The sequence below is a fragment of the Scylla paramamosain genome, chromosome 6, assembly GCF_035594125.1.
Source record: "Scylla paramamosain isolate STU-SP2022 chromosome 6, ASM3559412v1, whole genome shotgun sequence".
Classification (NCBI taxonomy): Eukaryota; Metazoa; Arthropoda; class Malacostraca; order Decapoda; family Portunidae; genus Scylla; species Scylla paramamosain.
Genome location: NC_087156.1, coordinates 11,982,373 through 12,270,730, shown reverse-complemented (window position 1 = coordinate 12,270,730; position 288,358 = coordinate 11,982,373).

The following is a 288,358-nucleotide window of genomic DNA, read 5'->3' as shown; positions in this document are numbered from 1 at the left end:
ATATCTTTTTTTTTTTTTCCACATAAAGCTAGCTTTGCATGGAATTTGGGGTTTTGGTAACTAAGAAAGTGAAAAAAAAAAAAAACACAGCCATTTAGTAAGGTTGTTCTATTTCTTAATTAAAAGTGTTATTCATGAGTTTTAGCATTTTGGCATTTTCTAATACACACATTTGGTAAGGTCTTTCTGTTTCAAAATTAAAAGTGTTATGAATGAGTTTCATCTTTTTGGTATGTAAGAAACTTCTTTATGTACACGAGATTTTGAGTATTTTACCTTGTGGTTCTTGTCAAACTATAAAACACTCATACACGTTTCTCGTAATGTCCTCTTCTTTGCCAATATAAAGTGCTTTCCATCCATTTTTGCATTTTTTCTAGGTAACAAGCTCAAAAACACATCAAAATATATCTTTTTGGTAATATTATTCTATTTCTTTATATTGGTTGGTTTGCATCCGTTTTAGCGTTTTTCTACGTAAATCACTGAAAAGACGCATTTTAAGTAAAATTGTTCAGATTGCTGAAAAACACTCAAAACACAGGTTTCTGGTAGAGTCGTGTAATTTCCCCATATAGGTGGATTAGCATGTACTTCAGAGTTTGTACATAACTCCAGAAAAAAGCTAAAACTATTTTTTATAATAATTTTTTTTTTATTTCCATGAATTTTGCCAGAATTTTGGCATCTCGGTACCTATGAAGATGAATAACAATTTTTTTTTCTCTCTATAAAGTGTTATTTCTGGGTTTTAGCTTTTTGATACTTAAGGAACTTAAAAACACTTATAATACACGATTTTCGTAATGTCCTTTCATTTTCCAAACATAGGGTTCTTTGCATGTATTTAGGCATTTTTATAGGTAACATGATCAAAAACACTCAAAATACATGTTTCTGGTAATGTTATTCTGTTTCTCCATAAAGGGTGTTTTGCAAGCGTTTTAGCGTTTTAATATGTAAGAAGCTCAAAAACACGTAAAGGCAGGTTCTTGGTAAAAGTTGGTTTTATTCCCATATAATGTGATTGCCCTCCTTTTTAGTGCTTTAGTGCCTATCACGCTCAAAAACACACAAAAGACACTTTTTTGGTAATGTCATTTTTTTCCCACATAAAGCTAGTTTCGCATGCAATTTTTGGTTTTGGTAACTAAGAATGTGAAAAGCACTCAAAATACATGCATTTGGTAAGGTTTTTCTGTATTCTTAATTAAGAGTGTTATTTCTGAGTTTTAGCATTTTGATATCTAAGAAACTTCTCCATATACACCGAGTTTTGCGATTTTTTCCTTTTGGCTGTTGTGAAACTATAAAACACTCATTGTACACGTTTCTCGTAATGTCCTTTTCTATCCCAATATAGAGTGCTTTCCATCCATTTTCGCGTTTTTTGAAGGTAAGAAGCTCAAAAACACTAAAAATATACCTTTTTGTTAATGTTATTCTATTTCTCCATATTCGTTGCTTTGCATCCGATTTAGCGTTTTTTTTTTTACGTAAAACACTGAAAAGACACTTTTTAGTAATTTTGTGATGGATTCCTACATTTAGTGACTTCCATATTATTTATCGTTTTGGTGCCTAACATGCTGAAAAAAAACACAAAAGACAGGTTTCTAGTAAGATCGTTTAATTTCCCCATATAGGTATCTTTGCATGCACTTTAGGGTTTGGTACATAACAGTCCGAAAAAAAAGCTAAAATTAACTCTTTTTCATAATGATCTTTTTTTATATAATTTCCCTGAATTTTGGCAGAATTTTAGCATCTCGGTACCTATGAAGATGAATAAAAAAAAAAATCCTATTTTTTTAATTAATTTTTTTTTTCTCTATAAAGAGTGTTATTTGTGGGTTTTAGCTTTTTGGTACTTAAAGAACTTAAAAACACTCATAATACACGTTTCTTGAAATGTCCTTTCGTTTCCCAAACATAAGATTCTTTGCATGTATTTAAGCGTTTTTATAGGTAACATGATCAAAAACACTCAAAATACATGTTTTTAGTAATGTTATTCTGTTTCTAAAGAAAGGGTGTTTTGCAAGCGTTTTAGCGTTTTGGTATATCAGGATCTCAAAAACACTTAGAAAAAACACTTGGTAAAAATTGATTTTATTCTCTTGTAATGTGATTGCCCTGCTTTTTAGTGCTTTATTGCCTATTATACTAAAAAAAAAAAAAAAAAATTAAAAGACACTTTTCTGGTAGTGTCATTTTTTTTCCCACATAAAGCTACTTTCACATGCAATTTGGGGTTTTGGTGAAAAGAATGTGAAAAACACTCATAATACACGCATTTGGTAAGGTTGTTCTGTTTCTCAATTAATAGTGTTATTCAGGAGTTTCACCATTTTGGTATCTAAGAAAATTCTCCATTTATACGACTTTTTGCGTTTTTTGCCTTGTGCTTCTTGAGAATCTATAAAACACTCATCATAAACGTTTCTCGTTATGTTCTTTTGTTAACCAATATAGAGAGCTTTCCATCCATTTTCGCGTTTTTTTTTTTTTTTTTGTAAAAAGCTCAAAAATACTCAAAATATACCTTTTTGGTAATCTTATTCTATTTTTTCATGTTGGCTGGTTTGCATCCGTTTTAGCATTTTTCTACTTAAAACACGGAAAGGACACGTTTTCAGTAATTTGTTTTGGATTCCCAAATACAATGAATTCCATATTGTTAATTATTTTGGTGATTAACATGCTGAAAAACTCTAGAAACACAGGTTTCTCGTAAAGTCGTTTAATTTCCCCATATAGTTGGCTTTGCATGCACTTTAGGGTTTTGTGCATAACAGTCCGAAAAAAAAGCTAAAATTAACTTTTTTGATGATGTTCTTTTTTCATATAATTTCCTTGAATTTTGCCAGAATTTTGTGATCTCCGTACCTATGAAAAAATATAACAAAAAAAATCCTATTTATTTATTTACTTTTTTTCTTCTCTATAAAGAGGTTTTAGCTTTTTAGTATTTATAGAACTTAAAAAGACTCATAATACACGTTTCTCCTAATGTCTTTTCATTTCCCAGACATAGGGTATTTTGCATTTATTAAAGCGTTATTAGACGTAACATGATCAAAAACTCTCAAAATACATGTTTTTGGTAATGTTAATCTGTTTCTCCATAAAGGATGTTTTTCATGCGTTTTAGCGTTTTGGTATATAAGGAGATGAAAAACAATTAAACGGCAGTTCTTGGTAAAAGATGGTTTTATTCCCATGTAATGTGATTGCCCTCCTTTTTAGTGCTTTATTGCCTAACACGCTCAAAAACACTTAAAACACACTTTTCTGGTAAAGTCATTTTTTTTACCACATAAAGCTAGTTTTTTCATGCAATTTGGGGTTTTGGTAACTAAAAGTGTGAAAAACAGTTAAAATACACGCATATCGTAAGGTTGTTCTGTATTCTCAATTAAGAGTGTTATTCCTCAGTTTCACAATTTTGGTATCTAAGAAACTTATCCATATACACGAGTTTTTGCGTTTTTTGCCTTGTGGTTCTTGTGAAACTATGGAACACTCATCATGCAAGTTTCTCGTAATGTCCTTTTGCATCTCAATATAGAGTGCTTTCTGTAAATTTTCGCGTTTTTTTGTAGATAAGAAGCTCAAAAACACTGAAAATATACATTTTTTGGTAATGTTATTCTATTTCTTCATATTCGTTGGTTTGCATCTGTTTTAGCGTTTTTCTACGTAAAACACTGAAAAGACACTTTTTCAGTAATTTTGTGATGGATTCCCATATTGAGTGACTTCCATATTATATATCATTTTTGTGCATAACATGCTGAAAAACACTCAAAAGACAGGTTTCTCGTAAAGTCGTTTAATTTTCTCATATAGGTAGCTTTGCATGCACTATAGGGTTTGGTACATAAGAGTCCGAAAAAAAACTAAAATTAAATTTTTTTCATAATTTTCTTTTTTCACATAATTTTCCTAAATTTTCCCAGAATTTTGGCATCTTGGTACCTATGAAGATGAATAACAAAAAAAAAATAGATAAATTCCTTTCTTTTTATTCATTTATTTATATTATTTCTATAAACAGTGTTATTTATGGGTTTTAGCTAAATGGTACTTAAAGAACTTAAAAACACTCGTAATACATGTTTCTCAAATGCCCTTTAATTTCCCAAACATAAGGTTCTTTCCATGTATTTAAGAGTTTTTATAGGTAACATGATCAAAAACACTCAAAATACATGTTTTTGGTAATGTTATTCTCTTTCTCCATAAAAGGGTGTTTTGCATTCGTTTTAGCGTTTTGGAATATAAGAAGCTCAAAAACACTTAAAGGCAATTTGTTAGTAAAAGTTGGTTTTATTCCCATGTAATGTGATTGTCCTGCTTTTTAGTGCTTTATTGCCTATCATGCTAAAAAAAAAAAAACACTTAAAAGACACTTTTCTGGTAATGTCATTTTTTTTCCCACATAATGCTACTTTCACATAAAATTTGGGGTTTTGGTAACTTAGAATGTGAAAAACACTCAAAATACACGCATTTGGTAAGGTTGTTCTGTTTCTCAATTTAGAGTGTTATTCAGGAGTTTCAGCATTTTGGTATCTAAGAAACTTCTCCATATATATGAGTTTTTGCGTTTTTTGCCTTGTGATTCTTCAGAATCTATAAAACACTCATTATACACGTTTCTCGTAACATCCTTTTGTTAACCAATAGAGAAAGAGAAAAAACCACAAAAGACAGGTTTCTCGTAAAGTCGTTTAATTTCCCCATATAGTTGGCTTTGCATGCACTTCATGGTTTGGTACATAACAGTCCGAAAAAAAAAACTAAAATTAACTTTTTCGATAATGTTCTTTTTACACACAATTTCCCTGAATTTTGCCAGAATTTTGGCATCTCAGTACCTATAAAGAAGAATAACAAAAAAAAAAAATTCTATTTTTTAATTATTTCTTTTTTTTTTTTTTTTTTCTCTATAAAGAGGTTTTAGCTTTTTGGTACTTATGGAACTTAAAAACACACATAATACACGTTTCTCATAATGTCCTTTCGTTTCCCAGACATTGGGTTCTTTGCATGTATTTAAGCGTTTTTAGAGGTAACATGATCAAAAACACTCAAAATAAATGTTTTTGGTAATGTTAATCTGTTTCTCCATAAAGGGTGTTTTGCATGTGTTTTAGCGTTTTGGTATATAAGGAGTTAAAAAACACTTAAAAGTTGGTTTTATTCCCATGTAAAGTGATTTCCCTCCTTTTTAGTGCTTTATTGCCTAACTCTCTCAAAAACCTTTAAAAGATACTTTTCTGGTAATGTCATTTTTTTCCCACATAAAGCTAGTTTCGCATGCAATTTGGGGTTCTAGTAACTAAGAATGTGAAAAACACTAAAAATACACGCATTTAGTAATGTTAATCTGTTTCTTAATTAAGAGTGTTATTCAGGAGTTTCAGCATTTTGGTATCTAAGAAACTTCTCCATATACACTAGTTTTTTGCCTTTTTTGCTTCGTGGTTCTTGTGAAACTATAAAATACTCATTATACACGTTTCTCGTAATGTCTTTTTATTTCCCAATATAGAGTGCTTTGCATCCATTTTCACGTTTTTTTTTTTTTGTTGGTCACAACCTCAAAAATACTTAAAATATACCTTTTTGGTAATGTTATTTTATTTCTTCATATTGGTCTGTTTCCATCCGTTTTAGCGTTTTTTACGTAAAACACTGAAAAGACACGTTTTCAGTAATTTTGTTTTGGATTCCCATATAGAGTGACATCCATATTATTTATCGTTTTGGTGCGTAACATGCTGAAAAACACTCAAAAGACAGTTTGTAAAGTCGTTTAATTTCCCCATATAGATGGCTTTGCATGCACTTTAGGGTTTGGTACATAGCACTCCGAAAAAAGAAACTAAAATTAACTTTTTCGATAATGTTCTTTTATCCACATAATTTCCCTGAATTTTAACAGAATTTTGGCATCTCGGTACCTCTGAAGATGAATAACAAAAAAAAAATTTTTTTTTTTCTTTTCTTTATTTATTTTTATTTTTACTTTGTGAGTTTTAGCTTTTTGGTATTTAAGTAACTTAAAAACACTTATAATACACGTTTCTCGTAATGTCCTTTCGTTTCCGAAACATAGGTCTCTTTGCATGTATTTAAGCGTTTTTATAGGTAACATGACCAAAAACACTCAAAATACATGTTTTTTGTAATGTTATTGTGTTTCTCCATAAAGGAATTTTTGCATTCGTTTTAGCGTTTTGGTATGTAAGGAGCTCAAAAATATTTAACGGCAAGTTCTTGGTAAAAGTTTTTTTTATTCACATGTAATGTGATTGCCCTTCTTTTATGTACTTTATTGCCTAACACGCTCATAAACACTGAAAAAAAAATTTTCTGGCAATATTTTTTTTTCCGCACATAAACCTAGTTTCGCATGCAATTTCGTGTTTTGATAACTAAGAATGTGAAAAACACTCAAAATACACGCATTTGGTAAGGTTGTTCTGTATCTCAATCAAGAGTGTTATTCATGAGTTTCAGTTTTTTGTATCTAAGAAACTTTTGCCTTGTTTTGAAACTATAAAACACTCATTATACAGGTTTCTCGTAATGTTCTTTTGTTTCCCAATATAGAGTGCTTTGCATCCATTTTCGCGTTTTTTGTAGGTAACAGGCTCAAAAACACTCAAAATATACCTTATTGGCAATGTTATTCTATTTCTTCATATTGGTTTGTTTGCGTCCGTTTTAACGTGTTTTTACGTAAAACACTGAAAAGACAAGTGTTAAGTGATTTTGTTTTGGATTCCCAGAGTGACTTCCATATTATTTATTGTTTTGGTGCCTAACATGCTGAAAAACACTCAAAAGACAGGTTTCTGGTAAAGTCGTTTAATTTCCCTATAGAGGTGGCTTTGCATGCAATTTAGGTTTTGGTACATAAATGTCCGAAAAAAAGCTAAAATTAACTTTTTTTGATAATGTTCTTTTTTCGACATAATTTCCCTAAATTTTGCCAGAATTTTGACATCTCGTCACCTATGAAGAAGAATAACAAAAAAAAAGGAAATTTTTTTTTCTCCATAAAGAGTGTTTTTTGTGGAATTTAGGTTTTTGGTGCTTAAGGAATTTAATAATATTCATAATACACGTTTCTCGTAATGTCCTTTCGTTTCCCAAACATAGGGTTATTTCCATGTATTTAAGCGTTTTTATAGGTAACATGATCAAAAACACTCAAAATACATGTTTTTGGTAATGTTATTCTGTTTCTTCATAAAGGTTGTTTTGCATGCGTTTTAGTGTTTTGGTATGTTAGGAGCTCAAAAACACTTAAAGGCAAGTTCTTGGTAAAAGTTGGTTTTATTCCCATGTGATGTGATTGCCCTGCTTTTTAGTGATTTATTGCCTAATACGCTCAAAAACACTCAAAAGACACTTTTCTTGAAATGTCTTTTTTTTTTTCTTTCCACATAAAGCTAGTTTCGTATGCAATTTGGGGTTTTGGTAAGCAAGAATGTGAAAAACACTCAAAATACACGCACTTGGTAAGGTTGTTCTGTTTCTTAATTAAGAGTGTTTTTCATGAGTTTCAGGGTTTTGGTATCTAAGAATCTCAAAAACACTTATAATGCACGTTTCTCGTAATGTCCCTTTTTTTCCTCATTTAGGGTGCTTTGCATGCATTTTGGCATTTTATTTTTCACGGTATAGCTGAAAAACACTGAAAATACACACTTTTGGTAATAAGAACATAAGAACATAAGAAATAAGTAAATATGCAAGAAGACATCTGGCCTACACGTGGCAGTACTTGTATGAAATATGCCTACGTATTTCCACCTATCATCGTTAAATGTGTAATTTTCTCTTCCAGTTGCCAAATGCCTCAGCACCAAGAGCTTGATTACTAAGTCCGTTCCAATCATCTACTACTGTATTTGAAAACCAATTCCTTCCTATTTCCTTTTTGAACATCAAGTTTTCAGGCTCAAGCCTGAACACGTGATGTTCTATTTTTCTTGTTCTATCATGGTTACAGATTCTAAGAATTTTCATTATGTTCCCCTTGTTATAACCCATATACCACTAAAAGACTTCTATCAGGTCCACTCTTAACCTACGTCTCTCTAAAGAATGTAAATTTAATAGCTTGAATCTCGCTTCGTAAGGAATACTCCTCATCCCCTGTATCCTTTTAGTCATTCTCCTTTGAAGTGATTCTAATAGACCTTTATTCTTCCTGTGATGTGGTGACCAGAATAGGACAGCGTAGTCTAGATGAAGTCTGACCAGCGCTAAATGTAACTTTAATATTACTTCGGGAGGTTTACTTTTAGCATTCCTGAAAATGAATCATAATACACTATTTGCTTTTTTTCTGGCCTCTTTGCATTGCTTTCTTAGACGGAGTTCAGAGCTAACTTTAAACCTCAAATCTTTTTTTAACCCTGAACCTACCAGAACTTGGTTGTTCATTGTGTGACTACTGGGTTTCTTCTACTTACGCTAAGTACTTTGCATTTGTTGATATTAAACTGCATTTACCATCTGTCTGTCCATTCGTTCATCCTATCCAAATCTGCCAGCAAGGAGATGGTATGCGATTCTGACCTAATTAATCTACATACTCTCGTGTCATCCGCAAATTTACTAACAACACTTCTAATTCCACTCTCCAAGTCATTGACATATATTACAAACAACTTCGGCCCTAATACTAATAATCCCTTTGTCACCCCACTAATTACTTGACCCCACTCGGATTTAGAGCCATTTATTACAACACTCTGTCGCCTGCCGCTTTGCCATGACCTTATCCAGATTACTTATAACCTTTTTCCAATTCTTAAATACTGTGGAATATATTTCATCTGGTCCTGGTGACTTCAACTTTTCAGCTTATCTATCTCCTGTTCCATTATCTCTTTATTTATGGTAATATCTGTCAGCTTCTCATTTTCTTCTTGTCACTATTCGGCAAATCCTGCATGTTTTCCTGGGCAAAGACAGTTAAAAAATACTCGTTCACAATTTTACTAATCTCCTTTCAACAACTAAGCAGATCCCATTCTACTGTCTTTAAGGAACTATTGTTTCTCTATTCTTCGTCTTATATACCTGATAAAATCCCTTGGGGTTCATCTTCGGTTGGCTGGCTACCTTTAATTCATAACTATTTTTAGCTTTCCTTGTTAAACTCCTGACTTTTCTAATTCATTATACTATGGCCTTAAAACCACTTCCCCTGTCTTTAATCTCATATATACTTCTCTTTCGCCTTATGTAATGTTTTAACCTCTGTCATCCATTTAGGATCATTCTTCTGCGATCTTATTCTTCTCCCTAACTGTCCTGAATGTAATTAATCAACGAAATATTTATTTCGCTTCTCTATAAAGGGTGTTTTGCTTGAGTTTTAGCGTTTCTTTACATAAAAACCTTTAAAACACGTTTTTAGTAATGTTATTTTGTATTCCTTTATGGAGCACTTTCCATGCTTTTCAGCGTTTTGGTGTCTAACACGTTGAAAAACACTCAAAAGAAACGTTGATGATAATGTCGTTTCGTTTCCCAATAAAGGGGGCTTCCAATGTATTTTGTCTTTTGGTACTTAGCAATATGAAAAAAAAAGTTTAAGTAAAAGTTTTCGGTAGAGTTATTTTTCCATATAAAATTCTAATCATGTGTTTTTGAGTCTGGGTACCTAAAAAGCTCAAGATCTCTCATAATACACTTTTCTCGTAATGTCCTTTCTTTTCTCCATGTAGGATGCTTTGCGTGTAATTTGGCACTTTTATATTTAACAAGCACAAAAACAATCAAAATACAAGTTTTTGGTAATGTTAATTTTTTTTCTCCGTTAAGGTTGTTTTGCATGCTTTTCAGCGATTTCGGATGTAAGAAGGTTAAAAACACTCTCAAGATACTTTCTTTGTAACGTTATTTCATATTGCAAAATAGGGTGCTTTCAATGTTTTTTAGCATTTTCATTCCTAACACTCAAGTAAACACTCAAAAGACACGTTTCCTGTAATATCGTTTTCCTTCTTCATATAGGGATCTGCATGCATTATGATGTTTTGATACATAATGTGAAAAACGCTCAAAATAAAGATTTTAGGTAATGTTGTTCTTTTCTCTATATAGGGTGCTATTCATCCTTTTTTGCGTTTTGGTACTTAGGAAGCTTACTTAGGAAGCTCAGAAACACAAATAAAACTTGTTTCTCCAAACGTCTTTCCATTTTTCCATATAGGATGCTTTGTATGTGTTTTGACGTTTTGGTACATAAAAAAGGAAAAAAAAAACACAAAAAACACGTTTTTGGTGATGTTTTGTTTCTCTATTAAGAGATATAGAATATATTTAATTTTCATTCAGGCAGTTTAGTGTTTGGTACCTAAGAGACTCAAAACTCTGATAATGCACGTTTCTCGTAATGTCCTATCGTTTCCTCATACAGGGTGCTTTACATGCAATTTTAAGATGATGTACGTAACAGACTCAAAGACTCAAAATACACGTTTTTGGTAATGTTTTTTTTTTTTTCTATTTGGTAAGATTATTCGTGTTTGTTGCACGCGTTTTAGCGTTTTGGTACGTAAAATGTTTAAAACATTTAAAAGACGTGCTTATTATTTTGCATTTCTATATAAGGTGCTTTCCATGCTATTTAGCGTTTTCGTGCCTAACACGCTGAAAAACATAAAAACACATTTTTTACATTGTTATTTAATTTTTACGTATAGCGAGCAAGCATTATGGTGTTTTGCTACCTGACAATGTGAAAAACATTGAAATTACACGATTTTGGTAATGTTTTTTTCTTTCTCGATTTTTGCGTTTTGATACCTGAGAAGCTAAAAAAAAAAAAAAAAACTCATAATACACGTTTTTTGTCATGTCCTTTCGTTTCCTCATATAGGCTGTTTTTTGGTGCTTTGTTATCTAACAGGGTGTTCGCATGTATTTTGACATTTTAGTTCGTAAGAACCTAAAAAAACACTCTAAAGACTCGTTTTAGTAAAGTTGTTTTGTATTCCCCTACGGGGTGATTTCGTTGCTTCTTACTGATTTGGTGCCTAACACGCCCAAAAAATAACAAAAGACAAGTTTCTAGAGATTTTGTTTCGTTTCTTCATATAGGTTGCTTTACATGCATGTTGGCGTTTTGGTAATTATCAATGTAAAAAAATACCCGTTTTTGGTAAGTTTGTTCTTTTTCTTTAGAGCACTATTGAAGTACTGATTTGGTACTTAAGAAAGTAATAAAGAAAAAACACACACACAACAAACGTTTCTCGTAATATCCTTTTTATATCCATATGCAGGTTGATTTGTTTGATGACAGGCGATTTTGTACATAATAAGGTAAAAAAAAAAAAAAAAAAACACAAAATACACGTTTTTGGTTAGTGTATTCTGTTTCTTTATATATAGTATTTTCATACGTTTTTAAAGTCGTTTCATAAATCTATATATGGGTCTTTGCATGAATTTTGGCTTTTTGGTAACTAACAATGTCATAACACTCAAAATGCACGTTTTTTTTTTTTTTTTTTGCAGTATTGTTCTGTTTCTCCATATAGTGTTTTTTCATATGTTTTACCCTTTTGATACCAAGAAAATCAAAAACCCTCATAATACACGTTTCTCGTAATGTCTTTTAATTTTTCCCATAAAGGATATTTCCGATTCATTTAGGCGTTTTTTTACGTAACAATCTTACAAAAGACTCAAAATACTTTTATATGCGTTTTATATGCGTTTTAGCGTTTTCGTATGTAAGGACCTTAAAAACACTTAAGGCAAGTTATTGGTAAAAGTTGGTTTTATTCCCATGTAATGTGATTGCCCTGCTTTTTAGTGCTTTATTGCCTAACACGCTCAAAAAAACTCAAGACACTTTTCTGGTAATATTTTTTTTTTTTTCACACAAAGCTAGTTTTGCATGCAATTTGGGGTTTTGGTAAGTAAGAATGTTAAAAAGATTCAAAATACACTCATTTGGTAAGGTTTTTCTCTTTCTCAATTAAGAGTGTTCTTCATGAATTTCAGCATTTTGGTATCTAAGAAACATCTCCATATACACGAGTTTTTGCGTGTTTTGCCTTGTGGTTCTTGTGAAACTATAAAACACTCATTATACACGTTTCTCGTAATGTCCTTTTCTTTCCCAATATAGAGTGCTTTGCAACTATTTTCGCGTTTTCTGTAGTTAATCTCAAAAACACTCAAAATATAACTTTTTAGTAATATTATTCTATTTCTTCATTATAGTTGGTTTGCATCCGTTTTAATGTTTTTCTAAGTAAAATACTAAAAAAACACGTTTTCATTAATTTTGTTATGGATTCCCATAAAGGGTGACTTCCATATTATTTATCGTTTTAGTGCCTAACTTGCTAAAAAACACTCAAAAGACAGGTAACTGGTAAAAGTCGTTTAATTTCCTCATGTAGGAGGCTTTGCATACACTTTAGGGTTTGGAATATAACAGTCCGAAAAAAAAAGCTAAAATTATTTTTTTTATAATATTATTTTTTCACAGAATTTCCCTGAAAGATGCCTGAATTTTGGCATCTCGGTACCTATGAAGATAAATAACATAAAAAAAATCCGTTTTAATTAATTTATTTATTTTCTCTATAAAGAGTGTTATTTGTGGCTTTTAACTCTTTTCGTACTCACGGAACTTAAAAACACTCATAATACACGTTTCTCGTAATGTCCTTTCGTTTCCTAAACATAGGGTTCTTTGCATGTATTTAAGCGTTTTTATACGTAAGAGATCAAAACAATGAAAATTCGTGTTTTTCGAAATGTTATTTTGTTTCTCAATAAAGGGTGTTTTGCATGCATTTTAGCGTTTTAGTATGTAAGGAGCTGAAAAACACTTAAAGACAAGTTCTCCGTAAATGTTGGTTTTATTCCCATGTAATGTCATTGCCCTGCTTTTTTGTGCTTTATTGCCTAACACGCTCAAAAACACTCAAAAGACACTTTTTTTCTGGTAACGTCATTTATTTCCAATATAAAGCTAGTTTCGCATGTAATTTCGGGTTTTAGTAACTAAGAATGTGAAAACACTCAAAATACACGCATTTGGTATGGTTATTCTGTTTTTCAATTAAGAGTGTTATTCATGAATTTCAGAATTTTAGTATCTAAGAAAAATCTCCATATACACGAGTTTTTTGCGTTTTTTGCCTTATGGTTCTTGAAAACTATTAAAACATTCATTATACAATTTTCTTGTAATATCCTTTTGTTTCCCTATATAGAGTACTTTGCATTCATTTTTGCGTTTTTTGTAGGTAACAAGCTCAAAAACTCTCATCCTTTTTGTAATGTTATTCTATTTCTTCATATTGGTTGGTTTGCATCTGTTTTAGCGTTCTACGCTAAAACTGAAAAGACACGTTTTCATTAATATTGTTGAAATTGCTTAAAACACCCAAAGACACGTTTCTTGTAAAGTCGTGTAATTTCCCCGTATAGGTGGCTTTGCCTGCACTTCTGGATTTCTTACATAACTCCGGAAAAGCTAAAATAATTTTTTTTAATGTTTTTTTCACATAATTTCCCTGAATTTTCTCAGAATTTTGGCATCTCCGTACCTATAACGATGATTAACAAAAAAAAATCTTTTTTTTTTCTCTCTATAAAGAGTGTTATTTGTGAGTTTTAGATTTTTGGTACTTAAGGAACTTAAAAATACTCATAATACACGATTTTCGTAATGTCCTTTCGTTTCACAAACAGTGTTCTTTGTATGTATTTAAGCGATTTTATAGGTAACATGATCAAAAACACTCAAAATACATGTTTTTGGTAATGTTATTCTGTTTCTCCATAAAGGTTGTTTTGCATGCGTTTAGCGTTTTAGTATGTAAGTAGTTAAAAAACACTTAAAGGCAAGTTCTTCGTAAAATTTGGTTTTATTCCAGTGTAATGTGATTGTTCTGCTTTTTAGTGTTTTGTTGGTAATGTTTGGTAATGTCATTTGTTGGTAATGTTTGGTAATGTCATTTTTTTCCCACATAAAGCTAGTTTTGCATGTAATTTGGGATTTTCGTAACTAAGAATGTGAAAAACACTCAAAATACACACATTTGGTAAGGTAGTTCTGTTTTTCAATTAAAAGTGTTATTCATGAGTTTTAGCGTTTTGGTAAAAAAACCTCTATATACACGAGTTTTTGCGTTTTTTGCCTTGTGGTTCTTGTGAAACTATAAAACACACATTATACACGTTTCTCGTAATGTCCTTTTGCTTTCCAATATAGAGTGCTTTCCATCCATATGCGCGTTTTTTTGTAGGTAAAAAGCTCAAAAAGACTTTTTGGTAATGTTATTCTATTTCTTCATATTTGTTGGTTTGCATCCGTTTTAGCGTTTTTCTACGTAAAATACTGAAAAGATACGTTTTCAGTAATTTTGTTTTGGTTTCACATATTTACTGACTTCCATATTATTTATCGTTTTGGTGCCTAACATGCTTAAAAAAACACTGAAAAGACAGGTTTCTGGTAAAGGCGTTTAACTTCCTTATATAGGTGGCATGCATTTTAGAGTTTGGTACATAAAAATCCGAAAAAAGAGCTATAATTAACTTTTTTGATAATGTTCTTTTTTTACATAAATTCCCTGAATTTTGGCAGAATTTTGGCATCTTGGTACCAAAGAAAATCAATATATAAAAAAAAGCTATTTTTTTATTATATTTTTTCTATAAAGAGTGTTATTTTCGGGTTTTAACGTTTTGGTATTTAAGAAACACTTAAAAGCACTTAAAAACACTTAAAACACATGTTTTTAGTAATGTTATTCTGCTTCTCCATATAGGAGTTTTTTGCATGCGTTTTAGCGTTTTGGTTTGTAAGGGCAAGTTCTTGGTAAAAGTTGATTTTATTCCCATGTAATGTGATTGCCCTGTTTTTTTTTTTTGTGATTTATTGCCTAATACGCTCAAAAACAATCAAAAGACACTTCTAGTAATGTCATTTTTTTCCAACATAGTTTCGCGTGCTATTTGGGTTTTGCTAAGAATGTGAAAAACACTTTTGGCATCTAAGAAACTTCTTTATATACACGAGTTTTTACGTTTTTTGCCTTGTGGTTCTTGTGAACCACAAGTTCTTTTGCTCAAAAATAATAAGACACTCATTATACACGTTTCTCGTAATGTGTTTTTGTTTCCCAATAGGGAGTGTTTTGCATTAATTTTCGCGTTTTTTGTAGGTAACAAGCTCAAAAAACACTCAAAATGTACCTTTTGGTAATGTTATTTTATTTCTTCTTATTGGTTGGTTTGCATCCGTTTTAGCGTTTTTCTACGTAAAACACCAAAAAGTAATTTTGTTTTAGATTCCCATATAGAGTGACTTGCATGTTATTTACCGTTAGGGTGCCTAAAAAGCTGAAAAACACTCATAAGACAGTTTTCTGGCAAAGACGTTTAATTTTCCCATATAGGTGGCTTTGCATGCACATTAGGGTTTGGTACATAACAGTACGAAAAAAAAGCTAAAATTAGCTTTTTTGGTAATTGACTCATTATTTCCTGAATTTTACCCAAATTTTGGCATCTTGATACCTGTGAAGATGAAAAAGAAAGAAAAAAAATATCGCATTTTTTATTTATTTTTTTTCTCTATAAAGAGTGTGGGTTTTAGCTTTTTGGTAAAGATCTTAATAACACTGATAATACACGTTTCTCGTAATGTCCTTTCGTTTCCCAAAAATAAGGGTTCTTTGCATCTATTTAAGCGTTTTTATTGGTAACATGATCAAAAACACTCAAAATATATGTTTTTGGTAATGTTATTCTCTTTCTCCATGAAGTGTGTTTTGCATACGTTTTAGCGTTTTGGTATATAAGGAGCTCAAAACACTTAAAGGCAAGTTCTTGGTAAAAATTGATTTTATTTCCATGTAAAGTGATTCCCCTGCTTTTTAGTGCATTATTGCCTATCACGGTCAAAAACACTCAAAAGACAATTTTCTGGTAATGTCATTTTTTTCCCTATAAAGCTGGTTTCACATGCAATTTCGGATTTTGGTAACTAAGAATGTGAAAAGCACTCAAAATACACGCATTTAGTAAAGTTGTTCTGTTTCTCAATTAAGAGTGTTATTCATGAGTTTCAGCATTTTGGTATCTAGGAAACTTCTCCATATACACGAGTTTCTGCGTTTTTTGGCTTGTGGTTCTTTTGAACTATAAAATATTCATTATACACTTTTCTCGCAATGTCCCTTTGTTTCCCAATATAGAGTGCTTTGTATCAATTTTCGCGTTTTTTTTGTAGGTAAAAAGCTCAAAACACTCAAAATATACCTTTTTGGTAATGTTTTTCTACTTCTTGATATTGGTTGGTTTGCATCCGTTTTAGCGTTTTTCTACGTAAAAGACTGAGAAGACACGTTTTCAGTAATTTTGTTTTGGTATGCCATATAGAGTGAGTTCTTCATTATTTATCGTTTTGGTGCCTAACATGCTGAAAAACACTCAAAATACAGATTTCTGGTAAGGTCGTTTAATTTCCTGATGTGGGAGGCTTTGCATGCACTTTAGTGTTTGGTACATAACAGTCCGAATAAAAGCTAATATGTGTGGGTTTTTGAAATAAATTTCTTATCATATAATTGCCATAATGTTTCCCAGAATTTTGGCATCTCGGTACCTATGAAGGTGAATAACAAAAAAAAAACAAAAAAAAAAATCCTTTTATTTAATTTTTTAAATTTTTTACTTTTTTTTTCTAAATAACGAGTGTTATTTGTGGGTTTTAGCGTTTTGGTAGTTAACTTAAAAACAATCATAATACACGTTTCTCGTAATGTTCTTACTTTTCCCAAACATAAGGTTCTTTCCATGTATTTAAGCGTTTTTATAGATAACATTATCAAAAACATTCAAAATACATGTTTTTGGTAATGTTATTCTTTTACTCCATAAAGTTTGTTTTCCATGCGTTTTAGCGGTTTGGTATGTATGGAGCTCAAAAACACATATTGGCAAGTTCTTGGTAAAAGTTGGATTTATTCCCATGTAATGTGACTGCCCTGCTCTTTAGTACTTTATTGCCTAACACGCTCAAAAACAATTAAAAGACACTTCTGATAATGTCATTTTTTTTCCCTCATAAAGCTAGTTCCTTATGCTGTTTTGGGTATTGCCAACTAGGAATATGAAAAACACTCAAAATACAGGCATTTGCTAAGGTTGTTCTGTTTCTCAATTAAGATTGTTATTCAATAGTTTCAGCATTTTGGTATCTAAGAAACTTTTTTACATACACGAGTTTTTGCGTTTTTCTACGTAAAACACTGAGAAGATACATTTTCAGTAATTTCGTTTTCGATTCCCATATAGAGTGAGTTCTTTATCATTTATCGTTTTGGTGCCTAACATGCTGAAAAAACACTCAAAAGACAGATTTCTGGTAAGGTCGTTTAATTTCCTCATATTTGTGCTCTCTGTACTTATTAAGAGGAATAACAAAAAAAAAATCCTATTTATTTATTTACTTTTTTTCCCCTATAAAGAGGTTTTAGCTTTTTGGTACTTATGGAACTTAAAAACACTCATAATACACGTTTCTCGTAATGTCCTTTCGTTTCCCTGACATAAGGTTTTTTGCATGTGTTTAAGTGTTTTTAGAGGTAACATGATCAAAAACACTCAAAATACATGTTTTTGGTAATGTTAATCTGTTTCTCCATAAAGGGTGTTTTGCATGCGTTTTAGCGTATTAGTAAAGAAGGAGCTCAAAAACACTTAAAGGCAAGTTCTTGGTAAAAAAATGGTTTTATTCTCATGTAATGTGATTGCCCTCCTTTTCTCGTGCTTTATTGCCTAACACGCTCAAAAACACTCAAAAGACACTTTTCTGGTAATGTCATTTTTTTTTTTACCAAATAAAGCTAGTTTTGCATGCAATTTGGGGTTTTGGTAACTAAGAATGTGAAAAACAGTCAAAATACACGCATATCGTAAGGTTGTTCTGTATTCTCAATAAAGAGTGTTATTCCTGAGTTTCAGCATTTTGGTATATAAGAAACTTATCCATATACACGAGTTTTTGCGTTTTTTGCCTTGTGGTTCTTGTGAAACTATAAAACACTCATTATACAAGTTTCTCGTAATGTCCTTTTGTATCTCAATATAGAGTGCTTTCTATCCATTTTCGGGTTTTTTGTAGATAAGAAGCCCAAAAACACTGAAAATATACCTTTTTTCGTAATGTTATCCTACTTCTTCATATTCGCTGGTTTGCATCCGTTTTAGCGTTTTCTACGTAAAACACTGAAAAGACACTTTTTCAGTATTTTATTTGATGGATTCCCATATTGAATGACTTCCATATTATATATATCGTTTTGGTGCCTAACATGCAGAAAAACACTCAAAAGACAGGTTTCTGGTAAAGTCGTTTAATTTTCCCATATAGATGGCTTTGCATGCACTTTACGGTTTGGTACATAACAGTCCGAAAAAAAAAAACTAAAATTAAATTTTTTTCATAATTTTCTTTTTTTACATAATTTTCCTGAATTTTGCCAGAATTTTGGCATATTGGTACCTATAAAGATAAAAAAAACAAAAAAAATAAATTCCCATCTTTTTATTTTTTATTTATTTTTTCTATAAACAGTGTTATTTATCAGTTTTAGCTAAATGGTACTTAAAGAACTTAAAAAACACTCGTAATACATGTTTCTCGAAATGTCCTTTAATTTCCCAAACATAAGGTTCTTTGCATGTATTTAAGCGTTTTTATAGGTAACATGATCAAAAACACTCAAAATACATGTTTTTGGTAATGTTATTCTGTTTCTCCATAAAGGGTGTTTTGCATTCGTTTTATCGTTTTGGTATATAAGGAGCTCAAAACACTTAAAGGCAAGTTCTTAGAAAAAGTTAGTTTTATTCCCATGTAATGCCTTGCTTTTTAGTGCTTTATTGCCTATCATGCTAAAAAAAACACACACACTTAAAAGATACTTTTCTGGTAATGTCATTTTTTTTCCCACATAATGCTACTTTCACATAAAATTTATGGTTTTGGTAACTAAGAATGTGAAAAACATTCAAAATACATGCATTTGGTAAGGTTGTTCTGTTTCTTAATTTAGAGTGTTATTTAGGAGTTTCAGCATTTTGGTATCTAAAAAACTTCTCCACATATATGAGTTTTTGCGTTTTTTTCCTTGTGATTCTTGAGAATCTATAAAACACTCATTATACACGTTTCTCGTAATATCCTATTGTTAACCAATAGAGAGAGCTTTCCATCCATTTTCGCGTTTTTTTTTTTTTTTTGTAAAAAGCTAAAAAAACACTCGAATTATACCTTTTTGATAATCTTATTCTATTTCTTTATATTGGTTGGTTTGCATCCGTTTTAGCGTTTTTCTACGTAAAACACGAAAAACACACGTTTAAAGTAATTTTGTTTTGGATTCCCACATAGAATGACTTCAATATTATTTATTGTTTTAGTGACTAACATGCTCAAAAACACTAGAAACACAGGTTTCTCGTAAAGTCGTTTAATTTCTCCATATAATTGGCTTTGCATGCATGCATGCATGCATGCATGCACTTCATGATTTGGAACATAAGAGTCCCAAAAAAAAGCTAAAATTAACAATTTCGATAATGTTCTTTTTACACATAATTTCCTTGAATTTTGCCAGAATTTTGGCATCTCAGTACCTATGAAGAAGAATAACAACAAAAAAAAAATCCTATTTATTAATTATTTCTTTATTTTTTTCTTTATAAAGAGGTTTTAGCTTTTTGGTAGTTATGGAACTTAAAAACACGCATAATACACGTTTCTCGTAATGTCCTGTCGTTTCACAGACATAGGGTTCTTTGCATGCATTTAAGCGTTTTTAGAGGTAACATGATCAAAAACACTAAAAATACATAATTTTGGTAATGTTAATCTGTTTCTCAGTAAAGGGTGTTTTCCATGTGTTTTAGCGTTTTGTTATATAAGGAGTTAAAAAACACTTTAAGGCAAGTTCTTGGTAAAAGTTGCTTTTATTTCCATGTAATGTGATTACCCTCCTTTTTAATGCTTTATTGCCTAACTCTCTCAAAAACCTTCAAAAGACACTTTTCTGGTAATATTTTTTTTCCCACATAAAGCTTGTTTCGCATGCAATTTGGGGTTCTTGTAAATTAAGAATGTGAAAAACACTCAAATTACACGCATTTAGTAATGTTATTCTGTTTCTTAATTAAGAGTGTTATTCAGGAGTTTCAGCATTTTGGTATCTAAGAAACATATCCATATACAACAGTTTTTGCGTTTTTTGCTTTGTGGTTCTTGTGAAACTATAAAATACTCATTATACACGTTTCTCGTAATGTCTTTTTGTTTCCCATTATAGAGTGCTTTGCATCTATTTTCGCGTTTTTTTTTTTGTTGGTTACAAGCTCAAAAATACTTAAAATATACCTTTTTGGTAATGTTATTCTATTTCTTCATATTGGTCTGTTTGCATCCGTTTTAGCGTTTTTTTACGTAAAACACTGAAAAGACACAATTTCAGTAATTTTGTTTTGGATTCCCATATAGAGTGACTTCCATATTATTTATCGTTTTGGTGCCTAACATGCTGAAAAACACTCAAAAGACAGTTTTCTTGTAAAGTCATTTAATTTCCTCATATAGATGGCTTTCATGCTCTTTAGGGTTTGGTACATAACAGTCCGAAAAAAAAAGCTAAAATTAACTTTTACGATAATGTTCTTTTATCCACATAATTTCCCTGAATTTTAACAGAATTTTGGCATCTCGGTACCTATGAAGATGAATAACAAAAATAAAAATTATTATTATTATTTTCTTTTATTTAATTTCTTTATTTTTATTTTTATTTTTTTGTTTCTTCAAAAAGAGTGTTATTTGTGGGTTTTAGCTTTTTGGTATTTAAGTAACTTAAAAACATTTATAATACACGTTTCTCGTAATGTCCTTTTGTTTCCCAAACGTAGGATTCTTTGCATGTATTTAAGCGTTTTTATTAATGTAACGCTGTAAATCTAATAATGTAATGTGAATAACAATCTTAATTGAGAAACAGAACAACCTTACCAAATGGGTGTATTTTTAATCTTTTTAACATTCTTTTTTACCAATACCCCAAATTGCATGCGAAACTAGCTTTATGTGTGAAAAAAAAAAAAAAAACAGAAAAGTGTCGAGATTTTTTGAGCGGACAGTTATGTACCAAAACCTAAATTGCATGAAAAGTCACCTCTATAAGGAAATTAAACGACTTTACCAGAATCCTGTCTTTTGAGTGTTTTTCAGCATGTTAGGCACCAAAACAAAAAATAATATGGAAGTCACTCTATATGGGAATCCAAAACAAAATCACTTAACATTTGTCTTTTCAGTGTTTTACGTAGAAACACGCTAAAACGGATGCAAACAGACCAATATGAAGAAATAGAATAACACTGCCAAAAAGGTATATTTTGAGTGTTTTTGAGCCTGTTACCTACAAAAAACGCGAAAAAAGATGCAAAGCACACTATATTGGGAAACAAAAGGACATTACGAGAAACCTGTATAATAAGTGTTTTATAGTTTCACAACAACCACAAGGCAAAAGTTTCTTAGATACCAAAATGCTGAAACTCATGAATAACACTCTTGATTCAAATACAGAACACCATTAACAAATGCGTGTATTTTGAGTGTTTTTCACATTCTTAGTTACCAAAACACGAAATTGCATGCGAAAATAGGTTTATGTGGGGAAAAAATTATATTGCCAGAAAATGTCTTTTGAGTGTTTATGAGCGTGTTAGGCAATAAAGTACTTAAAAGAAGGGCAATCGCATTACATGTGAATAAAACAAACTTTTACCAAGAACGTGCCGTTAAATATATTTGAGCTCCTTACATACCAAAACGCTAAAACGAATGCAAAAAATCCTTTATGGAGAAACTCAATAACATTAAAAAAAAACATGTATTTTGTGTGTTTTTGATCATGTTACCTATAAAAACGCTTAAATACATGCAAAGAATCCTATGTTTGGGAAACGAAAGGACATTACGAGAAACGTGTATATAAATGTTTTTAAGTTACTTAAATACCAAAAAGCTAAAACCCACAAATGACACTCTTTATGAAGAAACAAAAAAATAAAAATAAAAATGAATAAATGAAATAAAAAAATTTTTTTTTTTTTGTTATTCATCTTCATAGGTACTGAGATGCCAAAATTCTGTTAAAATTCAGGGAAATTATGTGGATAAAAGAACATTATAGAAAAAGTTAATTTTAGCTTTTTTTTCGGACTGTTATGTATAAAACCCTAAAATGCATGCAAAGCCAGCTATATGGGGAAATTAAACGACTTTAAAAGAAAACTGTCTTTTGAGTTTTTTCAGCATGTTAGGCACTAAAACGATAAATATTATGGAAGTCACTCTATATGGGAATCGAAAACAAAATTACTGAAAACGTGTCTTTTCAGTGTTTTACGTAAAAAATGCTAAAACGGATGCAAACAGACCAATATGAAGAAATAGAATAAAATTAACAAAAAGGTATATTTTAAGTATTTTTGAGCTTGTAACCAACAAAAAAAAAAACGAAAAAATGGATGCAATGCACTCTATATTGGGAAATAAAAAGACATTAAGAGAAACGTGTATAATGAGTATTTTATAGTTTCACAAGAACCACGAAACAAAAACCGCAAAAACTAGTGTATATGGAGAAGTTTCTTAGGTACCAAAATGCTGAAACTCCTGAATAACACTCTAACTTAAGAAACAGAATAACTTTACTAAATGCGTGTATTTTGAGTGTTTTTCACATTCTTTGTTACTAGAACCCAAAATTGCATGCGAAACTAGCTTTATGTGGGAAAAAAAAATGACATTACCAGAAAAGTGTCTTTTGACGGTTTTTGAGAGAGTTAGGCAATAAAGCACTAAAAAGGAGGGCAATAACATTACATGGGAATTAAACCAACTTTTACCAAGAACTTGCCTTTAAGTGTTTTTTAACTCCTTATATACCAAAACGCTAAAATACATGCAAAACACCCTTTATGGAGAAACATATTAACATTACCAAAAACATGTATTTTGAGTGTTTTTGATCATGTTACCTCTAAAAACGCTTAAATACATGCAAAGAACTCTATGTCTGGGAAACGAAAGGACATTACGAGAAACGCGTATTATGCGTGTTTTTGAGTTCCATAAGTAGAAAAAAGCTAAAACCTCTTTATAGAGAAAAAATAAAGAAATAATAAAAAAATAGGATTTTTGTTTTTTGTTATTCTTCTTCATAGGTACTGAGATGCTAAAATTCTGGCAAAATTCAAGAAAATTATGTATAAAAAAAAACATTATCAAAAAAGTTAATTTCAGGTTTTTTCGGACTGCTATGTACCAAACCATGAAGTGCATGCAAAGCCAACTATATGGGGAAATTAAACGACTTTACGAGATACCTGTGTTTCTAGTGTTTTGAGCATGTTAGTCACGAAAACAATAAATAATATTAAAGTCATTCTATGTGGGAATCCAAAACAAAATTACTTTAAACGTGTCTTTTCGTGTTTTACGTAGAAAAAACGCTAAAACAGATGCAAACCAACCAATATGAAGAAATAGAATAAGATTACCAAAAAGGTATAATTTGAGTGTTTTTTTAGCTTTTTACTTACAAAAAACGCGAAAATGGATGCAAAGCTCTCTCTATTGGTTAACAAAAGGACATTACGAGAAACGTGTATAATGAGTGTTTTATAGATACTCAAGAATCACAAGGTAAAAAACGGAAAAACTCATATATATGGAGAAGTTTCTTAGATACCAAAATGCTGAAACTCCTGAATAACACTCTAAATTTAGAAACAGAATAAACTTACCAAATGTGTGTATTTTGAGTCCTTTTCACATTGTTAGTTACCAAAAACCCAAATTTTATGTGAAAGTAGCTTTATGTGGGAAAAAAAATTAAGTGATTTTTTTTTTTTTTTTTTTTTTTTAGCATGATAGGCAATAAAGCACTAAAAAGCAGGGCAATCACATTACATAGAAATAAAACTAACTTTTACTAAGAACTTGCCTTTAAGTGTTTTTGAGCTCCTTATATACCAAAACACCCTTTATGGAGAAACAAAATAACATTACCAAAAACATGTATTTTGAATGTTTTTGATGATGTTAACTATAAAAACGCTTAAATACATGCAAAAAACCTTATGTTTGGGAAATTAAAGGACATTTCGAGAAACATGCATTACGAGTGTTTTTAAGTTCTTTAAGTATTATTTAGCTAAAACCCATAAATAACACTGCTTATAGAAAAAATAAATAAATAAATAAAAAGATAGAAATTTATTTATTTTTTTTATTCATCTTCATAGGTACCAAGATGCCAAAATTCTGGGAAAATTCAGGGAAATTATGTGAAAAAAGAACATTATGAAAAAAAATTTAATTTTAGCTTTTTTTTCGGACTGTTATGTACCAAACCCTAAAATGTATGCAAAGCCACCTATATGGGGAAATTAAACGTTCTTACCAGAAACCTGTCTTTTGTGTTTTTTTTTTCAGCATGTTAGGCACCAAAATGATAAATAATATGGAAGTCACTCAATGTGGGAATCCATCACAAAACTACTGAAAAAGTGTCTTTACAGTGTTTTACGTAGAAAAACGCTAAATCGAATGCAAACCAACGAATATGGAAAAATAGAATAACTTTACCGAAAAGGTATATTTTGAGTGTTTTTGAACTTACCTTCAAAAAACGTGAAAATGGATGGAAAGCACTCTATATTGGGATAAAAAAAAAAAGGACATTACGAGAAACGTGTATAATGAGTGTTTTATAGTTTCACAACAGCCACAAGGCAGAAATCGAAAAACTCGGTGTGTATGGAGAAGTTTCTTAGATACCAAAATGCTGAAACTCAGATATAACACTCTTAATTAGGAATACAGAACAACCATACCAAATGCATGTATTTTGAGTGCTTTTCACATTCTTAGTTACCAAAACCAAAAATTGCATGCGAAACTAGCTTTATGTGGGAAAAAATGACATTACCAGAAAAGTGTCTTTTGAGTGTTTTTGAACGTGATAGGCACTAAAGCACTAAAAAGGAGAGCAATCACATTATATGGGAATAAAACCAACTTTTACCAAGAACATGCCTTTACGTGTTTTTGAGCTTTTTACATACCAAAACGCTAAAACGCATGAGAAACACTCTTGATGGTGAAACAGAATAACATTACCAGAAACATGTATTTTGAGTGTTTATGATCATGTTACCTATAAAAACGCCTAAATACATGCAAAGAACCCTATGTTTGGAAAATGAAAGAACATTACGAAAATCGTGTATTATGAGTGTTTTTAAGTTCCTTAACTACCAAAAAGCTAAAACCCACAAATGACTCTTTATAGAGAGAAAAAAAAAAAAAAATTTTTGTTATTCATCTTCATAGCTACCGATATGCCAAAATTCTGGCAAAATTCATGGAAATTTTGTAAAAAAAAAAAAATCATTATAAAAAAAATGATTTTAGCTTTTTTTCGGAGTTATGTACAAACTCTGAAGTGCATGCAGATCCACCTATATGGGGAAATTACACGACTTTACCAGAAACCTGTCTTTTGAGTGTTTTTCAGCAATTTCAACAATATTACTTAAAACGTGTCTTTTCAGTGATTTACGTAAAAAAAAACGCTAAAACGGATGCAAACCAACCAATATAAAGAAATAGAATAACATTACCAAAAAGATATATTTTGATGTGTTGTTGAGCTTGTTACCTACAAAAAATGCAAAAATGGATAGAAAGCACTTTATATTGGCAAAGAAGAGGACATTATGAGAAACGTGTATGAGTGTTTTATAGTTTGACAAGAACCACAAGGTAAAATACTCAAAAACTCGTGTACATAAAGAAGTTTCTTACATACCAAAAAGCTGAAACTCATGAATAACACTTTTAATTTTAAAACAGAAATGCCTTAACAAATGTGTGTATTAGAAAATTTTCTTACATACCAAAATGCTGAAACTCATGAAAAATACTTTTAATTAAGAAATAGAACAACCTTACTAAATGCCTGACTTTTGAGTTTTTTTCACATTCTTAGTTTCCAAAACCCCAAATTCCATGCAAAACTAGCTTTACGAGTATGTGGGAAAAAAATGATATTACCAGAAAAGTGTCTTTTGAAAGTTTTTAAGCGTGTTAGGCAATAAAGCACTAAAAAGCAGGATAATCACATTACATGGGAATAAAAACAACTTTTACCAAGAACTTGCCTTTAAGTGTTTTTGAACTCATTACATACCATATGCAAAACACCTTTTATGGAGAAACAGAATAAAATTACCAAAATCATATATTTTAAGTGTTTTTGATTATGTTATCTATAAAAACACCTTATGCAAAAAACCTTATGTTTGCGAAACGAAAGGACATTACGAGAAACGTGTATTATAAGTGTTTTTAAGTTCCTTAAGTACCAAAAAGGTAAAAACCACAAATAACACTCTTTATTTAGAAAAAAAAGTAAGAAAATAAAAAAATAAGATTTTTTTTTTTGTTATTAATCTTCATAGGTACCGAGATGCCAAAATTCTGGGAAAATTACGGGCTATTATATGATAAAACAAAAATTATCAAAAAAGAAAATTTTAGCTTTTTTTCGGACTGTTATGTACCAAACCCTAAAGTGCATCCAAAGACTCCTATATGAGGAAATTAAACGACCTTACCAGGAATCTGTTTTTTGAGTGTTTTTCAGCATGTTAGGCACCAAAACGATTAATAATAAGGAACTCACTCTATATGAGAATCCAAAACAAAGTTGCTGAAAACGTGTTTTTTCTTTGTTTTACGTAGAAAAACGATAAAACGGATGCAAACCTACCAATATCAAGATATAGAAAAACATTACCAAAAAGGTATATTTTGAGTGTTTTTGAGCTTGTTACCTACAAAAAACGCGAAAATTGATGCAAAGCACTCTATATTAGATAACAAAAGGAATTTGCAAGAAAAGTGTATAATGATTTTTTTTATAGTTCAAAAGAACCAAAATGCAAAAAACACAAAAACTCGTTTATATGGAGAAGGTTCCTAGATACCAAAATGCTGAAACTCATGAATAACACTCTTAATTGAGAAACAGAACAACCTTACTAAATGCGTGTATTTTGAGTGCTTTTCACATTCTTAGTTACCAAAACCCTAAATTGCATGCGAAACTACCTTTATGTGTGGAAAAAATGACATTACCAGAAAAGTATCTTTTAAGTGTTTTTGAGCGTGATAGGCAATAAAGCACTAAAAAGCAGGGCAATCATATTACATTGGAATAACACCAATTTATACCCAAAACTTGCCTTTAAGTGTTTTGAGCTCCTTATATACCACACCGCTAAAACGCATACAAAACAAGTTTTATGGAGAAACAGATAACATTACCAAAAAAATGTATTTTGAGTGTTTTTGATCATGTTATCTATAAAAACGCTTAAATATATGCAAAGAACATTATGTTTGGGAAACAAAAGGACATTACGAGAAACGTGTATTATAAGAGTTTTTTTTAAGTTCCTTAAGTACCAAAAAGCTAAAACCCATAAATAACACTCTTTATTTAGAATATAATAAATAAAAAAATAAAAAAATAGGATTTTTTTTTTTTTTTTTGTTATTGATATTCATAGGTATCGAGATGCAAAAATTCTTGGAAAATTCAGGGCAATCATATGATGAAAGAATATTATCAAAAAAGTTAATTTCAGCTTGTCTTCTTAGTGTTTTACGTAGAAAAACGCTAAAACGGATGCAAAGCAACCAATATCAAGAAATAGAAAAACGTTACTAAAAAGGTATATTTTGAGTGTTTTTTGCTTGTATTTTCGCGTTTTTTGTAGGTAACAACCTACAAAAAACGCAAAAATTGATATAAAGCACTCTATATTGGGAAACAAAAGGACATTGCAAGAAAAGTGTATAATGAGTGTTTTATAGTTCAAAAGAACCACAAGGCAAAAAACGCAAAATCTCGTGGATATGGAGAGGTTTCCTAGCTACAAAAATGCTAAAACTCATGTATAACACTCCTAATTAAGAAACAGAACAACCTTAATAAATGCTTGTATTTTGAGTGCTTTTCACATTCTTAGTTAGCAAAACCCTAAATTGCATGTAAAAATAGATTTGTGGGAAAAAAAAAAATGATTTACCAGAAAAGTGTCTTTTGAGTGTTTTTGTGCGTGACAGAAAATAAAGCACTAAAAAAGAGGGCAATCACATTACATTGGAGGAAAACGAATTTATACCAAGAACTTGCCTTTAAGTGTTTCTGAGCTCCTTATATACCAAAACACTAAAACGCATGCAAAACACTCTTAATGGTGAAACAATAACATTACCAAAAACATGTATTTTGAGTGTTTCTGATCATGTTACCAATAAAAACGCTTAAATAAATGCAAAGAACACTATTTTTGGGAAACGAAAGGAGATTAGGAGAAACGTGTATTATGAGTGTTTTTAAGTTCATTAATTACCAAAAAGCTAAAAGCCACAAATAACACTCTTTAATGAGAAACAATAAATAAATAAAAAAAAAATACATTATTTTTTGTTCTTTCTTATTCATCTTCACAGGTACCGAAATGCCAAAATTCGGGGAAAAATTTAGGAAATTATGTGAAATAAGAACATTATCAAAAAAGTTAAATTTAGCTTTTTTTTTCGGACTGTGTTTTTCAGCGTGTTAGGAACCAACACAATAAATAACATGTCAGTCAAGCTATATGGGAATGAAAAACAAAATTACTACTAACGTGTCTTTTCTGTGTTTTACGTAGAAAAACGCTAAAATGGATGTAAACCAACCAATATGAAGAAATAAAATAGCATTACCAAAAATGTATATTTTAAGTGTTTTTGAAATAGTTACATACAAAAAACGCGAAAATGGATGGAAAGCACTCTATATTGGGAAGCAAAAGGACATTACGAGAAACGTGTATAATGAGTGTTTTATAGTTTCACAAGAACTACAAGGCAAAAAACGCAAAAATTCGTTGATATAGAGAATTTTCTTACATTCCAAAAAGCTGAAACTCTGGAACAACACTCTTAATTGAGAAACAGAACAATCTTACTAAATGCGTGTATTTTGAGTGCTTTTCACATCCTTAGTTACCAAAACCCCAAATTGCATGCGAAATCAGCTTTATGTGGGACAAAAATGACATTACCAGAAAAATGTCTTTTCAGTGTTTTTTAGCGTGTTAGGCAATAAAGCACTAAAAAGCAGGGCAATCACATTGGAATAAAACCAATTTTTAACAAGAATTTGCCTTTAAGTGTATTTGAGCTCCTTATATACCAAAACACTAAAATGCATGCAAAATACACTTCATAGTGAAACAGTATAACATTACCAAAAACATGTATTTTGAGTGTTTTTGATCATGTTACCAATAAAAACGCTTAAATACATGCAAAGAACCGTTTTTGGGGGGAAATGAAAGGACATTACGAGAAACGTGTATAATGAGTGTTTTTAAGTTCATTAAGTACGAAAAAGCTAAATGCCACTAATTACACTTTTTATTGCGAAAAAAAAATAAATAAATGAGAAAATACGATTTTTTTTCATTCTTATTCATCTTCACAGGTAACGAGGTACCAAAATTCGGGCAAAGTTCAGGAAATTATATGAAATAAGAACATTATCAAAAAAGTTAAATTTAGTTTTCTTTTTCGGACTGTTATGTACCAAACCCCTAAAGTGCATGCAAAGCCACCTATATGGGGAAATTAAACGTCTTTGCCAGAAAACTGTCTTATGAGTGTTTTTCAGCATGTTAGGAACCAACACGATAAAACCCAATGAAGTCAATCTATATGGGAATCCAAAACAAAATTACTGAAAACGTGTCTTTGCGGTGTTTTACGTAGAAAACGCTAAAGGGATGCAAATTAACCAAAATGAAGAAATAGAATAACATTACCAAAAAGGTATATTTTGAGTGTTTTTGAAATTGTTACCTACAAAAAACGTGAAAATGCATGAAAAGCACTCTATATAAGGAAAAAAAAAGGACATAACGAGAAACGTGTATAATGAGTGTTTTATAGTTTCACCAGAATCACAAGGCAAAAAACGCAAAAACTTGACTGTATGGAGAAGTTTCTAAGATACCAAAATACTGAAACTCATAAATAACACTGAAAATCTAGAAACAGAACAACCTTACTAAATGCGTGTATTTTGAGTGTTTTTTTTTACATTCTTAGTTACCAAAACCCCAAATTCCATGCGAAACTAGGTTTATGTGGGAAAAAAATGACATTACCAGAAAAGTGTCTTTGAGTGTTTTTGAGCGTGTAAGCCAATAAAGCATTAAAAAGCAGGGAAATCACATTACATGGGAATAAAACCAACTTTTACAAAGAATTTGCCTTTTAGTGTGTTTTTGACACGCATTTAGTAAGGTTGCTCTGTTTCTCAATTAAGAGTGTTATTTATGAGTTTCAGCATTTACAGGAGTTTTTGCGTTTTTTGCCTTGTGTTTTTTTTTTTTTTTGAACTATAAAACATTCATTATAAATGAATGTCCCTTTGTTTCCCAATATAGAGAGCTTTGCATCCATTTTCGCGTTTTTTTGTAGGTAACAAGCTCCAAAACACTCAAATTATACATTTTTTGGTAATGTTTTTCTGCTTCTTGATATTGGTTGGTTTGTATTAGTTTTAGCGTTTTTGTACGTAAAACACTGAGAAAACACGTTTTCAGTAATTTTCTTTTGGATTCCCACATAGAGTGAGTTCCTTATTATTTATCGTTTTGGTGCCTAACATGCTGAAAAACATTCAAAAGACAGATTTCTGGTAAGGTCTTTAATTTCCTCATATGGGAGGCTTTGCATGTCTTTTCAGTGTTTTTGAGCGTGTTACGCAATAAAGCACTAAAAGCCAGGGCAATCACATTACATGGGAATAAAACAAAATTTTACCAAGAACTGGCCTTTAAGTGTTTTTGAGCTCCTTACATACCAAAACGCTAAAACAGATGCAAAATACATTTTATGGAGAAACAGAATAACATTACCAAATATATATTTTGAGTGTTTTTGATCATGTTATCTAAAAAAAAACGCTTAAATACATGCAAAGAACCTTGTGTTTCGGAAACAAAAGAACATTACGAGAATGTATTATGAGTGATTTTTAAGTTCCTTCAGTACCAAAAAAGCTAAAACCCAAAAATAACTCTCTAGAAAAAAAAGAAAAAAAATGGGATTTTTTTTTATTTTGTTATTCATCTTCATAGGTATCGAGATGCCAAAATTCTGCCAAAATTCAGGGAATTTATGTGGAAAAAAAATTATCATAAAAGTTAATTATAGCTTTTTTTTCGTATTATGTACCAAACCCTAAAGTGCATGCAAAGCAACCTATATAAGAAAGGTAAACGACTTTACCAGAAACCTGTCTTTTTAATGTTTTTCAGCATGTTAGGCACCAAAACGATAAATAATATGGAAATCAGTCAATATGTGAATCCAAAAGAAAATTACTGAAAACGTGTCTTTTCAGTGTTTTACGTAGAAAAACGCTAAAGCGGATACAAACCATCTTATATGAAGAAATAGAATAACATTATAAAAAAAGATATATTTTGAGTGATTTTGAGCTTGTAACTAACAAAAAATGCAAAAATGGATGTAAAGCACTCTATATTAGGAAACAAAGGGACATTACAAGAAACGTGTATAATGAGTGTTTTATAGTTTTAAAAGAACCACAAGGCAATAAACGCAAAAACTCGTGTATATAGGGAAATTTCTTAAATATCAAAATGAATAAATGCATGAATAGCACTTTTAATCGATAAACAGAACTACCTTACCAAATCGTGTATTTTGAGTGTTTTTCACATTCTTATTTACGAAAATGCCAAATTACATGCGAAACTAGCATTATGTGGAAAAAAAAAAAGTGACATTAGAAAAGTGTCTTTTGAGTGTTTTTCAGCGTGATATGCAACAAAGCACTAAAAAGCAGAATGATCACATTACATGGGAATAAAACCAACTTTTACGAAGAATTTGCATTTAAGTGTTTTTTAACCCCTTATATACCAAACCGCAGAAACGCATGCAAAACAAACTTTATGGAAAAAAAGAATAAAATTACCAAAAACAAGTATTTTGAGTGTTTTTGATCATGTTATCTATAAAAACGCTTAAGTATATGCAAAGAACATTATTTTTGGGAAAAAAATAGGACATTACGAGAAACGTGTATTATGAGTGTTTTTTTTTTATTCCTTAAGTACCAAAAAGCTAAAACCCACAAATAGCACTCTTTAATTAGAAAAAGAAAAAAGAAAAAAAAGAAAAATTATTTATTTATTTATTTTATTTTTTTTTTTATTAATCTTCATAGTTAACGAGATGCCAAAATTCTGGAGAAATTCAGGGCAATTATGTGATAAAAGAATATTATCAAAAAAGTTAATTTCAGCTTTTTTATTTTCGGACTGTTATGTACCAAACCCTTAATTGCATAAAAAGCCTCCAATATGAGGAAATTAAACAATCTTACCAGAAATCTGTGTTTTGAGTGTTTTTTTTAGCATGTTAGGCACCAAAACGATAAATAATAAGGAACTCACTCTATATGGGAATCCAAAACAAAGTTACTGAAAACATGTCTTCTCAGTGTTTTACATAGAAAAACTTTAAAACTGATGGAAACCAACCAATATCAAGAAATAGAAAAACGTTACCAAAAAGGTATATTTTGTGTGTTTTTGAGCTTTTTACCAACAAAAACGAGAAAATTGATGCAAAGCACTCTATATTGGGAAACAAAAGGACATTGCAAGAAAAGTGTATAATGAGTGTTTTATAGTTCAAAAGAACCACAAAGCAAACAACGCAAAAACTCGTGTATATGGAGAGATTTCTTAGATACCAAAATGCTGAAACTCATGAATAACACTCTTAATTGAGAAATAGAAACACCTTACTAAATGCGTGTATTTCGAGTTCTTTTCACATTCATAGTTACCAAAAACCCCAAATATTATGCAAAAATAACTTTGTGGGGAAAAAAATTGACTTTACCAGAAAAATATTTTTTGAATGTTTTTCAACGTGATAGGTCATAAAGCACTCAAAAGCAGGACAATCATATTACATTGTAAAAATCCATTTTTTTTTTTACTAAGAACTTCCCTTTATGTGTTTTTGAACTCCTTATATACAAAACTGCTAAAACGCATGCAAAACACACTTTATGGAGAAACAGAATAACATTACCAAAACCTTGTGTTTTGAGTGTTTTTTATCATGTTATCTATAAAAACGCTTAAATACATGCAAAGAACCTTAAGTTTGGGAAACGAAAGGACATTACGAGAAACGTGTATTATGAGTGTTTTTATGTTCCTTAAGTACCAAAAAGGTAAATCCCACAAATAACAACACTCTTTTGAGTGTTTTCAGCATGTTAAGCACCAAATTGATAAATAATAAGGAACTCACTTTATATGGGAATCCAAAACAAAATTACTGAAAACGTGTCTTCCCGGTGTTTTACGTAGAAAAACGCTAAAATGGATGCAAACTAACCAATATCAAGAAATAGAAAAAAAAAACATTACCAAAAAGGTATATATTGAGTGTTTTTGAGCTTGTTACCTATAAAAAAAACGCTAAAATTGATACAAAGCACTCTATATTGGGAAACAAAGGGACATTGCTAGAAAAGTGTATAATGAGTGTATTATAGTTCAAAAGAACAACAAGGCAAAAAACGAAAAAAAACTCGTGTATATGAAGAAGTTTCCTAGATAACAAAATGCTGAAACTCATGAGTAACACTCTTAATTGAAAAACAGAACAACCTTACCAAATTCGTGTATTTTCAGTGTTTTTCATATTCTTAGTTACCAAAAACCCAAATTTCATGCGAAACCAGATTTATGTTGGAAAACATGACATTTCCAGAAAAATGTCTTTTGAGTGTTTTTGAGCGTGATAGGCAATAAAGCACTAAAAAGCAGGGCAATCACTTTTCATTGGAATAAAATCAATTTTTACCAAGAACTTGCCTTTAAATGTTTTTGAGCTCCATAAATACCAAACCGCTAAAACGTATGCAAAACAAACTTTATGGAGAACATAATAAAATTACCAAAAACATGTAATTTGGGTGTTTTTTTTATCATGTTATCTATAAAAACGCCTTAATACATGCAAAGAACATAATGTTTGGGAAACAAAAGGACATTACGAGAAACGTGTATTATGAGTGTTTTTTTTTTAAGTTCCTTAACTGCCAAAAAGCTAAAACCCACAAATAACACTCTTTATTTAGAAAAAAATGAGAATTTTTTTTTATCTTCATAGGTACCGAGATGGCAAAATTCTGGAAAAATTCAGGAATATTATCAAAAAGTTCATTTTAGCTTTTTTTTCGGACTCTTATGTACCAAACCCCAAAAAGTGCATGCAAAGCCTCCTATATGAGGAAATTAAACGACCTTACCAGAAATCTGTCTTTTGAGTGTTTTTCAGCATGTTAAGCACCAAAATGATAAATAATAAGGAACTCACTCTATTTGGGAATCCAAAACAAAATTACTGAAAATGTACCTTCTCAGTGTTTTACGTAGAAAAACGCAAAAACTCGTGCATATAAAGAAGTTTCTTAAATACCAAAATGCTGAAACTCATGAATAACAATCTTAATTGAGAAACAGAACAACCTTAGCAAATTTTTGTATTTTGAGTGTTTTTCATATTCCTAGTTAGCAATACCCAAAATAGTATAAGAAACTAGCTTTATGAGGGAAAAAAATGACATTACCAGAAGTGTCCTTTAATTGTTTTTGAGCGTGTTAGGCAATGAAGTACTAAAAAGCAGGGCAATCACATTACATGGGAATAAAACCATCTTTTACCAAGAACTTGCCAATATGTGTTTTTGAGCTCCATACATACCAAACCGCTAAAACGCATGGAAAACAAACTTTACGGAGAAACATTAACAAACATTACCAAAAACATGTATTTTGAGTGTTTTTGATAATGTTATCTATAAAAACGCTTAAATGCATGCAAAGAACCTTATGTTTGGGAAACGTAAGGACATTACGAGAAACATGTATTATGAGTGTTTTTAAGTTCCTTAACTCCCAAAAAGCTAAAACCACAAATAACACTCGTTATTTAGAAAAAAAATAAAAAATGAAAAATAGATAAATAAAAGGGTTTTCTTTGTTTTTTTTTTTTTGTTATTCACCTTCATAGGTACGAGATAACAAAATTCTGGGAAAAATTAGGGCAATTATATGATAAGAGAATTATAAAAAAAAAAGTTTATATTAGCTTTTTTTTTTTGGACTGTTATGTACCAAACACTAAAGTGCATGCAAAGCCTCCCATATGAGGAAATTAAACGACCTTACCAGAAATCTGTTTTGAGTGTTTTTCAGCATGTTAGGCACCAAAACGATAAATAATAAGGAACTCACTCTATATGGTAAACCAAAACAAAATTACTGAAAACGTGTCTTCTCAGTGTTTTACGTAAAAAACGCTAAAATAGATGCAAACCAACCAATACCAAGAGACAGAAAAACATTACCAAAAAGGTATATTTTGAGTGTTTTTGAGCTTGTTACCTACAAAAAAAAAACGCGAAAATTGATACAAAGCACTCTATATTGGAAAAGAAAGCGACATTGCAAGAAAAGTGTATAATGAATGTTTTATAGTTCAAAAGAACCACAAGCCAAAAAACGCAAAAACTCGTGTATATGGAAAAGTTTCCTAGATACGAAAATGCTAAAACTCATGAATAACACTCTTAATTGAGAAACAGAAAAACTTTAATAAAGGCGTGTATTTTGAGTGCTTTTCACATTCTTAGTTACCAAAATCCCAAATTGCATGCGAAACCAGCTTTATGTGGGAAAAAAAAAAAATGACATTACCAGAAAAGTGTCTTTTGAGTGTTTTTGAGCGTGATAGGCAATAAAGCACTAAAAAGCAAAGGAATCACTTTACATGGAAATAAAATCAATTTTTACCAAGAACTTGCCTTTAAGTGTTTTGACCTCCCTATATACCAAAACGCTAAACGCATGCAAAACACACTTTATGGAGAAAGAGAGTAACATTACCAGAAATATATATTTTGAGTGTTTTTGATCATGTTACCAATAAAAACGCTTAAATACATGCAAAGAACCCTATTTTTGGGAAACTAAAGGACATTACGAGAAACGTGTATTATCAGTGTTTTTAAGATCATGATTTACCAAAAAGCTAAAAGCCACAAATATCACTCTTTATTGAGAAAAAAAATAAATAAAAAAATACGATATTTTTTTTTCTTTCTTTTTCATCTTAACACATACCGAGATGCCAAAATTTGGGTAAAATTCATGAAATTATGAGTCGATTATCAAAAAAAGTTAATTTTAGCTTTTTTTTTTCGTATTGTTATGTACAAAACCCTAAAGTGCATGCAAAGCCACCTATATGGGGAAATTAAACGTCTTTGCCAGAAAACTGTCTTATGAGTGTTTTTCAGCTTGTTAGGCACCCTAACGGGAAATAACATGCAAATCACTCTATATGGGAATCTAAAACAAAATTACTGAAAAAGTGTCTTTTCGGTGTTTTACGTAGAAACACACTAAAACGGATGCAAACCAACCAATAAGAAGAAAAAAAAATAACAATAGCAAAAAGGTACATTTTGAGTGTTTTTCAGCTTGCTGCAAAAAACGCGAAAATGGATGCAAAGCACTCCCTATTCGGAAACAAAAAGACATTACGAGAAACGTGTATAATGAGTGTCTTATTATTTTTGAGCAAAAGAACTTGTGGTTCACAAGAAACACAAGACAAAAAACGCAAAAACTCGTGTATATAAAGAAGTTTCTTAGATACCAAAATCTTGAAACTCATGAATAACAATATTAATTGAGAAACAGAACAACCTTACCAAATGCGTGTATTTTGAGTGTTTTTGACATTCTTAGGCAAACCCCAAAAGGCACGCGAAACTATGTTGGAAAAAAAATGACATTACTAGAAGTGTTTTTTGAGTGTTTTTTTGAGCGTGTTAGGCAAAAAATCACACACACACAAAAAAAAAAAAACAGGGCAATCACATTACATGGGAATAAAATCAACTTTTGCCAAGAACTTGCCTTGAAGTGTTTTTGACCTCCTTCCAAACCAAAACGCTAAAACGCATGCAAGAAACTCATTTATTGAGAAGCAGAAAAAACATTACTAAAAACATGTGTTTTAAGAGTTTTTAAGTGTTTTTAAGTGTTCCTTAAATACCTTTAAGTGTTTTTAAGTGTTTCTTAAGTAGTAATTCATTTTCATAGGTACCAAGATGCCAAAATTCTGCCAAAATTTAGGGAATTTATGTGGAAAAAAGAACATTATCAAAAAAGTTATTTATAGCTCTTTTTTTCGGATTTTTATGTACCAAACTATAAAGTGCATGCCACCTATTTAAGAAAGTTAAAAGACTTTACCAGAAATCTGTCTTTTCAGTGTTTTTCAGAATGTTAGGCACCAAAACGATAAATAATATGGAAATCAGTCAATATGTGAATTTAAAACAAAATTACTGAAAACGTGTCTTTTCAGTGTTTTACGTAGAAAAAACGCTAAAACGGATGCAAACCAACATATATAAAGAAGTAGAATAACATTACCAAAAAGTGTTTTTGAGCTTTTTACGTACAAAAAACGCGCAAATGGATGGAAAGCGCTCTATATTAGGAAGCAAAAGGACATTACGAGAAACGTGTATAATGAGTGTTTTATAATTTCACAAGAACCACAAGGCAAAAAACGCATAAACTCGTGTATATAGAGAAGTTTCTTACATACCAAAACGCTAAAACTCACGAATAACACTTTTTAATTGAAAAACAGGACTACCTTACCAAACGTGTGTATTTTGAGTGTTTTTCACATTGATAGTTACGAAAATCCCAAATTACATGCGAAACTAGCTTTATGTGGGAAAAAAATGACATTACCAGAAAAGTGACTTTTGAGTGTTGTTGAGCGTTATATGCAATAAAACACTAAAAAGCAGAACAATCACATTACACTGGAATAAAACCAAATTTTACGAAGAACTTGCCTTTAAGTGTTTTTTAACTCCTTACATACCAAAACGCTAAACGCATGCAAAACAACCTTTATGGAAAAAAAGAATAACATTACCAAAAACATGTATTTTGAGTGTTTTTGATCATGATACCTATAAAATCGCTTAAATACATGCAAAGAACCCTATGTTTTTGAAACGAAAGGACATTACGAAAATCATGTATTATGAGTATTTTTAAGTTCCTTAAGTACCAAAAATCTAAAACCCACAAATAACACTCTTTATAGAGAAAAAAATATTTAAAAAAATATTTATATATATATTTATTTTTATCCATCTTCATAGGTACCGAGATGCCAAAATTCTGAGAAAATTCAGGGAAATTATGTGAAAAAAAACATAAAAATTTTTTTTTGTCTTTTTCCAGAGTTTTGTACGAAACCAGGAAGTGCATGCAAAGCCACCTATATAAGGAAATTACACTTTACAAGAAACGTGTCTTTGGGTGTTTTCAGCAATTTCAACAATATTACTGAAAACGTGTCTTTTCAGTTTTAGCGTAGAACGCTAAAACGGATGCAAATCAACCAATATGAAGAAATAGAATACCATTACAAAAAAGTTGAGTGTTTTTGAGCTTGTTACCTATAAAAAAACGCAAAAATGAATGCAAAGCAGTCTATATTGGGAAACAAAAAGATATTACAAGAAAATTGTATAATGAATGTTTTTATAGTTTTCAAGAACCATAAGGCAAAAAACGCAAAAACTCGTATATATGGAGAAGTTTCTTAGATACAAAAATGCTGAAACTCATGAATAACACTCTTAATTCAGAAACAGAACAATCTTAGGAAATGAGTTTATTTTGAGTGTTTTTTCACATTCTTAGTGGTCCAACCCCAAATTACATGCGAGAATGTGGAAAAAAATGAAATTACTAGAAAAGTGTTTTTTAGTGTTTTTCAGCGTGTTAGGCAATAAAGCACTAAAAAGAAGGGGATTCACATTCCATGGGAGTATAACCAATTTTTACCAAGAACTTGCCTTTAATTTTTTTTGAGCTCCTTACATACCAAAACGCTAAAACCTATGCAAAACACCCTTTATGGATAAATAACATTATAAAAAAACATGTTTTTTGAGTGTTTTTGAGCTAGTTACCAATAAAAACGGTTAAATACATGCAAAGAACCCTATGTTTTGGAATGAAAGGACATTACAAGGGATGTGTATTATGAGTGTTTATAAGTTCCTTAAGTACCAAAAAGCTAAAACTTACAAATAACACTGTTTATAGAGAAAAAAAAAATAAATAAAAAAATAGCTTTTTTTTTTTATCTTCATAGGTACCGAGATGCCAAAATTCTGCCCAAATTCAGAAAAATTACGTAAAAAAGAATATTATGAAAAAGGTTAATTTTAGCTTTTTTTCGGACTGTTATGTACCAAACCCTAAAGTGTATGCAAAGCCACCTATATGGGGAAATTAAACGAATTTACAAGAAACCTGTCTTTTCAGTGTTTTTCAGCATGTTAGGCATCAAAAACAATAAATAAATGGAAGTCACTCTATATGGGAATCCAAAACAAAATTACTGAAAACGTGTCTTTACTGTGTTTTACGTAGAAAAACGCTAAAACGGATGGAAACCAACCAATATGGAGAAATAGAATAACATTACCAAAAAGGTATATTTTGAGTGTTTTTGATCATGTTACCTATAAAAACGCTTAAATACATGCAAAGAACCTTATCTTTTGAAACAAAGGACATTACGAGAAACGAGTATTATAAGTGTTTTTACGTTCCTTAAGTACCAAAAAGCTTAAACCCACATTTAACACTCTTTATAGAGAAAAAATAAATAAATGAAAAAATAGCATTTTTTTTTTTTGTTATTGATCTTCATAGGTACCGAGATGCCAATATTCTGGTAAAATTCAGGGAAATGATGAGAAAAAAAATATCAAAAAAGTTAATTTTAGCTTTTTTTTTTCGGACCGTTATGTACCAAACCCTAAAGTACATGTAGAGCCACCTATATGGGGAAATTAAACGAGTTTACCTGAAACCTGTCTTTTGCCTGTTTTTCAGTATGTAAGGCACCAAAACAATAAATAATATGGAAGTCACTCTATATGGGAATCCAAAACAAAATGACTGAAAACGTGTCTTTTCAGTGTTTTACGTAGAAAAACGCTAAAACGAATGCAAATCAACCAATATCATGAAATAGAATAATATTTCCAAAAAGGTATTTTTTTTTTGTTTTTGAGCGAAAATGGATGCAAATTTCTCTATATTGGGAAACAAAAGGACATTACGAGAAACGTTTATAATGAGTGTTTTATAGTTTCACAAGAACCACAGGGCAAAACAAGCAAAAACTCGTGTATACTCGTAATTGAGATTTTTCTTAGATACCAAAATGCTGAAATTCATGAATAACACTCTTAATTGAGAAACAGAACAACCTTACCATATGCGTGTATTTTGAGTGTTTTTCATATTCTTAGTTACCAAAACCCGAAATTACATGCGAAACTAGCTTTATGTTGGAAATAAATGACATTACCAGAAAAAAAGTGTCTTTTGAGTGTTTTTGAGCGAGTTAGGCAATAAAACACAAAAAAGCAGACATTACATGGGAATAAAACCAACATTTACCAATAACTTGTCTTTAAGTGTTTTTCAGCTCGTTACATACCAAAACGCTAAAATTCATGCAAAACACCCTTTATTGAGAAACAAAATAACATTACGAAAAACATGAATTTTCAGTGTTTTTTATCTCTTACGTATAAAAACGCTTAAATACATGCAAAGAATACTATATTTGGGAAACGAAAGAACATTACGAGAAACGTGTATTATGAGTGTTTTTAAGTTCCATGAGTACGAAAAGAGTTAAAACCCCACAAATAACACTCTTTATAGAGAAAATAAATAAGTAAATAAATACTAGGATTTTTTTTGTTTCTTATTTATCTTCATAGGTACCGAGATGCCAAAATTCTGGGAAAATTCAGGGAAATTATGTGAAAAAATAATATTATGAAAAAATTTAATTTTAGCTATTTTTTCGGACTGTTATGTACCAAACTCTAAAGTGTATGCAAAGTCACCTACATGAGAAAATTAAACGACTTTACCAGATACCTGTCTTTTGAGTGTTTTTCAGCAAGTTAGGCACCAAAACGATAAATAATATCGAAATCACTCTTTATGGGAATCCAAAATAAAATTACTGAAAATGTGTCTTTTTAGTGTTTTACTTAGAAAAAACATTAAAACGGATGCAAACCAACCAATATGAAGAAATAGAATAATATTACTAAAAATTATATTTTGTGTGTTTTTGAGCTTGTTACCTACAGAAAACGCGAAAATAGTTGCAAAGCACTCTATATTGGGAAAGAAAAGGACATTACGAGAAACGTGTATAATGAGTGTTTTATAGTTTCACAAGAACCACAAGGCAAAACACGCAAAAACTCGTGTATATGGAGATGTTTCTTAGATACCAAAATGGTAAAATTCATGAATAACACTCTTAATGGAGGAACAGAACAACCTTACCAAATGGGTGTATTTTGAATCTTTTTAACATTCTTACTTACCAAAACCCCAAATTGCATGCGAAACAATGTTTATGTGTGAAAAAAAAATATTACCAGAAAAGTGTCTTGAGTTTTTTGAGCGTGTTAGGCAATAAAACACTAAAAAGCAGGGCAATCACATTACATGGGAATAAAACCAACTTTTACCAATAACTTGCCATTAAGTGTTTTTAAGCTCCTTGCATACGAAAACCCTAAAACGCATACAAAACAAGTATTTTGAGTCTTTTGTGAGATTGTTACGTAAAAAAACGCCTAAATGAATCGGAAATATCCTATATGGGAAAAATTAAAAGACATTACGAGAAACGTGTATTATGAGTGTTTTTTTTATTTTCTTAGTATCAAAAGGGTAAAACGCATGAAAAATACTCTATATTGAGAAACAGAACAATACTGCCAAAAAAAAAAAAACGTGCATTTTGAGTGTTATGACATTGTTAGTTACCAAAAAGCCAAAATTCATGCAAAGACCCATATATAGATATATGAAACGACTTTAAAAACTTATGAAAATACCATATATAGAGAAACAGAATACACTAACCAAAAACGTGTATTTTGTGTGTGTGTTTTTTTTTTTTTTTGAGCTTATCATGTACAAAATCGCCTGTCATCAAACAAATCACCCTGCATATGGAAATAAAAAGGACATTACGAGAAACGTTTGTTGTGTTTTTTTTTTTTTTTATTACTTTCTTAATTACCAAATTAGCACTTCAATAGTGCTCTGAAGAAAAAGAACAAACTTACCGAAAACGGGTATTTTTTTTACATTGATAATTACCAAAACGCCAACATGCATGTAAAGCAACCTATATGAAGAAACGAAACGAAATCACTAGAAACTTGTCTTTTGTTATTTTTTGGGCGTGTTAGGCACCAAATCAGTAAGAAGCAACGAAATCATCCCATAGGGGATTACAAAACAACTTTACTAAAACGTAAGACACGTTTTAGTAAAGTTGTTTTGTAATCCCCTATGGGGTGATAGAGTGGTTTTTTTTTTAGGTTCTTACGAACTAAAATGTCAAAACGCAAAAATGGAGAAAGAAAAAAAAATACCAAAATCGTGTAATTTGAATGTTTTTCACACCATAATGCTTGCTCGCTATACGAGAAAATTAAACAACATTGTAAGATATGTGTTTTTATGTGTTTTTCAGCGTGTTAGGCACGAAAACGGTAAATAGCATGGAAAGCAAAATAATAAGCATGTCTTTTAAGTGTTTTAAACTTTTTACGTTCCAAAACGCTAAAACACGTGCAACAAACACGAATAATCTTACCAAACAGAAAAAAAAATTAACAAAAACGTATATTTTGAGTCTTTTTGAGTCTGTTACGTACATCATCTTAAAAATGCATGTAAAGCACCCTGTATGAGGAAATGACAGGACATTACGAGAAACATGCATTATCAGAGTTTTGAGTCTCTTAGGTACCAAACACTAAACTGCCTGAATGAAAATTAAATATATTCTATATTTCTTAATAGAGAAACAGAACATCACCAAAAACGTGTTTTTGAGTGTTTTTTTTTTCCTTTTTATGTACCAAAACGTAAAACTACATAGGAAAGCATCCTATATGGGGAAATGAAAAGACGTTTGGAGAACCAAGTTTTATTTGTGTTTCTGAGCTTCCTAAGTAAGCTTCCTAAGTACCAAAACGCTTAAAAAAAGGATAAATAGCACCCTATATAGAGAAAAAGAACAACATTACCTAAAATCTTTATTTTGAGCGTTTTTCACATTATGAAGCAAAACATCATAATGCATGCAGATCCCTATATGAAGAAGCAAAACGATATTACAGGAAACGTGCCTTTTCAGTGTTTACTTGAGTGTTAGGAATCAAAATGCTAAAAAGCATTGAAAGCACCCTATTTGGCAATATAAAATAACATTACCAAGAAAGTGTCTTTAGAGTGTTTTTCACCTTCTTACATCCGAAATTGCTGAAAAGCATGCAAAACAACCTTTACGGAGAAACAAATTAACATTACCAAAAACTTGTATTTTGATTGTTTTTGTGCTTGTTAAGTATAAAAGTGCCATATTACACGCAAAGCATCCTACATGGAGAAAAGAAAGGACATTACGAGAAAAGTGTATTATGAGAGATTTTGAGCTCTTTAGGTACCCAGACTCAAAAACACATGATTAGAACTTTATATGGAAAAACAACTCTACCGAAAACTTTTACTTAAACTTTTTTTTTTATATTGTTAAGTACAAAAAGACAAAATGCATTAGAAGCCCCCTTTATCGGGAAACGAACCGACATCATCATCAACGTGTCTTTTGAGTGTTTTTCAACGTGTTAGACACCAAAACGTTGAAAAGCATGGAAAGCGCTCCATAACGGAATACAAAATAACATTACTAAAAACCTGTTTTAAAGGTTCTTATGTACAGAAACGCTAAAACTCAAGTAAAACACCCTTTATAGAGAAGCGAAATAAATATTTCGTTGATAAATTACATTCAGGACAGTTAGGGAATATCCCTTACAGAAGAATAAGATCGCAGAAGAATGATCCTAAATGGATGACTGAGGTTAAAACATTACATAGGGCGAAAGAGAAGTATATAATGAGATTAAAGACAGGGGAAGTGGTTTTAAGGCAATAACATAATTAATTAGAAAAGTCAGGAGTTTAACAAGGAAAGCTAAAAATAGTTATGAATTAAAGGTAGCCAGCGAAGCGAAGATGGACCCCAAGGGATTTTATCAGGCATATGAGACGAAGAATAGAGAAACAATAGTTCCTTAAAGACAGCAGAATGGGACCTGCTTAGTTGTTGGGAGGAGATTAGTAAAATAGTGAACGAGTATTTTTTAACTGTCTTTTCCCAGGAAAACATGCAGGATTTGCCGAATAGTGCCAATATATTTAGAGTAGAAGAAAATGAGAAGCTGACAGATATTACCATAACTAAAGAAATAGTGGAACAGGAGATAGATAAGCTGAAAAGTTCAAGTCACCAGGACCAGATGAAATATATTCCACAGTATTTAAGAATTGGAAAAAGGTTATAAGTATTCTGGATAAAGTCATGGCCAAGCGGCAGGCGAGAGTGCTGAAATAAACGGCTCTAAATCCGAGTGGGGTCAAGTAATTAGTGGGGTGACAAAGGGATTATTAGTATTAGGGCCGATGTTGTTTGTAATATATGTCAATGACTTGGATACTGGAATTAGTAGTGTTGTTAGTAAATTTGCGGATGACACGAGAGTATATAGATTAATTAGGTCATAATCGCATACCATCGCCTTGCAGGCAGATTTGGATAGGACGAACGAATGGACAGACAGATGGCAAATGCAGTTTAATATCAACAAATGCAAAGCACTTAGCGTAAGTAGAAGAAACCCACACAGTAGTTACACAATGAACAACCAAGTTCTGGTAGGTTCAGGGTTAGAAAAAGATTTGAGATTTAAAGTTATCTCTGAACTCCGTCTAAGAAAGCAATGCAAAGAGGCCAGAAACAAAGCAAATAGTGTATTATGATTCATTTTCAGGAGTGCTAAAAGTAAAACTCCCGAAGTAATATTAAAGTTACATTTAGCGGTGGTCAGACTTCATCTAGACTACGCTGTCCTATTCTGGTCACCACATCACAGGAAGGATAAAGGTCTATAAGAATCACTTCAAAGGAAAATGACTAAAAGGATACAGGGGATGAGGAGTATTTCTTAAGAAACGAGATTCAAGCTGTTAAATTTACATTCTTTAGAGAGACGTAGGTTAAGAGTGGACCTGATAGAAGTCTTTAAGTGGTATATGGGTTATAACAAAGGGAACATAATGAAAATTCTTAGAATCTGTAACCATGACAGAACAAGAAAAATAGAACATCAAGTTTTCAGGCTTGAGCCTGAAAACTTGATGTTCAAAAAGGAAACAGGAAGGAATTGGTTTTCAAATACAGTAGTAGATGATTGGAACGGACTTAGTAATCAAGCTGTTAGTGCTGAGGCATTTGGTAACTGTAAGAGAAAATTACACAATTATAGATGGGGATGATAGTGGAAATACGTAGGCATATTTCATACAAGTACTGCCACGTGTAGGCCTGATGCCTTCTTGCATATTTACTTATTTCTTATGTTTTTATGTTCTTATAACCAAAAGCATGTATTTTCAGTGTTTTTCAGCTATTCCGTGAAAAATAAAATGCCAAAATGCATGCAAAGCACCCTAAATGAGAAAAAAAAGGGACATTACGATAGACGTGCATTATAAGTGTTTTTGAGATTCTTAGATACGAAAACCTTGAAACTCATGAATAACACTCTTAAGAAACAGAACAATCTTACCAAATGCGTGTATTTTGAGTGTTTTTCACATTCTTGGTTACCAAAACCCCAATTTGCATACAAAACTAGCTTTATGTGGAAAGAAAAAAAAAAGACATTTCCAGAAAAGTGTCTTTTGAGTGTTTTTGAGCATGTTATGCAATAAAGACCTAAAAAGCAGGGCAATCACATTACATAGGAATAAAACCAATTTTACCAAGAACTTGCCTTTAAGTGTTTTTGAGCTCCTAACATACCAAAACGCTAAAACGCATGGAAAACACCCTTTATGAAGAAACAGAATAACATTACCAAAAACATGTATTTTGAGTGTTTTTGATCATGTTACCTATAAAAACACTTAAATACATGCATAGAACGCTATGTTTGGGAAACGAAAGGACATTACGAGAAACGTGTATTATGAATATTATTGAATTCCTTAAGCACCAAAAAGCTAAAATCCACAAATAACACTCTTTATAGAGAAAAAAAAAAATAATTTTCTTTTTTTTTTTGTTATTCTTCTTCATAGGTAACGAGATGCCAAAATTCTGCCAAAATTTAGGAAAATTATGTGGAAAAAAGAACATTATCAAAAAAGTTAATTTTAGCTTTTTTTTTTGGACAGTTATGTACCAAAACCTAAATTGCATGCAAAGGCACTTCTATAGGGAAATTAAACGACTTTACCGGAAACCTGTCTTTTGAGTGTTTTTCAGCATGTTAGGCACCATAACAATAAATAATATGGAAGTCACTCTATATGGGAATCCAAAATAAAATCACTTAACACTTGTCTTTTCAGTGTTTTACGTAGAAACACGCTAAAACGGATGCAAACAAACCTATAAAGAGGTTTTAGCTTTTTGGTACTTATGGAACTTAAAAACACGCATAATACACGTTTCTCGTAATGTCCTTTCGTTTCCCAGACATAGGGTTCTTTGCATGTATTTAAGCGTTTTTAGAGGTAACATGATCAAAAACACTCAAAATACATGTTTTTGGTAATGTTAATATGTTTCTCCATAAAGGGTGTTTTGCATGTGTTTTAGCGTTTTGCTATATAAGGAGTTAAAAAACACTTAAAGGCAAGTTCTTGGTAAAAGTTGGTTTTATTCCCATGTAATGTGATTGCCCTCCTTTTTAGTGCTTTATTTCCTAACTCTCTCAAAAAACCTCAAAAGACACTTTTCTGGTAGTGTCAATTTTTTCCCACATAAAGCTAGTTTCGCATGCAATTTGGGGTTCTAGTAACTAAGAATGTGAAAAACACTCAAAATACACGCATTTAGTAATGTTATTCTGTTTCTTAATTAAGAGTGTTATTCAGGAGTTTCAGCATTTTGGTACCTAAGAAACTTATACATATACACTAGTTTTTGCGTTTTTTTGCTTCGTAGTTCTTGTGAAACTATAAAATACTCATTATACACGTTTCTCGTAATGTCTTTTTATTTTTCAATATAGAGTGCTTTGCATCCATTTTCGCTTTATTTTTTTTTTTTTGTTGGTTACAAGCTCAAAAATACTTAAAATATACCTTTTTGGTAATGTTATTCTATTTCTTTATATTGGTCTGTTTGCATCCGTTTTAGCGTTTTTTTACGTAAAACACTGAAAAGACACGTTTTCAGTAATTTTGTTTTGGATTCCCATATAGAGTGACTTCCATATTATTTATCGTTTTGGTGCCTAACATGCTGAAAAACACTCAAAAGACAGTTTTCTTGTAAAGTCGTTTAATTTGCCCATATAGATGGCTTTGCATGCACTTTAGGGTTTGGTACATAACAGTCAGAAAAAAAAGCTAAAATTAACTTTTACGATAATGTTCTTTTATCCACATCATTTCCTTGAATTTTATCAGAATTTTGGCATCTCGGTACCTATGAAGATGAATAACAAAAAAAAAAAATTTTCTTTTATTTCATTTATTTATTTTTATTTTTATTTTTTTGTTTCTTCATAAAGAGTGTTATTTGTGGATCTTAGCTTTTTGGTATTTAAGTAACTTAAAAACACTTATAATACACGTTTCTCGTAATGTCCTTTCGTTTCCCAAACATAGGATTCTTTGCATGTATTTAAGCGTTTTTATAGGTAACATGACCAAAAACACTCAAAATACATGTTTTTTTTTATGTTATTGTGTTTCTCCATAAAGGATTTTTTGGATTCGTTTTAGCGTTTTGGTATGTAAGAAGCTCAAAAATATTTAACGGCAAGTTCTTGGTAAAAGTTTGTTTTATTCACATGTAATGTGATTGCCCTTCTTTTAAGTACTTTATTGCCTAACACGCTCATAAACACTCAAAAGACATTTTCTGGCAATAAAATTTTTTCCTCAAATAAACCTAGTTTCGCATGCAATTTCGTGTGTTGGTAATTAAGAATGTGAAAAACACTCAAAATACACGCATTTGGTAAGGTTGTTCTGTATCTCAATGAAGAGTGTTATTCATGAGTTTCAGCATTTTGGTATCTAAGAAACTTTTGCCTTGTGGTTGTTGTGAAACTATAAAACACTCATTATACAGGTTTCTCGTAATGTCCTTTTGTTTCCCAATATAGAGTGCTTTGCATCCATTTTCCCGTTTTTTGTAGGTAACGGGCTGAAAAACACTCAAAATATACCTTTTTGTCAATGTTATTCTATTTCTTCAATCTTCTACTGTGACTCCTTGTCTCACAGCACTTAATGAGAGTGGATGAGGTTAGCTTGCATTTGCATTTAGCCATTCATTAGGATGAGGGCAGATCACCTCCTTCCATGAGACTTGCCTTGTATAGAATACCAGATGGCAAGTCACTAAAAGTGGTAGGGAGCAGCTTTGTAAATGTTGCTAAGTAATGTTCAAAATATCTCTCCCACTTTCATTTTGATTTAAGGATTGAAAATCATGAGGCACATACATTCATTACTCATCAGAGCTCTGAGATGCACACCACTGTGTTGCTTGTTGCTCAGGGGATTAAAATTATTGATACCTGTGAGATGTTACTCTAAAAACTGGAAAAAATAAATAACAGGCAGCTCTAAATAAATTATATACTGTCGACAAATAACAACAGTAGCTTATGTAAAAAGGAACATAAATGATTGGTACACATTTTTAGACCTCAGCTAGGATGTGAAAACATGAGCTAAAGCTAAACTAGATGTGATGTACTTTATGATTATGTCAGCTAAAGGCTTGTCCTTTAAGCTTGTCAGATCTGGTTTCAATCCCTGGTCACATCCACTTCCCATGTTTATAATTTTTTTTTTCATAATTTTTAATTTTGTAATAGGAAATGTATTTCTTTGCTTAACTATGACATTGGCAACATGGTGGTGGGATGGTCTTAAAAGATTTCATATAGGGGAAAGAATAAAGCCTAGTACGAACTTATGATGGCATTGTTTTGTTGAGTCAAACAGGAAATGAGTGTCCCACCCAAAAAAGGGAGAAAACATGAATGGAGCAGGGGCTTCCTAGTGAATACTCTGGTAAACCTTGCAAGACCAGAACCACACTTCCCAGACACACACTTTGGATTGTTTGGATACTTATTGTACCACATTAAATTAATGAAACATCAGAAATTAACCTAGAAGGAAGAGCCATGTAATGCAGTGATAGGACACAAATATGAGCCAAAGCTAGATTAGCTGTGAGGTACCTCATGGTCCAGTTAGTTAAGGCTTGGTATTCTGGTATGTTCATTCCTGGTTCAGTCCCTGATCACATCTACCTCCCTTTTTTTTTCTTTTTTTCCCCTTCATGTAGGAGTGGCACAGGCCAAAAGAAAAAAAAATTCCAGCAAAAAAAAAAAAAAAAACAGCCACTGAGGTGCCAGTCCCCAAACAGTCAAAAATGTTAGTCAAAAATACAAGTTAAGTGTCTTGAAACCTCACTCTTGAAAGAGTTCAAGTCATAGGAAGGTGGAAATACAGAGGCAGGCGGGGAGTTCCAAGGTTTACTAGAGAAAGGGATGAATGATGGAGAATACTGGTTAACTTGCATTAGAGAAGTGGACAGAATAGGGATGAGAGAAAAAAGAAAGTCTTACGTAGCAAAACCAAGGGAGGAGGGGAGGCATGCACTTCACAAGATAAGAAGAGCAGTTGGCATGAAAATAGCAGTAGAATATAGCAAGAGATGCAATATTGCAGCAATGAGAATGAGGCTGAAGACGGTCAATTAGAGGAAAGGAGTTGATGAGATGGAAAACTTTTGATTACACCCTATCTAAAAGATAGCATACTACATACATGGACGGATAAGGAGGGGTGGGGGTAAGAAAAACTGGTGAAGAAGACTGATGCCTAACTTCACAGAAACTGTTTTAGCTAGAGATGAGATGTGAAGTTTCCAGTTTAGATTATGATTAAAGGACAGAGGACAGACTGAGGATGTTCAGTGTAGAGAAGGGGGACGGTTGAGTGTCACTGAAGAAGAGGGGATAGTTGTCTGGAAGGTTGTGTCGAGTTGATAGACAGAGGAATTGAATTGTTGGGACACTGAACAATACTAAGTTCACTCTCCCCCAGTCAGAAATTTTGGAGAGATCAGAAGTCAGGAATTCTGTGGCTTCCTTGTGTGAACTGTTTACTTCCTGAAGGGTTGGACGTCTACAAAAAGACGCGGAAAAGTGCAGGGTGGTATCATCAGCATAGGAATGGATAGGACAAAAGTTTGGTTTAGAAGGTCATTGATGAATAATAGGAAGAGAGTGGGTGACAGGACAAAACCCTGAGGAACACCATTGTCAATAGATTTAGGAGAAGAACAGTGACCATCTACCACAGTACCAATAGAATGGTCAAAAAAAGAAACTCGAGATCAAGTTACCAAGTGAAGGATAGAGGCTGTAGGAGGGTAATTTGGAAATCAAAGCTTTGTGCCACCCTATCAAAAGCTTTTGATATGTCTAAGGCATCAGCAAAAGATTCACCAAAATCTCTAAAAGAAAGGAAAGCCGGATCTCAGTAAGGAAAGCCGGATCACCAGTAGAGTGGCATTGACGGAACCCATTTTCCCAATATAGAATGCTTTCCATCCATTTTCGCATTTTTTGTAGGTAACAAGCTGAAAAACACTCAAAATATATCTTTTTGGTAATGTTATTCTATTTCTTCATATTGGTTGGTTTGCATCCATTTTAGCGTTTTTCTTCGTAAATCACTGAAAAGACACGTTTTCAGTAATATTGTTGAAATTGCTAAAAAAACGATCAAAAGACAGATTTCTGGTAAAATCGTGTAATTTCCCCATATAGGTGGCTTTGCATGCACTTCTGGGTTTGGTATATAATTCCGGAAAAAAGCTAAAAAAAAATTTTTATAATATTTTTCTTACATAATTTCCCTGAATTTTGCCTGGATTTTGGCATCTTTATACCTATGTAGATAAATAACAAAAAAAATTATTTTGGTTATTTATTTTTTCTCTATTTGTGGGTTTTAGTTTTTTGGTACTTAAGGAACTTAAAAAAATCATAATACACGATTTTCGTAATGTCCTTTCGTTTCACAGACATAGGGTTCTTTGCATGTATTTAAGCGTTTTTATAGGTAACATGATCAAAAACACTCAAAATACATGTTTTTGGTAATGTTATTCTGTTTCTCCATAAAGGGTGTTTTGCATGGGTTTTAGCGTTTTGGTATGTAAGGAGTTAAAAACACCTAAAGGCAAGTTCTTCGTAAAAGTTGGTTTTATTCCTATATAATGTGATTATTCTGCTTTTTAGTGCTTTGTTGCATATCACGCTCAAAAACACTCAAAAGACACTTTTCTGATAGTCATTTTTTTTCCCACATTAAGCTAGTTTCGCATGTAATTTGGGATTTTCGTAACTAAGAATGTGAAAAACACTCAAAATACACACATTTGGTAAGGTAGTTCTGTTTCTCAATTAAAAGTGTTATACATGAGTTTTAGCATTTTGGTATGTAAGAAACTTCTCTATATACACGAGTTTTTGCGTTTTTTGTCTTGTGGTTGTTGAGAAACTATAAAACAATCATTATAGACGTTTCTCTAAATGTCCTTTTGCTTCCCAATATCGAGTGCTTTTATATCCATTTTCGCGTTTTTTTTTTTTTTGTAGGTAAAACGCTCAAAAACACTTTGGTAATGTTATTCTATTTCTTCATATTCGTTGCTTTGCGTTTTAGCGTTTTTTCTACGTATAACACTGAAAAGACACGTTTTCAGTAATTTTGTTTTGGATTCACATATTGACTGACTTCCATATTATTTATCGGTTTGGTGCCTAACATGCTGAAAAACACTGAAAAGACAGGTTTGTGGTAAAGTCGTTTAATTTCCTCATATACGTGGGTTGCATGCACTTTAGGGTTTGGTAAATAACAATCCGAAAAAAAGCTATAATTAATTTTTTTGATAATGTTCTTTTTTTCCATATAAATTGCTTGAATTTTGACAGAATTTTGGCGTTTCGGTACTTATGAAAATCAATACAAAAAAAAATTTATTTTTTTTTCTCTTTAAAGAGTGTTATTTGTAGGTTTTAACGTTTTGGTACTTAAGGAACTTAAAAACAGTCATAATACACGTTTCTCGTAATGTCCTTTCGTTTCCCAAAGATAGGGTTCTTTGCATGTATTTAAGCGTTTTTATAGGTAACATGATCAAAAACACTTAAAACACATGTTTTTTTGTAATGTTTTTCTTCTTCTCCATAAAGGAGTGTTTTGCATGCGTTTTAGCGTTTTGGTATGTAAGAAGCTCAAAAACAATGGCAAGTCCTTGGTCAAAGTTGGTTTTATTCCCACGTAATGTGATTGCCCTGCTTTTTAGTGCTTTATTTCCTAACACGCTCAAAAACACTCAAAAGACACTTCTGGTAATGTCATTTTTTTTCCCACACAAAGCTAGTTTCGCATGCTCTTTGGGATTTTGCTAACTAAGAATGTGAGAAACACTGAAAATACACGCTTTTGGTAAGGTTGTTCTGTTTTTCAATTAAGATTGTTATTCATGAGTTTCAGCATTTTGGTATCTAAGAAACTTCTTTATATACACGAGTTTTTGCGTTTTTTGTCTTGTGGTTCTTGTGAACCACAAGTTCTTTTGCTCGAGAATAATAAGACACTCATTATACACGTTTCTCGTAATGTCCTTTTCTTTCCCAATAGGGAGTGCTTTGCATTCATTTTCACCTTTTTTGTAGGTAACAACCTCAAAAACACTCAAAATATACCTTTTTGGTAATGTTATTCTATTTTTCTTTTTCATATTGGTTGGTTTCCATCCGTTTTAGCGTTTTTCTACGTAAAACACCGAAAAGACACGTTTTCAGTAATTTTTTTTTGGATTCCCATATAGAGTGACTTCCATGTTATTTATCGTTTTGGTGCCTAACATGCTGAAAAACACTCATAAGACAGTTTTCTGGCAAAGACGTTTGATTTCCCCATATAGGTGGTTTTGCATGCACTTTAGGGTTTGCTACATAACACTCGAAAAAAAAAGCTAAATTTAACTTTTTTTTCATAATGTTATTTCACAAAATTTCATGAATTTTGCCCGAATTTTGGCATCTCGGTACTTGTGAAGATGAATAAGAAAGAAAAAAGATCTTATTTTTTTTTCATTTATTTATTTTTTCTCAATAGAGAGTTATTTGTGGCTTTAAGCTTTTTGGTACTTAATGAATTTAAAAACACTCATAATACACGTTTCTCGTAATATCCTTTCGTTTTCCACAAATAGGGTTCTTAGCATGTATTTAAGCGTTTTTATTGGTAACATGATCAAAAGCACTCAAAATACATGTTTTTGGTAATGTTATTGTTTCTCCATAAAGTGTGTTTTCCATGCATTTTAGCGTTTTGTTATATAAGGAGCTAAAAAAACACTTAAATGCAAGTTCTTGGTAATTGGTTTTATTACCATGTAATGTGATTGCTCTTCTCTTTAGTGCTTTACTGCCAATCACGCTGAAAAACACTCAATAGACACTTTTCTGAAAATGTCTTTTTTTTTTTTACCACATAAAGCTGGTTTCGCAATCATTTTGGGTTTTGGGTAACTAAGAATGTGAAAAGCACTTAAAATACACGCATTTAGTAAGGTTGTTCTGTTTCTCAATTAAGAGTGTTATTCATGAGTTTCAGCATTTTGGTATCTAGGAAACTTCTCCATATACACAAGTTTTTGCGTTTTTTGCCTTGTGGTTCTTTTGAACTATAAAACACTCATTATATACTTTTCTCGCAATGTCCCAATATAGATTGCTTTGCTTCAATTTTCGCGTTTTTTTGAAGGTAACAAGCTCAAAAACACTCAAAATGTACCTTTTTGGTAATGTTTTTCTATTTCTTTATATTAGTTGGTTTGCATCCGTTTTAGCGTTTTCCTACGTAAAATACTGAGAAGACACGTTTTAAATAATTTTGTTTTGGATTCCCATATTGAGTGAGTTCATTCGTTGTGGTGCCTAACATGATGAAAAACACTCAAAAGACAGATTTCTGGTAAAGTCATTCAATTTCCTCATATAGGAGGCTTTGCATGCTCTTTAGGGTTTGGTACAAAACAGTCCGAAAAAAAAGCTAAAATCAACTTTTTTGATAATATTCTTTTATCATATAATTGCCCTGAATTTTCCAAGAATTTTGTCATCTCGGTACCTATGAAAATGAATGAAAAAAAAATTATATTTTTTTATTTTTTTATTATTTTTTTTTTCTAAATAAAGAGTATTATATGTGGGTTTTAGCTTTTTGGTACTTAAGGAACTTAAAAACACTCATAATACATGTTTCTCGTAATGTCCTTTCGTTTCCCAAACACAAGGTTATTTCTATGTATTTAAGCATTTTTATAGATAACATGATCAAAAACACTCAAAATACATATTTTTGGTAATGTTATTCTGTTTCTCCATAAACTGTGTTTTGCAGGCGTTATAGCGTTTTGGTATATAAGGAGCTCAAAAACACTTAAAGGCAAGCTCTTGGTAAAAAATGGTTTTATTTGAATTTAAAGTGATTCCCCTTCTTTTTAGTGCTTTATATCCTATCACGCTCAAAAACACACACAAAAAAAAACACTCATTTTTTCCCATATAAATCTGGTTTCGCATTCAATTAGGGGTTTTGGTAACTAAGAATGTGAAAACCTCTCTAAATACACGCATTTAGCAAGGTTGTTCTCTTTCTCAATTAAGAGTGTTAAGAATGAGTTTCAGCGTTTTAGGTATCTAAAAAACTTATCCATATATACGAGTTTTTGCGTTTTTTTGCCTTATGGTTCTTGTGAAACCATAAAACACTCATTATACACGTTTCTCGTAATGTTCTTTTCTTTCCTAATATACAGTGCTTTGCATCCATTTTCGCGTTTTTTGTGGTTAACAGACTCAAAAACACTTAAAATATACCGTTTTGGTTATGTTATACTATTTCTTCATGTTGGTTAGTTTGCATCCGTTTTAGTGTTTTTCTACGTAAAACACAGAAAAGACACGTTTTCAGTAATTTTGTTTTGCATTCTCATATTGAGTAACTTCCATATTATTTATCCTTCTGATGCCTAACATGCTAAAAAAGAAAACACTCAAAAGAGAGGTTTCTGGTAAAGTCGTGTAATTTCCCCATATAAGTGGCTTTGAATGCACTTTAGGGTTTGGTACATAAGTCTGAAAAAAAAAAAAACTAAAATTAACTTTTTTGATAATGTTCTTTTTTCCACATAATTTCCCTGAATTTTGCCAGATTTTCGGCATCTCAGTACCTATGAATATGAATAACAAAAAAAAAAAATGCAAATTTTTTATTTTTTTTTCTCTATAAAGAGTGTTATTTGTGGCTTTTAGCTTTTTTGGTACTTAAGAAACTTAAAAACACTCATAATACACGTTTCTCGTAATGTTTTATTCGTTTCCCAAACATATATTTAAGTGTTTTTATAGGTAACATGATCAAAAACACTCAAAATACGTGTTTTTGGTAATGTTATTCTGTTTCTCCATAAAGGGTGTTTTGCATGCGTTTTAGCGTTTTTGTATGTAAGGAGCTCAAAAAATCTTAAAGGGAAGTTCTTGGTAAAAATTGGTTTTAAGAAAATTCTCTAGGTACACGAGTTTTTGCGTTTTTTGCCTTTTGGTTCTTGTGGAACTATAAAACACTCATTATACACGTTTCTCAGAATGTCCTTTTGTTTTGGAATAATTTGTATCCATTTTTGCATTTTTTTTAGGTAACAATCTCAAAAACATTCAAAATATACATTTTTGGTAATGTTATTCTATTTCTTCATATTGGTTGGTTTGCATCCTTTTTACGTGAAACACTGAAAAGACACGTTTTCAGTCATTTTGTTTTGGATTCCCATATTGAGTGACTTCCATGTTATTATCGTTTTGGTGCCTAACATACTGAAAAACACTCAAAAGTAAGGTTTCTCGTAAAGTCGTTTAATTTCCACATGTAGGTTTTTTTGCATTCAGTAAATTTAGAGTTTGGTACATAACATTCCGAAAAAAAAGCTAATATTAACTTTTTTGATAATATTCTTTTATCACATGATTGCTCAGAATTTTCCCAGAATTTTGGCATCTCGGTACCTATGAAGATGAATAACAAAAAAAAATATGCCGTTTTTTTTATATAGTTATTTATTTTTCTTTATAAAGTGTGTTATTTGTGGGTTTTATTTTTTTGGTTCTTAAAGAACTTAAAAACACTCATAATACACGTTTCTCGTAATGTCCTTTCGTTTCCCAAACATAGATTTCTTTGCATGTATTTTCGCGTTTTTATAGGTAGCATGAACAAAAACACTCAAAATACATGTTTTGTATTTTGTAAAGAATAACATGTAATGTTATTCTAATTTTCCATAAAGGGTGTTTTGCATTCGTTTTAGCGTTTTGGTAAGTAAGAAGCTCAAAAAAAAGTTAAAGGCACGTTCTTGGTAAAAGTTGGTTTCATTCACATGTAATGTTATTGCCCTGCTTTATTGCCTAACACGCTCAGAAACACCCAAAGTCACTTTTCTGGTAATGTCATTCCTTACCAACATAAAGCTAGTTTTGCATGCAATTTGGGGTTTTGGTAAATAAGAATGTGAAAAAAACTCAAAATACACGCATTTCGTAAGGTTGTTATGTTTCTCATTTAAGAGTGTTATTCATGAGTACCAGAGTTTGGTAACTAAGAAACTTCTCCATATACACGAGTTTTTGCGTTTTTTGCCTTGTGGTTCTTGTGAAACTATAAAACACTTATTATTCACGTTTCTCGTAATGTCCTTTTGTTTCCCAATATAGACTGCTTTGCATCCTTTTCGCGTTTTTTGTAGGAAACAAGATTAAAAGCACTCAAAATATACCTTTTTGGTAATATTCTATTTCTTCATATTTGTTGGTTTGCATCCGTTTTAGCGTTTTTCTACCTAAAACACAGAAAAGACAAGTTTTTACTCTTTTCTTTTGGATTCTCATATAGAGTGACCCATATTATTTATCGTTTTGATGCCTAACAAGCTGAAAATCACTCATAAGACAGGTTTCTGGTAAAGTCGTTTAATTTCCTCATATACGTGGCTTTGCATGCACTTTAGGGTTTGGTAAATAATAGTCCGAAAAAAAAGCTTAAATTAACTTTTATCACATAATTGCCCTGAATTTTGCCAGAATTTTGGTCTCGGTACCTATGAAGATGAATAAAAAAAATTTAAAAATTCAAATTTTTCCATTTATTTATTTATTTTTCTAAATAAAGAGTGTTACTTATGGGTTTTAGCTTTTTGGTTCTTAAGGAACTCAAAAACACTCATAATACACGTTTCTCGTAATATCCTTTCCTTTCCCAAATATAAGGTTCTTTGCATGTATTTAAGCGTTTTTACAGATAACATAATTAGAAAAAAACACTCAAAATATCTGTTGTTGGTAATGTTATTTTGTTTCTATATAAAGTGTGTTTTTGCATGCGTTTTAGCGCATATAAGGAGCTCAAAAACACTTAAAGGCAAGTTCTTGGTAAACGTTGGTTTTATTCCATGTAATGTGATTCCCCTGCTTTTTAGTGCTTTATTGCCTAACACTCTCAAAAACACTCAAAAGAGACTTTTCTGGTAATGTCATTTTTTTCCCAAATAAAGGTATATTCGCATGGAATTTCGTTCTTTTTTAATAAGAATGTGAAAAAACACTCAAAATACACGCATTTAGTAAGGTTGTTCTGTTTTTCAATTAAGAGTGTTATTCATGAGTTTCAGCATTTTGGTATCTAAGAAAATTCTCCATATATACGAGTTTTTTTGTTTTTTGCCTTGCGGATCTTGTGAAACTATAAAACACTCATTATACACGTTTCTCGTAATGTCCTTTTCTTTCCCAATATAGAGTGCTTTGCATGCATTTTCGCGTTTTTTGTAGGTAACAAGTTCGAAAACACTTAAAATATACCTTTTTGGTGATGTTTTCTATTTCTTCGTATTGGTTGGTTTGCATCGTTTTAGCGTTTTTCTACGTAAAACACTGAGAAGACATGTTTTCAGTAATTTTGTTTTGGATTCCCATATTGAGTGACTTCAATGGTATTTATCGTTTTGGTGCCTAACATGCTAAAAAACACTTAAAAGACAGGTTTCTTGTAAAGTCGTTTAATTTCCATATATAGGTGGCTTTGTATGCACTTTAGGGTTTGGTACAATTAACTTTTTTGATAATGTTCTTTTTTTCACATAATTTCTCTGATTTTTGCCAGAATTTTGGCATCTTGGTACCTATGAAGATGAATAACAAAAAAAAAAAATGCCTTTTTTTATCTATTTATTTTTTATAAGGAGTGTTATTTGTAGGTTTTAGCTTTTTGGTACTTTAGGAACTTAAAAACACTCATAATACACGTTTCTCATAATGTTCTTTCCTTTCCCAAATATAGGATTCTTTGCATGTATTTAAGCGTTTTTATAGGTAACATGATCAAAAACACTCAAAATACATGTTTTTGGTAATGTTTTTCTGTTTCTCCATAAATGGTGTTATGCATGCGTTTTTGCGTTTCAATATGTGAGGAGCTCAAAAACACTTAAAGGCAAGTTCTTGGTAAAATTTGGTTTCATTCCCATGTAATGTGATTGCCCTACTTTTTAGTGCTTTATTGCCTAACGCGCTCAAAAACACTCAAAACACACTCTTCCAGTAAAGTCATTTTTTTTTTTTCCACATAAAGCTAGTTTCGCATGCAATTTTTGGTTTTGGTAACTAAGAATGTAAAAAACACAAAATACACGCATTTGGTAAGGTTGTTCTGCATCTCAATTAAGAGTGTTATTCATGGGTTTCAGCGTTTTGTTACCTAAGAATCTCAAAAACACTCATAATGCACGTTTCTCGTAATGTCGCTCTTTTTCTTCATGCATTTTGGCTTTTTTCACGTAATAGCTGAAAAATACTGAAAATACACGCTTTTGGTAATAAGAACATAGCAACATAAGAAATAAGTAAATCTGCAAGAAGGCATCAGGCCTACAAGTGGCAGTACTTGTATGAAATATGCCTACCTATTTCCACCTATCATCCCCATCCATAAATGTGTAATTTTCTCTTAATGTTCCCAAATGCCTCAGCACTAACAGCTTGATTACTACGTCCGTTCTAATCATCTACTACTCTATTTGAGAACCAATTCCTTCCTGTCTCCTTTTTGAACATCAAGCTTTCAGGCTTGAACCCGTTTTTCTTGTTCCATCATATTTACAGATTCTAAGAATTTTCCTTATGTTCCCTTTATTAGAACCCATATACCACTAAAAGACTTCTATTAGGTCCACTCTTAACCTACGTCTCTTTAAAGAATGTAAATTTAACAGCTTGAATATCGCTTCGTAAGGAATACTCCTCATCCCCTGTATCCTTTTAGTCATTTTCCTTTGTACTGATTCTAATAGACCTTTATCCTTCCTGTGATGTGGTGACCAGAATTGGACAGCGTAGTCTAGATGAAGTCTGACCAGTGCCAAATGTAACTTTAATATTACTTCGGGAGTTTTACTTTGAGCACTCCTGAAAATGAATCATAATACTCTATTTGCTTTGTTTCTGGCCTCTTTCGGAACGACTTTCTTAACTCTTAACGGAACGACTTTCTTAGACGGAGTTCAGATATAACCTTAAATCTCAAATCTTTTACTTACCCTGAACCTACCAGAACTTGGTTTTTCATTGTGTAACTACTGTGTGGGTTTCTTCTACTTACGCTAAGTGCTTTGCATTTGTTGACATTAAACTGCATTTGCTATCTGTCCGTCCATTCGTTCAACCTATTCAAATCTGCCTGAAAGGCGATGGTATGCGATTCTGACCTAATTAATCTACATATTCTCGTGTCATCCGCAAATTTACTAACAACACTACTAATTCCACTATCCAAGCCATTGACATATATTACAAACAACATCGGCCCTAATACTAAGAGTTTTAGTATGAAAGAAACTGAAAAAAAAAAATCTCAAAAGACACGTTTTTAATAATGTCTTCTTTTCCCATATACGGTACTTAAGCAAACACTTTGGCGATTTCGTAACTAAAAAGCTCAAAAACACTCAGAAGTCACTTTTCTGGTAATGTTTCCTTTTCCCATATGCCTCTCATTGAATTTTGGTATGTAACAAGTTTTAAAAGATACAATATAAACGTTTTTTGGTAATGTTGTTTTGTTTTTTCATACAGGGTGCTATTCGTGTGTTTTAGCATTTTATTATCTAAGAAGCTAAAAAGCACTAACAAAAAGCATTCCTGTTAATATCGTTTCGTTTCCTCAAATAGGGTCTTTTGCATGGATTTTGGTGTTTTTGTACATAACAAGGTAGAAAACACTCTAATCATACACTTTTTGGTAATTTTTCTGCACTTTTCCACGTCTTTTCATAGACGTCCAAACCTTCAAGAGGTAAACATATCACGCAGGGAAGCCACAGAACGCTTGACTTCTGATCTTTCTAAAATTTCTGATTGGGGCAGAGCAAACTTGGTATTGTTCAATGCCTCAAAAACTCAATTCCTCCATCTATCAACTCGACACAACCTTCCAGACAACTATCCCCTCTTTTTCAATGACACTCAACTGTCCCCCTCTTCTACACTGAACATCCTCGGTCTGTCCTTTACTTATAATCTGAACTTCACATCTCATCTCTAGCTAAAACAGCTTCTATGAAGTTAGATGTTCTGAGACGTCTCCGCCAGTTTTTCTCACCCCCCCCCCCCCAGCTGCTAACTCTGTACAAGGGCCTTATCCGTCCATGTATGGAGTATGCTTCACATGTCTGGGGGGGTTCCACTCATACTGCTCTTCTAGACAGGGTGGAATCAAAAGCTTTTCGTCTCATCAACTCCTCTCCTGTAACTGACTGTCTTCAGCCTCTCTCTCACCACCGCAATGTTGCATAGCTGTCTTCTACCGCTATTTTCATGCTAACTGCTCTTCCGATCTTGCTAACTGCATGCCTCCCCTCCTTCCGCGGCCTCGTTGCACAAGACTTTCTTCTTTCTCTCACCCATATTCTGTCCACCTCTCTAACGCAAGAGTTAACCAGTATTCTCAATCAGTCATCGCTTTCTCTGGTAAACTCTGGAACTCCCTGCCTGCTTTTGTATTTCCACCTTCCTATGACTTGAATTCCTTCAAGAGGGAGGTTTCAAGACACTTATTCATCAATTTTTGACCACTGCTTTGACCCTTTTATGGGACTGGCATTTTTTTTTATTAGATTTTTGTTGCCCTTGGCCAGTGTCCTTCCTACATAAAAAAGAAAAAAATACTAAAACTCATGCAAAACACCAATTATGGAAAACAGAACATCATTGCCAAAAAAAAAAAAAAAACGTGTATATTGAGTGCTTTTTTCAGATCCTTAGGTATTAACATACGAAAATGGATGCAAAACACCGTCTATGGGGTAACAGAACGACATTACCAGAACAAAAAAAAATCATAATATACGTTTTTGGTAATGTTGTGTTTCTCGATATTGACTGCTGTTCATGTATTTTAGGATTTTGGTAAAAAAAAAAAAAAGAAGCTAAAGAAAAAAAACATTACTTTTCTGTTAATATCTTTTCGTTTCCCAAAGTTGGGTAAGGTTTTGTTCTCCCAAATAGAGTGTTTTCCATACTTTCTAGGGCTTTGATTACTAATATACTGAAAAACACCCAAATGACAAGTTTGTGGTAATGTTCTGTTATCCCAAACAGGGTGGTTTGCCTGCATTTTTTTGGTTTTGCCATATAACAAGATGAAAAACATTTAAAACACCCGTTTTTAGTAATGTCATTCTGTTTCTTCATATATGCTTTATATGCGTTTTGCCGATTTGGTATCTAACATGGGGATAAACACTCATAATACACATTTTTAATAATGTTGTTCCGTTTCTCAATGCAGACTGGTATTCACAAGTTTTAGCTTTTTGGTACATAAGATGAAAAAAGCTCATAATACACGTTTTCGTTAATATCCTTTAATTTCCAAATATCATGTGATTTGCATGGATTTTTACATCTTGGTACCTAACAAGCTCAAGGTATTAAAGATATTAAAATGCGAAAATGGATGTAAAACACCGTCTATCGGGTAACGGAACGACATTACCAGAAACTTGTCATTTGTGTGTTTTTTTTTTTTTAGCTTCTTACGTACCAAAATGCTAAAACGCGTCCACTGTATATTAAGATACATAACAATATTGCCAAAAACGTGGATTTTAAGTGTTTTGAGCTTCTTAGGGACCAAAACATCAAAATGGTAAAGGTACATTTTTTTTTTCTTTTTAATTGTTAGGTACCAAAATCCCAAAGTGAATGCAAGACACCTTCTATGGGAAAAGAATACAACATTATTATAAACGTGTCTTTTTTTTCGGGGGGTTGCCTTCAAAGGTATTAAATCGCCAAACTGCATGCAAAGTACCCTATAAGGGAAGAAAACAACTTTATTAAAAACGTCAATTTTGAATGTTTTGTTTTTAGTTCCTTACGTAACAAAACGCTAAAACGCATAGAAAATAACCTTTATGGAGAAAAAGAACATTACCAAACACATGCATTTTTAGAGTTTCTAAGCTCCTTAGGTAACAAAACACCAATAAGCATGCAAAACACCCTCAATCGAGTAACGGAATGACTTTAACAGAAACGTGTCATTTGGGAGTTTTGAGCATATTAGATTAAGTCCTTGGAGAACACTCCATTTGGGAAAAGAAAAGAACATTATTAAAAATGTGTCTTTTGAAATTTTTTTGAGTTTCTTACGTACCAAACGTGCTAAAACGCATGGATAACACCATTTATGAAGAAACAGAACAGCATTACCAAAAACGGGTGTATTGAAAGTTTTGAGCTTGTTAGGTACAAGAACGCCAAAATAAATGCAATACATACTGAGAAACGAAACGATATTACATAAATATGTATTATAAGTGTTTTTGAACTTCATAGGTAAGAAAATGCTAAAACACGTGAATAGCACAATATATGGAAAAACAGAACAATATCACCAATAACGTGTATTATGAATATTTTTGAGTTTGTAAGGTACCAAAACGGTAAAGTTCATGCAAAGCACCCTATATGAAGAAATAAAACATTACCAAAAATGTGTATTAACAATAATTTTGAGCTTGTTAGGTATCAAAATGCTAAAGTGCATGCAGAGCATCCTGTATGGGAAAAGCAAACATTACAAAAAATTTGTGTTTTGAGTATCTCTCAGCTTCTTACTTACCAAAACACTGAAACGCATACAAAACACTTTCATGGAGAAACAGAAAAAACATTAGCAAAAAAGTGTACTTTGAGATTTTTTAGAGCATGTTAGGTAACAAAACACCAAAATGCATGAAAATCACCGGACATTGGGAAACAAAACGATATTAACAGAAACTTCTATTATGAGTGTTTTTCAGCTTTTTATGTACCAACACGCTTAAACACGTGAATAGCACTCTATGTAGAAAAATAGAACATTACCAAAACTTTTATTATGTGTTTTTCCTCATATTAGGTACCAAAATGCAAAAATGCATACAAAGCACCCTATATGAAGAAACAAAGCAACATTACCAAAAATGTGTATTGAGTATTTTTGAGGTTGTTAGGTACGAAAACGCTAAAGGGCATTATTATAAAAGTGTCTTTTAAGTGTCATTTGAGGTATTTTGCACGCGTTTTAACTTTTTGGTACGTAAGAGGCTTTTTGAGCCTCTTACGTACCAAAGAGTTAAAACGCGTTCAAAATACCCTGTATGAGGAAAAAGAATTACATTACTAAAAACGGAAGTTTTGAAAGTTTTGAGCTTGTTAGGTAACACAACGCCAAAATGCATGCAAATTAACTGATATTGGGAAGCGAAACGATATTAACACAAAAGTGTTTTATGATTGTTTTACAGCTTATGTAGCAAAACGCTAGAACGCTAGAAGCTTTATTCAGCTTCTTATGTGCCAAAAGGCTAAAACTTGTCAATATCAGTCTATATGGGGAAACCGAATAACAATACCAAAAACGTTTATTATGAGTTTTCCCCCATATTGCGTACCAAAACGACGAAATACATGCAAAGAACTATAAAAAAAAAAAAGATTACCAAATACGTGTATCATGAATGTTTTTGATCTTGTTAGGTACCACAAATTCCAAAGTGCATGCAAAGCACCAGATATGGGAAAAGAAGAGAACATTGCCAAAAACATGTCTTATCAGTTTTTTTTTTTCCTTTTCAGCTTCTTACGTACCAAAACGCTAAAACGCATGGAAAACACCCTTTATGGAGTATCAGAACAACATGACCAAAAAAACATGTTTAGAGTTTTTTCTTGCTTGGTATTTACCAAAACTCCAAAATGCTTGCAAAACACCCTATTTGGGGTAACGAAAGAACTTTACCAGAAACGTGTCATTTGGGTGTTTTTGAGCGTATTAGGCAACAAAACGCAGAATAGTAAATAAAACACTATTTGGGAAAAAGAAAACATTAAAATAAACGTGACTTTTGAGTATTTTTCAGCTTCTTACGAGAGCGTACCAAAACAATAAAACGCGGGCAAAATATCCTTTATGGGGAAACTTTACCCATAACATAAGTGTTTTCCAGCTTAATAGGTACCAAAACGCAAAAATGCATGCAAATGTCCCGATATGGGGAAACGAAACGATATTAACAGAATTTTGTTTTATGAGTATTTTCCACCTTCTTAGGTAACAAACCGATAAAACATATGAATAGTAATCTATAGGGAGAAACAGAAAAACACTACGAAAAACGTGTTATTTTCTTAGGTACGAAAACGGAACTGATCATGCAAGGCATTTTATATGGGAAAAGAGAACAGCATTACTAAAAAGGTGTCTTTTCAGTGTTTTTATATGCAAAGCACCTTATATGTTAAAAAAAAAAATAATAAATAAATAAATAAAAACATGTTTTTGAGTGTTTTTTGTTTTGTTTTTATCTTACGTACTAAAGCGCTAAAACGCATTCAAAACATCCATTATAAGGATTTTTTTTTTTTTTTTACAAAAGCGTGTACTTTGAGATTTTTCATCTTATTAAATAACAAAACGTTAATATGCATGCAAACCACTCTATTTGGGGTAACAACGTGTAATTGAGGTGTTTTTGAGCGTATTAACCATCAAACGCTAAAATGCAGTAATGCAACATTAGCAAAAAAAGTGTGTTTTAATTGTTTTAAGGTTCTTAGATAACAAAACGCCAAAATCCATGCAAAGGGCCCGATATGGGGAAACGAAACGATTCTAACTGAAATGTGTATTATGATACCAAAACACCAAAACACTCTATATGGAGAAGCAGCATTACATAAAATGTGTATTATGAGAGTTTTTTCAGTTATTCCAAAACGCCAAAATGCAAACAATGCACCTATAAAAAGAATTACAACAACCTTACCAAAAACGTATATTATAAGTGTTTTCGAATTTCTTAGGTACCAAAACGTCAAAGTGCATGCAAAGCATCCTATATGAGAAAAAAAATAAAACATTACCTAAAACGTGTATTTTTAATGCTTTCAGCTTCTTAGGTACAAAAACGTATGTAAAACATCCATCATGGAGAAACAGAACAGCCTTACCAAAAACGTATGTTTCGAGTGTTTCCCAGCTTGTTAGGATTAAAACGCTAAAATGCTTGCAAAGCACGCTAATTTGGACAACGAGACGATATTACCAAAAGCGTGTCATATGGGTGTTTTTGACCATATTAGGCACAAAAACGCTAAAAAAAAAAGCATAGAAAACACTATACATGGGAAAACAAAACATTATCAAAATGTCTTGATTTTTTTTTTTTTTAAGCTTCTAATGCAACAAAACCCTAAAACGTTTAAAAAATACCTTTTATAAAGAAACAGAATAGCATAACCAATAACGGGTGTTTTGAGTATGCATGCAAAAATGCATGCAAATCACATGTTATTTAGAAATTAAACGATATTAACGAAAAGAAGTATCATGAGCTTTTTTTAGCTTCTTATGTGCCAAAAGGCTAAAACTTGTGAATACCAGTCTGCATTGAGAAACAGAACAACATTGCCAAAAAGGTGTATTATGAGTGTTTATCCCTATGTTACATACCAAATCGGCAAAACGCATATAAAGCATATATGAAGAAACAGGACGACATTATTAAAAACGTGTGTTTTAAGTGTTTTTCATCTTGCTATATAGCAAAACCAAAAAATGCATGCAAACCACCCTATTTGGGATAACGGAACATCACCACAAACGTGTCATTTGGGTGTTTTTCAGTATATTTTTAATCTAAGCGCTAGAAAGTATGAAAAAAACACTCTATATGGAAAAAGAAAACACTACGCAACTTCGGGAAACGAAAAGATATTAACAGAAAAGTGTATTAATATTGTTGTTTTTTTATAAGCTTCTTTTTAACCAAAATCCTAAAATACATGAACAGTAGTCAATATCGAGAAACACAACATTACCAAAAACGTTTATTATGAGATTTTTTTCCCCGATGTTAAATATTAAAACTCCAAAATATATACAAAGTACCTTATATGAAGAAAAAGAAGAATATTACCAAAAAACAAAAAAACAAAAAATATTACCAAAAAACATGTATTCTTTTTAAGGTTGTCAGGTACCAAAACGCCAAACTGCATACAAAAGAATCTGTATTGAAAAAGAAAAGAACTTTACCGAAAACTCATATCAATGGTTTTTTACTCATTTTCTTACGTACGAAAACTCTAAAACGCATGCAAAACGTCTTTATTGACAAATAACGTGTGTTTTGAGTGTTTTTCACCTTATTAGGTACCAAAACGTCAAAATACATGCAAAACACCCTACTTTGTGTAATGAAACGACATTACCTGGAACGCCCCATTTGAGTTTTTCTTTTTTTTTTTTTGCATATTAGACACCAAAAGGGTAAAAAGAATATAAAACTTATATTACCAGAAAAGAAAAGAAACCAACATTATCAAAAACGTGTCTTTTGAGTGTTTTGAGCTTATTACGTACCAAATCGTTAAAACGCTCAAAAACTCAATGTGAAAACAGAACATTACCAAAAACTGGTATTTTGAGTGTTTTTGAACTTGTTAGGTACTAAAACGCCAAAATGCATGCAATTTAAATGATATTGGGAAATGAAAAGATATTATTATTTTTGTGCTTGTTTTTTTTTTTTTTTTTTTTTTTATGTAGGAAGGATACTGGCCAAGGGCAACAAAAATCTAATAAAAAAAAATGCCCACTGAAATGCCAGTCCCTAAAAGGGTCAAAGCAGTGGTCAAAAATTGGTGGATAAGTGTCTTGAAACCTCCCTCTTGAAGGAATTCAAGTCATAGGAAGGTGGAAATACAGAAGCAGGCAAGAAGTTCCAGAGTTTACCAGAGAAAGGGATGAATGATTGAGAATACTGGTTAACTCTTGCGTTAGAGAGGTGGACAGAATAGGAGTGAGAGAAAGAAGAAAGTCTTGTGCAGCGAGGCCGAGGAAGGAGGGGAGGCATGCAGTTAGCAAGATCAGAAGAGCAGTTAGCATGAAAATAGCGGTAGAAGACAGCTAGAGATGCAACATTGCGGCGGTGAAAGAGAGGCTGAAGACAGTCAGTTAGAGGAGAGGAGTTGATGAGACGAAAAGCTTTTGATTCCACCCTGTCTAGAACAGCAGTATGAGTGGAACCCCCCCAGACATGTGAAGCATACTCCATACATGGACGGATAAGGCCCTTGTACAGAGTTAGCAGCTGGGGGGGTGAGAAAAACTGGCGGAGACGTCTCAGAACACCTAACTTCATAGAAGCTGTTTTAGCTAGAGATGAGATGTGAAGTTTCCAGTTCAGATTATAGGTAAAGGACAGACCGAGGATGTTCAGTGTAGAAGAGGGGGACAGTTGAGTGTCATTGAAGAAGAGGGGATAGTTGTCTGGAAGATTGTGTCGAGTTGATAGATGGAGGAATTGAGTTTTTGAGGCATTGAACAATACCAAGTTTGCTCTGCCCCAATCAGAAATTTTAGAAAGATCAGAAGTCAGGCGTTCTGTGGCTTCCCTGCGTGATATGTTTACCTCCTGAAGGGTTGGACGTCTATGAAAAGACGTGGAAAAGTGCAGGGTGGTATCATCAGCATAGGAGTGGATAGGACAAGAAGTTTGGTTTAGAAGATCATTAATGAATAATAAGAAGAGAGTGGGTGACAGGACAGAACCCTGAGGAACACCACTGTTAATAGATTTAGGAGAAGAACAGTGACCGTCTACCACAGCAGCAATAGAACGGTCAGAAAGGAAACTTGAGATGAAGTTACAGAGAGAAGGATAGAAACCGTAGGAGGGTAGTTTGGAAATCAAAGCTTTGTGCCAGACTCTATCAAAGGCTTTTGATATGTCCAAGACAACAGCAAAAGTTTCACCAAAGTCTCTAAAAGAGGATGACCAAGACTCAGTAAGGAAAGCGAGAAGATCACCAGTAGAGCGGCCTTGACGGAACCCATACTGGCGATCAGATAGAAGGTTGTGAAGTGATAGATGTTTAAGAATCTTCCTGTTGAGGATAGATTCAAAAACTTTAGATAAGCAGGAAATTAAAGCAATAGGACGGTAGTTTGAGGGATTAGAGCGGTCACCCTTTTTAGGAACAGGTTGAATGTAGGCAAACTTCCAGCAAGAAGGAAAGGTAGATGTTGACAGACAGAGCTGAAAGAGTTTGACTAGGCAAGGTGCAAGCACGGAGGCACAGTTTCGGAGAACAATAGGAGGGACCCCATCAGGTCCATAAGCCTTCTGAGGGTTTAGGCCAGCGAGGGCATGGAAAGCATCATTACGAAGAATTTTAATACGAGGCATGAAGTAGTCAGAGGGTGGAGGAGAGGGAGGAACAAGCCCAGAATCGTCCAAGGTAGAGTTTTTAGCAAAGGTTTGAGCAAAGAGTTCAGCTTTAGAAATAGATGTGATAGCAGTGGTGCCATCTGGTTGAAGTAGAGGAGGGAAAGAAGAAGAAGCAAAGTTATTGGAGATATTTTTGGCTAGATGCCAGAAATCACGAGGGGAGTTAGATCTTGAAAGTTTTTGACATTTTCTGTTAATGAAGGAGTTTTTGGCTAGTTGGAGAACAGACTTGGCATGGTTCCGGGCAGAAATATAAAGTGCATGAGATTCTGGTGAAGGAAGGCTTAAGTACCTTTTGTGGGCCACCTCTCTATCATGTATAGCACGAGAACAAGCTGTGTTAAACCAAGGTTTAGAAGGTTTAGGACGAGAAAAAGAGTGAGGAATGTACGCCTCCATGCCAGACACTATCACCTCTGTTATGCGCTCAGCACACAAAGACGGGTCTCTGACACGGAAGCAGTAGTCATTCCAAGGAAAATCAGCAAAATACCGCCTCAGGTCCCCCCAACTAGCAGAGGCAAAACGCCAGAGGCACCTTCGCTTAGGGGGATCCTGAGGAGGGATTGGAGTGATAGGACAAGATAAAGATATGAGATTGTGATCGGAGGAGCCCAACGGAGAAGAAAGGGTGACAGCATAAGCAGAAGGATTAGAGGTCAGGAAAAGGTCAAGGATGTTGGGCGTATCTCCAAGACGGTCAGGAATACGAGTAGGGTGTTGCACCAATTGCTCTAGGTCATGGAGGATAGCAAAGTTGTAGGCTAGTTCACCAGGATGGTCAGTGAAGGGAGAGGAAAGCCAAAGCTGGTGGTGAACATTGAAGTCTCCAAGAATGGAGATCTCTGCAAAAGGGAAGAGGGTCAGAATGTGCTCCACTTTGGAAGTTAAGTAGTCAAAGAATTTCTTATAGTCAGAGGAGTTAGGAGAGAGGTATACAGCACAGATAAATTTAGTATGAGAATGACTCTGTAGTCGTAGCCAGATGGTGGAAAACTCGGAAGATTCAAGAGCGTGGGCACGAGAGCAGGTTAAGTCATTGCGCACATAAACGCAGCATCCAGCTTTGGATCGAAAATGAGGATAGAGAAAGTAGGAGGGAACAGAAAAGGGGCTACTGTCAGTTGCCTCAGACACCTGAGTTTCAGTGAGGAAAAGAAGATGAGGTTTAGAAGAGGAGAGGTGGTGTTCTACAGATTGAAAATTAGATCTTAGACCGCGAATGTTGCAGAAGTTAATGAAGAAAAAGTTGAGGGGGGTGTCAAGACACTTAGGGTCGTCGACGGAAAGGCAGTCCGACCTGGGGACATTTATGGTCCCCTCCCCAGATGGGGACTCCGAGGCTGGTGTAGGAGTCGCCATGATTTTAAAATTTTTTGAGTGAAGGGTGTGTGTGTTATTAGGTGCTTGTAGTTTTGTGTGGAGGAAGAGAGTTGTCTTTAGAGGGCAGGCTGTGACTGCCCCCTTGTTTTGTGAGACACAAAGGGAAACGTTCAGTGAGGTCACAGCTGGGTTTAATGATAAGTTCACAGCACCCCCTGAACAGTGCTTTAGACCTCACTGGGAGTAATTATCGTTTCGGCAGGTGTCTACTGCCTCCTCCTACTTAACAAAACACTAAAGTGCATGCAAAGAACCGTATTTGGGACAATCAAACAACATTATATAAAACTTCTTTTGTGTGTTTTCTGCTTCTTATGTACCAAAACGTTACAACGCGTGGAAAACACCACTTATGGAAAAACAGAACAACATTAACAAAATCATGAGTTTTTTTTTATTTTTTCCACAAAGTTAAGAAGTAAAACTCGAAAATGCAAGCAAATCACCTTATTTGGGGTAAGGCAATAACATTACCAGAAACGTGCTTTTTATTATTATTATATGAGGCATCAAATGCTAAAAAAAAAAAAAAAAATCGTGGAAAACACTATATGGAAAAATAAAAATGCTTGATTAAAAATGTGTCATTTGAGTGCTTCTTACGCACCAAACTGTTAAAACGCATCCAAAACACCGTTTATGGAGAAACAAAAACATCAGCAAAAAATATTTCTTTTGAGTGTTTTTGAGCTTGTTAGGTACCAAAACACCAAAATGCATGGAAATTACCAGATATTGGGAAAAGAAACGATTTTAACAGAAATGTTATGTCTTTTCAACTTATGCAATAAAATGCTAAAATACATGAATAACACTCTATATGGAGCAACGGAGTAACATTATGAAAAACTTGTATTATGAGGGTTTTTCCACATATTAGATACTAAAACTCGAAAATGCATTCAAAGAACCATATATAAAGAAGCAAAACAACATTACCTATGTTGTAATGTACTATGTAATGTACGTGTACTATGAGTGTTTTTCCTCATGTTAGGTACGAAAACGCCAAAATACATACATGAAGAAACTCTACATGAAGAAAAAAATGAACAACATTAACCAAAAACGTGTATTAAAAGTTTTTTGAGCTTGTTAGGTACAAAAGCGCCAAAGTGCATGCAAAACATCCTTTATGGGAAAAGAAAAGAACTTTACTGGAAAAGACGTTTCTGGAATTATAGTTTAATTTCCGTATATAGGGAATTTTGCATCCATTTTGGCGTTTTGGTACCTAACACTTTAAAGAATTTTTTAATTGCACGTTTTTGGTAATGTAATTTTTCTCCATAGAACGCTATTTATGCGTATTGCTAAAATGCATACAAAACATCCTTTATGGAGAAACAGAACAAGATTACGAAACCTGTGTTATAAGTTTTTTACAGCTAGGTAGCAAAACTCCAAAATGCATGCAAAAGCAACTTATTTGGATTAAGGAAACGACACCACCAGAAACATGTCACATGCGTGTTTTTGAGCATATTAGGCAACAAACGATAAAGAGCATGGAAAACAATCTATATTTGAAAACAAAACATTATGAAAAACTTGTCTTTTGAGAGTTTTTTTTTTGTTTAGTTTCTTACGTACCAAAACGCTAAATCGCGTCCAAAACACCTTTTATTGGGGAAAAAAGCAGCAAAAATGTGTTTTTTTTCATTTTTTTTTTTAGCTTGTTAGTTAACAAAACGCCAAAAATGCAGGCAAAGGAACCGATATGGGGAAACGAAACGATATTAACAGAAACATGTATTAGGATTTTTTTTTCGGATTTTTAGGTGAGAAAAGGCTAAGACAAGTTTATGGCATTCTATACGGATAAGCAAAACAACATAAAAGAAAAAAAAAACGTGTATATTGAATGTACTTAAAGGCCAAATTCCATGCAGGACACATTTAATGGTAAAAGAAAACAACGTTACCAAAAACGTGTCTTTTCATTTTTTCTTCTTTTTTTTTTTAAGCTTGTTTTGGTACCAAATCACCGGTGTATGCAAAAATTCCCTTTATAGGAGAAGAAAACACAATACTAAGAAAAAAAAGTATCTTTTCTTTGTTTTTTTCAGCATATTACATATTAAAACGTTAAACGCATGTAAAACGCCCTTCATGGAGAAATAGAAAAGCATTGCCAAAAACGTGTGTTTTGAATTTTTTTTTAAGATTGTTAGGTACTAAAACGCAAAAAATGCATGCAAAGCACTCTATTTAACGGTAATGAAATGATATAACAAGGAACGTGTCATCTGGGTGTTTTGAACATATTATGCACCAAAAAACTAAAAAGCACGGAAAGCACGCGAAAACAAAACATCAATATAAAAAAATATATATATAAATATATATATATATATATATATATATATATATATATATATATATATATATATATATATATATATATATATATATATATATATATATATATATATATATATATATATATATATATATATATATATATATATATATATATATATATATATATATATATATATATATATATATATATATATATATATATATATATATATATATATATATATATATATATATATATATATATATATATATATATATATATATATATATATATATATATATATATATATATATATATATATATATATATATATATATATATATATATATATATATATATATATATATATATATATATGTATGTATGTATTTTGAGTGTTTTCAGCTTCATATGTACCAAAACGTTAATGCACGTTTCGTTTCCTTTCCACATTATAGTATGGTTTGGATGCACTGAAAATACATGTTTTTGGAAATGGTGTTCGGTTTTTCCACATAGCAGGTATTCACACGTTTTAGCGTTTTGGTACCAAAGAAACTCAAAACATACATAATATACGTTTCTCATAAATTCCTTTCTTTTTTCCATATGGGGTGATTTTCAAACATTTTAGCGTTTTGGTACATAATGTGAAAAAAAAACTCAAAAAGCACATTTTTGGTAATTTTATTATCTTTCATCCTTTTCAGCGTTTTAGTATCTAAAAAGCTCTAAAACTCCCCTGTAGAGGAATTTGCAAGCACTTTGGCATTTTATAACCTAACAATGTGAAAAACACTCAAATTACACGTTTTTTTTCGTAATTATGTACTGTTTCTCCAAACAGTGTGCTACTCAAGCGTTTTAGGTTTTCGAGCCTAAGAAGCGCAAAATTACTCATAATACACGTTTCTCGTAATATCTTTTCGTTTCCCCATATAGGATGCTTTTGCATGCATTTTGTCGTTTCGGTACCTGAGATGGTTAAAAATACACACACACACACACACACACACACACACACACACACACACACACACACACACATACACACACACACACACACACACACAAATCTTATTCTCCATTAAGAGTGCTGTTCACACTTTTTAGCGTTTTGGTACCTAAGAAACTCAAAAATACACATAATACGTGTTTTTGTAATGTCGTTTTGCTTCATCATATAGGGTGCTTTGGATGCATTTTGGTCTTTTTGTACGTAAGAAGTTGAAAAACACTAGAAATAGCCGTTTTTTTATTTTTTTTATTTATGAAATACACGTTACTTTATGATGGTTGTTTTGCACGCATTTTAGCGTGCATTACTAAAAACGTTTATTTTGAGTGTTTTTCACAATTTTATGTACCAAAACGTCAAAATGCCTCCAGAGCACCATCTATGGGAAAATGAAACGACATTTCCAGAAACATGTCTTTTGAGTGTTGGTGAACGTGGTAAGTACCAAAGTTATAAAAAGCATGGAGAGCTACCTATATGAAAGAACAAGACAACCAAAAATTTATCTTTTGGGTACTTTCAGCTACTTACGTACCATAACGCTGAGATGTATGCAAAAATCCCTTTATTACCATAAACATTTTTTTTTCTTTTTACATATAAAAAGAAACATAAATGCATGCAAAATACTTTGCAAGGGGAAACGAAAAGACATTAGAAGAAACTTTTATTATGAGCATTTTTTTTTTATTTCTAAGGTACCAAGACCTATTTGACACGTTGAAGAGCACTCTATATGGAAAAAAGAACAAGAATACAAAAATGTGCTTTTGAGTGTTTTTCACATTGTTAGGTAAGAAAACACTCTATAAAGAGTGTTATTTATGGGTTTTAGCTTTTTCATACATAACGAACTTAAAAAAAAACGCATAATACACGTTTCTCGTAACATCCTTTAATTTGCCAAACATAGGCTTCTTTGCATGTATTTATGCGTTTTTATAGGTAACATGATCAAAGACACTCAAAATATGTTTCTGGCAATGCTATTCTGTTTCTCCATAAAGGATGTTTTGCATGCGTTTTAGCGTTTTGGTATGTAAGAAGCTCAAAAACACGTAAAGGCAGTTTCTTGGTAAAAGTTGGTTTTATTCCCATATAATGTGATTGCCCTCCTTTTTAGTGTTTTATTTCCTATCACGCTCAAAAACACTCACAAGACACTTTTCTGGTAACGTCATTTTTTTCCCACATAAAGCTAGTTTCGCATGCAATTTTTGGTTTTGGTAACTAAGAATGTGAAAAGCACTCAAAATACATGCATTTGGTAAGGTTGTTCTGTATTCTCAATTAAGAGTGTTTTTTCTGAGTTTCAGCATTTTGGTATATAAGAAACTTCTCCATATACACCGAGTTTTTGCGATTTTTGCTTTGTGGCTGTTGTGAAACTATAAAACACTCATTATACACGTTTCTCGTAATGTCTTTTTGTATCCTAATATAGAGTGCTTTCCATCCATTTTCGCGTTTTTTGAAGGTAAGAAGCTCAAAAATATTCAAAATATACCTTTTTGGTAATGTTATTTTATTTCTCCATATTCGTTGGTTTGTATCCGTTTTAGCGTTTTTCTACGTAAAACACTGAAAAGACACATTTTCAGTACTTTTGTGATGGATTCGCACATTGAGTGACTTACATATTATTTATCGTTTTGGTGCCTAATATGCTGAAAAAAAAAAAAAACACAAAAGACAGGTTTCTGGTACGGTCGTATAATTTCCCCATATAGGTGGCTTTGCATGCACTTTATGGTTTGGTACATAACAGTCCGAAAAAAAAAGCTAAAATTAACTTTCTCTCATAATGTTCTTTTTTCACATTAATTCCCTGAATTTTGACAAAATTTTGGCATCTCAGTACCTATGAAGATGAATAAAAAAAATCCTAATTTTTTATTTATTTATTTTTTTCTCTATAAATAGTGTTATTTGTGGGTTTTAGCTTTTTGGTATTAAAGAACTTAAAAACACTCATAATACACGTTTCTCGAAATGTCCTTTCGTTTCCCAAACATAAGATTCTTTGCATGTATTTAAGCGTTATTATAGGTAACATGATCAAAAAACACTCAAAATACATGTTTTCGTAATGTTATTCTGTTTCTAAATAAACGGTGTTTTGCATGCGTTTTAGCGTTTTGGTATATAAGGAGCTCAAAAACACTTAGAAAAAACATTTGGTAAAAGTTGGTTTTATTCCCATGTACTGTGATTCCCTGCTTTTTTAGTGCTTTATTGCCTATCATGCTAAAAAAAAAAAAAAAAACACTTCAAAGACACTTTTCTGGTAATGTAATTTTTTTTCCCCACATAAAGCTACTTTCACATGCAATTTGGGGTTTTGGGTACTAAGAATGTGAAAAACACTCAAAATACACGCATTTGGTAAGGTTGTTCTGTTTCTCAATTAAGAGTGTTATTCAGGAGTTTCACCATTTCGGTATCTAAAAAACTTCTCCATATATAAGAGTTTTTGCGTTTTTAGCCTTGTGCTTCTTGAGAATCTATAAAACACTCATTATACACGTTTCTTGTAATGTCCTTTTGTTAACCAATAGAGCTTTCCATCAATTTTTTGCTCAAAAATACTCAAAACATACCTTTTTGGTAATCTTATTCTATTTTTTCATGTTGGTTGGTTTTGCATCCATTTTAGCATTTTTCTACTTAAAACATAGAAAAGAAACGTTTTCAGTAATTTCTTTCGGATTCCCATATAGAATGACTTCCATATTATTTATTGTTTTGGAAACTAACATGCTGGCTGAAAAAATACTAGAAACACAGGTTTCTCGTAAAGTCGTTTAATTTCCCCATATAGTTGGCTTTGCATGCACTTTACGGTTTTGTGCATAACAGTCCAAAAAAAAAAAAAGCTAAAATTAATTTTTTTGATAATGTTTTTTTCATATATTTTTGCCAGAATTTTGGGATCTCGGTACCTATCAAGAAGAATAACAAAAAAAATCCTATTTATTTGTTTGCTTTTTTTTTTCCTCTATAAAGTGGTTTTAGCTTTTTTGTACTTATGGAACTTAAAAACACTCATAATACACGTTTCTCGTAATGTCCTTTCGTTTCCCAGACATAGGGTTCTTTCCATGTATTTAAGCGTTTTCAGAGGTAACATGATCAAAAACACTTAAAATACTTGTTTTTGGTAATGTTAATCTGTTTTTCCATAAAGGGTGTTTTGCATGCGTTTTAGCGTTTTGGTATATAAGGAGCTCAAAAACACTTAAAGGCAGGTTCTTGGTAAAAGATGGTTTTATTACCATGTAATGTGATTGCCCTCCTTTTTAGTGCTTTATTGCTTAACACGGTCAAAAACACTCAAAAGATACTTTTCTGGTAATGTCATTTTTTTTTACCACATAAAGCTAGTTTTGCATGCAATTTGGGGTTTTGGTAACTAAGAATGTGAAAAACAGTCAAAATACACGCATATCGTAAGGTTGTTCTGTATTCTCAATTAAGAGTGTATTCTTGAGTTTCAGCATTTTGGTATCTAAGAAACTTATCCATATACACGAGTTTTTGCTTTTTTGCCTTGTGGTTCTTGTGAAACTATAAAACACTCATTATACAAGTTTCTCGTAATGTCCTTTTGTATCTTAATATAGAGTGCTTTCTATCCATTTTTGCGTTTTTTGTAGCTAAGAAGCTCAAAAACACGGAAAATATAAATTTTTTGGTAATGTTATTCTATTTCTTCATATTCGTTGGTTTGCATCTGTTTTAGCGTTTTTCTTCGTAAAACACTGAAAAGACACTTTTTCAGTAATTTAGTGATGGATTCCCATATTGAGTGACTTCCATATTATATATCGTTTTGGTGCCTAACATGCTGAAAAACACTCAAAAGACAGGTTTCTGGTAAAGTCGTTTAATTTCCCCATATAGGTGGCTTTGCATGCACTTTAGGGTTTGGTACATAACAGTCCGAAAAAAAAGCTAAAATTAAATTTTTTTCATAATTTTCTTTTCTCACATAATTTTCCTGAATTTTGTCAGAATTTTGGCATCTTGTTACCTATGGAGATGAATAACAAAAAAATAAATAAATTCCTATCTTTTTATTTGTTTTTTTTGTTTTTTCTATAAACAGTGTTGTTATTTATGGGTTTTAGCTAAATGGTACTTAAAGAACTTAAAAACATTCGTAATACTTGTTTCTCGAAATGTCCTTTAATTTCCCAAAAATAAGGTTCTTTGCATGTATTTAAGCGTTTTTATAGGTAACATGATCAAAAACACTCAAAATACATGTTTTTTTGGTAATGTTATTCTATTTCTCCATAAAGGGTGTTTTGCATTCGTTTTAGCGTTTTGGTATATAAGGAGCTCAAAAACACTTAAAGGCAAGTTCTTAGTAAAAGTTAGTTTTAATCCCATGTAATGTGATTGCCCTGCTTTTTAGTGCTTTATTGACTATCATGCTAAAAAAAAAAAAAAATACTTAAAAGACACTTTTCTGGTAATGTCATTTTTTTCCCACATAAAGCTACTTTCACATAAAATTTGGGGTTTTGGTAACTAAGAATGTAAAAAACACTCAAAATACACGCATTTGGTAAGGTTGTTCTGTTTCTCAATTAAGAGTGTTATTCAGGAGTTTCAGCATTTTGGTATCTAAAAACTTCTCCATATATATGAGTTTTTGCGTTTTTTGCCTTGTGATTCTTGAGAATCTAAAAAAACACTCATTATACACGTTTCTCGTAACGTCCTTTTGTTAACCAATAGAGAGAGCTTTGCATCCATTTTCGCGTTTTTTGTAAGTAAAAAGCTCAAAAAACACTCAAATTTTACCTTTTTGGTAATCTTATTCTATTTCTTGATATTGGTCTGTTTGCATCCATTTTAGCGTTTTTCTACGTAAAACACGAAAAAGACACGTTTAAATTAATTTTGTTTTGGATTCCCACATAGAATGACTTCAGTATTATTTATTGTTTTGGTGACTAACATGCTGAAAAACACTAGAAACACAGATTTCTCGTAAAGTCGTTTAATTTCTCCATATAGTTGGCTTTGCATGCACTTCATGGTTTGGTACATAACAGTCCGAAAAAAAAGCTAAAATTAACTTTATTGATAATGTTCTTTTTACACATAATTTCCCTGAATTTTGCCAGAAGTTTGGCATCTCAGTACCTATGAAGAAGAATAAAAAAAAATCCTATTTTTTAATTATTTCTTTATTTTTTTTTTCTCTCTATAAAGAGGTTTTAGCTTTTTGGTACTTATGGAACTTAAAAACACGCATAATACACGTTTCTCGTAGTGTCTTTTCGTTTCCCAGACATAGGGTTCTTTGCATGTATTTAAGCGTTTTTAGAGGTAACATGATCAAAAACACTCAAAATACTTGTTTTTGGTAATGTTAATCTGTTTCTCCATAAAGGGTGTTTTGCATGTGTTTTAGCGTTTTGCTATATAAGAAGTTAAAAAACACTTAAAGGCAAGTTCTTGCTAAATGTTGGTTTTATTCCCATGTAATGTGATTGCCCTTCTTTTTAGTGCTTTATTGCCTAACTCTCTCAAAAACCCTCAAAAGACACTTTTCTGGTAATGTAATTTTCTTTCCCACATAAAGCTAGTTTCGCATGCAATTTGGGGTTCTAGTAACTAAGAATGTGAAAAACACTAAAAAATGCACGCATTTAGTAATGTTATTCTGTTTCTTAATTAATTATACAAGTTTCTCGTAATGTCCTTTTGTTTCCCAATAAAGAGAGTGCTTTGCATCCATTTTCGCGTTTTTCTTTTTTTTTTTTTTTGTTGGTTACAAGCTTAAAAACACTTAAAATATACCTTTTTGGTAATGTTATTCTATTTCTTCATATTGGTCTGTTTGCATCCGTTTTTAGCATTTTTTACGTAAAACACCGAAAAGACACGTTTTCAGTAATTTTGTTTTGGATTCCCATATAGATTGACTTCCATATTATTTATCGTTTTGGTGCCTAACATGCTGAAAAACACTCAAAAGAAAGTTTTCTTGTAAAGTCGTTTAATTTCCCCGTATAGATAGCTTTGCATGCACTTAAGGGTTTGGTACAAAACAGTCCGAAAAAAAAAGCTAAAATTAACTTTTTCGATAATGTTCTTTTATCCACATAATTTCCCTGAATTTTAACAAAATTTTGGCATCTCGGTACCTATGAAGTTGAATAACAAAAAAAAAAAATATATATTATTTTTATTTATTTAATTTATTTATTTATTTTATTTTTTTTGTTTCTTTATAAAGAGCGTTATTTGTGGGTTTTAGCTTTTTGGTATTTAAGTAATTTAAAAACACTTATAATACACGTTTCTCGTAATGTCCTTTCGTTTCCCAAACATAGGATTCTTTGCATGTATTTAAGCGTTTTTATAGGTGACATGATCAAATACACTCAAAATACATGTTTTTTTGTAATTTTATTGTGTTTCTCCATAAAGGATTTTTTGCATTCGTTTTAGCGTTTTGGTATGTAAGGAGCTCAAAAATATTGAACGGTAAGTTCTTGGTAAAAGTTTGTTTTATTCACATGTAATGTGATTGCCCTTCTTTTGAGTACTTTATTGACTAACACGCTCATAAACACTCAACAGACATTTTCTGGCAATATAATTTTTTCCCCACATAAACCTAGTTTCGCATACAATTTCGTGTTTTGGTAATTAAGAATGTGAAAAACATTCAAAATACACGCATTTGGTAAGGTTGTTCTGTATCTCAATCAAGAGTGTTATTCATGAGTGTCAGCATTTTGGTATCTAAGAAACTTTTGCCTTGTGGTTGTTGTGAAACTATAAAACACTCATTATATAGGTTTCTCGTAATGTCCTTTTGTTTCCCAATATAGAGTGCTTTGCATCCATTTTCGATTTTGTATTTTTTTGTAGGTAACCGGCTGAAAAACACTTAAAATATACCTTTTTGGTAATGTTATTCTATTTCTTCATATTGGTTTGTTTGCATCCGTTTTAGCGTGTTTCTACGTAAAACACTGAAATATCAAGTGTTAAGTGATTTTGTTTTGGATTCCCATATAGAGTGACTTCCATATTATTTATTGTTTTGGTGCTTAACATGCTGAAAAACACTAAAAAGACAGGTTTCTGGTAAAGTCGTTTAATTTCCCTATAGAGGTGGCTTTGCATGCAATTTAGGTTTTGGTACATAACTGTCCGAAAAAAAGCTAAAATTAACTTTTTTGATAATGTTTTTTTTTTCAACATAATTTCCCTTAATTTTGCTAGAATTTTGGCATCTCTGTACCTATGAAGAAGAATAACAAAAAAAAATTACTTTTTTTTTCTCTCTCTATAAAGAGTGTTATTTGTGGGTTTTAGCTTTTTGGTGCTTAAGGAATTTAATAACATTTATAATACACGTTTCTCGTAATGTCCTTTCGTTTCCCAAACATAGGGTTCTTTGCATGTATTTAAGCGTTTTTATAGGTAACATGATCAAAAAACACTCAAAATACATGTTTTTGGTAATATTATTCTGTTTCTTTTTAAAGGGTGTTTTGCATGCGTTTTAGCGTTTTGGTATGTTAGGAGCTAAAAAACTCTTAAAGGCAAGTTCTTGGTAAAAGTGCTTTATTGCTTAACACGCTCAAAAACACTCAAAAGACACTTTTCTGGAAATGTCTTTTTTTTTTTCTTTCCACATAAAGCTAGTTTCGTATGCAATTTGGGGTTTTGGTACACAAGAATGTGAAAAACACTGAAAATACACGCATTTGGTAAGATTGTTCTGTTTCTCAATTAAGAGTGTTATTCATGAGTTTCAGCGTTTTGGTATCTAAGAATCTCAAAAACACTTATAATGCACGTTTCTTGTAATGTCCCTTTTTTTTTACCTACTTTAGGGTGCTTTGCATGCATTTTGGTATTTTATTTTTCACGGAATAGCTGAAAAAACACTGAAAAAAAAACACGCTTTTGGTAATAAGAACATAAGAACATAAGAAATAAGTAAATATGCAAAAAGGCATCAGGCCTACACGTGGCAGTACTTGTATGAAATATGCCTACGTATTTCCACCTATCATCCCAATCTATAAATGTGTTATTTTTTCTTACAGTTATAAAATGCCTCAGCACTAACAGCTTGATTACTAATTCCGTTCCAATCATCTCATACTGTATTTGAAAACCAATTCCTTCCTGTTTCCTTTTTGAACATCAAGTTTTCCGGCTCAAGCCTGAAAACTTGATGTTCTATTTTTCTTGTTCTATCATGGTTACAGATTCTAAGAATTTTCCTTATGTTCCCCTTGTTATAACCCATATACCACTTAAAGACTTCTCTCAGGTCCACTCTTAACCTACGTCTCTCTAAAGAATGTAAATTTAACAGCTTGAATCTCGCTTCGTAAGGAATACTCCTCATCCCCTGTATTTTTTTAGTCATTCTCCTTTGAAGTGATTCTAATAGACCTTTATCGTTCCTGTGATGTGGTGACCAGAATTGGACAGCGTAGTCTAGATGAAGTCTGACCAGCGCTAAATGTAACTTTAATATTACTTCGGGAGTTTTACTTTTAGCACTCCTGAAAATGAATCATAATACACTATTTGCTTTGTTTCTGGCCTCTTTGCATTTCTTTCTTAGACGGAGTTCAGACCTAACTTTAAATCTCAAATCTTTTTCTTACCCTAAACCTACCAGAACTTGTTTGTTCATTGTGTAACTACTGTGTGGGATTCTTCTACTTACTCTAAGTGCTTTGCATTTGTTGATATTAAAATGCATTTGCCATCTGTCTTTCCATTCGTTCATCCTATCCAAATCTGTCTGCAAGGCGATGGTATGCGATTCTGACCTAATTAATCTACATACTCTTGTGTCATCCGCAAATTTACTAACAACACTACTAATTCCACTATCCAAGTCATTGACATATATTACAAACAACATCGGCCCTAATACTAATAATTCCTTTGTCACCCCACTAATTACTTGACCCCACTCGGATTTAGAGTCGTTTATTACAACACTCTGTCGCCTGCCGCTTGGCCGTGACCTTATCCAGATTACTTATAACCTTTTTGCATTTCTTAAATACTCTGGAATATATTTCATCTGGTCCTGGTGACTTGAATTTTTCAGCTTATCTATCTCCTGTTCCACTATCTCTTTAGTTATGGTAATATCTGTCAGCTTCTCATTTTCTTCTACTCTAAATATCTTCTCACTATTCGGCAAATTCTGCATGTTTTCCTGGGAAAAGACAGTTAAAAAATACTCGTTCATAATTTTACTAATCTCCTCCCAACAACTAGGCAGGTCCCATTCTGTTGTCTTTAAGGAAATATAGTTTCTCTATTCTTCGTCTTATATGCTTGATAAAATCCCTTGGGGTCCATCTTCGCTTGGCTGGCTACCTTTAATTCATAACTATTTTTAACTTTCCTTGTTAAACTCCTGACTTTTCTAATTCATTATATTATGGTCTTAAAACCACTTCCCCTGTCTTTAATCTCATATATACTTCTCTTTCGCCCCATGTAGTGTTTTAACCTGAGACATCCATTTAGGACCATTTTTCTGTGATCTTTTTCTTCTGTAAGGGATGTTCCCTAACTGTCCTGAATGTAATTTATCAACGAAATATTTATTTCGCTTCTCCATAAAGGGTGTTTTGCTTGGGTTTTAGCGTTTCTGTACTTAAGAACCTATAAAACACGTTTTTAGTAATGTTGTTTTGTATTCCTTTAAAGAGCGCTTTCCATGCTTTTTTAGCGTTTTGGTGTCTAATACGTTCAAAAACGCTGTAAAGACACGTTGATGATAATATTTCGTTTCCCGATAAAGGGGGCTTTCAATGCATTTTGACTTTTGGTACTTAACAATATGAAAAAAGTTTAAGTAAAACTTTTCAGTAGTGTTGTTTTTCCATATAAAGTGCTAATCACGTGTTTTTGAGTTTTGGTACCTAAAAAGCTCAAAATCTCTCATAATATACTTTTCTCGTAATGTCCTTTCTTTTCTCCATGTAGGATGCTTTGCGTGTAATTTGGCATTTTTATACTTAACAAGCACAAAAACAATCAAAATACAAGTTTTTGGTAATATTATTCTGTTTCTCCGTAAAGGTCGTTTTGCGTGCGTTTCAGCGATTTCGAACGTAAGAAGGTCAAAAACACTCTAAAGATACTTTCTTGGTAATGTTATTTTATATTGCCAAATAGGGTGCTTTCAATGCTTTTTAGCATTTTGATTCCTAACACTCAAATAAACACTCAAAAGACACTTTTCCTGTAATATAGTTTTGTGTCTTCATATAGGGATCTGCATGCATTATGATGTTTTGCTACATAATATGAGAAACGCTCAAAATAAAGGTTTCAGGTAATGTTGTTCTTTTTCTCTATATAGGGTGCTATTCATGAGTTTTAGCGTTTTGGTACTTAGGAAGCTCAAAAACACTGATAAAAAATTTTTCTCCTGATGTCTTTTTGTTTCCCCATATAGGATGCTTCGTATGTATTTTGACGTTTTGGTACATAACAAGGTAAAAAAAAATAAAGAAATAAAAACACGTTTTTGCTGATGTTCTGTTTCTCTATTAAGAAATATAGGATATATTCATTTTTCATTCAAGCGGTTTAGTGTTTGGTACCTAAGAGACTCAAAACACTGACAATGCACGTTTCTCGTAATGTTCTATCGTTTCCCCATACAGGGTGCTTTATATGCATTTTTAATATGATGTACGTAACAGACTCAAAAAGACTCAAAATACACGTTTTTGGTAAGATTTTTCTATTTGGTAAGGTTATTCGTGTTTGTTGCACGTGTTTTAGCGTTTTGGTACGTAAAAAGTTTAAAACACTTAAAAGACATGCTTATTATTTTGCATTTATATATAAGGTGCTTTCCATGCTATTTAGCATTTATGTGAAAAACACATAAAAACACATTTCTTACATTATTGTTAAATTTTCTCGTATAGCGAGCAAGCATTATGGTGTTTTGCTACCTGATAATGTGAAAAAAACATTCAAATTACACGATTTTGGTAATTTGTTTCTTTTTCTCCATACAGTGTGCTACTCATTTATTTTAGCGTTTTGGTACCTAAGAAGCTAGAAAAAAAAAAAATTCATAATACACGTTTTTTTGTTATGTCCTTTCATTTCCTCATATAGGGTCTTTTTGCTGCTTTGGTACCTAACAGGGTGTTTGCATGTATTTTAGTATTTTAGTATTTAGCTAAAAAACTAGCTAAAATCAACTTTTTTGATAATATTCTCTTATCATATAATTGCCTTGAATTTTCCCAGAATTTTGGCATTTCGGTACCTATGAAGATGAATAACAAAAAAAAAATAATAATTCCTATTTTTTTATTTTTTTTTATTTATTTATTTTTCTAAATAAAAGGTCGATTTAAGGTTTTTGGTACTTAAACTTAAAAACACTCATAATATACGTTTCTCGTAATGTCCTTTTGTTTCCCAAACATAAGGTTCTTTGCATGTATTTAAGCTTTTTTATAGATAACATGATCAAAAACACTCAAAATACATGTTTTTCGTAATTTTATTCTGTTTCTCCATAAAGTTTGTTATACATGCGTTTTAGCGGTTTAGTATATAAGGAGCTCAAAAACACTTAAAGGCATGTTCTTCATAAAAATTTGTTTTATTCAAATATAATGTGATTGCCCTGCTATGGAAAAACATCGGGAAAAGCAGAAAGTACTACATATGGTTTTCATTGACTTAGAGAAAGCGTATGATAGGATCCCACGGCAAGAAGTATGGAGAGGCCTGAGAAAGAGAGGAGTGCCAGAAAAGTATGTCAGAATTGTCCAAGAATGCTACAGGAATGTTACAACTAGAGTTCGGAGTACAGTTGGCACAACGGATAGCTTTCAGGTGAAAGTCGGCTTACACCAAGGATCGGCACTAAGCCCACTATTATTCAACATAGTGTTCGATGTCATAACGGAAAATGTCAGAGAGGAACCACCCTGTTGTGTATTATATGCTGATGACATTGTCTTAGTGACCGAAAGGAGAGGACAGCTGGAAAGAAAATTAGAAGAATGGAGAGTTGCTTTGGAAAGCAGAAGAATGAGGATTAGTAGGTCCAAAACTGAATATTTTACGACGGATACAAGGGGCGATCAACAGGCCACAATTAGACTGAATGGTGAAAAGTTGAGGAGAGTGAAAACTTTTAAGTACTTGGGATCGATGGTAGACGAGACAGGGGAAATGGAAAAAGAAGTGAACTTTCGGATTCAGTGTGGCTGGAACAATTGGCGGCAAGTTTCGGGTGTGATATGCGATAGAAGGGTACCAGTAAGAGTGAAGGGCAAAGTCCACAAAGCAGTCGTTAGACCTGCTTTGATGTATGGGCTAGAAGCAGCACCTTTGAAGAAGATTGAAGAGAGGAAGATGGATGTAGCGGAGATGAAGATGTTGAGATGGATGGTGGGAGTCAACAGAACAGACCGAATTAGGAATAAGTACATAAGAGGAACGGTGAAAGTAGTTTAAGTCTCCAAGAAGATCCAGGAGTCAAGGTTGAGGTGGTATGGACACTTGAGAAGAAGAGTTGGCGAAGACCACGTAGGAAGGGAGATCATGGAAATGGAGGTGGAGGGAGTTAGAAGAAGAGGACGGCCCAAAAGAAGATGGATTGACTGCATAAACGGAGATCTTGGGGAGAAGAATATAAATCCAGAGATGGCAAACAATAGAAATACGTGGAGAAGGCTCATTCACAACGGCGACCCGGAATAGGGAAAAGCTGGGAAGAAGAAGAATGTGATTGCCCTGCTTTTTAGTGCTTTATTGCCTATCAGGCTCAAAAACACTCAAAAGAAATTATTCTGGTAATGTCATTTTTTTCTCACATAAAGCTGGTTTCGCATGCAATTTGGGGTTTTGATAACTAAGAATGTGAAAAGCTCTCAAAATACACGCATTTAGTAAGGTTGTTCTGTTTCTCAATTAGGAATGTTATTCATAAGTTTCAGCATTTTGGTATCTAAAAAAATTCTCCATATCCACATTTTTTTGCGTTTTTTGCCTTTTGGTTGTTTTAAACTATAAAACACTCATTATACACTTTTCTTGCAATGTCTTTTTATTTCCTAATATAGAGTGCTTTGCATCAATTTTCATGTTATTTGTAGGTAACAAGCTCAAAAACACTAAAAATATATCTTTTTGGTAATGTTTTTATTTATTTTTTTGATATTGGTTGGTTTGCATCCGTTTTACCGTTTTTCTACGTAAAACACTGACAAGACACGTTTTCAGTAATTTTCTTTTGAATTCCCATATAGAGTGAGTTCCTTATTTATTTATCGTTTTCGTGCCTAACATTCTGAAAAAAAAAAACACTCAAAACACAGATATCTTTTAAGGTCGTTTAATTTCCTCATATAGGAGGCTTTGCATGCAATTTAGGGTTTGGTATATAAAAGTCCGAAAAAAAAGCTAAAATTAACTTTTTTTTATTTTCTTTAATCATATAATAGCCCGGAATTTTCCAAGAATTTTGGCATCTCGGTACCTATGAAGATGAATAACAAAAAAAAAAAAAAATCCAAATTTTTTATATTTTATTTATTCATTTTTCTAAATTTATTTCTTGTAATGTCCTTTCGTTTCCCAAACATAAGGTTCTTTGTATGTATTTAAGCATTTTTATAGATAACATGATCAAAAACATTCAAAATACATGTTTTTGGTAATGTTATTCTGTTTGTTCATAAAAAGTGTTTTGCATGCGTTTTAGCGTTTTGGTATGTAATGAGCTCAAAAACACCTAAAGGCAAGTTCTTGGTAAAAGTTGGTTTTATTCCTATGTAATGTGATTGCCCTGCTTTTTAGTGGTTTATTGCCTAACACGCTCAAACACACTCGAAAGACATTTTCTCGTAATATTATTTTTTTTTTCCCACATCAAGCTAGTTTCGCATGGAATTTGGGGTTTTGGTAACTAAGAATGTGAAAAACACTCAAAATACAGGCATTTAGTAAGGTTGTTCTGTTCCTTAATTAAAAGTGTTATTCATGTGTTTCAGCATTTTGGTATGTAAGAAACTTCTCTAATACACACATTTGGTAAGGTAGTTCTGTTTCTCAATTAAAAGTGTTATTCATGAGTTTCAGCATTTTGGTATATAAGAAACTTCTTTATGTGCACGAGTTTTTGAGTTTTTTGCCTTGTGGTTCTTGTGAAACTATAAAACACTCATTATACACGTTTCTTGTAATGTCCTTTTCTTTCCTAATATAGAGTGCGTTTCATCCATTTTCGCATTTTTTTGTAGGTAACAAGCCGAAAAACACACCAAAATATATCTTTTTGGTAATGTTAATGTTATTCTATTTCTTCATATTGGTTGGTTTGCATCCGCTTTAGCGTTTTTCTACGTAAATCACTGAAAAGACACGTTTTCAGTAATATTGTTGAAATTGCTGAAAAAAAACACTCATAAGACCTGTTTCTGGTAAAGTCGAGTAATTTCTCCATATAGGTTGCTTTGCATGCACTTCAGGGTTTGGTACATAAAGCTATAGCATAAAGCTAAAATTATTTTTTTTTAAATGATTTTTTTTTTTACAAAATTTCACTAAATTTTTCCAGAATATTGGTATCTCGATACCTATGAAGATGAATAACATTTTTTTTTTCTCTATCTATAAAGTGTTATTTGTGACTTAGCTTTTTGGTACTTAAGGATCTTAAAAGCACTCATAATACACGATTTTCGTAATGTCCTCTTCTTATACAAACATAGGGTTCTTTACATGTATTTAAGCGTTTTTATAGGTAACATGATCAAAAACACTCAAAATGCATATTTTTGGTAATGTTATTCTGTTTCTCCATAAAGGGTGTTTTACATGCGTTTTAGCGTTTTGGTATGTAAGGAGTTAAAAACACTTAAAGGCAAGTTCTTTGTAAAAGTTGGTTTTATTCCCAAGTAATGTGATTGTTCTGCTTTTTAGTGCTTTGTTGTATATCACGCTCAAAAACACTCAAAAGACATTTTTCTGGTAATGTCATTTTTTTTTCTCATATAAAGGTAGTTTCGCATGTAATTTGGGAATTTCGTAACTAAGAATGTGAAAAACACTCAAAATACAAAATTTGTTAGGGTAGTTCTGTTTCTCGATTAAAAGTGTTATTCATGCATTTCATCATTTTGGTATGTAAGAAACTTTTCTATATACACGAGTTTTTGCGTTTATTGCCTTGTGGTTCTTGTGAAACTATTAAACACTCATTTTTTCTCATTTTTCGTAATGTTCTTTTGTTTCCTAATATAGAGTGCTTTCCATCCATTTTTGCATTTTTTGTAGGGTAACACGCTTAAAAACACTCAAAATATATATTTTTGGTAATGTTATTTTACTTCTTCATATTGGTTGGTTTGCATCCGTTTTAGCGTTTTTCTTTGTAAATCTCTGAAAAGACTCGTTTTCAGTAATACTGTTGAAATTGCTTCTGGTACAGGTTTTTGTTAAAGTCGTGTAATTTTCCCATAGAGGTGGCTTTGCATGTACTTCAGGGTTTGGTACATAACTTCGGAAAAATCAAAAATTATTTTTTTTGTTATTTTTTTTTCTTTACCTAATTTCCCTGAATTTTGCCAGAATTCTAGCATCTCGATACCTATGAAGATGAATACCAAAAAAAAAAAAAAAAAAAATTTATTTACTTTTATTTATTTTATTTTTTTCTCTATAAAGAGTGTTATTTGAGTGTATTAGCTTTTTGATACTTAAGGAAAAAAAACTCTCATAATACATAATTTTCGTAATATCCATTCGTTTCACAAACATAGGGTTCTTTACATGTATTTAAGCGTTTTTATAGGTAACATCATTAAAAACACTTAAATTCATGTTTTTAGTAATGTTATTTTGTTTCTCCACAAAGGGTGTTTTACATGCGTTTTATCGTTTTCTTATGTAAGGAGTTAAAAACACTTAAAGGCATGTTTTTGGTAAAAGTTGGTTTTATTCCCATGTAATGTGATTGTTCTGCTTTTTAGTGCTTTGTTGCATATCACGCTCTAAAACACTCAAAAGACACTTTTCTGGTAATGTCATTTTTTCCCACATAAAACTAGTTTCGCTTTTAATCTCGGATTTTCGTAACTAAGAATGTGAAAACACTCAAAACACTCACATTTCGTAAGACAGTTCTGTTTCCCAATTAAGATTATTATTTATGAGTTTCAGCATTTTGGTATCTAAGAAACTTCTTTATATACACGAATTTTTGCGTTTTTTGCCTTGTGGTTCTTTTGAACCACAAGTTCTTTTGCCCGAAAATAATAAGACACTCATTATACACGTTTTTCGTAATGTCTTTTTCTCTCCCAATAAGGAGTGCTTTGCATCCATTTTCGCGTTTTTTGTAGATAACAAGCTCAAAAACACTCAAAATATACCTTTTTGGTAATATTATTCTATTTCTTCATTTTGGTTGGTTTGCATCCGTTTTAGGGTTTTCTACGTAAAACACCGAAAAGACACGTTTTCAGTAATTTTGTTTTGGATTCCCATATAGATTGACTTTCTTGTGTTTTATCGTGTTGGTTCCTAACATGCTGAAAAACACTCATAAGACAGTTTTCTGGCAAAGACGTTTAATTTCCCCATATAGATAGGTTTGCATGCACTTTCGGGGTTTGGTACATAAGAGTCCGAAAAAAAAGCTAAATTTAACTTTTTTGATAATGTTCTTATTTCATATAATTTCCTGAACTTTTCCCGAATTTTGGCACCTCGTTACCTGTGAAGATGAATAAGAATGGAAAAAAAATATCGTATTTTTTTTATTTATTTATTTTTTCTCAATAAAGAGTGTAATTTGTGGCTATTAGCTTTTTCGTACTTAATAAACTTAAAAACACTCATAATACACGTTTCTTTTAATGTCCTTTCATTTCCCAAAAATAGGGTTTTTTGCATGTATTTAAGCGTTTTTATTGGTAACATGATCAAAAACACTCAAAATACATGTTTTTGGTAATGTTATTCTGTTTCACCATGAAGTGTATTTTGCATGCATTTTAGTGTTTTGGTATATAAGGAGCTCAAATACACTTAACGGCAAGTTCTTGTTAAAAATTGGTTTTATTCCAATTTAATGTGATTGCCCTGCTTTTTAATGCTTTATTGCCTAACACGCTCAAAAAAACACTCAAAAGACATTTTTCTGGTAATGTCATTTTTTTTCCACATAAAGCTGGTTTCGTATGCAATTTGGGGTTTTGGTAACCAAGAATGTGAAAAGCACTCAAAATACACGCATTCGATTGTTCTGTTTCTCAATTAAGAGTGTTCCAGATTTTCATCATTTTGGAATGTAAGAAACTTCTCTATATACACGAGTTTTTGCGTTTTTTACCTTGTAGTTCTTGTGAAACTATTAAAACACTCATTTTACACGTTTCTCGTAATGTCCTTTTGCTTCCCAATATAGAGTGCTTTCCATCCATTTTCGCGTTTTTTGTAGGTAACAATTTCAAAAACACTCAAATTATACCTTTTTGGTAATGTGATGTTATTTCATCATATTGGCTGGTTTGCATCCGTTTTAGCGTTTTTCTACGTAAAACACCAAAAAGACACGTTTTTAGTAATTTTGTTTTGGATTCCCATATAGATTGACTTCCATGTTATTTATCGTGTTGGTTCCTAACATGCTGAAAAATTCACATAAGACCGTTTTCTGGCAAAGACGTTTAATTTCCCCATATAGGTGGCTTTGCATGCACTTTAGGGGTTTGGTACATAACAGTCCGAAAAAAAAAGCTAAATTTAACTTTTTTGATAATGTTCTTATTTCACATAATTTCCTGAATTTTGCTCAAATTTTGGCATCTCGGTACCTGTGAAGATGAATAAGAAAGAAAAAAAAATATTGTATTTTTTTTTATTATTTATTGTTTCTTAATAATGAGCGTTATTTGTGGCTTTTAGCTTTTTGGTAATTAATGAACTTAAAAACACTCATAATACACATTTCCCGTAATCTCCTTTCATTTCCGAAAAATAGTGTTCTTTGCATGTATTTAAGCGTTTTTATTGGTAACATGATCAAAAACACTCAAAATACATGTTTTTGGTAATGTTATTCTGTTTCACCATAAAGAGTGTTTTCCATGCGTTTTAGTGTTTTGGTATATAAGGAACTCAAAAACACTTAAAGGCAAGTTCTTGGTTACTCAAATGTAATGTGATTGCCTTCCTTTTTAGTTCTTCATTGCCTCTCACGCTGAAAAACACTCACAAGACACTTTTCTGGTAAAGTCATTTTTTTTTCCCACAAATCTATTTTCGCATGCAATTTGTTTTGATAACGAAGAATGTGAAAAACACTCAAAATACACGCATTTATTAAGGTTGTTCTGTTTCTCAATTAAGAGTGTTATACATGAGTTTAAGCATGTTTGTATCTAGGAAACCTCTCCATATACACGAGATTTTGCGTTTTTTGCCTTGTGGTTTTTTTGAACTATAAAAACTCATTATTCAATTTTCTTGCAATGTCCTTTTGTTTCCCAATATACTCGTAGAGTGCTTTGCAACAATTTTCGCGATTTTTTTGTAGGTAACAAGCTCAAAAACACTCAAAAAAAATACCTTTTTAGTAATGTTTATCTATTTCTTGATATTGGTTGCTTTGCATCCATTTTAGCGTTTTTCTACGTAAAACACTGAGAAGACACGTTTTCAGTAACTTTGTTTTGGATTCCCATATAGAGTGAGTTCCTTATTAATTATAGTTTTGGCGCCTAACATGCTAAAAAAAAAAAAACTCAAAACACAGAATTCTGGTAAGGTCGTTTAATTTCCTCATATAATAATAATAATAATAATAATAATAATAATAATAATAATAATAATAATAATAATAATAATAATAATAATAATAATAATAATAAAAGGTTTATTATTTAGGCAGTTGACAAACTGAAAATTGAAAAAGGGGGCGGGGAAGGCCAACAAGCTGGCCGAAGCTGCTCGAGAGCGCCTAAGGTCACACGTCCTGCCCGTGTGAGGTCAAGACGGCTTTGCATGCACTTTAGGGTTTGGTACATAACAGTCCGAAAAAAAGCTGAAATTAACTTTTTTGATAATATTCTTTTATTGCCAGAGTTTTGCCATCTCGGTACCTATGAATATAAATAACAAAAAAAAAAATTGATATTTTCTTTTTTTTCTAAATAAAGAGTGTTATTTGTGGGTTTTAGCTTTTTGGTACTTAAAGAAATAAAAAAAGAACACTCATAATACAAGTTTCTCGTAATGTCCTTTTCCTTCCCAAACATAATGTTCTTTGCATGTATTTAAGCGTTTTTATAGATAACATGATCAAAAACATTCAAAATAGATGTTTTTGGTAATGTTATTGTTTGTCCATAAAGTTTGTTTTGCATGCGTTTTAACGGTTTGGTATATAAGGAGCTCAAAAACACTTAAACGCAAGTTTTTAGTATAAATTGGTGTTATTCCAATGTAATATGATTGCCCTGCTTTTTAGTGCTTTATTGCCTATCACGCTCAGAAACACTTAAAAGACACTTTTCTGGTAATGTCATTTTTTTCTCACATAAAGGTTGTTTAGCATGCAATTTGGAATTTTAGTAACTAAGAATTTGAAAAGCATTCAAAATACACACATTTAGTAAGGTTGTTCTGTTTCTCAATTAAGAGTGTTATTCATGAGTTTCAGCATTTTGGTATCTAGGAAGCTTCTCCATATACACGAGTTTTTGTGTTTTTTCCCTTTTGGTTCTTTTGAACTATAAAAAAAAAAAAAAAACTCATTAAACACTTTTCTTACAAAGTCCTTTTCTTTTCTAATATAGAGTGCTTTGCATCAATTTTCGCGTTTTTTTTTGTAGGTAACAAGCTCAAAAACACTCAAAATATACCTTTTTGGTAATGTTTTTCTATTTCTTGATATTGGTTGGTTTGCATCCGTTTTAGCGTTTTTCTACGTAAAACACATAAAAAACACGTTTTCAGCAATTTTGTTTTGGATTCTCATATAGAGTGAGTTCCTTATTATTTATCGTTTTGGTGCCTAACATGCTGAAAACACAAAAAACAGATTTCTTTTAAGGTCGTTTAATTTCCTCATATGGGAGTCTTTGGATGCACTTTAGGGTTTGGTGCGAAAAAAAAAGCTAAAAATTAACTTTTTTGCTAATTTTCTTTTATCATATAATAGTCCTGAATTTTCCCAGAATTTTGGCATCTCGGTACATATGAATAACAAAGAAAAATCCTATTTTTTTTTTCATTTTCTTACTTTTTTTCTAAATAAAGAGTCTTATTTGTGGGTTTTATCTTTTTGGTACTTAAGGAACTTATAAACACCTATAATACACATTTCTTGTAGTGTTCTTTCGTTTTGCAAACATAAGGTTCTTTGCATGTATTTGAGCGTTTTTATAGATAACATGATCAAAAACACTCAAAATATATGTTTTTCGTAATCTTATTTTGTTTCTCCATAAAAGGTGTTTTGGATGCGTTTTAGCGTTTTGGTATGTAATGAGCTCAAAAACACTTAAAGGCAAGTTCTTGGTAAAAGTTTTTATTCCCATGTAATGTGATTGCCCTGCTTTTTAGTGCTTTATTGCCTAACAAGCTCAAAAACACTCAAAAGACACTTTTCTGGTAATATCATTTGTTTTCTCACATAAAGCTAGTTTTGCATGGAATTTGGCGTTTTGGTAACTAAGAATGTGAAAAAACTCAAAACACAAGCATTTAGTAAGGTTGTTCTATTTCTTAATTAAAAGTGTTATTCATGATTTTCAGCATTTTGGTATGTAAGAAACTTTTCTAATACACACATTTGGTAAGGTATTTCTGTTTCAAAATTAAAAGTGTTATTCATGAGTTTCAACTTTTGGTATGTCAGAAACTTCTTTATGTACACGAGTCTTTTACATGAGTTTTTTACCTTGTGGTTCTTCTTAAACTATAAAACACTCATACACGTTTCTCGTAATGTCCTTTTCTTTGCCAATATAAAGTGCTTTCCATCCATTTTTGCATTTTTGTAGGTACCAAGCTCAAAAACACATCAAAATATATCTTTTTGGTAATGTTATTCTATTTCTTGATATTGGTTGGTTTACATCCGTTTTAGCGTTTTTCTTCGTTAATCACTGAAAGACACGTTTTCAGTAATATTTTACAAATTGCTAAGAAACACTCAAAAGACAGATTTCTGGTAAAGTCGTGTAATTTCCCCAAATAGGAGGATTTGCCTGCACTTCAAGGTTTGTACATAAATAAACATAATGTTATTCTGTTTTTCCATAAAGTGTGTTTTGCATGCGTTTTAGCGTTTTGGTATATAAGAAGCTCAAAAACACTTAAAGGCAAGTTCTTGTTAAACATTGGTTTTATTCCCATGTAATGTGATTGCACTTCTTTTTGGTGCTTTACTGCCTTTCACGCTCAAAAAAACTCAATTGACGCTTTTCTGAAAAATATAATTTTTTTTTACCACATAAAGCTGGTTTCGCAATCAATTTGGATTTTGGGTAACTAAGAATGTGAAAAGCACTCAAAATACACGCATTTAGTAAGGTTGCTCTCTTTCTTAATTAAGAGTGTTATTCATGAGTTTCAGCATTTTGGTATCTAGGAAACTTCTCCATATATATGAGTTTTTGCGTTTTTTGCCTTCTGTTTCTTGTTTCCCAATATAGAGTGTTTTGCATCAATTTTCGCGTTTTTTTTTAACAAGCTCAAAAACACTGAAAAATGTACCTTTTTGGTAATGTTTTTCTAATTCTTGATATTGGTTGGTTTGCATCATTTTAGCGTTTTTCTACATAAAATACTAAGAAGACACGTTTTAAGTAATTTTGTTTTAGATTCCTATATTAAGTGAGTTATTATTATTATTATTATTATTATTATTATTATTATTATTATTATTATTATTATTATTTATCGTTTTGCTGTCTAACATGCTGAAAAACACTAAAAAGACAGATTTCTGGTAGTCATTCAATTTCCTCACATAGGAGGCTTTGCATGCTCTTTAGGGTTTGGTACATAACAGTCCGAAAAATTACCCTGAATTTTCCCAGAATTTTGTCATCTCGGTACCTATGAATATGAATGACAAAAAAAAAAAAAAATAAATAAATAAATAAAAATTCTATTTTTTTCTTTTTTTATTTAGTTATTTTTTTTCTAAATAAATAGTGTTATTTGTGGGTTTTAGCTTTTTGGTACTTAAGGAACTTAAAAACACTCATAATACACGTTTCTCGTAATGTCCTTTCGTTTCCCAAACATAAGGTTCTTTCTATGTATTTAAGCGTTTTTATAGATAACATGATCAAAAACACTCAAAATACATGTTTTTGGTAATGTTTCTCCATAAAGTGTGTTTTGCAGGCGTTTTAGCGTTTTGGTATTTAAGGAGCTCAAAAACACTTAAAGGCAAGTTCTTGGTAAAAATTGGTTTTATTCGAATTTAATGCGATTCCCCTGCTTTTTAGTCCTTTATATCCTATCACGCTCAAAAACACTTAAAAGACACTTTTCTGGGAATGTCATTTTTTCCCACATAAATCTAATTTCGCATGCAATTTGGGGGTTTGGTAACTAAGAATGTGAAAAGCTCTCAAAATATACGCATTAGTAAGTAAAAATATTAGTAAAATATAGTAAGGTTGTTCTGTTTTTCATGAGTTTCAGCATTTTGGTATCTAAGAAACTTATCCATATATACGAGATTTTGCCTTTTTTGCCTTGTGGTTCTTGTGAAACCATAAAACACTCATTATACACGTTTCTCGTAATGTCCTTTTGTTTCCCAATATAGAATGCTTTGCATCCATTTTCGCGTTTTTTGTGGTTAACAGGCTCAAAAACACTCAAAATATACTTTTTTGGTAACGTTATTCTATTTCTTCATTTTGGTTGGTTTGCATCCGTTTTAGCGTTTTACTACGTAAAACAACGAAAAGACACGTTTTCAGTAATTTTGTTTTGCAATCCCATATTGAGTGATTTACATATTATTTATCCTTTTGATGCCTAACATGCTAAAAAAGAAAACACTCAAAAGAGAGGTTTCTGGTAAGATCGTGTAATCTCCCCATATACGTGGCTTTGGATGCACTTTAGGGTTTGGTACATAACAGTCCGAAAAAAAAGCTAAAATTAACTTTTTTTGATAATGTTCTTTTTTTCCACATAATTTACCTAAATTTTGCCAGACTTTCGGCATCTCAGTACCTATGAATATGAATGACAAAAAAAAAATTGCTATTTTTTTTATTTATTCATTTATTTTTTCTCTCTATAAAGAGTGTTATTTCTGGCTTTCAGCTTTTTAGTACTTAAGAAACTTAAAAACACTGAAAATACATGTTTCTCCTAATGTTTTTTTTCGTTTCCCAAACATGTATTTAAGTGTTTTTATAGGTAACATGATAAAAAACTCTCAAAATACGTGTTTTTGGTAATGTTATTATGTTTTTCCATAATGGGTGTTTTGCATGCGTTTTAGCGTTTTTGTATGTAAGGAGCTCAAAAAATCTTAAAGGGAAGTTCTTGGTAAAAATTGGTTTTATCCCTATGTAATGTGATTGCCCTGCTTTTTAGTGCTTTATTTCCTAACACGCTCAACAACACTCAAAAAAACTTTTTTATGTTAATGTCATTTTTTTCCCACATTTTTAAAACACAATATTTCGCATGCAATTTGGGGTTTTGGTAACTAAGAATGTGAAAAACACCCAAAATACACTCATTTGGTAAGCTTGTTCTTTTTTTTTTTATTCTCCGTAAAATTTGGTTTTATTCAAATGTAATGTGATTGTTCTGCTTTTTAGTGCTTTGTTGCATATAACGCTCAAAAACACTCAAAAGACACTTTTCTGAAAATGTTATTTATTTCCCACATAAAGCTAGTTTCGCATGTAATTTGGGATTTTCGTAACTAAGAATGTGAAAAAACACTCAAAATACACACATTTTGTAAGGTAATTCTGTTTCTCAATTAAAAGTGTTATTCATGAGTTTCATCATTTTGGTATCTAAGAAACTTCTCTAGGTACACGAGTTTTTGCGTTTTTTGCCTTTTGGTTCTTGTGGGACTATAAAACACTCATTATACACGTTTCTCAGAATGTCCTTTTGTTTTGCAATACTTTGCATCAATTTTTGCATTTTTTTTTAGGCAACAATGTCAAAAACATTCAAAATATACATTTTTGGTAATGTTATTCTATTTCTTCATATTGGTTGATTTGAATCCTTTTTAGCGTTTTTCTACGTAAAAAAGTGAAAAGACACGTTTTCAGTAATTTTGTTTTGGATTCCCATATTGAGTGACTTCCATATTATTATCGTTTTGGTGCCTAACATACTGAAAAACACTCAAAAGTAAGGTTTCTCGTAAAGTCGTATAATTTCCTCATGTATGTGGCTTTGCAATCACTTTAGAGTTTGGTACATAACATTCCAAAAAAAAAAGCTAAAATTAACTTTTTTGATAATATTCTTGTATTACATAATTGCCCAGAATTTTCCCAGAATTTTGGCATCTCGGTACCTATGAAGATGAATAACAAAAAAAAAAAAAAAAAAAAAATTGCCGTAATTTTATATTATTATTTATTTTTTTCTTTATAAAGAGTGTTATTTGTGGGTTTTATTTTTTTTGTTCTTAAGGAACTTAAAAACACTTATAATTGGAAAACTCTCCATTTAGGAAAAGAAAAGAACATTATTAAAAATGTGTATTTTGAAACTTTTTTGAGTTTCTTACGTACCAAACATGCTAAAACGCATGGATAACTCAATTTATGAAGAAACAGAACAGTATTACCAAAAACGGGTGAATTGAAAGTTTTGAGCTTGTTAGGTTCGAGAACGCCAAAATAAATGCAATACATACTGAGAAACGAAACGATATTACATAAATATGTATTATAAGTGTTTTTGAACTTCATAGGTAAGAAAATGCTAAAACACGTGAATAGCATAATATATGGAAAAACCAAACAATATCACCAATAACGTGTATTATGAATATATTTGAGTTTGTAAGGTACCAAAACGGTAAAGTTCATGCAAAGCACCCTATATGAAGAAATAAAACAACATTACCAAAAATGTGTATTAACAATAATTTTGAGCTTGTTAGGTATCAAAATGCTAAAGTGCATGCGAAGCATCCTGTATGGAAAAAGCAAACATTACAAAAAATTTGTGTTTTGAGTATCTCTCAGCTTCTTACTTACCAAAACACTGAAACGCATACAAAACACTCTTCATGGAGAAACAGAAAAACATTAGCAAAAAAGTGTACTTTGAGATTTTTAGAGCATGTTAGGTAACAAAACACCAAAATGCATGAAAATCACCGGACATTGGGAAACAAAAGGATATTAACAGATTATGAGTGTTTTTCAGCTTTTTATGTACCAGCACGCTTATACACGTGAATAGCACTCTATATAGAGAAATAGAACATTACCAAAACTTTTATTATGAGTGTTTTTCCTCATATTAGGTACCAAAATGCAAAAATGCATACAAAGCACCCTATATGAAGAAACAAAGCAACATTACCAAAAATGTGTATTGAGTATTTTTGAGGTTGTTATGTACCAAAACGCTAAAGGGCATTATTATAAAAGTGTCTTTTAAGTGTCTTTTGAGGTATTTTGCACGCGTTTTAACTTTTTCGTACGTAAGAGGCTTTTTGAGCCTCTTACGTACCAAAGAGTTGAAACGCGTGCAAAATACCCTGTATGAGGAAAGAGAATTACATTACTAAAAACGGAAGTTTTGAAAGTTTTGAGCTTGTTAGGTAACACAACGCCAAAATGCATGCAAATTAACTGATAGTGGGAAGCGAAACGATATTAACACAAAAGTGTTTTATGATTGTTTTTCAGCTTATGTAGCAAAACGCTAGAACGCTAGAAGGTTTATTCAGCTCTTTATGTGCCAAAAGGCTAAAACTTGTGAATATCAGTCTATATGGGGAAACCGAATAAGAATACCAGAAACGTTTATTATGAGTTTTCTCCCATATTGCGTACTAAAACGACGAAATGCATGCAAAGAACTCTTTGAAAAAAAAAAAAGATTACCAAATACGTGTATCATGAATGTTTTTGATCTTGTTAGGTACCACAGATTCCACAGTGCATGCAAAGCACCCGATATGGGAAAAGAAGAGAACATTGCCAAAAACGTGTCTTATCAGTGTTTTTTTTTTTCCTTTTTAGCTTCTTTCGTACCAAAACGCTAAAACGCATGGAAAACACCCTTTATGGAGAATCAGAACAACATGAACAAAAACATGTTTTTCGAGTTTTTTCTTGCTTGCTATTTACCAAAACTCCAAAATGTTTGCAAAACACCCTATTTGGGGTAACGAAAGGACTTTACCAGAAACGTGTCATTTGGATGTTTTTGAGCGTATTAGGCAACAAAACGCAGAATAGTGTAATAAAACACTATTTGGGAAAAAGAAAACATTAAAATAAACGTGACTTTTCAGTATTTTTCAGCTTCTTACGAGTACGTACCAAAACAATAAAACGCGGGCAAAATATCCTTTATGGGGAAACTTTACCCATAACAAGTGTTTTCCACCGTAATAGGTACCAAAACGCAAAAATGCATGCAAATGTCCCGATATAGGGAAACGAAACGATATTAACAGAATTTTGTTTTATGAGTATTTTCCACCTTCTTAGGTAACAAACCGATAAAATATATGAATAGTAATCTATAGGGAGAAACAGAAAAACACTACGAAAAACGTGTTATTTTCTTAGGTACGAAAACGGAACTGTTCATGCAAAGCATTTTATATGGGAAAAGAGAACAGCATTACTAAAAAGGTGTCTTTTCAGTGTTTTTTTTTTTATATGCAAAGCATATGTAAAATATGCAAAGTTAATATGTAAAAAAAAAAAATCAATAAATAAAAACATGTTTTTGAGTGTTTTTTGTTTTGTTTTTATCTTATGTAATAAAGCGCTAAAACGCAATAAAAACATCCTTTATGGGGAATTTTTTTTTTTTTTGCAAAAGCGTGTACTTTGAGATTTTTCAGCTTATTAAATAACAAAACGTTAATATGCATGCAAACCACTGTATTTGGGTAACAACGTGTAATTGAGGTGTTTTTGAGCATATTAACCATCAAACGCTAAAATGCATTAATGCAACATTAGCAATAAAAGTGTGTTTTAATTGTTTTGAGGTTCTTAGATAACCAAACGCCAAAATCCATGCAAAAGGGCCCGATGTGGGGAAACGAAACGATTCTAACAGAAATGTGTATTATGATACCAAAACCCCAAAACACTCTATATGGAAAAGCAGCATTACATAAAACGTGTATTATGACAGTTTTTCCAGTTATTCCAAAAACGCCAAAATGCAAACAATGCACCCTATAAAAAGAATTACAACAACCATACCAAAAACGTATATTATAAGTGTTTTCGAATTTCTTAGGTACCAAAACGTCAAAGTGCATGCAAAGCATCCTATATGGGAAAAGAAATAAAACATTACCTAAAACGTGTGTTTTTAATGCTTTCAGCTTCTTAGGTACAAAAACGTATGTAAAACATCCATCATGGAGAAACAGAACAGCCTTACCAAAAACGTATGTTTCGAGTGTTTCCCAGCTTGTTAGGATCAAAACGCTAAAATGCTTGCAAAGCACGCTAATTTGGACGAGCCGATATTACCAAAAACGTGTCATATGGGTGTTTTTTACCATATTAGGCACAAAAACGCTAAAAAAAAAGCATAGAAAACACTATACATGGGAAAACAAAACATTATCAAAATGTGTCTTGTTTTTTTTTTTTTTTTTGAGCTTGTAATGATTAAAAACCCTAAAACGTTTGCAATATACCCTTTATGGAGAAACAGAATAGCATAACCAATAACGGGTGTTTTGAATATGCATGCAAAAATGCATGCATATCACATGATATTTAGAAATTTAACGATATTAACGAGCTTTTTTTCAGCTTATGTGCCAAAACGCAAAAACTTGTGAATACCAGTCTGCATTGAGAAACAGAACAACATTACCAAAAATGTGTATTATGAGTGTTTATCCCTATGTTACATACCAAATCGGCAAAACGCATATAAAGCATATATGAAGAAACAGGACGACATTATTAAAAACGTGTGTTTTAGGTGTTTTTCATCTTGTTATATAGCAAAACCAAAAAATGCATGCAAACCACCCTGTTTAGGATAACGGAACATCACCACAAACGTGTCATTTGGGTGTTTTTCAGTATATTTTTAATCTAAGCGCTAGAAAGTATGCAAAACACTCTATATGGAAAAAGAAAACACTAATCACGTGTTTCAGTATTTTATTACCTAAGAAGCTCAAAAACACTTATAATATACGTTTTTGGTAATGTTTTTCTCTTTTTCATATATGGTATTCTGTATAGATGAGGAAAACACTCATTTTTTTTGGTTAATGTTTTTTTTCTCCATATAGAGTGATATTCACGTGTTTTAGTGTTTTAGTACATAAGCTGAAAAAACACTCATAATAATATTTTTTCTTAATAACTTTTAGTTTAATGTCCGTTAATTTGTGTGCATTTTGGCGTTTTCGTACCCAACAAGCTCAAAAAAAATCAAAACACACATTTTTGGTAATGTTCTATTTCACCATAAAGGATGTTTTGCACGCTTTTTTAGAAATTTGGTACGTAAGAAGCTCAAAAACATTCAAAAGAAACGTTTTCGATGTTATAAATATATATTTTTTTTTGTCGGGGTTGGTTTCTAATATGCTCAAAACACTGAAATGACACGTTTCCGGTAATATAATTTCTTTACATCAAATAGTGTGCTGTCTGCATTTTGGCGTTTTGGTAGCTAATGATCGGGAAAACTCTCAAAAAACGCGTTCATAGTAATGTCCTCTTTCTCAATAAAGGGTGTTTTTCATGCGTTTTAGAGTTTTAGTACGTAAGAAACTGAAAAACACCTAAAAGACAAGTTTTTGTTAATATTAATTGTTTTTCCTATACAGGTTGTCTTCCATTCACTTTTTGTTTTTGTATCTAACAAGCTCAAAAACACTCAACATACAAGTTTTTCGTAATGTTGGTCTGTTTCTTTATTTATGGTGTTCACTATGCTTTTAGGCGTTTTGGTACCTATCATGAGGAAAAAAAATCATAAAGTACGCTTTTGGTAATGTTGTTTTATTTCTGCAAATATAGTATTATTTACGTGTTTTAGACTTTTGGTATCTATGAAGCTGAAAAAGACATAATACACCTTTATGTTGATATAGGGTAATTTGCATACATTTTGGCGTTTTGTTACCTAACAAGCTAAAAAAATCTCAGAACATACGTTTTTGCTAATATTGTTTCGGACATCTTTTATCGTTTTGGTACGTAAGAAGCTCATAAACACTCGATTTTGTTAAGGTTATCTCGTTTTCCCATATAGGGTGTTTTCTTTGATTTTTAAGCGTTTTGCTGCCTAATATGATCAAAACACCCAAATGACAAGTGATAAAAAATGATAAAAAAAATAAATAAAAACACTCATAATACACGTTTCTGGTAATTTCGTTTCGTTTCCTCAAATAGGGTCCTTTGCATGCAATATGGGGTTTATGGGGCAATATGGGTAACTAACAGGTTAAAAGACTGAGATAAGAATTTTTTGCTAAAGTTTCCCATAAATGTTTCTTTGCTCACATTTTAGTGTTTTGTACTCTCAAAAACACTAAATAGAAACGTTTTTGACAATGTTGTTTTCTTTTCTCATATAGAGCTATTTCCATGCTTTTTAGCTTTTTGTTGCCTAATTTGCTCGAAAATTTCCAAATGGCACGTTTTAGATACTCCAGACAAGGTATTCTACATGCATTCTGTCGTTTTGGTACCTAACTTAAAAACACTTAAAACACACGTTTTTTTTAATGTTCTATTTCTCAGTAAAGTGCGTTTTCAATCCCTTTTAGAGTTTCGGTACGTACGAAGCTGAAAAACACTCAAAAGATATGTTTTTGGTAATATTTTTTTTCTTCTTCTATAGGGTGCTTTGCATGTACTTTGGCATTGTGATAACTAACAAACTCAAAAATATTTATAATACATGTTTGTGATCATGTTCTGTTTCTTCATGCTTTATATGTATTTTGGCGTTTTGGTCCCTAAGATGGGGAAAAGCACCCATAATACACGTTTTTCGTAATAATGTTCTGTGTCTTCATATAGAATGCTATTTACGTGTTTTAGCGTTTCGTTGCATAAGAAACTGAAAAAAAGCGTTAATATCTTTTTCTTTTCCCCATATCTGAAACTTTGCATGCATTTTGGCGATTAGTTATCTAACAAGCTCAAAAATACTCAAACAAAAGTTTTTGTTTAGTTTAGTTACCGTTTTGTTACGTAAGAAGCTAAAAAGCACACAAAGGACACGATTTTGTTGAAGTTGTTTCATTTTCCTATATAGGGTATTTTCCGTTTTTTTTTTTTTTTTTTTAGCGTTTTTTGTGCCTAATACCCTAAAAAAAAACACCTAAATGACACGTTTTTGGAAATGTCGTTTCGTTACTTCATATAGGCGGTCTGCATGCATTTTGAAGTTTTACTACTTATTACGCTGATAACTCAAAATACACATTATTGGTATTTTTTTTTTCTCCACAAACAGTGCTTTCCATGCGTTTTTCCGTTTTAGTACGTAAGCTGAAAAACACTCGAACTTCTCTATATACACGAGTTTTTGCGTTTTTTGCCTTCTGGTCCTTGTGAAACTATAAAACACTCATTATACACGTTTCTTGTAATGTCCTTTTGCTTCCCAATATAGAGTGCTTTCCATCCATTTGCGCGTTTTTTTTTTGTATGTAAAAAGCTCAAAAACACTTTTTGGTAATGCTATTCTATTTCTTCATATTTGTTGGTTTGCATCAGTTTTAGCGTTTTCTACGTAAAACGCTGAAAAGACACGTTTTCAGTAATTTTGCTTTGGATTCACATATTGACTGGCTTCCATATTATTTATCATTTTAGTGCCTAACATGCTGAAAAACACTGAAAAGATAGGTTTCTGGTAAAGTCGTTTAACTTTCTTATATAGGCGACATGCACTTTAGAAATTGGTACATAAAAATCCGAAAAAGCTATAATTAACTTTTTTGATAATGTTCTTTTTACACATAAATTCCCTGAATTTTGGCAGAATTTTGGCACCTTGGTACATTTATTTTTTTCTATATAAAGAGTGTTATTTATGGGTTTTAACATTTTGATACTTAAGGAACTTAAAAACGGTCCTAATACACGTTTCTCGTAATGTTCTTTCGTTTCTCAAACATAGGGTTCTTTGCATGTATTTAAGCATTTTTATAGGTAACATGATCAAAAATACTTAAAACACATGTTTTTAGTAATGTTATTCTGCTTCTCCATAAAGGAGTTTTTTTAATGCGTTTTAGCGTTTTTCTTTGTAGGGATGTAAAAAACAATTCAAGGCAAGTTCTTGGTAAAAGTTGGTTTTATTCCCATTTAATGTGATTGACCTGTTTTTTTTTGTGATTTATTGCCTAACACGCTCAAAAACAATCGAAAAACACTTCTGGTAATGTCATTTTTTTTCCAACATAGTTTCGCGTGCTATTTGGGGTTTTGCTAACTAAGAATGTGAAAAACACTCAAAATACACGCATTTGGTAAGGTTGTTCTGTTTCTCAATTAATATATTTATTCATGAGTTATTTATATACACGAGTTTTTGCGTTTTTTGCCTTGTGGTTGCCACAAGTTCTTTTGCTCAAAAATAATAAGACACTCATTATACACGTTTCTCGTAATGTCCTTTTGTTTCCCAATAGGGAGTGCTGTGTATCCATTTTCGCGTTTTTTGTAGGTAACAAGCTCAAAAACAAACAAAATGTAACTTTTTGGAAATGTTATTTTATTTCTTCTTATTGGTTGGTTTACATCCGTTTTAGCGTTTTTTCTAAGTAAAACACCGAAAAGACACGTTTCCAGTAATTTTGTTTTAGATTCCCATATAGAGTGACTTGCATGTTATTTACCGTTATGATGCCTAACAAGCTGAAAAACACTCATAAGACAGTTTTCTGGCAAAGACGTTTAATTTCCCCATAAAGTGCTTTGCATGCACTTTAGGGTTTGGTACATAATAGTACGGAAAAAAAAGCTAAAATTAACTTTTTTGATAATTGACTCATAATTTCCTGAATTTTGCCCAAATTTTGGTATCTCGGTACCTGTGAAGATGAAAAAGAAAGAAAAAAAATATCGCATTTTTTTATTTATTTATTTTTTCTCAATAAAGAGTGCTATTTGTGGCTTTTAGCTTTTTGGTAAATAATGATCTTAAAAACACATAATACAAGTTTCTCGAAATATCCTTTCGTTTCCCAAAAATAGGGTTCTTTGCATGTATTTAAGCATTTTTATTGGTAACATGATCAAAAACACTCAAAATATATGTTTTTGGTAGTGTTATTCTCTTTCTCCATAAAGTGTGTTTTGCATGCGTTTTAGCGTTTGGGTATATAAGGAGCTCAAAACACTTAAAGGCAAGTTCTCCGTAAAAATTGGTTTTATTGCCATGTAAATGCTTTTTAGTCCTTTATTGCCTATCACGCTCAAAAACATTCAAGACACTTTTCTGGTAATGTCATTTTTTTCCCACATAAAGCTGGTTTCGCATGCAATTTGGGATTTTGGTAACTAAGAATGTGAAAAGCACTCAAAATACACGCATTTAGTAAAGTTTTTATTTTTCTCAATTAAGAGTGTTATTCATGAGTTTCAGCATTTTGGTATCTAGTTTTTTTTTTGCGTGTTTTGCCTTGTGGTTCTTTTGAACTATAAAACATTCATTATACACTTTTCTCGCAATGTCCCTTTCTTTCCCAATATAGAGTGCTTTGTATCAATTTTCGCGTTTTTTTCTAGGTAACAAGTTCAAAAACATTCAAAATATAAGTTTTTGGTAAAGTTTTTCTAGTTCTTGATATTAGTTGGTTTGCATCTGTTTTAGCGTTTTTCTACGTAAAACACTGAGAAGACACGTTTTCAGTAATTTTGTTTTGGTTTGCCATATAGAGTGAGTTCCTTATTATTTATCGTTTTGGTGCCTAACATGCTGAAAAACACTCAAAACACAGATTTCTGGTAAGGTCGTTTAATTTCCTCATATGGAAGGCTTTGCATGCACTTTAGTGTTTGGTACATAACAGTCCGAAAAAAAGCTAATATCAACTTTTTTGATAATATTCTCATTATATAATTGCCCTAATTTTTTCCCAGAATTTTGGCATCTCGGTACCTATGAAGGTGAATAACAAAAAAAAAATCCTTTTATTTATTTATTTATTTTTTATTTTTTTTTCTAAATAACGAGTGTTATTTGTGGGTTTTAGCTTTTTGGTAGTTAAGGAGCTTAAAAACACTCATAATACATGTTTCTCGTAATGTCCTTACGTTTCCCAAACATAAGGTTCTTTGCATGTATTTAAGCGTTTTTATAGATAACATTATCAAAAACACTCAAAATACATGTTTTTGGTAATGTTATTCTGTTTCTCCATAAAATTTGTTTTCCATGCGTTTTAGCGGTTTGGTATGTAAGGAGCTCAAAAACACATATTGGCAAGTTCTTGGTAAAAGTTGGTTTTATTCCTATGTAATGTGATTGCCCTGCTTTTTAGTACTTCATTGCCTAACATGCTCAAAAACAATTAAAAGACACTTCTGGTAATGTCATTTTTTTCCCTCATAAAGCTAATTTCGCATGCTATTTTTGGTATTACTAACTAGGAATATGAAAAACACTCAAAATATACGTATTTGATAAGGTTGTTCTGTTTCTCAATTAAGATTGTTATTCATGAGTTTCAGCATTTTGGTATCTAAGAAACTTCTTTATATACACGAGTTTTTGAGTTTTTCTACGTTAAACACTGAGAAGATACATTTTCAATAATTTTGTTTTGGAATCCCATATAGAGAGAGTTCCTTATTATTTATCGTTTTGGTGCCTAACATGCTGAAAACATTCAAAAGACAGATTTCTGGTAAGGTCGTTTAAGTTTCTCATATAGGAGGCTTTGCATGCACTTTAGGGTTTGGTACATAACAGTCCGAAAAAAAAACTAAAATTAACTTTTTTGATAATGCTCTTTTGTTCATATAATTTTTTCTGAATTTTCCCAGAATTTTGGCATCTCACTACCTATTTTTTTCTAAATAAAGTGTTATTTGTGGGTTTTAGCTTTTTGGTACTTAACGAACTTAAAAAAACACTCATAATACACGTTTCTCGTAATATGCTTTTGTTTCCCAAACATAATGTTCTTTGCATGTATTTGAGCGTCTTTATAGTATAACATGATAAAAACACCCAAATTACATGTTTTTGGTAATATTATTCTGTTTCTCCATAAAGTTTGTTTTGCATGCGTTTTAGCGATTTCGTATATAAGGAGCTCAAAAACATTTAAAGGCAAGTTCTTGGTAAAAATTGGCTTTATTCCAATGAAAAGTGATTGCCCTGCTTTTTAGTGCTTTATTGCCTATCACGCTCAAAAACATTGAAAAGACATTTTTCTGGAAATGTTATGTTTTCCCACATAAATCTGGTTTCGCATGAAATTTGGTTTTTGGTAACTAAGAATATGAAAAACACTCAAAATACACGAATTTAGTAAGGTTGTTCTGTTTCTCAATTAAGAGTGTTATTCATGAGTTTCAGCATTTTGGTATCTAGGAAACTTCTCCATATATATGAGTTTTTGCGTTTTTTGCCTTGTTCTTTTGAACTATAATAAACTAATTATACACTTCTCTCGCAATGTCCCTTTCTTTCCCAATATAGAGTGCTTTGTATCAATTTTAGCGTTTTTTTGTAGGTAACAAGCTCAAAAACACTCAAAATATACCTTTTTCGTAATTTTTTTTTCTGTCTTCATATTCGTTGGTTTGCATCCATTTTAGCGTTTTTCTACGTAAAACACTGGGAAGATTTCTGGTAATTTCGTTTAATTTCCTTATATAGGAGGCTTTGCATGCAGTTTAGGGTTTGGTAAATAACAGTCCGAAAAATAACCTAAAATAAATTTTTTGATAATATTCTCTTACTATATAATTGCCTCGAATTTTCCCAGAATTTTAGCATTTCGGTACCTATGAAGATCAATAAATAAAAAAAAAAAAAAATTCCAATTTTTTATTTTTTTAATTATTTATTTTTCTAAATAAAGAGTGGGTTTTAGGTTTTTCGTACTTAAACTTAAAACTCTCATAATATACGTTTCTCGTAATGTCCTTTTGTTTCCCAATCATAAGGTTCTTTGCATGTATTTAAGCGTTTTTATAGTTAACATGATCAAAAACATTGAAAATACATGTTTTTTTGGTAATTTTATTCTGTTTCTTCATAAAGTTTGTTTTGCATGCATTTTAGCGGTTTAGTATATAAGGAGATCAAAAACACTTAATGCCAAATTCTTGATAAAAATTGGTTTTATTGAAATGTAATGTGATTGCCTTGCTTTTTAGTGCTTTATTGCCTATCAGCCTGAAAAACACTCAAAAGACATTTTTCTGGTAATGTCATTTTTTTTTCTCACGTAAAGGTGGTTTCGCATGCAATTTTGGATTTTAGTAGCTAAGAATGTGAAAAGCTCTCAAAATACATGCATTTAGTAAGGTTGTTCTGTTTCTCAATTAGGAATGTTATTCATGAGTTTCAGCATTTTGGTATCTAGTAAACTTCTCCATATCCACAAGTTTTTGCATCTTTACCTTTTGGTTCTTTTGAACTATAAAACACCCATTATACACTTTTCTTGCAATGTCCTTTTATTTCCTAATATAGAGTGCTTTCCATCAATTTTCGCGTTTTTTGTAGGTAACAAGCTCAAAAACACTCAAAATATACCTTTTTGGTAGTGTTTTTCTATTTTTTTGATATTGGTTGGTTTGCATCCGTTTTAGCGTTTTTCTACGTAAAACACTGAGAAGACACGTTTTCAGTAATTTTCTTTTGGATTCCAATATAGAGTGAGTTCCTTCTTTATTTATCGATTTGGTGCCTAACATTCTCAAAAACTCTCAAAAGACAGATTTCTTTTAAGTTCGTTTAATTTCCTAATATAGGAGTCTTTGCATGCACTTTAGGGTTTGGTATATAACAGTCCGAAAAAAAAGCTAAAATTAACTTTTTTGATAATTTTCTTTAATCATATAATGGCCCATAATTTTCCCCGAATTTTGGCATCTCGGTACCTATGAAGATGAATAACAAAAAAAAAAAATCCTATTTTTTTATTTTTATTTATTTATTTTTCTAAATAAAAAGTGTTATTTGTGGGTTTTAGCTTTTTGGTACTTAAGGAACTAAAAAACACTCATAATACATATTAATACATATTTCTCGTAATGTCCTTTTGTTTCCCAAATATAAGGTTCTTTGCATGTATTTAAGCGTTTTTATAGATAAGATGATCAAAAACACTCAAAATACATGATTTTGGTGATGTTATTCTGTTTGTTCATAAAAGGTGTTTTGCATGGTTTTTAGCGTTTTGGTATGTAATGAGCTCAAAAACAGCTAAAAGCAAATTCTTTGTAAAATTTGGTTTTATTCACATGTAATGTGATTGCCCTGTTTTTAGTGGTTTATTGCCTAACACGCTCAAAAACACTCGAAAGACATTTTCTGGTAATATTTTTTTTTTCCACATAAAGCTAGTTTCGCATGGAATTTGATGTTTTGGTAACTAAGAATGTGAAAAACACTCAAAATACAGTTATTTAGTAATGTTGTTTTTATTCTTAATTAAAAGTGCTATACATGAGTTTCAGCATTTAGGTATGTAAGAAACTTCTCAAATACACACATTTGGTAAGGTAGATCTGTTTCTCAATTAAAAATGTTATTCATGAGTTTCAGCATTTTGGTATATAAGAAACTTCTTTATGTACAAGAGTTTTTGAGTTTTTTGCCTTGTGGTTCTTGTGAAACTATAAAACACTCATTATACACGTTTCTCGTAATGTCCTTTTCTTCCCTAATATAGAGTGCGTTTCATTCATTTTCTCATTTTTTTTTATAGGTAACAAGCTCAAAAACACATCAAAATATATCTTTTTGGTAATGTTATTATATTTCTTCATATTGGTTGGTTTGCACCCGTTTTAGCTTTTTTCTACGTAAATCACTGAAAAGACACGTTTTCAGTAATATTGTTAAAATTGCTGAAAAAACACTCAAAAGACAAGTTTCTGGTAAAGTCGAGTAATTTCTCCATATAGGTGGGTTTGGATGTACTTCAGGGTTTGGTACATATCTCCGGAAAAAAGCTAAAATTATTTTTTATAATGACTTTTTTTTTACAAAATTTCCCTGAATTTTTCCAGAATTTTGGTATCTCGGTACCTATGAAAATGAATAACAAAATTTTTTTTTTCTCTCTGTAAAGTGTTATTTGTGAGTTTTAGCTTTTTGGTACTTAAGGAACTTAAAAACACTCATAATACACGATTTACGTAATGTCCTTTTCTTATACAAACATAGGGTTCTTTACATGTATTTAAGCGTTTTTTATAGGTAACATGATCAAAAACACTCAAAATAAATATTTTTGGTAATGTTATTTTGTTTCTCCATAAAAGGGTGTTTTAGATGTGTTTTAGCGTTTTGGTATGTAAGGAGTTAAAAAACACTTAAAGGCAAGTTCTTCGTAAAAGTTGGTTTTATTCCCAAGTAATGTGATTGTACTGGTTTTTAGTGCTTTGTTGCATATCACGCTCAAAAACACTCGAGACATTTTTCTGGTAATGTCATTTTTTTCCCACATAAAGCTAGTTTCGCATGTAATTTTGCAATTTTGTAACTAAGAATGTGAAAAACACTCAAAATACACAATTTTGTAAGGTAATTCTGTTTCTCGACTAAAAGTTATTCATGCATTTCATCATTTTGGTATGTAAGAAACTTCTCTATATACACGAGTTTTTGCGTTTATTGCCTTGTGGTTCTTGTGAAACTATAAAACACTCATTATTTCTCATTTCTTATAATGTTCTTTTGTTTTTGCATTTTTTGTAGGTAACAAGCTTAAAAACACTCAAAATATATCTTTTTGGTGCTGTTATTCTATTTGTTCATATTGGTTAGTTTGCATCCGTTTTAGCGTTTTTCTTCGTAAATCTCTGAAAAGACTCGTTTTCAGTAATATTGTTGAAATTGCTTCTGGTACAGGTTTGTGGTAAATTTGTGTAATTTTCCCATATATGTGGCTTTGCATGCACTTCAGGGTTTGGTACATAACTCCGGAAAAAAGCTAAAATTATTTTTTTTGTTAATTTTTTTTCTTTGCCTAATTTCCCTGAATTTTGTTAGAATTTTACCATCTCCGTACCTATGAAGATGAATAACAAAAAAAAAATTTATTCATTTATTTATTTATTTTTTCTCTATAAAGAGTGTTATTTGTGTGTTTTAGCTTTTTGGTACTTAAGGAACCTAAAAACTCTCATAATACATAATTTTCGTAATATCCTTTCGTTTCACAAACATAGGGTTCTTTTCATGTATTTAAGCGTTTTTATAGGTAACATCATCGAAAACACTTAAAATTCATGTTTTTAGTAGTGGTATTTTGTTTCTTAATAAAGGGTGTTTTGCATGCGTTTTAGCGTTTTCTTTTGTAAGGAGTTAAAAACACTTAAAGGCATGTTTTTGGTAAAAGTTGGTTTTATTCCCATGTAATATGATTGTTCTGCTTATTAGTGCTTTGCTGCATATCACGCTCTAAAACACTCATAAGACACTTTTCTGGTAATGTCATTTTTTCCCACATAAAACTATTTTCGCTTGTAATTTCGGATTTTCGTAACTAAGAATGTGAAAAACACTCAAAACACTCACATTTGGTAAGATGTGTTTCTCAATTAAAAGTGTTATTCATGAGTTTCAGCATTTTGGAATATAAGAATCTTCTTTATATACATGGTGTTTTTTGCGTTTTTTGCCTTGTGGTTTTTGTGATACTATAAAACACTCATTATACTCGTTTCTCGTAATGTCCATTTGCTTCCCAATATAGAGTGCTTTCCATCCATTTTCGCTTTTTTTTTTTTGTATTTAACAATTTCAAAAACACTCAAAATATACCTTTTTGGTAATGTTATTCTATTCCTTCATTTTGGTTGGTTTGCATCCGTTTTAGCGTTTTCTACGTAAAACACAGAAAAGACACGTTTTCAGTAATTTTGTTTTGGATTCCCATATAGATTGACTTCCTTGGGTTTTATCGTGTTAGTTCCTAACATTCTGAAAAACACTCATAAGACAGTTTTCTGGCAAAGACGTATAATTTTCGCATATGCTTTGCATGCACTTTAAAGATTTGGTACATAACAGTCCGAAAAAAAAGCTAAATTTATTTTTTTTTGTAATGTTCTTTTTTCATATAATTTCCTGAACTTTGACCGAATTTTGGCACCTCGTTACCTGTGAAGATGAATAAGAATGAAAAGAAAATATCGTATTTTTTTATTTATTTAATTTTTTTTTTTGTCAATAAAGAGTGTAATTTGTGGCTTTTAGCTTTTTCGTACTTAATGAACTTAAAAACAGTCATAATACACGTTTCTCGTAATGTCCTTTCGTTTCCTAAAAATAGGGTTCTTTGCATGTATTTAAGCGTTTTTATTGGTAACATGATCAAAAACACTCGAAATACATGTTTTTGGTAATGTTATAATGTTATTCTGTTTCACCATAAAGTGTATTTTGCATGCATTTTAGTGTTTTGGTATAGAAGGAGCTCAAAAACACTTAAAGGTATGTTCTTGTTAAAAATTGGTTTTATTCCAATGTAATGTGATTGCCCCGCTTTTAAGTGATTTATTGCCTATCACGCTCAAAAACACTCAAAAGACATTTTTATGGTAATGTTTTTTTTCCCCACAAAAAAGCTGGTTTCGCATGCAATTTGGGGTTTTGGTAACTAAGAATGTGAAAAGCACTGAAAATACACGCATTTAGTAAGATTGTTCTGTTTCTCAATGAAGAATGTTGTTCATGAGTTTCAGCATTTTAGTATCTACGAAACTTCTTCATATACACTAGTTATTGTATTTTTTGCCTTGTGGTTCTTTTGAACAATAAAACACTCATTACACATTTTCTTGCAATTTTCTTTTTTATTCCCATTATAGAGTGATTTGCATCAATTTTCGTGTTTTTTTATAGGTAACAAGCTCAAAAACACTTAAAATATACCTTTTTGGTAATGTTTTTCTATTTCTTTATATTGGTTGGTTTGCATCCGTTGTAGCGTTTTTCTACTTAAAACACTGAGAAGACAAGTTTTCAGTAATTTTGTTTTGAATTCCCATATAGAGGGAGTTCATTATTATTTATCGTTTTGGTGCCTAACATGCTGAACAACACTCAAAAGACAGATTTCTGATAAGGTTGTTTAATTTCCTCATATAGGAGGTTTTGCATGCACTTTAGGGTTTGGTACATAACAGTCCGAAAAAAAGCTAAAATTAACTTTTTTGATAATATTCTTTTATCATATAATTGCCCTGAATTTTTCCAGAATTTTGGCATCTCGGTACCTATGAAGATAGATAATAAAAAAAAAAGAAAGAAAGAAAATCCTATTTTTTTATTATTTATTTATTTATTTTTTCTCAATAAAGAGTGTTTTTTGTGGGATTTAGCTTTTTGGTACTTAATGAACTTTAAAACACTCATAATACACGTTTCTCGTAATGTCCTTTCGTATCCCAAACATAAGGTTCTTTACTTGTATTTAAGCGTTTTTATAGATAACATGATCAAAAACACTCAAAATAAAAGGTTTTGGTAATGTTATTCTGTTTTCTTCATAAAAGTTTTTTTCCATGCGTTTTAGCAGTTTTATATATAAGGAGCTCAAAAACACTTAAAGGGAAGTTTTTGGTATAAATTGGTGCTATTCCAATGTAATATGATTGCCCTGCTTTTTAGTGCTTTATTTCCTATCACGCTCAAAACACTTAAAAGACACTTTTCTGGGAATTTCATTTTTTTCTCACATAAAGGTGGTTTTGCATGCAATTTGGGATTTTGGTAACTAAGAATGTGAAAAGCACTCAAAATACACGTATTTAGTAATATTGTTCTGTTTCTCAATTAAGAGTGTTATTCATGAGTTTCAGCATTTTGGTATCTAAGAAATCTCTCCATATACACGAGTTTGAGAGTTTTTTGCTTTGTGGTTCTTTTGAACTATAAAACACTCATTATACACTTTTCTTGCAATGTCCTTTTGTTTACTAATATAGAGTGCTTTGCATGAATTTTCGTGTTTTTTGTAGGTAAAAAGCTCAAAAACACTAAAAATATACCTTTTTGGTAACGTTTTTCTATTTTGTGATATTGCTTGGTTTCAATCCGTTTTAACGGTTTTTTACGTAAAACACTGAGAAGATACGTTTTCAGTAACTTTGTTTTGGATTCCCATATAGAGTGAGTTCCTAATTATTTATCGTTTTGGTGCCTAACATGCTAAAAAACACTCAAAACACATATTTCTGGTAAGGTCGTTTAATTTCCTCATATTGGAGGCTTTGCATGCAATTTAGGGTTTGGTACATAAAAGTCCGAAAAAAAAGATGAAATTAACTTTTTTGATAATATTGTTTTATGACATAATTGGCCTGAATTTTCCCAGAACTTTGGCTGTCGGTACCTATGAAGATGAATAACAAAAAAAAAAAAATCCTATTTATTTTATTTTTTTATTTATTTATTTATTTATTTAAATAAAAAGTGTTATTTGTGGGTTTTAGCTTTTTGGTACTTAAGGAATTTAAAAATACACTCATAATACACGTTTCTCGTAATGTCCTTTAGTTTCCCAAACATAATGTTCTTTGCACGTACTTAAGCGATTTTATAGATAACATGATCAAAAACACTCAAAATACATTTTTTTGGTAATGTTATTCTCTTTCTCCATAAAGTTTGTTTTGCATGCGTTTTAGCGGTTTGGTATATAAGGGGTTAAAAAACACTTAAAAGCAAATTCTTCGTAAAAGTTGGTTTTATTCCCATGTAATGTGATCGTTCTGCTTTTTAGTGCTTTGTTGCTTATCACGCTAAAAAAAAAAAAAAACACTTAAAAGACACTTTTCTGGTAATGTCATTTTTTTTTCCCAAATGAAGCAAGTTTCGCATGTAATTTGGTATTTTCGTAACTTAGAATGTGAAAAACACTCAAAATACACAATTTGGTAAGGTAGTTCTGTTTATCGATTAAAAGTGTTTTTTCATGCATTTATTCATTTTGGTATGTAAGAAATTTCTCTATATACACGAGTTTTTGCGTTTAATGCCTTGTGGTTCTTTTAAAACTATAAAACACTCATTATACACGTTTCTCGTAATATCGTTTTGTTTCCTAATATAGAGTGCTTTACATCCATTTTTGCATTTTTTGTAGGTAACAAGCTCAAAATCACTCAAAATATATCTTTTTGGTAATGTTATTCTATTTCTTCATATAAGATGGTTTGTATCTGCTTTAGCGTTTTTCTACCTAAAACACTGAAGACACACGTTTTCAGTAATTTTGTTTTGGATTCACATATTGACTGACTTCCATATTATTTATCGTTTTCGTGCCAAACATGCTGAAAAACACTGAAAAGACAGGTTTCTGGTAAAGTCGTTTGACTTCCCTATATAGGTGTCTTTGCATGCACTTCAGGGTTTTTTTTACATAACAATCCGAAAAAAAGCTATTATTAACTTGTATGATAATGTTTTTTTTTTCTCATAAATTCCCTGAATTTTGGCAGAATTTTGGCATCTCGGTACCTATGAAGATAAATAACAAAAAAATTATTTTTTTATTTTTTATTATTTTTTTTTCTAAAGAGTGTTATTTGTGGGTTTTAGCTTTTTGGTACTGAAGGAATTTAAAAATCACTCATAATACACGTTTCTCGTAATGTTCTTTCGTTTCCCAAACATAAGGTTCTTTGCATGTATTTAAGCGTTTTTATATATAAGATGATCAAAAACACTCAAAATACATGTATTTGGTAATGTTATTCTGTTTCTCCATAAAATTTATTTTGCAAGCGTTTTAGCGTTTTGTTATGTAAGGAGCTCAAAAACTCTTAAAGGCAAGTTCTTGGTAAAATTTGGTTTTATTCCCATGTAATGTGATTGCCCTGGCTTTTAGTGCTTTATTGCGTAACACGCTCAAAAACACTGAAAAGACATGCAAATCCTCCCATATCAGGAAATTAAAGACCTTACCAGAAATCTGTCTTTTGAATATTTTTCAGCATGTTATGCACCAAAACGATAAATAATAAGGAACTCACTCTATGTGGGAATCCAAAAGAAAATTACTGAAAACATGTCTTCTCAGTGTTTTACGTAGAAAAACGCTAAAACTGATACAAACCAACCAATATCAAGAAGTAGAAAAACTACCAAAAATGTATATTTTGAGTGTTTTGAGCTTGTTACCTACAAAAAAAAAAAACGCGAAAATGGATACAAAGCACTCTATATTGGGAAACAAATGGACATTGCGAGAAAAGAACATAATGAATGTTTTATAGTTAAAAAAAAAAAAAACACAAGGCAAAAAACGCGAAAACTCCTGTATATGCTGAAACTCATGAATAACACTTTTAATTGAGAAACAGAGCAATCTTACTAAATGCGTGTCAAAAAAACTAAAAGGCAAGTTCTTCGTAAAAGTTGGTTTTATTCCCATGTAATGTGATTGCCCTGCTTTTTAGTACTTTATTGGATAACACGCTCAAAAACACTCAAAGACACTTTTCTGGTAATGTCATTTTTTTCCCACAGAAAGCTAGTTTCGCATCAAATTTGAGTTTTTTTTTTAACTAAGAATATAAAAAAAACACTCAAAATACACGCTTTTAGTAAGGTTGTTCTGTTTCAGTATTTTGGTATCTTAGAAACTTCTCCATACTATCGAGTTTTTCCGTTTTTTGCCTTGTGATTCTGGTGAAACTATAAAACACTCATTATACACGTTTCTCTTTATGTCATTTTTTTCCTTATATAGAGTGTATTGCATCTATTTTCGCGTTTTTTTTATGTAACAAGCTCAAAAACACACAAAATATACTTTTTGTTAGTGTTATTCTATTTCTTCATATTGGTTGGTTTGCATCCCTTTTAGCGTTTTTCTACTTAAATCTTTTAAAAGACACATTTCCAGTAATTTTGATTTAAATTTCCATATAGAGTGACTTTCATATTATTTATCGTTTTTGTTGCCTAACATGCAGAAAAGCACTCAAAAGACAGATTTCTTATAAAGTCGTTAAATTTCGTCAGATAGGTGGCTTTGCATACACTTTATGATTTGGAATATAATCCCCCCCAAAAAAGGTAAAATTAACTTTTTCGATAATGTTCTTTTTTCCATATAATTTCCCTGAATTTTGGCAGAATTTTGGCATCTTGGTACCTATGAACATCAATAACAAAAAAAAATAAAAATGCTATTTTTTTATTTATTTTTATTTTTTTCTCTATAAAGAGTGTTATTTGTAGGTTTTAACGTTTTGGTACTTAAGGAACTTAAAAACATTAATAATACACATTTCTCGTAATGTCCTTTCGTTTTTCAAATATGGGGACCTTTGCATGTATTTAAGCGTTTTTATAGTTAACATGATAAAAAAAAACACTCAAAACACTTGTTTTTTGTAATGTTATTCTGCTTCTCTAGAAAGGAGTGTTTTGCAGGCGTTTTAGCGATTTGGTATGTAAGGAGCTAAAAAACACTTCAAGGCACGTTCTTGGTAAAAGTTGGTTTTATTCCAATGTAATATGATTGCCCTGCTTTTTGTGCTTTATTTCCTAACACGCTCAAAAACACTGAAAAGACACTTCTGGTAATGTCATATTTTTCCCACATAAAGCTAGTTTCGCATGCTATTAGGGGTTTTGCTAAGAATGTGAAAAAAAAACACTCAAAATACACGCATTTGGTAATGTTGTTCTGTATCTCAATCAAGATTACTATTCATGAGTTTAAGCATTTTTGGTATCTAAAAAACTTCTTTATATACACGAGTTTTTGCTTTTTTTTGCCTTGTGGTTCTTGTGAACCACAAGTTCCTTTGCCCGAAAATAATAAGACACTCATTATACATGTTTCTCCTAATGTCCTTTTCTTTCCCAATAGGAAGAGTTTTGCATCCATTTTCGCGTTTTTTTTAGGTAACAAGCTCAAAAACACTCAAAATATACCTTTTTGGTAATGTTATTCTATTTCTTCATATTGGTTGGTTTTCATCTGTTTTAGCGTTTTTCTACGTAAAACACCGAAAAGAGACGTTTTCAGTAATTTTGTTTTCGATTCCCAAAGAATATTGCCCGAATTTTGGCATCTTAGTACCTATCAAGATGAATAAAATTTTTTTTTCTCTATATAGAGTGTTATTTGTGGGTTTTAGCTTTTTTGGTACTTAAGGAACTTAAAAACACTCATAATACACTTTTCTCGTAATGTCCTTTCGTTTCCCAAAAATAGGGTTCTTTGCATGTATTTAAGCGTTTTTATTGGTTACATGATCAAAAATACTCAAAATACATGTTTTTGGTAATATTATTCTGTTTCACCATGAAGTGTATTTTCCATGAATTTTAATGTTTTGGTATATAAGGAGCTCAAATACACTTAAAGGCAAGTTCTTGTTAAAAATAAGTTTTATTCCAAGGTGATTGCCCTGCTTTTTAGTGTTTTATTGCCTAACACGCTCAAAAACACTCTAAAGACATTTTTCTAGTAATGTTATTTTTTCCCACATAAAGCTGCTTTCGCATGTAATTTGGGGTTTTGGTAAAAAGCACTCAAAATACACGCAGTTAGTAAGATTGTTCTGTTTATCAATTAAGAGTGTTGTTCCAGAGTTTCAGCATTTTGGAATGTAAGAAATATCTCTATACACACGAATTTTTTGCGTTTTTTGCCTTGTAGTTCTTGTGAAACTATAAAACACTCATTATACACGTTTCTTGTAATGTCCTTTTGCTTCCAAATATAGAGTGCTTTCCATCCATTTTCGCGTTTTTTGTAGTTAACAATTTCAAAAACACTCAAAATATACCTTTTGGTAATGTTATTTTATTTCTTCATATTGGTTGGTTTGCATCCGTTTTAGCCATTTTCTATATAAAACACAAAAAAAGACACGTTTTTAGTAATTTTGTGTTGGATTCCCATATAGATTGACTTCCATGTTATTTATCGTGTAGGTTCTAAACATGCTGAAAAACACTCATAAGACAGTTTTCTTGCAAAGACGTTTAATTTCCTCATATAGATGGCTTTGCATGCACTTTAGGGGTTTGGTACATAACAGTCCGAAAAAAAAAAGCTAAATTTAACTTTTTTGATAATGTTCTTATTTCACATAATTTCCTGAATTTTCCCCGTATTTTGGCATCTCGGTACCTGTGAAAATGAATAAGAAAGAAAAAAAATATCGTATTTTTTTAAATGTATTTATTGTTTCTCAATAAAGAGTGTTATTTGTGGCTTTTAGCTTTTTGGTAATTAATGAACTTAAAAACACTCATAATACACGTTCCTCGTAATCTCCTTTTGTTTCTCCAAAATAGTGTTCTTTGCATATATTTAAGCGTTTTTACTGGTAACATGATCAAAAATACTCAAAATACATGTTTTTGGTAATGTTATTCTTTTTCACCATAAAGAGTAATTTGCACGCGTTTTAGTGTTTTAGTATATAAGAAGCTCAAAAACACTTAAAGGGAAGTTCTTGGTAAAAATTCGTTTTCTTCCAATGTAATGTGATTGCCCTCCTTTTTAGTGCTTTATTGCCTATCACGCTCAAAAACACTCAAAAGACATTTTTCTCCTAAAGTCTTTTTTTTCCCACAAATTTATTTTCGCATGCAATTTGGGGTTTTTGGTAACTAAGAATGTGAAAAGCAGTCAAAATATACGCATTTATTAAGGTTGTTCTGTTTCTCAATTACGAGTGTTATAAATGAATTTTAGCATTTTTGTATCTAGGAAACCTCTCCATATACACGAGATTTTGCGTTTTTTGCCTTTTGGTTCTTTTGAACAATAAAACACTCATTATACACTTCTCTTGCCATGTCCTTTTGTTTCTCAATATAAAGTGATTTGCATCAATTTTCGCGTTTTTTGTAGGTAACAAGCTCAAAACCACTCAAAATATACCTTTTTAGCAACAATTTTCTATTTCTCGATATTGGTTGCTTTGCTTCCGTTTTAGCGTTTTTCTTCGTAAAACACTGAGAAGACACGTTTTCAGTAACTTTGTTTTGGATTCCCATATAGAGTGAGTTCCTTATTATTTATCGTTTTGGTGCCTGACATGCTAAAAAAAAAAACACAAAAAACAGATTTCTGGTAAGGTCGTTTAATTTCTTAATATAGGAGGCTTTGCATGCACTTGAGGGTTTGGTACATAACAGTCCGAAAAAAAAGCTGAAATTAACTTTTTTGATAATATTTTTTTATCATATGATTGCCCTGAATTTTCCCAAATTTATGGCATCTTGGTACCTATGAAGATGAATAATAAAAAAAAAAAAATTCCTATTTTTTTTTCTTTCTTAATAAAGAGTTTTATTTGTGGGTTTTAGCTTTTTGGTACTTAAGGAACTTAAAAAAAAACACTCATAATACATGTTTCTCGTAATGTCTTTTTGTTTCTCAAACATAATGTTCTTTGCATGTTTTTAAGCGTTTTTATAGATAACATGATCAAAAAACACTCTAAATACATGATTTTGGTAATGTTATTCTGTTTTTCTATAAAGTGTTTTTTTGCATGCGATTTAGCTTTTTGGTATATAAGGACCTCAAAAGGACCTCCAATGTAATATGATTTCCATGCTTTTTAGTGCATTATTGCCCATCACGCTCAAAAACATTTAAAAGACACTTTTCTGGTAATGTCATTTTTTTTCTCAGATAAAGGTAGTTTTGCATGCAATTTGGGGTTTTGTTAACTAAGAATATGAAAAGCCCTCAAAATACACGCATTTAGTAAGGTTTTTTTGTTTCTCAATTAAGAATGTTATTCATAAAGTTCAGCATTTTGGTATCTACGAACCTTCTTTATACACACGAGTTTTTGTGTTTTTTGCCTTTTTGGTTCTTTTGAACTATAAAAAAATTCATTATACACTTTTCTTGCAAAGTCCTTTTGTTTTCTAATATAGAGTGCTTTGCATCAAATTTTGCATCAGTTTTTTGTAGGTAACAAGCTCAAAAACACTCAAAATATACCTTTTTGGTAAGGTTTTTCTATTTCTTGATATTGGTTGGTTTGCATCCGTTTTAGCGTTTTTCTACGTAAAACACTGAAAAGACACGTTTTCAGCAATTTTGTTTTGGTTTGTCATATAGAGTGAGTTCCTTATTATTTATCGTTTTGGTGCCTAACATGCTGAAAACACACTCAAAAAACAGATTTCTGGTAAGGTCGTTTAATATCCTCATATAGGAGCCTTTAAATGCACTTTAGGGTTTGGTACATGAGTCCGAAAAAAAGGCTAAAATTAACTTTTTTGATCATTTTCTTTTATCATATAATAGCCCTGAATTTTCCCAGAATTTTGGCATCTCGGTACCTATGAAGATGAATAACAAAAAAAAAATCCTATTTTTTTTATTTTCTTACCTTTTTTTCTAAATAAAGAGAGTTATTTGTGGGTTTTAGCGTTTTGGTACTTAAGGAACTTAAAAACACTTATAATACAGATTTCTCGTAATGTCCTTTCGTTTCGCAAAGATAAGTTTCTTTGCATGTATTTAAGAGTTTTTATAAATGACACGATCAAAAACACTCAAAATATATATTTTTGGTAATTTTATTGTTTTTCCATAAAAGGTGTTTTCCATGCGATTTAGCGTTTTGGTATGTAATGAGCTCAAAAAAACTTAAAGGCAAGTTCTTGGTAAAAGTTGTTTTTATTCTCATGTAATGTGATTGCCCTGTTTTTTAGTGATTTATTGCCTAACATGCAGGCATTTAGTAATGTTGTTCTATTTCTTAATTAAAAGTGTTATTCATGAGTTTCAGCATTTTGATATATAAGAAACTTTTCTAATACACATATTTGGTAAGGTATTTCTGTTTCAAAATTAAAAGTGCTATTCATGAGTTTCAGCTTTTTGGTATGTAGGAAACTTCTTGATGTACACGAGTTTTTGAGTTTTTTACCTTGTGGTTCTTGTGAAACTATAAAACACTCATACACGTTTCTCGTAATGTCCTTTTCTTTGCCAATATAAAGTGCTTTCCATCCATTTTTGCATTTTTTGTAGGTAACAAGCTAAAAAACACATCAAATTATATCTTTTTGGTAATGTTATTCTATTTCTTCATATTGGTTGGTTTACATCCGTTTTAGCGTTTTCCTACGTAAATCACTGAAAACACACGTATTCAGTAATATTGTTGAAATTGCTGAAAAACACTCAAAAGATAGGTTTCTGATAAAGTCGTGTAATTTCCCCATATAGGTGGATTTGCATGCAGTTCAGGGTTTGTACATAACTCCTGATAAAAAGTTAAAATTATTTTTTTTATAATGATTTTTTTTTACAAAATTTCCATAAATTTTACCAGAATTTTGGCATCTCGGTACCTATGAGGATGAATAACAACAAAATTTTTTTTCTCTCTCTATAAAGAGTGTTATTTGTGGGTTTTAACTTTTTGATACTTAAGGAACTTAAAAACACTCATAATAAACGATTTTCGTAATGTCCTTTTGTTATACAAATATAGCGTTCTTTACATATATTTAAGCGTTTTTATAGGTTACATGATCAAACACACTCAAATTACATGTTTTTGGTAATGTTATTCTGTTTCTCTATAAAGGGTGTTTTGCATGCGTTTTAGCGATTTGGTATGTAAGGAGTTAAAAAAACTCTTAAAGGCAAGTTCTTCGTAAAAGTTGGTTTGATTCCCATGTAATGTGATTGTTCTGGTTTTTAGTGCTTTGTTGCATATCACGCTCAAAAAGACTAAAAAGACACTTTTTTGGTAATGTCATTTTTTTTCTCATATGAAGGTACTATCGTATGTAATTTGGCATTTTCGTAACTAAGAATGTGAGAAACACTCAAAATACACAATTTGGTAAGGTAGTTCTGTTTATCGATTAAAAGTGTTATTCATGCATTTATTCATTTTGGTATGTAAGAAATTTCTCTATATATACGAGTTTTTTGAGTTTATTGCCTTGTGGTTCTTTTAAAACTATAAAACACTCATTATACACGTTCTCGTAATGTCCCTTTGTTTCCTAATATAGAGTGCTTTACAACCATTTTTGCATTTTTTTGTAACAAGCTCAAAAACATTGAAAATATAGCTTTTTGGTAATGTTATTCTATTTCTTCTTATAGGTTGGTTTCCATCCGCTTTAGCGTTTTTCTACGTAAAACACTGAAAAGACACGTTTTCAGTAATTTTGTTTGGGATTCACATATTGACTGACTTCCATATTATTTATCGTTTTGGTGCCTAACATGCTGAAAAACACTGAAAACACAGGTTTCTGGTAAAGTCGTTTAACTTCCTTATATAGGTGGCTTTGCTTGCACTTTAGGGTTTGGTACATAACAATCCGAAAAAAAGCTATAATTAACTTTTTTGGTAATGTTTTTTTTTCCACATAAATTCCCTGAAATTTGGCAGAATTTTGGCATCTCGGTACCCATAAGGATGAATAACAAAAAAAAAATCCCATTTTTTTATTTTTTATTTATTTATTTATTTATTTTTTCTAAATAAAGAGTGTTATTTATGGGTTTTAGCTTTTAGGTACTGAAGGAACTTAAAAAACAATCATAATACACGTTTCTCGTAATGTTCTTTCGTTTCCCAAACATAAGGTACTTTGCATGTATTTAAGCGTTTTTATAGATAACATGATCAAAAACACTCAAAATACATGTATTTGGTAATATTATTCTGTTTCTCCATCAAATGTATTTTGCATGCGTTATAGCGTTTTAGCTAGTTATGCGTTTATAGCGTATAGCTCAAAAACACTTAAAGGCAAGTTCTTGGTTAAATTTCATTTTATTCCCATGTAATGTGATTGCCCTTCCTTTTACTGCTTCATTGCGTAACACGCTCAAAACCACTCAAAAGACATGCAAGGCCTCGCATATAAGGAAATTAAAGACCTTAAAAGAAATCCTTCTTTTGAGTGTTTTTCAGCATTTTATTTGATAAATAATAAGGAACTCACTCTATGTGGAAATCCAAAAGAAAATTACTGAAAACGTGTCTTCTCAGTGTTTTACGTAGAAAAACGCTAAAACTGATGCAAACCAACCAATATCAAGAAGCAGAAAAACATTACGAAAAATGTATATTTTGAGTGACTTTGAGCTTGTTACCTACAAAAAAAAAAAAAAACGCAAATATTGATACAAAGCACTCTATATTGGGAAACAAAGGGACATTGCGAGAAAACTGTTTTATAGTTAAAAAAAAAAACACAAGGCAAAAAACGCAAAAACTCCTGTATATGGAAAAGTTTCCTAGATACCAAAATGCTGAAACTTCGTAAAAGTTGGTTTTATTCCCATGTAATGTGATTACCCTGCTTTTTAGTTCTTTATTGCCTAACACGCTCAAAAACACTCAAAGACACTTTTCTGGTAATGTCATTTTTTTCCCACATAAAGCAAGTTTCGCATGTAATTTGGGGTTTTGGTAACTAAGAATGTAAAAAACGCTCAAAGTACACGCATTTAGTATGGTTGCTCTGTTTATTGATTAAGAGTGTTATTCATGAGTTTCAGCATTTTGGTATCTTAGAAAGTTCTCCACACAGACGAGTTTTTGCGGTTTTTCCTTGTGATTCTCGTGAATCTATAAAACACTCATTATACACGTTTCTCGTTATGTCCTTTTTTTCCTAATATACAGTGCTTTGCATCCATTTTTGCCTTTTTTTTATGTAACAAGCTCAAAAACACACAAAATATACTTTTCTGGTAATGTTATTCTATTTTTTTTTTTCATATTGGTTGGTTTGCATTCGTTTTAGCGTTTTTCTACGTAAATCTTTTAAAAGACGTTTTCATTAATTTTGTTTTGGATTTCCATATAGAGTGACTTTCATATTATCTACAGTTTTGGTGCCCAACATGCGGAAAAACACTCAAAAGACAGGTTTCTTGTAAAGTCATTAAATTTTCCCAAATAGGTGGCTTTTCATACACTTTATGGTTTGGTACCTAACTCCGAAAAAAAAGGTAAAATTAACTTTTTCGATAATGTTCTTTTTTGCACATAATTTCCCTGAATTTTGGCAGAATTTTTGGCATCTTGGTACCTATGAACATCAATAAAAAAAAAAGAAAAATGCTATTTTTTTTTTTTTTTTCCCTATAATGAGTGTTATTTGCAGGTTTTAACGTTTTGGTACTTAAGGAACTTAAAAACATTCATAATACACATTTCTCGTATTGTCCTTTCGTTTCCCAAATATAAGGATCTTTGCATGTATTTAAGCGTTTTTATAGGTAACATGATAAAAAAAAACACTCAAAAACACTTGTTTTTGGTAATGTTTTTCTGTTTCTCCATAAAGGAGTGTTTTGCATGCGTTTTAGCGATTTGGTATGTAAGGAGCTGAAAAACACTTCAAGGCAAGTTCTTGGTAAAAGTTGGTTTTATTCCAATGTAATATGATTCCCCTGCTTTTTAGTGCTTTATTGCCTAACATGCTCAAAGACGCTCAAAAGACACTTCTGGTAATGTCATTTTTTTTCCCACGTAAAGCTAGGTTCGCATGTTATTTGGAGTTTTGCTAACTAAGAATGTGAAAAAAACACTCAAAATTCACGCATTTAGTAATGTTTTTCTGTTTCTCAATTAAGATTGTTATTCGTGAGTTTCAGCATTTTGGTATCTAAGAAACTTCTTTATATACACGAGTTTTTGCGTTTTTTGCCTTGTGCTTCTTGTGAACCACAAGTTCTTTTGTTTGAAAATAATAAGACACTCATTATACACATTTCTCGTAATGTCCTTTTATTTCCTAATAGGGAGGGCTTTGCATACATTTTCACCTTTTTTGAAGGTAACAAGATCAAAAACACTCAAAATATACCTTTTTGGTAATGTTTTTTGTAATCTTTTTGGTAATTCTATTCTTTTTTTTTTCATATTGGTTGGTTTGCATCCATTTTAGCGTTTTTCTACGTAAAACACCGAAAAGACACCTTTTCAGTAATTTTGTTTTGGATTCCTATATAGAGTGAGTTCCATGTTTTTTATCGTTTTCGTGCCTAACATGCTAAAAAAAAAAACACTCAAAAGACAGTATTCTGGCAAAGACTTGATTTCCCCATATAGGTGGTTTTGCATGGACTTTAGGGTTTGCTACATACTCGTAAGTCGAAAAAAAAAGCTAAAATTAACTTTTTTGATAATGTTCTTATTTCACAAAATTTCATGAATTTTGCCCGAATTTTGGCATCTTGATACCTCTGAATAAGAAAGAAAAAAATATCGTTTTTTTCATTTATTTTATTTATTTTTTCTTAATATAGAGTTATTTCTGGTTTTAGCTTTTTGGTACTTAATGAATTTAAAAACTCTCATAATACACGTTTCTAGTAATGTCCTTTCGTTTTCCACAAATAGGGTTCTTAGCGTGTATTTAAGCGTTTTATTGGTAACATGATCAAAAACACTCAAATACATGTTTTTGGTAATGTTATTCTGTTTCTCCATGAAGTGTGTTTTGCATGTGTTTTAGCATTTTGGTATATAAGGAGCTCAAAAACACTTAAAGGCAAGTTCATGGTAAGCATTGGTTTTATTCCCATGTAATGTGATTGCCCTTCTTTTTAGTGCTTCACTGCCTGCACGCTCAAAAACACTCAATAGACACTCTTCTGAAAATGTCATTTTTTTTTTTTTACCATATAAAGCTGGTTTCGTAATCAATTTGGGATTTGGGTAACTAAGAATGTGAAAAGCACTCAAAATACACGCATTTAGTAAGGTTGTTCTGTTTCTCAATTAAGAGTGTTATTCATGAGTTTCAGCATTTCGGTATCTAGGAAACTTCTTTATATACACGACTTTTTGCGTTTTTTGCCTTGTGGTTCTTTTGAACTAAAAAAACACTCATTATACACTTTTCTCGCAATGTCCCTTTTTTTTCCCAATATAGAGTGCTTTGCATCTATTTTCGCGTTTTTTTGTAGGTAACGAGCTCAAAAACACTCAAAATGTACCTTTTTGGTAATGTTTTTCTATTTTTTTTATATTGGTTGATTTGCATCCGTTTTAGCGTTTTTCTACGTAAAATACTGAAAAGACACGTTTTAAGTAATTTTGTTTTGGATTCCCATATTGAGTGAGTTCATTATTATTTATCGTTTTGGTGCCTAACATGCTGAAAAACAGTCAAAAGACAGATTTCTGGTAAAATCATTCAATTTCCTCATTTGGGAGGCTTTGTATGCTCTTTAGTGTTTGGTATAATTATAACAATCGGAAAAAAAAGCTAAAATCAACTTTTTTGATAATATTCTTTTATCATATAATTGCCCTGAAATTTCCCTGAATTTTGTTATCTCGGTACCTATGAAGATGAGTGACAAATAAAAAATTATATTTTTTATTTATTTTATTTATTTATTTTCTAAATAAAGTGTTATTTGTGGGTTTTAGCTTTTTGGTACTTAAGGAACTTAAAAATACTCATAATACACGTTTCACGTAATGTCCTTTAGTTTCGTAAACATAAGGTTCTTTCTATGTATATAAGCGTTTTTATAGATAACATGATCAAAAACACTGAAAATACATGTTTTTGGTAATGTTATTCTGTTTCTCCATAAAGTGTGTTTTGCAGGCATTTTAGCGTTTTGGTATACTCGTATAAGGAGCTGAAAAACACTTAAAGGCAAGTTCTTGGTAAAATTTGTTTTATTCGAATTTAATGTGATTCCCCTGCTTTTTAGTGCTTTATATCCTATCATGCTCAAAACACTCAAAAGACACTTTTTTGGGAATGTCATTTTTTCACAAATAAATCTGGTTTCGCATGCAATTTGGGGTTTTAGTAACTAAGAATGTGAAAAGCTCTCAAAATACACGCATTTAGTAAGGTTGTTCTGTTTCTCAATTAAGAGTGTTATTCATGAGTTTTAGCATTTTGGTATCAAGAAAACTTATACGAGTTTTTGTGTTTTTTGCCTTGTGGTTCTTGTGAAACCATAAAACACTCATTATACACGTTTCTCGTAATGTCCTTTTGTTTCCCAATATAGAGTGCTTTGCATCCATTTTCGCGTTTTTTTGTGGTCAACAGGTTCAAAAACACTCAAAATAAACCTTTTTGGAAACGTTATTCTATTTCTTCATATTGGTTGGCTTCCATCCGCTTTAGCGTTTTTCTACGTAAAACACGGAAAAGACACGTTTTCAGTAATTTTGTTTTGGATTCCCATATTGAGTGACTTTCATATTATTTATCAGTTTGATGCCTAACATGCTAAAAAAGAAAACACTCTAAAGAGAGGTTTCTGGTAAGATCGTGTAATCTCCCCATATACGTGGCTTTGGATGCACTTTAGGGTTTGGTACATAACAGTCCGAAAAAAAAGCTAAAATTAACTTTTTTGATAATGTTCTTTTTTCCACATAATTCCCTTGAATTTTGCCAGACTTTCGGCATCTCAGTACCTATGAATATGATTTTTAAAAATTCTATTTTTTATTTTTTTTATTTTTTTTCTGTAAAGAGTGTTATACACTCTTTATAGAGAAAAAATAATACACATTTCTTATAATGTTTTTTTTTCGTTTCCCAAACATGTATTTAAGTGTTTTTTATAGGTAACATGATCAAAAACACTCAAAATACGTGTTTTTAGTAATGTTATTCTGTTTCACTATAAAGGGTGTTTTGCATGCGTTTTAGCGTTTTTCTATGTAAGGAGTTCAAAAAATCTTAAAGGGAAGTTCTTGGTAAAAATTGGTTTTATCCCTATGTAATGTGATTGCCCTGCTTTTAAGTGCTTTATTTCCTAACACGCTCAAAAACACTCAAAAAAAAACTTTTTCTATGTTAGTCATTTCTTTCCCATATTTTTATCCCATAATATTTCGCATGCAATTTGGGGTTTTGGTAACTAAGAATGTGAAAAACACCCCAAAATACACTCATTTGGTAAGCTTGTTCTTTTTTTTTTATTCTTCGCAAAAATTTGGTTTTATTCCAATGTAATGTAATTCTTCTGCTTTTTAGTGCTTTGTTGCATATATCGCTTAAAAACACTAAAAAGACACTTTTCCGGTAATGTCATTTATTTCCCACATAAAGCTAGTTTCGCATGTAATTTGGGATTTTCGTAACTAAGAACGTGAAAAAACACTCAAAATACACACATTTTGTAATCATTTTGGTATCTAAGAAACTTCTCTAGGTACACGAGTTTTTGCGTTTTTTGCCTTTTGGTTCTTGTGGAACTATAAAACTTTTATTATACACGTTTCTCAGAATGTCCTTTTGTTTTGGAATACTTTGCATCCATTTTTGCATTTTTTTTAGGTAACAAGCTCAAAAACATTCAAAATATACATTTTTGGTAATGTTATTCTATTTCATCATATTGGTTGGTTTGCATCCATTTTAGAGTTTTTCTACGTAAAACACTGAAAAGACACGTTTTCAGTAATTTTGTTTTGGATTCCCATATTGAGTGACTTCCATATTATTATCGTTTTGGTGCCGAACATACTGAAAAACACTCAAAAGTAAGGTTTCTCGTAAAGTCGTTTAATTTCCTCATGTAGGTGGCTTTGCATTCACTTTAGAGTTTGGTACATAACATTCCGAAAAAAAGCTAAAATTAACTTTTTTGATAATATTCTTGTATCACATAATTACCCAGAATTTTCCCAGAATTTTGCCATCTCGGTATCTATGAAGATGAATAACAAAAAAAAAAAAAATTGCCGTTTTTTTTAATATATTTATTTATTTTTTTTCTTTATAAAGACTGTTATTTGTGGGTTTTAGTTTTTTGGTTCTTAACGAACTTAAAAACACTCATAATACACGTTTCTCGTAATGTCTTTTCGTTTACCAAACATAGGGTTCTTTGCATGTATTTTCGCGTTTTTATAGGTACCATGATCTAAAACACTCAAAATACATGTTTTTGGTAATGTTATTCTAATTCTCCATTAAGGGTGTTTTGCATTCTTTTCAGCGTTTTGGTATGTAAGGAGCTCAAAAAAACTTTAAGGTAAGTTTTTGGTAAAAGTTGGTTTCATTCCCATGTAATGTTATTGCCCTGCTTTTTTAGTGCTTTATTGCCTAACACGCTCAAAAACACCCAAAGTCACTTTTCTGGTAATGTCATTTCTTAACAACATAACGCTAGTTTTGCATGCAATTTGGGGTTTTGGTAAATAAGAATGTGAAAAACACTCAAAATACACGCATTTCGTAAGGTTGTTATGTTTCTCATTTAAGAGTGTTATTCATGAGTACCAGCGTTTTGGTAACTAAGAAACTTCTCCATATACACGAGTTTTTGCGTTTTTTGCCTTGTGGTTCTTGTGAAACTATAAAACACTCATTATTCACGTTTCTCGTAATGTCCTTTTGTTTCCCAATATAGAGTGCTTTGCATCCTTTTTCGCGTTTTTTTGTAGGTAACAAGATTAAAAACACTCAAAATATACCTTGTTGGTAATATTCTATTTCTTCATATTGGTTGGTTTCCATCCGTTTTAGCGTTTTTCTACCAAAAAACACAGAAAAAACACGTTTTTAAGTATTTTATTTTGGATTCTCATATAGAGTGACTTCCATATTATTTATCGTTTTGATGCCTAACAAGCTGAAAATCACTCAAAAGACAGGTTTCTGGTAAAGTCGTTTAATTTCCTCATATAGGTGGATTTGCATGCACTTTAGGGTTTGGTAAATAACAGTCCGAAAAAAAAAAGCTAAAATTACCTTTTTTGATAATGATCTTTTATCACAAAATTGCCCTGAATTTTGCCAGAATTTTGGGATCTCGGTACCTATGAAGATGAATAAAAAAAAAAATAAAAAGTTTAATTTCCTCATATAGGTGGATTTGCATGCACTTTAGGGTTTGGTAAATAACAGTCCGAAAAAAAAGCTAAAATTAAATTTTTTGATAATGATCTTTTATCACAAAATTGCCCTGAATTTTGCCAGAATTTTGGGATCTCGGTACCTATGAAGATGAATAAAAAAAAAATAAAATAAAAAAAATCCCTACTTTTCTATTTATTTATTTTATTTCATTTTTCTAAATAACGATATTTGCTTGTGGGTTTTTTCTTCTTGGTTCTTAAGGAACTTAAAAACACTCATAATACACGTTTCTCGTAATATCCTTTCCTTTCCCAAACATAAGGTTTTTTCCAGCTATTTAAGCGTTTTTATAGATAACATGATTAAAAAACACTCAAAATACCTGTAGTTGGTAATGTTATTTTGTTTCTATATAAATTGTGTTCTGCATGCTTTTTAACGCATATAAGAAGCTGAAAAACACTTAAAGGCAAGTTCTTGGTAAACGTTGGTTTTATTCCATGTAATGTGATTGCCCTGCTTTTTAGTGCTTTATTGCCTAACACTCTCAAAAACACTCAAAAGACACTTCTCTGGTATTGTCATTTTTTTCCCACATCAAGCTATATTTGCATGGAATTTCGTTTCTTTTAACTAAGAATGTGAAAAAAACACTCAAAATAAACTCATAACACTATTAATTAAAAAAATTAATAGTGTTATGAGTTTCAGCATTTTGGTATCTAAGAAACTTCTCCATATATACGAGTTTTTGTGTTTTTTGCTTTGTGGATATTGTGAAACTATAAAACACTCTTTATACACGTTTTTCGTAATGTCCTTTTGTTTTCCAATATAGAGTGCTTTGCATGCATTTTCGCGTTTTTTGTAGGTAAAAAGTTCAAAAACACTCAAAATATACCTTTTTGGAGATCTGTTTCTATTTCTTCGTATTGGTTGGTTTGCATCCGTTTTAGCGTTTTTCTACATAAAAAACTGGAAAGACATGTTTTCAGTAATTTTGTTTTGGATTCCTATATTGATTGACTTCAATGGTATTTATCGTTTTGGTGCCTAACATGCTGAAAAAAAAACACTCAAAAGACAGGTTTCTTGTAAAGCCGTTTAATTTCCATATATAGGTGGCTTTGCATGCACTTTAGGGTTTGGTACATAACAGTCCGAATAAATCTATAATTAACTTTTTTGATAATGTTGTTTTTTCCACATAACTTCCCTAAATTTTGCCAGAATTTTTGGCATCTTGGTACCTATGAAGATGAATAACAAAAAAACAAAAAAAAAAAAAAAAATGCTATTTATTTATTTATTTTTCTTTCTCTATAAAGAGTGTTATTTCTGGGTTTTAGCTTTTTGGTACTTAAGGAACTTAAAAACACTCATAATACACGTTTCTCATAATGTCCTTTCGTTTCCCAAATATAGTGTTATTTGCATGTATTTAAGCGTTTTTATAGGTAACATGATCAAAAACACTCAAAATACATGTTTTTGGTAATGTTTTTCTGTTTCTCCATAAAGGGTGTTTTGCATGCGTTTTAGCGTTTCAATATGTAAGGAGCTCAAAAACACTTAAAAGCAAGTTCTTGGTAAAATTTGGTTTTATTCCAATGTAATGTGATTGCTTTGCTTTTTAGTGCTTTATTGCCTAACACGATCAAAAACACTCAAAAGTCACTCTTCTAGTCATGTCATTTTTTTTTTCCACATAAAGCTAGTTTTGTATGCAATTTGGGGTTTAGTAACTAAGAATGTGAAAAACACTCAAAATACACGCATTTGGTAAGGTTGTTCTGTATCTCAATTAAGAGTGTTATTCATGAGTTTCAGCATTTTGGTACCTAAGAATCTCAAAAACTCTGATAATGCACGTTTCTCGTAATGTCGCTCTTTTTCTTCATATAGGGTGATTTGCATGCATTTTGGCATTTTTTTTCACGTAATAGCTGAAAAACACTAAAAATACACGCTTTTCGTAATAAGAACATAAGAACTTAAGAAATAAGTAAATCTGCAAGAAGGCATCAGGCCTACAAGTGGCAGTACTTGTATGAAATATGCCTACCTATTTCCACCTATCATCCCCATCCATAAATGTGTAATTTTCTCTTACTGTTCCCAAATGCCTCAGCACTAACAGCTTGATTACTACGTCCGTTCCAATCATCTACTATTCTATTTGAGAACCAATTCCTTTCTGTCTCCTTTTTGAACATCAAGTTTTCAGGCTTGAACCTGTTTTTCTTGTTCTATCATATTTACAGATTCTAAGAATTTTCCTTATGTTCCCTTTATTATAACCCATATACCACTAAAAGATTTCTATTAGGTCCACTCTTAACCTACGTCTCTTTAAAGAATGTAAATTTAACACCTTTAATATCGCTTCGTAAGGAATACTCCTCATCTCCTGTATCCTTTTAGTCATTTTCTTTTGTACTGATTCTAATAGACCTTTATCCTTCCTGTGATGTGGTGACCAGAATTGGATATCGTAGTCTAGATGAAGTCTGACCAGCGCCAAATGTAACTTTAATATTACTTCGGGAGTTCTACTTTTAGCACTCCTGAAAATGAATCATAATACACTATTTGCTTTGTTTCGGCTTCTTTCCATTGCTTTCTTAGACGGAGTTCAGATATAACCTTAAATCTCAAATATTTTACTTATCCTGAACCTACCAGAACTTGTTTGTTCATTGTGTAACTACTGTGTGGGTTTCTTCTACTTACGCTGTGCTTTGCATTTGTTGATATTAAACTGCATTTGCCATCTGTACGTCCATTCGTTCAACCTATTCAAATCTGCCTGCAAGGCGATGGTATGCGATTCTGACCTAATTAATCTACATATTCTCGTTTCATCTGCAAATTTACTAACAACACTACTAATTCCACTATCCAAGCCATTGACATATATTACAAACAACATCGGCCCTAATACAAATAATCCCTTTGTCACCCCACTAATTACTTGACCCCACTTCGATTTAGAGCCTTTTATTACAACACTCTGTCGCCTGATGCTTAGCCATGACCTTATCCAATCTAAACACCTCATCCCTCTCGTGCACCCTAACATTTCTCAGTAGCCTCTGATGGGGTACCTTGTTAAACGCTTTACTAAAGTCCTGATATAGGATGCCATAACTATCACCATTATCTGCCGCCTTGTAAAACTTACTGTATAAACTTACTAAGTTTCTCAGGTAAGACTCCCCATTCCAGAAGCCGTGATGTAACTAAGTTAACAAGTTATGTTTGTCTAAATACTCTTAAATGTTCTTCGCTATTATTGACTCCATTATTTTACATTCAACAGAAGTTAAGCTGACAAGTAAGACCAAAAACATGTATTTTGAGTGTTTTTGATAATGTTACCAATAAAACGCTTAAATACATGCGTTTGTGGAAAACGAAAGGACATTACGAGAAACGTGTATTATGAGTGTTTTTAAATTCGTTAAGTACTAAAAAGCTAAAAGCCACAAATAACTCTAAAGTGCATGCAAAACCACCTATATGGGGAAATAAAACGTCTTTGCCAGAAAACTCTTATGAGTGTTTTTCAGCATGTCAGCCACCAAAACGATAAATAACATGGAAGTCACTCTATATGGAAATCCAAAACAAAATGACTGAAAACGTGTCTTTTCGGTGTTTTACGTAGATAAACGCTAAACGGATGCAAATCAACCAATATGAAAAAAAAAAAAAATTGAATAACATTACCTAAAAGGTATATTTTGAGTGTTTTTGAGCTTGTTACCTACAAAAACGGTGAAAATGGATGCAAAGCACTTCGTTATGTACCAAACCCTAAAGAGCATGCAAAGCCTCATATATCATGAAATTGAAAAACTTTACCAGAAATCTGTCTTTTGAGTGTTTTCAGCATATTAGACACCAAAACGATAAATAATAATAATAATAATAATAATAATAATAACTCACTCAATATGGGAATCCAAAACAAAATTACTTAAAACGTGTCTTCTTAATATTTTACGTAGAAAAACGCTAAAATGGATGCAAACCAACCAATATCAAGAATTAGAAAAACATTACCAAAAAGGCACATTTTTTAGTGTTTTTGAGCTTGTTACCTACAAAAAAAAAACGCGAAAATTGATGCAAAGCACTCTATTTTGGGAAACAAGAACCAGAAGGCAAAAAACGCAAAAACTCGTATATATGGAGAAGTTTCTTAGATACCAAAAAGCTGAAACTCATGAATAACACTCTTAATTGAGAAACAAAACAACCTTACTAATTGCGTGTATTTTGAGTGCTTTTCACATTCTTAGTTACCCAAAACCCAAATTGATTGCAAAACCAACTTTGTGGTAAAAAAAAAAAATGCCTTTTAGAAAAGTGTCTATTGACTGTTTTTGAGCGTGATAGGCAGTAAAGCACTAAAAGAAGTGCAATCACATAACATGGAAATAAAACCAATGTTTACTTAGAACTTGATTTTAAGTGTTTTTGAGCTTCTTATATACCAAAACGCTAAAACGCATGCAAAACACACTTTATGGAGAAACAGAATAACATTACCAAAAACATGTATTTTGAGTGTTTTTGATCATGTTACCAATAAAACGCTTAAATACATGCTAAGAACCCTATTTGTTGAAAACGAAATGACATTACGAGAAACGTGTATTATAAGTGTTTTTAAATTCATTAAGTACCAAAAAGCTAAAAGCCACAAATAACTCTCTATTGAGAAAAAAAATAAAAAATACGATATTTTTTTGTCTTTCTTATTCATCTTCACAGGTACCGAGATGCCAAAATTTGGGCGAAATTCATGAAATTTTGTGAAATAAGAACATTATCAAAAAAGTTAATTTTAGCTTTTTTTTTCGACTATGTAGCAAACCCTAAAGTGCATGCAAAACCACCTATATGGGGATATAAAACATCTTTGCCAGAAAACTGTCTTATGAGTGTTTTTCAGCATGTTAGGCACCAAAACGATAAATAACATGGAAATCACACTATATGGGAATTCAAAACAAAATGACTGAAAACGTGTCTTTTCGGTGTTTTACGTAGAAAAACGCTAAACGGATGCAAACCAACTAATATGAAAAAAAAAAAATTGAATAACATTACCAAAAAGGTATATTTTGAGTGTTTTTGAGCTTGTAATCTACAAAAAAGGTGAAAATGGATGCAAAGCACTCTCTGTTCGGAAACAAAAGGACATTACGAGAAACGTGTATAATGAGTGTCTTATTATTTTCGAGCAAAAGAACTTGTGGTTTACAAGAACCTCTATATGGGGAAACCGAATAACAATACCAAAAACGTTTATTATGAGTTTTCTAGCATATTGTGTACCAAAACGACGATATACATGCAAAGAACTCTATAAAAAAAAAAAAAAATACCAAATACGTGTATCATGAATGTTTTTGATCTTGTTAGGTACCACAAATTCCAAAGTGCATGCAAAGCACCCGATATGAGAAAAGAAGAGAACATTGCCAAAAACGTGTCTTATCTGTTTTTTTTTTTTTCCCCTTTTTAGCTTCTTACGTACCAATATGCTAAAACGCATGGAAAACACCCTTTATGGAGAATCAGAACAACATGACCAAAAACATGTGTTTCGAGTTTTTTCTTGCTTGGTATTTACCAAAACTCCAAAATGCTTGCAAAACACCCTATTTGGGGTAACGAAAGGACTTTACCAGAAACGTGTCATTTGGGTGTTTTTGAGCGTATTAGGCAACAAAAGGCAGAATAGTACATAAAACACTATTTGGGAAAAAGAAAACATTATGGGGAAACTTTACCCATAACATAAGTGTTTTCCAGCTTAGTAGGTACCAAAACGCAAAAATGCATGCAAATGTCCCGATATAGGGAAACGAAACGGTATTAACAGAATTTTGTTTTATGAGTATTTTCCACCTTCTTAGGTAACAAATCGATAAAATATATGAATAGTAATCTATAGGGGAAACAGAAAAACACTACGAAAAACGTGTTATTTTCTTAGGTAGGAAAACGCAACTGTTCATGCAAGGCATTTTATATGGGAAAAGAGAACAGCATTACTAAAAAGGTGTCATTTCAGTGTTTTTATATGCAAAGCACCTAATATGTAAAAAAATAAAAATAAAATAAATAAAAGCATGTTTTGAGTGTTTTTTCGTTTTGTTTTTATCTTACGTACTAAAGCGCTAAAACGCATTCAAAACATCCTTTATCAGGATTTTTTTTTTTACAAAAGCGTGTACTTTGAGGTTTTCAGCTTATTAAATAACAAAACGTTAATATGCATGCAAACCACTCTATTTGGGGTAACAACGTGTAATTGAGGTGTTTTTGAGCGTATTAACCATCAAACGCTAAAATGCATTAATGCAACATTAGCAAAAAAAGTGTTACAATTACCAAAAACGTGTCATATGGGTGTTTTTGACCATATTAGGCACAAAAACGCTAAAAAAAAAAAGCATAGAAAACACTATACATGGGAAAACAAAATATTATCAAAATGTGTCTTGATTTTTTTTTTTTTAGCTTGTAATGCACCAAAACCGTAAAACGTTTGCAAAATACCCTTTATGGAGAAACAGAATAGCATAACCAATAACGGGTGTTTTGAGTATGCATGCAAAAATGCATGCAAATCACATGATATTTAGAAATTAAACGATATTAACGAAAACAAGTATTATGAGCTTTTTTCAGCTTCTTATGTGCCAAAAGGCTAAAACTTGTGAATACCAGTCTGCATTGAGAAACAACAACATTGCCAAAAATGTGTATTATGAGTGTTTATCCCTATGTTACATACCAAATCGGCAAAACAAATATAAAGCATATATGAAGAAACAAAACGAAATTATTAAAAACGTGTGTTTTATGTATTTTTCATCTTGTTATATAGCAAAACCAAAAAATGCATGCAAACAACCCTGTTTGGGATAACGGAACATCACCACAAACGTGTCATTTGGATGTTTTTCAGTATATTTTTAATCTAAGCGCTACAAAGTATGGAAAACATTCTATATGGAAAAAGAAAACACTACCCAACTTTGGGAAAGAAAAAGATATTAACAGAAAAGTGTATTATTATTGTTGTTGTTTTTTTAAGCTTTTTTTTTAACAAAATCCTAAAATACATGAACAGCAGTCAATATCGAGAAACACAACATTACCAAAAACGTTTATTATGAGATTTTTTTCTCGATGTTAAATATTAAAACTCCAAAATACATACAAAGTACCTTATATGAAGAAACAGAAGAATATTACCAAAAAACAAAACAAAAATATTACTAAGAAACATGTTTTTTTAAGGTTGTCACGTACCAAAACGCCAAACTGCATGCAAAAGAATCTGTATTTAAAAAGAAAAGAACTTTACCGAAAACTCTTATAAATGTTTTTTTTTTTACTCATTTTCTTACGTACGAAAACTCTAAAACGCATGCAAAACGTCTTTATTGACAAATAACGTGTGTTTTGAGTGTTTTTTTCAGTTTATTAGGTATAAAAACGACAAAATACATGCAAAACACCCTACTTTGTGTAATGAAACGACATTACCTGAAACGCCCCATTTGAGTTTTTTTTTTTTTTTTTGCATATTAGACACCAAAAGGGTAAAAAGAATGTAAAACTTATATTACCGAAAAAGAAAAGAAACCAACATTATAAAAAAACGTGTCTTTTGAGTGTTTTGACCTTATTACGTACCAAATCGTTAAAACGCTCAAAAACTCAATGGGAAAACAGAAAATCATTACCAAAAACTGGTATTTTGAGTGTTTTTGAACTTGTTAAGTACTAAAACGCCAAAATGCATGCAAATTAAATGATATTGGGAAATGAAAAGATATTATTATTTTTGTGCTTGTTACTTAACAAAACACTAAATTGCATGCAAAGAACCGTATTTGGGACAATCAAACAACATTATAAAAAACTTCTTTTGTGTGTTTTCTGCTTCTTATGTACCAAAACGTTACAACGCGTGAAAAACACCACTTATGGAAAAAACAGAAAAACATTAAAAAAATCACGAGTTTTTAATTTTTCCACAAAGTTAAGAAGCAAAACCCGAAAATGCATGCAAATCACTTTATTTGGTGTAAGGAAATAACATTACCAGAAACGTGCTTTTTATTAATATTAGATAAGGCACCAAATGCTAAAAAAAAAAAAAAATCGTGGAAAACACTATATTTTTCGTAGTGTTTTTCTGTTTCTCCCTATAGATTACTATTCATATGTTTTATCGATTTGTTACCTAAGAAGGTGGAAAATACTCATAAAACAAAATTCTGTTAATATCGTTTCGTTTCCCCATATCGGGACATTTGCATGCATTTTTGCGTTTTGGTACCAACTAAGCTGGAAAACATTTATGTTATGGGTAAAGTTTCCCCATAAAGGATATTTTGCCCGCGTTTTATTGTTTTGGTACGTACTCGTAAGAAGCTGAAAAATACTCAAAAATCACGTTTATTTTAATGTTTTCTTTTTCCCAAATAGTGTTTTATATACTATTCTGCCTTTTGTTGCCTAATACGCTCAAAAACACCCAAATGACACGTTTCTGGTAAAGTCCTTTCGTTACGTTTTGGTACGTAAGAAGCTAAAACGGGAAAAAAAAAAAAAACAGATAAGACACGTTTTTGGCAATGTTCTCTTCTTTTCCCATATCGGGTGCTTTGCATGCACTTTGGAATTTGTGGTCCCTAACAAGATCAAAGACATTCATGATACACGTATTTGGTAATTTAATTTTTTTTTTTATAGAGTTCTTTGCATGTATTTCGTCGTTTTGGTACGCAATATGCTAGAAAACTCATAATAAACGTTTTTGGTATTGTTATTCGGTTTCCCCATATAGAGGTTCTTGTGAACCACAAGTTCTTTTGCTCGAAAATAATAAGACACTCATTATACACGTTTCTCGTAATGTCCTTTTGTTTCCGAATAGGGAGTGCTTTGCATCCATTTTCACCTTTTTTGTAGATAACAAGCTCAAAAACACTCAAAATATACCTTTTTGGTAATGTTATTCAATTTTTTTTTCATATTGGTTGGTTTGCATCCGTTTAGCGTTTTTCTACGTAAAACACCGAAAAGACACGTTTTCAGTCATTTTGTTTTGAATTCCCATATAGAGTGATTTCCATGTTATTTATCGTTTTGGTGCCTAACATGTTGAAAAACTCTCATAAGACAGTTTTCTGGCAAAGACGTTTTATTTCCCCATATAGGTGGTTTTGCTTGCACTTTAGGGTTTGCTACGTAACAGTCGAAAAAAAAAAATAAATAAATTAACTTTTTTGATAATGTTCTTATTTCACAAAATTTCATGAATTTTGCCCGAATTTTGGCATCTCGGTACCTGTGAAGATGAATAAGAAAGAAAAAAAAATATCGTATTTTTTTATTATTTTTTTTCTCAATAGAGAGTTATTTGTTGCTTTTAGCTTTTTGGTACTTAATGAATTTAAAAACACTTATAATACACGTTTCTCGTAATGTCCTTTCGTTTTCAACAAATAGGGTTCTTAGCATGTATTTAAGCGTTTTATTGGTAACATGATCAAAAACACTCAAAATACATGTTTTTGGTAATGTTATTCTATTTCTCCATAAAGTGTGTTTTGCATGCGTTTAAGCGTTTTGGTATATAAGAAGCTCAAAAACACTTAAAGGCAAGTTCTAAGTAAACATTGGTTTTATTCCCATGTAATGTGATTGGACTTCTTTTTAGTGCTTTAATATCACGCTCAAAAACACTCAATAGACACTTTCCTGAAAGTCTTTTTTTTTTTTTACCACATAAAGCTGGTTTTGCAATGAATTTGGGTTTTGGGTAACTAAGAATGTGAAAAGCACTCAAAATACACGCATTTAGTAAGGTTGTTCTGTTTTTCAATTAAGAGTGTTATTCATGAGCTTCAGCTTTTTGGTATCTAAGAAACTTCTCCATATATACGAGTTTTTGCGTTTTTTGCCTTGTGGTTCTTGTTTCCCAAAATAGAGTGCTTTGCATCAATTTTCGCGTTTTTTTTTTTTTTTTTTTGTAGAAAACAAGCTCAAAAACACTCAAAATGTACCTTTATGGTAATGTTTTTCTAATTCTTGATATTGGTTGGTTTGCATCCATTTTAGCGTTTTTCTACGTAAAATACTAAGAAGACACGTTTTAAGTAATTTTGTTTTGGATTCTCATATTGAGTGAGTTATTATTATTAATATTATTATTATTATTTATCGTTTTGGTGTCTAACATCCTGAAAACACTCAAAAGACAGATTTCTGGTAAAGTCTTTCAATTTCCTCATATAAGAGGCTTTGCATGCTCTTTAGGGTTTGGTACATAACAAAGTGCTTTGCATCCATTTTCACCGTTTTTGTAGGTAACAAGCTCAAAAACACTCAAAATATACCTTTTAGGTAATGTTATTCAATTTTTTTTTTTTCATATTGGTTGGTTTGCATCGCTTTAGCATTTTTCTACGTAAAACACTGAAAAGACACGTTTTCAGTCATTTTGTTTTGGATTTCCATATGGAGTGACTTCCATGTTATTTATCGTTTTGGTGCCTGACATGCTGAAAAACACTCATAAGACAGTTTTCTGGCAAAGATGTTTTATATCCCCATATAGGTGGTTTTGCATGCACTTTAGGGTTTGCTACATAACAGTCGAAAAAAAAAGCTAAAATTAACTTTTTTGATAATGTTCTTATTTCACAAAATTTCATGAATTTTGCCAGAATTTTGGCATCTCGGTACCTGTGAAGATGAATAAGAAAGAAAAAAAAATATCGTATTTTTTCATATATTTTTTTTTCTCAATAAAGAGTTATTTCTGGCTTTTAGCTTTTTAGTACTTAATGAATTTAAAAACACTCATAATACACGTTTCTCGTAATGTCCTTTCGTTTTCCACAAATAAAGTTCTTAGCATGTATTTAAGCGTTTTATTGGTAACATTATGAAAATCACTCAAAATACATGTTTTTGGTCTTACCTGTCAGCTTAACTTCTGTTGAATATAAAATAATGGAGTCAATAATAGCGAAGAACATTTAAGAGCATTTAGACAAACATAACTTGATAACTCTGTTACAGCACGGCTTCTGGAATGGGGAGTCTTACCTGAGAAACTTAGTAAGTTTATACAGTAAGGTTTACAAGGCGGCAGATAATGGTGATAGTTATGGCATCCTATATCAGGACTTTAGTAAAGCGTTTGACAAGGTACCCCATCAGAGGGTACTGAGAAATGTTAGGGTGCACGAGAGGGATGAGGTGTTTAGATTGGATAAGGTCATGGCTAAGCATCAGGCGACAGAGTGTTGTAATAAAAGGCTCTAAATCGGGGTGGTGTCAAGTAATTAGTGGGGTGACAAAAAGTTTATTAGTATTAGGGCTGATGTTGTTTGTAATATATGTCAATGGCTTGGATAGTGGAATTAGTAGTGTTGTTAGTAAATTTGCAGATGAAACGAGAATATGTAGATTAATTAGGTCAGAATCGCATTCCATCGCCTTGCAGGCAGATTTGAATAGGTTGAACGAATGGACGTACAGATGGCAAATGCAGTTTAATATCAACAAATGCAAAGCACAGCGTAAGTAGAAGAAACCCACACAGTAGTTACACAATGAACAAACAAGTTCTGGTAGGTTCAGGATAAGTAAAATATTTGAGATTTAAGGTTATATCTGAACTCCGTTTAAGAAAGCAATGGAAAGAGGCCAGAAACAAAGCAAATAGTGTATTATGATTCATTTTCAAGAGTGCTAAAAGTAGAACTCCGGAAGTAATATTAAAGTTACATTTGGCGCTGGTCAGACTTCATCTAGACTACGCTGTCCAATTCTGGTCACCACATCACAGGAAGGATAAAGGTCTATTAGAATCAGTACAAAAGAAAATGACTAAAAGAATATAGGGGATGAGGAGTATTCCTTACGAAGCGATATTCAAGGTGTTAAATTTACATTCTTTAAAGAGACGTAGGTTAAGAGTGGACCTAATAGAAATCTTTTAGTGGTATATGGGTTATAATAAAGGGAACATAAAGAAAATTCTTAGAATTTGTAAATATGATAGAACAAGAAAAACAGGTTCAAGCCTGAAAACTTGATGTTCAAAAAGGAGACAGAAAGGAATTGGTTCTCAAATAGAATAGTAGATGATTGGAACGGACGTAGTAATCAAGCTGTTAGTGCTGAGGCATTTGGGAACAGTAAGAGAAAATTACACATTTATGGATGGGGATGATAGGTGGAAATAGGTAGGCATATTTCATACAAGTACTGCCACTTGTAGGCCTGATGCCTTCTTGCAGATTTACTTATTTCTTATGTTCTTATGTTCTTATTACCAAAAGCGTGTATTTTCAGTGTTTTTCAGCTATTACGTGAAAAAAAATGCCAAAATGCATGCAAAGCACCCTATATGAAGAAAAAGAGCGACATTACGAGAAACGTGCATTATGAGAGTTTTTGAGATTCTTAGGTACCAAAACGCTGAAACTCATGAATAACACTCTTAATTGAGATACAGAACAACCTTACCAAATGCGTGTATTTTGAATGTTTTTCACATTCTTAGTTACCAAACCCCAAATTGCATGCAAAACTAGCTTTATGTGGAAAAAATATGACATTACTTGAAGAGTGTCTTTTGAGTGTTTTTGATCGTGTTAGGCAATAAAGCACTAAAAAGTAAAGCAATCACATTACATGGAAATAAAATCAAATTTTACCAAGAACTTGCTTTTAAGTGTTTTTGAGTTCCTTACATATTGAAACGCTAAAACGCATGCAAAACACCCTTTATGGAGAAACAGAAAAACATTACCAAAAAACATGTATTTTGAGTGTTTTTGATCATGTTACCTATAAAAACGCTTAAATACATGCAAAGAACACTATATTTGGGAAACGAAAGGACATTATGAGAAACGTGTATTATGAGTGTTTTTAAGTTCCTTAAATACCAAAAAGCTAAAACCCACAAATAACACTCTTTATAGAGAAAAAAAATATATAAATAAATAGCAATTTTTTTTTTGTTATTTTGTTATTCATCTTCATAGATACCAAGTTGCCAAAAATTCTAACAAAATTCAGGGAAATTATGTGGAAAAAACAACATTATCAAAAAAGTTAATTATAGATTTTTTTCGGACTGTTATGTACCAAACCCTAAAGTGCATGGAAAGCCACCTATATATTTAAATTAAACGACTTTATAAGAAACCTGTCTTTTGAGTGTTTTTTTTTTTTTTTAGCATGTTAGGCACCAAAACGATAAATACCATTGAAGTCACTCAATATGGGAATCCAAAACAAAATTACTGAAAACATGTCTTCTCAGTGTTTTACGTAGAAAAAACGCTAAAACTGATGCAAACCAACTAATACGAAGAAATAGAAAACATCACCAAAAAAGGTATATTTTAAGTGTTTTTGAACTTGTTACCTACAAAAAACGCGAAAATGCATGCAAAGCACTCTATATTTGAAAACAAAAGGACATTACGAGAAACGTGTATAATGAGTGTTTTATAGTTTCACAAGATCTACAAGGCAAAAAACACAAAAACTCGTATATATGGAGAAGTTTCTTCGATACCAAAATGCTGAAACTCATAACATTCTTAGTTAAAAAAACAGAACAACCTTATTAAATGCGTGTATTTAGAGTTTTTTTTCACATTCTTAGTTAAAAAAACGAAATTCCATGCGAATATAGCGTTATGTGGGAAAAAAAATGACAATACCAGAAAAGTGTCTTTTGAGAGTTTTTGAGAGCGATAGGCAATAAAGCACTAAAAAGCAGGGCAATCACATTACATGGAATAAAACCAACGTTTACCAAGAACTTGCCTTTAAGTGTTTTTCAGCTCCTCATATGCGTTAAAAAGCATGCAGAACACAATTTATATAGAAACAAAATAACATTACCAACTACAGGTATTTTGAGTGTTTTTTAATCATGTTATCTATAAAAACGCTTAAATGGCTGCAAAGAACCTTATGTTTGGGAAAGGAAAGGATATTACGAGAAACGTGTATTATGAGTGCTTCTAAGTTCCTTAAGAACCAAAAAGCTAAAACCCACAAGTAACTCTTTATTTAGAAAAATAAATAAATAAATAAATAGAAAAGTAGGGATTTTTTTATTTTTTTTAATTCATCTTCATAGGTACCGAGATGCCAAAATTCTTGCAAAATTCAGGGCAATTATGTGTTAAAAGATCATTATCAAAAAAGTTAATTTTAGCTTTTTTTTTCGGATTGTTATTTACCAAACCCTAAAGTGCATGCAAAGCCACCTATATGAGGAAATTAAACGACTTTACCAGAAACCAGTCTTTTGAGTGATTTTCAGCTTGTTAGGCATAAAAACGATAAATGATATGAAAGTCACTCTATATGAGAATCCAAAACAAAATACTGAAAACGTGTCTTTTCTGTGTTTTAGGTAGAAAAACGCTAAAACGGATGCAAACCAACCAATATGAAGAAATAGAATATTACCAACAAGGTATATTTTGAGTGTTTTTAATTTTGTTACCTACAAAAAACGCGAAAAAGGATGCAAAGCACTCTATATTGGGAAACAAAAGGACATTACGAGAAACGTGAATAATGAGTGTTTTATAGTTTCACAAGAACCACAAGGCAAAAAACGCAAAAACTCGTGTATATGGAGAAGTTTCTTAGTTACCAAAACGCTGGTACTCATGAATAACACTCTTAAATGAGAAACATAACAACCTTACGAAATGCGTGTATTTTGAGTGTTTTTCACATTCTTATTTACCAAAACCCCAAATTGCATGCAAAACTAGCGTTATGTTGTTAAGAAATGACATTACCAGAAAAGTGACTTTGGGTGTTTTTGAGCGTGTTAGGCAATAAAGCACTAAAAAAGCAGGGCAATAACATTACATGGGAATGAAACCAACTTTTACCAAGAACTTACCTTAAAGTTTTTTTGAGCTCCTTACATACCAAAACGCTAAAACGAATGCAAAACACCCTTCATGGAGAATTAGAATAACATTACCAAAAACATGTATTTTGAGTGTTTTTGATCATGGTACCTATAAAAACGCGAAAATACATGCAAAGAACCCTATGTTTGGAAAACGAAAAGACATTACGAGAAACGTGTATTATGAGTGTTTTTAATTTCGTTAAGAACCAAAAAACTAAAACCCACAAATAACACTCTTTATAAAGAAAAAAATAAATAAATATATATATAAAAAAACGGCAATTTTTTTTTTGTTATTCATCTTCATAGGTACCGAGATGGCAAAATTCTGGGAAAATTCTGGGCAATTATGTGATACAAGAATATTATCAAAAAAGTTAAGTTTAGCTTTTTTTTCGGAATGTTATGTACCAAACTCTAAAGTGAATGCAAAGGCACCTACATGAGGAAATTAAACGACTTTACGAGAAACCTTACTTTTGAGTGTTTTTCAGTATGTTAGGCACCAAAACGATAATAATATGGAAGTCACTCAATATGGGAATCCAAAACAAAATTATTGAAAACGTGTCTTTTCAGTGTTTTACGTAGAAAAACTCTAAAATGGATGCAAACCAACAAATATGAAGAAATAGAATAACATTACTAAAAATGTATATTTTGAATGTTTTTGAGCGTGTTACCTAAAAAAAATACAAAAATGGATGCAAAGTATTCCAAAACAAAAGGACATTCTGAGAAACGTGTATAATAAGTGTTTTATAGTTCAACAAGAACCAAAAGGCAAAAAACGCAAAAACTCGTGTACCTAGAGAAGTTTCTTAGATACCAAAATGATTACAAAATGTGTGTATTTTGAGTGTTTTTCACATTCTTAGTTACGAAAATCCCAAATTACATGCGAAACTAGCTTTATGTGGGAAATAAATGACATTACCAGAAAAGTGTCTTTTTAGTGTTTTTGAGCGTTATATGCAACAAAGCACTAAAAAGCAGAAGAATCACATTACATTGAAAAACCAAATTTTTGCGAAGAATAAAAAAATAAAAAGAACAAGCTTACCAAATGAGTGTATTTTGGGTGTTTTTCACATTCTTAGTTACCAAAACCCCAAATTGCATGCGAAATATTATGGGATAAAAATGTGGGAAAAAAATGACATTAACATAAAAAAGTTTTTTTGAGTGTTTTTGAGCGTGTTAGGAAATAAAGCACTAAAAAGCAGGGCAATCACATTACATAGAGATAAAACAATTTTTTACAAAGAACTTCCCTTTAAGATTTTTTGAGCTCCTTACATACAAAAACGCTAAAACGCATGCAAAACATCCTTTATGGAGAAACAGATTAACATTACTAAAATCACGTATTTTGAGTGTTTTTTATCATGTTACCTATAAAAAACACTTAAATACATGTTTGGGAAACGAAAAAAAAAAACATTATAAGAAACGTGTATTATTTTTTTCTCTATAAAGAGTGTTATACACTCTTTATAGAGAAAAAATAAAAAAAAAATAAATAAAAAATAGAATATTTTTTTTATTCATATTCATAGGTACTGAGATGCCGAAAGTCGGGCAAAATTCAAGGGAATTATGTGGAAAAAAAGAACATTATCAAAAAAGTTAATTTTAACTTTTTTTTCGGACTGTTATGTACCAAACCCTAAAGTGCATCCAAAGCCACCTATATGGGGAAATTACACGACTTTACCAGAAACCTCTCTTTTAAGTGTTTTCTTTTTTAGCATGTTAGGCATCAAACTGATCAATAATATGGAAGTCACTCAATATGGGAATGCAAAACAAAATTACTGAAAACGTGTCTTTTCCGTGTTTTACGTAGAAAAACGCTAAACCGGATGCAAACCAACCAATATGAAGAAATAGAATAACGTTTCCAAAAAGGATTATTTTGAGTGTTTTTGAACCTGTTAACCACAAAACAACGAGAAAATGGATGCAAAGCACTCTATATTGGGAAACAAAAGGACATAACGAGAAACGTGTATAATGAGTATTTTATGGTTTCACAAGAACCACAGGGCAAAAAACACAAAAACTCGTATAAGTTTTCTTGATACCAAAATGCTGAAACTCATGAATAACACTCTTAATTGAGAAACAGAACAACCTTACTAAATGCGTGTATTTTGAGAGCTTTTCACATTCTTAGTTACTAAAACCCCAAATTGCATGCGAGACCAGATTTATTTGGGAAAAAATGACATTCCCAAAAAAGTGTCTTTTGAGTGTTTTGAGTGTTTTGAGCGTGATAGGATATAGAGCACTAAAAAGCTGGGGAATCATATTAAATTCGAATAAAACCAATTTTACCTTTAAGTGTTTTTCAGCTCCTTATATAACAAAACGCTAAAACGCCTGCAAAACACACTTTATGGAGAAACAGAATAACATTACAAAAAACATGTATTTTCAGTGTTTTTGATCATGTTATCTACAAAAACGCTTAAATACATAGAAAGAACCTTATGTTTGAGAAACGAAAGGACATTACGTGAAACGTGTATTATGTGTATTTTTAAGTTCCTTAAGTACCAAAAAGCTAAAACCCACAAATAACACTCTTTATTTAGAAAAAAAATAAATAAAATAAATAAAAAATAGAATTTTTTTTTTTTTTTTGTCATTCATCTTCATAGGTACCGAGATGACAAAATTCAGGGAAAATTCAGGGCAATTAAATGATAAAAGAATATTATCAAAAAAGTTGATTTTAGCTTTTTTTTTCCGACTGTTATATACCAAACACTAAAGAGCATACAAAGCCTCCTATATGAGGAAATTGAATGACTTTACCAGAAATCTGTCTTTTGAGTGTTTTTCAGCATGTTAGGCACCAAAACGATAAATAATAATGAACTCACTCAATATGGGAATCCAAAACAAAATTACTTAAAACGTGTCTTTTCACTATTTTACGTAGAAAAACGCTAAAACGGATGCAAATCAACCAATATCAAAAAATATAAAAAAATTACCAAAAAGGTACATTTTGAGTGTTTTTGAGCTCGTTACCTACAAAAAAAAAAAAACGCGAAAATTGATGCAAAGCACTCTACATTGGGAAAGAAAGGGACATTGCGAGAAAAGTGTATAATGAGTGTTTTATTGTTCAAAAGAACCACAAGGCAAAAAACGCAAAAACTCGTGTATATAAAGAAGTTTCCTAGATACCGAAATGCTGCAACTCATGAATAACACTCTTAATTGAGAAACAGAACAACCTTACTAAAAGCGTGTATTTTGAGTGCTTTTCACATTCTTACTTACCCAAAATCCCAAATTAATTACGAAACCAGCTTTATATGGTAAAAAAAAAAAAAAAGACATTTTCAGAAGAGTGTCTATTGAGTGTTTTTGAGTGTGATAGGCAGTAAAGCACTAAAAAGAAGGGCAATCACATTACATGGGAATAAAACCAATTTTTACCAAGAACTTGCCTTTAAGTGTTTTTGAGCTCCTTATATACCAAAATGCTAAAACACATGGAAAACACACTTTATGGAGAAACAGAATAACATTAAAAAAAACATGTATTTTGAGTGTTTTTGATCATGTTACCAATAAAACGCTTAAATACACGCTAAGAACCCTATTTGTGGAAAACGAAAGGACATTACTAGAAACGTGTATTATGAGTGTTTTTAAATTCATTAAGTACCAAAAAGCTAAAACCAGAAATAACTCTCTATTAAGAATAAAAAATAAATAAATGAAAAAATACGATATTTTTTTCATTCTTATTCAGAGGTACCGAGATGGCAAAATTCGGGCAAAATTCATGAAATTTTGTGAAATAAGAACATTATCAAAAAAGTTAATTTTAGCTTCTTTTTTTCGACTTATGTAGCAAACCCTAAAGTGCATGCAAAACCACCTATAAGGGGAAATCAAGTCTTTGCCAGAAAACTATCTCTTGAGTGTTTTTTTTAGCATGTTAGGCACCAAAACGATAAATAACATGGGCATGCAAAACAAAATTACTGAAAAGGTGTCTTTTCGGTGTTTTACGTAGAAATACGCTAAAATGGATGCAAAACAACCAATATGAAAAAAAAAAAGAATAGAATAACATTACCAAAAAGGTAAAGGTAAAGTGTGTATTTTGAGTGTTTCACATTTTTAATTACGAAAATGCCAAATTACATGCGATAGTACCTTCATGTGGGAAAAAAAAATGACTACCAAAAAAGTGTCTTTTTAGCCTTTTTGAGCGTGATATGCAACAAAGCACTAAAAACCAGAATAATCACATTACATGGGAATAAAACCATATTTTACGAAGAACTTGCCTTTAAGTGTTTTTAACTCCTTACATACCAAATCGCTAAAACGCATGCAAAACACGCTTTATGGAGAAACAGAATAACATTACCAAAAACATGTAATTTGAGTGTGTTTGATTATGTAACCTATATAAACGCTTATATATATGTAAATAACCCTATATTTGTATAACAAAAGAACATTACGAAAATCGTGTATTATGAGTGTTTTTAAGTTCCTTAAGTACCAAAAAGTTAAAACCCACAAATAACACTCTTTATAGAGAGAAAAAAAATATATTTTCTTGTTATTCATCTTCATAGGTACCGAGATGCCAAAATTCTGGCAAAATTCATGGAAATTTTGTAAAAAAATATCATTATAAAAAAATAATTTTAACTTTTTTTTCCGGATTTATGTACAAACCCTGAAGTGCATGCAAATCCACCTATATGGGGAAATTACACGACTTTACAAGAAACCTGTTTTTTGAGTGTTTTTCAGCAATTTCAACAATATTACTGAATACGTGTGTTTTCAGTGATTTACGTAGAAAAACGCTAAAACGGATGTAAACCAACCAATATGAAGAAATAGAATAACCTTACGAAAAAAGTATATTTTGATGTGTTTTTGAGCTTGTTACCTACAAAAAATGCAAAAATGGATGGAAAGCACTTTATATTGGCAAAGAAAAGGACATTACAAGAAACATGTATGAGTGTTTTATAGTTTCACAAGAACCACAAGGTAAAAAACTCAAAAACTCGTGTACATCAAGAAGTTTCTTACATACCAAAAAGCTGAAACTCATGAATAACACTTTTAATTAAGAAATAGAACAACATTACTAAATGCCTGTGTTTTGAGTTTTTTTCACATTCTTAGTTACCAATACCCCAAATTCCATGCAAAACTAGCTTTATGTGGGAAAAAAATGATATTACCCGAAAAGTAACTTTTGAGTGTTTTTGAGCATGTTAGGCAATGAATCACTAAAAACCAGGGCAATCACATTACAGGGGAATAAAAGCAACTTTTACCAAGAACTTGCCTTTAAGTTTTTTTGAGCTCATTACATACCAAAACGCTAAAACGTATGCAAAACACCTTTTATGGAAAAACAGAATAAAATTACCAAAAACACATATTTTGAGTGTTTTTGACTATGTCATTTATAAAAAAAACTTAAATACATGCAAAGAAACTTATCTCTGCGAAACGAAAGGACATTACGAGAAATGTGTATTATTGTGTTTTTAAGTTCCTTAAGTACCAAAAAGCTAAAACCCACAAATAACTTTCTTTATTTAGAAAAAAAAGGTTTGAAAATAAAAAAATAGGATTATTTTTTGTTATTTATCTTCATAGGTACCGAGATGCCAAAATTCTGGGAAAATTAAGGGCTATTATATGATAAAAGAAAATAATCAAAAAAGTTAATTTTAGCTTTTTTTTCGGACTCTTATGTACCAAACCCTAAAGTGCATTTAAAGGTTCCTATATGAGGAAATTAAACGACCCTACCAGAAATCTGTTTTTTGAGTGTTTTTTCTGCATGTTAGGCACCAAAACGATAAATAATAAGGAACTCACTCTATATGAGAAACCAAAACAAAATTGCTAAAAACGTGTCTTTTCAGTGTTTTACGTAGAAAAACGCTAAAACGGATGGAAACCAACCAATATCAAGAAATAGAAAAACATTACCAAAAAGGTATATTTTGAGTGTTTTTGAGCTTACCTACAAAAAACGCGAAAATTGATGCAAAGCACTCTATATTAGAAAACAAAAGGACTTTGCAAGAAAAGTGTATAATGAGTTTTTTTATAGTTCAAAAGAACCAAAAAGACAAAAAAACACAAAAACTCGTGTGTATGAAGAAGGTTCCTAGATACCAAAATGCTGAAACTCATGAATAATACTGTTAATTGAGAAACAAAACAACCTTACTAAATGCGTGTATTTTGAGTGCTTTTCACGTTCTTAGTTACCAAAACCCCAAATTGCATGCAAAACCACCTTTATGTGAGAAAAAAAATGACATTACTAGAAAAGTGTCTTTTAAGTGTTTTTCAGCGTGATGGGCAATAAAGCACTAAAAAGCATGGCAATCATATTACATTGGAATAACACCAATTTATACTAAAAACTTCCGTTTAAGTTTTTTTGAGGTCCTTATATACTAAACCGCTAAAACGCATGCAAAACAAACTTTATGGAGAAAGAGAATAACATTACCAAAATCATGTATTTTGAGTGTTTTTGATCATGTTATCTATAAAAACGCTTAAATACATGCAAAGAACATTATGTTTGAGAAACAAAAGGACATTACGAGAAACGTGTATTATGAGTGTTTTTTTTAAGTTCCTCAAATACCAAAAAGCTAAAACCCACAAATAAAAGTCTTTATTTAGAAAAAAATAAATAAAAAAAATAGGAATTTTTTTTATTCATCTTCATAAGTACCAAGATGCCAAAAATTTGGGAAAAATCAGGGCAATCATATGATAAAAAAATATTATCAAAAAAGTTAATTTTAGCTTTTTTTTCGGATTGTTATGTACCAAACCCTAAAGTGCATGCAAAGCCTGCTATATGAAGAAATTAAACGACCTTACCAGAAATCTGTTTTTTGAGTGTTTTTTAGCATATTAGTCACCAAAACGATAAATAATAAGGAAGTCACTCTATATGGGAATCCAAAACAAAGTTACTGAAAACGTGTCTTCTCAGTGTTTTACGTAGAAAAACGCTAAAACGGATGCAAAGCAACCAATATCGAGAAACAGAAAAACGTTGCTAAAAAAGGTATATTTTGAGTGCTTTAGAGCTTGTTACCTACAAAAATCGCGAAAATTGATGCAAATCACTCTATACTGGGAAACAAAAGGACATGGCAAGAAAAGTGTATAATGAGTGTTTTATTGTTCAAAAGAACCACAAGGCAAAAAACGCAAAATCTCGTGTATATGGAGAGGTTTCCTAGATACAAAAATGCTAAAACTCATGTATAACACTCGTAATTCAGAAACAGAACAACCTTAATAAATGCGTGTATTTTGACTGCTTTTCACATTCTTAGTTACCAATACCCCAAATTGCATGCGAAAATAAATTTGTGGAAAAAAAAAAGACTTTACGAGAAAAGTGTCTTTTGAGTGTTTTTGAGAGTGATAGGCAATAAAGCACTAAAAAGGAGGGCAATCACATTACATTGGAAGAAAACCAATTTTTACCAAGAACTTGCCTTTAAGTGTTTTTGAGCTCCTTATATACCAAAACACTAAAACGCGTGCAAAACATTCTTCATGGTGAAAAAGAATATTACCAAAAACATGTATTTTGAGTATTTTTGATCATGTTACCAATAAAAACGCTTAGATATATACAAAGAACACTATTTTGGAGAAACAAAAGGAGATTACGAGGAACGTGTATTATGAGTGTTCTTAAGTTCATTAATTACCAAAAAGCTAAAAGCCACAAATAACACTCTTTATTGAGAAACAATAAATAAAAAAAAATACGATAGTTTTTTTCTTTCTTATTCATCTTAACAGGTACTGATATGCCAAAATTCGGGCTAAATTCAGGAAATTATGTGAAATAAGAACATTATCAAAAAAGTTAAATTTAGCTTTTTTTTCCGACTGTTATATATCAAACCCCTAAAGTGCATGCAAAGCCACCTATATGGGGAAATTTAACGTATTTGCCAGAAATCGGTCTTATGAGTGTTTTTCAGCATGTTTAGAACCTACACGATAAATAACATGGAAGTCAATCTATATGGGAATCCAACACAAAATTACTAAAAACGTGTCTTTTCGGTGTTTTATGTAGAAAAACGCTAAAACGGATGCAAACCAACCAATATGAAGAAATAAAATAACATTACCAAAAGGTATATTTTGAGTGTTTTTGAAATTGTTACCTACAAAAAACGCAAAAATGGATGGAAAGCACTCTATATTTGGAAGCAAAAGGACATTACAAGAAACGTGTATAATGAGTGTTTTATAGTTTCACAAGAACTACAAGGCAAAAAACGCAAAAAACTCGAGTGTATGGAGAAGTGTCTAAGATACCAAAATACTGAAACTCATGAATAACACTCTTAATAAAGAAACAGAACAACCTTACTAAAAGCGTGTATTTTGAGTGCTTTTTACCAAAACCCCAAATTACATGCGAAACCAGCTTTATGTGGGAAAAAAATGACATTACTAGAAAATGTCTTTAGTGTTTTTGAGCGTGTTAAGCAATAAGCAGGGCAATCACATTACCTTGGAATAAAACCAATTTTTAACAAGAACTTGCCTTTAAGTGTATTTGAGCTCCTTATATACCAAAACACTAAAATGCATGCAAAATCCACTTTATGGTGAAACAGAATAACATTACCAAAAACATGTATTTTGAGTGTTTTTGATCATGTTACCAATAAAAACGCTTAAATACATGCAAAGAACCCTATTTTTGGGAAACAAAAGGACATTACGAGAAACGTGTATTGTGAGTGTTTTTAAGTTCCTTAAGTACCAAAAAAGCTAAAACCCACAAATAACACTCTACATATAGAAAAAAAAAAGTTTTTTTTTTTATTCATTTTCATAGATACTAAGATGCCAAAATTCGGGCAATATTCTTTGGGAATCGAAAACAAAATTACTGAAAACGTGTCTTTTCGGTGTTTTACGTAGAAAACCGCTAAACGGGATGAAAACCAACCAATATGAAGAAATAGAATAACATTACCAAAAAGGTATATTTTGAGTGTTTTTGAGCTTGTTAAATAAAAAAACGCGAAAATCGATGCAAAGCACTCCCTATTGGGAAAGAAAAGGACATTAGGAGAAACATATATAATGAGTGTCTTATTATTTTCGGGCAAAGGAACTTGTGGTTCACAAGAACCACAAGGGAAAAAAAGCAAAAACTCGTGTATATAAAGAAGTTTCTTAGATACCAAAAATGCTTAAACTCATGAATAACAATCTTAATTGAGATACAGAACAACATTACCAAATGCGTGTATTTTGAGTGTTTTTTTTTCACATTCTTAGCAAAACCCCTAATAGCATGCGAAACTAGCTTTATGTGGGAAAAATATGACATTGCCAGAAGTGTCTTTTCAGTGTTTTTGAGCGTGTCAGGAAATAAAGCACTAAAAAGCAGGGCAATCATATTACATTGGAAAAAAAAACAACTTTTACCAAGAACGTGCCTTGAAGTGTTTTTCAGCTCCTTACATACTAAATCGCTAAAACGCATGCAAAACACTCCTTTCTGGAGAAGCAGAATAACATTACAAAAAACAAGTGTTTTGAGTGTTTTTTATCATGTTACCTATAAAAACGCTTAAATACATGCAAAGGTCCCCATATTTGAAAAATGAAAGGACATTACGAGAAATGTGTATTATGAATGTTTTTAAGTTCCTTAAGTACCAAAACGTTAAAACCTACAAATAACACTCTTTATAGAGAAAAAATAAAAATAAATAAAAAAATAGCATTTTTATTTTTTTGTTATTGATGTTCATAGGTACCAAGATGCCAACATTCTGCCAAAATTCATGGAAATTATATGGAAAAAAGAACATTATCGAAAAAGTTAATTTTACCTTTTTTGGGGGGATTATATTCCAAACCATAAAGTGTATGCAAAGCCACCTATCTGATGAAATTTAACGACTTTATAAGAAATCTGTCTTTTGATTGTTTTTCTGCATGTTAGGCACCAAAACGATAAATAATATGAAAGTCACTCTATATGGAAATCCAAATCAAAATCACTGGAAACGTGTCTTTTAAAAGATTTCCGTAGAAAAACGCTAAAACGGATGCAAACCAACCAATATGAAGAAATAGAATAACATTAACAAAAAGTATATTTTGTGTGTTTTTGAGCTTGTTACATAAAAAAAACGCGAAAATAGATGCAATGCACTCTATATAAGGAAAAAAAATGACATAACGAGAAACGTGTATAATGAGTGTTTTATAGTTTCACCAGAATTACAAGGCAAAAAACGCAAAAAACTCGAGTGTATGGAGAAGTGTCTAAGATACCAAAATACTGAAACTCATGAATAACACTCTTAATAAAGAAACAGAACAACCTTACTAAAAGCGTGTATTTTGAGTGTTTTTTTTTACATTCTTAGTTAACAAAACCCGAAATTTGATGCGAAACTAGCTTTATGTGGGAAAAAAATGAAATTACCAGAAAAGGGTCTTTGAGTGTTTTTGAGCGTCTTAGCCAATAAAGCACTAAAAAGCAGGGCAATCACATTACATGGGAATAAAACCAACTTTTACGAAAAACTTGCCTTTTAGTTTTTGTTCACATGCATTTAGTAAGGTTGCTCTGTTTCTCAATTAAAAGTGTTATTCATGACTTTAAGCATATACACGAGTTTTCGCGTTTTTTGCCTTGGGTTTTTCTTTTTTACTATAAAACATTCATTATGTTCTTTTCTCGCAATGTCCATTTGTTTCCCAATATAGAGTGCTTTGTATCCATTTTCGCGTTTTTTTTTTTTTTTTGTAGGTAACAAGCTCAAAACACAAAAAATACATTTTTGGTAATGTTTTTCTACTTCTTGATATTGGTTGGTTTGTATCAGTTTTAGCGTTTTTCTACGTAAAACACTGAGAAGACACGTTTTCAATAATTTTCTTTTGGATTCCCACATAGAGTGAGTTCCTTATTATTTATCGTTTTGGTGCCTAACATGCTGAAAAACATTCAAAAGACAGATTTCTGGTAAGGTCTTTAATTTCCTCACGTGGGTGGCTTTGCATGTCTTTTCAGTGTTTTTGAGCGTGTTACGCAATAAAGCACTAAAAGCCAAGGCAATCACATTACATGGGAATAAAACCAAATTTTACCAAGAATTTGCCTTTAAGTGTTTTTGAGCTCCTTACATAACAAAACGGTAAAACGCATGCAAAATACATTTTATGGAGAAACAGAATAACATTACCAAATACATGTATTTTGAGTGTTTTTGATCATGTTATATATAAAAACGCTTAAATACATGCAAAGAACCTTATGTTTGGGAAACGAAAGAACATTACGAGAAACGTGTATTATGAGTGATTTTTAAATTCCTTCAGTACTAAAAAGCTAAAACCCACAAATAACACTCTTTAGAAAAAATAAATAAAAAAAATAAAAAAAATATTTTTTTTGTTATTTATCTTCATAGGTACCGAGATGCCAAAATTCTGCCAAAATTGAGGGAATTTATGTGGAAAAAAGAACATTATCATAAAAGTTAATAATAGCTTTTTTTCGGATTGTTATGTAAAAAAAAAACCCTGAAGTGTATGCAGAGACACCTATATAGGGAAGTTAAACGAATTTACCAGAAATTTTTCAGTATTTTCCAGCATGTTTGGCACGAAAACGATAAATAATATGGAAGTCAGTCAATATGTGAATCCAAAACAAAATTACTGAAAACGTGTGTCTTTCAGTGTTTTACGTAGAAAAACGCTAAAGCAGATACAAACCATCCTATATGAAGAAATAGAATAACATTACCAAAAAGATATATTTTGAGTGTTTTTGAGCTTGTTACCTACAAAAAATGCAAAAATGGATGTAAAGCACTCTATATTAGGAAACAATAGGATATTACGAGAAACGTGTATAATGAGTGTTTTATAGTTTTAAAAGAACCACAAGGCATTAAATGCAAAAACTCGTGTATACTCGTATAGAGAAATTTCTTACATACCAAAATGAATAAATGCATGAATAACACTTTTAATCGATAAACAGAACTACCTTACCAAATTGTGTATTTTGAGTGTTTTTCACGTTCTAAGTTACGAAAATATCAAATTACATGCGAAACTTGCTTTATTTGGGAAAAAAAAAAGACATTACCTGAAAATTGTCTTTTGAGTGTTTTTTTAGCGTGATAAGCAACAAAGCACTAAAAATCAGAACGATCACATTACATGGGAATAAAACCAACTTTTACGAAGAATTTGCCTTTAAGTGTTTATACCAAACCGCTAAAACGCATGCAAAACAAACTTGATGGAGAAACAGAATAACATTACCAAAAACATGTATTTTGAGTGTTTTTGTTCATTTTATCTATAAAATCGCTTAAGTACATGCAAAGAACATTATGTTTGGGAAACTAAAGGACATTACGAGAAACGTGTATTATAAGTGTATTTTTAAATTCCTTAAGTACCAAAAACCTAAAACCCACAAATTTATTTAAAAAATAAAAAAATATTATTTAAAAAAATAAATAAATAAATAAAAAAATAAAATAAATAGGATGTTTTTTTTTTGTTATTCATCTTCATAGGTACCGACATGCCAATGTTCTGGGAAAATTCAGGGCAATTATGTGATAAAACAATATTATCAAAAAAGTTAATTTCATCTTTTTTTCGGACTTTTATGTACCAAACCCTAAATTGCGTGCAAAGCCTCCAATATGAGGAAATTAAACGACCTTACCAGAAATATGTGTTTTGAGTGTTTTTTAGCATGTTAGGCACCAAAACGATAAATAATTAGGAACTCACTCTATATGGGAATCCAAAACAAAGTTACTGAAAACGTATCTTCTCAGTGTTTTACGTAAAAAACTGTTAAAACGGATTGAAACCAAGCAATATCACAAAATAGAAAAACGTTACCAAAAAGGTATATTTTGTGTATTTTTGAGCTTTTTACCTACAAAAAACACGAAAATTCATGCAAAGCACTCAATATTGGTAAACAAAAGGACATTGCAAGAAAAGTGTATAATGAGTGTTTTATAGTTCAAAAAAACCACAAAGCAAAAAACTCTAAAACTCGTGTATATGGAGAGATTTCCTAGATACCAAAATGCTGAAACTCATAAATAACACTCTTAATTGAGAAACAGAACAACATTACTAAATGCGTGTATTTTGAGTGCTTTTCACATTCTTAGTTACGAAAATCCCAAATTGCATGAAAAACCACCTTTATGTGAGAAAATAATGAAATTACCAGAAAAGTGTCTTTTAAGTGTTTTTGAGCGTGATAGGAAATAAAGCACTAAAAAGCAGGGCAATCATATTACATTGGAATAACACCAATTTATACCAAAAACTTCCCTTTAAGTGTTTTTGAGCTCCTTATATATACAACTGCTAAGACGCATGGAAAAAACACTTTATGGAGAAACAGAATAACATTACCGAAACCTTGTATTTTGAGTGTTTTTGATCATGTTATGTATAAAAACGCTTAAATACAAGCAAAGAACCTTATGTTTGGGACACGAAAGGACATTACGAAAAACGTGTATTATTAGTGTTTTAATGTTCCTTAAGTACCAAAAAGCTAAATTCCACAAAGAACACTCTTTTTAAAGAAAAAATAATAAATAAATAGTAAAATAAATAAATAAATAAATAATAAATAATAATAAAAAAATAGGATTTTCTTTCTCTATTTTTTTTTATTATCTATTTTCATAGGTACCGAGATGCCAAAATTCTGGAAAAATTCAGGGCAATTATATGATAAAAGAATATTATTAAAAAAGTTAATTTTAGCTTTTTTTCGGACTGTTATGTACCAAACCCTAAAGTGCATGCAAAACCTCCTATATGAGGAAATTAAACGACATTATCAAAAATCTGTCTTTTGATTGTTGTTCAGCATGTTAGGCACCAAAAACGATAAATAATAAGGAACTCCCTCTATATGGGAATTCAAAACGAAATTACTGAAAACTTGTCTTCTCAGTGTTTTACGTAGAAAAACGCTAAAACGGATACAAACCAACCAATATAAAGAAATAAAAAAACATTACCAAAAAGGTATATTTTAAGTGTTTTTGAGCTTGTTACCTATAAAAAACACGAAAATTGATGCAAATCACTCTCTAATGAGAATAAAAAAGAAAATTGCAAGAAAATGTATAATGAGTGTTTTATAGTTCAAAAGAACCACAAGGCAAAAAATAAAATAACTAGTGTATATGAAGAAGTTTCGTAGATACTAAAATGCTGAAACTCATGAACAACTCTCTTAATTGAGGAACAGAACAATCTTACTTAATGCGTGTATTTTCAGCGCTTTTCACATTCTTAGTTACCAAAACCCCAAATTGCATGCGAAACCAGCTTTATGTGGGGAAAAAAATGACATTACCAGAAAAATGCCTTTTGAGTGTTTTTGTGCGTGATAGGCAATAAATCACTAAAAAGTGGGGCAATCACATTACATTGGAATAAAACCAATTTTTAACAAGAACTTACCTTTAAGTGTTTTTTAAGCTCCTTCTATACCAAAACACTAAAATGCATGCAAAATACACTTTATGGTGAAACAGAATAACTTTACCAAAACCATGTATTTTGAGTGTTTTTGATCATGTTACCAATAAAAACGCTTAAATACATGCAAAGAAACCTATTTTTAGGAAACGAAAGGACATTACGAGAAACATGTATTATGACTGTTTTTAAGTTCATTAAGTACGAAAAAGCTAGAAGTCACAAATTACACTCTTTATTGACAAAAAAATTAAATAAATAAAAAAATACGATATTTTCTTTTCTTTATTATCCATTTTCACAGGTAACGAAGTGCCAAAATTCGGTCAAAGTTCAGGAAATTATATGAAAAAAGAACATTATCAAAAAAATTAAATTTAGCTTTTTTTTCGGACTGTTATGTACCAAATCTTTAAAGTGCATGCAAAGCATATGCGGAAATTATACGTCTTTGTCAGAAAACTGTCTTATGAGTGTTTTTCAGCATGTTAGGAACTAACACGATAAAACCCAAGGAAGTCAATCTATATGGGAATCCAAAACAAAATTACTGAAAACGTGTCTTTTCTGTGTTTTACGTAGAAAACGCTAAAACGGATGCAAACCAACCAAAATGAAGAAATAGAATAACATTACCAAAAAGATATATTTTGAGTGTTTTTGAAATTGTTACCTACAAAAAAAGCGAAAGTGGATGGAAAGCACTCTATATTGGGAAGCAAATGGACTTTACGAGAAACGAGTATACTGAGTGTTTTATAGTATCACAAGAACCACGAGGCAAAAAACGCAAAAAAACTCGTATATATAAAGAAGTTTCTTATATTCCAAAATGCTGAAACTCATGAATAAGACTTTTAATTGAGAAACAGAACTATCTTACCAAATGTGAGTGTTTTGAGTGTTTTTCACATTCTGAGTTACGAAAAGCCGAAATTACAAGCGAAACTAGTTTTATGTGGGAAAAAATGACATTACCAGAAAAGTGTCTTATGAGTGTTTTAGAGCGTGATATGCAGCAAAGAACTAATAAGCAAAACAATCACATTACATGGGAATAAAACCAACTTTTACCAAAAACATGCCTTTAAGTGTTTTTAACTCCTTACGAAAGAAAACGCTAAAACGCATGCAAAACACCCTTTATTAAGAAACAAAATAACATTACTAAAAACATGAAGTTTAAGTGTTTTCGATAATGTTACCTATAAAAACGCTTAAATACATGCAAAGAACCCTATGTTTGTGAAACGAAAGGATATTAAGAAAATTATGTATTATGAGAGTTTTAAGGTTCCTTAAGTACCAAAAAGCTAAAACACACAAATAGCACTCTTTATAGAGAAAAAATGAATAAATAAATAAATGAATAAATTTCTTTTTTGTTATTCATCTTCATAGGTACCGAGATGCTAAAATTCTGCCAAAATTCAGGGAAATTAGGCAAAGAAAAAAAAAGAAAAAAAAAATAATTTTAGCTTTTTTCCGGAGTTATGTACCGAACCCTGAAGTGCATGCAAAGCCACCTATATGGGAAAATTAAATGAATTTACCACAAACCTGTACCAGAAGCAATTTCAACTATATTACTGAAAACTAGTCTTTTCAGAGATTTATGAAGAAAAACGCTAGAACGGATGCAAACTAACCAATATGAACAAATAGAATAACATTACCAAAAAGATATATTTTGAGTGTTTTTAAGCTTGTTACCTACAAAAAATGCAAAAATGGATGGAAAGCACTCTACTGTATATTAGGAAACAAAAGAACAATATAAGAAATGAGAAATAATGAGTGTTTTATAATTTCACAAGAACTACAAGGCAAAAAACGCAAAAACTCGTGTATATAGAGAAGTTTCTTACATACGAAAATGATGAAATGTATGAATAACTTTTAATCGAGAAACAGAACTACCTTACCAAATTGTGTATTTTGAGTGTTTTTCACATTCTTAGTTACGAAATTGCCAAATTACATGCGAAACTAGCTTTATGTGGGAAAAAAAATGACATTACCAGAAAAATGTCTCGAGTGTTTTTGAGCGTGATATGCAACAAAGCACTAAAAAGCAGTACAATCACATTACTTGGGAATAAAACCAAGTTTTACGAAAAACTTGCCTTTAAGTACTTTTTAACTCCTTACATACCAAAACGCTAAAACGCATCTAAAACACCCTTTTATGGAGAAACAGAATAACATTACCAAAAATATTTATTTTGAGTGTTTTTGATCATGTTACCTATAAAAACGCTTAAATACATGTAAAGAACCCTATGTTTGTATAAGAAAAGGACATTACGAAAATCGTGTATTATGAGTGTTTTTAAGTTCCAAAGTGTTTTTAAGTACCAAAAAGCTAAAACTCACAAATAACACTTTATAGAGAGAAAAAAATATTTTGTTATTCATTTTCATAGGTACCGAGATACCAAAATTCTGGAAAAATTCAGGGAAATTTTGTAAAAAAAAAAATCATTATAAAAAAATAATTTTAGCTTTTTTCCGGAGATATGTACCAAACCCTGAAGTACATCCAAACCCACCTATATGGAGAAATTACTCGACTTTACCACAAACCTGTCTTTTGAGTGTTTTTTCAGCAATTTTAACAATATTACTGAAAACGTGTCTTTTCAGTGATTTACGTAGAAAAAAGCTAAAACGGGTGCAAACCAACCAATATGAAGAAATAGAATAACATTACCAAAAAGATATATTTTGTTGTGTGTTTGAGCTTGTTACCTACAAAAAAAGGCGAAAATGAATGAAACGCACTCTATATTAGGGAAGAAAAGGACATTACGAGAAACGTGTATAATGAGTGTTTTATAGTTTCACAAGAACCACAAGGCAAAAAACTCAAAAACTCTTGTACATAAAGAAGTTTCTTATATACCAAAATGCTGAAACTCATGAATAACACTTTTAATTAAGAAACAGATCTACCTTACCAAATGTGTGTATTAGAGAAGTTTCTTACATACCTAAATGCTGAAACTCATGAATAACACTTTTAATTAAGAAACAGAACAACTTTACTAAATGCCTGTATTATGAGTGTTTTTCACATTCTTAGTTACCAAAACCTCAAATTCCATGCGAAACTAGCTTTATGTGGGAAAAAAATATATTACCAGAAAATGTCTTTCGAGTGTTTTTGAGCGTGTTAGGCAATAAACCACTTAAAAGCAGGGCAATCACATTACATGTGAATAAAACCAAATTTTACAAAGAACTTGCTTTTAGATGTTTTTGAGCTCATTACATACCAAAACGCTAAAATGCATGCAAATCACCTTTTATGAACAAACAGAATAACATCACCAAAAACATGTATTTTGTTTGTTTTTGATCATCTTATCTATAAAAACGCTTAAATACATGCAAAGAACATTATGTTTGGGAAACGAAAGGACATTACGAGAAATATGTATTATGAGTGTTTTTTAGTTCCTTAAGTACCAAAAAGCTAAAACCCACAAATAACTTTTTATTTAGAAAAAATAAATAAATAAAAATTAAAGAATAGGATTTTTTTTTTGTTATTCATCTTCATAGGTACCGAGATGCCAAAATTCTGGGAAAGTTCCGGGCCATTATATGATAAAAGAAAATTATCAAAAAAGTTAATTTTAGCTTTTTTTTTTCGGACTGTTTTATACCAAACCCTAAAGTGCATGCAAAGACTCCTATATGAGGAAATTAAACGACCTTAAAAGAAATCTGTCTTTTGAGAGTTTTTGAGAATGTTAGGCACCAAATCGATAAATAAAGAAGGAACTCACTCTATATTGGAATCCAAAAGAAAATTACTGAAAACGTGTCTTCTCAGTGTTTTACGTAGAAAAACGCTAAAACGGATGCAAACCAACCAATATAAAAAAATAGAAAAACACTACCAAAAAGGTATATTTTGAGTGTTTTTGAGCTTGTTACCTACAAAAAAACGCGAAAATTGATGCAAAGCACTCTATATTAGGAAATAAAAGGACATTGCAAGAAAAGTGTATAATGTTTTATAGTTCAAAAGAACCAAAAGGTAAAAATGCAAAAAATTGTGGAGAAGTTTCCTTGATACCAAAATGCTGAAACTCATGAATAACATTCCTAATTGAGAAACAGAACAACCTTACTAAATGCGTATATTTTGAGACTTTTCACATTCTTAGCTACCAAAACCCCAAATTGCATGCGAAACCACCTTTATGTGAGAAAAAAAAATGACATTACCAGAAAAATGTCTTTTGAGTGTTTTTGAGCCTGATAGGTAATAAAGCACTAAAAAGCCAGGCAATCACATTACATTTGAATAAAACCAATTTTTATCAAGAACTTGCCTTTAAGTGTTTTTGATCTCCTTATATACTAAACCGCTAAAATGCATGCAAAACAAACTTTATGAAGAAACAGAATAAAATTACCAAAAAACATGTATTTTCAATGTTTTTCATACATGCTTAAATACATGCAAAGAACCTTATGATTGGGAAACAATCTCATTACATTACGAGAAACATTACGTTATTACGACATTACGACATTACGAGAAACGTATATTATGAGTGTTTTAAGTTTGTTAAGTACGAAAAACCTAAAACCCACTCTTTATTTAGAAAAATAGATAATCAAAAAATAAAAAATATGAATTTTTTTTTGTTATTCATCTTCATAGGTACCGAAATACCAAAATTCTGGGAAAATTGATGGCAATTATATGGTAAAAGAATATTATCAAAAAATTTATTTTAGTTTTTTTTTTCGGACTGTTATGTACCAAACCCTAAACTATATGCAAAGCCTCCTATATAAGGAAATTAAACGAAATTACCAGAAATCTTCCCAGTGTTCTACGTAGAAAAACGCTAAAATGAATGCAAACCAACCAATATCAAGAAATAGAAAAAAAAAACATTACGAAAAAGGTATATTTTGAGTGTTTTTGAGCTTGTTACCTACAAAAAAACGCTAAAATTGATACAAAGCACTCTATATTGGGAAACAAAGGGACATTGCGAGAAAAGTGTATAATGAGTTTATTATAGTTCAAAAGAACAACAAGGCAAAAAACGCAAAACCTCGTGTATATGGAGAAGTTTCCTAGATACCAAAATGCTGAAACTCATGAATAACACTCTTAATTGAGAAACAGAACAACCTTACCAAATTCGTGTATTTTGAGTGTTTTTCATATTCTTAGTTACCAAACACCAAAATTTCATGCGAAACCAGATTTATGTGGGAAAACATGACATTTCCAGAAAAATGTCTTTTTAATGTTTTTGAGCGTGATAGGCAATAAAGCACTAAAAAGCAGGGCAATCACTTTTCATTGGAATAAAACAAATTTTTACCAAGAACTTGCCTTTAAATGTTTTTGAGCTCCTTATATACAAAATCGCTAAAATAGCACGCGAAACTATGTTGGAAAAAAATGACATTACCAGAAGAGTCTTTTGAGTGTTTTTGAGCGTGTTAGGCAATAAATCACAAAAAAAAAAAAAACACAGGTCAATCACATTACATGGGAATAAAACCAACTTTTACCAAGAACTTGCCCTGAATTGTTTTTTACCTCCCTACAAAGCAAAACGCTAAAACGCATTCAAAAAACTGATTTATGGAGAAGCAGAATAACATTAATAAAAACATGTGTTTTAAGTATTTTTGATCATGTTACATATAAAAATACTTAAATACATGCAAAGAACCCTATGTTTGGGAAACGAAAGAACATTACGAGAAACGTCTATTAGGACCGTTTTTAAGTTCCTTAAGTACCAAAATGTTAAAATCCATCAATAACACTCTTTATATAGAAAAAAAAAATTTACCAATATGCCAAAATTCTGCCAAAATTCAGGGAATTTATGTGTAAAAAAGAACATTATCAAAAAAGTTAATTATAGCTTTTTCGGATTTTTATGTACTAAACTCTAAAGTGCATGTCGCCTATATAAGGAAGTTAAACGACTTTACCAGAAACCTGTTTTTTCAGTGTTTTTTCAGCATGTTAGGCACTAAAACGATAAATAATATGGAAGTCAGTCAATATGTGAATCCAAAACAAAATTACTGAAAACGTGTCTTTTCAGTGTTTTTCGTAGAAAAACGCTAAAACGGATGCAAACCAACAAATATGAAGAAATAGAATAGCATTACCAAAAAGTGTTTTTGAGCTTTTTACCTACAAAAAACGCGTAAATGGATGGAAAGCACTCTATATTGGGAAGCAAAAGGACATTACGAGAAACGTGTACTCGTATAATGAGTGTTTTATAGTTTCACAAGGACCAGAAGGCAAAAAACGCAAAATCTCGTGTATATAGAGAAGTTTCTTACATACCAAAACGCTAAAACTCATGAATAACACTTTTAATTGAAAAACAGAACTACCTTACCAAATGTGTGTATTTTGAGTGTTTTTCACATTCTTAGTTACAAAAATCCCAAATTACATGCGAAACTAGCTTTATGTGAGAAAAAAATGACATTACCAGAAAAGTGTCTTTTGAGTGTTTTTGAACGTTATATGCAACAAAACACTAAAAAGCAGAAAAATCACATTACATTAGAATAAAACCAAATTTTACGAAGAACTTGCCTTTATGTGTTTCTTAACTCCTTACATACCAAAACGCTAAACGCATGCAAAACAACCTATATATATATATATATATATATATATATATATATATATATATATATATATATATATATATATATATATATATATATATATATATATATATATATATATATATATATATATATATATATATATATATATATATATATATATATATATATATATATATATATATATATATATATATATATATATATATATATATATATATATATATATATATATATATATATATATATATATATATATATATATATATATATATATATACAAAATATATAATTTATATATATATATATATATATATATATATATATATATATATATATATATATATATATATATATATATATATATATATATATATATATATATATATATATATACAAAATATATAATTTATATATATATATATATATATATATATATATATATATATATATATATATATATATATATATATATATATATATATATATATATATATATATATATATATATATATATATATATATATATATATATATATATATATATATATATATATATATATATATATATATATATATATATATATATATAAAGCAATAATGTGTATTTTGAGTTATCAACGTAATAAGTAGTAAAACGCAAAAATGCATGCAGAGCTCCTATATGAAATAATGAAACGACATTTCGAAAAACGTGTCATTTAGGTGTTTTTTTTAGGGTATTAGGCACCAAAACGCTAAAAAAACAAAAAACAGAAAGTACCCTATACAGGAAAATGAAACAACTTGAACAAAATCGTGTCCTTGGTGTGCTTTTGAGCTTCTTACGTAACAAAACGATAACTAAACTAAACAAAAACTTTTGTTTGAGTGTTTTTGAGCTTGTTAGATAACTAATCGCCAAAATGCATGCAAAGTTTCAGATATGGGAAAAAGAAAAATATATTAATGCTTTTTTTCAGTTTCTTATGCAACGAAACGCTAAAACACGTAAATAGCATTCTATATGAAGACACAGAACATCATTACGAAAAACGTGTATTATGGGTGCTTTTCCCCATTTTAGGGACCAAAACGCCAAAATACATATAAAGCACCCTATATGAAGAAACAGAACGACATGATCACAAACCTGTATTATGAATATTTTTGAGTTTGTTAGTTATCAAAACGCCAAAGTACATGCAAAGCACCCTATAGAAGAAGAAAAAAAAATATTACCAAAAACATATCTTTTGACTGTTTTTCAGCTTCGTACGTACCGAAACTCTAAAATGGATTGAAAACGCACTTTACTGAGAAATAGAACATTAAAAAAAACGTGTGTTTTAAGTGTTTTTAAGTTAGGTACCAAAACGACAGAATGCATGTAGAATACCTTGTCTGGAGTATTTAAAAGATAGTACCTGCAACGCGCCATTTGGAAATTTTCGAGCAAATTAGGCAACAAAAAGCTAAAAAGCATGGAAATATCTCTATATAAGAAAAGAAAACAACATTGTCAAAAATGTTTCTATTTAGTGTTTTTGAGAGTACAAAACACTAAAATGTGAGCAAAGAAACATTTATGGGAAACTTTAGCAAAAAATTCTTATCTCAGTCTTTTAACCTGTTAGTTACCCATATTGCCCCATAAACCCCATATTGCATGCAAAGGACCCTATTTGAGGAAACGAAACGAAATTAACAGAAACGTGTATTATGAGTGTTTTTATTTTTTTTTTTATCATTTTTTATCACTTGTCATTTAGGTGTTTTGATCATATTAGGCAGCAAAACGCTTAAAAATCAAAGAAAACACCCTATATGGGAAAACGAGATAACCTTAACAAAAAATCGAGTGTTTTTGAGCTTCTTACGTACCAAAACGATAAAAGATGTCCGAAACAATATTAGCAAAAACGTATGTTCTGAGATTTTTTTAGCTTGTTAGGTAACAAAACGCCAAAATGTATGCAAATTACCCTATATAGGTAAATGAAATGATATTAACATAAAGGTGTATTATGTCTTTTTCAGCTTCATAGATACCAAAAGTCTATAACACGTAAATAATACTATATTTGCAGAAACAAAACAACATTACCAAAAGCGTACCTGATGAGTTTTTTTCCCCATGATAGGTACCAAAACGCCTAAAAGCATAGTTAACACCATAAATAAAGAAACAGACCAACATTACGAAAAACTTGTATGCTGAGTGTTTTTGAGCTTGTTAGATACAAAAACACCAAAGTGCATGGAAGACAACCTGTATAGGAAAAACAATCAATATTAATAAAAACTTGTCTTTTAGGTGTTTTTCAGTTTCTTACGTACTAAAACTCTAAAACGCATGAAAAACACCCTTTATTGAGAAAGAGGACATTACTATGAACGCGTTTTTTGAGAGTTTTCCCGATCATTAGCTACCAAAACGCCAAAATGCAGACAGCACACTATTTGAAGTAAAAAAATATATTACCGGAAACGTGTAATTTCAGTGTTTTGAGCATATTAGAAACCAACCCTAACAAAAAAAAAAAAAAAAAAAAAAAAAAAAAAAAAAAAAAAAAATATATATATATATATATATATATATATATATATATATATATATATATATATATATATATATATATATATATATATATATATATATATATATATATATATATATATATATATATATATATATACATATATATATATAACATCGAAAACGTTTCTTTGGAATATTTTTGAGCTTCTTACGTGCCAAATTTCTATAAAGCGTGAAAAACATCCTTTATGGTGAAATAGAACATTACCAAAAATGTGTGTTTTGAGTCTTTTTGAGCTTGTTGGGTACGAAAACGCAAAAATGCACACAAATTAACGGACATTGACAAACTAAAAGTTATTAAGAAAAAATATTGTTATGAGTGTTTTTTTAACTTCTTATGTACGAAAACACTAAAACACGTGAATATCACTCTATATGGAGAAAAAAACATTAACCAAAAAAATGGGTGTTTTCCTCATGTTAGGTTCGACAATCTATACAGAATACCATATATGAAAAAGAGAAAAACATTACCAAAAACGTATATTATAAGTGTTTTTGAGCTTCTTAGGCAATAAAATACTGAAACACGTGATTAGTGTTTTCTTTTTCCATATAGAGTGTTTTCCATACTTTCTAGCGCTTAGATTAAAAATATACTGAAAAACACCCAAATGACACGTTTGTGGTGATGTTCCGTTATCCTAAACAGGGTGGTTTGCATGCATTTTTTGGTTTTGCTATATAACAAGATGAAAAACACTTAAAACACACGTTTTTAATAATGTTGTCCTGTTTCTTCATATATGTTTTATATGCGTTTTGCCGATTTGGTATGTAACATAGGGATAAACACTCATAATACACATTTTTGGTAATGTTGTTCTGTTTCTCAATGCAGACTGGTATTCACAAGTTTTAGCCTTTGGCACATAAGCTGAAAAAAGCTCATAATAATTGTTTTCGTTAATATCGTTTAATTTCTAAATATCATGTGATTTGCATGCATTTTTGCATGCATATTCAAAACACCCGTTATTGGTTATGCTATTCTGTTTCTCCATAAAGGGTATTTTGCAAACGTTTTAGGGTTTTGGTGCATTACAAGCTCAAAAAAAAAAAAAAATCAAGACACATTTTGATAATGTTTTTTTTTTTCCATGTATAGTATTTTCTATGCTTTTTTTTTTAGCGTTTTTTTGCCTAATATGGTCAAAAACACCCATATGACACGTTTTTGGTGATATCGTCTCGTCCAAATTAGCGTGCTTTGCAAGCATTTTAGCATTTTGATCCTAACAAGCTGGGAAACACTCGAAACATACGTTTTTGGTAAGGCTGTTCTGTTTCTCCATGATGGATGTTTTACATACGTTTTTGTACCTAAGAAGCTGAAAGCATTAAAACACACGTTTTAGGTAATGTTTTATTTCTTTTCCCATATAGGATGCTTTGCATGCACTTTGACGTTTTGGTACCTAAGAAATTCGAAAACTCTTATAATATACGTTTTTGGTATGGTTGTTGTAATTCTTTTTATAGGGTGCATTGTTTGCATTTTGGCGTTTTTGGAATAACTGGAAAAACTCTCATAATACACGTTTTATGTAATGCTGCTTTCCCATATAGAGTGTTTTGGGGTATTGGTATCATAATACACATTTCTGTTAGAATCGTTTCGTTTCCCCATATCGGGCCCTTTGCATGGATTTTGGCGTTTGGTTATCTAAGAACCTCAAAACAATTAAAACACAAATTTTTTGCTAATGTTGCATTAATGCATTTTAGCGTTTGATGGTTAATACGCTCAAAAACACCTCAATTACACGTTGTTACCCCAAATAGAGTGGTTTGCATGCATATTAACGTTTTGTTATTTAATAAGCTGAAAAATCTCAAAGTACACGCTTTTGTAAAAAAAAAAATTTCCCCATAAAGGATGTTTTAAATGCGTTTTAGCGCTTTAGTACGTAAGATAAAAACAAAACAAAAAACACTCAAAAACATGTTTCTATTTATTGATTTTTTTATTTTACATATAAGGTGCTTTGCATATAAAAAACACTGAAAAGACACCTTTTTAGTAATGCTGTTCTCTTTTCCCATATAAAATGCCTTGCATGAACAGTTCCGTTTTCGTACCTAAGAAAATAACACGTTTTTCGTAGTGTTTTTCTGTTTCTCCCTATAGATTACTATTCATATATTTTATCGGTTTGTTACCTAAGAAGGTGGAAAATACTCAAAACAAAATTCTGTTAATATCGTTTCGTTTCCCCATATAGGGACATTTGCATGCATTTTTTGCGTTTTGGTACCTATTAAGGTGGAAAACACTTATGTTATGGGTAAAGTTTCCCCATAAAGGATATTTTGCCCGCGTTTTATTCTTTTGGTACGTACTCGTAAGAAGCTGAAAAATACTGAAAAGTCACGTTTATTTTAATGTTTTCTTTTTCCCAAATAGTGTTTCATATACTATTCTGCGTTTTGTTGCCTAATACGCTCAAAAACACCCAAATGACACGTTTCTGGTAAAGTCCTTTCGTTACCCCAAATAGGGTGTTTTGCAAGCATTTTGGTGTTTTGGTAAATACCAAGCAAGAAAAAACTCGAAAAACATGTTTTTGGTCATGTTGTTCTGATTCTCCATAAAGGGTGTTTTCCATGCGTTTTAGCGTTTTGGTACTTAAGAGGCTAAAAAGGAAATAAAAAAACACTGATAAGACACGTTTTTGGCAATGTTCTCTTCTTTTCCCATATCGGGTGCTTTGCATGCACTGTGGAATCTGTGGTACCTAACAAGATAAAAAACATTCATGATATACGTATTTGGTAATCTTTTTTTTTTTCATAGAGTTCTTTGCATGTATTTCGTCGTTTTGGTACGCAATATGGGGGAAAACTCATAATAAACGTTTTTGGTATTGTTATTCGGTTTCCCCATATAAACTGATATTCACAAGTTTTAGCCTTTTGGCACATAAAAAGCTGAATAAAGCTTCTAGCGTTCTAGCGTTTTGCTACATAAGCTGTAAAACAATCATAAAACACTCTTGTGTTAATATCGTTTCGCTTCCCAATATCAGTTAATTTGCATGCATTTTGGCGTTGTGTTACCTAACAAGCTCAAAACTTTCAAAACTTCCGTTTTTAGTAATGTAATTCTCTTTCCTCATACAGGGTATTTTGCACGCGTTTTAACTCTTTGGTACGTAAGAGGCTCAAAAAGCCTCTTACGTACCAAAAAGTTAAAACGCGTGCAAAATACCTCAAAAGACACTTAAAAGACACTTTTATAATAATGCCCTTTAGCGTTTTGGTACCTAACAACCTCAAAAATACTCAATACACATTTTTGGTAATGTTGCTTTGTTTCTTCATATAGGGTGCTTTATATGCATTTTTGCATTTTGGTACCTAATATGAGGAAAAACACTCATAATAAAAGTTTTGGTAATGTTCTATTTCTCTATATAGAGTGCTATTCACGTGTTTAAGCGTGTTGGTACAAAAAAAGCTGAAAAACACTCATAATAGAAGTTTCTGTTGATATCCTTTTGTTTCCCAATGTCCGGTGAATTTCATGCATTTTGGTGTTTTGTTACCTAACATGCTCTAAAAATCTCGAAGTACATTTTTTTGCTAATGTTTTTCTGTTTCTCCATGAAGAGTGTTTTGTATGCGTTTTAGTGTTTTGGTAAGTAAGAAGCTGAGAGATACTCAAAACACAAATTTTTTGTAATGTTTGCTTTTCCCATACAGGATGCTTCGCATGCACTTTAGCATTTTGATACCTAACAAGCTCAAAATTATTGTTAATACACATTTTTGGAAATGTTGTTTTATTTCTTCATATAGAGTACCTATACAAACTCAAAAATATTCATAATACACGTTACTGGTGATATTGTTCGGTTTTTTCATATATTATGCTATTCACGTGTTTTAACATTTTCTTACCTATGAAGTTCAAAAATACTTATAATACATATTTATGTAATATCGTTTCGTTTCTCAGTATGTATTGCATTTATTTTGGCGTTTTCGTACCTAACAAGCTCAAAACTTTCAATACACCCGTTTTTGGTAATGCTGTTGTTTCTTCATAAATGGTGTTATCCATGCGTTTTAGCACGTTTGGTACGTAAGAAACTCAAAAAAGTTTCAAAATACACATTTTTAATAATGTTCTTTTCTTTTCCTAAATGGAGTGTTCTCCAATTATAAGTGTTTGTAAGTTCCTTAAGAACCAAAAAACTAAAACCCACAAATAACACTCTTTATAAAGAGAAAATAAATAATAATATAAAAATACGGCAATTTTTTTATTTTTTATTCATCTTCATATGTACTGAGATGCCAAAATTCTGGGAAAATTCTGGGCAATTAGGTGATACAAGAATATTATCAAAAAAGTTAATTTTAGCATTTTTTTTTAATGTTATGTACCAAACTCTAAAGTGATTGCAAAGCCACATACATCAGGAAATTATAACACTTTACGAGAAACCTTACTTTAGTGTTTTTCAGTATGTTAGGCACCAAAACGATAATAATATGGAAGTCACTCAATATGGGAATCCAAAACAAAATTACTGAAAACGTGTCTTTTCACTGTTTTACGTAGAAAAACGCTAAAAAGGATTCAAACTAACCAATATGAAGAAATAGAATAACAATAGCAAAAATGTATATTTTGAATGTTTTTGAGCTTGTTGCCTAAAAAAAATACAAAAATTGATGCAAAGTATTGCAAAACAAAAGGACATTCTGAGAAACGTGTATAATGAGTGTTTTATAGTTCCACAAGAACCAAAAGGCAAAAAAACGCAAAAACTCGTGTACCTAGAGAAGTTTCTTAGATACCAAAATGATGAAACTTATGAATAACACTTTTAATTGAGAAACAGAATCACCTTACAAAATGAGTGTATTTTGAGTGTTTTTCACATTCTTAGTTACGGAAATCCCAAATTACATGCGAAACTAGCTTTATGTGGGAAATAAATGACATTATTAGAAAAGAGTCTTTTGAGTGTTTTTGAGCGTTATATGCAACAAAGCACTAAAAAGCAGAACAATTACATTACATTGGAATAAAACCAAATTTTACGGAGAATAAAAAAAAAAAGAACAAGCTTACCAAATGAGTGTATTTTGGGTGTTTTTCACATTCTTAGTTACCAAAACCCCAAATTGCATACGAAATATTGTGGTTTAAAAATGTGGGAAAAAAATGACATTAACATAAAAAAGTTTTTTTGAGTGTTGTTCAGCGTGTTAGGAAATAAAGCACTAAAAACCAGGGCAATCACATTACATAGGAATAAAACCAATTTTTACCAAGAACTTCCCTTTAAGATTTTTTGAGCTCCTTACATACAAAAACGCTAAAACGCATGCAAAACACCCTTTATGGAGAAACAGAATAACATTACCAAAAACACGTATTTTGAGTGTTTTTGATCATGTTACCTATAAAAACACTTAAATACATGTTTGGGAAACGAAAAAAAATATTAGGAGAAACATGTATTATGAGTGTTTTTAATTTTTTTAAGTACCAAAAAGCTGAAAGCAAGAAATAACACTTTATAGAGAAAAAAAAATAAATCAAAAAATAGTATTTTTTTTTTTTGTCATTCATATTCATAGGTACTGAGATGCCGAAAGTCTGGCAAAATTCAGATAAATTATGTGGAAAAAAGAACATTATCAAAAAAGTTAATTTTAGCTTTTTTTTCGGACTGTTATGTACCAAACCGTAAAGTGCATGCAAAGCCACCTATATGGGGAAATTACACGACCTTACCAGAAACCTCTCTTTTGAGTGTTTTCTTTTTTAGCATGTTAGGCATCAAAAGGATAAATAATATGGAAGTCACTCAATATGGGAATGCAAAACAAAATTACTGAAAACGTGTCTTTTCGTTGTTTTACGTAGAAAAACGCTAAAACGGATGCAAACCAACCAAAATGAAGAAATAGAATAACGTTACCAAAAAGGTATATTTTGAGTGTTTTTGAGCCTGTTAACCACAAAAAACGCGAAAATGGATGCAAAGCAGTCTATATTGGGAAACAAAAGGACATTACGAGACACGTGTATAATGAGTGTTTTATGGTTTCACAAGAACCACAAGGCAAAAGAGGCAAAAACTCGTATATATGTATAAGTTTCTTAGATACCAAAATGCTGAAACTCATGAATAACACTCTTAATTGAAAAACAGAACAACCTTACTAAATGCCTATATTTTGAGAGCTTTTCACATTCTTAGTTACCAAACCCCCAAATTGCATGCGAAATTAGATTTATGTGGGAAAAAATGACATTCCCAGAAAAGTGTCTTTTGAGTGTTTTTGAGCGTGATAGGATGTAAAGGACTAAAAAGCAGGGGAATCACATTAAATTCAAAGAAAACCAATTTTTACCAAGAACTTGCCTTCAAGTGTTTTTGAGCTCCTTATATACCAAAACGTTAAAACGCCTGCAAAACACACTTTATGGAGAAACATTACCAAAAACATGTATTTTGAGTGTTTTTGATCATGTTATATATAAAAACGCTTAAATACATAGAAAGAACCTTATGTTTGGGAAACGAAAGGACATTACGAGAAACGTGTATTATGAGGAAATTGAATGACTTTACCAGAAATCTGTCTTTTTAGTGTTTTTCAGCATGTTAGACACCAAAACGATAAATAATAATAATAATAAGAAGAAGAATAATAACTCACCCAATATGGGAATCTAAAACAAAATTACTTAAAACGTGTCTTCTTAGTATTTTACGTAGAAAAACGCAAAAAATAGATGCAAACCAACCAATATCAAGAATTAGAAAAACATTACCAAAAAGGTACATTTTGAGTGTTTTTGAGCTTGTTACCTACAAAAAACGCGAAAATTGATGCAAAGCACTCTATATTGGGAAACAAGAACCACAAGGCAAAAAACGCAAAAACTCATATATATGGAGAAGTTTCCTAGATACCAAAATGCTGAAACTCATGAATAACACTCTTAATTGAGAAACAGAACAACCTTACTAAATGCGTGTATTTTGAGTGCTTTTCACATTCTTAGTTACCCAAAACCCAAATTGATTGCAAAACCATCTTTATGTGGTAAAAAAAAAATGACATTTTCAGAAAAGTGGCAATTGAGTGTTTTTGAGCGTGATAAGCAGTAAAACACCAAAAAGAAGTGCAATCACATTACATGGGAATAAAACCATTGTTTACCAAGAACTTGCCTTTAAGTGTTTTTGAGCTTCTTATATACCAAAACGCTAAAACGCATGCAAAACACACTTTATGGAAAAACAGAATAACATTATGTTTATTTATGTACAAACCTTGAAGTGCAGGCAAATCCTCCTATATGGGGAAATTACACGACTTTACCAGAAATCTGTCTTTTGAGTTTTTTTCAGCAATTTCAAAAATATTACTCAAAACGTGTCTTTTCAGTGATTAACGAAGAAAAACGCTAAAACGGATGTAAACCAACCAATATGAAAAAATAGAATAACATTACCAAAAAGATATATTTTGATGTGTTTTTGAGCTTGGTACCTACAAAAAATGCAAAAATGGATGGAAAGCACTTTATATTGGCAAAGAAAAGGACATTACGAGAAACGTGTATGAGTGTTTTATAGTTTAAGAAGAACCACAAGGTAAAAAAAAACTCATGTAAAAAACTCGTGTACATAAAGAAGTTTTGGACATACCAAAAAGTTGAAACTCATGAATAACACTTTTAATTTTGAAACAGAAATACCTTACCAAATGTGTGTATTAGAAAAGTTTCTTACATACCAAAATGCTGAAAATCATGAATAACACTTTTAATTAAGAAATAGAACAACCTTACTAAATGCATGTGTTTTGAGTTTTTTCACATTCTTAGTTACCAAAACCCCAAATTCCATGCAAAACTAGCTTTATGTGGGAAAACAAATGATATTACGAGAAAAGTGTCTTTTGAGTGTTTTTGAGCGTGTTAGGTAATAAAGCACTAAAAAGCAGGGCAATCACATTACATGGGAATAAAAACAACTTTTACCAAGAACTTGCCTTTAAGTGTTTTTGAGCTCATTACATACCAAAACGCTAAAACGCATGCAAAACACCTTTTATGGAGAAACAAAATAAGATTACCAAAAAACATATATTTTGAGTGTTTTTGATCATGTTATCTATAAAAACGCTCAAATACATGCAAAGAACCTTATGTTTGCAAAAAGAAAGAACACTACGAGAAATGTGTATTATAGGTGTTTTTAAGTTCCTTAAGTACCAAAAAGCTAAAACCCACAAATAAGACTCTTTATTTAGAAAAAAAAGTAAGAAAATGAAAAAAATAGGATTTTTCTTTTTGTTATTCATATGTACCGAGATGCCAAAATTCAGGACTATTATATGATAAAAGAAAATTATCAAAAAAGTTAATTTTAGCTTTTTTTTCGGACTGTTATGTACCAAACCCTAAAGTGCATCCAAAGACTCCTATATGAGGAAATTAAACGACCTTAACAAAAATCTGTTTTTTGAGTGTTTTTCAGCATGTTAGGCACCAATACGATAAAAAATAAGGAACTCACTCTATATGAGAATCCAAAACAAAATTGCTTAAAACGTGTTTTTTTATGTGTTTTACGTAGAAAAACGCTAAAACGGATGCAAACCAACCAATATCAAGAAATAGAAAAACATTACCAAAAAGGTATATTTTGAGTGTTTTTGAGCTTGTTACCTACAAAAAAACGCGAAAATTGATGCAAAGCACTCTATATTAGAAAAGAAAAGGACTTTGCAAGAAAAGTGTATAATGAGTTTTTTTTTTTTTATAGTTCAAAAGAACCAAAAGGCAAGAAACACAAAAACTCTTGTACGAGTATATGGAGAAGCTTCCTAGATACCAAAATGCTGAAACTCATGAATAACACTCAATTGAGAAACAGAACAACCTTACTAAATATGTGTATTTTGAGTGCTTTTCACATTCTTAGTTACCAAAACCCCAAATTGCATGCTAAACAACCTTTATGTGAGAAAAAATGACATTACCAGAAAAGTGTCTTTGAAGTGTTTCTGAGCATGATAGGCAATAAAGCACTAAAAAGCATTGCAATCATAATTATTACATTGGAATAACACCAATTTATATTAAAAACTTGCGTTTAAGTGTTTTTGAGCTCCTTATATACCAAACCGCTAAAACGCATGCAAAACAAACTTTATGGACAAACAGAATAACATTACCAAAAATATGTATTTTGAATGTTTTTGATCATGTTATCAATAAAAACGCTTAAATACATGCAAAGAACATTATGTTTGGGAAAGAAAAGGACATTACGAGAAACTTGTATTATGAGTGTTTTTTTTTTATTTCTTTAAGTACCAAAAAGCTAAAACCCACAAATAACACTCTTTATTAAGAAAAAAAAATAGGGATTTTTTTTTTTTTTGTTGTTCATATTTATAGGTATCGAGATGGCAAAACTCTGGCAACAAAAGAATATTATCAAAAAAGTTAATTTCAGCTTTTTTTTCGGACTGTTATGTACCAAACCCTAAAGTGCATGCAAAGCCGTCTTGACCTCACACGGGCAGGACGTGTGACCTTAGGCGCACTCGAGCAGCCTCGGCCAGCTTGTTGGCCATCCCCGCCCCCTTTTTTCATTTCCAGTTTGTCAACTGCCTAAATAATAAACCTTTTATTATTATTATTATTATTATTATTATTATTATTATTATTATTATATGAGGAAATTAAACGACCTTACCAGAAATCTGTGTTTTGTGTGTTTTTTTAAGCATGTTAGGCACTAAAACGATAAATAATAAGGTACTCACTCTATATGGGAATCCAAAACAAAGTTACTGAAAACGTGTCTTCTCAGTGTTTTACGTAGAAAAACGCTAAAACGGATGCAAAGCAACCAATATCAAGAAATTGAAAAACGTTACTAAAAAGGTATATTTTGAGTGTTTTTGAGGTTGTTATCTACAAAAAACGCGAAAATTGATGGAAAGAACTCTATATTGGGAAAGAAAAGGACATTGCAAGAAAATTGAATAATGAGTGTTTTATAGTTCAAAAGAACCACAAGGCAAAAAACCCAAAATCTCGTGTATATGGAGAGGTTTCCTAGATACAAAAATGCTAAAACTCATGTATAACACTCTTAATTGAGAAACAGAACAACCTTAATAAATGCGTGTATTTTGAGTGCTTTTCACATTCTTAGTTACCAAAATCGAAATTGCATGCGAAAATAGATTTGTGGGGAAAAAAAAAAGACTTTAGCAGAAAAATGTCTTTTGAGTGTTTTTGAGCGTGATAGGCAATAAAACACTAAAAAAAGGAGGGCAATCACATTACATTGGAGCAAAACGAATTTTTACCAAGAACTTGCCTTTAAGTGTTTTTGAGCTCCTTATATACCAAAACACTAAAACGCATGCAAAACACTCTTTATGGTTAAACAGAATAACATTACCAAAACATGTATTTTGAGTGTTTTTGATCATGTTACCAATAAAAAGGCTTAAATACATGTAAAGAACACTATTTTTAGGAAATGAAAGGAGATTACGAGAAACGTGTATTATGAATGTTTTTAAGTTCATTAATTACCAAAAAGGTAAAAGCCAAAAATAACACTCTTTATTGAGAAACAATAAATAAATAAAAAAAATACAATATTTTTTTTTCTTTCTAATTCATATTCACAGGTACTGAAATGCCAAAATTTGGGCAAAATTCAGGAAATTATGTGAAATAAGACCATTATCAAAAAAGTTAAATTTATTTTTTTTCGGGGAAATTAAACGTCTTTGCCAGAAAATGGTCTGATGAGTATTTTTCAGCATGTTAGGAACCAACATGATAAAAAAACATGGAAGTCGATCTATATGTGAATCCAAAACAAAATTACTAAAAACGTGTCTTTTCAGTGTTTTACGTAGAAAAACGCTAAAACGGATGTAAACCAACCAATATGAAATAAAATAACATTACCAAAAAGGTATAATTTGAGTGTTTTTGAAATTGTTACCTACAAAAAACGCGAAAATGGATGGAAAGCACTCTATATTGGGAAGCAAAAGGACATTACGAGAAACGTGTATAATGAGTGTTTTAATAGTTTCACAAGAACTACAAGGCAAAAAACGCAAAAACTCGTGTATATAGAGAAGTTTCTTACATTCCAAAATGATGAAAATCTGGAACACTCTTAATTGAGAAACAGAACAATCTTACTAAATGCGTGTATTTTGAGTGCTTTTCATATTCTTGGTTACCAAAACCCCAAATTGCATACGAAACCAGCTTTATGTGGAAAAAAATGACATTACCAGAAAAATGCCTTTTGAGTGTTTTTTGAGCGTGTTAGGCAATAAAGCACTAAAAAGCAGGGCAATCACATTACATTGGAATAAAACCAATTTTTAACAAGAACTTGCCGTTAAGTGTATTTGAGCTCCTTATATACCAAAACACTAAAATGCATGCAAAATACACTTTATGATCAAACAGAATAACATTACCAAAAACATGTATTTTGAGTGTTTTTGATCATGTTACCAATAAAAACGCTTAAATACATGCAAAAAACCCTATTTTTGGGAAATGAAAGGACATTACGAGAAACGTGTATTATGAGTGTTTTTAGGTTCATTAAGTACGAAAAAGCTAATAGCCACAAATTACACTCTTTATTGAGAAAAATTAAATAAATAAAAAATATACGATATTTTTTTTTTCATTCTTATTCATCTTCACAGGTAACGAGGTGCCAAAATTCGGGCAAAGTTCAAGAAATTATATGAAATAAGAACATTATCAAAAAAGTTAAATTTAGCTTTTTTTTCGGAATTTTATGTACCAAACCCCAAAAGTGCATGCAAAGCTACCTATATGGGGAAATTAAACGTCTTTGCCAGAAAACTGTCTTATGAGTGTTTTTCAGCATGTTAGGAACAAACACGATAAAACCCAAGAAAGTCAATCTATATGGGAATCCAAAACAAAATTACTGAAAACGTGTCTTTTCGGTGTTTTACGTAGAAAACCCTAAAACGGATGCAAACCAACCAAAATGAAGAAATAGAATAACATTACAAAAAGGTATATTTTGAGTGTTTTTGAGCTTGTTACCTGGAAAAAACGCGAAAATGGATGCAAAGCACTCCTTATTGGGAGAGAAAAAGACATTACGAGAAACGTGTATAATGAGTGTGTTATTTTTTTCCGTCAAAAGAACTTGTGGTTCACAAGAACCACAAGGAAAAAAACGCAAAAATTCGTGTATATAAAGAAGTTTCTTAGATACCAAAAAGCTGAAACTAATGAATAACAATCTTAATTTAGAAACAGAACAACATTACCAAATGCGTCTATTTTGAGTGTTTTTTTTCAAATTCTTAGTTAGCAAAACCCGAAATAGCATGCGAAACTAGCTTTATGTAGGAAAAAAATGACTACCAGAAGTGTCTTTTGAGTGTTTTTGAGCGTGTTAGGCAATAAAGCACTAAAAAGCAGGGCAATCATATTACATTTGAATAAAACCAACTTTTACCAAGAACTTGCCTTGAAGTGTTTTTCAGCTCCTTACATACCAAATCGCTAAAACGCATGCAAAACACTCCTTTATGGAGAAGCAGAATAACATTACCAAAAACACGTGTTTTGAGTGTTTTTTATCATGTTACCTATAAAAACGCTTAAATACATGCAAAGATCCCTATATTTGGGAAACGAAAAAACATTACGAGAAATGTGTATTATGAATGTTTTGAAGTTCTTTAAGTATCAAAACCTTAAAACCTACAAATTACACTCTTTATAGAGAAAAAAATAAATAAAATAATAGTATTCTTATTTTTTTTTATATTGATGTTCATAAGTACCAAGATGCCAAAATTCTGCCAAAATTCAGGGAAATTATGTGGAAAAAAAAAACATTATCGAAAAAGCTAATTTTACTTTTTTTCGGAGTTATGTACCAAACTATAAAGTGTATGCAAAGCCACCTATTTGGGAAAATTTGACGACTTTACAAGAAACCTATCTTTTGAGTGCTTTTCCGCATATTAGGCACCAAAACGATAGATAATATGAAAGTCACTCTATATGGAAATCCAAAACAAAATTACTAAAAATGTGTCTTTTAAAAGATTTACGTACAAAAATGTTAAAACGGATGCAAACCAACCAATATGAAAAAATAGAATAACATTACCAGAAAAGTATATTTTGTGTGTTTTTGAGCTTGTTACATAAAAAAAAAAAGAACTTGCCGTTTAGTGTTTTTGACACGCATTTAGTAAGGTAGTTCTGTTTCTCAATTAAGAGTGTTATTCATGAGTTTCAGCATTTTGGTATCTAGGAAAATTTTCCATATACACGAGTTTTTGCGTTTTTTGCCTTGTGGTTTTTTTGAACTATAAAACTTTCATTATACACTTTTCTTGCAATGTCCCTTTGTTTCCCAATATAGAGTCCTTTCTATCAATTTTTGCGTTTTTTTTTTTTTTTTTGTAGGCAACAAGCTCAAAAACACTCAAAATATACATTTTTGGTAATGTTTTTCTGCTTCTTGATATTGGATGGTTTGCATTAGTTTTAGCGTTTTTTCTACGTAAAACACTGAGAAGACACATTTTCATTAATTTTCTTTTGGATTCCCACATAGAGTGAGATCCTTATTATTTATCGTTTTGGAGCCTAACATGCTGAAAAACACTCAAAAGACAGATTTCTGGTAAGGTCTTTAATTTCCTCATATGCGAGGCCTTGCATATCTTTTGAGTGTTTTTGAACGTGTTACGCAATAAAGCACTAAAAGGAAGGGCAATCACATTACATGGGAATAAGACCAAATTTTACCAAGAACTTGCCATTAAGTGTTTTTTGAGCTCCTTACATACCAAAACGCTAAAACGCATGCAAAATACATTTTATGGAGAAACAGAATAATATTACCAAATCCATGTATTTTGAGTGTTTTTGATCATGTTATGTATAAAAACGCAAAGAACCTTATGTTTGGGAAATGAAAGGACATTACGAGAAACGTGTATTATGAGTGTTTTTTAAGTTCCTTCAGTACCTAAAAGCTAAAACCCACAAATAACACTCTTTATTTAGAAAAAAAATAATAAACAAAAAAATAAAAAAAATTAGGATTTTTTTTTTTTGTTATTTATCTTTATATGTACCGAGATGCCAAAATTCTGCCAGAATTCAGGGAATTTATTTGGAAAAAAGAACATTACCCAAAAAGTTAATTATAGCTTTTTTTTCGGATTGTTATGTACCAAACCCTAAAGTGCTTGCAAAAGCCACCTATATAGGGAAGTTAAACGACTTTACCAGAAGCCTGTCTTTTCAGTGTTTTTCAGCATGTTAGGCACCAAAAGGATAAATAATATGGAAGTCAGTCAATATGTGAATCCAAAAGAAAATTACTGAAAACGTGTCTTTTCAGTGTTTTACGTAGAAAAACGCTAAAGCTGATGCAAACCAACCTATATGAAGAAATAGAATAACGTTACCCAAAAAAATATATTTTGAGTGTTTTTGAGCTTGTTACATACAAAAAAAAATGCAAAAATGGATGTAAAACACTCTATATTATGAAACAAAAGGATTGTTTTATAGTTTTAAAAGAACCACGAGGAAATAAATGCAAAAAATCGTGCATAAAGAGAAATTTCTTACATACCAAAATGATGAAATGCATTAATAACACTTTTAATCGATAAACAAAACTACCTTATGAAATTGTGTATTTTGAGTGTTTTTCACATTCTTAGTTACGAAAATACCAAATTACATGCGAAACTACCTTCATGTGGGAAAAAAAATGACTACCAAAAAAGTGTCTTTTTAGTGTTTTTGAGCGTGATATGCAACAAAGCACTAAAAAGCAGAACAATCACATTACATGGAAATAAAACCAAGTTTTACGAAGAACTTACCTTTAATTCCATGCAAAACTAGCTTTATGTAGGAAAACAAATGATATTACCAGAAAAGTGTCTTTTAAGTGTTTATGAGCGTGTTAGGCAATAAAGCACTAAAAAGCAGGGCAATCACATTACATGGGAATAAAAACAACTTTTAACAATAACTTGCCTTTAAGTGTTTTTGAGCTCATTACATACCAAAACGCTAAAACGCATGCAAAACACTTTTTATGGAGAAAAAAAATAAGATTACCAAAAACATATATTTTGAGTGTTTTTGATCATGTTATGTATAAAAACGGTTAAATACATGCAAAGAACCTTATGTTTGCAAAACGAAAGGACACTACGAGAAATGTGTATTATAGGTGTTTTTAAGTTCCTTAAGTACCAAAAAGCTAAAACCCAAAAATAAGACTCTTTATTTAGAAAAAAAAGTAAGAAAATGAAAAAATAGGATTTTTTTTTTATTGATTTTCATATGTACCGAGATGGCAAAATTCTGGGAAATTTCAGGACTATTATATGATAAAAGAAAATTATCAAAAAAGTTAATTTTAGCTTTTTTTTCGGACTGTTATGTACCAAACCCTAAAATGCATCGAAAGACTCCTATATGAGGAAATTAAACGACCTTAACAGAAATCTGTTTTTTGTGTTTTTTAGCATGTTAGTTACCAAAACGATAAATAATAAGGAACTCACTCTATATCAGAATCCAAAACAAAATTGCTGAAAACGTATTTATTTATGAGTTTTACGTAGAAAAACGCTAAAACCAATATCAAGAAATAGAAAAACATTACAAAAAAGGTATATTTTGAGTGTTTTTGAGCTTGTTACCTACAAAAAACGCAAAAATTGATGCAAAGCACCCTATATTAGAAAACAAAACGACTTTCCAAGAAAAGTGTATATTGAGTTTTTTTTTATACTTCAAAAGAACCACAAGGCAAAAAAACACAAAAACTCGTTGATATGGAAAAAGTTCGTAGATACCAAAATGCTGAAACTCATGAATAACACTCTTAATTGAGAAACAGAACAACCTTACTTAATGCTTATAATTTGAGTGCTTTTCACATTCTTAGTTACCAAAACCCCAAATTGCATGCGAAACAACCTTTATGTGAGAAAAAAATGACATTACCAGAAAAGTGTCTTTTAATTGTTTTTGAGCGTGATAGGCAATAAAGCACTAAAAACCAGGGCAATCATATTACATTGGAATAACAACAATTTATACCAAAATCTTGCCTTTAAGTGTTTTTGAGCTCCTTATATACCAAACCGCTAAAACGCATCTAAAACAAACTTAACAGAATAACAAACTTAACAAACTTAACAAACTTAACAAACTTAACAGAATAACATTACTAAAAACATGAATTTTGAGTGTTTTTGATCATGTTATCTATGAAAACGCTTAAATACATGCAAAGAACATTATGTTTGGGAAAGAAAAGGACATTACGAGAAACTTGTATTATGAGTGTTTTTTAAGTTCCTTAAGTACCAAAAAGCTAAAACCCAGAAATAACTCTCTTTATTTAGAAAATTAAAAATAAAAAAATTAAAAAAATAGGAATTTATTTATTTATTTTTTTGTTATTCATATTCATATGCCAAAATTCTGGGAAAATTCAAGGCAATCATATGATAAAAGAATATTATCATAAATGTTATTTTCAGCTTTTTTTTCGGACTGTTATGTACCAAACCCAAAAGTGCATGCAGAGCCTCCTATATGAGGAAATAAAACGACCTTAACAGACATCTGCGTTTTGAGTATTTTTTAGCATGTTAGGCACCAAAACGATAAATAATAAGGAACTCACTCTATATGGGAATCCAAAAGAAAGTTACTGAAAACGTGTCTTCTCAGTGTTTTACGTAGAAAAACGCTAAAATGGATGTAAAGCAACCAATATCAAGAAATAGATAAACATTACTAAAAAGGTATTTTTTGAGTGTTTTTGAGCTTGTTACCTACAAAAAAACGCGAAAATTGATGCAAAGCACTCTATATTGGAAAACAAAAGGACATTGCAAGAAAAGTGTATAATGAGTGTTTTATAGTTCAAAAGAACCACAAGGCAAAAAACGCAAAATCTCGTGTATATGGAGAGGTTTCCTAGATACAAAAATGGTAAAACTGATGTATAACACTCCTAATTGAGAAACAGAACAATCTTAATAAATGCGTGTATTTTGAGTGCTTTTCACATTCTTAGTTATCAAAACAAATTGCATGCGAAAATAGATTTGTGTTAAAAAAATGACTTTACCAGAAAAGTGTCTTGTGAGTTTTTTTGAGCGTGATAGACAATAAAGAACTAAAAAGGAGGGCAATCACATTACATTTGAGTAACCCAAATTTTTACCAAGAACTTGCCTTTAAGTGTTTTTGAGCTCCTTATATACCAAAACACTAAAACGCATGGAAAACACTTTATGGTGAAACAGAATAACATTACCAAAAACATGTAATTTGAGTGTTTTTGATCATGCTACCAATAAAAACGCTTAAATACATGTAAAGAACACTATTTTTGGGAAATGAAAGGAGATTACGGGAAATGTGTATTATGAGTGTTTTTAAGTTCATTAATTACCAAAAAGCTAAAAGCCACAAATAACACTCATTATTGAGAAACAATAAATAATAAAAAAAATACAATATTTTTTTCTTTCTTATTCATCTTCACAGGTACCGAGATGCCAAAATTTGGGCAAAATTCAGGAAATTATGTGAAATAAGAACATTATCAAAAAAGTTAAATTTAGCTTTTTATTCGACTGTTATATACCAAACCCCTAAAGTGCATGCAAAGCCACCTATATGGGGAAATTAAACGTCTTTGCCAGAAAACGGTCTTATGTGTATTTTTCAACATGTTAGGAACCAACACTAAAACGGATGCAAACCAACCAATATGACGAAATAAAATAACATTACCAAAAAGGTATATTTTGAGTGTTTTTTAAATTGTTACCTACAAAAAACGCGAAAATAGATGGAAAGCACTCTATATTGGGAAGCAAAAGGACATTACGAGAAACATGTATAATGAGTGTTTTATAGTTTCACAAGAACTACAAGGCAAAAAACGCAAAAACTCGTGTATTTAGAGAAGTTTCTTACATTCTAAAATGCTGAAAATCTGGACCAAAACCCCTATATGGGGAAATTAAACGTCTTTGCCAGAAAACTGTCTCATGAATGTTTTTCAGCATGTTAGGATCCAACACGATAAAACCCAAAAAAGTCAATCTATATAGGAATCCAAAACAAAATTACTGAAAACGTGTCTTTTCGGTGTTTTACGTAGAAAACGCTAAAACGGATGCAAACCAACCAAAATGAAAAAAAATAGAATAACATTACCAAAAAGGTATATTTTGAGTGTTTTTGAAATTGTTACCTACTAAAAACGCGAAATTGGATGGAAAGCACTCTATATTGGGAAGCAAATGGACATTACGAGAAACGAGTATAATGAGTGTTTTATAGTTTCATAAGAACCACAAGGCAAAAACCGCAAAAACTCGTGTATATAAAGAATTTTCTTACAATTCAAAATGCTGAAACTCATGAATAAGACTTTTAATTGAAAAACAGAACTATCTTACCAAATGTGAGTATTTTGAGTGTTTTTCATATTCTTAGTCATGAAAATCCGAAATTACAAGCGAAACTAGTTTTATGTATGAAAAAATGACATTACCAGAAAAGTGTCTTTTGAGTGTTTTAGAGCGTGATATGCAACAAAGCACTAAAAAGCAGAACAATCACATTACATGGGAATAAAACCAACTTTTACCAAAAACATGCCTTTAAGTGTTTTTAACTCCTTACATAAGAAAACGATAAAACGCATGCAAAACACCCTTTATGGAGAAACAAAATAACATTACTAAAAACATGAATTTAAGTGTTTTTAATGATGTTACGTATAAAAACGCTTAAATACATGTAAAGAACCCTATGTTTGTGAAACGAATGGATATTACGAAAATTATGTATTATGAGAGTTTTTTTTTCCTTAAGTACCAAAAAGCTAATACACTCAAATAACACTCTTTATAGAGAAAAATAAATAAATAAATAAAAGTAAATTAATAATTTTTTTTTTGTATTCATCTTCATAGGTACCGAGATGCTAGAAATCTGGCAAAATTCAGGGAAATTAGATAAAGAAAAAAAAAAGAAAAAATAAATCATTTTTGCTTATGTACCAAACCCTGAAGTGCATGCAAAGCCACCTCTATGGGAAAATTACACGACTTTAACGACCTGTACCAGAAGCAATTTTGACAGTATTACTTAAAACGAGTCTTTTCAGAGATTTACATAGAAAAACGCTAAAACGGATGCAAACAACCAATATGAAGAAGTAGAATAACATTACCAAAAATATATATTTTGAGTGTTTTTAAGCGTGTTACCTACAAAAAATGCAAAAATGGATGGAAAGTACTCTATATTAGGAAACAAAAGAACATTACGAGAAATGAGAAAAAATGAATGTTTAATAGTTTCACAAGAACCACAGGGTAATAAACGCAAAAACTCGTGTATATAGAGAAGTTTCTTACATACCAAAATGATGAAATGCATGAATAACACTTTTAACAGAACTTTAAACAGAACTACCCTACCAAATTGTGTATTTTGAGTGTTTTTCACATTCTTAATTACGAAATTCCCAAATTACATGCGAAACTACCTTTATATGAGAAAAAAAATGACATTACCAGGAAAATGTCTTTTGAGTGTTTTTGAGCGTGATATACAACAAAGCACTAAAAAGCAGAACAATCACATCACTTGGGAATAAAACCAACTTTTACAAAGAACTTGCCTTTAAGTGTTTTTAACTCCTTACATACCAAAACGCTAAAACGCATGTAAAACACCCTTTATGGAGAAACAGAATAACATTACCAAAAATATGCATTGTGAGTGTTTTTGATCATGTTACCCATAAAAACGCTTAAATACATGTAAAGAACCCTATGTTTGTATAAGAAAAGGACATTACGAAAATCGTGTATTATGAGTGTTTTTAAGTTCCTTAAGTACCAAAAAGCTAAAAGTCACAAATAACACTTTATAGAGAGAGAAAAAAATTGTTATTCATTTTCATAGGTACCGAGATACCAATATTCTGGAAAAATTCAGGGAAATTTTGTAAAAAAAAAAAAAATCATAAAAAAAAAAAATTTGCTTTATCTTTTAGCTTTATGTACCAAACCCTGAAGTGCATGCAAAGCCACCTATATGGAGAAATTACTCGACTTTACCAGAAACCTGTCTTATGAGTGTTTTTTCAGTAATTTCAACAATATTACTGAAAACGTGTCTTTTCAGTGATTTACGTAGAAAAACGCTCAAAACGGATGCAAACCAACCAATATGAAGAAATTGAATAACATTACCAAAAAGATATATTTTGGTGTGTTATTGAGCTTGTTACCTACAAAAAAATGCAAAAATGAATGAAACGCACTCTATATTAGGAAAGAAAAGGACATTACAAGAAACGTGTATAATGAGTGTTTTATAGTTCCACAAGAACCACAAAGCAATAAACTAAAAAACTCGTGTACATAAAGAAGTTTCTTATATACCAAAATACTGAAACTCATGAATAACACTTTTAGTTAAGAAACAGAACTACCTTACCAAATGTGTGTATTAGAGAAGTTTCTTACATACCAAAATGCTGAAACTCATGAATAAAACTTTTAATTAAGGAACAGAACAACCTTACTAAATGCCTGTATTTTGAGTGTTTCTCACATTCTTAGTTACCAAAACCCCAAATTCCATGCGAAACTAGCTTGATGTGGGAAAAAAAAAAATATTACCAGAAAATGTCTTTCGAGTGTTTTTGAGCGTGTTAGGCAATAAACCACTAAAAAGCAGGGCAGTCATATTACATAGGAATAAAACCAACTTTTACCAAGAACTTGCCTTTAGGTGTTTTTGAGCTCATTACATACCAAAACGCTAAAACGCATGCAAAACACTTTTTATGGACAAACAGAATAACATTACCAAAAACATGTATTTTCAATGTTTTTGATCATGTTATCTATAAAAATGCTTAGATACATGCAAAGAACGTTATGTTTGGGAAACGAAAGGACATTACAAGAAATATGTATTATGAGTGTATTTTAGTTCCTTAAGTACCAAAAAGCTAAAACCCACAAATAACACTCTTTATTTAGAAAAATAAATAAATAAGATAAAAAATTTCGATTTTTTTTTTTTTTTGTTATTCATCTTCATAGGTACCGAGATGCCAAAATTCTGGGAAAATTCCGGGCTATTATATGATTAAAGAAAATTAAAAAAAAGTGAATTTTAGCTTTTTTTTCGGACTGTTATATACCAAACCCTAAATTGCATGCAAAGCCTCCTATATGAGGAAATTAAACGAGCTTAAAAAAAATCTGTGTTTTGAGTGTTTTTTTTTCAGAATGTTAGGAACCAAAACGATAAATAAATAAGGAACTCACTCTATATGGGAATTCAAAAGAAAATTATTGAAAACGTGTCTTCTCAGTGTTTTACGTAGAAAAACGTTAAAACGGATTCGAACCAACCAATATAAAAAAATAAATAAAAACATTATCAAAAAGGTATATTTTTAGTGTTTTTGAGCTTGTTACCTACAAATAACATGAAAATTGATGCAAAGCACTCTATATTAGGAAATAAAAGGACATTGCAAGAAAAGTGTATAATGAGTGTTTTATAGTTCAAAACAACCAAAAGGCTAAAAACGCAAAAAAATGTGGATATGGAGAAGTTTCCTAGATACGATACCAAAATGCTGAAACTCATGAATAACTTTCCTAATTGAGAAACAGAACAACCTTACTAAATGCGTGTATTTTGAGAGCTTTTCACATTCTTAGTTACCAAAACCTCAAATTGCATTCGAAACCAGCTTTATGTCAGAAAAAAATGACATTACCAGAATAATGTCTTTTGAATGTTTTTGAGCCTGATAGGCAATAAAGCACTAAAAAGCAGAACAATCACATTACATTTGAATAAAACCAATTTTTATCAAGAACATGCCTTTAAGTGTTTTTGAGCTCCTTATATACTAAACCGCTAAAACGCATGTAAAACAAACTTTATGGAGAAACAGAATAAAATTACCAAAAATATATTTTTTGAGTGTTTTTGATCATGTTATCTATAAAAACGCTTAAATACATGCAAAGAACCTTATGTTTGGGAAACAAAAGGACATTACGAGAAACGTATATTATGAGTGTTTTTAAGTTTGTTAAGTACCAAAAACCTAAAATCGACCTTTTATTTAGAAAAATAAATAAATAAAAAAAAATAAAAAATAAGAATTATTATTTTTTTTTTTTTGTTATTCATCTTCATAGGTACCGAAATGCCAAAATTCTGGGAAAATTCAAGGCAATTATATGATAAGAGAATATTATCAGAAAAGTTGATTTTAGCTTTTTTTTTGGACTGTTATGTACCAAACCCTAAACTGCATTCAAAGCCTCCTATATAAGGAAATTAAACGACCTTACCAGAAATCTGTCTTTTGAGTGTTTTTCAGCATGTTAGTCACCAAAATGATAAATAATAAGGAACTCACTCTATATGGGAATCCAAAACAAAATTACTGAAAATGTATCTTTTCACTGTTTTACATAGAAAAACGCAAAAATTCGTGTATATAAAGAAGTTTCTTAGATACCAAAATGCTAAAACTCATGAATAACAATCTTAATTGAGAAACAGAACAACCTTAGTAAATGCGTGTATTTTGAGTGTTTTTCATATTCCTAGTTAGCAATACCCAAAATAGCATGCGAAACTAACATTATGAGGGAAAAAAAATGACATTACCAGAAGTGTCTTTTAATTGTTTTTGAGCGTGTTAGGCAATGAAGTAATAAAAAGCACGGCAATCATGGGAATAAAACCAACTTTTACCAAGAACCTGCCAATATGTGTTTTTGAGCTTCTTACATACCAAACCAGTTAAGCAATAAAGCACTAAAAAGCAGGGCAATCACATTACATGGGAATAAAACCAACTTTTACCAAGAACTTGCCTTTAAGTGTTTTTGAGCTCCTAACATACCAAAACGCTAAAACGCATGCAAAACACCCTTTATGAAGAAACAGAATAACATTACAAAACATGTATTTTGAGTGTTTTTGATCATGTTACCTATAAAAACGCTTAAATACATGCAAAGAACCCTATGTTTGGGAAACAAAAGGACATTACGAGAAACGTGTATTATAAATGTTATTAAATTCATTAAGCACCAAAAAGCTAAAACCCACAAATAACACTCTTTATAGAGAAACAAAAAAAAAAAAAGTAATTTTCTTTTTTTTTTTGTTATTCTTCTTCATAGGTACAGAGATGCCAAAATTCTAGCAAAATTCAGGGAAATTATATTGAAAAAAAACATTATCAAAAAAGTTAATTTTAGCTTTTTTTTCGGACAGTTATGTACCAAAACCTAAATTGCATGCAAAGCCACCTCTATAGGGAAATTAAACGACTTTACCGGAAACCTGTCTTTTTAGTGTTTTTCAGCATGTTAAGCACCAAAACAATAAATAATATGGATGTCACTCTATATGGGAATCCAAAACAAAATCACTTAACACTTGATATTTCAGTGTTTTACGTAAAAACACGCTAAAACGGATTCAAACAAACCAATATGAAAAAATAGAATAACATTACCAAAAAGGTATATTTTAAGTGTTTTTCAGCCGGTTACCTACAAAAAAATACAAAATCGAAAATGGATGCAAAGCACTCTATATTGGGAAACAAAAGGACTTTACGAGAAACCTATATAATGAGTGTTTTATAGTTTCACAACAACCACAAGGCAAAAGTTTCTTAGATACCAAAATGCTGAAACTCATGAATAACACTCTTGATTGAGATACAGAACAACCTTACCAAATGCGTGTATTTTGAGTGTTTTTCACATTCTTAATTACCAAAACACGAAATTGCATGCGAAACTAGGTTTATGTGGGGAAAAAATTATATTGCCAGAAAATGTCTTTTGAGTGTTTATGAGCGTGTTAGGCAATAAAGTACTTAAAATAAGGGCAATCACATTACATGTGAATAAAACAAACTTTTACCAAGAACTTGCCGTTCAATATTTTTGAGCTCCTTACCTACCAAAACGCTAAAACGAATGCAAAAAATCCTTTATGGAGAAACACAATAAAATTACAAAAAAACATGTATTTTGAGTGTATTTGATCATGTTACCTATAAAAACGCTTAAATACATGCAAAGAATCCTATGTTTGGGAAACGAAAGGACATTACGAGAAACGTCTATTATAAGTGTTTTTAAATTACTTAAATACCAAAAAGCTAAAACCCACAAATAACATTCTTTATAAAGAAACAAAAAATAAATAAATAAATAAATAAATAAATGAAATAAATTAAAATAATATATATATATTTTTTTTGTTATTCAACTTCATAGGTACCGAGATACCAGAATTTTGTTAAAATTCATGGAAATTATGTGGATAAAAGAACATTATCGAAAAAGTTAATTTTAGCTTTTTTTTCGGACTGTTATGTACCAAACCCTTAAGTGCATGCAAAGCCATCTATACGGGGAAATTAAACGACTTTACAAGAAAACTGTCTTTTGAGTGTTTTTCAGCATGTTAGGTACCAAAACGATAAATAATATGGAAGTCAATCTATATGGGAATCCAAAACAAAATTACTGAAAACGTGTCTTTTCAGTGTTTTACGTAAAAAACGCTAAAACGGATGCAAACAGACCAATATAAAGAAACAGAATAACATTACCAAAAAGGTATATTTTAAGTGTTTTTAAGCTGATAACCAACAAAAAAAAACGCGAAAATAGATGCAAAGCACTCTCTATATTGGGAAACAAAAAGACATTACGAGAAACGTGTATAATGACTATTTTATAGTTTCACAAGAATCACGAGGGAAAAAACGCAAAAACTACTGTATATGGAGAAGTTTCATAGATACCAAAAGGCTGAAACTCATGAATAACACTCTTAATTAAGAAACAGAATAACATTACTAAATGCGTGTATTTTTTAGTGTTTTTCACATTCCTAGTTACTAGAACCCCAAATTGCATGCGAAACTAGCTTTATGTGGGAAAGAAAATGACATTACCAGAAAAGTGTCTTTTGAAGGTTTTTGAGAGAGTTAGGCAATAAAGCACTAAAAAGAAGGGCAATCACATTACATGGGAATAAAACCAGCATTTACCAAGAACTTGCCTTTAAGTGTTTTTAACTTCTTATATATCAAAACGCTAAAACACATGCAAAACACCCTTTATGGAGAAACAGATTAACATTACCAAAAACAAGCATTTTGAGTGTTTTTGATCATGTTACCTCTAAAAACGCTTAAATACATGCAAAGAACCCTATGTCTGGGAAACGAAAGGACATTACGTGAAACGTGTATTATGCGTGTTTTTAAGTTCCATAAGTACCAAAAAGCTAAAACCTTTTTATAGAGAGAAAAAAAAAATAAAGAAATAATTAAAAAATAGGATTTTTTTTTTATTCTTCTTCATAGGTACTGAGATGCCAAAATTCTGGCAAAATTCAGGGAAATTATGTGTAAAAAGAACATTATCAATAAAGTTAATTTTAGCTTTTTTTTTTCGGACTGTTATGTATCAAACCATGACGTGCATGCAAAGCCAACTATATGGAGAAATTAAACGACTTTACGAGAAACCTGTGTTTCTAGTGTTTTTCAGCATGTTAGTCACCAAAACAATATTGAAGTCATTTTATGTGGGAATCCAAAACAAAATTACTTTAAACGTGTCTTTTTCGTGTTTTACGTAGAAAAACGCTAAAACGGATGCAAACAGACCAATATCAAGAAAAAGAATAAGATTACCAAAAATTTGAGTGTTTTTCGAGCTTTTTATTTACAAAAAACCCAAAAATGGATGCAAAGCTCTCTCTATTGGTTAACAAAAGGACATTACGAGAAACGTGTATAATGAGTGTTTTTTTAGATTCTCAAGAATCACAAGGCAAAAAACGCAAAAACTCATATATATGGAGAAGTTTCTTAGATACCAAAATGCTGAAACTCATGAATAACACTCTTAATTGAGAAACAGAACAACCTTACCAAATGCGTGTATTTTGAGTGTGTTTTACATTCCTAGTTACCAAAACCCAAAATTTTATGTGAAAGTAGCTTTATGTGGGAAAAAAAATGACATTACCAGAAAAGTGTCTAAGTATTTTTTTTTTTTTTTAGCATGATAGTCAATAAAGCACTAAAAAGCAGGGCAATCACATTACATGGGAATAAAACTAACTTTTACTAAGAACTTGCCTTTAAGTGTTTTTAAGCTCCTTATATACCCAAACGCTAAAACGAATGCAAAACACCCTTTATGGAGAAATAGAATAACTACCAAAAAACATATATTTTGAGTGTTTTTCATCATGTTACCTATAAAAACGCTTAAATACATGCAAAGAACCTTATGTTTGGGAAATTAAAGGACATTTCGAGAAACATGTATTACGAATGTTTTTAAGTTATTTAAGTACCATTTAGCTAAAACCCATAAATAACATTGTTTATAGAAAAAACACACAAAAAACAAATAAAAAGATAGGAATTTATTTATTTTTTTGTTATTCATCTCCATAGGTAACAAGATGCCAAAATTCTGACAAATTTCAGGAAAATTATGTGAGAAAAGAAAATTATGAAAAAAAAAATTAATTTTAGCTTTTTTTTCGGACTGTTATTTACCAAACACTAAAGTGCATGCAAAGCCACCTATATCGGGAAATTAAACGATTTTACCAGTGTTTTTCAGCATGTTAGGCACCAAAACGATATATAATATGGAAGTCACTAAATATGGGAATCCATCACAAAATTACTGAAAAAGTGTCTTTTCAGTGTTTTACGAAGAAAAACGCTAAAACAGATGCAAACCAACGAATATGAAGAAATAGAATAACATTACCAAAAAACTTATATTTTCAGTGTTTTTGACCTTCTTACCTACAAAAAACGCGAAAATGGATAGAAAGCAATCTATATTAAGATACAACAGGACATTACGAGAAACTTGTATAATGAGTGTTTTATAGTTTCACAAGAACCACAAGGCAAAAAAAGCAAAAACTCGTGTATATGGATAAGTTTCTTAGATACCAAAATGCTGAAACTCAAGAATACACTCTTAATTGAGAATACAGAACAACCTTACGATATGCGTGTATTTTGACTGTTTTTCACATTCTTAGTTACCAAAACCCCAAATTGCATGGAAAACTAGCTTTATGTGGTAAAAAAAAAATGACATTACCAGAAAAGTGTCTTTTGAGTGTTTTTGAGCGTGTTAAGCAATAAAGCACTAAAAAGGAGGGCAATCACATTACATGGGAATAAAACCATCTTTTACCAAGAACCTGCCTTTAAGTGTTTTTGAGCTCCTTATATAGCAAAACGCTAAAACGCATGCAAAACACCCTTTATGGAAAAACAGATTAACATTACCAAAAACAAGTATTTTGAGTGTTTTTGATCATGTTACCTCTGAAAACGCTTAATTACATGGAAAGAACCCTATGTCTGGGAAACGAAAGAACATTACGAGAAACGTGTATTATGATTGTTTTTAAGTTCCATAAGTACAAAAAAGCTAAAACCACTTTATACAGGAAAAAAAAGTAAATAAATAAATAGGATTTTTTTTTTTTTGTTATTCTTGATAGGTACCGAGATCCCAAAATTCTGGCAAAATTGAGGGAAATTATATGAAAAAAAAAACATTATCAAAAAAGTTAATTTTAGCTTCTTTTTTTTCGGACTGTTATGGACAAAACCCTAAAGTGCATGCAAAGCCAACTATTTGGGGAAATTAAACGACTTTACGAAAAACCTGTGTTTCTAATATTTTTTTCAGCCAGCATGTTAGTCTCCAAAACAATAAATAATATGGAAGTCATTCTATATGGGAATCCAAAACAAATTACTGAAAACGTTTCTTTTCCATGTTTTAAGTAGAAAAATGCTAAAATGGATGCAAAACCAACCAACATAAAAAAATAGAAAAAGATTACCAAAAAGGTATGGTTTGAGTATTTTTGATCTTTTTTACAAAAAACGTAAAAATTGATGGAAAGCTCTCTATATTGGTTAACAAAAGGACATTACGAGAAACGTGTATAATGAGTGTTTTATAGATTCTCAAGAAGCACAAGGCTAAAAACGCAAAAACTTTTATATATGGAGAAGTTTCTTAGATACCAAAATAGTGAAACTCCTGAATAACACTCTTAATTGAGAAACAGAACAACCTTACCAAATGCGTGTATTTTGAGTGTTTTTCACATTCTTAGTACCCAAAACCCCAAATTGCATGTGAAAGTAGCTTTATGTGGGAAAAAAAATGACATTACCAGAAAAGTGTCTTTTAAGTGTTTTTTTTTTTTTTTTAGCATGATAGGCAATAAAGCACTAAAAAGCAGGGCAATCACAGTACATGGGACCAACTTTTACCAACTGTTTTTCTAAGTGTTTTTGAGCTCCTTATATACCAAAACGCTAAAACGCATGCAAAACACCGTTTATTTAGAAACAGAATAACATTACGAAAAACATGTATTTTGAGTGTTTTTGATCATGTTACCTATAAAAACGCTTAAATACATGCAAAGAATCTTATGTTTGGGAAACGAAAGGCCATTTCGAGAAACGTGTATTATGAGTGTTTTTTAAGTTTTTTAAAACCAAAAAGCTAAAACCCACAAATAACACTCTTTATAGAGAAAACAAAAAATAAATAAAAAAAAATAGGATTTTTTTTTATTCATCTTCATAGGTACTGAGATGCCAAAATTCTGCCAAAATTCAGGGAATTTATGTGAAAAAAGAACATTATGAAAAAAAGTTAATTTTAGCTTTTTTTTCGGACTGTTATGTACCAAACCCTAAAGTGCATGCAAAGCCACCTATATGGGGAAATTATACGACCGTACCAGAAACCTGTCTTTTGTGTTTTTTTTTTTCAGCATATTAGGCACCAAAACGATAAATAATATGTAAGTCACTCAATGTGGGAATCCATCACAAAATTACTGAAAATGTATCTTTTCAGTGTTTTACGTAGAAAAACGCTAAAACGGATACAAACCAACGAATATGGAGAAATAGATTAACATTACCAAAAAGGTATATTTTGAGTGTTTTTGAGCTTCTTACCTTCAAAAAACGCGAAAATGGATGGAAAGCACTCTATATTAGGATACAAAAAGACATTACGTTAAACGTGTATAATGAGTGTTTCATAGTTTCACAACAGCCTTAAGGCAAAAATCGCAAAAACTCGGTGTATATGGAGAAGTTTCTTATATACCAAAATGCTGAAACTCAGAAATAACACTCTTAATTGAGAATACAGAACAACCTTACCAAATGCATGTATTTTGAGTGCTTTTCACATTCTTAGTTACCAAAACCAAAAATTGCATGCGAAACTAGCTTTATGTGGGAAAAAAATGACGTACCAGAAAAGTGTCTTGTGAGTGTTTTTGAGCGTGATAGGAAATAAAACACTAAAAAGGAGGGCAATCACATTATATGGGAATAAAACCAACTTTTACCAAGAAACTGCCTTTACGTGTTTTTTGAGCTTCTTACATACCAAAACGCTAAAACGCATGCAAAACATCCTTTATGGAGAAACAGAATAGCATTACCAGAAACATATATTTTGAGTGTCTTTGATCATGTTACCTATAAAAACGCATAAATACATGCAAAGAAGCCTATGTTTGGAAAATGAAAGGATGTTACGAGAAACGTGTATTATGAGTTTTTTTAAGTTCCTTATGTATGAAAAAGCTAAAACCCATAAATAACACTCTTTATAGAGTGTTTTCTTACCTAACAATGTGAAAAACACTCAAAAGCACATTTTTGTAATCTTGTTCTTTTCTCCATATAGAGTGCTCTTCAATGTGTCAAATAGGTCTTGGTACCTTAGAAATAAAAAAAAAAAAAACACTCATAATAAAAGTTTCTTCTAATGTCTTTTCGTTTCCCCTTGCAAAGTATTTTGCATGCATTTATGTTTCTTTTTATATGTAAAAAGAAAAATAATGTTTATGGTAATAAAGGGATTTTTGCATACATCTCAGCGTTATGGTACGTAAGAAGCTGAAAGTACCCAAAAGATAAATTTTTGGTTGTCTTGTTCTTTCATATAGGTAGCTCCATGCTTTTTATAACTTCGGTACTTACCACTTTCATCAACACTCAAAAGACATGTTTCTGGAAATGTCGTTTCATTTTCCCATAGATGGTGCTCTGGAGGCATTTTGACGTTTTGGTACATAAAATTGTGAAAAACACTCAAAATAAACGTTTTTAGTAATGTTCTGTATGTACCAAAACGCTAAAATGCGTGCAAAACAACCATCATAAAGTAACGTGTATTTCATAAATAAAAAAAAAAAAACGGCTATTTCTAGTGTTTTTCAACTTCTTACGTACAAAAAGACCAAAATGCATCCAAACCACCCTATATGATGAAGCAAAACGACATTACAAAAACACGTATTATGAGTATTTTTGAGTTTCTTAGGTACCAAAACGCTAAAAAGTGTGAACAGCACTCTTAATGGAGAAAAAGATTTGTGTGTGTGTGTGTGTGTGTGTGTGTGTGTGTGTGTGTGTGTGTGTGTGTGTGTGTGTGTGTGTGTGTGTGTATGTATTTTTAACCATCTCAGGTACCGAAACGACAAAATGCATGCAAAAGCATCCTATATTGGGAAACGAAAAAAAATATTACGAGAAACGTGTATTATGAGTGATTTTGCGCTTCTTAGGCTCGAAAAGCTAAAGTGCATGAGTAGCACACTGTTTGGAGAAACTACATAATTACGAAAAAAAAAAAACGTGTAATTTGAGTGTTTTCACATTGTTAGGTTATAAAATGCCAAAGTGCTTGCAAATTAATCTACAGGGGTAAATGAAACGACATGACAAGAAAAATGTCTTTTGCATTTTTTTCAACACATCCTAATTAGCATGGAAAGTATCCTATATGAGAATACAACATAACATCACCAAAAACGTGTCTTTCAAGTGTTTCCTTCTTACGTTCCAAAATGCTAAAACACATCCAAAACTCCTTTTATGGAGGAACAGAATAACATCACCAAAAACGTGTATTTTGAGTGTTTTGAGCTTGTTACATACAAAAACACCAAAAAACATGCAAAGGGGAAACGAAAAGGAAAGGAAATTACGAAATTACGAAATTACGAAAGGAAATTACAAGAAACGTGTATTATGAGTCTCTGAATTTCTTAAAGTACAAAACATTAAATCAACTGAATAGCACTCTTAATGGAGAAACATAATAACGTTACCAAAAACGTGCTTTTTGAGTGTTTTCACCATGTTATGTAACGAAACACTAAAAATGCATGCATAGCACCCTATATGGCGAAACCAAATGACATTACGAAAAACGTGTATTATAAGTGTTTTAGAGCTTCTTAGGTACCAAAACGCTAATACGCATAAATAGCGTTCTATGGAGAAAAATTACATTACCAAAAACATAATTAAAATATTCTTTAAAGTGTTAGGTACCAAAACGCCAAAATGGATGCAAAATTCCCTATTTAGGGAAATGAAACTATAATTCCAGAAACGTCTTTTGCGTGATTTTCAGCGTGTTAAGCAACAAAACGCTAAATAGCATTCAAAACACCGGATATGGGAATACAATACAACACCACCAAAAACGTGTCTTTTGAATATTTTCAAAATCCTTAAAACGCATGTAAAACACCCTTTATAGAGAAAAGAATAACATTAGAAAAAAAAAAAAATTTTTCTTTTCCTTACAAAAACGCCAGAATGCATGGAAAGCACTCTATATGGAGAAACAAAAGAACATTACAAAACACGTGTATTATTATAGGACCAAAGGCTCCTATGTGCGGAAACGAAAGGACATTACGAGAAAAGATGTGTTTTGAATGTTTTTGAGAGTGGTAGGCACCAAACCGCCAGATAGCAGGGGAATAACCCTATATGGGAATAAAAACATCACCATGAAAGTGTCTTTTGAGTGTTTTTGAGCTTCTTACGTACCAAAACGTTAAAACGCATACCAAATTTGTGGAGAAACACAATAACGTGAATTTTGAGTCTTTTTAGCTTGTTATCTAAAAAAAAACGCCAAAATGATTGCAAAGCACCATATATGGAAAAAAGAAAGTATATTTTGAGAAATGTGCATTGTTTTTTTTTTTGTTTGTTTCTTAGGTACCAAAACGCTAATGCTTGTGAATAGCACTCTTCATGGAGAAACAGAACAACATTATCAAAAACATGTTTTTAAACGTTTTTAACATTGTTAAACATTGTTTCAGTGTTTATGAACGTGTTGAGCACCAAAAGACTAAAAGAATGCAAAGCACCAAATATGGAAAAACAAAACGACTTAACCAAAAACGTGTATTTTGAGTGTTTTTGAGCTAGTTATGTACCAAAACGCTTAAACACATGTAAAATACCCTTTATGGGGAACAGAACAACTTTATCAAAAAACGTGTGTTTAGAGTTTTTGAGCTTGTTACATAGAAAAACGTCAAAATGGATGCAAAGTATCCTATATAATGAACCGAAAAGATAATACGAGAAACGAGTAATTTGAGTGTTTTAGAGCTTCTTAGGTACCTAAATACGAATAGCACTCTATATGAATAAAAAGATCTAAATTACCAAAAAAGTGTGTTTTGATTTTTTTTTTTTTTTTCACAATGTTATGCACTAAAACGCTAAAATGTATGTGAAGCACCATGTACTGGGCAACGAAACGACATTTCCAGTAACATGTCTTTTGAATGTTTATAGCCATGCTTGGCGCGAAAACGCGAAAAAGCATCGAAAGCTCACTATATAGGAAATGAAACCATGTAACTTTTGAGTGTTTTTGAGCTACTTACCTACTAAGACCCTAAAACACATGCAAAACACGCTTGACAGAGAAACAGAAAAAAAAATTATATTTTGAATGTTTTTGAGCCTGTTACGTAGAAAAAAATTAAAATGCATGGAAAGCACTATTAGGAAATGAAAAAAAAAACATTGCAAGAACCATGTATTATGAGAGTTTTAGAGCTTTTTAGATACCAAAATGCTAAAAAGGATGAAAGATAATAAAATTACCAAAAATGTGCTTTTTGAGTGTTTTTTTTTCACATTATGTACCAAAACGCTAAAATATTTGAAAATCACCCCATATGGAAAAAAGAAAGGAATTTATGAGAAACGTATATTATGTATGTTTTGAGTTTCTTTGGTACCAAAACGCTAAAACGTGTGAATACCTGCTATGTGGAAAAACCGAACAGCATTTCCAAAAGCATGTATTTTCAGTGCATCCAAACCATATTATATGTGGAAAGGAAACGAAACGTGCATTAACGTTTTGGTACACATGAAGCTGAATATATATATATATATATATATATATATATATATATATATATATATATATATATATATATATATATATATATATATATATATATATATATATATATATATATATATATATATATATATATATATATATATATATATATATATATATATATATATATATATATATACATATATATATATATATATATATATATATATATATATATATATATATATATATATATATATACGAGGTGTGTCATTAAAGTTCCAGGACTGGTGCCACACAAGTTTTATTTCACATCCAGGCTACAAACTATAGGTTATCTCCTTCGAAGTAATCCCCCTGGCACCGCATGCACTTGTCCATCCTTCTCTGCCAGGCTTGCATGCACTGCTGGAAGGATTCTTGCGGGATGCTCCTCAGCTCCGTCGTCACGGCCTTTTTGATGTCGTCCGCATCATCAAAACGGGTCCCCTTCATGACCTCCTTGAGCTTGGGGAAGAGGAAGAAGTCGCACGGAGCGAGGTCAGGTGAGTAGGGCGGTTGCTCCAGCACGGCGATGTTCTTCTTGGCCAAGAACTCTCTGATGCTCAGGGCATTGTGAGCAGGCGCATTGTCGTGGTGAAGCAGCCACGAGTTGCCCTGCCACAACTCCCGCCTCTTCTCGCGCACTGCACGAAGCAGACGCCGCAGTACTTCTTTGTACACATGTTGGTTGACTGTCTGGCCCTGTGGCAAGAACTCGCAGTGGACGATGCCCCTCACATCGAAGAAAGCGATCAACATGACCTTGAAGCTGGACCTGGACTGCCTTGCTTTCTTCGGCCGTGGCGACGCCGGACTCTTCCATTGAAGGCTCTGGCGTTTGGTCTCCGGGTCGTACTCAAATACCCAGGACTCATCGCCGGTGATGACTCTCCTGAGCAAGTCTGGTTCAGTTTCCAGACGCTCGAGGATGTCCTGACACACCTGCATGCGTCGTCCCTTCTGGTCATCGTTCAGGAGTCTCGGCACCATCTTCGCACAGACTTTCCGCATGCCCAGATCTTCAGTGATAATCTTCCACACGCTGTTGTGGTTCATGCCAAGCTCATCTGCGATCTTTCGAACAGTCAACCGACGATCGTCACGCACCATCTGCTTGACACGCTCAACATTGGCCTCATTCCTGCTCGTTGAGGGTCTTCCACTCCTGGGGTCATCTTCCACGTCCTCCCGGCCCTCTTTGAACCTCTTGCACCACTCAAAAACACGTGAGCGTGACATTGTCTCATCCCCGTACACTTTTTGCAGCATACCCAGTGCTTCTGACGGCGTTTTCCCCAACTGCACCAAAAACTTCAAGTTTGTTCGCTGTTCAGCGCTCATTGTTAAACGACCTGCAACAGAGGACATGATTTTAAAAGCACGTAAGAAAAAGATTAGTGACTGTAGAGGGTTGGGAGCGCAGTTGTATACTCCAGAAGGATTACTTTGAAGGGGAAATATGGTGGTTTGTGGCTTGGGTTTGAAATTCATCTTTTAGGACACCAGTCCTGGAACTTTAATGACACACCTCGTATATATATATATATATATATATATATATATATATATATATATATATATATATATATATATATATATATATATATATATATATATATATATATATATATATATTCAGCTTCATGTGTACCAAAACGTTAATGCACGTTTCGTTTCCTTTCCACATATAATATGGTTTGGATGCACTGAAAATACATGCTTTTGGAAATGCTGTTCGGTTTTTCCACATTGGCGGGAGTAACTATGACTCTCTGAGGTCCCGGGATGGTGTCATGCCGTGACTCCCCGAGTGACGTGAAAAACCTCTTTGAGACTTAGTTACAGGGGAAGCCTGCCTCCTAGTGGCGCCCGCTGGAAACGTAGGCACAAGCCCGAGGGATTGGGCCTACGGCTAAAGTGCTTACCCCGCGAGATGAATGTGGGGCGGGGAGTTGGACAAATATTCCATCCTCCCTTCTCAATAAATGTTCATAGAGTAATGGGGCTCCGCCAGGCTTCGGAGCCCAGAACAGCTTCACTGGTCCGGAGTCCTTTCTGCTCCTTCGAGTTCTCTACCTCGTTGGGTGGTGGGCCGTCAGGGTGATTTGCCGAGTCGGTGGGCTAAACCCACTAACCCTCGACAGCGGTAGTCACTCTGGCGTTTCCGGGATGACGGCCCGCTGGTTTGGGGGGTAGCGCTCTTCCTGCCCCCAAGGGCCAGCGGGTTCATGGCTTTGAAATGGGGTACACGGGGCGGATGCGGTCCCAGTCCCCCTCGGGTCTGAGGGGCGTGCATAGAGCCTCCGTGCACGTCCTCTCAGACCCAGAGCGTCCTAGCAGAGCTCGTAGTCTGCAAACGGTTTGTCATGCTGCGGTGGGCCTAGTAGCTCAGGTAGCCAACCGTCTGGCTGAGGGTGGCGTCCTCAGAACCGGAATCCTGTCGGGGGCGACCTCGGCAGGTAGGTTTCGCATCGCCTGTGCCGTTGAAGACGGTAGGCGTGAGTAGTGCTGGCTTTAGCCCGCTACCCTATCGTCCCCTCCAAAGGGGTAATTCTTGCCGCCGGTGCCGGCTGCTTGGTAAACAAGCGCCGGTGAACGGCGGCAGAATTAAGTATGACTCTCTCTCTCTCTCTCTCTCTCTCTCTCTCTCTCTCTCTCTCTCTCTCTCTCTCTCTCTCTCTCTCTCTCTCTCTATATATATATATATATATATATATATATATATATATATATATATATATATATATATATATATATATATATATATATATATATATATATATATATATATATATATATATATATATATATATATATATATATATATATATATATATATATATATATATATATATATTTTATATTGATAATTCTGTTTTCGCGTGCTTTCCGTGCTTCTTAGTTTTTTGGTGCATAATATGTTCAAAACACCCAGATGACACGTTCCTTGTTATATCGTTTCATTACCGTTAAATAGAGTGCTTTGCATGCATTTTTTGCGTTTTAGTACCTAACAATCTTAAAAAAAAATTCAAAACACGTTTTTGGCAATGCTTTTCTATTTCTCCATGAAGGGCGTTTTACATGCGTTTAACGTTTTAATATGTAATATGCTGAAAAAAACAAAGAAAATATACTTTTTTTTCTTAGTATTGTGTTTTCTTCTCCTATAAAGGGAATTTTTGCATACACCGGTGATTTGGTACCAAAACAAGCTTAAAAAAAAAGAAAAAAATGAAAAGACACGTTTTTGGTAACGTTGTTTTCTTTTACCATTAAATGTGTCCTGCATGGAATTTGGCCTTTAAGTACATTCAATATACACGTTTTTTTTTCTTTTATGTTGTTTTGCTTATCCGTATAGAATGCCATAAACTTGTCTTAGCCTTTTCTCACCTAAAAATCCGAAAAAAATTCCTAATACATGTTTCTGTTAATATCGTTGCGTTTCCCCATATCGGTTCCTTTGCTTGCATTTTTGGCGTTTTGTTAACTAACAAGCTAAAAAAAAAATTAAAAAAACACAATTTTGCAGTTTTTTTTCCCAATAAAAGGTGTTTTGGACGCGATTTAGCGTTTTGGTACGTAAGAAACTAAACAAAAAAAACACTCAAAAGACACGTTTTTCATAATGTTTTGTTTTCAAATATAGATTGTTTTCCATGCTCTTTATCGTTTGTTGCCTATTATGCTCAAAAACACACATGTAACATGTTTCTGGTGGTGTCGTTTCCTTAATCAAATAAGTTGCTTTGCATGCATTTTGGAGTTTTGCTACCTAGCTGTAAAAACTTATAACACAGGTTTCGTAATCTTGTTTTGTTTCTCCATAAAGGATGTTTTGCATGCATTTTAGCGTTTTGATACGTAAGAAGAAAACACTCAAACGACACTTTTTTTTACAACGTTGTTTGTTTTCCCCAAATATGGTGATTTGCATTCACTTTAGAGTTTTGGTAAAAATAAGCTAGAAAATACTCAGGTTTCCTGTAATGTCATTTCGTTACCCCAAATAGAGTGCTTTACGTGCATTTTGGCGTTTTAGTACCTAAAAAGCCGGATAACACTCAAAATACTCATTTTTTGGTAATGTTCTATTTCTCCATAAAAAAAAAAAAGCGCTTTGCATGCGTTATAGCGATTTGGTACGCAAGGAGTCGTAAAACACTCAATAGACAAGTTTTAGTAAAGTTCTTTTCTTTTCCCATAAAGGATGTTTTGCATGCACTTTGGCGCTTTTGTACCTAACAAGCTCAAAAAACTTTTAATACACGTTTTTGGTTAATGTTGTTCATTTTTTTCTTCATGTAGAGTTTCTTCATGTATGTATTTTGGCGTTTTCGTATCTAACATGGGGAAAAACACTCATAGTACACGTATATTACATAGTACATTACAACATAGGTAATGTTGTTTTGCTTCTTTACATATGGTTCTTTGAATGCATTTTCGAGTTTTAGTATCTAATATGTGGAAAAACCCTCATAATACAAGTTTTTCATAATGTTACTCCGTTGCTCCATATAGAGTGTTATTCATGTATTTTAGCATTTTATTGCATAAGAAGTTGAAAAGACAACATTTCTGTTAAAATCGTTTCTTTTCCCAATATCTGGTAATTTGCATGCATTTTGGTGTTTTGGTACCTAACAAACTCAAAAACACTCAAAAGAAATATTTTTTGCTGATGTTTTTGTTTCTCCATAAACGGTGTTTTGGATGCGTTTTAGCAGTTTGGTGCGTAAGAAGCACTCAAATGACACATTTTTAATCAAGCATTTTTATTTTTCCATATAGAGTGTTTTCCACGATTTTTTTTTTTTTTTAGCATTTGATGCCTCATATAATAATAATAATAAAAAGCACGTTTCTGGTAATGTTATTTCCTTACCCCAAATAAGGTGATTTGCTTGCATTTTCGGGTTTTACTTCTTAACTTTGTGGAAAAAAATAAAAAAAAAACATGATTTTGTTAATGTTGTTCTGTTTTTCCATAAGTGGTGTTTTCCACGCGTTGTAACGTTTTGGTACATAAGAAGCAGAAAACACACAAAAGAAGTTTTTTATAATGTTGTTTGATTGTCCCAAATACGGTTCTTTGCATGCACTTTAGTGTTTTGTTAAGTAACAAGCACAAAAATAACAATATCTTTTCATTTCCCAATATCATTTCAATTGCATGCATTTTGGCGTTTTAGTACCTAACAAGTTCAAAAACACTCAAAATACCAGTTTTTGGTAATGATGTTCTGTTTGAGCGTTTTAACGATTTGGTACGTAATAAGCTCAAAACACTCAAAAGACACGTTTTTGATAATGTTGGTTTCTTTTCTTTTCTGGTAATATAAGTTTTATATTCTTTTTACCCTTTTGGTGTCTAATATGCAAAAAAAAAAAAAAAAGAAAAACTCAAATGGGGCGTTCCACGTAATGTCGTTTCATTACACAAAGTAGGGTGTTTTGCATGTATTTTTGACGTTTTGGTACCTAATAAGGTGAAAAACACTCAAAACACACGTTATTTGTCAATAAAGACGTTTTGCATGCGTTTTAGAGTTTTCGTACGTAAGAAAATGAGTAAAAAAAACATTCATAAGAGTTTTCGGTAAAGTTCTTTTCTTTTTCAATACAGATTCTTTTGTATGCAGTTTGGCGTTTTGGTACCTGACAACCTTAAAAAGAATACACGTTTTTTGGTAATATTTATTTATTTTTTTTGGTAATATTCTTCTGTTTCTTCATATAAGGTACTTTGTATGTATTTTGGAGTTTTAATATTTAACATCGGGGAAAAAAAGTCTCATAATAAACGTTTTTGGTAATGTTGTGTTTCTCGATATTGACTGCTGTTCATGTATTTTAGGATTTTGGTAAAAAAGAAGCTTATAAAAAAAACAACAATATTAATACACTTTTCTGTTAATATCTTTTCGTTTCCTGAAGTTGGGTAGTGTTTTCTTTTTCCATATAGAGTGTTTTCCATACTTTCTAGCGCTTAGATTAAAAATATACTGAAAAACACCCAAATGACACGTTTGTGGTGATGTTCCGTTTTCCCAAATAGGGTGGTTTGCATGCATTTTTTGGTTTTGCTATATAGCAAGATGAAAAACACTTAAAACACACGTTTTTAATAATGTCGTCCTGTTTCTTCATATATGCTTTATATGCGTTTTGCCGATTTGGTATGTAACATAGGGATAAACACTCATAATACACATTTTTGGCAATGTTGTTCTGTTTCTCAACGCAGACTGGTATTCACAAGTTTTAGCCTTTTGGCACATAAGAAGCTGAAAAAAGCTCATAATACTTGTTTTCGTTAATATCGTTTAATTTCTAAATATCATGTGATTTGCATGCATTTTTGCATGCATACTCAAAACACGCGTTATTTGTTATGCTATTCTGTTTCTTTATAAAGGGTATTTTGCAAACGTTTTAGGGTTTTGGTGCATTAGAAGCTCAAAAAAAAAAAAAAATCAAGAAACATTTTGATAATGTTTTGTTTTCCATGTATAGTGTTTTCTATGCTTTTTTTTAGCGTTTTTGTGCCTAATATGGTCAAAAACACTCATATGACACGTTTTTGGTAATATCGTCTCGTTGTCCAAATTAGCGTGCTTTGCAAGCATTTTAGCGTTTTGATCCTAGCAAGCTGGGAAACACTCGAAACATACGTTTTTGGTAAGGCTGTTCTGTTTCTCCATGATGGATGTTTTACATACGTTTTTGTACCTAAGAAGCTGAAAGCATTAAAAACACACGTTTTAGGTAATGTTTTATTTATTTTCTCATATAGGATGCTTTGCATGCACTTTGACGTTTTGGTACCTAAGAAGTTCGAAAACACTTATAATATACGTTTTTGGTAAGGTTGTTGTAATTCTTTTTATAGGGTGCATTGTTTGCATTTTGGCGTTTTTGGAATAACTGGAAAAACTCTCATAATACACATTTTATGTAATGCTGCTTCTCCATATAGAGTGTTTTGGTGTTTTGGTATCATAATACACATTTCTGTTAGAATCATTTCGTTTCCCCATATCGGGCCCTTTGCCTGGATTTTGGCGTTTTGTTATCTAAGAACCTTAAAACAATTAAAACACACTTTTTTTGCTAATGTTCCATTAATGCATTTTAGCTCAAAAACACCTCAATTACACGTTGTTACCCCAAATAGAGTGGTTTGCATGCATATTAACGTTTTGTTATTTAATAAGCTGAAAAATCTCGAAGTACACGCTTTTGTAAAAAAAAAAAAAAAATTCCTTATAATGGATGTTTTGAATGCGTTTTAGCGCTTTAGTACGTAAGTTAAAAACAAAACAAAAAACACTCAAAAACATTTATTTATTTATTTTTATTTTTTTTAACATATAAGGTGCTTTGCATATAAAAACACTGAAAAGACACCTTTTTAGTAATGCTGTTCTCTTTTCCCATATAAAATGCCTTGCATGTTCAGTTCCGTTTTCGTACCTAAGAAAATAACACGTTTTTCGTAGTGTTTTTCTGTTTCTCCCTATAGATTACTATTCATATGTTTTATCGGTTTGTTACCTAAGAAGGTGGAAAATACTCATAAAACAAAATTCTGTTAATATCGTTTCGTTTCCCCATATCGGGACATTTGCATGCATTTTTGCGTTTTGGTACCTATTAAGCTGGAAAACACTTATGTTATGGGTAAAGTTTCCCCATAAAGGATATTTTGCCCGCGTTTTATTGTTTTGGTACGCACTCGTAAGAAGCTGAAAAATACTCAAAAGTCACGTTTATTTTAATGTTTTCTTTTTCCCAAATAGTGTTTTATTTACTATTCTGCGTTTTGTTGCCTAATACGCTCAAAAACACCCAAATGACACGTTTCTGGTAAAGTCCTTTCGTTACCCCAAATAGGGTGTTTTGCAAGCATTTTGGAGTTTTGGTAAATACCAAGCAAGAAAAAACTCGAAAATCATGTTTTTGGTCATGTTGTTCTGATTCTCCATAAAGGGTGTTTTCCATGCGTTTTAGCGTTTTGGTACGTAAGAAGCTAAAAAGGAAAAAAAAAAACACTGATAAGACATGTTTTAGGCAATGTTCTCTTCTTTTCCCATATCGGGTGCTTTGCATGCACTTTGGAATTTGTGGTACCTAACAAGATCAAAAACATTCATGATACACGTATTTGGTAATTTTTTTTTTTTTTTATAGTTCTTTGCATGTATTTCGTCGTTTTGGTACGCAATATGGGGGAAAAACTCATAATAAACGTTTTTGGTAATGTTATTCGGTTTCCCCACATAGACTGATATTGACAAGTTTTAGCCTTTTGGCACATAAGAAGCTGAATAAAGCTTGTAGCTTCTAGCGTTTTGCTACATAAGCTGTAAAACAATCATAAAACACTTTTGTGATAATATCGTTTCGCTTCCCAATATCAGTTAATTTGCATGCATTTTGGCGTTGTGTTACCTAACAAGCTCAAAACTTTCAAAACTTCCGTTTTTAGTAATGTAATTCTTTTTCCTCATACAGGGTATTTTGAACGCGTTTTAACTCTTTGGTACGTAAGAGGCTCAAAAAGCCTCTTACGTACCAAAAAGTTAAAACGCGTGCAAAATACCTCAAAAGACACTTAAAAGACACTTTTATAATAATGCCCTTTAGCGTTTTGGTACCTAACAAACTCAAAAATACTCAATACACATTTTTGGTAATGTTGGTTTGTTTCTTCATATAGGGTGCTTTGTATGCATTTTTGCATTTTGGTACCTAATATGAGGAAAAACACATAATAAAAGTTTTGGTAATGTTCTATTTTTCTATATAGAGTGCTATTCACGTGTTTAAGCGTGTTGGTACATAAAAAGCTGAAAAACACTCATAATAGAAGTTTCTGTTAATATCGTTTTGTTTCCCAATGTCCGGTGATTTTCATGCATTTTGGTGTTTTGTTACCTAACATGCTCTAAAAATCTCAAAGTACACTTTTTTGCTAATGTTTTTCTGTTTCTCCATGAAGAGTGTTTTGTATGCGTTTCAGTGTTTTGGTAAGTAAGAAGCTGAGAGATACTCAAAACACAAATTTTTTGTAATGTTTGCTTTTCCCATTCAGGATGCTCTGCATGCACTTTAGCATTTTGATACCTAACAAGCTCAAAATTATTGTTAACACACATTTTTGGTAATGTTTAATTTCTTCATATAGGGTGCTTTGCATGAACTTTACCGTTTTGGTACTTTACAAACTCAAAAATATTCATAATACACGTTATTGGTGATATTGTTCTGTTTTTCCATATATTGTGCTATTCACGTGTTTTAGCATTTTCTTACCTATGAAGTTCAAAAACACTTATAATACATATTTATGTAATATCGTTTCGTTTCTCAGTATGTATTGCATTTATTTTGGCGTTCTTGTACCTAACAAGCTCAAAACTTTCAATACACCCGTTTTTGGTAATGCTGTTCTGTTTCTTCATAAATGGTATTATCCATGCGTTTTAGCACGTTTGGTACGTAAGAAACTCAAAAAAGTTTCAAAAGACACATTTTTAATAATGTTCTTTTCTTTTCCCAAATGGAGTGTTCTCCAAGGATTTAATCTAACATGCTCAAAACTCCCAAATGACACGTTTCTGTTAAAGTCATTCCGTTACCCGATTGAGGGTGTTTTGCATGCTTATTGGTGTTTTGTTACCTAAGGAGCTTAGAAAATCTAAAAAATGCATGTTTTTGGTAATGTTCTTTTCTCCATAAAGGTTATTTTCTATGCGTTTTAGCGTTTTGTTACTTAAGGAACTAAAAACAAAACATTCAAAATTGACGTTTTTAATAAAGTTGTTTTCTTCCGATATAGGGTACTTTGCATGCAGTTTGGCGATTTAATACCTTTGAAGGCAACCCCCCGAAAAAAAAAAAAAGACACGTTTATAATAATGTTGTATTCTTTTCCCATAGAAGGTGTCTTCACCTTTGGGATTTTGGTACCTAACAAGTAAAAAGAAAAAAAAAATGTACCTTTACCATTTTGGTGTTTTGGTCCCTAAGAAGCTCAAAACACTTAAAATCCACGTTTTTGGCAATATTGTTATGTATCTCAATATACAGTGGACGCGTTTTAGCATTTTGGTACGTAAGAAGCTAAAAAAAAAAACACCCAAATGACAACTTTCTGGTAATGTCGTTCCGTTACCTGATAGACGGTGTTTTACATCCATTTTCGCATTTTAATATCTTTAATACCTTGAGCTTGTTAGGTACCAAGATGCAAAAATCCATGCAAATCACATGATATTTGGAAATTAAAGGATATTAACGAAAACGTGTATTATGAGCTTTTTTCAGCTTATTATGTACCAAAAAGCTAAAACTTGTGAATACCAGTCTGCATTGAGAAACGGAACGACATTATTAAAAATGTGTATTATGAGTGTTTATCCCCATGTTAGATACCAAATCGGCAAAACGCATATAAAGCATATATGAAGAAACAGAATGACATTACTAAAAAGGTGTGTTTTAAATGTTTTTCATCTTGTTATATGGCAAAACCAAAAAAATGCAGGCAAACCACCCTGTTTGGGATAACGGAACAACATTACCACAAACTTGTCATTTGGGTGTTTTTCAGTATATTAGTAATCAAAGCGCTAGAAAGTATGGAAAACACTCTATATGGGAGAACAAAACCTTACCCAACTTTGGGAAACGAAAAGATATTAACAGAAAAGTGTATTATTAATGTTTTTTTTCTTTAGCTTTTTTTTTTTTACCAAAATCCTAAAATACATGAACAGCAGTCAATATCGAGAAACACAACATTACCAAAAACGTAAATTATGAATTTTTTTTTCTGGTAATGTCGTTCTGTTACCCCATAGACGGTGTTTTGCTTCCATTTTCGCATTTTAATACCTAAGAATCTGAAAAAAAAACACTCAATATACACGTTTTTATTTTTTGGCAATGATGTTCTGTTTTCCATAATTGGTGTTTTGCATGAGTTTTAGTATTTTTTTCTTTCTTATGTAGGAAGGACACTGGCCAAGGGCAACAAAAATCTAATAAAAAAAAAAATGCCAGTCCCATAAAAGGGTCAAAGCAGTGGTCAAAAATTGATGAATAAGTGTCTTGTAACCTCCGTCTTGAAGGAATTCAAGTCATAGGATGGTGGAAATACAAAAGCAGGCAGGGAGTTCCAGAGTTTACCAGAGAAAGCGATGACTGATTGAGAATACTGGTTAACTCTTGCGTTAGAGAGGTGGACAGAATATGGGTGAGAGAAAGAAGAAAGTCTTGTGCAGCGAGGCCGCGGAAGGAGGGGAGGCATGCAGTTAGCAAGATCGGAAGAGCAGTTAGCATGAAAATAGCGGTAGAAGACAGCTAGCTATGCAACATTGCGGTGGTGAGAGAGAGGCTGAAGACAATCAGTTAGAGGAGAGGAGTTGATGAGACGAAAAGCTTTTGATTCCACCCTGTCTAGAAGAGCAGTATGAGTGGAACCCCCCCAGACATGTGAAGCATACTCCATACATGGACGGATAAGGCCCTTGTACAGAGTTAGCAGCTGGGGGGGGTGAGAAAAACTGGCGGAGACGTCTCAGAACATCTAACTTCATAGAAACTGTTTTAGTTAGAGATGAGATGTGAAGTTCAGATTATAAGTAAAGGACAGACCGAGGATGTTCAGTGTAGAAGAGGGGGACAGTTGAGTGTCATTGAAGAAGAGGGGATAGTTGTCTGGAAGGTTGTGTCGAGTTGATAGATGGAGGAATTGAGTTTTTGAGGCATTGAACAATACCAAGTTTGCTCTGCCCCAATCAGAAATTTTAGAAAGATCAGAAGTCAAGCGTTCTGTGGCTTCCCTGCGTGATATGTTTACCTCCTGAAGGTTTGGACGTCTATGAAAAAACGTGGAAAAGTGCAGAAAAATGACCAAAAAGTGTATGATTAGAGTGTTTCCTACCTTGTCATGTACAAAAACCCCAAAATCCATGCAAAAGACCCTATTTGAGGAAACGAAACGATATTAACAGGAATGCTTTTTATTAGTGCTTTTTAGCTTCTTAGATAATAAAATGCTAAAACACACGAATAGCACCCTGTATGGAAAAACAAAACAACATTACCAAAAAACGTTTATATTGTATCTTTTAAAACTTGTTACATACCAAAATTCAATGAGAGGCATATGGGAAAAGGAAACATTACCAGAAAAGTGACTTCTGAGTGTTTTTGAGCTTTTTAGTTACCAAATCGCCAAAGTGTTTGCTTAAGTACCGTATATGGGAAAAGAAGACATTATTAAAAACGTGTCTTTTGAGTTTTTTTTTTTTCAGTTTCTTTCATACTAAAACTCTTAGTATTAGGGCCGATGTTGTTTGTAATATATGTCAATGGCTTGGATAGTGGAATTAGTAGTGTTGTTAGTAAATTTGCGGATGACACAAGAATATGTAGATTAATTAGGTCAGAATCGCATACCATCGCCTTTCAGGCAGATTTGAATAGGTTGAACGAATGGACGGACAGATAGCAAATGTAGTTTTATGTCAACAAATGCAAAGCAATTAGCGTAAGTAGAAGAAACCCACACAGTAGTTACACAATGAACAATCAAGTTCTGGTAGGTTCAGGGTAAGTAAAAGATTTGAGATTTAAGGTTATATCTGAACTCCGTCTAAGAAAGCAATGGAAAGAGGCCAGAAACAAAGCAAATAGTGTATTATGATTCATTTTCAGGAGTGCTGAAAGTAAAACTCCCGAAGTAATATTAAAGTTATATTTGGCGCTGGTCAGACTTCATCTAGTCTACGCTGTCCAATTCTGGTCACCACATCACAGGAAGGATAAAGGTCTATTAGAATCAGTACAAAGGAAAATGACTAAAAGGATACAGGGGATGAGGAGTATTCCTTACGAAGCGATATTCAAGCTGTTAAATTTACATTCTTTAAAGAGACGTAGGTTAAGAGTGGACCTAATAGAAGTCTTTTAGTGGTATATGGGTTATAATAAAGGGAACATAAGGAAAATTCTTAGAATCTGTAAATATGATAGAACAAGAAAAACGGGTTCAAGCCTGAAAGCGTGATGTTCAAAAAGGAGACAGGAAGGAATTAGTTCTCAAATAGAGTAGTAGATGATTAGAACGGACGTAGTAATCAAGCTGTTAGTGCTGAGGCATTTGGGAAGATTAAGAGAAAATTACACATTTATGGATGGGGATGATAGGTGGAAATAGGTAGGCATATTTCATACAAGTACTGCCACATGTAGGACTGATTCCTTCTTGCAGATTTACTTATTTCTTATGTTCTTATGTTCTTATTACCAAAAGCGTGTATTTTCAGTATTTTTCAGCCATTACGTGAAAAAAAGCCAAAATGCATGCAAAGCACCCTATATGAAGAAAAAGAGCGACACTACAAGAAACGTGCATTATGAGTGTTTTTGAGATTCATAGGTAACAAAACGCTGAAACTCATGAATAACACTCTTAATTGAGATACAGAACAACCTTTCCAAATGCGTGTATTTTGTGTTTTTCACATTCTTAGTTAACAAAACCAAAAATTGCATGCAAAACTAGCTTTATGTGTAAAAAAAAATGACATTACTGGAAGAGTGTCTTTTGAGTTTTTTTGAGCGCGTTAGGCAATAAAGCACTAAAAAGCAGGGCAATCACATTACATGGGAATAAAACCAAGAACTTGCCTTTAAGTGTTTTTGAGCTCCTTACATATTGAAACGCTAAAACGCATGCAAAACACCATTTATGGAGAAACAGAAAAACATTACCAAAACATGTATTTTGAGTGTTTTTGATCATGTTACCTATAAAAACGCTTAAATACATGCAAAGAATCCTATATTTGGGAAACGAAAGAACATTATGAGAAACATGTATTATGAGTGTTTTTAAGTTCCTTGAGTACCAAAAAGCTAAAACCCACAAATAACACTATATAAAAAATAAATAGATAAAAAAAAAACATTTTTTTTGTTTTGTTTTTTTTGTTATTCATCTTCATAGGTACCAAGATGCCAAAATTCTGGCAAAAATCAGAGAAATTATGTGGGAAAAAGAACATTATCAAAAAAGTTATTTTTAACTTTTTTTCGGATTGTTATGTACCAAACCCTAAAGTGCATACAAAGCCACCTATATATGGAAATAAAACGATTTTACAAGAAACCTGTCTTTCGAGTGTTTTTTTAGCATGTTAGGCACCAAAACGATAAATATCATTGAAGTCACTCAATATGGGAATCCAAAACAAAATTACTGAAAACATGTCTTCTCAGTGTTTTACGTAGAAAAACGCTAAAACGGATGCAAACCAAGCAATACGAAGAAATAGAAAACATCATCAAAAAGGTATATTTTAAGTGTTTTTGAACTTGTTACCTACAAAAAACGCGAAAATGCATGCAAAGCACTCTATATTGGGAGAGAAAAGGGCATTACGAGAAACGTGTATAATGAGTGTTTTATAGTTTCACAAGATCCGCAAGGCAAAAAACAAAACAAAAACTCGTATATATGGAGAATTTTCTTAGATACCAAAATGCTGAAACTCATGAATAACACTCTTAATTGAAAAAACAGAACAACCTTACTAAATGCGTGTATTTTGAGTGTTTTTTCACATTCTTATTAAAAAAAAAAACGAAATTCCATGCGAATATACCTTTATTTGGGAAAAAAATGACATTACCAGAAAAGTCTCTTTTGAGTGTTTTTGAGAGTGTTAGGCAATTAAGCACTAAAAAGCAGGGCAATCACATTACATGGAATAAAACCAACGTTTACCAAGAACTTGCCTTTAAGTGTTTTTCAGCTCCTTATATGCGCTAAAACGCATGCAAAACACACTTTATATAGAAACAAAATAACATTACCAACAACAGATATTTTGAGTGTTTTTTTAATTATGTTATCTGTAAAACGCTTAAATACATGCAAAGAACCTTATATTTGGGAAAGGAAAGGATATTACAAGAAACGTGTATTATGAGTGTTTTTAACTTCCTTAAGAACCAAAAAGCTAAAACCCATAAGTAACACTCTTCATTTAGAAAAAAATAAATAAATAAATAAATAGAAAAATTTGAATTTTTATTTTTTTTTATTCATCTTCATAGGTACCAAGATGACAAAATTCTGGCAAAATTCAGGGCAATTATGTGATAAAAGTTAATTTTAGCTTTTTTTTCGGACTATTATTTACCAAACCCTAAAGTGCATGCAAAGCCACGTATATGAGGAAACTAAACGACTTTACCAGAAACCTGTCTTATGAGTGATTTTCAGCTTGTTAGGCATCAAAACGATAAATAATATGGGTCACTCTATATGAGAATCCAAAAGAAAATAGTAAAAACTTGTCTTTTCCGTGTTTTAGGTAGAAAAACGCTAAAACGGATGCAAACCAACAAATATGAAGAAATAGAATATTACCAAAAAGATATATTTTGAGTGTTTTTAATCTTGTTTCCTACAAAAAACGCGAAAAAGGATGCAGAGCAGTCTATATTGGGAAACAAAAGGACATTACGAGAAACGTGAATAATAAGTGTTTTATAGTTTAACAAGAATCACAAGGCAAAAAACGCAAAAACTCGTGTATATGGAGAAGTTACTTAGTTACCAAAACTCTGGTACTCATGAATAACACTCTTAAATGAGAAACATAACAACATTACGAAATGCGTGTATTTTGAGTGTTTTTCACATTCTTATTTACCAAAACCCCAAATTGCATGCAAAACTAGCTTTATGTTGGTAAGGAATGACATTACCAGAAAAGTGACTTTGGGTGTTTCTGAGCGTGTTAGGCAATAAAGCACTAAAGAGCAGGGCAATAACATTACATGTGAATGAAACCAACTTTTACCAAGAACGTGCCTTTAAGTTTTTTTTTGAGCTTCTTACATACCAAAACGCTAAAACGAATGCAAAACACCCTTTATGGAAAATTAGTATAACATTACATGTTATTCTTTACAAAATACAAAACATGTATTTTGAGTGTTTTTGATCATGCTACCTATAAAAACGCGAAAATACATGCAAAGAACCCTATGTTTGGGAAACGAAAGGACATTACGAGAAACGTGTATTATGAGTGTTTTTAAGTTCTTTAAGAACCAAAAAAATAAAACCCACAAATAACACTCTTTATAAAGAAAAATAAATAACTATATAAAAAAACGGCATTTTTTTTTTTGTTATTCATCTTCATAGGTACCGAGATGCCAAAATTCTGGGAAAATTCTGAGCAATCATGTGATAAAAGAATATTATAAAAAAAGTTAATTTTAGCTTTTTTTTCGGAATGTTATGTACCAAACTCTAAAGTGAATGCAAAGCCACCTACATGTGGAAATTAAACGACTTTACGAGAAACCTTACTTTTGAGTGTTTTTTCAGTATGTTAGGCACCAAAACGATAATAACATGGAAGTCATTCAATATGGGAATCCAAAACAAAATTACTGAAAACGTGTCTTTTCAGTGTTTCACGTAGAAAAGCGCTAAAAAGGATGCAAACCAACCAATATGAAGAAATAGAATAACATTACCAAAAATGTATATTTTGAATGTTTTTGAGCTTGTTGCCTAAAAAAAATGCAAAAATGGATGCAAAGTATTCCAAAACAAAAGGACATTCTGAGAAACGTGTATAATGAGTGTTTTATAGTTCCACAAGAAGCAAAAGGCAAAAAACGCAAAAACTCGTGTACCTAGAGAAGTTTCTTAGATAACAAAACGATGAAACTCATGAATAACACTTTTAATTGAGAAACAGAATTACTTTATAAAATGTGTGTATTTTGAGTGTTTTTCATATTCTTAGTTACGAAAATCCCAAATTACATGCGAAACTAGCTTTATGTGGGAAATAAATACAATTACCAGAAAAGTGTCTTTTGAGTGTTTTTGAGCGTTATATGCAATAAAGCACTAAAAAGCAGAACAATCACATTACTTTGGAATAAAACCAAATTTTACGAAGAATAAAAAAAAGGAAAAAGCTTACCAAATGAGTTTATTTTGGGTGTTTTTCACATTCTTAGTTACCAAAACCCCAAATTGCATGCGAAATATTGTGGGATAAAAAAATTGGGAAAAAAATTTTATCAACATAAAAAAAAAAAATTTGAGTGTTTTTGAGCGTGTTAGGAAATAAAGCACTAAAAAGCAGGGCAATCACATTACATAGAGATAAAACCAATTTTTACCAAGAACTTCCCTTTAAGATTTTTTGAGCTCCTTACATACAAAAACGCTAAAAGGCATGCAAAACACCCTTTATGGAGAAACAGAATAACATTACCAAAAACACGTATTTTGAGTGTTTTTGATCATGTTACCTATAAAAACACTTAAATACATGTTAGGGAAACGAATAAAACATTACGAGAAACGTGTATTATGAGTGTTTTTAAGTTTCTTAAGTACCAAAAAAGTTAAAAGCCAGAAATAACACTCTTTATAGAGAAAAAAAAATTAAAAATTAGGATTTTTTTTTTTGTTATTCATATTCATAGGTACTGAGATGCCGAAAATCTGGCAAAATTCAGGGAAATTATGTGGAAAAAAGAACATTATCAAAAAAGTTAATTATATTTTTTTTTCAGATTTATGTACCAAACCCTAAAGTGCATCCAAAGCCACTTATATGAGGAAATTACACGACTTTACCAGAAACCTTTCTTTTGAGTGTTTTCTTTTTTAGCATGTTAGGCATCAAAAGGATAAATAATATGGAAGTTACTCAATATGGGAATGCAAAACAAAATTACTGAAAACGTGTCTTTTCTGTGTTTTACGTAGAAAAACGCTAAAACGGATGCAAACTAACCAATATGAAGAAATAGTATAACATTACCAAAACGATATATTTTAAGTGTTTTTGAGCCTGTTAACCACAAAAAACGCGAAAATGGATGCAAAGCACTGTATATTGGGAAAGAAAAGGACATTACGAGAAACGTGTATAATGAGTGTTTTATGGTTTCACAAGAACCACAAGGCAAAAAACGCAAAAACTCGAATATATGGATAAGTTTTTTAGATACCTAAAACGCTGAAACTCATTCTTAACACTCTTAATTGAGAAACAGAACAACCTTATTAAATGCGTGTATTTAGAGAGCTTTTCACATTCTTAGTTACCAAAACCCCTAATTGCATGCGAACCAGATTTATGTGGGAAAAAGTGAGTGTCTTTTTTGTGTTTTTGAGCGTGATAGGATATAAAGCACTAAAAAGCAGGGGAATCACTTTAAATTCAAATAAAACCAAGTTTTACCAAGAACTTGCCTTTAAGTGTTTTTGAGCTCCTTATATACCAAAACGCTAAAACGTCTGCAAAACACAGTTTATGGAGAAACAGAATAACATTACCAAAAACATGTATTTTGAGTGTTTTTGATCATGTTATCTATAAAAATGCTTAAATACATAGAAATAACCTTGTGTTTGGGAAACGAAAGGACATTACGAGAAACGTGTATTATGAGTGTTTTTAAGTTCCTTAAGTACCAAAAAGCTAAAACCCATACATAACACTCTTTATTTAGAAAAAAAAATTAATTAATTAAGAAAATAAAAAATGTAGTTTTTTTTTTTTCATTCATTTTCATAGGTACCGAGATGACAAAATTCTGGGAAAATTCAGGGCAATTATATGATAAAAGAATATTATCAAAAAAGTTGATTTTAGCTTTTTTTTCGGACTGTTACGTATCAAACCCGAAAGAGCATGCAAAGCCTCCTATATGAGGAAATTCAATGACTTTACCAGAAATCTGTCTTTTGAGTGTTTTTCATCATGTTAGGCACCACAACGAATGAACTCACTCAATATGGGAATCCAAAACAAAATTACTTAAAACGTGTCTCTCAGTATTTTACGTAGAAAAACGCTAAAACGGATGCAAACCAACTAATATCAAGAAATAGAAAAACATTACCAAAAAGGTACATTTTGAGTGTTTTTGATCTTACCTTAAAAAAAAACGCGAAAATTGATGCAAAGCAATCTATATTGGAACATTGCGAGAAAAGTATATAATAAGTGTTTTATAGTTCAAAAGAACCACAAGGCAAAAAAACGCAAAAACTCGTGTATATGGAGAAGTTTCCTAGATACCAAAATGCTGAAAAATATGAATAACACTCTTAATTGAGAAACAGAACAACCTTACTAAATGCGTGTATTTTAAGTGCCTTTCACATTCTTAGTTACCCAAAACCCAAATTGATTGCGAGACCAGCTTTATGTGGTAAAAAAAAAAGACATTTTCAGAAAAGTGTCTATTGAGTGTTTTTCAGCGTGATTGGCAGTAAAGCACTAAAGAGAAGGGCAATAACATTACATGGTAATAAAACCAATTACCAAGAACTTGCATTTAAGTGTTTTTTAGCTCCTTATATAACAAAACGCTAAAATGCATGGAAAACACACTTTATGGAGAAACAGAATAACATTACCAAAAACGTATTTTGAGTGTTTTTGATCATGTTACCAATAAAAATGCTTAAATACATGCTAAGAACCCTCTGTTTGTGGAAAACGAAAGGATATTACGAGAAACGTGTATTATGAGTGTTTTTAAATTCATTAAGTACCAAAAAGCTAAAAGCCACAAATAATTCTCTATTGAGAAAAAAATAAATAAATGAATAAAAAAATAAGATTTTTTTTTCTTTCTTATTCATCTTCACAGGTACCGAGATGCCAAAATTCGGGCAAAATTCATGAAATTTTGTGAAATAAGAACATTATGAAAAAAAGTTAATTTTAGCTTTTTTTTTTCGACTGTTATGTAGCAAACCCTAAAGTGCATGCAAAACCACCTATATGGGGAAATCAAACGTCTTTGCCAGAATACTGTCTTATGTGTTTTTCAGCATGTTAGGCACCAAAACGATAAATAACATGGAAGTCACTCTATATGGGAATCCAAAACAAAATTACTGAAAACGTGTCTTTTCGGTGTTTTACGTAGAAAACACCGAAAAATGCATGGAAAACACACTTTATGGTGAAACAGAATAGCATTACCAAAATTATGTATTTTGAGTGTTTTTGATCATGTTACCAATAAAAACGCTTAAATACATGCTAAGAACCCTATTTGTGGAAAACGAAAGGATATTACGAGAAACGTGTATTATGAGTTTTTAAATTCATTAAGTACCAAAAAGCTAAAAGCCACAAATAACTCTCTATTGAGAAAAAATAAATAAAAGAATAAAAAAATAAGATTTTTTTTCTTTCTTATTCATCTTCACAGGTACCGAGATGCCAAAATTCGGGCAAACCCTAAAAGGCATGCAAAACCACCTATATGGGGAAATCAAACGTCTTTGCCAGAAAACTGTCTTATGAGTGTTTTTCAGCATGTTAGGCACCAAAACAATAAATAACATGGAAGTCACTCTATATGGGAATCCAAAACAAAATTACTGAAAACGTGTCTTTTCGGTATTTTACGTAGAAAACACGCTAAAACGGATGCAAACCAACCAATATGAAAAATAAAAATAAAATAACATTACCAAAAAGGTGTATTTTGAGTGTTTTTGAGCTTGTTACATACAAAAAAGGTGAAAATGAATGCAAAGCACTCCCTATTGGGAAAGAAAAGGACATTACGAGAAACGTGTATAATGAGTGTCTTATTATTCTCGAGCAAAAGAACTTGTGGTTCAACAAGAACCACAAGACAAAAAACGCAAAAACTCGTGTACATAAAGAAGTTTCATAGATACCAAAATGCTGAAACTCATGAATAACAATCTTAATTGAAAAACAGAACAACCTTACCAAAAGCGTGTATTTTCAGTGTTTCTCACATTCTTAGTTAGCAAAATCCCAAATAGCATGCGAAACTAGCTTTGTGTGGGAAAAAAAATGACATTACAAGAAGTGTCTTTTGAGTGTTTTTGAGCGTGTTAGGAAATAAAGCACTAAAAAGCAGGGCAATCACATTACATGGGAATAAAACCAACTTTGACCAAGAACTTGCCATTATGTTTTTGAGCTCCTTACATACCAAAACACTAAAACGCATGCAAAACACTCCTTTATGGAGAAGAAGAAAAACATTACAAAAAACATGTGTTTTAAGTGTTTTTGACCATGTTACCTTTAAAAACGCTTAAATACATGCAAAGAACCCTATCTTTGGGAAACGAAAGGACATTACGAGAAACGTGTATTATGACTGTTTTTAAGTTCCTTAAGTACCAAAACGTTAAATTTAACCCACAAATAACACTCTTTAAAGAGAAAAATAAAAATAAATAAAAAATAGCATTTTTTTATGTATTGATTTTGATAAGTACCGAAATGCCAAAATTCTGTCAAAATTCAAGCAATTTATGTGGAAAAAAGAACATTATCAAAAAATTTAATTATAGCTTTTTTTTCGGATTGTTATTTACCAAACCCTAAAGTGCATGCAACCCACCTATATGAGGAAATTAAACCACTTTACCACAAACCTGTCTTTTCAGTGTTTTTTCAGCATGTTAGGCACCAAACCGATAAATAATATGGAAGTCAGTCAATATGTGAATCCAAAACAAATTAACTGAAAACGTGTCTTTTCAGTGTTATACGTAGAAAAAAACGCTAAAACGCAAAGCAACGAATATGAAGAAATAGAATAACATTACCAAAGTGTTTTTTAGCGTTTTACCTACAAAAAAATCGTGAAAATGGATATAAAAGCACTCTATATTGGGAAGCAAAAGGACATTTAGAGAAACGTCTATAATGATTGTTTTATAGTTTCACAACAACCACAAGACAAAAAACGCAAAAACTCGTGTATATAGAGAAGTTTCTTACATACCAAAATGCTAAAACTCATGAATAACACTTTTAATTGAGAAACAGAACTACCTTACCAAATGTGTGTATTTTGAGTGTTTTTCACATTCTTAGTTACCAAATTCCCAAATTACATGCGAAATTAGCATGTGGGAAAAAAATGACTATCAGAAAAGTGTCTTTTGAGTGTTTTTGAGCGTGATATGCAACAAAACACTAAAAAGCGGAATAATCACATTATACAGGAATAAAACCAACTTTTACGAAGAACTTGCCTTTAAGTATTTTTAACTCCTTACATACCAAAACGCTAAAACGCATGCAAAACACCCTTTATGGAGAAACATTACCAAAAACATGTATTTTGAGTGTTTTTGATCATGTTACCTATAAAAATGCTTAAATACATGCAAAGAACCCTATGTCTGTGAAACGAAAGGACATTACGAAAATCGTGTATTATGATTTTTTTCAAGTTCCTTAAGTACCAAAAAACTAAAACCCACAAATAGAGAAAAATAAATAACCAAAAAATATATATTTTTTTTTGTTATTCATCTACATAAAGATGCCAAAATCCAGGCAAAATTCAGGGAAATTATGTAAAAAAAATATTATAAAAAAAAAAATTTTTTAGCTTTTTTCAGGAATTATGTACCAAACCCAGATGTGCATGCAAAGCCACCTATATGGGGAAATTACATGACTTTTCCAGAAATCTGTCTTTTGAGCGTTTTTCAGCAATTTCAACAATATTACTGAAAACGTGTCTTTTCAGTGATTTACGGAGAAAAACGCTAAAATGGATGCAAACCAACCAATATGAAGAAATAGGATAATATTACCAAAAAGATATATTTTGAGTGTTTTTCAGCTTGTTACCTACAAAAAATGCGAAAATGGATGGAAAGCACTCTATATTGGGAAAATGGGTTCCGTCAATGCCACTCTACTGGTGATCCGGCTTTCCTTACTGAGTCTTGATTATCCTCTTTTAGAGATTTTGGTGAATCTTTTGCTGATGCCTTAGACATATCAAAAGCTTTTGATAGAGTGGCACAAAGCTTTGATTTCCAAATTACCCTCCTACAGCCTCTATCCTTCTCTTGGTAACTTGATCTCGAGTTTCTTTTCTGACCATTCTATTGGTACTGTGGTAGATGGTCACTGTTCTTCTAAATCTATTGACAATGGTGTTCCTCAGGGTTTTGTCCTGTCACCCACTCTCTTCCTATTATTCATCAATGACCTTCTAAACCAAACTTTTGTCCTATCCATTCCTATGCTGATGATACCACCCTGCACTTTTCCGCGTCTTTTTGTAGACGTCCAACCCTTCAGGAAGTAAACAGTTCACACAAGGAAGCCACAGAATTCCTGACTTCTGATCTCTCCAAATTTTCTGACTGGGGGAGAGTGAACTTAGTATTGTTCAGTGTCCCAACAATTCAATTCTTCCGTCTATCAACTCGACACAACCTTCCAGACAACTATCCCCTCTTCTTCAGTGACACTCAACCGTCCCCCTTCTCTACACTGAACATCCTCAGTCTTTCCTCTGTCCTTTAATCATAATCTAAACTGGAAACTTCACATCTCATCTCTAGCTAAAACAGTTTCTGTGAAGTCAGTCTTCTTCACCAGTTTTTCTCACCCCCACCCCTCCTTATCCGTCCATGTATGTAGTATGCTATCTTTTAGATAGGGTGTAATCAAAAGTTTTCCATCTCATCAACTCCTTTCCTCTAATTGACCGTCTTCAGCCTCATTCTCATTGCTGCAATGTTGCATCTCTTGCTATCTTCTACTGCTATTTTCATGCCAACTGCTCTTCTTATCTTGTGAAGTGCATGCCTCCCCTCCTCCCTTGGTTTTGCTACATAAGACTTTCTTTTTTCTCTCATCCCTATTCTGTCCACTTCTCTAATGCAAGTTAACCAGTTTTCTCCATCATTCATCCCTTTCTCTAGTAAACCTTGGAACTCCCTGCCTGCCTCTATATTTCCACCTTCCTATGACTTGAACTCTTTCAGGAGTGAGGTTTCAAGACACTTAACGTAGTTTTGACTAACATTTTTGACTGTTTGGGGACTGGCACCTCAGTGGCTGTTTTTTTTGTTTTTTTTTGTTTTGCTGGAATTTTTTTTTCTTTTGGCCTGTTCCACTCCTACATGAAGGGGAAAAAAAGAAAAAAAAAGGGAGGTAGATGTGATCAGGGACTGAACCAGGAATGAACATACCAGAATACCAAGCCTTAACTAACTGGACCATGAGGTACCTCACAGCTAATCTAGCTTTGGTTCATATTTGTGTCCTATCACTGCATTACATGGCTCTTCCTTCTAGGTTAATTTCTGATGTTTCATTAATTTAATGTGGTACAATAAGTATCCAAACAATCCAAAGTGTGTGTCTGGAAAGTGTGGTTCTGGTCTTGCAATGTTTACCAGAGTATTCACTAGGAAGCCCCTGCTCCATTCATGTTTTCTCCCTTTTTTGGGTGGGACACTCATTTCCTGTTTGACTCAACAAAACAATGCCATCATAAGTTCGTACTAGGCTTTATTCTTTCCCCTATATGAAATCTTTTAAGACCATCCCACCACCATGTTGCCAATGTCATAGTTAAACAAAGAAATACATTTCCTATTACAAAATTAAATATTATGAAAAAAAAAAATTATAAACATGGGAAGTGGATGTGACCAGGGATTAAAACCAGATCTGACAAGCTTAAAGGACAAGCCTTTAGCTGACATAATCATAAAGTACATCACATCTAGTTTAGCTTTAGCTCATGTTTTCACATCCTAGCTGAGGTCTAAAAATGTGTACCAAGCATTTATGTTCCTTTTTACATAAGCTACTGTTGTTATTTGTCGACAGTATATAATTTATTTAGAGCTGCCTGTTATTTATTTTTTCCAGTTTTTAGAGTAACATCTCACAGGTATCAATAATTTTAATCCCCTGAGCAACAAGCAACACAGTGGTGTGCATCTCAGGGCACAAGTAATAGGATAAGTAATGAATGTATGTGCCTCATGATTTTCAATCCTTAAATCAAAATGAAAGTGGGAGAGAGATATTTTGAACATTACTTAGCAACATTTACAAAGCTGCTCCCTACCACTTTTAGTGACTTGCCATTTGGTATTCTATACAAGGCAAGTCTCATGGAAGGAGGTCATCTGCCCTCATCCTAATGAATGGCTAAGAGCAAATGCAAGCTAATCTCATCCACTCCCATTAAGTGCTGTTAGACAAGGAGTCACAGTGGAAGAATGAAGAAATAGAATAACATTGCCAAAAAGATATATTTTGAGTGTTTTTCAGCCTGTTACCTACAAAAAACGCGAAAATGGATGCAAAGCACTCTATATTGGGAAACAAAAGGACATTACGAGAAACCTGTAAAATGAGTGTTTTATAGTTTCACAACAACCACAAGGCAAAAGTTTCTTAGATACCAAAATGCTGAAACTCATGGATAACACTCTTGATTGAGATACAGAACAACCTTACCAAATGCGTGTATTTTGAGTGTTTTTCACATTCTTAGTTACCAACACACGAAATTGCATGCGAAACTAGGTTTATGTGAGGAAAAAATTATATTGCCAGAAAATGTCTTTTGAGTGTTTATGAGCGTGTTAGGCAATAAAGTACTTAAAAGAAGAGCAATCACATTACATTTGAATAAAACAAACTTTTACCAAGAACTTGCCGTTAAATATTTTTGAGCTTCTTACATACCAAAACGCTAAAACGAATGCAAAAAATCCTTTATGGAGAAACACAATAACATAAAAAAAAAAAACATGTATTTTGATTGTTTTTGATCATATTACCTATAAAAACGCTTAAATACATGCAAAGAATACTATGTTTGGGAAACGAAAGGACATTACGAGAAACGTGTATTATAACTGTTTTTAAGTTACTTAAATACCAAAAAGCTAAGGTCCACAAATAACACTCTTTATGAAGAAACAAAAAAATAGAAATAAAAATAAATAAATGAAATAAAAGAAAAAAAAAATTTTTTGTTATTCATCTTCATAGGTACCGAGATGCTAAAATTCTGATAAAATTCAGGGAAATTATGTGGATAAAAGAACATTATCGTAAAAGTTAATTTTAGCTTTTTTTTTCGGACTGTTATGTACCAAACCCTAAAGTGCATGCAAAGCCATCTATATGGGGAAATTAAACGACTTTACAAGAAAACTGTCTTTTGAGTGTTTTTCAGCATGTTAGGCACCAAAACGATAAATAATATGGAAGTCACTCTATATGGGAATCCAAAACAAAATTACTGAAAACGTGTCTTTTCAGGGTTTTACGTAAAAAACGCTAAAACGGATGCAAACAGACCAATATAAAGAAATAGTATAACATTACCAAAAAGGTATATTTTAAGTTTTTTTGAGCTTGTAACCAACAAAAAAAAACTCGAAAATGGATGCAAAGCACTCTATATTGGGAAATAAAAAGACATTACGAGAAACGTGTATAATGAGTATTTTATAGTTTCACAAGAACTACGAAGCAAAAAAACGCAAAAAATAGTGTATATGGAGAAGTTTCTTAGGTACCAAAATGCTGAAACTCCTGAATAACACTCTTAATTAAGAAACAGAATAACATTACTAAATGCGTGTATTTTGAGTGTTTTTTCACATTCTTAGTTACTAGAACCCCAAATTGCATGCGAAACTAGCTTTATGTGGGAAAAAAAATCATATTACCAGAAAAGTGTCTTTTGAGGGTTTTTGAGAGAGTTAGGCAATAAAGCACTAAAAACAAGGGCAATCATATTACATGGGCATAAAACCAACTTTTACCAAGAACTTGCCCTTAAGTGTTTTTAACTCTTTATATAACAAAACGCTAAAAGACATGTAAAACACACTTTATGGAGAAACATATTAACATTACCAAAAACATGTATTTTGAGTGTTTTTGATCATGTTACCTCTAAAAACGATTAAATACATGCAAAGAACCCTATGTCTGGGAAACGAAAGGACATTACGAGAAACGTGTATTATGCGTGTTTTTAAGTTCCATAAGTACCAAAAAGCTAAAACCTCTTTATAGGTTTGTTTGCATCCGTTTTAGCGTGTTTCTACGTAAAACACTGAAAAGTTAAGTGATTTTGTTTTTTGATTCCCATATAGAGTGACTTCCATATTATTTATTGTTATGGTGCCTAACATGCTGAAAAACACTCAAAAGACAGGTTTCCGGTAAAGTCGTTTAATTTCCCTATAGAAGTGGCTTTGCATGCAATTTAAGTTTTGGTACATAACTGTCTGAAAAAAAAGCTAAAATTAACTTTTACGATAATATTCTTTTTTCCACATAATTTCCCTAAATTTTGGCAGAATTTTGGCATCTCGTTACCTATGAAGAAGAATAAAAAGAAAAGAAAATTACTTTTTTTTTCTCTATAAAGAGTGTTATTTGTGGATTATAGATTTTTGGTGCTTAAGGAATTTAATAATATTCATAATACACGTTTCTCGTAATGTCCTTTCGTTTCCCAAACATAGCGTTCTATGCATGTATTTAAGTGTTTTTATAGGTAACATGATCAAAAACACTCAAAATATATATTTTTGGTAATGTTATTCTGTTTCTTCATAAAGAGTGTTTTGCATGCGTTTTAGCGTTTTGGTATGTTAGGAGCTCAAAAACACTTAAAGGCAAGTTCTTGGTAAAATTGGTTTTATTCCTATGTAATGTGATTGTCCTGCTTTTTAGTGCTTTATTGCATAACATGCTCAAAAACACTCAGAAGACACTTTTCTGGAAATGTCTTTTTTTTTCTTTCCACATAAAGCTAGTTTCGTATGTAAATTGGGGTTTTGGTAACCAAGAATGTGAAAAACACTCAAAATACACGCATTTGGTAAGGTTGTTCTGTTTCTCAATTAAGAGTGTTATTCATGTGTTTCAAGGTTTTGGTATCTAAGAATCTCAAAAACACTTATAATGCACGTTTATCGTAATGTCCCTTTTTTTTCCTCATTTAGGGTGCTTTGCATGCATTTTGGCATTTTTTTTTCACTGAATAGCTGAAAAACACTGAAAATACACGCTTTTGGTAATAAGAACATAAGAACATAAGAAATAAGTAAATATGCAAGAAGGCATCAGGCCTACACGTGGCAGTACTTGTATGAAATATGCCTACGTATTTCCACTATCATCCCCATCTATAATTGTGTAATTTTCTCTTACAGTTACCAAATGCCTCAGCACTAACAGCTTGATTACTAAGTCCATTCCAATAATCTACTACTGTATTTGAAAACCAATTCCTTCCTGTTTCCTTTTTGAACATCAAGTTTTCAGGCTCAAGCCTGAAAACTTGATGTTCTATTTTTCTTGTTCTATCATGGTTACAGATTCTAAGAATTTTCATTATGTTCCCTTTCTTATAACCCATATACCACTTAAAGACTTCTATCAGGTCCACTCTTAACCTACTTCTCTCTAAAGAATGTAAATTTAACAGCTTGAATCTCGCTTCTTAAGGAATACTCCTCATCCCCTGTATCCTTTTAGTCATTCTCCTTTGAAGTGATTCTTATAGACCTTTATCCTTCCTGTGATGTGGTGACCAGAATAGGACAGCGTAGTCTAGATGAAGTCTGACCAGCGCTAAATGTAACTTTAATATTACTTCGGGAGTTTTACTTTTAGCACTTCTGAAAATGAATCATAATACACTATTTACTTTGTTTCTGGCCTCTTTGCATTGCTTTCTTAGACGGAGTTCAGAGCTAACTTTAAATCTCAAATCTTTTTCTAACCCTTAACCTACCAGAACTTGGTTGTTCATTGTGTAACTACTGTGTGGGTTTCTTCTACTTACGCTAAGTGCTTTGCATTTGTTGATATTAAACTGCATTTGCCATCTGTCTGTCCATTCGTTCATCCTATCCAAATCTGCCTGCAAGGCGATGGTATGCGATTCTGACCTAATTAATCTACATACTCTCGTGTCATCCGCAAATTTAGTAACAACACTACTAATTCCACTATCCAAGTCATTGACATATATTACAAACAACATCGGCCATAATACTAATAATCCCTTTGTCACCCCACTAATTACTTGACCCCACTCGGATTTAGAGCCGTTTATTACAACACTCTGTCGCCTGCTGCTTGGCCATGACTTTATCCAGATTACTTATACCCTTTTTCCAATTCTTAAATACTGTGGAATATATTTCATCTGGTCCTGGTGACTTGAACTTTTCAGCTTATCTATCTCCTGTTCCACTATCTCTTTAGTTATGGTAATATCTGTCAGCTTCTCATTTTCTTCTACTCTAAATATATTGTCACTATTCGGCAAATCCTGCATGTTTTCCTGGGAAAAGACAGTTAAAAAATACTCGTTCACAATTTTACTAATCTCCTCCCAACAACTAAGCAGGTCCCATTCTGCTGTCTTTAAGGAACTATTGTTTCTCTATTCTTCGTCTCATATGTCTGATAAAATCTCTTGGGGTCCATCTTCGCTTCGCTGGCTACCTTTAATTCATAACTATTTTTAGCTTTCCTTGTTAAACTCCTGACTTTTCTAATTAATTATGTTATGGCCTTAAAACCACTTCCCCTGTCTTTAATCTCATATATACTTCTCTATCGCCCTATGTAATGTTTTAATCTCAGTCATCCATTTAGGATCATTCTTCTGCGATCGTATTCTTCTGTAACTGTCCTGAATGTAATTTATCAACGAAATATTTATTTCGCTTCTCTATAAAGGGTGTTTTACTTGAGTTTTAGCGTTTCTTTACATAAGAACCTTTAAAACAGGTTTTTAGTAATGTTATTTTATATTCCGTTATGGAGCGCTTTCCATGCTTTTCAGCGTTTTGGTGTCTAACACGTTGAAAAACACTCAAAAGACACGCTGATGATGATGTCGTTTCGTTTCCCGATAAAGGGGGCTTCCAATGCATTTTGTCTTTTGGTACTTAACAATATAAAAAAAAAGTTTAAGTAAAAATTTTCGGTAGAGTTATTTTTCCATATAAAGTTCTAATCATGTGTTTTTGAGTCTGGGTACCTAAAAAGCTCAAAATCTCTCATAATACACTTTTCTCGTAATGTCCTTTCTTTTTTCCATGTAGGATGCTTTGCGTGTAATTTGGCACTTTTATACTTAACAAGCACAAAAACAATCAAAATACAAGTTTTTGGTAATGTTAATTTGTTTCTCCGTAAAGGTTGTTTTGCATGCTTTTCAGCAATTTCGGATGTAAGAAGGTGAAAAACACTCTAAAGACACTTTCTTGGTAATGTTATTTTATATTGCCAAATAGGGTGCTTTCAATGCTTTTTAGCATTTTGATTCCTAACACTCAAGTAAACACTCAAAAGGCACGTTTCCTGTAATATCGTTTTGCTTCTTCATATAGGGATCTGCATGCATTATGATGTTTTGCTTCATAATGTGAAAAACGCTCAAAATAAAGATTTTAGGTAATGTTGTTCTTTTTCTCTATATAGGGTGCTATTCATCCTTTTTTTAAGCGTTTTGGTACTTAGGAAGCTTACTTAGGAAGCTCAGAAACACAAATAAAACTTGGTTCTCCAAACGTTTTTCCATTTCCCCATATAGGATGCTTCGTATGTATTTTGACGTTTTGGTACATAAAAAGGAAAAAAAAAACACTCAAAAACACGTTTTTGGTGATTTTCTGTTTCTCTATTAACAGATATAGAATATATTTAATTTTCATTCAGGCGGTTTAGTGTTTGGTACCTAAGAGACTCAAAACTCTGATAATGCATGTTTCTCGTAATGTCCTATCGTTTCCTCATACAGGGTGCTTTACATGCTCAAAATACACGTTTTTTATAATTTTTTTTTTTCCTGTTTGGTAAGATTATTCGTGTTTGTTGCACGTGTTTTATCGTTTTGGAACGTAAAAAGTTTAAAACACTTAAAAGACATGCTTATTATTTTGCATTTCTATATAAGGTGCTTTCCATGCTATTTACCGTTTTCGTGCCTAACACGCTGAAAAACACATAAAAACACATATCTTACATTGTTGTTTAATTTTCTCGTATAGCGAGCAAGCATTATGGTGTGAAAAACATTCAAATTACACGATTTTGGTAATGTTTTTTCTTGCTCCATTTTTGCGTTTTGACATTTTAGTTCGTAAGAACTTAAAAAAAACACTCTAAAGATACGTTTTAGTAAAGTTGTTTTGTAATCCCCTATGGGGTGATTTCGTTGATTCTTACTGATATGATGCCTAACACGCCCAAAAAATAACAAAAGACAAGTTTCTAGTGATTTAGTTTCGTTTCTTCATATAGGTTGCTTTACATGCATGTTGGCGTTTTGGTAATTATCAATGTAAAAAAAATACCAGTTTTTGGTAAGTTTGTTCTTTTTCTTCAGAGCACTATTGAAGTGCTGATTTGGAACTTAAGAAAGTAATAAAAAAAAAAAAAACACAAAACATACGTTTCTCGTAATGTCCTTTTTATTTCAATATGCAGGGTGATTTGTTTCATGACAGGCGATTTTGTACATAATAATCTCAAAAAAAAAAAAAAAAACACAAAATACACGTTTTTGGTTAGTGTATTCTGTTTCTCTATATATGGTATTTTCATAAGTTTTTAAAGTCGTTTCATATATCTATATATGGGTCTTTGCATGAATTTTCGCTTTTTCTTAATTAACAATGTCATAACACTCAAAATGCACATTTTTTTTTTTTGGCAGTATTGTTCTGTTTCTCCATATAGAGTATTTTTCATTCGTTTTACCCTTTTGATACTAAGAAAATAAAAAACACTCATAATACACGTTTCTCGTAATGTCTTTTAATTTTTCCCATATAGGATATTTCCGATTCATTAAGGTGTTTTTTTACGTAACAATCTTACAAAAGACTCAAAATACTTGTTTTGTATGCGTTTTAGCGTTTTCGTATGTAAGGAGCTTAAAAACACTTAAAGGCAAGTTATTTGTAAAAGTCGTTTTTTTTCCCATGTAATGTGATTGCCCTGCTTTTCAGTGTTTTATTGCCTAACACGCTCAAAAAACTCGACACTTTTCTGGTAATATTTTTTTTTTTTCACACATAAACATTGTTTCGCATGCAATTTGGGGTTTTGGTAAGTAAGAATGTTAAAAAGATTCAAAATACACCCATTTGGTAAGGTTGTTCTGTTACTCAATTAAGAGTGTTATTCATGAATTTCAGCATTTTGGTATCTAAGAAAAATCTCCATATACACGAGTTTTTGCTTGTTTTGCCTTGTGGTTCTTGAGAAACTATAAAACACTCATTATAAACGTTTTTCGTAATGTCCTTTTGTTTCCCAATATAGAGAGATTTGCATCCATTTTCGCTCAAAAACACAAAAAATACCTTTTTGGAAATATTATTCTATTTCATGATATTGGTTGATTTGCATTCGTTTTAGAGTTTTTCTACGTAAAACACTGAATAGACACGTTTTCAGTAATTTTGTTTTGGATTCCCATACAGAGTGACTTCCATATTATTTATTGTTTTGGTGCCTAACATACTGAAAAACAGGCAAAAGACAGGTTTCAGGTAAAGTCGTTTAATTTCCCCATATAGGTGGCTCTACATGCACTTTAGGGTTTGGTACATAACGGTCTGAAAAAAAAAGCTAAAATTAACTTTTTTTGATATTTTTTTTTCACATCATTTCCCTGAATTTTGCCACAATTTTGGCATCTTGGTACCTATGAAGATCAATAACAAAAAATAAACAATGCTCTTTTTTCATTTATTTATTGTCTCTCTATAAAGAGTGTTATATGTGGGTTTAAGCTTTTTGGTACTTAAGGAACGTAAAAACACTCATAATACTCGTTTCTCGTAATGTCCTTTTGTTTCCTAAAGATAAGGTTCTTTGCATGTTTTTAAGCGTTTTTATAGGTAACATGATCAAAAACACTCAAAATATACCTTTTTGGTAATGTTATTCTATTTCTTCATATTGGTTGGTTTCCATCCGTTTTAGCTTTTTTCTACGTAAAACACAGTAAAGACACGTTTTCAGTAATTTTGTTTTGGAATCCCATATAGAGTGATTTCCATGTTATTTATCGTTTTTGATGCCTAACATACTGAAAAACACTGAAAAGACAGATTTCTTGTAAAGTGTTTTAATTTCCCCATATAGGTGGCTTTGCCTACACTTTAGGGTTTGGTACATAACAGTCTGAAAAAAAGCTAAAATTAACCGTTTTCATAATATTCTTTTTTCACGTAATTTTCCTGAATTTTGCCAGAATTTTAGCATCTCGGTACCTATGAAAAAAAAGTGCTTTTTTTATTTATTTATTTTTCCTATAAACAGTGTTATTTGTTGGTTTTAGCTTTTTGGTACTTAAGGAACTTATAAACACTCATAAAACACATTCCTCGTAATGTCCTTTCATTCCAAAACATATTGTTCTTTGCATGTATTTAACCGTTTTTATTGGTAACTAGCTCAAAAACACTCAAAATACATGTTTTTGATAATGTTATTTATCCATAAAGGGTGTTTTGCATGGGTTTTAGCGTTTTGGTATGTAAGGAGCTCAAAAAAACTTAAAGGCAAGTTCTTGGTAAAAATTGGTTATATTCCCATGTAATGTGATTCCCCTTCTTTTTAGTGCTTTATTGCCTAACATGCTGAAAAACACTAAAAAGACACTTTTCTAGTAATTTCATTTTTTTTCCACATTCTCGCATGTAATTTGGGGTTGGACCACTAAGAATGTGAAAAAACACTCAAAATACACTCATTTCCTAAGATTGTTCTGTTTCTGAATTAAGAGTGTTATTCATGAGTTTAAGCATTTTGGTATCTAAGAAACTTCTCCATATATACGAGTTTTTGCGTTTTTTGCCTTATGGTTCTTGAAAACTATAAAAACATTCATTATACAATTTTCTTGTAATATCCTTTTGTTTCCCAATATAGACTGCTTTGCAATCATTTTTGCGTTTTCTCGTAGGTAACAAGCTCAAAAACACTCAACTTTTTTGTAATGTTATTCTATTTCTTCATATTGGTTGATTTGCATCCGTTTTAGCGTTCTACGCTAAAACTGAAAAGACACGTTTTCAGTAATATTGTTGAAATTGCTTAAAACACCCAAAGACACGTTTCTTGTAAAGTGTAATTTCCTTATATAGGTGGCTTTGCATTGCACTTCCGGGTTTCGTACAAAACTCTGGAAAAAGCTAAAATAATTTTTTTATGTTTTTTTTCACATAATTTCCCTGAATTTTCTCAGAATTTTGGCATCTCGGTACCTATGAAGATGAATAACAAAAAAAAAAAATCTTTTTAATAATATTTTTTTCTCTATAAAGCGTGTTCTTTGTGGGTTTTATATTTTTGGTACTTAAGGAACTTAAAAATACTCATAATACACGATTTTCGTAATGTCCTTTCGCTTCACAAACATAGGGTTCTTTGCATGTATTTAAGCGATTTTATAGGTATCATGATCAAAAACACTCAAAATACATGTTTTTGGTAATGTTCTTCTGTTTTTCCATAAAGGTTGTTTTGCATGCGTTTAGCGTTTTGGTATGTAAGGAGTTAAAAAACACTTAAAGGCAAGTTCTTCGTAAAGTTTGGTTTTATTCCAGTGTAATGTGATTGTTCTGCTTTTTAGTGTTTTATTGCATATAACGCTCAACCACACTCAAAAGATACTTTTCTGGTAATGTCATTTTTTTTACCACATAAAGCTAGTTTCGCATATAATTTGGGATTTTCGTAACTAACAATGTGAAAAACACTCAAAATACACATATTTGGTAAGGTAGTTCTGTTTTTCAATTAAAAAAGTGTTATTCATGAGTTTTAGCGTTTTGGTATGTAAGAAACTTCTCTATATACACGAGTTTATGCGTTTTTTGCCTTGTGGTTCTTGTGAAATTATAAAACACTCATTATACACGTTTCTCGTAATGTCCTTTTGCTTCCTAATATAGAGTGCTTTCCATCCTTTTGTACGTAAAAAGCTCAAAAAAAATTTTTGGTAATGTTATTCTACTTTTTCATATTTGTTGGTTTGCATCCGTTTTAGCGTTTTTTCTACGTAAAACACTGAAAAGACACGTTTTCAGTAATTTTGTTTTGGATTCACATATTGACTGATTTCCATATTATTTATCGTTTTAGTGCCTAACATTCTGAAAAACACTGAAAAGACAGATTTCTGGTAAAGTCGTTTAACTTCCTTATATAGGTGGCATGCACTTTATAGTTTGGTACATAAAAATCCGAAAAAAAGAGCTATAAATAACTTTTTTGATAATGTTCTTTTTTCCACATAAATTCCCTGAATTTTGGCAGAGTTTTGGCATCTTGTTACCTATGAAAATCATTTACTACTTAAGAAACACTTAAAAACACAAAAGTATTTAAGGAACACTTAAAAACACTTAAAAACTCTTAAAACACATGTTTTTAGTAATGTTTTTCTGCTTCTCAATAAATGAGTTTTATTGCATGCGTTTTAGCGTTTTGGTTTGTAAGGAGGTCAAAAACACTTCAAGGCAAGTTCTTGGTAAAAGTTGATTTTATTCCCATATAATGTGATTGCCCTGTTTTTTTTTTGTGATTTATTGCCTAACACGCTCAAAAACACTCAAAAGACACTTCTAGTAATGTCATTTTTTTTCCAGCATAGTTTCGCGTGCCTTTTGGGGTTTGCCTAAGAATATGAAAAACAGTCAAAATACACGCATTTGGTAAGGTTGTTCTGTTTCTCAATTAATATTGTTATTCATGAGTTTCAGCATTTTGGTATCTAAGAAACTTCTTTATATACACGAGTTTTTGCGTTTTTTTGTCTTGCTGTTATTGTGAACCACAAGTTCTTTTGCTCAAAAATAATAAGACATTTATTATACACGTTTCTCGTAATGTCTTTTTGTTTCCCAACAGAGAGTGCTTTGCATCCATTTTCGCGTTTTTTGTAGGAAGCAAGCTGAAAAACAATCAAAATGTACCTTTTTGGTATTGTTATTTTTTTTTCTTCTTATTGGTTGGTTTGCATCCGTTTTAGCATTTTTCTACGTAAAACACCGAAAAGACACTTTTTCAGTAATTTTGTTTTAGATTCCCATATAGAGTGATTTGCATGTTATTTACCGTTAGGGTGCCTAACAAGCTGAAAAACACTCATAAGTCAGTTTTCTGGCAAAGACGTTTAATTTCCCCATATAGGTGGCTTTGCATGCACTTTAGGGTTTGGTACATAACAATACGAAAAAAAAAGCTAAAATTAACTTTTTTGATAATCGACTCATAATTTCATGAATTTTGCCCAAATTTTGGCATCTCGGTACCTGTAAAGATGAAAAACAAAGAAAAAAAATATCGTATTTTTTTATTTTTTTTTCTCAATAAAGAGTGTTATTTGTCGCTTTTAGCTTTTTGGTAAATAATGATCTTAAAAACACTGATAATACACATTTCTCGTAATGTCCTTTCGTTTCCCAAAAATAGGGTTCTTTGCATGTATTTAAGCGTTTTTATTGGTAACATGATCAGAAACACTCAAAATATATATGTTTGGTAATGTTATTCTCTTTCTCCATAAAGTGTGTTTTGCATGCGTTATAGCGTTTTGGTATATAAGGAGCTCAAAACACTTAAAGGCAACTTCTTGGTAAAAATTGATTTTATTTCCATGTAAAGTGATTCCCCTGCTTATTAGTGCTTTATTGCCTATCACGCTCAAAAAAACTCAAAAGACACTTTTCTGGAAACGTCTTTTTTTTTCCCACCTAAAGCTGGTTTCGCATGCAATTTGGGATTTTGGTAAGTATGAATATGAAAAGCACTCAAAATACACGCATTTAGTAAAGTTTCTCAATTAATAGTGTTATTCATGAGTTTCAGCATTTTCGTATTTAGGAAACTTCTCCATATACACGAGTTTTTTGCGTTTTTTGGCTTGTGGTTCTTTTGAACTATAAAACATTCATTATACACTTTTCTCGCAATGTCGCTTTCTTTCCCAATATAGAGTGCTTTGTATCAATTTTCGCGTTTTTTTTTTTTTTTTTTTAGATAACAAGCTCAAAATTACTCAAAATATACTTTTTTGGTAATGTTTTTCTGCCTCTTGATATTGGTTGGTTTGCATCCATTTTAGCGTTTTTTTACGTAAAACACCAAGAAGACACACTTTCAGTAATTTTGTTTTGGTTTGCCATATAGAGTGAGTTCCTTATTATTTATCGTTTTGGTGCCTAACATGCTGAAAAACACTCAAAACACAGATTTCTGGTAAGGTCGTTTAATTTTCTCATATGGGAGGCTTTGCATGCACTTTAGTGTTTGGTACATAACAGTCCGAAAAAAAAGCTAATATAAACTTTTTTTATATAATTCTTTTATCATATAATTGCCCTAATTTTTCCCAAAATTTTGGCATCTCGGTACCTATGAAGGTGGATAACAAAAAAATAAATAAATAAATAAATCCTTTTATTTATTTATTTTTATTTATTTTTTTCTAAATAACGAGTGTTATTTGTGGGTTTTAGCTTTTTGGTAGTTAAGGAACTTAAAAACACTCATAATACATGTTTCTCGTAATGTCCTTACGTTTCCCAAACATAAGGTTCTTTGCATGCATTTAAGCGTTTTTATAGATAACATTATCAAAAACACTCAAAATACATGTTTTTGGTAATGTTATTCTGTTTCTCCGTAAAGTTTGTTTTCCATGCGTTTTAGCGGTTTGATATGTAAGGAGCTCAAAAACACATATTGGCAAGTTCTTGGTAAAAGTTGGTTTTATTCCCATGTAATGTGATTGCCCTGCTTTTTAGTACTTCATTGCCTAACACGCTCAAAAACAATTAAGGGACACTTCTGGTAATGTCATTTTTTTCCTTCATAAAGCAAGTTTCTTATGCTATTTTGGGTATTGCTAACTAGGAATATGAAAAACACTCAAAATACAGGCATTTGCTAAGGTTGTTCTGTTTCTCAATTAAGATTGTTATTCATGAGTTTCAGCATTTTGGTATTTAAGAAACGTCTTTATATGCACGAGTTTTTGCGTTTTTCTACGTAAAACACTGAGAAGATATATTTTCAGTAATTTTGTTTTGGATTCCCAAATAGAGTGAGTTCGTTATTATTTATCGTTTTGGTGCCTAACATGCTGAAAAACACTCAAAAGACAGATTTCTGCTAAATCGTTTAATTTCCTCATATAGGAGGCTTTGCATGCACTTTTTGGGGTTTGGTACATAAGAGTCCGAAAAAAAAGCTAAAATTAACTTTTTGATGATATTCCTGAATTTTTCCAGAATTTTGGCATCTCGGTACCTATAAAGATAAAAAATATTCCCATTTTTTTTTTTTTAATAAAGAGTGTTATTTGTGGGTTTTAGCTTTTTGGCACTTAAGGAACTTAAAAAAAAAAACACCCATAATACACGTTTCTCGTAATGTCCTTTTGTTTCCCAAACATTATGTTCTTTGCATGTATTTAGGCGTTTTTATAGATAACATGATAAAAAAACACCCAAATTACATGTTTTTGGTAATTTTATTCTGTTCTCCATAAAGTTTGTTTTCCATACGTTTTAGCGGTTTGGTATATATGGAGCTCAAAAACATTTAAAGGCAAGTTCTTGGTAAAAATTGATTTTATTCCAATGAAAAGTGATTGCCCTGCTTTTAGTGCTCTATTGCCTATCACGCTCAAAAACACTCAAAAGACATTTTTCTGGAAATGTCATGTTTTCCAACATAAATCTGGTTTCCCATGAAATTCGGGTTTTTGGTAACTAAGAATATGAAAAACACTCAAAATACACGAATTTGGTAAGGTTGTTCTGTTTTTCAATTAAGAGTGTTATTCATGAGTTTCAGCATTTTGTTATCTAGGAAACTTCTCCATATACACGAGTTTTTTGCGTTTTTTGCCTTGTTGTTCTTTTGAACTAAAATACACTCATTATACACTTTTCTAGCAATGTCCCTTTGTATCCCAATATAGAGTGCTTTGTATCAATTTTAGCGTTTTTTTGTAGGTAACAAGCTCAAAAACACTCAAAATATACTTTTTTGGTAATAATTTTTTCTATTTCTTGATATTGGTTGATTTGCATCCATTTTAGCATTTTTCTACGTAAAACACTGGGAAGACACGTTTTCAGTAATTTTGTTTTGGATTCCCATATAAAGTGAGTTCCTTATTATTTATCAATTTGGTGCTTAACATACTGAAAAACACTCAAAAGACAGATTTCTGGTAAGGTCGTTTAATTTCCTTATATAGGAGGCTTTGCTTGCAGTTTAGGGTTTGCTACATAACAGTCCGAAAAAAAGCTAAAACCAACTTTTTTGATAATATTCTCTTATCATAATATAATTGCCTTTAATTTTCCCAGAATTTTGGCATTTCGGTACCTATGAAGATGAATAACAAAAAAAAAAAAATCCTATTTTTTTTTTTTTTTATTTATTTATTTTTTCTAAATAAAGAGTGGGTTTTAGGTTTTTGGTACTTAAACTTAAAAACACTCATAATATACGTTTCTCGTAATGTCCTTTTGTTTCGCAAACATAAGGTTCTTTCCATGTATTTAAGCGTTTTTATAGATAACATGATCAAAAATACGTACTCAAAATACATGTTTTTTGGTAATTTTATTTTGTTTCTCCATAAAGTTTGTTTTGCATGCGTTTTAGCGGTTTAGTATATAAGGAGCTCAAAAACACTTAAATGCAAGTTCTTGATAAAAATTGGTTTTATTCAAATGTAATGTGATTGCCCTGCTTTTTAGTGCTTTATTGCCTATCAGGCTCAAAAACACTCAAAAGACTTTTTTCTGGTAATGTCATTTTTTTCTCACATAAAGCTGGTTTCGCATGCAATTTCGGGTTTTGGTAACTAAGAATGTGAAAAGCTCTCAAAATACACGCATTTAGTAAGGTTGTTCTGTTTCTCAATTAGGAATGTTATTCATGAGTTTCAGTATTTTGGTATCTAGGAAACTTCTCCATATCCACAAGTTTTTGCGTTTTTTGCCTTTTGGTTCTTTTGAACTATAATACTCATTATACACTTTTCTTGCAATGTCCTTTTATTTCCTAATATAGAGTGCTTTGCATGAATTTTCGGGTTTTTTGTAGATAACAAGCTCAAAAACACTCAAAATATACCTTTTTGGTAATATTTTTCTATTTTTTTTTATATTGGTTGGTTTGCATCAGTTTTAGCGCTGAGAACACGGAGAAGACACGTTTCCAGTAGTTTTGTTTGGATTCCCGTATAGAGTGAGTTCCTTATTTATTTATCGTTTTGGTGCCTAACATTCTGAAAAACACTTAAAAGACAGATTTCTTTAAAGGTCGTTTAATTTCCTCATATAGGAGGAGGCTTTGCATACACTTTAGGGTTTGGTATATAACAGTCCGAAAAAAAAGCTAAAATTAACTTTTTTGATAATTTTCTTTTATCATATTATAGCCCGTAATTTTCCCAGAATTTTGGCATCTCGGTACCTATGAAGATGATTAACAAAAAAAAAAAATCCTATTTTTTTATTTTTTATTTATTTATTTTTCTAAATAATGAGTGGTATTTGTGGGTTTTAGCTTTTTGGTACTTAAGGAACTAAAAAACAATCATAATACATATTTCTCGGAATGTCCTTTCGTTTCTCAAACATAAGGTTCTTTGCATGTATTTAAGCGTTTTTATAGATAACATGATCGAAAACACTCAAAATACATATTTTTGGTAATTTTATTCTTTTTCTCCATAAAAGGTGTTTTGCATGCGTTTTAGCGTTTTGGTATGAAATGAGCTCAAAAACACCTAAAAACAAGTTCTTGGTAAAAGTTGGTTTTATTCCCATATAATGTGATTGCCCTGCTTTTTAGTGGTTTATTGCCCAACAAGCTCAAAAACACTCGAAAGACATTTTCTGGTATTATTATTTTTTTTCCCACATAAAGCTAGTTTCGCATGGAATTTGGGGTTTTGGTATCTAAGAATGTGAAAAACACTCAAAATACAGGCATTTAGTAAGTAAGTAAGTAAGTTTATGTACACGAGTTTTTTAGTTTTTTGCCTTGTGGTTCTTGTGAAACTATAAAACACTCATTATACACGTTTTTCGTAATGTCCTTTTCTTTCCTAATATGGAGTGTGTTTCATCCATTTTCGCATTTTTTTTTGTAGGTGACAAACTGAAAAACACATCAAAATATATCTTTTTGGTAATGTTATTCTATTTCTTCATATTGGTTGGTTTGCATCCGTTTTAGCGTTTTTCTACGTAAATCACTGAAAAGACACGTTTTCAGTAATATTGTTGAAATTGCTAAAGAAACACTCAAAAGACAGGTTTCTGGTAAAGTCGAATAATTTCTCGATATAGGTGGCTATGCATGCACTTCAGGGTTTGGTACATAATGCCAGAAAAAAGGTAAAATTATTTTTTTTATAATGATTTTTTTCACAAAATTTCCCTGAATTTTTCCAGAATTTTGGTATCTCGGTACCTTTTTTTTTCTCTCTCTATAAAGTGTTATTTGTGTGATTTAGCTTTTTTGGTACTTAAGAAACTTAAAAACACTCATAATACACGATTTTTTTAATGTCCTTTTTTTATACAAACAAAGGGTTCTTTACATGCATTTAAGTATTTTTATAAGTAACATGATCAAAAACACTCAAAATACATATTTTTGGTAATGTTATTCTGTTTCTCCATAAAGGGTGTTTTACATGCGTTTTAGCGTTTTGGTATGTAAGGAGTTAAAAACACTTAAAGGCAAGTTTTTCGTAAAAGTTGGTTTTATTCCCAAGTTATGTGTTTTTTTTCCGCTTTTCAGTGCTTTTTTCCATATCACGCTCAAAAACACTTAAAAGACATTTTTCTGGTAATGTCATTTAAGCGTTTTTATTGGTAACATGATCAAAACCACTCAAAATACATGATTTTGGTAATGTTATTCTGTTTCACCATAAAGTGTATTTTCCCTGCGTTTTAGTGTTTTGGTATATAAGGAGCTCAAAAACACTTAGAGGCAACTTCTTATTAAAAATTGGTTTAATTTCAATGTAATGTGATTGCCCTGCTTTTTAGTGCTTTATTGCCTAACACGCTCAAAAACACTCAAAAGACATTTTTCTGGTAATGTCATTTTTTTCCCACATAAAGCAGGTTTCGCATGCAATTTAATAAGATTGTTCTGTTTCTGAATTAAGAGTGTTGTTCATGAGTTTCAGCATTTTGGTATCTACGAAAGTTATTCATATACACTAGTTTTTGCATTTTTTTGCCTTGTGGTTGTTTTGAACTGTAAAACACTCATTATACACTTTTCATGCAATGTTCTTTTCTTTCCCATTATAGAGTGCTTTGCATCAATTTTCGTGTTTCTTATAGGTAACAAGCTCCAAAACACTCAAAATATACCTTTTTGGTAATGTTTTTCTATTTCTTTATATTGGTTTGTTTGCATCCGTGTTAGAGTTTTTCTACGTAAAACACTGAGAAGACACGTTTTCAGTAATTTTGTTTTGAATTACCATATGAAGCTCCTTATTGTTTATTGTTTTGGTACCTAACATGCTGAACAACAGTCAAAAGAGAGATATCTGATAAGGTCGTTTAATTTCCTCATATAGGAGGAGGCTTTGCATGCACTTTAGTGTTTGGTACATAACAGTCCGAAAAAAAAGCTAAAATTAACTTTTTTGATAATATTGTTTTATCATATAATTGCCCTGAATTTTTCCAGCATTTTGCCATCTCGGTACCTATGAAGATAAATAAAAAAAAAAAAATTAATAAAATCCTATTTTTTTTATTTTTTATTTATTTATTTATTTTTTCTCAATAAGGAGTGTTATTTAAGGGATTTACCTTTTTGGTACTTAAGGAACATAAAAACACTCATAATACACGTTTCTCGTAATGTCCTTTCGTTTCCCAAACATAAGGTTCTTTGCATGTATTTAAGCGTTTTTATATATAACATGATCAAAAACACTCAAAATACAAGGTTTTGGTAATGTTATTCTTTTTCTCCATAAAGTGTGTTTTGCATGCGTTTTAGCAGTTTTGTATATAAGGAGCTCAAAAACACTTAAAAGCAAGTTCTTGGTAAAAAAATTATTCCAATGTAATGGGATTGTCCTGCTTTTGAGTGCTTTTTGACCTATCACGTTGAAAAACATTCAAAAGATACTTTTCTGGTAAAGTCATTTTTTCCCCACAAAGTTATTTTTGCATGTAATTTGGGGTTTTTGGTAACTATGAGTGTGAAAAGAACTCAAAATACACGCATTTAGTAAGGTTGTTCTATTTCTCAATTAAGAGTGTTATTCATGAGTTTCAGCATTTTGGTATCTAAGAAATCTCTCCATATACACGAGTTTTTGCGTTGTTTACTTTGTGGTTCTTTTGAAGTATAAAACACTCATTATACACTTTTCTTGCAATGTCCTTTTGTTTCTCAATATAGAGTGCTTTGCATCAATTTTCTCGTTTTTGTTGGTAAAAAGCTCAAAAATACTCAAAATATATCTTTTTGGTAACGTTTTTCTATATCTTGATATTGGTTGGTTTGCATCAGTTTTAACGTTTTTCTATGTAAAACACTGAGAAGACATGTTTTCAGGAACTTTGTTTTGGATTCCCATATAGAGTGAGTTCCTTATTATTTATCGTTTTGGTGCCTAACATGCTAAAAAACACTCAAAACACAGATTTCTGGTAAGGTCGTTTAATCTCCTCATATTGGAGGCTTTCCATGCAATTTAGGGTTTGGTACATAACAGTCCGAAAAAAAAGAGCTGAAATTAACTTTTTTGATAATATTCTTTTATCACATAATTGCCCTGAACTTCCCCTGAATTTTGGCATCTCGGTAACTATGAAGATTAATAACAAAAAAAATAAATAAATAAAAAAAATAAATAATTTTTCTTTTTTTCCTTTTTCTTTTTCTAATTAAAGAGTGCTATTTGTGGGTTTTAGCTTTTTGGTACTTAAGGAATTTAAAAAAAAAACACTCATAATACACGTTTCTCGTAATGTCCTTTTGTTTCCCAAACATAATGTTCTTTGCATATACTTAAGCATTTTTGTAGATAACATGATCAAAAACACTCAAAATACTTTTTTTTGGTAATGTTATTCTTTTTTTCCATAAAGTTTGTTTTGCATGCATTTCAGCGGTTTGGTATATAAAGGGTTAAAAAACACTTAAAGACAAATTCTTCATAAAAGTTGGTTTTATTCCCATGTAATGTGATCGTTCTGCTTTTTAGTGCTTTGTTGCATATCACGCTGAAAAAAAACACTCAAAAGACAATTTTCTAATTTCACTTTTTTTTTCCACATAAAGCTAGTTTCGCATGTAATTTGGCATTTTCGTAAATAAGAATGTGAAAAACACTCAAAATACACAATTTGGTAAGGTAGATCTGTTTATCGATTAAAAGTGTTATTCATGCATTTATTCATTTTGATATTTAAGAAATTTCCCTATATACACGAGTTTTTGCGTTTATTGCCTTGTGGTTCTTTTAAAACTATAAAACACTCATTATACACGTTTCTCGTAATGTCCTTTTGTTTCCTAATATAGAGTGCTTTACATCCATTTTTGCATTTTTTGTAGGTAACAAGCTCAAAAACACTCAAAATATATCTTTTTTGATAATGTTATTCTCTTTAGCGTTTTTCTACGTAAAACACTGAAAAGACACGTTTTCAGTAATTTTCTTTTCGATTCACATATTAACTAACTTCCATATTATTTATCGTTTTGGTGCCTAACATGCTGAAAAACATTGAAAAGACAGGTTTCTGGTAAAGTCATTTACCTTCCTTATATAGGTGGCTTTGCTTGCACTTTAGGGTTTGGTACATAACAATCCGAAAAAAAAGCTATAATTAACTTTTATGATAATAATTTTTTTTCCACATGAATTCCCTAAATTTTGGCATAATTTTGGCATCTCGGTACCTATGAAGATGAATAACAAAATAAAAAAAAAATCCCATTTTTTTCTTTTTTTCTTTTTTTTTTTTCTAAAGTGTTATTTTTGGGTTTTAGCTTTTTTGGTACTGAAGGAACTTAAAAATCACTCATAATACACGTTTCTCGTAATATTCTTTTGTTTCCGAAACACAAGGTTCTTTGCATGTATTTAAGCGTTTTTTTTAAGATAACATGGTCAAAAACACTCAAAATACATGTATTTGGTAATGTTATTCTGTTTCTCCATAAAATGTATTTTGCATGCATTTTAGCTTTTTCGTATGTAAGGAGCTCAAAAACACTGAAAGGCCAGTTCTTGGTAAAATTTTGTTTTATTCCCATGTAATGTGATTGCCTTGGCTTTTAGTGCTTTATTGCGTAACACGCTCAAAAACAGTGAAAAGACATGCAAAGCCTCCCATATGAGGAAATTAAAGACCTTACCAGAAATCTGTCTTTTGAGTGTTTTTCAGCATGTTAGGCACCAAAACGATAAATAATAAGGAACTCACTCTGTGGGAATCCAAAAGAAAATTACCGAAAACGTGTCTTCTCAGTGTTTTACGTACAAAAAGGCTAAAACTCATACAAACCAACCAATATCAAGAAGCAGAAAAACATTACCAATAATGTATATTTTGAGTGTTTTTGAGCTTGTTACCTACAAAAAAACGCGAAAATGGATGCAAAGCTCTCTATATTGGGAAACAAAGGGACATTCATTTTTAATGAATGTTTTATAGTTGAAAAAAAAACACAAAACAAAAAAAAAAAACGCAAAAACTCGTGTAAATGCTGAAACTCATAAATAACACTCTTAATTGAGAAACTGAGCAACCTTACTACATGTGTGTCAAAAACACTACAACGCAAGTTCTTCGTAAAAGTTGGTTTTATTCCCATGTAATGTGATTGCCCTGCTTTTTAATGCTTTATTGCCTAACACACCCAAAAACATTCAAAGACACTTTTCTGATAATGTCATTTTTTTCCCACATAAACCTAGTTTCGCATGGAATTTGGGGTTTTGGTAACTAAGAATGTAAAAAAAACACTCAAAATACACGCATTTAGTAAGGTTGTTCTGTTTCTAGATTATGAGTGTTATTTATGAGTTTCAGTATTTTGCAATCTTAAAAACTTCTCCATACAGTCAATTTTTTTCTTTTTTTGCCTTAAGATTCTGGTGAAACTATAAAACACTCATTATACACGTTTCTCGTTATGTCCTTTTTTTTTTTCCTTATATAGAGTGCTTTGCATCCATTTTCGCGTTTCTTTTTATGTATCAAGCTCAAAAACACACAAAATATACTTTTTTGGTAATGTTATTTTATTTCTTCATATTGGTTGGTTTGCATCCGTTTTAGCGTTTTTCTACGTAAATCTTTTAAAAACACGTTTCCAGTAATTTTCTTTTGGATTTCCATATACAGTGACTTTCATATTATTTATCGTTTTCGTGCCTAATATGCTTTTTGGTGCCTTTTGCTTCCCAATATAGAGTGCTTTCCATGCATTTTCACGTTTTTTGTAGGTAACAATTTCAAAAACACTCAAAATATACCTTTTTGGTAATGGTATTCTATTTCTTCATTTTGGTTAGTTTGCATCCGTTTTAGCGTTTTCTACGTAAAACACCGAAAAGACACGTTTTCAGTAATTTTGTCTTGGATTCCCATATAGATTGACTTCCTTGCATTTTATCGTGTTGGTTCCTAACATGCTGAAAAACACTCATAAGACAGTTTTCTGGCAAAGACGTTTAATTTTCCCATATAGGTGGCTTTGCATGCACTTTAGGGGTTTGGTACATAACAGTCCGAAAAAAAAAAAAAAATTAACTTTTTTGATAATGTTCTTATTTCATATAATTTCCTGAACTTTGCCCGAATTTTGGCACCTCGTTACCTGTGAAGATGAATAAGAATGAAAAAAAAAATCATATTTTCTCATTTATTTATTTATTTTTTCTCAATAAAGAGTGTAATTTGTGGGTTTTAGCTTTTTTGTACTTAATGAACTTATATACACTTAAAGGCAAGTTCTTGTTAAAAATTGGTTTTATTCCAATGTAATGTGATTGTCCTGCTTTTTAGTGCATTATTGCCTAACACGCTAAAAAACATTGAAAACACATTTTTCTGGTAATGTCATTTTTATCGCACATAAAGCTGGTTTCGCATGCAATTTGGGGTTTTGGTAACTAAGGATGTGAAAAGCACTCAAAATACACGCATTTAGTAAGATTGTTCTCTTTCTCAATTAAGAGTGTTGTTCCAGAGTTTCAGCTTTTTGGAATGTAAGAAAATTCTCTATATCAACGAATTTTTGCGTTTTTTGCCTTGTAGTTCTTGTGAAACTATAAAACACTCATTATACACGTTTCTCGTAATGTCCTTTTTTCTTCCCAATATAGAGTGCTTTCCATCCATTTTCCCGTTTTTTGTATATAACTATTTCAAAAACACCTAAAATGTACATTTTTGGTAATGCTATTATATTTCTTCATATTGGTTGGTTTACATCCATTTTAGCGTTTTTCTACGTAAAACACCGAAAAGACACGTTTTTAGTAATTTTGTTTTTCATTCCCATATAGATTGACTGCCATGTTATTTATCGTGTTGGTTCCTAACATGCTGAAAAACACTCATAAGACCGTTTTCTGGCAAAGACGTTTAATTTCCCCATATAGATGGCTCTGCATGCACTTTAGGGGTTTGGTACATAATAGTCCGAAAAAAAAGCTAAATTTAACTTTTTTGATAATGTTCTTATTTCACATAATTTCCTAAATTTTTCCCCGAATTTTGGCATTTCGGTACCTGTGAAGATAAATAAGTTTTTCGTGTTTTACGTAGAAAAACGCTAAAACGGATGCAAACCAACCAATATAAAGAAATAGAATAAGATTACCAAAAAGGTATAATTTGAGTGTTTTTTTTTTAGCTTTTTACTTACAAAAAAACGCGGAAATGGATGGAAAGCTCTCTCTATTGGTTAACAAAAGAACATTACGAGAAACGTGTATAATGAGTGTTTTATAGATTCTCAAGAATCACAAGGCAAAAAACGCAGAAACTCATATATATGGAGAAGTTTCTTAGATACCAAAATGCTGAAACTCCTAAATAACACTCTAGATTGACAAACAGAACAACCTTACCAAATGCGTGTATTTTGAGTGTTTTTCAGATTCTTAGTTACCAAAACCCTAAATTTTATGTGAAAGTAGCTTTATGTGGGAAAAAAAATGACATTACCAGAAAAGTATCTTTTAAGTGTTTTTTTTTTTTTTAGCATGATAGGCAATAAAGCACTAAAAAGCAGGGCAATCACATTACATGGGAAAAAAAATAAATTTTACTAAGAACTTGCCTCTAAGTGTTTTTGAGCTCCTTATATACCAAAACGCTAAAACGAATGCAAAACACCCTTTATGGAGAAACAGAATAACATTACCAAAAACATGTATTTTGAGTGTTTTTGATCATGTTACCTATAAAAACGCTTAAATACATGCAAAGAACCTTATGTTTGGAAAATTAAAGGACATTTCGAGAAACATGTATTACGAGTGTTTTTAAGTTCTTTAAGTACCATTTAGCTAAAACCCATAAATAACACTGTTTATAGAAAAAAAAACAAATAAATAAAAAGATAGGAATTTATTTTTTTGTTATTCATCTTTATAGGTACCAAGATGCCAAAATTCTGGCAAAATTCAGGAAAATTATGTAAAAAAAGAAAATTATGAAAAAAAATTTAATTTAATTTTTTTTTCGGACTGTTATGTACCAAACCGTAAAGTGCATACAAAGCCATCTATATGGGGAAATTGAACGACTTTACCAGAAACCTGTCTTTTGAGTGTTTTTCAGCATGTTAGCCACCAAAACGATATATATAATATGGAGGTCATTCAATATGGGAATCCATCAAAAAAATTACTGAAAAAGTGTCTTTTCAGTGTTTTACGTAGAAAAACGCTAAAACGGATGCAAACCAACGAATATGAAGAAGTAGAATAACATTACCAAAAAAGGTATATTTTCAGTGTTTTTGGGCTTCTTATCTACAAAAAACGCGAAAATGGATAGAAAGCACTCTATATTGAGATACAAAAGGTCATTACGAGAAACCTGTATAATGAGTGTTTTATAGTTTCACAAGAACCACAAGGCAAAAAAACGCAAAAACTCGTGTATATGGATAAGTTTCTTAGATACCAAAATGCTGAAACTCAGGAATAACACTCTTAATTGAGAATACAGAACAACCTTACGATATGCGTGTATTTTGACTGTTTTTCACATTCTTAGTTACCAAAACCCCAAATTGCATGCAAAACTAGCTTTATTTGGTAAAAAAAAATGACATAACCAGAAAAGTGTCTTTTGAGTATTTTTGGCGTGTTAGGCAATAAAGCACGAGAAAAGGAGGGCAATCACATTACATAGGAATAAAACCATTTTTTACCAAGAACTTGCCTTTAAGTGTTTTTGATCTCCTTATTTACCAAAACGGTAAAACACATGCAAAACACCCTTTATGGAGAAACAGATTAACATTATCAAAAACATGTATTTTGAGTGTTTTTGATCATGTTACCTCTAAAAACACTTAAATACATGCAAAAAACCCTATGTCAGGAAAACAAAAGGACATTACGAGAAACGTGTATTATGAGTGTTTTTAAGTTCCAGAAGTACCAAAAAGTTAAAATCTCTTTATAGGGGAAAAAAAAGTAAATAAGTAAATACGATTTTTTTTTTTGTTATTCTTTTTAATAAGTACAAAGCACAAATATGAAAAAATTAAACAACCTTACCAGAAATCTGTCTTTTGAGTGTTTTTCAGCATGTTAGGCACCGAAACGATAAATGATAAGGAGCTCACTCTATATGGGAATCCAAAACGAAATTACTGAAAATGTATCTTCTCAGTGTTTTATGTAGAAAAACGCAAAAACTCGTGTATATAAAAAAGTTTCTTAGATACCAAAATGCTGAAACTCATGAATAACAATCTTAATTGAAAAACAGAACATCCTTAGCAAATGCCTGTATTTTGAGTGTTTTTCATATTCCTAGTTGGCAATACCCAAAACAGCATAAGGAACTAGCTTTATGAGGGAAAAAAATGACATTATCAGGTGTCTTTTAATTGTTTTTGAGCGTGTTAGGCAATAAAGTACTAAAAAGCAGGGCAATCACATTACATGGGAATATATCCAACTTTTACCAAGAACTTGCCAATATGTGTTTTTGAGCTCCATACATACCAAACCGCTAAAACGCATGGAAAACAAACTTTATGGAGTAAAAGAATAACATTACCAAAAACATGTATTTTGAGTGTTTTTGATAATGTTATCTATAAAAACGCTTAAATACATGCAAAGAACCTTATGTTTGGGAAACGTAAGGACATTTCGAGAAACGTGTATTATGAGTGTTTTTAAGTTCCTTAACTACCAAAAAGCTAAAACCCACAAATAACAATCGTTATTTAAAAAAAGTAAAAAATAAAAATAAATAAATAAAAGTTTTTTTTTTGTTTTTTTTTGTTATTCACCTTCATAGGTACCGAGATGCCAAAATTCTGGGAAAAATTAGGACAATTATATGATAAGAAATTTATATAAAAAAGTTGATATTAGTTTTTTTTCGGACTGTTATGTACCAAACACTAAAGTGCATGCAAAGCCTCCCAAATGAGGAAATTAAACGAACTTACCAGAAATCTGTATTTTGAGTGTTTTTCAGCATGTTAGGCACCAAAACGATAAATAATGAAGAACTCACTCTATATGGCAAACCAAAACAAAATTACTGAAAACGTGTCTTCTCAGTGTTTTACGTAGAAAAACGCTAAAACAGATGCAAACCAACCAATAACAAGAAGCAGTTAAACATTACCAAAATGGTATATTTTGAGTGTTTTTGAGCTTGTTACAAAAAAAAACGCGAAAATTGATACAAAGCACTCTATATTGGGAAACAAAGGGACATTGCGAGAAAAGTGTATAATGAATATTTTATAGTTCAAAAGAACCACAAGCCAAAAAAAGCAAAAACTCGTGTATATGGAGAAGTTTCCTAGATACCAAAATGCTGAAACTCATGAATAACACTCTTAACTGAGAAACAGAACAACTTTACTAAATGCGTGTATTTTGAGTGCTTTTCACATTCTTAGTTACCAAAATCCGAAATTGCATGTGAAACCAGGTTTATGTGGAAAAAAAATGACATTACCAGAAAAGTGTCTTTTGAGTGTTTTTGAGCGTGATAGGCAATAATGCACTAAAAAGCAGGGGAATCACTTTACATGGAAATAAAATCAATTTTTACCAAGAACTTGCCTTTAAGTGTTTTGAGCTCCTTATATACCAAAACCCTAAAACGCATGTAAAACACATTTTATGGAGAAAGAGAATAACATTACCAAAAACATATATTTTGAGTGTTTTTGATCATGTTACCAATAAAAACGCTTAAATACTTGCAAAGAACCCTTATTTTTGGGAAACGAAAGGACATTACGAGAAACGTGTATTATCAGTGTTATTAAGATCTTTACCAAAAAGCTAAAACCCACAAATAACACTCTTTATTGAGAAAAAAATAAATAAATAAAAAAATACGATATTTTTTTCTTTCTTTTTCATCTTCACAGGTACAGAGATGCCAAATTTTGGGTAAAATTCTGGAAATTATGAGTCAATTATCAAAAAATTTAATTTTAGCTTTTTTTTTTCGTACTGTTATGTACCAAACCATAAAGTGCATGGAAAGCCACCTATATGGGGAAATTAAACATCTTTGCCAGAAAACTGTCTTGTGAGTGTTTTTCAGCTTTATAGGCACCCTAACGGTAAATAACATGCAAGTCACTCTATATGGGAATCTAAAACAAAATTACTTTTCGGTGTTTTACGTAGAGAAACGCTAAAACGGATGCAAACCAACCAATAAGAAGAAATAAAATAACATTACCAAAAGGTACATTTTGAGTGTTTTTTGAGCTTGTTACCTACAAAAAACGCGAAAATGTATGCAAAGCACTCCCTATTTGGAAACAAAAAGACATTACGAGAAACGTGTATAATAAGTATCTTATTTTTTTTGAGCAAAAGAACTTGTGGTTTACAAGAACCACAAGGCAAAAAACGCAAAAACTCGTGTATATAAAGAAGTTTCTTAGATACCAAAAGTGTTTTTCACATTCTTAGCAAAACCCCAAATAGCACGCGAAACTATATTGGAAAAAAATGACATTACTAGAAGTGTCTATTGAGTGTTTTTGAGCGTATTAGGCAATAAATCACAAAAAAAAAAAAACAGGGTAATCACATTACATGGGAATAAAATCAACTTTTACCAAGAACTTGCCTTGAAATTTTTTTGACCTCCTTACAAACCAAAACGCTAAGACGCATGCAAAAAAACTCCTATATGGAGAAGCAGAATAACATTACTAAAAAACATGTGTTTTAAGTGTTTTTAAGTGTTTTTAAGTGTTTCTTAAGTACCAAAACGTTAAAACCCCAAAATAACACTCTTTATAGAGAAAAAAAAATAGTTTTTTTTATATTGATTTTCATAGGTACCAAGATGCCAAATTCTGCCAAAATTCAGGGAATTTATGTGGAAAAAAGAAAATTATCAAAAAAGTTAATTATAACTCTTTTTTCGGATTTTTATGTACCAAACTCTAAAATGCATGCCACCTATATAAGGAAGTTAAACGACTTTACCAGAAACCTGTCTTTTCTGTGTTTTTTTGAGCATGTTAGGCACCAAAACGATAAATAATATGGAAGTCAGTCAATATGTGAATCCAAAACAAAATTACTGAAAACGTGTTTTTTCAGTGTTTTACGTAGAAAAACGCTAAAACGGATGCAAACCAACAAATATGAAGAAATAGAATAACATTACCAAAAAGTGTTTTTGAGCTTTTTGCCTACAAAAAAAGGCGCAAATGGATGGAAAGCACTCTATATTGGAAAGCAAAAGGACATTACGAGAAACGTGTATAATGAGTGTTTTATAGTTTCACAAGAACCACAAGGCAAAAAACGTAAAAACTCGTGTATATAGAGAAGTTTTTACCAAAACGCTAAAACTCATGAATAAGACTTTTAATTGAAAAACAGAACTATCTTATCAAATGTGTGTATTTTGAGTGTTTTTTCACATTCTTAGTTACGAAAATCCCAAATTACATGCAAAACTAGCTTTATGTGGGAATAAAATGACATTACCAGAAAAGTGTCTTTTCAGTGTTTTTGAGCGTTATATGCAACAAAACACTAAAAAGCAGAACAATCACATTACACTGGAATAAAACCAAATTTTACGAAGAACTTGCCTCTAAGTGTTTTTTTTAACTCCTTACATACCAAAACGCTAAACGCATGCAAAACAACCTCTATGGAGAAACAGAATAACATTACCAAAAACATGTATTTTGAGTGTTTTTGATCATGTTACCTATAAAATCGCTTAAATACATACAAAGAACGCTATGTTTGTGAAACGAAAGGACATTACGAAACTCGTGTATTATGAGTATTTTTAAGTTCCTTAAGTACCAAAAATCTAAAACCCACAAATAACACTCTTTATAGAGAAAAAAAATAATAAAAAAATAGATTTTTTTTTTTTTTTTAATCATCGTTATAGGTACAGAGATGCCAAATTTCTGAGAAAATTCAGGGAAATTATGTGAAAAAAAACATTAAAAAAATTATTTAAGCTTTTTCCGGAGTTATGTACGAAATCCAGAAGTGCAGGCAAAGCCACCTATACGGGGAAATTACACGACTTTACAAGAAACGTGTCTTTGGGTGTTTTAAGCAATTTCAATAATATTAATGAAAACGTGTCTTTTCAGCTTTAGCGTAGAACGCTAAAACGGAAAAAAAAAAACCAATATGAAGAAATAGAATAACATTACAAAAAAGTTGAGAGTTTTTGAGCTGGTACCTACAAAAAACGCAAAACTGAATGCAAAGCAGTCTATATTGGGAAACAAAAGGATATTACAAGAAAATTGTATAATGAATGTTTTAATAGTTTTCAAGAACCATAAGGCAAAAAACGCAAAAAAACTCGTGTATATGGAGATTTTTATTAGATACCAAAATGCTGAAATTCATGAATAACACTCTTAATTGAGAAACAGAATAACCATACCAAATGCGTGTATTTTGAGTGTTTTTCACATTCTTAGTTACCAAAACCCGAAATTACATGCGAAACTAGCTTTATGTTGGAAATAAATGACATTACCAGAAAAAAGTGTCTTTTGAGTGTTTTTGAGCATGTTGGGCCATAAAGCACAAAAAGGCAGGGCAATGACATTACATGGGAATAAAACCAACATTTACCAAGAACTTGTCTTTAAGTGTTTTTCAGCTCCTTACATACTAAAACGCTAAAATGCATGCAAAACACCCTTTATTGAGAAACAAAATAACATTTCGAAAAACATAAATTTTCATTGTTTTTGATCTCTTACGTATAAAAACGCTTAAATACATGCAAAGAACCCTATGTTTGGGAAACGAAAGGACATTACGAGAAACGTGTATTATGAGTGTTTTTAAGTTCCATGAGTACGAAAAGAGTTAAAACCCACAAATAACACTCTTTATAGAGAAAATAAATTAATTAATCAAAACGGATTTTTTTTATGTTATTTATCTTCATAGGTACCGAGATGCCAAAATTCTGGCATGTTTCAGGGAAATTATGTGAAAAAATAATATTATAAAAAAGATAATTTAAGCTTTTTTTCGGACTGTTATGTACCAAACCCTAAAGTGTATGCAAAGCCTCCTACATGAGGAAATTAAACGACTTTACCAGTTACCTGTCTTTTGAGTGTTTTTTAGCAAGTTAGGCACTAAAACGATAAATAATATGGAAGTCACTCTTTATGGGAATCCATAACAAAATTAATGAAAACGTGTTTTTTTTTAGTGTTTTACTTAGAAAAACATTAAAACGGATGCAAACCAACTAATATGAAGAAATAGAATAATATTACTAAAAAGTTATATTTTGAGTGTTTTTGAGCTTGTTACCTACAGAAAACGCGAAAATAGTTGCAAAGCACTCTATATTGGGAAAGAAAAGGGCATTACGAGAAACGTGTATAATGAGTGTTTTATAGTTTCACAAGAACCACAAGGCAAAACACGCAAAAACTCGTGTATATGGAGATGTTTCTTAGATACCAAAATGCTGAAATTCATGAAGAACACTTTTAATTGAGAAACAGAACAACCTTACGAAATGAGTGTATTTTGAATCTTTTTAACATTCTTACTTACCAAAACCCCAAATTGCATGCGAAACTAGCTTTGTGTGAAAAAAAAAACATTACCAGAAAAGTGTCTTGAGTTTTTTTGAGCGTGTTAGGCAATAAAGCACTAAAAAGCAGGGCAATCACATTACATGGGAATAAAACCAACTTTTACCAATAACTTGCCTTTAAGTGTTTTTAAGCTCCTTACATACGAAAACGCTAAAACGCATATAAAAAAGCATATAAAAGTATTTTGAGTCTTTTGTAAGATTGTTACGTAAAAAAACGCCTAAATGAATCGGAAATATCCTATATGGGAAAAATTAAGACATTACGAGAAACGTGTATTATGAGGGTTTTTGATTTTCTTTGTATCAAAAGGGTAAAACACATGAAAAAACACTCTATATGGAGAAACAGAACAATACTGCAAAAAAAAAAAAAAACCGTGCATTTTGAGTGTTATGCCATTCTTAGTTACCAAAAAGCCAAAATTCATGCAAAGACCCATATATAGATATATGAAACGACTTTAAAAACGTATGAAAATACCATATATAGAGAAACAGAATACACTAACCAAAAACGTGTATTTTGTGTTTTTTTTTATTTATTTATTTATTTTTTTGAGCTAATGTACAAAATCGCCTGTCATCAAACAAATCACCCTGCATATGGAAATAAAAAGGACATTACAAGAAACGTTTGTTGTGTTTTTTTTTTTTAATTACTTTCTTAAGTACCAAATCAGTATTTCAATAGTGCTCTAAAGAAAAAGAACAAACTTAAAAAAAACGGGTATTTTTTTACATTGATAATTACCAAAACGCCAGCATATGCATGTAAAGCAACCTATATGAAGAAACGAAACAAAATCTCTAGAAACTTGTCTTTTGTTATTTTTTGGGCGTGTTAGGCACCCAATCAGTAAGAAGCAACGAAATCACCCCGTAGGGGAATACAAAACAACTTTACTAAAACGTGTCTTTAGAGTGTTTTTTTTTAGGTTCTTACGAACTAAAATGTCAAAATACATGCAAACACCCTATTAGATACCAAAGCACCAAAAACAGCCTATATGAGGAAACGAAAGGACATGACAAAAAACGTGTATTATGAGTTTTTTTTTTTTTAGCTTCTCAGGTACCAAAACGCAAAAATCGAGAAAGAAAATAACATTACCAGAATCGTGTAATTTGAATGTTTTTCACATTGTCAGGTAGCAAAACACCATAATACTTGCTCGCTATGCGAGAAAATTAAACAACAATGTAAGAAATGTGTTTTTATGTTTTTCAGCGTGTTAGGCACGAAAACGCTAAATAGCATGGAAAGCACCTTATATAAAAATGCAAAATAATAAGCATGTCTTTTAAGTGTTTTAAACATTTTACGTACCAAAACGCTAAAACGCGTCCAACAAACACGAATAATCTTACCAAACAGAAAAAAAAAACATTACCAAAAACGTGTATTTTGAGTCTTTTTGAGTCTGTTACGTACATCATCTTAAAATTGCATGTATGAGGAAAAAATAGGACATTACGAGAAACGTGCATTATCAGAGTTTTGAGTCTCTTAGGTACCAAACACTAAACCGCCTGAATGAAAATTAATTATATTCTATATCTCTTAATACAGAAACAGAACATCACCAAAAAACGTGTTTTTGTGTTTTTTTTTTCCTTTTTATGTACCAAAACGTCAAAATACATACAAAGCATCCTATATGGGGAAATGGAAAGACGTTTGGAGAAACAAGTTTTATTTGTGTTTCTGAGCTTCCTAAGTAAGCTTCCTAAGTACCAAAACGCTAAAAAGGATGAATAGCACCCTATATAGAGAAAAAGAACAACATTACCTAAAATCTTTATTTTAAGCGTTTTTCACATTATGTATCAAAACATCATAATGCATGCAGATCCCTATATGAAGAAGGAAAACGATATTACAGGAAACGTGTCTTTTTTAGTGTTTACTTGAGTGTTAGGAATCAAAATGCTAAAATGCATTGAAAGCACCCTATTTGGCAATATGAAATAACATTACCAAGAAAGTATCTTGAGAGTGTTTTTAACCTTCTTACATCCGAAATCGCTGAAAAGCATGCAAAACAACCTTTACGGAAAAACAAATTAACATTACCAAAAACTTGTATTTTGATTGTTTTTGTGCTTGTAAAGTATAAAAGTGCCAAATTACACGCAAAGCATCCTACATGGAGAAAAGAAAGGACATTACGAGAAAAGTGTATTATGAGAGATTTTGAGCTTTTTAGGTACCCAGACTCAAAAACACATGATTAGAACTTTATATGGAAAAATAACTCAACCGAAAACTTTTACTTAAACTTTTTTTTCATATTCTTAAGTACCAAAAGACAAAATGCATTGAAAGCCCTCTTTATCGGGAAACGAAACGACATTATCATCAACGATTCTTTTGAGTGTTTTTCAACGTGTTAGACACCAAAACGCTGAAAAGCATGGAAAGTGCTCCATAAAGGAATACAAAATAACATTACTAAAAACGTGTTTTAAAGGTTCTTATGTAAAGAAACGCTAAAACTCAAGCAAAACACCCTTTATAGAGAAGCGAAATAAATATTTCGTTGATAAATTACATTCAGGACAGTTAGGGAATATCCCTTACAGAAGAATAAGATCGCAGAAGAATGATCCTAAATGGATGATAGAGGTTAAAACATTACATAGGGCGAAAAAGAAGTATATATGAGATTAAAGACAGGGGAAGTGGTTTTAAGGCCATAGTATAATGAATTAGAAAAGTCAGGAGTTTAACAAGGAAAGCTAAAAATAGTTATGAATTAAAGGTAGCCAGCCAAGCGAAGATGGACCCCAAGAGATTTTATCAGGTATATAAGACGAAGAATAGAGAAACAATAGTTCCTTAAAGACAGCAGAATGGGACCTGCTTAGTTGTTGAAAGGAGATTAGTAAAATTGTGAACGATTATTTTTTAACTGTCTTTGCCCAGGAAAACATGCAGGATTTGCCGAATAGTGACAATATATTTAGAGTAGAAGAAAATGAGAAGCTGACAGATATTACCATAAATAAAGAGATAATGGAACAGGAGATACATAAGCTGAAAAGTTCAAGTCACCAAGACCAGATGAAATATATTCCACAGTATTTAAGAATTGGAAAAAGGTTATAAGTAATCTGGATAAGGTCATGGCAAAGCGGCAGGCGACAGAGTGTTGTAATAAATGGCTCTAAATCCGAGTGGGGTCAAGTAATTAGTGGGGTGACAAAGGGATTATTAGTATTAGGGCCGATGTTGTTTGTAATATATGTAAATGACTTGGATAGTGGAATTAGTAGTGATGTTAGTAAATTTGCGGATGACACGAGAGTATGTAGATTAATTAGGTCAGAATCGCATACCATCGCCTTGCAGGCAGATTTGGATAGGATGAACGAATGGACAGACAGATGGCAAATGCAGTTTAATATCAACAAATGCAAAGCACTTAGCGTAAGTAGAAGAAACCCACACAGTAGTTACACAATGAACAACCAAGTTCTGGTAGGTTCAGGATTAGAAAAAGATTTGAGATTTAAAGTTAGCTCTGAACTCCGTCTAAGAAAGCAATACAAAGAGGCCAGAAACAAAGCAAATAGTGTATTATGATTCATTTTCAGGAGTGCTAAAAGTAAAACTCCCGAAGTAATATTGAAGTTATATTTAGCGCTGGTCAGACTTCATCTAGACTACGCTGTCCTATTCTGGTCACCACATCACAGGAACAATAAAGGTCTATTAGAATCACTTCAAAGGAGAATGACTAAAAGGATACAGGGGATGAGGAGTATTCCTTACGAAGCGAGATTCAAGCTGTTAAATTTACATTCTTTAGAGAGACGTAGGTTAAGAGTGGACCTGATAGAAGTCTTTAAGTGGTATATGGGTTATAACAAGGGGAACATAATGAAAATTCTTAGAATCTGTAACCATGATAGAACAAGAAAAATAGAACATCAAGTTTTCAGGCTTGAGCCTGAAAACTTGATGTTCAAAAAGGAAACAGGAAGGAATTGGTTTTCAAATACAGTAGTAGATGATTGGAACGGACTTAGTAATCAAGCTCTTAGTGCTGAGGCATTTGGCAACTGTAAGAGAAAATTACACATTTATCGATAAGGATGATAGGTGGAAATACGTAGGCATATTTCATACAAGTACTGCCTACAAGTACTACGTGTAGGCCAGATGTCTTCTTGCATATTTACTTATTTCTTATGTTCTTATGTTCTTATTACCAAAAGCGTGTATTTTCAGTGTTTTTTCAGCTATTCCGTGAAAAATAAAATGCCAAAATGCATGCAAAGCACCCTAAATGAGGAAAAAAAAAAAAGGGACATTACGAGAAACGTGCATTATAAGTGTTTTTGAGATTCTTAGATACCAAAACCCTGAAACTCATGAATAACACTCTTAATTAAGAAACAGAACAACCTTACCAAGTGCGTGTAATTTGAGTGTTTTTCACATTCTTGGTTACCAAAACCCCAAATTGCATACGAAACTAGCTTTATGTGGAAAGAAAAAAAAAAAGACAGTTCCAGAAAAGTGTCTTTTGAGTGTTTTTGAGCGTGTTAGGCAATAAAGCACTAAAAAGCAGGGCAATCACATTACATGGGAATAAAACCAATTTTTACAAAGAACTTGCCTTTAAGTGTTTTTGAGATTCTAACATACCAAAACACTAAAACGCATGCAAGACACCCTTTATGAAGAAACAGAATATTACCAAAAACATGTATTTTGAGTGTTTTTGATCATGTTACCTATAAAAACGCTTAAATACATGGAAATAACCCTATTTTTGGGAAACGAAAGGACATTACGAGAAACGTGTATTATGAATATTATTAAATTCCTTAAGCACCAAAAAGCTAAAATCCACAAATAACACTCTTTATAGAGAAAAAAAAATTTTTCCTTTTTTTTTTTGTTATTCTTCTTCATAGGTGACGAGATGCCAAAATTCTGGCAAAATTCAGGGAAATTATGTGGAAAAAATAACATTATAAAAAAAAGTTAATTTTAGCTTTTTTGCGGACATTTATGTACCAAAACCTAAATTGCATGCAAAGCCACCTCTAGAGGGAAATTAAACGACTTGACCAGAACCCTGTCTTTTGAGTGTTTTTCAGCATGTTAGGCACGAAAACAATAAATAATATGGAAGTCACTCTATATGGGAATCCAAAACAAAATCACTTAACACTTGTCTTTTCAGTGTTTTACGTAAAAACACGCTAAAACGGATGCAAACAAACCAATATGAAGAAATAGAATAACATTGCCAATAAGGTATATTTTGAGTGTTTTTGAGCCTGTTACCTACAAAAAACGAGAAAATGGATGCAAAGCACTCTATATTAGGAAACAAAAGAACATTTCGAGAAACCTGTATAATGAGTGTTTTATAGTTTCAAAACAACAAGGCAAAAGTTTTTTAGATACCAAAATGCTGAAACTCATGAATAACACTCTTGATTGAGATACAGAACAACCTTACCAAATGCGTGTATTTTGAGTGTTTTTCACACTCTTAGTTACCAAAACACGAAATTGCATGCGATACTATGTTTATGTGCGGAAAAAAAAATATTGCCAGAAATTTTTTTTCAGTGTTTATGAGCTTGTTAGGCAATAAAGTACATAAAAGAAGGGCAATCACATTACATGTGAATAAAAAAAACTTTTACCAAGAACTTGCCGTTAAATATTTTTGAGCTCCTTACATACCAAAACACTAAAACGAATGCAAAAAATCCTTTATGGAGAAACACAATAACATTACAAAAAACATGTATTTTGAGTGTTATTTGTCATGTTACCTATAAAAACGCTTAAATACATGAAAAGAATCCTGTTTCGGAAACGAAAGGACATTACGAGAAACGTGTATTATAAGTGTTTTTAAGTTACTTAAATACCAAAAAGCTAAAACTCACAAATATCTCTCTTTATGAAGAAACAAAAAAAAAAAGTAAAAATAAATATAAATAAATAAAAGAAAAGAAAATAATTTATTATTTTTTTTTTGTTATTCATCTTCAGAGGTACCGAGATGCCAAAATTCTGTTAAAATTCAGGGAAATTATGTGGATAAAAGAATATTATCGAAAAAGTTATGTACCAAACCCTAAAGTGCATAGAAAAGCCATCTATATGGGGAAATTAAACGACTTTACAAACTGTCTTTTGAGTGTTTTTCAGCATGTTACGCACCAAAACGATAAATAATATGAAAGTCACTCTATATGGGAATCCAAAACAAAATTACTGAAAACGTGTCTTTTCAGTGTTTTACGTAAAAAACGCTAAAACGGATGGAAACAGACCAATATGAAGAAATAGAATAACATTACCAAAAAGGTATATTTTAAGTATTTTTGAGGTTATGACCAACAAAAAAAAAAAAAAAAACGTGAAAAAGGATGCAAAGCACTCTATATTGAGAAATAAAAAGACATTACGAGAAACGTGTATAATGAGTATTTTATAGTTTCACAAGAACCACGAAGCAAAAAACGCAAAAAAACTAGTGTATATGGAGAAGTTTCTTTGATACCAAAATTCTGAAACTCCTGAATAACACTCTTAATTAAGAAACAGATTAACATTACTAAATGCCTGTATTTTCAGTGTTTTTCACATTCTTAGTTACTAGAACCCCAAATTGTATGCGAAACTAGCTTTATGTGGGGAAAAAATGACATTACCAGAAAAGTATCTTTTGAGGGTTTTTGAGAGAGGCAATAAAGCACTAAAAAGGAGGGAAATCACATTACATGGGAATAAAACCAACTTTTAAGTGTTTTTTAACTCCTTATATACCAAAACGCTAAAACATATGCAAAACACCCTTTATAGAGAAACAGATTAACATTACCAAAAACATTTATTTTGAGTATTTTTTATCATGTTACCTCTAAAACCGCTTAAATACATGCAAAGAACCCTATGTCTGGGAAACGAAAGGACATTATGAGAAACGTGGATTATGTGTGTTTTTAAGTTCCATAAGTACCAAAAAGCTAAAACCTCTTTATAGAGAAAAAATAAAGAAATAATTAAAAATAGGATTCTTTTTTTTTTCTTATTCTTCTTTATAGGTACTGAGATGCCAAAATTCTGGCGAAATTCAGGGAAATTATGTGTAAAAAGAACATTATCGAAAAAGTTAATTTTAGTTTTTTTTTCGGACTGTTATGTACCAAAACATGAAGTGCATGCAATGCCAACTATATGGGGAAATTAAACGACTTTACGAAAAACCTGTCTTTTGTGGTTTTTTCTCTTTCTTTATTGGTTAACAAAAGGATATTACGAGAAACGTGTATAATGAGTGTTTTATAGATTCTGAAGAATCACAAGGCAAAAAACGCAAAAACTCATATATATGGAAAAGTTTCTTAGATACCAAAATGCTGAAACTCCTGAATAACACTCGAAATTGAGAAACAGAACAACCTTACCAAATGCGTGTATTTTGAGTGTTTTTCACATTCTTAGTTACCAAAACCCCAAATTTTATGTGAAAGTAGCTTTATGTGGGGAAAAAAAATGACATTACCAGAAAAGTGTCTTTTAAGTGTTTTTTTTTTTTTTTTTTGCATGATAGGCAATAAAGCCCTAAAAAGCAGGACAATCACATTACAAGGGAATAAAACTAACTTTTATTAACAACTTGCCTTTAAGTGTTTTTGAGCTCCTTATATTCCAAAACGCTAAAACGAATGCAAAACACCCTTTATGGAGAAAGAGAATAACATTACCAAAAACATGTATTTTGAGTGTTTTTGATCATGTTACCTATAAAAACTCTTAAATACATGCAAAGAACCTTATGTTTGGGAAATTAAAGGGCATTTTGAGAAACATGTATTACGAGTGTTTTTAAGTTAAGTACCATTTAGCTAAAACCCATAAATAACACTGTTTATAGAAAGAATATAAATAAATGAATAAAAAGATAGGAATTTATTATTTTTTTTTTGTTATTCATCTTCATAGGTACCAAGATGCCAAAATTCTGGCAAAATTTAGGAAAATTATGTGAAAAAAGAAAATTATGAAAAAAATTTAATTTTAGTTTTTTTTTCGGACTGTTATGTACCAAACCCTAAAGTGCATGCAAAGCCATCTATATGAGGAAATTAAACGACTTTACGAGAAACCTGTCTTTTGAGTGTCTTTCAGCATGTTAGGCACCAAAATGATATATAATATATATCATTTTGGGAATCCATCACAAAATTACTGAAAAAGTGTCTTTTCAGTGTTTTACGTAGAAAAACGCTAAAACATATGCAAACTAACGAATATGAAGAAATAGAATAACATTACCAAAAAAGGTATATTTTCAGTGTTTTTGAGCTTCTTATCTACAAAAAACGCGAAAATTTACAGAAAGCACTCTATATTGAGATACAAAAAAACATTACGAGAAACTTGCATGATGAGTGTTCTATAGTTTCACAAGAACCACAAGACAAAAAACGCAAAAACTCGTGTATATGGATAAGTTTCTTAGATACCAAAATTGTGAAACTGAGGAATAACACTCTTAATTGAGAATTGAGAATACAGAACAACCTTACGATATGCGTGTATTTTGACTGTTTTTCACATTTTTAGTTACCAAAACCCCAAATTGCAGGAAAAACTAGCTTTATGTGGTAAAAAAAATGACATTACCAGAAAAGTGTCTTTTGAGTGTTTTTGAGCGTGTTAGGCAATAAAGCACTAAAAAGGAGGGCAATCACATTACATGGGTATAAAACCATGTTTTACCAAGAACTTGCGTTTACTTGTTTTTGAGCTCCTTATATACCAAAACGCTAAAACGCATGAAAAACATCCTTTATGGAGGAACAGATTAACATTACCAAAAACATGTATTTTGAGAGTTTTTGATCATGTTACCTCTTATAACGCTTTAATAAATGCAAAATACCCTATGTCTGGGAAACAAAAGGACATTAGGAGAAACGTGTATTATGAGTCTTTTTAAGTTCCATAAGTACTAAAAAGCTAAAACCTCTTTATAGAGTAGAAAAAAAAGTAAATAAATAAGTAAGATTTTTTTTTTTTGTTATATTTCTTCATAGGTACCGAGATCACAAAATTCTGGCAAAATTCAGGGAAATTATATGAAAAAAGAACATTATCAAAAAAGTTAATTTTAGCTTTTTTTTTCGGACTGTTATGCACAAAACCCTAAAGTGCATGCAAAGCCAACTATATGGGGAAATTAAACGACTTTACGAGAAACCTATGTTTCTAGTGTTTTTTCAGCATGTTAGTCACCAAAACAATTAACAATATGGAATTCATTCTATTTGGGAATCCAAAACAAATTACTGAAAACGTGTCTTTTCCGTGTTTTTAAGTAGAAAAATGCTAAAACGGATGCAAACCAGCCAACATGAAAAAATAGAATAAGATGACCAAAAAGGTATATTTTGAGTATTTTTCAGCTTTTTACAAAAAAAAAAAAAAAAACGCGAAAATGGATGGAAAGCACTCTATATTGGTTAACAAAAGAACATAACGAGAAACGTTTATAATGAGTGTTTTATAGATTCTCAAGAAGCACAAGGCAAAAAACGCAAAAAGTCGTATAAATGGAGAAGTTTCTTAGATACCAAAATGGATAAACTCCTGAATAACACTATTAATTGAGAAACAAAACAACCTTACCAAATGCGTGTATTCTGAGTGTTTTTTTCACATTCTTAGTTACCAAAACCCCAAATTGCATGTGAAAGTAGCTTTATGTGGGAAAAAAAAATTACACTACCAGAAGTGTCTTTTAAGTTTTTTTTTTTTTTTTTTTTAGCATGATAGGCAATAAAGCACTAAAAAGCAGGGCAATCACATTACATGGGAATAAAATCAACTTTTACCAAGTGTTTTTTTCTAAGTGTTTTTGAGCTCCTTATATACCAAAACGCTAAAACGCTTGCAAAACACCCTTTATTTAGAAACAGAATAACATTACCAAAAACATGTATTTTGAGTGTTTTTGATCATGCTACCTATAAAAACGCTTAAATACATGCAAAGAATCTTATGTTTGGGAAACGAAAGTACATTTCAAGAAACGTGTATTATGAGTGTTTTTAAGTTCTTTAAGTACCAAAAAGCTAAAACCCACAAATAACACTCTTTATAGGGAAAAAATAAATTAATTAATTAAAAAAATAGGATTTTTTTTATTCATCTTCATAGGTACCGAGATGCTAAAATTCTGCCAAAATTCAGGGAAATTATGTCAAAAAAGAACATTATGAAAAAGAGTTAATTTTAGCTTTTTTTCGGACTGTTATATACCAAACCCTAAAGTGCCTGCAAAGCCACCTATATGGGGAAATTAAACGACCTTACTAGAAACCTGTCTTTTGTGTTTTTTTTTTTTTCAGCATCTTAGGCACCAAAACGATAAATAATATGGAAGTCACTAAATGTGGGAATCCATCACAAAATTACTGAAAAAGTGTCTTTTCAGTGTTTTACGTAAAAAAAAAAAAAACGCTAAATCGGATGCAAACCAACGAATAAGGAGAAATAGAATAACATTACCAAAAAGGTATATTTTGAGTGTTTTTGAGCTTCTTACCTTCAAAAAACGCGAAAATGGATGGAAAGCACTCTATATTGGGATAGAAAAGGACATTACGAGAAACGTGTATAATGAGTGTTTTATAGTTTCACAACAGCCAAAAGGCAAAAATCGCAAAACTCGGTGTATATGGAGAAGTTTCCTAGATATCAAAATGCTAAAACTCAGAAATAACACTCTTAATCAAGAATACAGAACAACCTTACCAAATGCATGTATTTTGAGTGTTTCTCACATTTTTAGTTACCAAAACCAAAAATTGCATGCGAAACTAGCTTTATGTGGGGAAAAAAATGACATTACCAAAAAAGTGTCTTTTGTGTGTTTTTGAGCGTGATAGGCACTAAAGCACTAAAAATGAGGGCAATCACATTATATGAGAATAAAACCAACTTTTACCAAGAACCTGCCTTTACGTGTTTTTGAGCTTCTTACATACCAAAACGCTAAAACGCTTGCAAAACACCCTTTATGGAGAAAGAGAATAGCATTACCAGAAACATGTATTTTGAGAGTTTTTGATCATGTTACCTATAAAAATGCCTAAATACATGCAAAGAACCCTGTTTGAAAAATGAAAGGACATTACGAAAATCGTGTATTATGAGTGTTTTTAAGTTCCTTAAGTACCAAAAAGCTAAAACCCACAAATAACACTTTATAGAGAGAAAAAAAAATTGTTATTCATCTTCATAGTTACCGAGATGGCAAAATTTTGGCAAAATTCATGGAAATTTTGTAAAAAAAAATTATTATAAAAAATAATTTTAGCTTTTTTCTGGAGTTATGTACAAACTCTGAAGTGCATGCAAATCCACCTATATGGGGAAATTACACGACTCTACCAGAAACCTGTCTTTTGAGTGTTTTTCAGCAATCTGAACAATATTACTTAAAACGTGTCTTTTCAGTGATTTACGTAGAAAAACGCTAAAACGGATGAAAAACCAACCAAAATGAAGAAATAGAATAATATTACCAAAAAGATATATTTTGATGTGTTTTTGAACTTGTTACCTACAAAAAATGCAAAAATGGATGGAAAGCACTTTATATTGGCAAAGAAGAGGACATTACGAGAAACGTGTATGAGTGTTTTATAGTTTAACAAGAACCACAAGGTAAAATACTCAAAAACTCGTGTACATAAAGAAGTTTCTTACATACCAAAAAGATGAAACTCATCAATAACACTTTTACTTAAGAAATAGAACAACCTCACTAAAGGCCTGTGTTTTTTTTTTCACTTTCTTAGTTACCAAAACCCCAAATTCCATGCAAAGCTAGCTTTATGTGGGAAAAAAAATGATATTACCAGAAAAGTGTCTTTTAAGTGTTTTTCAGCGTGTTAGGCAATAAAGAACTAAAAAGCAGGGGAATCACATTACATGAGAATCATAGCAACTTTTACCAAGAACTTTCCTTTAAGTGTTTTTGAGATAATTACATACGAAAACGCTAAAACGCATGCAAAACAACTTTTATGGAGGAAGAGAAAAAAATTACCAAAAACATATATTTTGAGTGTTTTTGATCATGTTATCTATAAAAACGGTTAAATACATCCAAAAAACCTTATATTTAAGAAACAAAAGGACATTACGAGAAATGTGTATTATAAGTGTTTTTAAGATCCTCAAGTACCAAAAAGCTACAACCCACAAATAACACTCTTTATTTAGAAAAAAAAAATAAATAAATAAATAAAAATGCGATTTTTTTTTTTTTTTGTTATTCATCTTCATAGGTACCGAGATGCCAAAATTCTGGGAATATTCAGGGCTATTATATGTTAAAACAAAAATGATCAAAAAAGTAAATTTTAGCTTTTTTTCGGACTGTTAGGTACCAAACCCTAAAGTGCATCCAAAGACTCCTATACGAGTATAAGGAAATTAAACGACCTTACCAGAAATCTGTTTTTTGAGTGTTTTCAGCATATATGAGAATCCAAAACAAAATTGCTGAAAACGTGTTTTTTCTTTGTTTTACGTAGAAAAACGCTAAAACGGATGCAAACCTACCAATATCAAGAAATAGAAAAACATTACCAAAAAGGTATTTTTTGAGTGTTTTTGAGCTTGTTACCTACAAAAAACGCGAAAATTGATGCAAAGCACTCTATATTAGAAAAAAAAGGACTTTGCAAGAAAAGTGTATAATGAGTTTTTTATAGGTCAAAAGAACCAAAAGGCAAAAAACACAAAAACTCGTGTATATGGAGAAGGTTCCTAGATACCAAAATGCTGAAACTTATGAATAACACTCTTAATTGAGAAACAGAACAACCTTACTAAATGCGTGTATTTTGAGTGCTTTTCACATTCTTAGTTACCAAAACCCCAAATTGCATGCGAAACCACCTTTATGTGAGAAAAAAATGACATTACCAGAAAAGTGTCTTTTAAGTGTTTTTGAGCGTGATAGGCAATAAAGCACTAAAAAGCAGGGCAATCATATTACATTGGAATAACACCAATTTATACCAAAAACTTGCCTTTAAGTGTTTTGAGGCCCTTATAAACCAAACCGCTAAAACGCATACAAAAACAAATTTACGGAGAAACAGGTCAACATTACCAAAAACATGTATTTTGAGTGTTTTTCGATATTGTTATCTAGAAAAAAGTTTAATTACATGCAAAGAACATTATGTTTGGGAAACAAAAGGATATTACGAGAAACGTGTATTATGAGTGTTTTTCAAGTTCCTTAAGTACCAAAAAGCTAAAACCCACAAATAACACTTTATTTAGAAAATAAAAAAACAAAAATATAAAAAAATAGGATTTTTTTTTTTTGTTATTCATATTCGTAGGTACCGAGATGCCAAAATTCTGGGAAAATTCAGGGCAATCTTATGATAAAAGAATATTATCAAATAAGTTAATTTCCGTTTTTTTTTTTCGGACTGTTATGTACCAAACCTTAAAGTGCATGCAAAGACTCCTATATGAGGAAATTAAACGACCTTACCAGAAATATGTGTTTTCAATGTTTTTTAGCATGTTAGGCACCAAAACGATAAATAATAAGGAACTCACTCTATATGGGAATCCAAAAAAAAGCTACTGAAAACGTGTGTTCTCAGTGTTTTACGTAGAAAAATGCTAAAACGGTTGGAAAGCAACCAATATCAAGAAAAAAAAAACGTTACTAAAAAGGTATATTTTGAGTGTTTTCGAGCATGTTACCTACAAAAAACGCGAAAATTGATGCAAAGCACTCTATATTGGGTAACAAAAGGACATTGCAAGAAAAAGTGTATAATGAGTGTTTTATAGTTCAAAAGAACCACAAGGCAAAAAATGCAAAATCTCGTGTATATGGAGAGGTTTCCTAGATACAAAAAATGCTAAAACTCATGTATAACACTCCTAATTGAGAAATAGAACAGCCTTAATAAATGCGTGTATTTTGAGTGCTTTTCACATTCTTAGTTAGCAAAACACCAAATTGCATGCGAAAATAGATTTGTGGGAAAAAAAAGACTTTACCAGAAAAGTGTCTTTTGAGTGTTTTTGAGCATGATAGAAAATAGAGCACTGAAACGGAGGGCAATCACATTACATTTAAGGAAAACGAATTTTTTTCCAAGAACTTGCATTTATGTGTTTTTGAGCTCCTTATACACAAAAACACTAAAACGCTTGCAAAACACTCTTTATGGTAAAACAGAATAACATTACCAAAAACATGTATTTTGAGTGTTTTTGATCATTTTACCAATAAAAACGCTTAAATAAATGCAAAGAACACTATTTTTTTTCGGAAACGAAAGGAGATTACGAGAAACGAGTATTATGAGTGTTTTTAAGTTCATTAATTACCAAAGAGCTAAAAGCCACAAATAACACTCTTTATTGAGAAACAATATATAAAAAAAACAAAATAATTTTTTTTTCTTTCTTATTCATCTTCAGAGGTACCGAAATGCCAAAATTCGGGCAAATTTCAGGAAATTATGTGGAATAACATTATCAAAAAAGTTAAATTTATCTTTTTTTTCGAACTGTTATGTACCAAACCCCTAAAGTGCATGCAAAGCCACCTATATGGGGAAATTAAACGTCTTTGCCAGAAAACGGTCATATGAGTGTTTTTAAGCATGTTAGGAACCAACACGATAAATAACATGGAAGTCAATCTATATGGAAATCCAAAAAATAATTACTAATAACGTGTCTTTTCGGTGTTTTACGTAGAAAAACGCTAAAACGGATGTAAACCAACCAATATGAAGAAATAAAATAACATTACCAAAAAGGTATATTTTAAGTGTTTTTGAAATTATTACCTATATAAAACGAGAAAATGGATGGAAAACACTGTATATTGGGAAGCAAAAGGACATTACGAGAAACGTGTATAATGAGTGTTTTATAGTTTCACAAGAACTACAAGGCAAAAAACACAAAAACTCTGGTATATTAAGAAGTTTCTTACATTTCAAAATGCTGTAACTCTGGAACAACACACTTAATTGAGAAACAGAACAAACTTACTAAATGCGTGTATTTTGAGTGCTTTTCACATCCTTAGTTACCAAAACCCCAAATTGCATGCGAAACCAGTTTATATTGGGAAAAAATTGACATTACCAGAAAAATGTCTTTTGAGTGTTTTTGAGCGTGTTAGGCAATAAAGCACTAAAAAGCAGGGCAATCACATTACATTGGAATAAAACCATTTTTTAACAAGAACTTCCCTTTAAGTGTATTTGAGCTCCTTATATACCAAAACACTAAAATGCATGCAAAATACACTTGATGGTGAAACAGAATAACATTACCAAAAACATGTATTTTGAGTGTTTTAACTCATGTTACCAATAAAAACGCTTAAATATATGCAAAGAACCGTATTTTTGGGAAATGAATGGACATTACGAGAAACGTGTATTATGAGTGTTTTTAAGTTCATTAAGTACGAAAAAGCTAAAAGCCACAAATTACACTCTTTATTGAAAAAAAGCAAATAAATAAAAAAATACGATTTTTTTTTCATTCTTATTCATCTTCACAGGTAACGAGGTGCCAAAATTCGGGCAAAGTTCAGGAAATTATATGAAATAAAAACATTATCAAAAAAGTTAAATTTAGCTTTTTTTTCGGACTGTTATGTACCAATCCTCTAAAGTGCATGCAAAGCCACCTATATGGGGAAATTAAACGTGTTTGCCAGAAAACGGTCTTATGAGTGTTTTTCAGCATGTTAGGAACCAAGGAACCCAAGGAAGTCAATCTATATGGGAATCCAAAACAAAATTACTGAAAACGTGTCTTTTCGGTGTTTTACGTACAAAACGCTAAAACGGATGCAAACTAACCAAAATGAAGAAATAGAATAACATTACCAAAAAGGTATATTTGGAGTGTTTTTTAAATTGTTACCTACAAAAAACGCGAAAATGGATGGAAAGCACTCTATATTGGGAAGCAAAAGGCACCAAAAAGCATATTAGGCACAAAAATGATAAATGATATGAAAGTCACTCTATATGGAAATCCAAAACAAAATTATTGGAAACGTGTCTTTTAAAAGATTTACGTAGAAAAACGCTAAAACGGAGGCAAACCAACCAATATGAAGGAATAGAATAACATTACAAAAAAAGTATATTTTGTGTGTTTTTGAGCATGTTACATAAAAAGAAACTCAAAAATGGATGCAAAGCACTCTATATAAGGAAAAAAAAAAAGGACATAATGAGAAACGTGTATAATGAGAGTTTTATAGTTCACCAGAATCACAAGGCAAAAAACGCAAAAACTCGACTGTATGGAGAAGTTTCTAAGATAATAAAATACTGAAACTCATGAATAACACTCTTAATCAAGAAACAGAACAACCTTACTAAATGCGTGTATTTTGAGTGTTTTTTTTTATACATTCTTAGTTACCAAAACCCCAAATTCCATGCGAAACTAGCTTTATGTGGGAAAAAAATGACATTACCAGAAAAGTGTCTTTGAGTGTTTTTGAGCGTGTTAGGCAATAAAGCACTAAAAAGCAGGGCAATCACATTACATGGGAATAAAACCAACTTTTAGGAAGAACTTGCCTTTTAGTGTTTTTGACACGCATTTAGTAAGGTTGCTCTGTTTCTCTCTTAAGAGTGTTATTCATGAGTTTCAGCTTTTACACGAGTTTTTGCGTTTTTTGCCTTGTGGATTTTTTGAACTATAAAACATTCATTATACATTTTTCTCGCAATGTTTTCTACGTAAAACACTGAGAAGACACGTTTTCAGTAATTTTCTTTTGGATTCCCACATAGAGTGAGTTCCTTATTATTTATCGTTTTGGTGCCTAACATGCTGAAAAACACTCAAAAGACAGATTTCTGGTAACGTCTTTAATTTCCTTATATGGGAGGCTTTGCATGTCTTTTCAGAGTTTTTGAGCGTGTTACGCAATAAAGCACTAAAAGCCAGGGCAATCACATTACATGGGAATTGAACCAAATTTTACCAAGAACTGGCCTTTAAGTGTTTTTGAGCTCCTTACATACTAAAACGCTAAAACGCATGCAAAATACATTTTATGGAGAAACAGAATAACATTACCAAATACATGTATTTTGAGTGTTTTTGATTATGTTGTCTAAAAAAAACGGTTAAATACATGCAAAGAACCTTATGTTTGGGAAACGAAAGAACATTACGAGAAACGGGTGTTTTGAGTGATTTTTAAGTTCCTTCAGTACCAAAAAAGCTAAAACCCACAAATAACACTCTTTAGAAAAAAATAAATAAATAAAAAAATTTAAAAAATGGGAATTTTTTTCTTTTTTGTTTTTCATCTTCATAGGTACCGAATTGCTAAAATTTGGCCAAAATTCAGGGAATTTATGTGAAAAAAAGAACATTATCATTAAAGTTAATTATAGCTTTTTTTGTAATTGTTATGTACCGAAACCTAAAGTGCATGCAAAGCTATATAGGGAAGTTAAACGACTTTACCAGAAACCTGTCTTTTCAATGTTTTTCAGCATGTTAGGCACCAATACGATAAATAATCCAAAACAAAATTACTGAAAACGTGTCTTTTCAGTGTTTTACGTAGAAAAACGCTAAAGCGGATACAAACCATCCTATATGAAGAAATAGAAAAACATTACCAAAAACATATTTTTTGAGTGTTTTTGAGCTTGTTACCTACAAAAAAAAAAAAATGCTAAAATGGATGTAAAGCATTCTATCTTAGGAAACAAAAGGACAATACGAGAAACGTGTATAATGAGTGTTTTATAGTTTTAAAAGAACCACAAAGCAAATAAACGCAAAAACTCGTGTATATAGAGAAATTTTTACATACCAAAATGATGAAATGCATGAATAACACTTTTAATCGATAAACAGAACTACCTTACCAAATTGTGTATTTTAAGTGTTTTTCACATTCTTAGTTACAAAAATGCCAAAATACATGCGAAACTAACTTCATTAGGGAAAAAAAATGACATTACCAGAAAAGTGTCTTTTGAGTGTATTTGAGCGTGATATGCAACAAAGCACTAAAAAGCAGAACGATCATATTACATAAGAATAAAACCAATTTGTACGAAGAATTTTCCTTTAAGTGTTTTTTAACCCCTTATATACCAAATCGCTAAAACGCATGAAAAACAAACTTTATGGAGAAACAGAATAACATTACCAAAAACATGTATTTTGAGTGTTTTTGATTATGTTATCTATAAAAACGTCTTAAGTACATGCAAGGAACATTATGTTTGGGAAACAAAAGGACATTACGAGAAACGTGTATTATGAGTGTTTTTATAAGTTCCTTAAGTACCAAAAAGCTAAAACACACAAATAACACTCTTTATTTAGAAAATAAAAAATAAAAAAATAAAATAAATAGGATTTATTTTTTTTGTTGTTCATCTTCATAGGTACCAAGATGCCAAAATTCTGGAAAAATTCAGGGCAATTATGTGATAAAAGAATATTATCAAAAAAGTCAATTTCAGCTTTTTTTTCGGACTGTTATGTACCAAACCCTAAAGTGCATGCAAAGCCTCCAATATGAGAAAATTAAACGACCTTACCAAAAAATCTTTGTTTTGTGTGTTTTTTAGCATGTTAGGCACCAAAACGATAAATAATAAGGATCTCACTCTATATGGTAATCCAAAACAAAGTTAGTAAAAACGTGTTTTCTCAGTGTTTTACGTAGAAAAACGTTAAAAGGGATGCAAACTAACCAATATCAAGAAATAGAAGAACGTTACCAAAAATGTATATTTTGAGTGTTTTTGAGCTTTTTACCTACAAAAACGCGAAAATTGATGCAAAGCACTCGATATTGGGAAACAAAATGATATTGCAAGAAAAGTGTATAATGAGTGTTTTATAGTTCAAAAGAACCGAAAAGCAAACAACGCAAAAACTCGTGTATATGGAGAGATTTCTTAGATACCAAAATGGTGAAACTCATGAATAACACTTTTAATTGAGAAACAGAAAAACCTTACTAAATGCGTGTATTTTGAGTGCTTTTCATATTCTTAGTTACCAAAAACCCCAAATTACATGCGAAAATAGCTTTGTGGGGAAAAAAATGACTTTACCAGAAAAGTATCTTTTGAATGTTTTTTCAGCGTGATAGGTAATAAAGCACTCAAAAGCAGGACAATCACATTATATTGGAATAAAACCATTTTTTACCAAGCTATTATATGTTAAAACAAAAATTATCAAAAAAGTAAATTTTAGCTTTTTTTTCGGACTGTTATGTACCAAACCCTAAAGTGCATCCAAAGACTCATATATGAGGAAATTAAACGACCTTACCAGAAATCTGTTTTTTGAGTGTTTTTCAGCATGTTAGGCAGCAAAAACGATAAATAATATGGAACTCACTCTATATGAGAATCCAAAACAAAATTGCTGAAAACGTGTTTTTTCTTTATTTTACGTAGAAAAACGCTAAAACGCATACAAACCTACCAATATCAAGAAATAGAAAAACATTACCAAAAAGGTATATTTTGAGTGTTTTTGAGCTTGTTACGTACAAAAAACGCGAAAATTGATGCAAAGCACTCTATATTAGAAAACAAAAGGACTTTGCAAGAAAAGTGTATAATGAGTTTTTTATAGTTCAAAAGAACAAAAAGGCAAAAAACATAAAAATTCGTGTATATGAAGAAGGTTCCTAAATACCAAAATGCTGAAACATGAATAACACTCTTAATTGAGAAACAGAACAACTTTACTAAATGCGTGTATTTTGAGTGCATTTCACATTCTTAGTTACCAAAACCCAAAATTGCATGGGAAACCACCTTTATGTGAGAAAAAAAAAATGACATTCCCAGAAAAGTGTCTTTTAAGTGTTTTTGAGCGTGATAGGCAATAAAGCATTAAAAAGCAGGGCAATCATATTACATTGGAATAACACCAATTTATACCAAAAACTTGCCTTTAAGTGTTTTGAGGCCCTTATATACCAAACCGCTAAAACGCATACAAAAACAAACTTTATGGAGAAACAGAACAACATTACCAAAAACATGTATTTTGAGTGTTTTTGATATTGTTATCTATAAAAACGTTTAATTACATGCAAAGAACATTATGTTTGGGAAACAAAAGGATATTACGAGAAACGTGTTTTTTGAGTGTTTTTAAGTTCCTTAAGTACCAAAAAGCTAAAACCCACAAATAACACTCTTTATTTAGAAAATAAAAAAAAATAAATAAAAAAATAGGATTTTTTTTTTTTTTTGTTATTCATATTCATAGGTACCGAGATGCCAAAATTCTGGGAAAATTCAGGGCAATCATATGATAAAAGAATATTATCAAAAAAGTTAATTTCCGGTTTTTTTTTCGGACTGTTATTTACCAAACCTTAAAGTGCATGCAAAGACTCCTATATCAGGAAATTAAACGACCTTAGCAGAAATATGTGTTTTGAGTGTTTTTAGCATGTTAGGCACCAAAACGATAAATAATAACGAACTCACTCTATATGGGAATCCAAAAAAAAAGCTACTGAAAACGTGTGTTCTCAGTGTTTTACGTAGAAAAACGCTAAAACGGTTGCAAAGCAACCAATATCGAGAAATAGAAAAACATTACTAAAAAGGTATATTTTTAGTGTTTTTGAGCATGTTACCTACAAAAAACGCGAAAATTGATGCAAAGCACTCTATATTGGGTAACAAAAGGACATTGCAAGAAAAGTGTATAATGAGTGTTTTATAGTTCAAAAGAACCACTAGGCAAAAAACGCAAAATCTCGTGTATATGGAGAGGTTTCCTAGATACAAAAAATGCTAAAACTCATGTATAACACTCCTAATTGAGAAATAGAACAGCCTTAATAAATGCGTGTATTTTGAGTGCTTTTCACATTCTTAGTTAGCAAAATCCCAAATTGCATGCGAAAATAGATTTGTGGGAAAAAAAAAAGACTACCAGAAAAGTGTCTTTTGAGTGTTTTTGAGCGTGATAGAAAATAAAGCACTAAAAAGGAGGGCAATCAGATTACATTTAAGGAAAACGAATTTTTACCAAGAACTTGCATTTATGTGCTTTTGAGCTCCTTATATACCAAAACACTAAAACGCTTGCAAAACACTCATTATGGTGAAACAGAATAACATTACCAAAAACATGTATTTTGAGTGTTTTTGATCATGTTACCAATAAAAACGCTTAAATAAATGCAAAGAACACTAATTTTGGGAAACGAAAGGAGATTACGAGAAACGAGTATTATGAGTGTTTTTAAGTTCATTAATTACCAATATGCTAAAAGCCACAAATAACAGTCTTTATTGAGAAACAATAAATAAATAAAAAAAAATACAATATTTTTTTCTTTCTTATTTATCTTTGCAGGTAACGAAATGCGAAAATTCGGGGAAATTTCAGGAAATTATGTGAAATAAGAATATTATCAAAAAAGTTAAATTTAGCTTTTTTTATCAAACTGTTATGTACCAAACCCCTAAAGTGCATGCAAAGCCACCTATATGGAAAAATTAAACGTCTTTGAAAGAAAACGGTCATATGAGTGTTTTTCAGCATGTTAGGAACCAACACGATAAATAACATGGAAGTCAATCTATATGTGAATCCAAAAGAAAATTACTAAAAACGTGTCTTTTTCGGTGTTTTACGTAGAAAAACGCTAAAACGGATGTAAACCAACCAATATGAAGAAAAAAAATTACATTACCAAAAAGGTATATTTTGTTTTTGAAATTGTTACCTACAAAAAACGCAAAAATGGATGGAAAGCACTCTATATTGGGAAGCAAAAGGACATTACGAGAAACGTGTATAATGAGTGTTTTATAGTTTCACAAGAACTATAAGGCAAAAAATGCTGTAATTCTGGAAAAACACTCTTAATTGAGAAATGGAACAAACTTTCTAAATGCGTGTATTTTAGTGCTTTTCACATCCTTAGTTACCAAAACCCCAAAATGACATTACCGGAAAAATGTCTTTTGAGTGTTTTTGAGCGTGTTAGGCAATAAAGCACTAAAAAGCAAGGCAATCACATTACATTGGAATAAAACCATTTTTTAACAAGAACTTGCTTTTAAGTGTATTTGAACTCCTTATATACCAAAACACTAAAATGCATGCAAAATACACCTAATGGTGAAACAGAATAACATTACCAAAAACATGTATTTGAGTGTTTTTAATCATGTTACCAATAAAAACGCTTAAATATATGCAAAGAACCGTATTTTTTGGAAAATGAAAGGATATTACGAGAAACGTGTATTATGAGTGTTTTTAAGTTCATTAAATAAGAAAAAGCTAAAAGCCACAAATTACACTCTTTATTGAGAAAAAAAAGTAAATAAATAAAAAAATACGATTTTTTTTCATTCTTATTCATTTTCACAGGTAACGAGGTGCCAAAATTCGGGCAAATTTCAGGAAATTATATGAAATAAGAACATTATCAAAAAAGTTAAATTTAGCTTTTTTTTTCGGACTGTTATGTACCAAACCCCTAAAGTGCATGCCACGCCACCTATATGGGGAAATTAAACGTCTTTGCCAGAAAACGGTCTTATGAGTGTTTTTCAGCATGTTAGGAACTAAACATGATAAAACCTAAGAAAGTCAATCTATATGGGAATCCAAAACAAAATTACTGAAAACGTGTCTTTTCGGTGTTTTACGTACAAAACGCTAAAACGGGTGCAAACTAACCAAAATGAAAAAATAGAATAACATTACCAAAAAAGGTATATTTTGAGTGTTTTTGAAATTGTTACCTACAAAAAACGCGAAAATGGATGGAAAGCACTCTATATTGGGAAGCAAAACGCACCAAAAAGCATGTTAGGCACCAAAACGATAAATAATATGAAAGTCACTCTATATGGAAGTCCAAAACAAAATTACTGGAAACGTGTCTTTTAAAAGATTTACGTACAAAAAGGCTAAAACGGAGGCAAACCAACCAACAATATGAAGGAATAGAATAACATTACCAAAAAAGTATATTTTGTGTGTTTTTGAGCTTGTTACATAAAAAGAAACTCGAAAATGGATGCAAAGCACTCTATATAAGGAAAAAAAAAAAGGACATAATGAGAAACGTGTATAATGAGTGTTTTATAGTTCACCAGAATCACAAGGCAAAAAACGCAAAAACTTGACTATATGGAGAAGTTTCTAAGATACCAAAATACTGAAACTCATGAATAACACTCTTAATCAAGAAACAGAACAACCTTACTAAATGCGTGTATTTTGAGTGTTTTTTTTTATACATTCTTAGTTACCAAAACCCCAAATTCCATGCGAAACTAGCTTTATGTGGGAAAAAAATGACATTACCAGAAAAGTGTCTTTGAGTGTTTTTGAGCGTGTTAGGCAATAAAGCACTAAAAAGCAGGGCAATCACATTACATGGGAATAAAACCAACTTTTAGGAAGAACTTGCCTTTTAGTGTTTTTGACACGCATTTAGTAAGGTTGCTCTGTTTCTCTCTTAAGAGTGTTATTCATGAGTTTCAGCTTTTACACGAGTTTTTGCGTTTTTTGCCTTGTGGATTTTTTGAACTATAAAACATTCATTATACATTTTTCTCGCAATGTTTTCTACGTAAAACACTGAGAAGACACGTTTTCAGTAATTTTCTTTTGGATTCCCACATAGAGTGAGTTCCTTATTATTTATCGTTTTGGTGCCTAACATGCTGAAAAACACTCAAAAGACAGATTTCTGGTAACGTCTTTAATTTCCTTATATGGGAGGCTTTGCATGTCTTTTCAGAGTTTTTGAGCGTGTTACGCAATAAAGCACTAAAAGCCAGGGCAATCACATTACATGGGAATTGAACCAAATTTTACCAAGAACTGGCCTTTAAGTGTTTTTGAGCTCCTTACATACTAAAACGCTAAAACGCATGCAAAATACATTTTATGGAGAAACAGAATAACATTACCAAATACATGTATTTTGAGTGTTTTTGATTATGTTGTCTAAAAAAAACGGTTAAATACATGCAAAGAACCTTATGTTTGGGAAACGAAAGAACATTACGAGAAACGGGTGTTTTGAGTGATTTTTAAGTTCCTTCAGTACCAAAAAAGCTAAAACCCACAAATAACACTCTTTAGAAAAAAATAAATAAATAAAAAAATTTAAAAAATGGGAATTTTTTTCTTTTTTGTTTTTCATCTTCATAGGTACCGAATTGCTAAAATTTGGCCAAAATTCAGGGAATTTATGTGAAAAAAAGAACATTATCATTAAAGTTAATTATAGCTTTTTTTGTAATTGTTATGTACCGAAACCTAAAGTGCATGCAAAGCTATATAGGGAAGTTAAACGACTTTACCAGAAACCTGTCTTTTCAATGTTTTTCAGCATGTTAGGCACCAATACGATAAATAATCCAAAACAAAATTACTGAAAACGTGTCTTTTCAGTGTTTTACGTAGAAAAACGCTAAAGCGGATACAAACCATCCTATATGAAGAAATAGAAAAACATTACCAAAAACATATTTTTTGAGTGTTTTTGAGCTTGTTACCTACAAAAAAAAAAAAATGCTAAAATGGATGTAAAGCATTCTATCTTAGGAAACAAAAGGACAATACGAGAAACGTGTATAATGAGTGTTTTATAGTTTTAAAAGAACCACAAAGCAAATAAACGCAAAAACTCGTGTATATAGAGAAATTTTTACATACCAAAATGATGAAATGCATGAATAACACTTTTAATCGATAAACAGAACTACCTTACCAAATTGTGTATTTTAAGTGTTTTTCACATTCTTAGTTACAAAAATGCCAAAATACATGCGAAACTAACTTCATTAGGGAAAAAAAATGACATTACCAGAAAAGTGTCTTTTGAGTGTATTTGAGCGTGATATGCAACAAAGCACTAAAAAGCAGAACGATCATATTACATAAGAATAAAACCAATTTGTACGAAGAATTTTCCTTTAAGTGTTTTTTAACCCCTTATATACCAAATCGCTAAAACGCATGAAAAACAAACTTTATGGAGAAACAGAATAACATTACCAAAAACATGTATTTTGAGTGTTTTTGATTATGTTATCTATAAAAACGTCTTAAGTACATGCAAGGAACATTATGTTTGGGAAACAAAAGGACATTACGAGAAACGTGTATTATGAGTGTTTTTATAAGTTCCTTAAGTACCAAAAAGCTAAAACACACAAATAACACTCTTTATTTAGAAAATAAAAAATAAAAAAATAAAATAAATAGGATTTATTTTTTTTTGTTGTTCATCTTCATAGGTACCAAGATGCCAAAATTCTGGAAAAATTCAGGGCAATTATGTGATAAAAGAATATTATCAAAAAAGTCAATTTCAGCTTTTTTTTCGGACTGTTATGTACCAAACCCTAAAGTGCATGCAAAGCCTCCAATATGAGAAAATTAAACGACCTTACCAAAAAATCTTTGTTTTGTGTGTTTTTTAGCATGTTAGGCACCAAAACGATAAATAATAAGGATCTCACTCTATATGGTAATCCAAAACAAAGTTAGTAAAAACGTGTTTTCTCAGTGTTTTACGTAGAAAAACGTTAAAAGGGATGCAAACTAACCAATATCAAGAAATAGAAGAACGTTACCAAAAATGTATATTTTGAGTGTTTTTGAGCTTTTTACCTACAAAAACGCGAAAATTGATGCAAAGCACTCGATATTGGGAAACAAAATGATATTGCAAGAAAAGTGTATAATGAGTGTTTTATAGTTCAAAAGAACCGAAAAGCAAACAACGCAAAAACTCGTGTATATGGAGAGATTTCTTAGATACCAAAATGGTGAAACTCATGAATAACACTTTTAATTGAGAAACAGAAAAACCTTACTAAATGCGTGTATTTTGAGTGCTTTTCATATTCTTAGTTACCAAAAACCCCAAATTACATGCGAAAATAGCTTTGTGGGGAAAAAAATGACTTTACCAGAAAAGTATCTTTTGAATGTTTTTTCAGCGTGATAGGTAATAAAGCACTCAAAAGCAGGACAATCACATTATATTGGAATAAAACCATTTTTTACCAAGCTATTATATGTTAAAACAAAAATTATCAAAAAAGTAAATTTTAGCTTTTTTTTCGGACTGTTATGTACCAAACCCTAAAGTGCATCCAAAGACTCATATATGAGGAAATTAAACGACCTTACCAGAAATCTGTTTTTTGAGTGTTTTTCAGCATGTTAGGCAGCAAAAACGATAAATAATATGGAACTCACTCTATATGAGAATCCAAAACAAAATTGCTGAAAACGTGTTTTTTCTTTATTTTACGTAGAAAAACGCTAAAACGCATACAAACCTACCAATATCAAGAAATAGAAAAACATTACCAAAAAGGTATATTTTGAGTGTTTTTGAGCTTGTTACGTACAAAAAACGCGAAAATTGATGCAAAGCACTCTATATTAGAAAACAAAAGGACTTTGCAAGAAAAGTGTATAATGAGTTTTTTATAGTTCAAAAGAACAAAAAGGCAAAAAACACAAAAATTCGTGTATATGAAGAAGGTTCCTAAATACCAAAATGCTGAAACATGAATAACACTCTTAATTGAGAAACAGAACAACTTTACTAAATGCGTGTATTTTGAGTGCATTTCACATTCTTAGTTACCAAAACCCCAAATTGCATGGGAAACCACCTTTATGTGAGAAAAAAAAAATGACATTCCCAGAAAAGTGTCTTTTAAGTGTTTTTGAGCGTGATAGGCAATAAAGCATTAAAAAGCAGGGCAATCATATTACATTGGAATAACACCAATTTATACCAAAAACTTGCCTTTAAGTGTTTTGAGGCCCTTATATACCAAACCGCTAAAACGCATACAAAAACAAACTTTATGGAGAAACAGAACAACATTACCAAAAACATGTATTTTGAGTGTTTTTGATATTGTTATCTATAAAAACGTTTAATTACATGCAAAGAACATTATGTTTGGGAAACAAAAGGATATTACGAGAAACGTGTTTTTTGAGTGTTTTTAAGTTCCTTAAGTACCAAAAAGCTAAAACCCACAAATAACACTCTTTATTTAGAAAATAAAAAAAAATAAATAAAAAAATAGGATTTTTTTTTTTTTGTTATTCATATTCATAGGTACCGAGATGCCAAAATTCTGGGAAAATTCAGGGCAATCATATGATAAAAGAATATTATCAAAAAAGTTAATTTCCGGTTTTTTTTTCGGACTGTTATGTACCAAACCTTAAAGTGCATGCAAAGACTCCTATATCAGGAAATTAAACGACCTTAGCAGAAATATGTGTTTTGAGTGTTTTTAGCATGTTAGGCACCAAAACGATAAATAATAACGAACTCACTCTATATGGGAATCCAAAAAAAAAGCTACTGAAAACGTGTGTTCTCAGTGTTTTACGTAGAAAAACGCTAAAACGGTTGCAAAGCAACCAATATCGAGAAATAGAAAAACATTACTAAAAAGGTATATTTTTAGTGTTTTTGAGCATGTTACCTACAAAAAACGCGAAAATTGATGCAAAGCACTCTATATTGGGTAACAAAAGGACATTGCAAGAAAAGTGTATAATGAGTGTTTTATAGTTCAAAAGAACCACTAGGCAAAAAACGCAAAATCTCGTGTATATGGAGAGGTTTCCTAGATACAAAAAATGCTAAAACTCATGTATAACACTCCTAATTGAGAAATAGAACAGCCTTAATAAATGCGTGTATTTTGAGTGCTTTTCACATTCTTAGTTAGCAAAATCCCAAATTGCATGCGAAAATAGATTTGTGGGAAAAAAAAAAGACTACCAGAAAAGTGTCTTTTGAGTGTTTTTGAGCGTGATAGAAAATAAAGCACTAAAAAGGAGGGCAATCAGATTACATTTAAGGAAAACGAATTTTTACCAAGAACTTGCATTTATGTACTTTTGAGCTCCTTATATACCAAAACACTAAAACGCTTGCAAAACACTCATTATGGTGAAACAGAATAACATTACCAAAAACATGTATTTTGAGTGTTTTTGATCATGTTACCAATAAAAACG